Below are 288,358 nucleotides of genomic sequence, written 5' to 3' on the forward strand. Positions count from 1 at the left end.
ATATGTTACCGCTAAAGTATATAATGCAGTTATTTCATAGAATACCTAGTTATTCCATGAAATAACTGATCGTGTCCGTTAAAGTGTGTAATATGTTATTCATTTGACACTTTAACTAGTTATTCTATGAAATAACTAGGTATTCTATAAATTAACTAATGAGAGACAGTTAAAGTGTAAAATAAACAATTTATCTAAAATGAAATTAAACCAATGATAGACAATTAAAATGAAAAAGAAGCAAATTTTATCTAATTTATGCAGCGTATAAATGGTATTTATGGAAACGTACCATAAAATTATTTGTTACAACAAGGATTACTAAAATGACACTTGGAATTACAAAGAACATTATTTCTAAAACAAAAACATTTTTTGTTGACACACTGGGTTTTACACGAACATTTTTTTAATCCCTGACCAGTACCTAAACTTTGAGCTGTAGTTGTATAAATGCAGTAGGGGTGGAAGGTAAATGTATTTGTCGTGCGAGATATATGATATAGATTATTTTACACTTTAACGGCTGCAGATCGTTATTCTATGAAATAACTAGTTAAACCATGAAATACAAGAGAGTTTTACACTTTAACGGACACGATCAATTATTTTATGGAATAACTAGGTATTCTATAAAATAACGGATTTCATACTTTAACGGTAACATATGCAATTTTTGCAACAGTGTTCATATTTTACAAGGAAATAAAAGATGCCTTTTGAAGTATGACTTACAACTACATCTTGATGATTTTTCACTTTTCAAATAACTGGAATAAAGAAATGGAATTTGTTCTGTAAATATCAGGCGTAAAACTTTCTTTTGATAGTAAGTTAATTGATAGTAAGTACTTGATAGTAAGTTCTCTTGATAGTAACTTAACATTATTTCCCCACTCTCATTATTTTTAATATTTCTTTGTAGAACACAGCGGCAACCATATATTCCTTATCGAAACTTCCTTTGAGTCGACGGAAGCAGGTGTGAGCATTTTATTTATAGTTTATAGATATATTTTTAATGTAGTCATTTAGGTAAATTCCCACTACATCAAAGGGCATAATGTAATTCCATTGCAAAAAAGAGTGAACATTAGGATTTATAATTTTTTTTAAGTTGTAATTCTTGATTTTATATTTTAGTTATTCTACATGATTCTGCAAATTGTTCAGCTTTAAGCCACATGCTGCGGTAAAATTTGGTGAATGTTATATTTTTAGTTTTTTTTTATTCTAAATCTTGGCTTATTAATTTATTTTTTGTTGTATTTAAAGATTTTGTAATTGATCCCTGTGACAACAGATTTTTTTTAATTACCAACTTTTTTACTTCAGAACTTTCTAAAACAGTACTTTCCTTTTCTGGGTATTTGTTTGGAGTCTTTTTTTATGTAGAAACAATGACTGGTGATTTTTTACTTTTTCAATTATCAATGTTGCTTATTTTGCATTCAGAAATTTTGATACCATGTATTTGACAAACGTTTTTGAATCATGGAATAGGAATGCACAAAAAAATATCTTTCTGTACACATCTAGTTTATATGCAAAATTTTGGAAGAATACATTTAAAAGAAGTTTATCATTATGTTTAGAATTCATTATTATGATTAATGTTTATCATGACGTTTAGATTCATTATCATTAATATTTGTCATTTTGTTTAGATTCATTATCATTATTAATAATTTTTATCATAATGTTTAGATTCATTATCATTAATACTTGTCATTATGTTTAGATTCATTATCATTATTAATAATTTTTATCATAATGTTTAGATTCATTATCATTAATGTTTATCATTATGTTTAGATTCATTATCATTATTATTAATTTTTATCATTAGCTTTAGATTCATTATCATTATCATTAATGTTTACCATTATGCATCGGATCCTTAAGTCGTTATGATAGTTATCATTTTAAATAATAAATTGTTAACAGATTTCTTTTTTTATTCCAAAGAAGTTAGTTAAACTTTTTAAATTGAAATCGTTTTTAAAATGTGTAAATATATGTTGTACCATTTATTCTGCAGTGGAAGACATTATATTTTATCACACGACTGCATAATTTCAAATATAGGTAGAAGTGACTGAAATTAGATAAAATGCATCAGCTAATTATGTTAGATGATTTAGAAAGATTTTTTTCTTAATCAGATCCTTAACAATCATTCGAAAGAAATTCAATTATTTTCAAAAACTGATATAAGTCTTGATAAGAGTTAGACTGGTGTAAGTCGAAATAATTTCTATCATTTTTCAGATATATTGAATATGCGCTAATGTATCTAATCAGAGCATATTTCAGTTCAATAAGTAATTTCTTGCCGTTATAAGATAAGCATGAAAAGGAAATTATGCAAGTTTCGAACAATCCATCGATCACTGCACGTCACAGCACCAGGCGAGGGTTCGCCAGATGAACACTCACATTTCTCATGCATTCGATGCTGTGCCTTAAAATTAGAGGTCTGGAAATGTGGTAATTAAAAGCATTATCTTTGACAACGTGGTAAGTTTTGATGAATTGCTGCATTACCGTGAATGCTGTGCGAAACTGCTTATTAAAAGAAGCTAGTAGACTCCTTTAACTATACTTATTATTATTATTATCAGGAGTGGATTATCGTAATACGCAGCAGAAATTTGAATGTCTAATTGTAGTATATGTTAAATTATAAAAATATATATATTTTTATAAGGTATGATGGGGTGGATCCTAGCACAGCCCACCTCTTGGAGTCTTTTTGAATTCTCGCCAAACGAGTGCCGATAACAAACGATCGCCAATGTGGCAACCTAGACGGAATTTTTTATTTATTTTTATTTTACTTATTTTATTTTATTTTTTATTATATTTATTAATTTGATTTTTATCAATATTTATTATTTTATTTTATTATTTATTCATTTATTTTATTTTTATTATTTATTATTTTATTTTATTATTTATTTATTTATTTTATTTTTATTATTTATTATTTTATTTTATTATTTATTTATTTATTTTATTCATTATGTTTATTTTTTATTATACTTATTTTATTTTATTTATTATTATTTCTGACCTTCAAGTATCGTTTTTTAATTGAAAAATAATAATAATAACAACAAATATTCAATTAGTAGTCAACTTGGCGAGATTTCAAATAAGTCGCCCATCTAGGATTTTACCGATATGATGTGTAAGGCATGATGAGATCTAATTAAGAAATGCTTATAAAATGAATAATTATAAAGAACAATTTAGAGCAATAAAGAAACCGGTGTTGTGGTCTCCCGCAAACTTTCTAATAAAGGTGATATCCTAGATAACGCCTTGCATGACATTGACGTGCAATAATTATGTAAATCTAACATTAGGTGTGAATTTAGCATTTTTATTGAATATTTCATGTGATCCTTGGCAAGTCTTTTTGGCGAATACTCCCTGGTATGTAGTTAATAATATCCAAAAATCGAATTTTTGTTTCAGACAAATATTTTCCTACCGATTGAAATAAAAATTTCACACTTGTAGCCATAAAATCACATATCAAATTTCATATATTTAAATCTCTGTATTTTTGAGTTATCACTTTTACATGCTTCTGAATGACAGACGATCAGCCCATTGTTGAATTTGGCTCAAAATTTAATAGATTTCTAGACTATAGATGTTAAATTTGTACGCCAAGTTTTATCTAACTCTCTTCGTTTTGTAATTATCGCGTTAACTTTTATTCAGACAGCCGGACAGACAAACTTCCTCTGAACGGATTTTGCTCAAAATTTTATAAAAGTATACAAATTTGATCTGAAGTATATGTAGCTGAGAGCAGTTTTGAGCTACAGACAGACAGGTGGACATACATGTTTAAAAAAATTTTTTTTTCAGAATGCAAGTATTTCTAAAACGTAAAGATTCGTCAGAATCTCGAGTTCGAATTTTGTGCCGATTACTATACTTTCTCTATTCTTCGTATGCGAGAAAGAAAAACAGTCTTTTTCACTTATTACTTTATAAAAGGAATTTTGCAATTTAATTTCAATTAATTAGTAAACATAGTGATTTGGAATAATTGTACATCTGAACACAAGCATTAAATATTTTGCTTACTGCTTTGCAGTGGTGTTTCCTCTCTTTTCCATCTGAAAAGTGCAGGATTCATTTAACACGGCGTTTCTCAACCTTTCAGTATTCGTGACCCAGTTTTCAATCAAAATTTTCATCTCGTCCCCCCCGCTGGCAATTAAAAGTATACAACAATAATGTATATTGAGTATTTTGTATTCTGTTTTTAAATTATTTTTAACTAACTGCTAAAAAAAGAGTAAAAGCGAGCCAACATTGGTGAGAAACCACATCTGTCATTTTGCAAAGCGGGCAGTGAACAGACGAAGCGAATGAAAGCGGGGAAAATTTAAATATTATATTTGAAATGAAAGCCAAACAGAGAGATAACGTTAAAAGAATAAGAAAATAGGAAAATTCGTTAATGAAAGTTAACCTAGACGGGGTGAGCTAAATTTTGAAACTGGGACGAAGGTCAAGCATCAACAAGTACACAGACGAGAATGGTTCTGAAAGAAAAAAAAGAAAATGTTCTCAAGAATGTTTAAATTTTGGGTTTACCAGTATTGAAGTAAATAAGGAAGAAAGGCCCCTGTGTATCATTTGCTCAAAAAATGTTGGCCACAGGCAGCATGAAACCTAATAAACTTAAACGACATTTGGAAACGCTTCATAGTGACAACAAGCCCAGAGAATTCTTCAAATTGAAATTAAAATCATATAAAAAGCAAAAATCATTTTTTTAAAGAAATTTTGTCTGTGAATAAAAAAGCTTTAATTGTATCTTACAAAGTTTCATATAAAATAGCTAGATGTAAAAAACCTCACATCATTGGTGAAGAGCTTATTTTGCAAGCAGCAATTGAGATTGTAGAAACTATGTTTGGAGATAATTTTTCAAAACAATTGCAGTCCATGCATCTTTCAAATGATACTGTTGCTCGTCGAATTGGTGATATAGCTGAGGATGTACAGTGTCAGCTTTTCTCGAAGTTGCGACAAATTTTTTTCAATACAGCTTGATGAAACAGCAGATAGTAATTAAGATGCTCATTTAATTGCTTATATTCGATTTTGTCATAATATGTCAGTAGTAGAACTACTTTTCTGCAAACCAATAGAATTCGAAACAATAGTGTTCGCATTATTTGCTATTTTAAATGATTTTATGAACGAGGCAAACATAGAATGGAAAAATTGCGTCCCAATATGCACCGATGGTGCTCGTTCAATGTCCGGAAGGTATACAAGCATTTGTTCCAAGATATACAAGCATTTGTAAAACAAAAATCGCCTCAGTGCGTCTGGACACATTGCATGATCCACCGAGAAGCTTTGGCTTCGAAAGAAATGAGTCCTGGTCTGAATATTATATTAACTACGATTGTAACCGTGGTAAATTATATAAAAATGAGACCCCCTGAAATCGAGAATCTTTTCCGCACATTGTAAAGACAGGGGTTCAGTACATTCAGCTTTACTATTTTATTGCGAGGCAAGATGGTTATCACGTGGAAAATTTTTGCTACGTGTTTATGAATTAAGAGAACGAATCGCAATTTTCCTAGAAGAAGAAAACAGACCGGTGGACGAGAATTTTCACGATGGTTTATTTGTGATGAAATTGAGCTACTTGGTCGACATACCAAATAATCCATTTCAATAAACTTGAATCTTCAACTCCAAGGAGCAAATGCACATATGTTGGATACGAGTGATAAAGTTAATGATTTTTGTGGAAAATTGGAATTGTGGAGCAGAAATTTAAAGCAAAGCAATCTAAAAATGTTTGCAAATGTGGATGATTTTAGAAATAAATCACTATTTGAATTTTGGGCAGGAGTAGAGGATGATTTTAATTGCACTAAAAACAAAGGCATTTCGCATTCTATTACCACTTTCAACATCCTATCTTTGTGAAACTGGATTTTCTGCTGTGGCTACGTGAAGACAAAATATAAATCTCGACAGAACTGAGAGTGGCTATTTCTAATATTAAGCCTTCCTTCGAAAAACTTTGCTCTGCAAGACAGGCCCCAGAAAGTCACTAATAATTATTAAATTTGTTTTAATTTAGTATGTTTTGATTAAGTAAGTTTTGATTTAGTAAGTTGTTTTACTTTCATAAATTATTAAATATGTCGAAATGCATTTTGTTTTCTATGTGTATGTGTGCTTTCCTTTCAGTCATTTAACTAATTTTTTTAAAGAATATTTTCTCTTGGATATTCTGGCTCCCCCCTTCTAGTGTGCTCGCGCCCCCCTAGGGGGGCGCGCCCCACAGGTTGAGAATCGCTGATTTAACATTTGCAAACTTCAACCAGTGATTTAATTTGACGCATCTTCAAACTATCTATGTCGATTTGAGGGGAGTGCCATGGAGCTCTTGAATTCAAGGTTCTTAATCTCCGGACATAACAGGTGAATACAGTAATGACAATGAGATTATCAAACTATCTATAATAAATAATATAGTAACTGATAAATAAGGGCTTCGTCAGAAGCAAATCTAGATCCCAATGTGTGCTTTCTATACAACCACATCTTTCTGTTCTTATCAGTTAGATAAAAATTGAGATTTGATATGACTCTAGACATCTAAACACTCTTCATATAAGTTATCATAAATTCAAAACATCTTACACAGCTTAAATAATTTAAAATTTAGTAGTGAAGTGAAATTTTCTTTCTTAACTTCTGGTGAAACGTCTTTTAAAATTTGACAAATTATTTAATCCCATTTGTGCATAATTAACTTTTTCTAAGTTACTGGGGGTTTGGCAATATCAAGTCTTGTCACGTTTCTCCATGAGGGTTGATTTCACTTGTCTTAGAATTATTTGATATAATTTTTTATATATTTTTATTTATTGCCTATTTTTGCTTTATAAATATCGAATTATTTAATTCATGCTATTTTTCAATGTCTAACAATGCAAAGAAATTGAGAGAAGTGATATTTCTTTCATTTTATTTCATTAATTTTTTTCAGTTGTTTGCCTTAGGCTGTTTTAATTTCATAAATATTCAACAATTTATCATTTTTTACACTATTTAACTTTTTTTCATATTCTATAATCCATATACTTTTTTAATATACAACTATCCGAAGGAATGGAAAAGAAGGAATTCTTTTATTACACTTAATTAACTTTTATTTGCATTTTCAAAAAAAAATGTACTTAAGTACTTAAAGGTACTTTGCACTTAATTGTTTCATATTTTAATTTAGTTATTGAAAATGATCTTATTAGAAGCTTTAACATTTTAACTTAACATTAGGAGCTATAGCATTTATTATATTGTACCACACACGGTCAATTTTAACAAAACATGACATTGCCGCTTCTGTGAACACAACTTGTTTGAATATTGAAAAGATTCAAATTTTAAAATATATGCACAATACATTATTCATGATGGGCCATTAATATGCAAGATATTTACATCTGATCCTAAGCTGAATCACTAGATGGCTTCAACGAAGAGATACTACTAAATCTATACAATATTAAATTGTTCAATGACTATCCATCAAAGCTTTCAACAGATACCCGTATACTACAATTGCATTGTGCATGTTTGGCAAGAGCTCGAACTATAAATCTTACTTCGAAGCATTCGTTAGAAATAATAGAGAAGAAACTTAAAGCGTACAGTCTTTTTATGAGGGAAATGCTTAATTTATAGACGAAGACGACTGATCTGTATATTTATAATTAAAATACAACAGAGAAGAGAAAGAGTGGTAAGGATATACAGAGTGAACACAAAATATATTTTTTATAAAACCATTGAAGTAAGATATATTATGTATAATGGCTTAGTGCCAGTGTCCTCACCTAGGGGTAGTACGTTTTCTTCGAGATCTGGACCTCCCGGGTTCGAGTCCTGGTTCGAGCATGTTTTTTTCTACCCTGTGTTCTAGACCCAAGGGGAGCATCTCGAAATGAGGATGAGATGCTTCCGGCATGGTGGTTGGATCTCGAATGGTACACAAATAGGTGGGGAATCTGACTAATCCCATCGATGACGGGACGTATTTCCTTCGGGAAGGGTTGTACCGTGGCCGGAGATATCCCTTAGGACTCAACCACAGCTCCCGCCAGTGTTGCTGTTGCGGCGGTCCGGTCATTCAGCCTAATGGTTTAAATCCGTGTGCCTCCGTGGCGGGTCAGAGATTCAGTTGGTTGACTTACCCTGTTCTATCTCTGAGGTGTGTGAAAGTAGCCTTTTGTAGAAAGGGATTGCGTAAGCTATTGTATCAATGTCGTCTTCATATGAGCTAAAGTCAAACTTCTGCCCTCGGGTGCTCAGGGGTCTTTACCCTCAGAAGCTGCTGCACCCTTCATTCGCCGATCTCTTGGTTTGAATTGGTGTTCATTCCAAGGGGGATAAGCAACAACAACATAATGACAATAATTTAACTAATGCAAAATTTTTATTAACTATTAAATTTATATTGGAAGAGCATAATGTCTCTTTCTGACCATAAAACCAGAGAAGTGACACATATTAAATATAATGAAGAAATAACTACTTACGTAATGCCAAACTTTTATCAACTAATCTGTTTATACAAAATGAGTACAGATACATTTTATAAATAAAAAATTCATTGAGGTAACACAAATTAAATATAATAATGAAATAATCACTGAAATAATGTCAAATTTTTATCAATTAAATTTATTTATACAGAGTGAACACAAAATCTTTTTCTGATTGAAAAATTATTGGTATAAAATATACTATGTATAATAGTGAAATAACTGCTTATATAATGACGAATGTTTTTCAGTATTCTATTAAATTTATACCTTTGCTTTGGGTATTTGTTATTAATAAATTTACTACCGTGGAGTAGGTCGCATAATTAATCGGTAAATATAAGCAGTGAGTCAAAGAATTAGTCATGATATATAAAATGCAATGTGATTTAAGGGTCTGAAAAACCAAATTGTAGTTTTTTTTAATCGTTATTATTGTAGTTTAACTCACATGTTATTATAAATGACGCAAAATTCTTGATATTGAAATATACAAGGCTAATATAAAAACGGTGTATAGTGTTGTAGACAATGTTCTTGAGTAACACATATTTAGAACTAGAATAACTGCCTTAATTTGCATTGAATTACAACGAGATTACATTTTTAAATTTGCTTTGGGTATTTGTACTTTTTCGAATTGATTTCGAAATAGCAATTTATAAAAATGGAATATATGTTAAATAGTTTTAGGTATATTTTTTTAAAATCAGAATATAAATTTGTGTTATCCTTTATGCATGTATAGAAATGTGCTGAGCTACTTTCATTATCATCTTGAGTTCATAAATTGTTTCCAAAACTGTATTACACAATGTTGACAATCAGAATTTTTCTTCATCTTAGTTTCTCACTTTGGTAAAAACCTATTAATACCTATTATTCAGAAAAATAGTTAAAACTTGAAAGTGTTGAAATAATTCTTTTTACGCACTTTTCATTTAAGTGGACTTTTTCATGTGAGCAAAGATTAATTTTTTCAAATTAATTTGTGAATCAATTCCTTATATGTTAAAGTTTTGAAATCTTTTCCATTTGTCCACTCTTGGTAATAATGCACTATTTTAATATTATCAAAATGTAATTCGACAATTTAATTAACTAATAAAATTTTATCTTTCACCAGCTGGCAGTGAATTTTTGAAAAAAAAATTTCAGAAATCATAATATTTTTAATAATGAACTATAAAATGCTAAAAAAAAACAAAATAATAATAAAAAATCCATTTTCAGTGCACTTATAAAACTGTATTCTTAAAGCTTATTTATTAAATCTTTTTAAAATTCATCTATTTGGATTCAAGAAACAATATCATTTATTTCTTGTCAAGCTTTATGTTTTTCTCCATTTAAGCAGAAGAATTTCTATTCCTTAATTGGCAATGTTTCATTTCTCGGTTATACCAAAAAATATTTTAATTTTAGAACTCTAAATTATTTGTTTAATCTTCTTACTTCAGTTTCATGTTTTTTTTCATATTTTGTAAATAAATTATATTATTATTGTTTATATTAAATTAAAATGTCTTTTTGTGCTAATAGAAAAGTTATTTATGTTCTAAGACACTATCAGTTTGACGATTTTGTCCTTTTATGTATTTCAAAATTAAGTCAATGTAATTCTCAACTGTATAACAAAACGATTAAGAAAACTTATATTCTACACAAATGATTAATTGAGGTAATCCAGTGATCTTTCAATAGCTCGGTAGTTGCCTCCATGATATCTTTACATTTTCAATGGAAGTTCTCAGCATTTTTAACTTTTTATTGCTATTATCAGGTTCTCAAGTAGTTTAATGACAAAAACAATAATTATAATTTGTATAAACATATATTAAAGTGAGATTCATTGAACTGTTGTGGACTCTAAAAGATAAAAGCAGCATGAATTTTTATTCATGAAATCACACGTGCTTCTTCATAGTATTATTTTTTCAGTATTCTAATAACAGTAGACTTTTGAAACTTTTTATTAAATTTATTTAGAACACTTTTGAAAGTTTTGCTCATTTACATGTTTCAAAAATAAGTCAATGTATTTCTTATCTTAATAAGTAAACGGTTGTAAAATAAACCTATATAATAATCACTTGCTTGGCTGGAACAATTCCGTAGGTCTTTCAATAACCGGATTATAGCCTCATGTTCCTTTACTCAAATGAAATAAAATTTTGTATTAAAATTCAGTGCATTTTAATTTTTATTACGCTTTCAAGTGTTCAATGATTTTACATTTGTATGAAATAAATAAATTAGAATTTATTTGAACATAGCATTAAGGTTGAACTTCTAAAATTATTTCGCACTCTAAGTCGTAAAAGAAACATAAATATTGTTGCGAAATTTCCAGGTTCGTTTGGATAGTGGAAGTGATATGGTGTGGAGAACGCTCAATTAGCAAGCTGCAGTAGAAAAAAACAACAACGACGTTTATTTACACGAAGACACACAGGACAACACAAAGACGACAACTATATACAGCATAGAGAAGACAATTATCTTCAGCCGAGACGTTCACACAACAAGACTCTACTGCAGAACTCTAAGCAGTGCACAGCTTAGTTCAGCACTAGCTTGACTCCGTCGCTGCTCTGCTAATCTTTGGAAGACTCGTTCTTCACCGTCGATTCCGACTACCCCTACTGCAGCTGCAGACTGCCTCCTTTTATGAGTCTCAGGAGGCGAGGCTAGAAACCTCTCAACCAATCAGGAACGTTCGAGGCGTATCTCGGTTCCCAATGGACGGATCGGGAAAATTCTCAATGTTTCGGGTATAATCTATTTTGGCGCCAAATTCGTCGCCAAGTCGCCAAATGATCGCCAATCTTTGGGCCCTCCGACTCAACACCCGGACTCCGTTCAATACAGATGACTGTAAACCAGTCTTTCTGATGATGGAACCAACTATGCTGGGAAGTAGCATCACAGATTCGTAACAATATATACCTCAATAACAAGGCATGCATCTTTATAATACTAATTGACTTTTTTAAAATTATACAAAAAAGCCAAATAAATAAATTATCAATTAACAGTAGCCTAGCTCTGTCGGATTGGCGAGCATGCCTTCAGAAATGCGTACTAATAAACATCTATTTCGATAATTTAGGAGATGAGTATGAATTTAAATCTTTCTGTAGATTATGGCAATTATGCCGTTGTCAAACTGTATTTAACACGTTTTTCAACTACGTAGAAAGAGTTGGAAATTTACAGCATTTTTCCTGGTTGAAAACCACAGAATTTACTACGTTCTGACTAGAATGAAGGAGAATTAAATATTGCCATCTTGAAAAAATTACCAATGGATAACCAGAACACACATAGTTTGGGAATTTAATTTAAAATTCTGTGATTGAAAATAAAATAATAGGAGCTTTTAAAGTCAGGAGGGTAATATGCACATACCTGACCTCATACGAGATAGCTCTGGTTTTAAGGATTTAATTCCTTTTATTAATTATAGCTAGATTTGCCTGCTTTATTCCCAGACTCATACATTCGGGAAATAGATCAATAGATCCTTTTTTATAGATTTTAATCTAGCCATACTTTTATTTTGGTATGTAATATTTCATAACTTGACTATAATTTATAGGATTTTCTGAATGAAAAAAAAATCATTGTTATTCTTTTTTTAACATTTAATCAGCGATATTATATAAGTAATTACTCCCCATCCTCAATGAATTGAACTGAGTAACCAACTTTTCTCTCCTTTGAAGATTTCGTTTTATTTTAGTTATTGTCCCAGTTAAGGATAATAATTGTAAATACTCGCTCATGGACATGTACAAGGCTTTTCACCCATCATTAGATAGGCTAGATCGCTGTAGGTTATAAAATTAAAAAAAAAACTATGTACATTATTGCATTTTTATTGTTGCATTTTGCGAAAAAAAAACTCTGCTCATTGTGAAAGACTGGCACTTATTGCATTTTCCCAATCCAGTCTTAAATTACAATATCCTTCCTTCGTTAAGTAAAAAACAAAATGAATTCCCAAGAAGTTCCGCCGAAAAATCAATTTGCGAGGAATACTGGCATTTAGAGTTTCACTTTAATCTTTTAAACCAAAACAACATCCTTCCCCTTCTTAAATTTCTTTACTATTCCATTCCACTACCACAAACACCGTCTCAAAATTGTATCCAATTCCTACTTATCCGCACAGGCACGTCAACAATAAAGAATCCCACGCGGTCCGATAACATCTTCCCCGCTCTTGTTCTGAAAGGGAAAAGCAAACCCGTGGCTAAAGAAACACTGTCAGGAAACGTGGAAGAGTTATTATTCTGGAAGTCACTTAACGAGGTACTGAAGACGAATAAATCTGAGGCGCAGGTTTCTCTAATTTCTCGTGGGGTCTGAAGCTTTCACCCAGATTGCGAAGCCACTGCTCAATTTCCAGGAAATCTCCCAGGAAAGCTAGAAAAGGAAAGTTTAGGGGAACATAAAACTCACTTAAGTTGCTTGGCCGGATTCAAGAAGACAGAAAATCTATCGACTTGCCCGGTTGAAAGAGTAATACGAGGATTTAAACGCCACTTTTGTTGTCGTTGCTGAAAAATGATCTGTAAAGCGTTGCGTTTATTATTTATGGTTGTTTTAGATGCTATAAAATTTTTTTTTTTCAAAATGTACTTTCTTGATGTTTAAAAAATTAAAAGAAGTGGAATAAAATAGTCCTTAGTAACACGCATAAATTGTATATTATTATGTGGCATTATACAGGATGGTTATAGTTAAAGTTCCACATTGAAATGGTCATAAAAGGAAAACTACTGGACCAAATGTTATCAAACTTGGTAATAGTTTAAAAGAAGTCATGGGAATTTCTTTTAAGCTAAAAAAATTCAAACACTCAACACCAGGTGAGAAATGACACTATATACAATACTGTTAGACAAAATAGGACATGAAGACATCGGTGTTGTTGTTGTTTCTAATGGCACTTGCCATTGACAAGCCCGCTGTTCGAAGACAGCCGGTTTAAGCCTGAGGGGGAGCAATTCATGTTTATATAGTAGCGCCATCTAAGGCAAAGAGAACGACTTAGCTACACGCACGTCACAACCCTTTTTACTGGCGGACTTCATTCACTCAACCACAGATCGTCATTTAGACCTGAATCAGAGAACGATCACCCCTGATCCAGTACCCCCCAGTGGTATTACTCTCGACATGGAGGACTTTGTGACCACGACAGATTTAACGTGCGTCAGCCACCAAGCACGCGGGAAATCTTCGGCCGGCGGGGTTCGAACTCGCAACCTACCGACGCTCTACCAACCAGGCTATCCCGGCCAGACATCGGTGTAAATGTGTTTAATCGTTTCTGAAACGTGTTACAAAGCATGTTCGATGTGGCGTCCTACATTTTCTGAAAGAAAGTTGAATCGCTTTGCTACATTCTGAACAGTAGCTCTAAGCATATCAGGACGAAAATTACGCACATATCGGTGTATCGCTTCTTTCAGTTCCGCCATATTGTTTAGATTATGACCATAAACAGTGCTTTTGAGATAATACACACTGAACATGCTTTGTAATACATTTCAGAAACGATTAAACACATTTTAAACCGATGTCTTCATGTCCTATTTTGCTTTAAAATTTTGCATACAGCGTCATTCACACCTGGTTTTGAGTGTTTGAACTTTTTTGATAGAAAAGAAACTTCTATGACATCGTTTAAACTATTGTCAAGTTTGATAACATTTGGTCCAGTAGTTTTCCTTTTATGACCATTTCAAAGTGGAACTTTAATTATAGCTACTTTGTACTTTACTGGAAATTATGCATAATTATGCTATTAAATAATATACTATTGAATAATAATATGCTTATTTTATGTAAATTCAACTGAATTAAAAGTTGGGTGTTACATTTTAAATGTGCATAGCACTTCCACATCATTTATGATTCGCAATTCGCAAAGACACCACATTTATGATTGTATTATAATAATAAGACTACACAGCTATACTCAGAAAAGAGGGTTTTTTGCATCTTATATAATCCGTTTCTTTTTAGAATTTTTGGTTTTATTATTTGGCTTTTGGAGTTTGTATTTTCTTCAATGCCCTTTATGAATACCCCTGAAATTTAAATAAACTTTTATTTTTTCCTTAAAATATACCTTGAAAGGGATATATTAATTCTAATCAACAAATACATCTACATACATTCTTAATAGATCTTATTTTTATTTGATTAATGCAGAGGAACAACTTAGTAATCTCATGTTGATTATTTATATGTTGTTTGTTATAAATAATAAATAAAGATATATTGTTATACATAGATTAGTTATATGTTGATTATTTCTTTTATCGATTTAAAGGTTGATATTAATACCATAAGTAGAACGGAAATAAAAATTATAATTTGCAGTAAATATAAAATAAAACCAATAATAACTTATAATAAATTTGAAATATAGAATAAAAACTCTCATGCAACATGAATTAAAATGTCGCTTCATCCGCAGCAAAAAAAAAAAAAAAAAAAAACTGATTATCGCAATTATGTATTTATGACAAAATATATGCGTTTGACTTTTATTGTAATAAATTTTTATTTTTGGTCTTTACACTTATAAAATAACAATTTACAAAAACACAACTATAGATCAGTTTAAAATTATTAAAAAATTTATGTAGAAGAAAATTCAGTTTATAATAATTTATATATGTTTTTTGTAATAATTGAATGTTTTTATAATAATTGAAACTGAAATCTTTCGTTTACTTTTTGTCTGAAAAATTCCTTATTTCTAAATATCCAAATATTGCACATCTGAAACTGCGTTTGAGTTTGATGGAGTTTACTGTCGCTAAAATCATTTCTGACTATTCATCGGCAACCATAAGCTATATGAAAACATATGGTTCATAAAAAGGCGCATGGTCACATTTTAAAAGATTAATTAATACTTATATTCAATGTTACAAATATTCTGTTCTAGATTTTTTTTAAAAACTGTCGTATAGATTTGACGCATTAAAAGAGAATAAACAATACTCATATAAGGAGTATGAAAGAAGCATAATTATCATAAAAAACCAAACATTTTTAAAAAGGTAAAAAGATGAGGATGACGCACTTTATGAAGAATAAAGTGAGGTGAATGAAGACATTGAACTCGCTGAGAATTAAAAAGTGGGCACTCTATAAGAATGTGCCAAGCTGTCAAAAGACATTGGCATATTGTACATCTAGGGGTGGGTTCCCCCAACAACAAATGCTTATGTGTAAGTTCTGATATGGCCATTTCTTAAACAAGTAATAATTGTATCCAATTTTCTGTTAGGTAAACTGGGCCAAAATTCGATGGAATATTTGATAAAATAAGATTGTTTGCCTCTTTACTGTTCCATTCTGATTGTCATTCCAAATTTAGAATGGTTTTTATATATCTCTGACATCTTTAAAAGGTCATTTAAACGACTGGTAGCAAATTTCGCTGCCTCGTCAGCCAATTCATTGTCAGGTATACCTACATATGAGGCAACCCAGCAGAATAAGAGTGAATAGCCTTTACATAAAAGGCCAATTTTCTGCTAGGTAAACTGGGCCAAAATTCGATGGAATATTTGATAAAATAAAGATCGTTTGCCTCTTTACTGTACCATTCTGATAGTCATTCCAAATTTAGAATGGTTTTTATATATCTCTTGACGTCGTTAAAAGGTCATTTAAATGACTGGTAGCAAATTTCGCTGCCTCCTTAGCCAATTCATTGTCAGGTATACCTACATGTGAGGGAATCCAGCAGAATAGGAGTGAATAGCCTTTACATGCAACACTATCGTGCAATTCACGAATTTTAAAAGTTAATTGCTATTTTATAATTTATTGCTATTTTATAAAATTCGCATTAACATGCACATGCCCAATTCTTACTTAATTACTTAATTTAATTATTTTTTTAATTCTTACTTAATTTAATAATTCAAGTTAAACGGTATGTTCTGTAAAGCGCTAACATACAAACATACACGTCCAAGTTAGATTATTAGTAGACATTTCAAATATAAAGAAATACATTAATTGAGCTTCATGTTTACTTTTAACTTTTCCAAAGCTTGCATCTATTTTCTTTGAATTCCTATTGAATAACAAAAAACGAAAACTCAAAAGTTGAAAAAACTAATTTATTAAAAGCATCCGTAGCATTTTATTTTTGAAATTCAAGAATGAACTAGAATAAGTTTCTTAAGGAAGTGAAATTACATATTCACCCATTTTTCTATGAGGCGTAAATTAAATATTCTTGTTCTACCTTAGAGAAGAAGAATAATCTTATTTGAAAAAAAGTTTCTTTTCAGAAAAAAATGTAACACAATCTTTTTGCTCCGGATTCATCCGTGCGTAAGAAACAAGAAAGTACAAGGTGAAAAAAAAAAGTAAAACGATCCATTTTCATGACAGGATAATTAAATTGGCCAACACAGGGAGAAACTGGATTTCTACTTGAGAAAGCCCTGAAGAGAGAGAGGTCCATGAAGTAAGAAAAACGCATAAAAAAAACGTTTGTTAGAACAATGGTAGATGAAAAATTTTTCGTCCATATTTTCAATGGCTATAAAAAATTGCATGTTCTTAAGTAAAGCAAAATGTCTTGAAGTGGGAAAAAAATTTAATGAATAATGAAATGCAGAAGCTTTTTTCTAATATTATAATAAAGAAATGATAGTTGCTATATTTATAACCATGAAAGGTATACTGTCTTCACACTTAACTACAACAAATTTTATGATATAAATTATTATTTTCTTTGTATTTTATGTTTCCTAGAAGTTTGTGAGCTGGTACTGATATTATTAAACAAAATTATTATTGCAAAATAGTCTCTTATATTCTAATAAAAAAATATGCATTAAAAATTCATGAGCACAAATATTGAATAATTACAAAATAATTACCGAGGTTTCAAATAATATAGCATTGAAGAATTAATTAATTTCTTCATAATTGATATCGAAGGAAATAAATAAATATTCATTTTTATTTTCATAACAACGTTTTTTCACTTCGTCCACCAAATACAACATCAATTCTTTCCCGCCTTTAAGCTTTCACATAAAGGGAGACGATGTTTTTATAAAACATCACCTTTTGATTTATCTAAGATTCTAATTCATCTAATCTGATTTATTTTTGATGATTTAATTCTTTTAAAATAGCATCTTAAGTCTAAAGTATACTTATGGTTTAATAATTCTGTCTCTATATTTAACCCCTCTCCATATCCTATCATATCCAAGTACTATGAATAACATAAGAAAAGAATTGCAAAACTTTTTACGAGTAAGATAATATCAGGTTATCATGTTTCTGTAGAATAACTGAAATACATGACTTAAAGAAAGAGAAAAAAAAATGTATATTTATGACCATTTGAATAAAAAAGAAATTGAATATTCGCTTATAGTAAGGTATTATGTTCCATTCTTAAATTCAATTTGTTTTAAATAACCTCGATGGTTATTTGTAACTACAGTATTTATTTAAGACATTTTTATTTTCTCGTAGGCAAAGTTTAGAAAAGAAAAGTAGTCATAATCAAAACACTTCCATGATTGAGAAAACCGCATTTTTGAAATTATCTATCATAGAGCACGAAGACTCAAACACACATTCAGTTAGAATGATGAAATTTGGTATTTAGAAAAATAAGCTCCAGTCCTACCTTAGCATCCGGGTTATATTAAAACTAATCGGACAACCGATCTTTAACGAAATCACTGAATGGACATTGGAGCTATTTCCTCATGAGAAAATCTCCAATCTCAATCATCTCATAGATCATTACAAGAACTTCATTCGTACTCCAACCATCTATCCATTTCTGCACTATAAAAATTGTGTGTCAAGCTTCCTAAAGAAGATAAATTTATAAAATTGTCTAAAGATCCAAACATTCTATACACATCTGCAATACAACAAGCTAATCATGTAAAGAGTCCATAGCAAGTCCCTTTTGGCATGACAATGAACTATCAATTCCAGTAAATTGAATTGGCATAAGCGTTCTGTAAATTTTCGTTATGATAAGTTATAAATCTTAGGGCAATCATAAATATAATACATTACCGTAACATCATCTGAGCTACGTCTGCACTCTCTTCAGTTTCAAAAAAATTCTGTTCTAATAAAGTGGGAAAACTTCATGTGCTGTAAATATTTAACTCAAATAAAAATCATCAAAATACCTCTCCATCTTAATTTCTGGTATAAATCGATATAAAAATCGATATTTGTCTGAATTTTTCCATCTGCCTTGTCAGGATTTGTTAATCAGGTTTTAGAGATTATATCTTACTCTCAATTACTATTTTCTTTTCTTGTAGCTCTATATAACACTTGTAGCCTTACTTCCTCTAACATCAACATGGACTTACTCACAAAAATTCGATATTTGTTTAAAGATTAGTCTTTTTTATATAATTTAAAAAATAATTTATATTTCTTTAACTGACTCAAGCGCTATTAAAATTGATATTGAACCTTAAGTAAATTGAAGTTAACATTATTTTAATTAATATTTCACAATACATATAAAACTGCAAATGCCTCTACAATAAAATAATTTTTGTCTCACTGCTAAATTCAATTTTAAAACTTCACATGAGGTTAGTTCGGAATTGTAGAAACCTGCAGATTCATAAGAAATAATTCTGTAATATTTTACTATCCATGAGAATACAACTTTCGATATCTTTAATGATTTTTTTAAATAAAAAAAATGTTTCGAATGTCAAATTTCTTCAACATATAAAATTAATTTTCCTATAGTTTTTAAGTATATATATAATGTATCACATGTATTTTAATGGAGTTTCGTGACTTAAGAGAGAAGACATAAATTGTATTTGAAATTCTCTTTCTTAACAAAAAATGTCCAAAGAGGAAAATCCAGTAAAACTGCAGAGATTCAGTAGAAACAAACCTGCAATATTTTGCTATCCATGAGAATACAACTTTCGATATCTGTAATGATTTTTTTAAATAAAAAAATGTCTCGAATGTCAAATTTCTTCAACATATAAAATTAATTTTCCTATAGTTTTTAAGTATATATATATAATGTATCACATGTATTTTAATGCAGTTTCGTGACTTAAGAGAGAATACCGAAATTGTATTTGAAATTCTCTTTCTTAACAAAAAAAGTCCAAAGAGGAAAATAAAGTAAAACTGCAGAGATTCAGTAGAAACAAACCTGCAATATTTTGCTATCCATGAGAATACAACTTTCGATATCTGTAATGATTTTTTTAAATAAAGAAATGTCTCGAATGTCAAATTTCTTCAACATATAAAATTAATTTTCCTATAGTTTTTAAGTATATATATATAATGTATCACATGTATTTTAATGGAGTTTCGTGACTTAAGAGAGAAGACAGAAATTGTATTTGAAATTCTCTTTCTTAACAAAAAAAACTCCAAAGAGGAAAATCCAGTAAAACTGCAGAGATTCAGTAGAAACAAACCTGCAATATTTTGCTATCCATGAGAATACAACTTTCGATATCTGTAATGATTTTTTTAAATAAAAAAATGTCTCGAATGTCAAATTTCTTCAACATATAAAATTAATTTTCCTATAGTTTTTAAGTATATATATATAATGTATCACATGTATTTTAATGGAGTTTCGTGACTTAAGAGAGAAGACAGAAATTGTATTTGAAATTCTCTTTCTTAACAAAAAAACTCCAAAGAGGAAAATCCAGTAAAACTGCAGAGATTCAGTAGAAACAAACCTGCAATATTTTGCTATCCATGAGAATACAACTTTCGATATCTGTAATGATTTTTTTAAATAAAAAAATGTCTTGAATGTCAAATTTCTTCAACATATAAAATTAATTTTCCTATAGTTTTTAAGTATATATATAATGTATCACATGTATTTTAATGCAGTTTCGTGACTTAAGAGAGAAGACAGAAATTGTATTTGAAATTCTCTTTCTTAACAAAAAAACTCCAAAGAGGAAAATCCAGTAAAACTGCAGAGATTCAGTAGAAACAAACCTGCAATATTTTGCTATCCATGAGAATACAACTTTTGATATCTGTAATGATTTTTTTAAATTAAAAAATGTCTCGATGTCAAAGTTCTTCAACATATAAAATTAATTTTCCTATAGTTTTTAAGTATATATATAATGTATCACATGTATTTTAATGCAGTTTCGTAACTGAAGACAGAAGACACTTTTGTAATTTTAAAACTCCATTTTATTCCATCACGGGAGACATAAATTGTGTACAAGAAACGCGGACAAAACACGTCCGTTCACAGCGTGGCACAAGAGCGAAAAAAAGAAAAGAACCAATGAAATATTTATCCCCATGATTTTATACTGTGAGATTCTGACAGGGAATTCTTTACAGATGTCGATTTAAGGGTAAGGAAGGGAATTATAGGGATCTTTTAAAAGAATATGTTTAGATTGGCAAATTTTTATCCCTTCACTCGGAGTGTGGAAACTTGTCGATTTTAGCAATTTTACAGAGCTTCTGTTGCATTAATTAAATAAAAAAAAGTGGAATTGGATCAGGAAATAAGAGAACATTTCAGAATAAAGTTAATATGGGATTTTTAATATGAGATATATATTTAATATTTAATATGGAAAGATATTATTTAAGATAAAAATTAGGAAATTAATTAGAATTTAATTTAGATTTAGAGATATCATTACACATATATATTTTTTATCATTTATATGGAAATAATAAAATGTTTTACTTCTCAAGCTGTGCTTTTTATTTTCCATCTCATCAGTTTATTTTGTAATTTGCTTACCTTGACTTTCACTGCATTCAATTGTTCTTCTAAGTTAATCTGTTTTCATTAACAAACCAAGGTATTTCAGTGTTTTTTTCCTATTTAATCAGAGCCTCATTTATTCCGATTCTTGGAAAATTATTTTTTTTACATGGAATGCTTATATATTTTTTTATTTTATTTTGTTGGATTTAAACCAAATTTCCTAAGCCACTCTTCTATTTCAGTCAGTGGCTCTTAAAAAAAATCAGTAAATCTATATGAAATAATTCTTGTTGTTAAAAAAAAGAATGTCACAAAAATTATAATTTTTTTATATCTAGCTTGGCATCAAATTACTAAATAATCGATCAGGATCATGTCCCATATTATGAGATTCATACTTGAGCCCTGATCACTAACACAGATCCTATAATCTATTTTTTAGGTTATTATCTTATTCGTTTCTACAATTCTTTACTATCACAATATCTATCCAACTCTCTCCCATAGAACCATTAAAGGATGGTAATTAATTACCGTCATTTACACCAATTAAAATAAATTGATTCACAGATTCTTCAACGAGTTCGTTTCTATGATTTGTGCCTCTTCATTCCCTAACAGACCTAACCATTAAAATCTCCTCATTTTATCATTGTAGAGCTGAATTAGTAAGCATTTTGATTCTGCCAAATTCCTAATTATACTTGCACTGTGACCACAGTATAGAAAAACAACAAACAAACTGTAACAAGCTTTTTTTCGCCAATTTCTATGTTCAAAGCCATAAAATTTTAGTTTGCACTTATTGAAAAATATTTAATATCCCGATTAGAGATGACAAAAATTCTAAATGATTTATATTCAAAGAATTATTTCCTAATCTTGATATAAACTCTTTTGCAACATAGTTCACAAGATATAGATCAGTTATTGAAACAATATCTATCTGGTATCAAACCGCGTCTTCGGCGATATGTAATTTGAACGTCGAGCATGCGTTACATTCAAATGATCACCACATGCTTTCTTTTAAGTCCATCAGCCATCTCTTTCAGTGAGAAATTCTAATCTATACTGAAAAGAAATTACTCTTGAAGCTTTTTTTAGAGCATTGTTAAATCATGTTCCTTTATCTAGATACCAAGTTTCTGAAATTTCTTTATCAGTTTTCTAGCATCTTCCTTCGTTTAGTTATTAATAATAATTTCCCATTTTTTTAACTGTATTTATACCATTTATTTTGACTAAATTTTTCTTCGCATAAATATTTCCTGGATCTCCTTCTTTGTTATCTCAGGATTTTGTTCTTTTTTACAACAGATAATCAAGATAAATTATTTTTTGTTCTTGAAGGTTACATGGATATACTAAACATTTTCTCCTTCATTACATCAGCATATGCAAATTCTCTTATCAAGCCATTTAGGGTTTTCCTCTCGAAAATTCTCCTCACAAGATGGTTTATTATCCTCCGCTTCTTTACGTTAATCACTAAAATTTTTGTTGCTGTATTTTCATCTCTTCCTGCTTTTGTTTCGAACCCGTTATCTACGATTGTAGCTCTCTTACCATTTGTAAATTCTCCCGATTATTTTTATTGCTCCTCTAGGATTATCATCTTGATGCCCGAAAAATTGTTCTGAGGACATTGATGTATTGTCATCATTTGTTCATAATTTTAATTTAAAGAAATGACCAAATTGGTATTGATTATATGTAGATATGATAGAACACTAAATTTTCAGTGATTCAATAGAAAAGAAATAAATATGATAAAGATACAGGGCGACAAAATTATCTGTCCATTCCTAAGCTTGCTATGTAAAGAGTTTATAAATGTAATATATTATTAAGCATCATATTAATTAAAAGAATCCCCAAATACGTGCAAAAAATTCGCCAAATTCGCAAACTTTTGAATTTTCTTACCATTAACGGTTAGTCGGCTGAGTCAATACTCAAATTTTAAAAAACGATACATGGCATCACTGTAAACGATGTTTGCCATTAACAATCTGTTACAAGTGGTTTGGGAATTGCTGCTTTGCCATAAATGTTCTGTTTATGAAGGCGCCTTCTAAATGTAATCACTGACACTGGAGAATCCAGATAAGTATTGAGCTCTGCGGTCACTTTTGCAGCAGTTGTTCGCTTTTTAGACATTGCAATCCGCTTCAGTACCCGTCGGTCTCTTTCACAGAGCTTCTCTTCCCTCCCACTATTTTGCTTTGCCGAGATTGTCTTGTCGCTATGTGTATGCTGTCAGACTTTAGACACCGTAACCATGGAAACGACTAAAAATTGGGATGTTTCGGTCACATTTGCTCCAACTAGATGGACTCCTACAATTTGGTCTCTTTGAAAATCTGAGAGGTTCAACATTTTACGTTTTTGAAAAAAAAAAAATCTAAAAATTACTGAACTTTAATAAAGCTAACACATATTACCAGAATATATACGTAGATATTTATATAAAAAAACTGGTTGCTATTACTATATTTTAATGTTTACGAAGCGCATTCAAAAATGTCACTTTTATTCACAGGTGTTTCAATATTTTGATAAACACCTGTATATTTACATATTTATGAACTGATAACTCAAAAACTTAACAATTAAATAAAAAAGACATAAGGTCTTGTGACAAGATTTTATATATGTTACAAATGTTTGATATTATAATCCATGAAAATGAAGCCGCCTAAATTATATAATAATTGTCTTCGTTATTTACAAAGAGCAAAACGGGTCACACAACATCATAGCGGACGAAAAGCGAAAGGAAAGAGAGAGATACTAATTCTTGACAAATATCGTGACCTTCGACAGTTTGCCACCTCTCCTCCTACAGTCCACTGCATCATGCCTTTTATTTTTTCAGAGGACGCAGAGGGAAATAAAGACAAAGCTGTAAATAAAGTGTTACACTGCTTAAGTATACAAGAAGTTAGGGTAAAAAGCACTCTGGCTGGGTATCTATGTATGTTTTCTGTTTAAGCAAATTTCCTGCAGAAATTTTTAAAGTGTAATATCAGATAAATGATGTGCTTGGAAAGTAGTTAGAAATATAAACAAATTAATAATTTATTTTTTAGTATTGTGTCATTGAATGGAAAGAATTTTACAATGTAGTTATTAACTGAAAACCAATTACTAAAATAATTATTTTCCTCGTTTGAAATTACACCGAGGATAAAAACAAACTAATTTTAAGATTAGAAAATAACCTAAAAAAGAGTGAAATTAAAAAAATAAAGTGTATATATTAAGAACTTAAATAATGTAAATAATTTATTCCTTCACTCTTTAGCTTGCCATGGTCTGTTCAAAAAATAAATAAATAAATAAAATTTCAGAATTTTATTCCATAAATGCTTTTTAAAAATTATTGCTCTGATTTTAAACTGAGAAAGTTTCCAAATATTTATTGCAACAAAAGAAGAAATCTCAATTCGGATCTTTGATACTATTATAAATAAAGAATTGTATTTCACAGCAAAAAAAAAAAAAAAAAAAAAATCTAACACAACCTTTCTATACCTCACACGTGCGAAAAGAACAAGATAAGTAAGAACTGAAAAAAATAATTAAGTACAGGTGATCCATTTTCATGACATGGTAATTAAATTGAGCATCTTGGAAGAAAACTAAATATCTTCTTGAGAAAGCCCTGAAGAGAAAAATTCATGACGGAAGAAGATAAAAAAAATATTTTTTTATAGAACAATAGTAGATGAAATTCTCTTTGAAGCTTCCGTTGTGTTTTTTATGGTTCTGAAAAAGCATTTGCTCTTCAATAAAACAAAATCTAAAATAATAACTAAATAAATTGAAAAATAGGAAAGATTTTATCTACTAATATTTAAAAATTCAAGCAGCATCCCAGCATTTTTAATATACAAAAATTTAATCATATTTTAAGAAGGAGCTCTAACAAAAATTAAGGAACTTACTTTCTCTCCGCACAATGTACTGTTGACATCCATCTCCACGGAAAAAACAACCCATATTTTATTCAGCAAAATGGCGAGAGGCCCCAGAATCATGTGGAATGGAGACATCATTAAGAGAAATAAATCTATTAAATATCTAGGAGTCCACATTGATGACCAATTAAACTGGCTAGAACACATAGGAAAACAAGGAGAAAAGGCCATTAAAATGCACCAAAACCTCAAAAGAATCGCTGGAAGCACATGGGGAATCTCTCAGAAACACAAAAGAGTTCTTTACAAGACAGTAGTTGAGAGAATGCTCGCCCATGGTTCATCAGCGTGGTGTCTAAACCCAACATATAGAATGAAGAGGAAGCTCTCCACCATTCAGAGACCATTTCTTCTCTATATTTCAGGTGCTTACCGTACAACTCCAACAGCAGCGCTACAAACCATTCTCGGCATTCCACCCCTGCACCTGCAATTACAGTTTGAAGCCAGACTAACGACAATATATCGCCTAAGAATCCCTCTTCCTCATAATATAACAGAGATACAACCAGAAGATCTAGAGAAGAAAGCATCTGGTTGGTCTACTCACCCTTCACAGCATCTCAATCCCAACCAAATCTCATTGGAAGATGAAGGAATAAATTTATCTCAAATAAATTATATCAATATCTTCACAGATGGCTCAAAAACAGAACATGGAGTTGGAGTTGCGTTTTGTGTTCTGTTCAATGATACCTGGTCCTACCACTGGTCTGCAAAATTGAATGAGAACAATACCGTTTTCCAAGCTGAACTCACTGCACTTCATGAAGCAGTAAAATATACATCCCAGTTTTCAAACAATAATACTTTTAAAATACATGTTGACAATAGAGCTAGTATCATGGCATCTTCAAATCCAAAGAGCACAAACCAAAAAGCAAGAGAAATTTTTGGTGTCCTGCTTTCAAAACCAACAATAAAAATTTCATGGGTTAAAGCACATGCGGGCAATATAGGCAACGAAAAAGCAGATCAACTGGCAAAGGACGCAACGCAAAATGGGCAATTTTATATGCAAACAAAGATACCAAAACCACATATAAAAGCCCTCCTCCGGAAAGACATGCTTGAGGAATGGCAAGGATATTGGAGCAATGGTGTCACAGGCAGAAAAATTTTTAATATCCTACCCTCAGTCAACCTTAATCCCACTAACTGGAACAGAGAGGAAATTATTTTCTTCTCAGAACACGGCCCTTTTCCTGCCTACCTCAAAAAGTTCAACCTGTCTGAGAGTGACCAGTGCAGTTGTGGTGGGATAGGCACCGCACTTCATTATGCTACGGAATGCATCCTTACAATCTCCTGGCATATGAAAAAACCATCACCAAGCCATGAACAGGAATGGCTGAAAAGAGTCGCCGGCAACTTCCTTTCCAGGAAAAAAATACACAGTATAATTAAATTTATAAGTGGAAATAGAGACCTCTTCTCGCCTCCATAGAACTCAACATCAAGTCTCATACCAAAAAAGACTAAGGGGAAAAACAAGCACTGCAGTCTCCTGTCACACATTTCAATCAAACAGAGATTGTCTACATTTCCATTTCTCAAATCATTTTCCAACTGATTTTTTTTAAACTGCATCTTGATCTACTATAACATAAAAAATGTGAACACAGATTATATGTATATTTTTACAAATTTTATCTCTCAATATGCATTATATTTCTAAGTTAATTACTACAAATTATAATTCTAAGTTGAAAAATTATGTAAACGGTCTCATCATAATATAATTTTTTATATAATTGTAAATTTTGTAATTAGTTATTTTTGTTTCGTTTTCCTACTGTAAATATTTTGTTAATTAAATAAAATTCCCGTAACATGCCTACCAAACCGTTCAGTGACCAGAATGGTCACGGATACGGGGGTATGAGACGGCGTTCTGTTCTGTACTGTTGACTATTTTGTAAAGTAAGCACAGTGTATTAGATAAAATTTCCTATCTTCAATTTAATATGATGAGTGAGAATTACATAATCATAAAAATGCGTATCATCAGCTTTTATTTTGTTCATAAGTAAATTTTTAAAAATTACGATTGCTTAGTATAAAATTCTTATGATTGCAATTCCATGTAAAAACATAGTTTTGTTTTATATGGAATGGGAAACAATATTACGAATTCGTAATATTACTTCTCTGCTCATTAAGTCTTTTCATAAAGAAGATAATTTTAAAGATATAATAAAGGTTGCTGAATGGATGGTGAATCAACAGCATCCATTGATCCAGATTATTCTAGAATCTTGGCAGTATCTCCATTAGAACTCATTTCTCGATGTTTGTTCTAAAACATTATGTGCCTTGTTTCGAAAACTATAAAATGTCGAATGTGAACAGACAAATGAGACTTGAATACTCAAGTGAAGCCCATATTTATTGTTTTTTTATTGATTTTTTTGGGAAATTTTTCTAAGCACTTGTATTGTTACGATTCGATTATTTATCGCCGAACTGATGCTTGTGTGATGCAAGTGCTGCTTTGTGTATGCTTTGTCTGTGTTTTTTACACAGTTTTGTGTTTTCATATAGGATAAGTCAGCGTTTCTCAACCTTTCAGTATTCGTGGCCCAGTTTTCAATCATAATTTTAATCACCCCCCCCCGCTTACAATAAAATGTATACAACACTAATGTATATTGAGTATTTTGGATTCTGTTTTTAAATTATTTTTAACTAACTGCCAAAGCAAGAGTAAAAGCGAGCCAACGTTGGCGAGAAACCACATCTTGCATTCTGAATAAGAGTGCGGTGAACAGATGAAGTGAATGAAAGTGGAGAAAATTTAAATATTATATTTGAAATGAAAGCCAAACAGGGAGCCTTAATTGCATCTTACAAAGTTCATATAATTGTAGAAATCCTCACACCATTGGTGAAGAGCTTATTTTGCCAGCAGCAATTGAGATAGCAAAAACTAAGTTTAGAGATAATTTTTCAAAAAAATTTGCAGTCCATACCACTTTCAAATGATACTGTTGCCCGTCGAATTGGCGATATAGCTGAAGATGTACAGCGTCAACTTTTCTCGAAGTTTCGTCACAAATTGCTTTTAATACAGTTTGACGAAGCAACAGATAGTAATAAAGATGCTCATTTAATTGCCTATGTTCGAATTTGTGATAATATGTTAGTAGTAGAACTACTTTTCTGCAAACCAATAGAACTCAAAACATCAGCGCTCGCATTATTTGTTATTTTAAATGATTTTATGAACGAGGCAAACATAGAATGGAAAAATTGCATCGGAATATGCGCCGATGGTGCTCGTTCAATGTCCGGAAGATTCCAAGGTATATAAGCACTTGTAAAACAAAAATCGGCTCAGTGCAACATTGCATGATCCACAAAGAAACTTCGGCTTCGAAAGAAATGAGTCCTGGTTTGAATATTGTGTCAACTACGGTTGTAACCGTAGTAAATTATATAAAAATGAGATCCCTGAAATCGAGAATCTTTTCCGCATTTTGTAAAGACAAGGGTTCAGTACATTCAGCGTTACTATTTTATTGCAAGGCAAGATGGTCATCACGTGGGAAATTTTTGCAACGTGTTTATGAATTAAGAGAAGAAATCGCCATTTTCCTAGAAGAAGAAAACAGACTGGAGGCTGAGAATTTTCGCGATAGTTTATTTGTGATGAAATTGAGGTACTTTGTCGAGATATTCGAGAAATTAAACTTGAATCTTCAACTCCAAGGAGCAAATACACATATGTTGGATACGAGTGATAAAGTTAATGTTTTTTGTAGAAAATTGGAATTGTGTAGCAGAAATTTAAAGCAAAAAACCTAACAATGTTTGTAAATGTGGATGATTGTACTAAAACTTACAAGGCTGAAGAAGAACATGTAAAAGTTGTTTTTGTAACCATTGAAAATCATTTAGCGATGCTGACAAAGAATTTTAAAAAGTATTTTCATGCTGACGACAGACTGGTAGCAAGTTACGAGTGGATTAGGGATCCATTTCATAAGACTCCCGAAGGACTCTCTATTGATGAGGAAGAAAAATTCATAGACTTCACTACAAGTGGCGAAACTAAAAGGCAATTTTGTAATAAATCACTATTTGAATTTTGGGCAGGAGTAAAGTTGATTTTTCTGCACTAAAAACAAGGACATTTCACATTCTATTTCCATTCAACACCCTACCTTTGTGAAACTGGATTTTCTGCAGTGGTTTCTTTGAAGACAAAATATAGAAAGAGAACTGAGAGTCGCTATTTCTAATACTAAGCCTTCCTTAAAAAAACTTTGCTCTGTAAGACAGACCCAAGGAAGTCACTAATAATTATTAAATTAGTTTTTAATTTAGTATGTTTTGATTAAGTAAGTTGTTTTACTTTAATAAGTTATTAAATATTTCGAAATGTATTTTGTTTTCTATGTGTATGTGTGCTTTCCTTTCAGTCAGTTAATCAATTTTTTAAAATAATATTTTCTTTTGGATATTCTTGCGCCCCCCTCTAGTGTGCTCTCGCCCCCCTAGGGGGGCGCGACCCACAGGTTCAGAATCGCTGGGGTAAGTGATTCTTTTGGTACATACAATATCATTCGAATTGATAACTCATTATGAAAATTCTTATCAATACAAACGATAAAAACTTAAAAAAAAAATATAATCCACTTAAGAAATGTATAGATATGGTATAACTTCGAAAAAGTATAGTTAAACACAGCATATGCCGCAGAATCGCATTATATTCCAAAAATATAACATGAATAGCGGAAATTCTGTTTTCTTACACAAGTTAGCTACCATGGGACTTACTTATTTTTACAAAGATCTTATTTATTATATATATGTAAAGGGATATGACTATCCGACAGTTTATTTCATGATGGGGCCTTAAACATCTTTAATGTAAATGAAATTCTTATAATTTATAAAATGTCGCGAAAGTATAAATGATTTGCACAACATGCTTGATAATCGTAATCAAACTGCTAAAAGGTATCCCTAATTAAAATCGTTTCGCTGTCAATTACAATGCCTCATTATCCATAGCCACAAAGACATTTGAAAATTATGTCTTCAATATTTTCTGATATTTTATTTTTATTATATATATATCTAAGATTTTCCTTGAATTAATTCAATTCAAATTTAGGAGCCAAATCGATAATTCAAATTTGAAATGGGGGGGGATCTTAAAAGTGTAAATTGGACATACAGAAACTTTGTTAATATACGTAGAGTTATAGAATGAAATGATTAACAATAACCAAAGAAATTATTTGTATGATTTTTTTATTTTAATTAGGACATAATTTATAATTTTATTTATTGTTTAAAGTTTCTCTTTCTTTTTTTTAATAAAATATATTTTTAAAAATAAAAAAAGAATATTTATCAAACGTTGTCAAATACTATCCTGCATCTTTTACTTTTAAATTATCTTTATTTCGGTGTATAGTATTTGCCGAACATTTCAGCCTCATCGAAGTAATTTTCAATAATTGATGTAACAGCAGTTGGAGGATTAGAAATCATATATATATAGAGAGATTTATACATTTAAAGAAAAATTTCGCGGCCATTTAATTAATATTTAATATGTTAAGATTATTACATTTAATAAAATATTCCATCTGATAGCCATCCTTTAGATTGCTTGTCTGCATAGTGATTTTTATTGTAGAGATTGTCATAAAATTTTCTGTATATATTTATTTTCCTTAGGTTTACACTTAGAAAGAGTTTTTTTTTTAACATATCAAAAGTATGATAATCAACAGATGAAACTTCAGGGATGAAGCAGGACAGTACCTATCAGTCTTCACTTTTCCTAGGAATGCAGCAATGCCTTTCGAAATATGATTTATTTATCGATGCCTTTTCATTCTTTGAAAGATTTTGTCATATCCTCTGAAAATATCGAAAGCAAAACTTTCTCTTGATATTAAGTTCAGTTGATTTTAATATTTTTTTTTACTCTTCTTATTTTTAATTTCTCATGTTAGAAGATCCCTGGGATAATCATAAAAATCTTTTTGAATCTTTCTTTGTATTGGCGAGACCAAATTTGTGCATTATTTTCTCTTCACCAAAAATTTTAGTACAAAACATTTGCTTTTTGAAAAAAAAAAAAAATCGAATTCTAATTATTCTAAAAATTTGTAAATACCCTCTATAGAGTCCACCATCTATTTTCAGCTTCTGAAAAGACTTACGTTTATCTCATTTGCACATATCGCAACAATAATTGATTTAATTTCTAATTTAATATTTCATGTTTTGATGCTCAACAGTGAATTTGCCTTGACTCAAAAAATTGTAGCAAGCCATAAACACAATTCAAAATTAAGTTTCGACTTTTGATATCACAATGATGGTCAGACATTTGGAAATCATATAAAAGCCGGGTTGCCTATATAGATCATGTTGGAAATTACTTTGGTATTTCTTCATGATTTTTGATATAAATATTATTCATGTTATTTGAATTACTTTTCAAAGTAATATTGCAAGCAGAATGTCTACTTTACAAACAGTGTTACAAACCATGAACACTGTTTAAAGATAGTTCTGATGTTGAGATGGTATTCGTTGAGTGATAAAGAATTATAACAGACGGTTATCCATTTGGAATTGTTTAACACTGGAACCTAAAATGTTAAATATATATCTAGTTTTACCACATTCATCAAACTGACGGGTTTTGATCATCATGACTTTCATTATAACTTTTGTCTTTGTTTATGTAAATAAAAGAATATAATTAAAAAACAGCATTTAATGTAATAATTCATTAATTATTAATAAAAAAACCAAGAAAAAAGTTTTTATTTGCTTTTATAGGATCTCCAGTTACAGCTTTTAGTTCTAAACTGAATAATAATCGGAATAAAATAGATCCCATTATAACGCCTGCCGAACACTTTGGATTAATCAATATAATTTCATAAAAAATGTAATTCAAATTTTTCCAGGAAATGTCTGAAAGCAGTGTATAAATGAATGTAAATATGTATTGATGTCCATCATTGCATAGATGATCCCTAGAATATTATTCACTTTCATATTGCTAAAGCCGTCATTTTGACCGGTCTTTGTATAAATAGGCACAGGTCTTACGAATTATGGAAGTTAAAATGGCTTAGACGAAATTGAGGAGGAATATGTAATTGTTCTTATATTTAATAAGAAGTCGTCATAAAGTTCTAGAAAAATACATAAATTATATCAAATATTTTAAGCATGAAATTTGAAAAACGTAAAAATGACGGTCTTCGTAGTTCTAGTGGATAATCTTCGTATATCGAACAATGTGATGATTCCATATGCAATGTTTAATGCAATGCAATCAAAGCTATTTGTGTCATAAAACAAAAGAATGAAATGAGCCATATACACAGTTCAATAACACTTTATTCATTTCAATTAATACAATGTCTCCTGACTTCACAACACAACAAATACTTCACACTGTGTTCTTAAACTCCCATTTTACATAGGAAATATTCTTTCTACGTAATAACTGAAGTACAATGATATATTTACTCAAAATACATACATGCATTATAAAAGTGAGTATTTGAAAATCCAAAACAATTGCATTCCAAATAAAGATGGTTCTATCAACGGAAATAATATAAAATATTACAAATTTAAATTATTTGAATACTTCTCATTGGTGAAATAAATCGATTACGATGCATTAAAGACATCATTTCATTCTTTTTCAAATCGAAAGTATGCATTGGTTATATCAAAATATTAAATAACTTTTTCCATACAGGTTGTTTTCTTTCTTATCGTTAATACAGCTGAGCTCTCTTATTACCAACGTATGCACATATATTTTCATATATTTAACATTTTTCATTCTTAATAAAATCACAATTGCTTTTTCAATCTTGTAGTGATGAAAAATCTTCATGGAGCTATGGGAGTTTGTAATACAAAATCAATATTTTGAAACGACACATAGAATTCATCGGAAAACAACAAACACTGTATTTACAGATTACAATAAAACAATGATAGCATCTAATTTACTGAGTGGTCTAAAGTGCGTGAATTAATAACTAATAACTTGCATTGATGATAATAATACCATGATGCTTCTAGTATGCAATGCAAATGCAAGTTTTCTTTGAAATTTAAGCTCATAACCTAAATCATCATTTTTTTTATAGGATTTCATTTCTGTAAAAAATATTATTTTTTCTATCTCATTCTTTTCAAAATATAAGAATAATTTATCCAATATATTTAAGGTTTTTCATTATTTTGCATAATAATGAAAAAATTATGTTATAGAGCATTATTAATAAATAAACGGACTTTTTTCTCGTTGCTTTTCCAACTTGATAATCTGAAATTCGTTAAACTGCTTAAGGGGTTAAAATGTAAGAATAACTATGTGTAATGAAATTAAAATAAAAATAAATATTATAAATAATTATTAAGTTTAAAGCCAAAGAACCAGAAAAAAAGATATAATGATTTATTTCTAATTATTTCTAATATTTATTTTAATTTTAATTTGATTAAATTCATTTGAGTTTTAGTTGTAGCAGCATTAGCGCTCTCTAAATACAATGTATGTTTTATTATACAGATTCAGTAGATATTTTGTAGGTGAATTTCATATTGATTGTTTTTGGATTGATAGTTTCTTATGTATAACAAAATGCTTGTCATTAAAAATGTATTTTATTTTTTAACATTACTTTCATTAGTGTAAAATAAGTACTGAAATATTAATATCTATGATAGAACTGTATATGTCTATTCTCCACTTTTCTTCCACTAAAATATCAAAGTTGTATAAATTATCACAAATTGCCGATAGTATATTTAAATGCTGAGTTATTTTATGCATCAGTTACAAGATGAAACTGACTTAAACTTAAAGAAGCATATTATAAACTGACATTTTAAAAAGTAAAAAATAACAAAGAAAACTGCATTTTCTTTTCAAATCTTGCATTTGCATCAATACATTCGGAACTCAATAAATTGACACAGCTCTAAATGTTTAAAATTACATTCCTTATAAAAGGTTTCAGCCAATATAGAATTATCATAGATAGCGAATGACTTACCATTCAAAAATCTCAAATTCAGCTATAACAGATAAAACAAGTGTGGTAAATGCTTTTAACAGCTTTCTAAATATTTTATCTGCTGTTTCCAATCGCAATTCTTTACTCCAAAAATTTAGAATTAAGTTTTCACTGTTCGATAATACTGACTGAGCACTAACTAATCCAAACTATACCTTCTGTGTTGCCGAATTATTGAGTTCCGATTAAAGACTCATTTTTACTTAAACACAAAACTAAACTCATAAAAGATGACTGCCACAAGTGTACTGCGCACAAACATGATCTTTAATCGAATTTTCAGTAGCATCTCTTTCTGTTTTTCCCAATTTGTCTATGTACAGAATCAATTCCAGATTTATATCTTGCCAAGCGATGCTTTTGAGTCTTTAAAATCTTTCTTGTTTTGATCACTAAAATAATTGCCTTCTATCCAGCATGATCCCACAACGTCACTTTCACAAAGGAGTTATTTTTGCGCAGTCTTTTTTTGGACGATGGTTTTTTTCAAAAATGCAAGAGGTTTGGGAAGGAGGGGAGAGTTAGCATATAAGGGGTGCATCGAGACTGTCACCCATGTCCACACTGGTGGCTTCGTAAGGGAGTTCCTTGGGAGGTCCATCAGAAGCGTTCCCACGAAGATTCAATGAAAACTTGCCTGGGTCTTCGCTGGGAAAAAGCCATAAATCGTTTTAGTTCCAGGTTTAAATTAGAAATAGGAAGCAGTTATAGAAATTTATAAATAAGTAAATAAAATTTATGTGTGAAAATTGGATATGAAAGCATAATAATTGTATCAATAAACAATAATTAAAAATTCAATAAATTTAAATTATCAAAATTTCATTATTTTCGCAATAAAATTTTTATTACTAAATGAAGTTTCATCAAATGTGATACAAAATGTTGATGCTTAGTATACTTATTTACCAAATCTTATAGAGTTTTGCCTATCGTTTTATCTTGTTTCTACTTAAAAACTTCAAAGAATAAATTGAAAACTGTAAACTTTGAACCGTGAATTTATAAATCATAATTTAAAATAACAATACATTATTTATTTATACTTTTATAGAGTTACTGTATAAATTATTTTAATTTTCCTAAGATTTATGTGAATACAATTAACTCTACTGATCAGCATGTTTAAAAATAATGCAGTAGTAAATGCAAATCTTATTTCTTAATTATAAAATTGATGAAACAATTTATGAGAACTGAATTATTTTATTATTAATTTTGATGCACTGATTATTAATTTTCTCAATTATTGTATTAATAATACAGTAATTTGAGTAAACTAAACTACTGCATTATTTTTAAACATGCTGATCAGTAGAGTTAATTGTATTCACATAAATATACAAGCATTACAGAAATTTCAAGTATTTTTTATTCCTTTTCCAAAATGATGAAGCTTAGCTATAATTTTAGAAATGACTGTTCTTCATTTACAATCTGTTTGAAAAAAAAATAGAATTGATTATTATTGTGAAAATTCTGAATTAATTCGATTCTGTATATATTATACATAAATTATGAAACTATTAATAATCGTATTAAAATAAGAAAATATATTTTTCATAATTTTTCATACTTTCTGCTTTTAATCCATTTGATTCTATTTAAAATACAATGAATGAACCAATTCGTACAATAATGATGTAACATGTAAGATGCAATTAAGCATGCGTTGTAATATATCAAATAAATTAAGATATTAAGCCATATAATATTCCGAATATTGAACAATATTGTAAAAATATTGTCATGAGATTCTATCATCGTCTCTAATACTCTATTCCGAATATTGAACAATATTGTAAAAATATTGTGTCATGACATTCCATCATTGTCTATAATACTGTATTCCGAATATTGGACAATATTGTAAAAATATTGTATCACGACATTCCATCATTGTCTCTAATACTGTAATTCGAATATTGAATAATATTGTAAATATATTGTGCAATATCATTCTATCCTCATCTCTAATTCTATATTCTGAATATGGAATAATATTAAGGATCTAACTTGGTGGCATGTTAGCTCATCTTTTCTATTGCACAATATTCTAAAATTATAGTGTAAAATTTTTAATTATGCAATAACCAACAATTTTGCATCGTGCTGCGTCATACTAACTGAGCACAATATTCCAATTATAGAACAATAGTGTTGAAATATTGTGGAATATAATTTTACTACTAAGAATCTAAATATAAGTTTTGTTTTGCCCCCACCCTTCTTCGACTAACCAATAGATTCTGAAATGAGCGGGAAATAGTTCCATTTCATTTTAAAACGTTTACGTTTTAAACCACGTATTGAGATAAAAGAAAAATTTTAAGAAATGCTCACAGTTTCTGTTGCTTCAAATCCGAACATGAACGACTGATTTTTCGGGTGAAGCGCTGATACGTCTTGTTGAGACGACAGTGGCATGCAACAGCAATCAGTGCCACCAGTGAGGCAGCCAAGCACAGCATGGTGCCAACCAGATACATGTTGTGCCAGCGATCTAGAGCTTCTTTGTGATGCTCGGAACTGCTCTTCTCTTCCGGCTCTCCAGGGTCTTCAAGAGTTCTCGGCAGAGGTTGGGCAGCAACCATGGCTTCTACAGGAGATACAAAAGTTTAAGAAAATTAATACTATCTATGTTTGCATTATCTCCATATTCGTTTTTAGGCCCGTAACTTTTAAAAATTGAATTTTATACATGTTTAAGAAAATGCATATACTCGTAATAAAAGCGAGTCATTACTATGACGAGGAACAGTTTTATAATATATACATAGACGACGATAGATTAGTTTTTTGTTCCGAGCAACAATAATATTATATTCATTTTTTGTTTCAGATTGTCAGATTTATTTATGGCTTCAGTTCACAAAAAGCTTTAAGTTCTAGCAACAATTATTCATAAGTGGTTTCTAATTGATATAAATATCAAGTTTAATTGCAAAAAAGAATAAAAAGATTTTTTTTTTAAAAAAATGAAAAAAATGAGGAATTCGGTCTGAAGTCATTATCAAGAGTTAACTTCCACTAGGCCTTTTTCCTGTGAGAGTTCTGACTTGGTCTAAATATTGACCCCTCGTGACCCGAAAATCTTAAGAAATTGAGGTTTTATGAATACAGGAATCCATATAAACTATCACAATAACATCTCTCTGTAGATTTTTCGAAACTAGAAGGCTTAAATATAAAATCTGAAAAAATAATTGTTAATTTATATAAATAGAAATCTTAGATAGACAATTTAACTGTAGTTCAGATGTTAAAAATGAACTTTTAGAGAGATTCGAAGCCCATATATCTCAGACTCATAGGCTTAGACCTACTAAATGATAAATTCTTCTACATTGAGATTGTTCTGAACACACATAAAGGGCTTTAACCCTTTCGAGACGGGAGGCCTCTATCCTAGACGCGCGGACGGGACAGAGCGTACGCGAAAAGAATCATTCCGAAGGGCGGGATTGCTGAGCCGAACTTTGAAAAAAATAATAAATAATAATAAAGTTTAAATTCTAACGTCGACATTTTATATGCCTTTCTAGATCATTAGTTCATTCAAATTGTTCCAGTTTAGAATGCATATATGCATCACCGTCCCATGAGTTCAATTTCCAGAAATGCATGAATAGGACTCCCGGCTGTGAGAGACGTTTGCTAGTGATGTATATATGACACACCCGTTGCGAAATGGTTAAAGACCTTGAACTTTACAGATTACTATCTATTCTTAATTATTTTGTTTTGTTGCTGTATTCAGACAGTACAAATCAGCAACCCACTGTGAGGTAAAGGGGCATAAGTAATTAATAAACCGCGTTGATTTGCACGAATTACTATTACATTGCAACATTGCGCATTAATTAAATGTATGTAATTATTCTGGCATTGGATAACCTTCGATGGAGTTCGGCTTGAGAAGCTTTGGCACAGGATTTAGGAGCAGAGGACAAATACATAAATATTTATCAATTTCATTGTTAAATAGCGCCATTTGCAGACATTTCGTCCTCCTATGTTTATAAGTTGTATAATTTAATATTAATTAACGATAAAATTTATTATTTAAAATATTTGCAAGAATTAGTTAAATTAAAAATAATTTTATGAAATTAGAATTTACGGGTTATTTAATTAGAATTTACGGGTAGTTTTCAATAATACTAATACTATTTTGTAATACTATTTTCAATAATATAATACTATTTTGTAACATCGTATCGGCATTTCGCATGAATTTTGATTATTTTTTTTTTACTGTAGTAAAAATATTTATTTATTAACTATTAATCCTAACAGTATAAAATTTTGACTTAGATGGTTTAGATTCGAAAAACTGCAAGAATTTTTTTTAAAAATATTTTGTGTCAATCTGATTAGTAAAATTTAATCACATAATTATATTTAATTGATTAGTAAAATATAACTATTTTCATTGAACAATCATTATTGATTCAATTTAAGTTATATATCAGTGCCTCATTGTTTTCTTTTATGTTGATTTTATTTCACCGTAGATGTTTCTTTATTATGTTGTCTCTAGAATCAGAATAAAGTTGTATACTTCCAAAAATCTTACGAATTACGAGAAGAATATGGGTCTCCAAAAATGGTACCTTTGTTTAAAAATATTTATTTGTTTAAAACATTATAAACGTTTGTTATAAACGTTAGCTCTTCTGTCATATATTTAATGTATACCAATAATGTCAAGAGTTTCCAAATAAGCATCGCACCTTCACACAGATCTCCAGTGAAGCCCGGATTACAGGAGCAGAAGTAAGAATCCAAACTGGGCCAGCAGCTGCCGCCATTTTGGCAAGGGTTAGGATAGCACGGATCGTAATGCTGAGTGCAACCAGGACCTATATACATAAGGAAAAATATCATGTCATAAATAATAATTTAAACATTTTATTTATTCATAAATTATTATTTAATGCATTATAATTATCATGCAATAAATAGGCTACCTTATGAAGGCTTATATACATAGGGAGAATAGCACGTTATAAATAATAAATGAGAATTTAGGCTTTCTTAGAAATAATCTTTATAATCAGGCGGGAAGCATGCCATAAACAATAAAAATAATTATATTTATGAGATTACACTTTCTTGGAAAACTAATTTATTCCCCAATCAAATATTTGAGTTTAATGCCCTGGATTATTAATACAATGAAGTAATTAAATTGTTTTGCTATCGATTTTTATCAATCCTGAGGCTTAATTATTGTACATGATTGCCCTATTTGAAGTTTAAAAACGATTAGAAGTCTTGAGCATTTAACTTGTTCGTCCAGAATATCGGCTTTCTTGAATGTCAAACTACTAACAACGAATATATTCATTAAAAAGTTTCCTTTTCATAGCTGAAAAATATGGATTTAATGGAATTAGTTTAATACAAATTATTTCTCTTCCAAATTAAAAACGAAAATGTTAAGCAATAAAAGCTGAATTGAAAATATTATTTCGGAGATTAAAGTCCAAAGAATAATTTTTTTTCTTAATGCTTAAATTTTCAGAAGTATATAATATAATGATTTGATAGAAAAATGAAATTGGCTTGAATTTAATCATAACAATGTCAACATTGCTACAGACTGTGTGTGAAAATAAGTTTGAAAATTATTTAAATTATGAAAAAATTATAGAAATGTCTCGATATTGCATCACATTTGTTATGATTTATATAAATTCTTAATAGGTTAATACGACACACTAAACGATAGGTCTTATTGTATATATTTGATATTAGCAATAATATGAAAAGTTTTCAGATTGCATCTTTATGCAAGTGTTTTTGAGTTTTGATACAGATTAAAAATATTTTTTTGTTGTATTATTTTTAATATCTTCAGAAAGATAATTTCTTTCTTTTTTAAAAACAAATGTAAAAATCAATTTTAACAGAATATTTTGAATCTTAAAAACGCTAAAAAAACGTTTTAATTAATATTTAACTTTAAAAAATTGACAGTTTCTTCTTATCTTAAAAATAATGTGTATCAAATTTCATCAAGATCAGACAAACACTGAAGAATTCTATTGATGTCATACAAACCCACATTTATCTTATTATAAATATAAATATATTCCTGTTATTTAATCAATATTTTCATAGTTATCAAAATACACACCGTTATATCCTGGATGACAGATGCAACTGTAATTGTTTCCCCTGTCGACGCACTGCGCAGGAGAGGGGCATGGATTTGGCTTGCACAGGTCCACTTTTACTTGACATCGTCTTCCTTCGTAACCAGGTCCACAGTGGCATCTATACCCTGCAACCAAGTCTTCGCATGCCCCTCCGTTAATGCACGGGCTCGAATCGCACTCGTCATATTCGAATTCGCAATGATCCCCACCATAACCTAGTGGAGAATAAAATATTAGTCCGTGATAAATATCATGTACAAAAATATTATTACTTGCACACTAAACACAAGTTATTAGTAATTATGCAAGTACATGTGCATTATTAGCACAAGATATTGTACGATATTTCCATAGTGATGTTCGATATTTTGGATGCTTGCCAATATCGGAAGATATCGTCAATATTATTGGACATTTTGTGCTAATAGAAAGCTTCTAAAATAGTGAATTTTGATCGATATCTCTCATATAAAACATGTTATTTCAATGGAAAAAAAAACTTTATTACAATGAGAGTATATATTTTCAGATAAATATAAAATTATCAAAAAAAGAACATTAATCTGTATTTATAAAAGAAACTTTGTATATTCGACGAATTTATAACACTTCCAGCCATGGAATTTGATACAGGTAGTCTTAATAGTGACTCAATAGTCCACGGAACAGTTTCAAAATTTAATGCAGAAAATATTTACAAGGGGGTCATCAAATGAAAAGGTACGAAACGACACTGCGGGTATAAACGAAGACTTTATTCAAAGTATACACCATAGGCCAGAGCACAACGATCCCATTGATTAATGAGCCGAAGGATTACTTGTTCCCAGAATTCCTGTGGCTGTGTCGAGACCCAGTCCCAGTCCTCCAGTTCACAGCGTCCTTGAGTTCGCTGTCCGAGTTGAAGCACTTTCCTTTCAGATGTTTTTTCAGGGAATCGAACACATGAAAATCGCAGGGCGATCTGTCCGAGATGTAGGGTGGATGGTCCAGCTGCTCTCACTTGATCTTGGCCATTTTCGCGTGTGTGACTTTGGAGACGTGTGGACGCACGTTATCATGGAGCTGAACCACACCCTCTGTAAGTAGCTCGAGACCTGCGTAGTCATCGGAGTGTCTCACAGTATATGTCGGAGCTTATAGTTCTTCTGTGCTCGGAGAATTCAACAAGTAGCGGACCCTGGACGGCGAACTCAAGGACGCTGTGAAGAACTGGGTCTCTTCACTGCCACAGGAATTCTGGGAACAAGGAATCCTTCGGCTCGTTAATCAGTGGGATCGTTGTGCTCAGACCTATGATGTATATTTTGAATAAAGTCTTCATTTATACCCACAGTGTCGTTTCGTACCTTTTCATCCCCTTCTATAAAATGTTCTCGTATGGGTGCTAAACGTTTTGAAGTTTTTCATAATTAATGAATAAAGAGAGAATTATAAGACCGATGGCGCAAGTTCTTTCTTTCAGAATAGTTTATAGCTTTTTAGAAATTGCCTGTCTTTAGAGTGATTTTGGCAGTTTTGTCACAGGCCTGCTTTCTGAGATTCAATATTTATTAACGCATAATAATTTTCTTTGAAACTTACTTTTAAATAAAAAGTAATAAATATTAAATTTAAATAGCAAAAAAAAAAATGAATAAAATGGAATAAAAAAGAAATGATGAATCCGGCCTGAAAATTTTATCAAGGGTTTCCCTCAGGCAGGGATTCAAACCCGTGAATATTTTCCATGAAGGGTCGGACTTTGGTCGAAGTATTGACCCGCCGTGACCAGAAAATCCCAAGAAATTCAGGGTTTTGAGGACAATAGTTAATATCAATAAGGCAATGACATCAAAATCTTTTATCTTTGTATGCTAAAGCTTATACTTCTATAGTTTTAATATTTAAAATTGGAATGGTGTGCAACTTCCTACAGTTTTCGGGGATTTTAACAGAAAGTTAAGATACTGCTTAACTGCAGATGTGAAAACTGAAATATTAATCCAGCTTCTAATTAATGATAGTAATTAAATCAATTTATCCTGCAACCACGGAAAAATATTGCTTAAAACCAGAAATTAATTAAAGTATAGCTTTGATGTTTTGCAACAAACTCCCGAAAGATTTAATTGCAATACTTCATTTAATTAAAGAAATATTCAACAGAAATTAGAAACAACCACTTTCTCTTACACGGCACCTTGCATTTGAAAACCACACGGAACTGTTTCATTAGAGCAGATGGAATTAATAATAAGTTTGACAAGAAACTATTGCAAAACGCTTAATTTAATTACGATAAAGCATTACTTGAAACTAACTACCTTTTAATTGATGTTTTGTGTTCCATACTTAGCATGTTCTTTCCAAGTTTCATCTATTTTCGCGTTCTTCATTAATTTAATTAAGTTTCTCGTATTTTTTAACATCATTAAGAAGGTTATGTAACTAATTATCTATTTTTATTTCATAAAAAAGATACTTTAAAGTAGCAAATCAAAATAATTAAAATCAAAGATGAGAAAATATGCTTAATTGAAAAAAAAATTAAATTAAAGTAGATATGTTGGCATTTTACATTTATGTTTTATAAACATAATTATTTGCTTTTACACTTATATTATGCAATGCATTTGATTTAATCGTCTGCCAAAATATTAATTAATTTTCCCTTTTTGATGATGATTTTTTATCGTTTTCCTAATGTGCTAGAGTTCCAAAATTGTGCACTATTTTTTTCTCGATAACATTGAAATATTTTTAGAACTTAATAATTGGTCAATACCTTAAAGGTGGGGCTTTTCGGTCATTGGCAAGTACTTGCCCCGACGGGACAACAACATGCCGTTTTAATGCCCCCCCCCCCCCTACTGCGCATATGTTTGTAGAATTTGGCGGGTTTTTTGGCGGGAAAAAATGGATCACTTATCATAGATTAATTAAGACATTTTTTTATTTTTGTTCTTTCTGATGCGAGGTTGTGGGTTTTTTTTCCGTTTTATTTGCCATGTTTTCTATAGTTTTCCAAATGTAGGTATGTTGACTTTTTTATTTTTTATTTTAGCACGTTTCCTTGCGTAATTATCCATTGTTTTAAGAAACTAATATAGATCCTTTCTGTAAAAAATTCAGGGACGCCAAAACGGCAATTTATAGCCAAGCAAGGAATGCCTGAATCTATCTTTTGTAATTGTGACAAACATACATCGGTTCCTTTCTGGGCATCGTTATCTTACTGGCTGAATGTAAACCCACTTTAACTGTAATTCAATTTCCATTCCACATGAGTGTATCAATTTTCATTTTGATGGGAAATTTAATATGATAATAAAATCCTATTAAAATTATAAAAATTAATTATAATATAAGACAAAGTAAAAAATTACTACATTATTTTGAAAAATTCGTCATAATTAGAACATTTTCTGCGTTATCTGCAGCACACAAGCACTCTAGCGCCATCTGCAAAAAAAATTTGCAAAAAAGATTCAGTCGACAGAATTAACCCAATACAAGTGGATACATGAAATCGTGATAAAAAGGCTTAGTGATACCGAAACATTTGTTTTTATCTGTTGTTTAATTTATAATACACACAAGACAAAGAAGCATGGGTCCTAAGAATCATAGAAAAAAAGAATGAAAAATGTGAAGCCGAAAGGGATTGGAACACAGAAAACGAAGAGAAATTGAAATGTTTTGTTAAAAGGAACTTTTATCAGGACAAAGACATTTACCTCGAGGAGACAGTGTCAAATGTTACCAACGTCATTGAAATAGAAGCAAAGCTCAACAACTTCAGGTCAAACTGTATAAAATGACAAAGGAATATTATGAAATTGAAACTTCTACAAATGTGAAAATTATCCAGTTACACATCAAAGAAATAAATGAACGCATCGAAATAACCAAGGTAAGTCTTGTCTCTTCATATATTCTTTAGAAGATACTGAAAATGTCAACATTAATTTGAATGATGACAATAAATCTAGTATCGGTTTATCGGTTATTTTATTAAAACAATTTTTGCGGAATTTGAAGAGAGAATTTGTAAATTTTAAAAATCAAATTAATCTTCGAGTTTTTATAAATGGAAACGCAAAATTTTTATAGTCGCAAAATGATAGTATCAATTCTCTTTTAAAAGTATTAGCAAATCGTCATGGGGAAAAACTTCGATAGATTCCCATGTCCTTGAAATAATAAATTGTGACATACGTTATAATGTATCAGCAAAAGAAATGTGAGCTTTAATGGGCTATAGTAATAAAAGCATTACAGCATTATTAAAGGTTCTGAAATATAAACTGAGTGATTTATCAGACATAAATTTGATAAATATTGTTTTTCAAAAATTTGATAATCAAGAAAACGTTTCTAACTTTCCATAAAAGCAGCAGAAATTCGGATATTTGAATATATTATGGAATTTTTCCGAAAAAAGAAATGTGATGTTAGAAAATAGGACTCGCGTTTCTAATGCTAAAATGATGCATTAAAATACTGTAGTGTCAACTAGAACATAAAATAGTCGTAATTAATAGCAGAAAAAATCATGTATTTTTTGTCGAAATTTCCATTTCCTTTATAAATTTAATTGATTTTCAAAATGTATCCATAGAACACAGAAAGAATTTTGTAAGCAATAACAAACTTTGCAAAAATTGCTTTAGATTCCGTTCTGTTGCCTGCATGTCTAAATACAGACTTAACAGTTTCGGGTTGCAAAGGATTACATAATTCGCTGCTGATTCAACTAAACTTCGCACAGCAGCTGAAGATCGGGATGTAGGGTACCGTGAAAGGAGAAAGAGACGAATTCTAATAACATTAGTAGGTTCAAAAGTCGGGGTGTACTTTCTGTTTTGACTTTTGGGAATAAATGCGTTTATTAAATAAATTTGTGGCTTGTATTAAGACTGGTGATGGATGTAGAATTAAGAGAATAATTAGATGGCGCCTGAACGTTGTGGATTATGGGAGAAAGTATGGCAAAGAAGTTAGGAATTAAATTGAAGTCTGTAAATCATGAATAAGAAACATAAATAAAATTACGTAATCGGCAATGTATTCAGATAATATTTGTTTCACTTCGTCATTATATATTTTCACACTGTGCAATTCTCAGTTCTACCTTAAATTAGCGATATGGAAATTAAATATAACGGATTTAAACATTCCATCTTCAGTTGAGATAGTAAATTCCAGTTTCCAAATGCCGTGTCAAATTGATATATTATATTTTTCTTAAAATCAGAATACTATTATATACATGATGGAAATGTGATTTATAAAACACATTTGAACTATTAGTTACAAGTCTTCTTCCTCAATTGCAAAAAACAAGCCTATAGTTGTTTTATAAGTGAATCAAAGGTAGAAGGAATAGTAAAGAAATTTTTTCCATGCATACATTGATATATATAAATTCACTAAATTATTTTTTAAGCATGTATATAAGTTTCAGCACATTTGTGCTCGAAGTTTAGCCCATGAAATTAGTTATGCAGTATTGCATTATTAATAGCAAGAATATTGCACGAAAAACAGTACAGAGTTATATAGGATGTTTCAGACAAAGACCTAATGAAGTAATTTAAATAATGGGAAATCTGCTTCCAGAGATGGGGAATTGTTATTATAAAGATGGGGATATTGTTATTTGTTATTAATTAGTTCATTATGTCTGATAACTAAAGCGTTTCGTTTAGTGTCGGCGACAGATTTAACAACTGAAGACTTTATTGCCATCTGCTTACACAGGCCGCATTTGAACATTCGATAGCATATCTGACTTTAAAAAGCAGCTACAGAATTAAACCCTTTAAGAAAATCAATTTTTAAACAAAAGTAATCTTAGCGAATTATTTTGCCTTAGAAGTGGAGCCTCAATGGAAATTTATCACTTCTGTCTCTTAATTTTAGAGAATAGGGGGAGGAAAAAGTAAGTAAATATCAGCTCTACAGAGTTTTATTTAATAATAATATAACTATCGAAGAATTCGAAACAATGGTAGTTAAGATTGAAATTACACTTAATTCACATCCATTAGTTCCATTATCAGATATTATTACTGAATATAAAGTTTTAACTCTTGGTTACTTTATAATTGGTTACCTATCAGTACAATACAATAGTCCGAAATGTTAGGTATTTCAGATAATAAGTTATCTAGATGTGGAAATATATGCAAAGAGACAAATGTATCCAGAATGTTTGTAAACTTTAGGTAAATGACTATCTTAATTATTTATGGCATAAAAATAAGTAGAAATTTCAAAACGAAAATGCCGCCGTATGATGCTTTATTCTTGTAAAAAAGCATAACGTGCCTTCCTGCATTGAAGGAATTTAGAAATTATCTATGAAAATTGAGGGTAAGGTTTAGAGTAGTTAGAAAACTACCATGCTTGTTTTAAAAAATTCGATTTCAAAAATGCTCTCCTATCGATAAAAGATAAGTATCTAAATTTAATTGTAATATAATATAATTGTATATTGAACTTTTTAGAACGTTGCTTCCTTTATATATTTTTATTTAGCTAATTATACATTTCGTACATACTGTTAAGCATTGTATATTTCAACACCGGGATTGCGTCATCTATTGCAAGAGATATCTGTAAAAAAAAGTTATAAAAATATCCAGTCAACAGTTGTACCCTGAGGTACGTGAGTGCACAAAACGGTTAGTAAAAAAGCATGGTTTAGCATAGCAAACGGTTATTTTTTATCCAAATTACCGTCCACTTAATACAATGAGACGGAATCAAAGGCTAAAGAATTTCTTTTATTTATATAAAATATAGGAGTTTCAAAGAAACCAATTCAAAAGCCTAAGGCGTTTGAAGCAACAGGTTAAGGAAATTAAGCTACAAAAAATGCGTCTACAAATTTATAAAGCGTCATTAAAAATTCAAATATATTAAGAATATGACTATAAAGATTATAAATATAGGAGTTTCAAAGAAACCAATTCAAAAGCCTAAGGTGTTTGAAGCAACAGGTTAAAGAAATTAAGCTACAAAAAATGTGTCTACAAATTTATAAAGCGTCATTAAAAATTCAAATATATTAAGAATATGATTATAAAGCTTAAATGTAACCTTTAGCCTTTTGCGATTTTGATAAAAAAATATTTTATAAAAAAATCCATCTTTTTTGTGCTTAAATTTAATGGTGTTCTTTAATTTAATTTTATTATTCTAAAATTAGCTCATAGAATTTACAAAGATTTGTGAATGCAAAAATTTATTAAGTTATCGAGAAAAGGCCAATTAAAATCCTCCCAAGTGGATACGAAAGAGAAAATGGCTGTCGGCTTTTACTTAATTCTTTTTTGCATAATCAAGCACTTTGTTTTTCATTAATTATTAAATTAGTATTAAAAAATTACTTAATATTATTAAAAAATTATTACTTTAATACTAATTATTTTAATTAGTATTGAAGTATTAATTTTTTTAATACTTTTCAAAAAAGTGTCTACAATACAAAATACAAAAATACATCCAAAACTATATCTCTTGGCTTCTTTAGCCGACTTTTCACTACTTGTTGTTCCTTAATAATTTAATCAGAGTTTTAATACATAGCTTTATTATGATTATTTATAACTATTTTTAACTTTAGAAATCTACTTTAAACTGAAAACAGGAGAAAAATTGACAAATTGGGCGATTTCATGAGCAATAAATTGGGAACAAAACAATTTTATAAAAGTATTGGGAGTTCGAAATTCTTTAATTGATACGACATATCAATTGTTATTATGTAAAAGAATTGTTTTTATTTCCTTTAATTTATAAATGCTTCGAATGAATAGAAAATGGCGGAATTTGATTAATATTAAAATGCATGTCAGCATATGATTTCCTTAAATTTTTCAGTTAATCTTATTTTCTCTATATAAGTTTGCACTTAATTCTGTTTTGTTCTCTTTTAAAGTAACGTATCTCTTCATTCTTTTTAACTCAGCGAATTTTTTTTATAATAGAGCAGGCAATTAATATTCTATTCATTTGAACTTATAAATATGACAAATTATATATATATATATATATATATTATTAAATTCCACATATTCTAATTTATATAATTATATAGTTGAAACTTTTTTTAATCATAACGAATAAATAACTGCAAATTCATTTCAATATGAAATCTATATAATTTATATCGGTATATTTTCTGTGAAATGTCATATATGTACTTGTATAATATTATGTATTGCAAATTTTTATTACAAGAAATTGTAACTGGAATATTCTAAACAAATATTTTGCATTTTTGTCTTGGATTCATTTTTGATATTTTAACCAATGCCACATTATTTTAAATATTTGACTGCCATGCTGTTTTCCGTTATACATTAATAAAATTTTGATTTATTTCTCTTGTGTTTGTACGTGAGGCCGTGGTCGCCTTGTGATAAGGTCTCTGATTTGGGACTGAAAGGTTCCAAGTTCGTGACCCGATTCCACCGAAGAACTATTGTGCAAGCGGGTATGGTATACGTTAAATTCGTCGAATCAAAATGTCTTTTCGCTGGTGTAGAGTGGAATTTTGGAGAATGGGGGGGGGGGGGCATCTCAGCTTGTCTTCTAATCATGATTTAAAATTTGGAGGTTCATCCAAATTAATTTTAGTGTTGCTTTATATACCTTATTATAATTAAATTAAACTTTTTGCACGTGTTTGTGTGTGCATGTATGTTTTAAATCTCTATTTTAAAAATAAATATCCTGATATTTTATGATTTGATATAAATATTAAGTAGTATCCATAATCATCTTCATAGGTTTTTTGGCACCCAGAAACATAAAATGGCTTAAAATATGGTTACGATATCTTCACAATATACCACAGTTTCAAAAAATTGAACAATATCTTGGCGATATCGTATAATATCTTGTGTAAGTAAGGGATAATGTTTTCCCAAAACAAAAATTGTTTACCATTTTGAAAAGGAAAATTAATAAAGTATATGGACTTGAAATAAATTTAGGTACATCGCGACTTGAAACAAATTATAAATGGTATAATAGACAATTAAATCTTTTCTTGGAAAATAAAAAGAATAAAAAATATCTCAATATATTAATTTTAAAAACTTTGTAGTAACTGTACAAGACTTAATATTGATTAAATGTTTTAAAGGGAATTAGAATTTAAAAATAATGTTAATTTTTTAAAAAATTATTATATTTATAATTTTAATATTTTTTTTTATCAGAAATTAAAAAATCAGCAAAAAAAAGCCAGCTTGTCTAGTTCAAAAAGATTTAAATTTTGAAAAATAACAATATTATTTAGTAATATTTGTTTTCTGCGTTAGTAATATTAATATTATTATTTAGTAATATTAATTTTAGTCTTAAAAGAAAATGTAGAATCGCAATCGTAATTTTTTTTCTTTAAATTTGGGTTGTAAGAACGTTACGTGATTTTTCCCGGTATAATATTAAACAATGCGATTGAAAGAAATGCCGGCAAACTATCCGTTGTATTTGTATTTTAAATTTTCCGTTTTATTCATAAATATTCCATTGTATTTATAAAATCAAATCCAAACTGCTCAAACTTACCTGGAAGGCAGTAGCACTTATATCCTCCGAATCCATCCTCGCATACTCCGTGGACACAAGGGTTGGACAGACACTCGTTGACGTTGGTTTCGCAAACAGCCCCGGCGAATCCTTTGGGGCATTCGCAGGTGTACTCGGTCTGGTTGCCGATGCAGGTGCCGTTATTGAGGCACGGGCGCCGGTCACATAGGCTCACCTCTCCTTCGCAGGATCGTCCCCGGTATCCTGTTTAAAATGCTATAGTTAGTAATATATTTTCGGGAAAAATGGTGTATTAAAAATAAGAATAATTGTCAATAACATAAAACATTCTTGGAATTTATTATCATGTTTTAATTTGTAGGTTTAAATAATTAAATCATTATAGTAAAAAATAAGTAGGGCATGCATCTTATAGGCTGAAAAATTTTTTTTGAACGATAAAAAAAACATATGAATCGAAATAAACGAATATTACTTTTGTCTACCAGATTTGGCATGTAATATGTGTTCGTTTTGTCATTAGATATTAAACAGAAATTTGATATGCAGAGGATGTGTGATCTTCATTTATAAATAGATTCAAGTTATGAAGGATTAAGCCCTTACCATCTAGACATTTAGAGTAATATTTGTGAAGCTCTAACTTTCAAATGTTTTAAGGATAATTTTACTTTATTTGATAGCAGTAAACAATGCGAATAAAGATAAGAGATACTAATCAAATCCTACGAAAAGTACAATAATGATGCTATCTCTCAAAATATCCTTTTTCCCGTTATCCAATAATAGAGAAGACGCCAAATGATTATTATTTTAAATTATCAATTATTATTTCAGAAATACAGGGTAGCATTCTGCAAAAGACTACTTGTCGACGTTGCAAACTTAAAATAAATTAGGTCAGCAAAATTTGTAATGTTAGGCGGAATTAAATATATATATAATTTGATATGCGCCATTATTGGATACGCCTATCTTAATTTTTGCTCTGGAGACAAGCAATTAAAACAATATTTATTCAATGTTTAAATTAAATAGGCTCATTTATTGCTGTATAAATAAAGCCAAGCCTGAACAAAAATCAATCACGGGATAGTGAATTTCAGATTTTATTTACATCACCTTATGGTGGATTATTAAAGTGGTCAGTAGACTCAGGCTTGCAATTTTTATTCTTTTATACTTATGCTGATTAATTATATTCTCACTTCACAACCAATTAGAAATTATTCCTAATATCTTAGCATTTTTTTTATTTCGTATCCGACATTACATTTTCTTCTGTGATGGATCATTATTTGTTCAAATTCTATTTTAGTGATTGCTTTTTATTTATATTTGGATGGAGAAGATGAATGTTGTTTATAATGATATCTTCTGGTGCATACAGTTGGGAACCTTTATTGTTTTCTTCTAATGTTTCTATATAAGTAAATCTAAGCTATTTTGCAAATATAATATTTTTTTAAGCCCACTGAGAATAGACTGAAAATTCTTTGCTACAGCTTTAGTTAATCAGTTTGTGATTGTTGGATTTGAGATATTGTTAAAAGGATAACAGTACGTTTAGATGGACACATCTTCTAATGAAAAAAGCTTTATATTCTTATCTGAAAATGAATAAAGAAATTGCGCCCCATTGTGTAATCGTTCTATTCCTTCATGAATTTATCCTAAATTTTGGCAGAAAACATTTTAATCTGCTTCTGTCTCTGATAAATAGAAGACAATTTACAGAATTAAACATTCCATTTTATTTTACATAATTACCAAGTATAAAATGAAAGAGCATCTTTTATTAAATTAACAAACCTAAAATAATTGAAAGCGCTTCAAAATATAAAATTTCCAGTTTTCATTTCAAATTACATTTAAATATAATCACGTAAAATTTCTCCGTAAACTAAACTCTCAGAAAGTTTGAAAAAAATATTGATTTATCTAACAGAAATGGAAAAAATAAATAAAAAGTAGAATTTATACGGTTCAGTTATAAGTTATAGTAGATATATAGTTATAAGTAGAGTGTATAGTCATAAAATTTCGGATACAATAAAATACACAATTTCATGAATTCTTTTACTGATTAATAAAACTAATAATTTATATAAACAGGAAGATTTTCTCCATAAAATCAATTCGCACATGTAGATATTTATAATTAATAGAAAAATAAATTTCTCTAGAATTTGAAGGATTTTATTATATATATTGATTTTATATATATTTTAATAAACGTTATTTATAGTTCTTTGTTTGCACAGATGTTTGAAATCATTAATTCAAGTAAACTAATACTGTTTTAAAATTAGTTGCTGAAAATGATTTAAACTTCATGAGATAAGTTTACTTTTAACAATGCATGTCCTTTATCGTGGCTTGTATTGATTATCGCCCACTAAAGGCAGCTTTATTCTATCAAATCTATTCCATTAACCATTGAAAGGAGAATTATCGATCTTAGATTTAACCAAATCTAGACTGAATAGTTTCTTCCAGGATGATGAAGCGAATTTGATTAGTACAAGCTATTATTCGATTTCGCTCTTGGAATCTGAATTTTATTTTGTTCTTCGCATGTATAATATTCTAATTGTTCAAAATAAAACTTTTGAAGAGAGTTTTGTTTTTATCTTTAAGATTAAGATATAAACGAAAATTCTAAATCGTAAATGTCTCTTGTGCCCCGTAATTCTTACTTATACAAAAATATTTATTAGATTGAAAATAAATTGTACATTAAATCAAAATTTTTCTCCTGAATATACTTTTCTCATTGATATTGGTACTGCAGTCTAAAAATGGCCATAAATAGTTTTTCTGAATAAATTAATAATACAGGATTATTCATAAAGATGTAAATTAATAATGCAGGATGATTCATAAAGATGTAAATTAATAATGCAGGATGATTCATAAAGATGTAAATTAATAATGCAGGATGATTCATAAAGATGTAAATTAATAATGCAGGATGATTCATAAAGATGTAAATTAATAATACAGGATGATTCATAAAGATGTAAATTAATAATGCAGGATGATTCATAAAGATGTAAATTAATAATACAGGATTATTCACAAAGATGTAAATTAATAACACAGGATTATTTATAAAGATGTAGCCGATTTAAAATATTCATTTCTAATGAAAGATAATAAATAGACACAAACGATACATCAGTAGTTAGAGGAAAGCTCTAACTTTTATTTTGTGCATTCTACACGAGTTACATTTGTTATGGGACAAACGCTGAATCCAAAGTTAATTTTGTGTCACATATGAAGTAACTTAAGCTTGATTATGGAATAAGTACTGTAGCATTGCCAACGCTTCCATCTTGAAAAGCAATGGTATTTTAAACACATGCCATATCGCTTGTTTCAAACTTCCAAACTCTCCATTTCTTTTTACTTGTGGATTTTCTGTGGTTACGTAAGAAATCAGTTCGATATCTCTCTCATTTTTATTTGAAGTGTGAGGATGTCAAGACTTTTTCCTTTTACATGTCAAACTAATATACTTCCGATATGGTGGGTTGGATCTCGCCACCCTGGAGGGTACACAAAAAGATGGGGGATCTGGCTTCTCCCATCGATGACGGGACGTACTTCCTTCGGGAAGGGCCGATTCGAGTGGGCCTTGGCCGATGATGGGCCTTAGGCCCACTCAACCACAGTTCACGCCAGTGTTGCTGTTGCGGCGGTCCCGTCATTCAGATTTCGTTATCCGCGTGTCTTCGGGCGGGTCGGAGAGTCAGTGATATGACTTACATGTCTATCTTCTGTGATTTTTTCGTAGTAGTTAAATACCTGCTTATTGTGAAGCATCCCTTAGTGGAACAAAGGAATGCATGCTTAAGTGCAATAGTGAATTCCTTGTTTGCATACTGTAGCATTAACAACGCATTTTTCTGAGGCATCGCCATTTTCTTCACTAACAAACAGCATTCTTTCACCGGAATTATTCAAATACAAAATAAAATTATATATAAAACTTATTTTGCCCATCAAATGATGTATTTTATTGTTTCTCTCTGTTGTCTTTCATCAGAAATAAACATTTTAAATCTACTTTTTCTTTTTGAATAATATTCACTTAAAGCTTTTTAGTAATACTAATCTTTTGAAAATTTTAAAAGATTCTAACTATGGCAGAAGATTTCTGCCTTTAAACACAATCTAATACAATTATTAATTTGTTTAGTTGATATAGATTTTTTCACTCTATTTACAATTTTATTTGATATTGAATTATCCTTTTCTGTTAGTTAGATTAATTAATTTTCATTTTTAACTTAATTCTTTTTCCTTAGTTATAATACACCATTTATAATAATGAATATATAGTTTTCTTTCACGATTTTTAATTATTTTCAAATTATTGAAGATTTTATTTTATAACCTTGCAGCTTGTCGATCTCTTATTAGCTTCTGATGTTCTGTATGTACTTTTATATGTATTTATGCATGTACTTCTGTTTGTGGCCAATTATATTTTTTATACATTTATCAAACATAATTAAAAATTATTTATCACTACGTAGCTAATTCTGCTTTAACCCCAATAAATCTAATATATAACACTACTGAAATGAAATGAATCATATTTAATAAATGAGAAAGAAAAATAATACAATTAAAGCGAAACAAACATGCAGCTGCCATACAATTAAAGCGAAAATTAATGATTCTACAATACATTAATGATTTCAAATTAAATGAATGATATCAATATTAAGTGGCCTTATTCCAAATTTTAAACCACCGGAAGTTACTTTCAAATAGATTCCATCTAATATCGGGTTTAAATAATTCTAAACAAATAAAAGAATTTAAAATACATTAAAATCTTTATTACAATACAGTTTTTAAAATTTATTTTGAAAGAGTATTTTTACATACTTTTTTATTAAAAGCTGCTGAAAAAATCAACTTTTTAAAGTTATATTTTCAATATTATATTTGATTTATGCCTACGACTAGGATCTTAATTGAATTTAAATGAATATAAAATTTCGAATGTACTTATTAAAATTATTACAATTGTTTTCATATACTTATTGAAATTGAAATATTAGATCAAGGCAAAATATTTTATTTATTGAAATATTTTTAAAATTGATGCTACCAAGAGTAATCATTTATTTTTCAAAATAAATTTCTAATCCATTTAATTGCAGAATTAGAACATATCGATCTTCAACAGCAGCTAAAAATTGCAAAAGCAAATCATTTTTAATATTTATTTATCCCCGAAATAATTTTTATCATATGAGCAATATGTATTTCCTTTAAATTATTCTACTAATAGCAACATAACTATTATAAAAGGCATTCTCTAATGAAAGTAATGAATATCAATAAACCCTTCAGTTCTTATAATAAGAAAAACTCTGATGAGAAAGACTCAATGACTAAAAATGCGAATCGATTATATTATCATCATTCCATTAGCCATAAAAATCAGAGACTAACATCGGACAGATATGATCTTCATCGCATAAAATCATTCCCTTTTCTCATTATATTTATTTTTTATTAGATAGAAGATCATAAATCATCTTTTGTAATCATTCCAAATGAAATAATAATGACTTTTATAACATAATGAACACACTTTAATGTTGACAGATATACTTTCGTTGAGATAAATGGAAAATGAAATCATGATTGTTTTATCAATTTTCTTAAATTAAAAGAGAAATTAATGATTAGAGATATGAATATGTTGTGTTTAGCATTTTTGAGTTTTTTGAAGCATTATTTGATTTAAAAATAATTTCTAAGATTCATTTTGTCTTTTATTAAGGAATTCGCTTAATTAAAGATGAATTATTTATCATTAATCATTATTGTACAACTAAATTAAGGAGATATGGACTATCTTTTTATTATCAAAATGCTAATGATAACAATAAAACTAATTTTTTAAGCCATGGTTTTTAAAATTATGAATACAATCATTTCATTAGATATGTAATTTAAATTCCAAATTTCATTGCAAATTTGCTGTATTTACTTTTTTATTTGACTATTTCTTAAATTACAAGTAGAAAATAACATAAATTATTTTTTATTTAAATTACTGTTTTAAAATATACATTTTCATTTACGAATTTACGGTTTAAAAAATTATTTTAAGAATTAACACATTGTTGTTAAGCATTTCAAAAGATTCGGAATTAAGAAAAAAAAGATTCGCAATGGAGTTTTTAATATTATGGAATATTAAAACAAATTTAAAATGCATTCTTTAAAACAACAGATTATTTATTCTGTGTTTTGTTAATATGAGAACATACTGAAAAGTAATTTTAGGAATTTTTGTAGTAAATATGCATTACATTTTGATAAATGAAAATGTTCATCACGTGATTTTAACAATATCTAAAGTTTGAGAAGACAGCATTTTAAGATGTAAATATAACATTTAAACGCGTTATACTGTTTTAAAAGTCTATATAACTTCCCAAAAAATAAAAAAAATAAACAAATTTTTGAACTTTTAACAAAGAAAACTTTTTCTGAAAGAAAAAGAAAAGAAAGAAAAGAAGAAAAGGAAGAAATAAGAAAAGAAAAGAAGAAAAGGAAGAAATAAGAAAAGAAAAGAAGAAAAGGAAGAAAGAAGAAGAGAAAGAAAGAAAGAAAAGGAAGAAAGAAGAGAAAGAAAGAAAGAAAAGGAAGAAAGAAGAAGAGAAAGAAAGAAAGAAAAGGAAGAAAGAAAGAAGAGAAAGAAAGAAAGAAAAGGAAGAAAGAAAGAAGAGAAAGAAAGAAAGAAAAGGAAGAAAGAAGAGAAAGAAAGAAAGAAAAGGAAGAAAGAAGAGAAAGAAAGAAAGAAAGAAAAGGAAGAAAGAAGAGAAAGAAAGAAAGAAAAGGAAGAAAGAAGAGAAAGAAAGAAAGAAAAGGAAGAAAGAAGAGAAAGAAAGAAAGAAAGAAAAGGAAGAAAGAAGAGAAAGAAAGAAAAGGAAGAAAGAAGAAAAGAAAAAGAAGAAAGAGAAGACGGAAAGAAAGAAAGTAAAAGAAAGAAAGTAAAAGAAAGAAAAAAAAGAAAAAGAATATTTCTTTTTTTTTAAAGAAAGAAAAAAAAGAAAAAGCAAAAAAGAAAATAAAGAAAAGAGAAGAAGATAAGAAAGAAAGAAAAGAAATAAAGAAAAAGAAAAGAAATAAAGAAAAAGAAAAGAAATAAAAGAAATAAAAGAAAAGAAAAGAAAGATAAGAAAAAGAAAGTAAAAGAATAAATAAATAAAGAAAGAAAAAAAAAAGAAAACTTTTCTGATATTAAGAACTTTAAATCAAAAATATTCAACAGTTTCCCTAAAATTCGGTTTTTCAACATAGTCACTTACTATTTCTGTTCTAACCCACTACAAAAATATCGCATAATATATTCTATCATATAAGATTTATTTTACATTTAAAATATTTTATTTTTAATGAAGAAAATATAAAGAAACTGGAACCATGCAGTTTTGAATGATAGATATAAACTTTAAAAGGAATTACTTCTTAGAGCGTTTTAAAATAAAACACAGCAATGATAGAAATTTCTGCTTCGCAGAGAAAAAAGAAAACTGGAATATATGTAACAAAATGGTCAGTTTTGTGACCAACATTATCTGAGTAAGGATATCCTCGGAATGCCACAAATGGAATCTGATCTTATCAAAATCCAACACCAAAAAGTAATATTTTATTGGAGGGGAACAAAGCTGTAATAGCGCCATGAAAATTCAATCAAACCCAGATTGTATTAGACAATAAATAAGACGAGTCAATTGAGACCACAGTTCTTGGCCTTCGTCCAAAAACCTGCACGTGTTTACACAACGGATATGTCCCAGAAAGACTCCCCGAGGAAAAGTAAATAAGTACCATGGGGGCAGAGACACTGGAAAGTTGTACCGACGAGTCCCTCGGCGATGTCCACGCAAAATCCACCATGTTGGCAGGGGTTGCCGTAGCAACCATCCCTCTCCTCGCAGTATTTGCCCACGAATCCGGGACAGCATCGACAGGAGAAAGACCCCTAGGGAAAGAACATAGGAAAAGAAAAATAATAGTTAATTGCCACATCATGGAGATTATGTGTGAAAAAAATATGCCGCTGTAGGTTTTATCATGTACAGAAAGTGGTACATGTATTCAGTAGTTTATCTCTAAGCTCACTAGAGTATTAACGCTGAGAAATGTTGAAGAAAGAACAAAAGAAAAAGCGGATTTATAAGTGTTTCTTTAACTTTATTAAGCTATCGGCTGTTTAATTTTATTTGTATTTATTAGTAGATTATTGAAAACAAGACTCGTTATTAAATTCTTTTTCTTTGTTTCCTTGAATAAATTGTTTTTCGTTTCCCAAATACATATTGTAATGGGATCTCCGATCTGACTTTATTTGAAATATGTTTCATTTTAATTTTTCACTGCGGAAACAGTTTCTTTTGTTTTTATTAAAAATTATTTATTTAAATTTATTTGGAAAAGGGATTAAATGCTGATTATTAAATATGTATCATCTAACAGAGGTAATTTAACTAAACAAAATTATTTTGATATAATTCATTAATACATTGTTTGGATATAATTCCCTTTCTTCAGTTGTTAAACCTTTTCTTCTAATTAATTAGAATAAGATTATAGAATTTTTTCGATTTGTGCGTAATGCGAATTCTTTCCGAGTTACATATGCTGAATTGTAATATTTTTGGAAACTATGTTACAAAATAAGTGTATAAGCAGTTTTGTAAAATGTCAACCTAAAAATAGTTCAATATTTTATAACCGCTTGATTAAAAATGATAAACAAATAGTTAAAAAAAACTGTTTTTGAAACAATATGTTTCATTTATTTTCCTAACATTGCTTAATATAGTTAATGGAGTGAAGATGAAAAATCTTAAAATTTTCAAACTTCAGGGAAAGAAAAATTTCAAAATAAATCTTGAAATCGCCAATATACCAAGGGAATGAAAAATTATTTTAACAAATATTTTACAGTTTTGAAAAATGACAACCAGAAAAATGTTCTAATCTATCTATATAATACAGATATAACCAAATATCAAAAGATTAAAGTACATATAGTTACAAATGTACTGCTGAATTCATACAATATTTCTTTACTTTTTTAGATTAAATGGAATTTTATTATTTTGAACGAATAATTATATGAAATCAAATATCAGTTAAAAAATTATTATTATGTTTCTCAAATTGCAAATAAATATTCTTTAGTGTTGCAGTAATTTTTATTTTTATATATAAAATAAATGAACTTAAAAGTTTTAAATCTGACACAAATAAAACTTCGATTTCATCAGGTAGATTTTTTTCATTTAAATTATTCCTTTCATATGTAATCACAGAAACTTGACTTGACTTTTTCTTTTTCGGACTTAACTCGTTTAGTCAAATCATTCAACTCATATTACAGAAATCTTACTTCAGATGTATATGAAATTTCACTTTTTGCATTTGGTTTTGATTTTGAAAATTTAAGTATTTTTATATGATTTTATTTAATTTGGCTTGTTTCATATTTTCAAAGACAGAATTTTTTAAAAACATTTTTGTTTATGGACTAATGTTCTAAATTTCACTCTTGTGATAGTTTCCCAAATTGTATATTTTAATTCTTAAAAAAAAATTATTATCAGTTAATATACAAATTTAATTTCATATCACACTTATAAATAGGTACAATTTTGAAAAAATATTGGCTTGCATGATCCTGTAATATATATAATAAGCACAAGAACATTAAATTGTACTGAGTTCCAGATAATAAGAGGTTATCTTAATATTTTCTATTCTTTATCCTTATTCAATGCCTTCCTTAATTCGTTACATATTAAATTCTTCTAACATATTTAATTCCTCCCTTTATTCCTTATCACATGTATGTGTTGGAATTAATTTATGAAAAGTACTGATTACGAAATTCCATAATATTTATAACAGTGAAAGATATAAACTGATTTAAATATTAAATAGATTCTTAAATATTTGATAAATATTAATTATAAATGGATTAAAATTAAATTCCTTTTGTATACAATAGTTTAATCACTACCTCATATTTTTGCAATTTTTTATAGCCATTTTTTAACTGAAAAATTATTTTTTTATCTTTAATATAAGATGTTATTGTTAAAATATAATATCCGTTCTTTCTTAGAATATAATCAGTTTTTTTTCTTTTTTGAAATAACAATATAAATATTTTGAAATAACCAAATTTTACACTTTAAAGGTAATAAATGCATAACAATATGTCTAAGAAATGTTTTTAATCTCATTTATGAAGAATATCCTGTACCATTTTTTTCTTTGTATGCATTGATAAAAATTAAAATGCTGCAAGTCGCATGTTCTTTATTTTCTTAGAAATTAGCATACCGCAATTATATAATTCGGGACAAAAGTATTATAATGTAAATTCTTTTAAGTTCATCTTCCATCCACATTAGATAAGGTTTGAAATGAATATGTGCATTAGTTAAAAATTGTACACTGTTTTCGTTTAGTAACTTACATCATTGTAATTCTAATTCGCCCATTTAATAGATTCCCAACTCAATACATGTTTCAAGACTATTAATAAATATTTGATACACTTTCATAAAGCATAGTTTTTTTTCGCCATAAAACTGCCACTATCCTCACCCTCTGACCATAAATTTATGCTTTTGCCTATTATCACATCGTTTTTGTTTGTTCTAAACATGACTGATAATCGGCCATATTTTTTTCATTCATAAGAACATAGCATACGCCTTTCTCCATTATTATCCCCTCCTCATGTGCTATTCCCCATTTGACATTCATAAAATTGCAAGTTTCTGTCAGAACACGAGATTTCTCCTGTAAGTGCCCATAAAACTGCTTGACAAAAGCACTCCACCATTATGACCTATGATATAGCTCGGTGCGACAGGCTATCTGATTAGCTATCTCCTTTGTGATATATGTACTGTCGTCGAGCTGGAAGATTGTGAAGTTCCCTAACAAGATTCGATCGCTAAAAGGCAGGGCTGTTATTTTTATTGTTAGGTATCGGCAATCGTTGTGCGATAACGAAAGATAGAAATGGTTGTAAAATATTCAGAAAAGAAGCCGAACCGTTTTTCTTTAGAGTAAGAGGGGTGGAAAGAGAAGATAAAAATTTATATGAAAGTATATTATTTTGATTTATATCTGCGAGAATTTCAGCCTTTATGACTCATGTAATTTCTGTAATGGATTGTTTAGATTGTTGTGTCGACTTTTTTGACAATTATAAAAAAATAAAATTTGAAATTGAAACATTTTTTTTCTGGTAGGAGCTAAAATAATACGAGATATTTCAGTTACTATATGAAGAAGCCATAACTAAATGCGAATTTATTCAAAAAGGACATACAAAACTAAACGCAGCGAAAGTCAGTTAATCTGAGGAATAGACTTGATAGAATAAAATATATTTTTTCGATGACAAACTTCAAAAAAGAATAATATATGTATATGTGTGTGTGTGTGTGTGTGTGTGTGTGTGTGTGTGTGTGTGTGTGTGTGTGTGTGTGTGTGTGTGTGTGTGTGTGTGTGTGTGTGTGTGTGTGTGCGCATAGAATAATATATACAGGGTGGTTATAATTAAAGTGCTGTTTGAAGTACTGTAAAAGAAAAAAAAAATACTTGGAGTATGTTGAAGAAATTTGGTATGTGCTGTAAATATAACATGGGGAAATGTATTAAATAAATTAGTTCATTTTTTATGCAATAGATGGCGCTGTAGATTATTAAAACGTTGTTTTTTGCTCTTTACTATATCAAAATGAATACCACTTCAATTTTAAAATCATTATGATGATAAAAACAATTTATCTTTAAGCTATAGTCACGACTTTTTAAAGGCAGAACGTGCTCTGTTAGTAAAATGTTATTACCAAAAGAATAGCAATTATAGTGCTGCTTTCAAAGAAAATCGCCGTCATAAAGAAGCAATGCCTGTTAATGGCTTAAAGAAAATGATTAATAAATTTGAAGCTACAGGAGAACTCGGAGTGTTCCCTGGAATTAGAGTAAGAAGATTTGTGAATCAGGAAGTTATGGAATAGCTTAGAAGAGTAATTGATTCTGGGTTAGTGGATCAGCGACCTGTAAGCCCTAAAAGTGTAGCGAGGACTTGAACAAAACCATGGGCGACCGCGCGCAAAGTCTTGAGCTACATTTTAAGATGCTATCCATATAAAATTAAAATTTTACAGCACTTGCAACAAGACGATCCACAACAAAGAATTGGTTTTACCAACTTCATTCTTGCCAAAATTGAAGAAGACGAATCGAAATTCGAAATTTTTTCGAATTTCGATGGATGGATTCGAAAGATTTTGTGGAATGATGAAGCGTATTTTACTTTATAACAAGTCAACGTCCACAGCTTAGGATATAGGGCTCATCCAACCAGCATACTGTTTTTGGGAAACCAGTGCATTCAACATTTGTTATAATTTGGTGTGGTATGACTGCTGACTTTATTAATGGACCATTTTTTTGTCGAAAATCTTACACGAACAAGGCTAGTTTGCTGCACCGTAACGAGCACTAGTTACAGTCAAATTTTAGAAAATAATGTGATCCCTGCTTTGCAAGACAGAAACTGCCTCTATTCTACAATATAAATGCAAGGTGGAGCACCACCTCACTTTTCTGATTGTGTTACACAACTGCTTCACCAAACTTTCAGTGAGGATCATATAGTTAGCAGATGTTTCCAAAATGCGTGGCCACCTTGTTCACCTGATTTGAATCCTTTGCGATTTATGGCTGTGGGGATATTTAAAAGATCGCGTCAACTTGGACAAAATTAACTTTGTTGTTTCTTTAAGAAGCGGCATTACTAGACATGTCCTAGAAATTCAGCAGGAAACATTAGATGCTACTGTGGATCACGCTGTCTTGCGTCTACATCATTTGATAGGACTTGAAGGATCCCATATTGAACAAATATTGTAATACATTACGCATTTAAGGTGTATGTACACACTTCAAACTACGAAAATCGTTCAAAATGTCGAATATATATATATATATATATATATATATATATATATATATATATATATATATATATATATATATATATATATATATATATATATATATATATATATATATATATATATATATATATATATATATATATATATATATATATATTTGCTTAATAATGTAGTCTGATCCTATAGCTTTCAAACGATACCAAGTTGTTGTAAATATTCGAAATATTTCTCGAGTTATAATTATTTTTCTTGAAGAGCTTTCATTAAAAACTCTAGTTACGGTGTTTTAAAAACTCATTTTATTAAGAATGGTATTTTTCCACTATGTTGCTTCATTCAAACAATCATAACTCAACAAGAAATGAACCAAATACAGTTATTTATATATCAAAATAATCTGTATGAAATAGCGGATGTTTTGTGCCTCAATCAAATTTATATTTATAGAAATAATGTTTTATAGCTATTTAAAATGAAAGAAAAAATCTCACTTTTTCTATTCATTGTTGATGAAAAAATTGTTTAAAAAAAACTATATTTTTATAACTTGTTTGAGACACATGAAGACTAATATTAGGCATCATTTCCATCTAGAATTATGTGTCTGTGCAAATTAGAATTTAAGATATGTTTCAAAAAATAGGCTAATTAGCTCATTAAATATTATTTAATTAATTAATAATTAATGTAATATTTTTTTCTCACTGAAATGAGTTTAAACATATATTAATGACCTACTGTTAAAAAACTGGACTTTTTGAGTTAAAATTTAAAAAAAAATCTTCAAGTGTGTACGTACACCTTAACAAAGAAAAATTTTATAATTACAATGTATAAAATGTCATTAAAAAGCGCCACGTATGACAAAATTTGAACAATTTTTTTAAAAAATTGCTTGATTCATTTCCCTATGCTGTAAATATAACATATACCAAATTTCTTCAATATAATCCAGGTAGTTTTTCTTTTACAGTCCTTCAAACGCTTGCACTTTAATTATGACCACCCTGTATATATCGACCAACTTTCGATGTCGTTGTATGAATTTTCGATTTTACTGTCGTTTTGACTAACTTCATTCAAATGACATTACAAAAATGGTTGAAATAAACATATCTAAAAAGGGTATTTTTTTATAAAATTTGTTAATTGTTATAATATGTACTAATGTGTATTAATATATGCTAGTATGTTCATGGTAGATTACTTCCTGTCTTTTCCGTAGTTTTCAGAATGTTTTAGAAAAAAATGCTTCTTTCATTAAAAATTTTTTCATTAAATTAAATGTTTTTACTATAATCTTCTTTTTAATTGAGTTTATTTTTCGCATTCTATCAAAAGTAACGTCTCTTACTAATTTATTTATTTTTTTTTAAAATCAGAATGAAGTTTTGCGTTTCAAAGATAATTTCAAATCAAATTTGATGAAAAGTGTTTCGATAAGTTTTCATATCCTATGAAATTGTAATTTAACTGTAACTTAAAATCGCACGCAGCCAAATGAAAACTGGAATTGATAAATGGATGAAAATAAATAATAATTAATAAAATATGTTTGAATAAATTAAACGGATTTTATTTAATCTGAAGAACAATGCGCTGCTGAAAAACTAGTCACCAAAGTTTCGATTTTTTTTCGCTTGTTCGTTCTTAGTTATAGAATATTATTTATAAAATTTTTAATTGTGTATATTCGGACGAAAGTACATGAAATTTTATTAATCATATGTTTTTTGGTGGCCTGGTGGCAAGGCCTTGGCTTCGGAACCGGAAAGTTTCATTTTCGAGTCCCGATACCACAGAAGAACTCGCGTGTAAGTGGATCTGTTGCACGTTAAATCCGTCGGGGCCAAACGCCCTCCCTCTGATGTAATGTGGAAGTTTGGAGAGGGGCTGCTAGTTCAGGTGTTGTCCTCATCATCTGACCGAGGTTCAAAATGACGAGGTCTGTCCCATAATAGCCCTAGTGTTGTTATAAAACGGGACGTTAATATAACTAAACTAAATTAAACATGTTATTCATTTGGTAACATTTTTCTAATAAGAATATCTTATTATTTATACACTTTTCATTCGTATTTATTGTTTTATCTGCAAAATTAAAAGTTCCAACTACCATTGATATATCTTTTTCGGGCTTTGTGCCAAAATCATTTGTTTCATATTTAACTTTCTTTTTATCTGTTTCTGAAATTAAGCATGGACTGCACATATACTTGATTTTTAAAACTGTTCTTATATGTATTATTTGAATTTTCACATAATTTATTCTTACTAGAGTTAAAGGCTCTTTTTACTTTTATTGCGATTACATGAAGTAAAAAGCTTATAAATTCCATTCTAAAATTATCTGCACTCCTTCGAGTAGAATGTAGAATTGTTACTACCAAGTGAATTAAATTTAATGTTGCATTCTGCTGTTTTAATTTACAATAAAGTATTTGTTATTCGGCAACAATGCGATTATATGATTCCGACTCGACTATCAACTATTCTCAGCAGAATTCAATATACTTACAGCCATTTCTCGCTTCAGAATAAACGTTTGTAATCAGGGTTTGCCCACATGTGATTTCCCTTCTCCAAATCAAAATGGCTTTTACTTCAATCTAGATTTACTGAGATCGAAAGTAAAGGCTAAACAACTATAATACGAGTTATAAAGAATAGTTTCGAGCAGGGACCTTAGTTGATCTTTTTTTTATTTCTTAAGTGTTTGGGGATGACTTTTGACATTTAATAGTACTTAATGTTGTTTTTTTTAAATTTTTTTTCAACCGAAGTTACATTATCTTCCGAAAGTGATATTGATACATCAGAAGTTTGCTCAAAAAAATTTTGTATTTAGTCTGGAATTTGAAATTTCATTCGCTCAACAATTATTAATACCATCTCACTTTAATAATGAATAAAGCTTGAAGATTTTTTTTTAAATATACATTCGTCTATTTTCTATAAGAATAAAAATGCAAGCAGACAAAAAAAACTTGAATCAAAATATTAATCAAAGGCTAAACTTTTTCGAATAAATTCACCAAAAAAAATTTTCATCGGATGAATTTTTTTTATTTTTTTCTGTAGAAGACATATATTAAATATTTTTTGGATTTAATATTTTTTATATATTTTTCATTCGATGTTTTTAACCTGTTAATAGGGTAATTAACTCATATTCAATTCGTTTTGCATTGAAATATTCCGTCATACTCAGTTAACAGGTTAAAAGACTTATAAGCGCAAGATAACAACGATTATTGATCAAAATTTCATTATTTTTCACCATAAAATTTCTAAACCAGTTCGAAATGTTCCTTAATTAGTAAATTAACTTAATTAGTAATTAATTAACGTTAAATTCTTCCTTAAAAATACTAATAAAAGAAGTGTTAGTTCAGCAAAGATTATTCGATATGATCCAAACTTTATTCCATGAAAAATTACCAAAAAATCGACAGTTGAAAATTTTTAACTTCAATCATTTCAGAAACTATACTGAGATTAGATGAACTTTCAACAAGGAGATAATTTATCGTAAATGTGATGAACAAAAACATAAGAATTTCTTTGCAAAACTCTGACAAATAAGCTCGTATGTTATTGGAATAATAATGTGCATTCGCAGAATATAATATTCTGCAGGTGTATAATAGTGTAAAGAAAGAAAAATGATTAACTTAACCCTAAGAATGTAACGGGAACAGTGAAACAACAAGTGAATTCATGTCTGCTACAGGAGTGACTATTTATGTTAATTGATGGCAAAATAATTCATTACTTTTAATTAAATATTAAAGATAATTTAAATTTATCATCCCAAAACATAGGTATCTGAAAAGAAACCAAGATACCATCATCTCAGTGTTATGAATCTCTGAAACCAATAAGATGTTCTAAAAGCACTATGCGATTCAATGTATTAAAATCTGATTGAGGATATCTGAAAAGAATTATAGGTTAGAGTTCGAACAATGACATTTAAACGAAAGGTAAATTTAAAAGAGGGTGTTTAGTCTGTAATAAGAGAATATTAATGTAGAAATCACATAACACATAAAGTTTTGCATTCAATACATATACTTTGGATATCTGTTATGATTATTAAAATATCCAAATAGGTTTAAAAATTATCAAAATATTGCTATGTTTACTTATATTTAATTTTATTATTGAAATGTCTAATTACTTTTAATGGACGTAATTTTTTTATTCCTTTCTGACTCGACTTCCGTTTATCATTTGAAATATTTTATGTAATCTCAAGAAGAGTATGTAAATATTATTAATAAAATTTTCTAATCATGGAATTTCAGGTTTTGATCGTTCAATAAAAAATACTATTTCGATGAGTTTCGAAAGTTTCCAACTCTTTTTGAGTGATGCTTATTTATCTAAAAATGAACTATATATAAAAAAAAGAAACGACAATCTACTGTTTTAGCAGGCCTAAATATAAATAATATTTTGGTACAAATAGAAAATAATATTTATTTCTTTACGAGTGACAGTTCTTGATCACATCCTTCGAAATGTTGAAATCGTGTCTTAAAATCAGTTAATCTGCTTCAAAATTATTAATTTGTTTCTGTAGATATGGCTTCTCTTTAAAATAAGCAATTTGACTTTTTTAATGTATAAAAATATAGTATTTTTTATATATCAATATTATAATTACTTTTTGACAAATACATCTATACATTTTAATTATTATGGAAAGCAATATCTTCAATACTGTAGATGCTCTTATGTGTCTCAAAACAAGGAATCATAATAAAGAGTTACAGAAATATCAGTAAAAATTATAACTGATATGGTAATAAGGAATTTCAAAGTCATTTCTTACCGTGTTTGAGAAATTATCACAGAATCCTTTACCCGAGCAGAGAATCTGGTCTTTATTTTTTAGGCATTCATGCTCTTGCACTTTTATTTTTAGGCTCCATAAGATATCGCATTCAGTGTCACGGGAAACTTTTACTGCAAAAATAAAAATTTGCAAACATTTTAAGAGATAAAAACAAACACTAAGACCATTCTTTTTAAGTACAAGTATCAGTGTATGACTTTAAAATTGTATATATTCACAAAAATATTTACTTTTATGGTTATTAAACATGGTTATAAACATTATTTAATGCGCGAAATCATTAAATCGTCTGCTATTTCAGATGTTTAAATATTGAATGTCATTTCTTAAAAAACATACAAGGTAACTAGAAAAAATTTAAAATTTATTCCCCGTAGAAATATAACCAATTATAAATTTATTTTTCATGAATAACTCTTTTTACAATTCACTGAAAATATTTCTGTTTTTAGTAAGCATTGCATTTTAAATAATACTTCATCTTTAATAAATACCTTTCTAGAGCACCTAAATTTAATTTGATTCTAGAATTTTATTTATACTTTTTCAGTTCTGTGTCTATTTTTCATTTATTTCCGTTCTTTTTTTTCTTAAATAGAAATAAAAAATTTTTAATCCAATATTTTTATTAAAAAAAATTGATTTCCATATTGGATACTCTTAAAAATGTAAAAATACAAAAACGTTTTTTTAGTAAAACTTTTCTTTCAAAATTGAAAAGAATTTTCTTTATCTTATCTTTTTCCTTTTTTTTTAACTTCTGAGAAATTTAGATTAAACAACTCATTTTTATTTCTTATTTTAGATTAACTATACTTCTTTCAAGTATATGGCATTGGAATCAATTTTAAATTCTTACAGAGAACTTGAGCATATATTTATCAACATTCAAATGCACTTAAATCAGATTTTTTGATTGCTGTTCAGCGTCCAAATATTTAGAATAACTAGAAATTTTATTATTGTAAAAATCTTTCATACATTTTTGGTTTTAATTCTTTCGTAATGATTACAAATATTAATAGATATTTTTGACATTAGTTTAATCGTCTCCATATAGTTAATTTGCAGTTTGAATTTTAACATTATTTTTGGCAAAACTTATATTATCATTTTTTATATATTAATTTAGTCCAAAAGTAGGAATTAACCATTCACAAATTTTAAGATGCATCTTTCTAACATTAGTATATAAAAAGAAATATGAATAAATGAAAAAAGTCATTACTTAAAAAAATATGATATTCCAATAATCGTAATTGAAAAAAAATGTTGAAAGCTAGATATTACGAAGTGATGATTGTTCAATATTAATACGTTTTTGACATTCTGCGATTGTTTAATCACCAAAATACTGTAAAAAAATTTTAAAAAAAAAAACTGAAAAGGTGATGTTTTAACACAAAAAAGGAGATTTTTTGTAAAATGCCAAGGCAATAAACTTGTAAGAGCAGAAACTTAAAATAATGCAGCAGTTTGCATTTTATTAAGTCAAAAATGCACGAGTAAGCCTTCTACTATAAACTGAAATTGCTAAAACATTTTTTTTTTCTATTTAGATTTTTGTCCATCTTTTGCTGATTAATCTTTATGGCCCCACCATATATCTTCTGACAGTATAAATAAAAATTGCATATAAATAATGCTTTTTTTTATTCATCACATATATTTTGCAAAAAGAGTAGAATAGTCCATGTAATCACTGTATGATGACGTAAGAAATTTAAAAATAATCATGATGGTACAGAATGGAAAGGCCACAAGTTCGATACTTTAACTAAAGGATTTTATCTCCATTCAATCCAGAATCATAAGGGTCATCCTCGAATACCTTTCAAGGACGACTCTTTATATCCTTTCCTACCTTCGAAATTGGATATAGAATAAAACTCAAATTATGATATATTAAAATATAACTTTCCGCAATTAAATATTAAAACTTATGTGTAACATCTATCACTTATTATTTCTTTCAGTTTTTACAAAACACAACGTATTCAGGATACTTATTCAGACCGTGGAACAATAACTTCTTCGCAATAAGATATTGATAGATACTTCCAAATGGAAAAATGCTCAAAAACACGTAAAAAAAAACAGCTGAGAAATTCAATTTTTTATATTTAATATAAGTTTTTATATAATTCCTATTTATAATTATATTTAGTAAAATCGTGAATGTATTATACATTTATAAAATTTCTTGCCCTATAATGAATATTATCAAGGAACATTTCTAAATTTCAATGTAATTCAGTCGGAACTATTTCTTGAATGTGCCCAAGTAAGGAAAGTTCGTATCAGAAATTAATCCAAAATAATTTATTAACCAACACAACATACATAAGAAAAAAATATAATATATGCTAAGTAAGAAAAGTATTTAAATTAACGTACCTAACAAATTTACCTCTCCAGGATGCAAGACCGAATCCATTAAAGTGAAATTTTTCATATCCGAAGTCATTATAATCTTTTGATGCTCAAATTGGCATTTGGAAAAATGTTCCGGCTTTGTGACTAATGCAAGTTGGGTAGTGTGATTCTCAGTTGTTTCATCAAGGTCAATCAAAAGCCTGGAAAGAATAGAAAACAAATCTGTTAATCGTGCATAGTGAAAGGTAAAAAAAAATGTTTTCCAAATTACTTTAAGTGAGTTATATAATTAAAAAGTGAAAGCGACACGTATTCTCAAAATAAAAATCCATATTCTTATAAGTTGCATCTGAATCGTTGCCGTTTTTATTTTTATTTAAAAATTATATATTTATTATGAAAACATCTATAAAAAGGAGTAAAATAGTAAATAAAAATAAGTACATTCTTAAAAATAAACACCTGAATTTTGTGAAGGGGCTCAGTACAGAAAAGTGGCATGGGAAATGCTGTAACACCTTATCAGCTTTCAAAATAAAACTTTCCCTGGTTTCTGCTAATTTATTAAGCCCCTAATATTGACAAATAAGCTAATTTTATCCACAAGAACGTAAGTTATTATCTTTAATTTTGAAAAGTATCCAAAAAAAAACTACAAGTTCGCGCTGCTACTAAATTAATGAAGGAATATTTAGTTTAAATAATGATGACTTTACTTTCACAAACTACCATCGTCGTGCAGGAAATGTATCGCTTTTTTATGCTAATGCAAAATTTTTTTTCATACATACTACGAAACATCGACAAAATCAAGTCTCAAAACTGGAAATTTATCATGAGAAAAATACGTCATCCGTGATTAAGAACAACAAAATTTTATAACATAATACGACATTTTTATCTTCGAGTAAAATATCGAACTCGCGATTTTTCAAATGAAAAAACGATATAAAATTTGTAATGACTATTGCATATAATGACGAACATGAGGCTATTGCACCTTTGGTGGTCAAGTTCAGTAGAATTTTACCATATGTTGCGATATTTTTTATCTTCCAGTAAATCTAACGACTCGCGACGTTTCAAATGTAAAAACAATAAAAATTTTGTAATGAAAAACTTTATGATCGTAATATTTCAAGTATTCATTTATTTTGAATAATGCTTCTACTTTTCCAAATTACGGAATTATATATTAATGAAAATCATCCCTCTTTTTTAAACCTTTTGAATTGAATGGCTCTTATACGGACTCTCATTCTTTTCTTTCTTCTAAAAGTATAAACCCCGTGTCTTAAGATCCGATGCAAACACGTATCTTGTTCACAACTCAACACACCAGTGACATGGATTTTGACGGAGCACAGGATTTCAGTGAATTACAATCACCGATGTCAATGGATTACAATCAATGCTATTTCAGAGGATTACTATCACCGATGCCAATGGATTACTATCAATGCTATTTCAGTGGATTACAATCAATGCTATTGGCTTAACTTTATGAAATCTCAATTTGTGCAAGGTATTATATTTATACAATATATAGAAGATATGCAGAAATTTTCAGATTATCATATTATAAGTATTGCTGTAAGTATTATTGCAATACGATACGTACTAAAAATTTTATTTATCAGTAATGAAAAACCCCTAGGTCAATTCAACGAAACTATTCGAAATTTCGTTGCCTTTTCATTAAATGTGATTATTTGAATACCGGCGGCTCGCGCTTTGTTCGTTAGAGATGCTCGCCCAGATGGGTTTGAAGGACAGAGAGGCTTTCTGAGAACACAGAAATGATATCTGAGCATACATTTGCTTTAGCCATCAGCTATTAGAGGTCCTCTTTCGAGTCTAAACTATTCAATATCAAGGGTTGTCAATGAGATTTTTGAGGGAGGAAGTAGGATTTTTTTTTATGTTTAAAAGGGAAACAGTATTCTAAAATACCTGAATTCGAATTATTTTAGGAACAAATGGTTTAGATTAATTAACAATTTGGATATATCTGCTGACAAAAGAAGAAAAGTAAATAAATTCATATGGTTTGCATGTTACTAAGTGTTTAGTTTATTTTTATTGTATAATTCGTAATTGAAAAGTTGAATTAAAAGTAAGGTATTTAAGTTTATATTTATCAATATCTCAAATCTTTTATTCAATAAAAGTAAAATTTACCTTTACCAACTAATTGTTTCTTAGATGTAAACCGTACTTAAAGCAAAGTATCATTTTTTAAAGCAACTTTCCATAATTTATTCACATAATTAAAATAAAAGCACATTTTATAACTATTTTTTTAAGAAAATCAGATACCTCAGAGTTAAAATAAGTGTATTTATTTCATTCCTACTACAAAGCAATTCTACCATCCGACATATAAAGAAAAAAACAAGAATGGTCTGGATCATGTCAGTTTACCTTTTATGTTCCGCCTATAAGCTCCTTGACAAGAATGAAACCCTTCGGAATTATACTGATGTCTCGGAGAGAGCAGTGGAGCTCATGAATTAAGAATACCGAACCGGAAAGATTCGGACTTATCTCGAGATAAATCCTACACACACCAGATTAAATCTTAAGATATGACTAAGTCGGTCCTAAAGTTTCTCAATATACTTTAAATTCTGAATAGTTTTAAAATGTATTTGCTAGCCTAGTTAGACAAACTTTTGGGTGGCAGGATTGGGAGATAAAGGTGTAAACATACTGTCAAATATGTAAAACAACTCGTGCATTTAACACTAAAAATATATACATATATATCCTTAATAAGTAAACTTGCCGCCTTTGGAGACCAGTTGGCTCAACGTGATTATTGATTATTAAAAATGTCTATTAAATATTGCTATTTGTTTACTTTAAAGGCTCCCGCAACCATTCGCCTTAAGAATGCAAACAGTCGCCAATCAACTGGGCAAAATCTTGACAAATGATGTATAATGGAGCTTGGAGTTCTTGGCGTAATCTGGAAATCGCCACGTAATTCTATTGTCTTGGCATTTTTAGTGTAATCTGAAAATCTCTAACTAAACATGGGAATGCAATCATTCTTGGCAGAATCCTGACATCTTACATAAAATGGCACTCGACAACTCTGGATTATACAAGGAGTAATTTTTTTATCAAATAATCAATAAATATAATAAATCAAATAATAAATAAAAATCAGCAAATAAACTAAGGAATTCAAACAACTTTGCGTCCAAATGAAATACAAATATAGATCTATACTCCTTGAATAACTCTCTAGAAAAGCAGTTTGTTTCCGTATATTAGAAATATGTCAAATTTCCTACTAAGGTGCTATTTTTCCTAGTCAACAAAGATGTCATACACTTTTCCTCTCTGTCACATACTTCAAGTCAAATGCTCATAAATTGGGATTAGAACTTTCAAAAAATGAGATCTGATTTTTGAAAGAATGTTCAAACAAATATCTTTTTTGTACAATTGTTTAAAAACAAAAACACTACGTGGTATTAAAGTTTTATTGAATTGCTATAAGCTAGCTTTTATCCATTTACCTCTCGATTGAATTATTAAATCCAAGGTACCTGCACTTATAACTAGATTAAAACTAAGTCCATTTACCATTTAGATCCAACCAGAACAATCATGCAACCCAGAGGCATATTTGACGCGAATCTGCGGGGCAGATATTAATTTATTACATTACATCCAACCAGTTTAGTCGCGAAAGTGCCTAAGGTGATATGTCATTGGTTACACTCAAATAATCATCAGCTGCAAATCACGATTCCTCTCTTAACTCACGAGGATGCGGGTGTAATGAGGTTTGAAATCCCCTGTAATGCTTTGATGGCCTCTGGATCCAATTTCTACTGCGAGAATTCACGAGAGTTGAATTCCATCGCCATTCGACCCTCTAGATAAGATATAGTTAAGCATTCAAACCTTCGGAAATCTTAAGCCGACTTATTTCCGCATTAATGCTGCAGTGATAATTTAAGATTAAGAACGGCCTTTACTGAATGTATTGAAACTCTGATTTGTGTCTTTCTGTAATTAAAATTGATCCATTTTGCAGATAAGAGGGAATCTAATAAGTAATCTCGACTTATAATTTCTTGACAGCTGAGAAGTGCTAATAATTAAGCAGTGATTTGTTCCAGTAGAATTGGTTCTGCCACTTATACTTTTGAAATGTTATGACTAATTAACCTTACAATGCATCATGTTGCCATTTGACAACAAGTTTTTATTTCCATTTATAAGCGTCATATGGCAACAGTGAATGTTTGGGAATACTTTTTTAATTTCCTATTGTTAAAAATATATAGAAAAGACCTATATATGGCAATAGCGATATTAGAATTAGATTTAAACTAGAAACTTGAAAAAATACTATGAAAGCTATTGTACCAATACTTCTGCCATTAAAAATACTGTCATTTATTTGCAGAAAATATATTCGTAAAAAGATTTTTATATTTATTTCAAAATTTTTATAAAGTGATTTGTATCACTGGGATATCGGTCAATTCATAATGTTGCCATTTCACTCATTTTAGTTTCTTTCTTATCATTTTCAGAAAAAAAAATTTAAAATGTTTTTAATAATTTCTCTAAATTATATGTAGCAACTCAAAACATATATATATTGTAAAATAGTGAAATTACATGTATTCTAGGGTTAAAAAAAATGTTTATTCATTTTTGAATTCAGGTGTATCGAGTTTTTTTGTTAACTCATTTTATATCCAATGTTATTTAGGCTTCAGATAGGTATAAAAATGTTTAATACGGTAATCACATTTAGCATTTTTTCTCAAGATGAACTGATTCCCAGAAAGTCTATGATAGTTGAACTGCTGCTATTCGAAGCCAAAATTGTTTCTAAAGTAGAATACTTATTAATATTACTGTATAGAAAATAGATAACAAAATAGCGTGTGGAACTGAAAAGATTCTAAAAAACATTTTTGTATAAAATGTATTCAAATTTAATCTACGTGCCATGGTTCAAATAGAAGAGGTTTTTTCAACTCCAGAGTTTTATCGAAACATTATCATTTTAGGTTTAAAAAAACGTTTTTACCAATTCATTTAATTTAATTACCATTAATTTAAATTCGCCTGCGTCATTTTCGTTCTCCGGCATCGTTTACAGCGAGCTAATAAAATTTCAGTCTTGCTCACTTATGTTAACATCTGCTTGATTATTTTAGCAAAAACCACAGTGAATATACTCAGAAAACTTCAATCAAATATGAAGGCGCCATTCACAATATATCTACTTATATTTACAATCTCGTCCTCAAGTTTAATGACATCGAATTATACATACATATATATTTTAAAAATAAGATAGTATTAAATGCAACAGTTTCCGAAAGCGGAAACTGTATGATAGAAATAAATATTTAAAATCTAAATAGATTCCAAGTAGTAAAGCGATAAATAGCAAATTTTATTTGGCCACAGTGATTTTGGGATTTTCTTGGCACTAAGTTGTCTTATTGCATATATAATACTTGAACTTAAGAATTCTATTTAAGTAGAAAGAAAAGCCACCACCAGTACAATTTTATGATACTACAACATCCTAATCTTTAACTCTTTCATGGCAAATCGTAAAGCTCTCATCCTCGCTAGAAAGTTTTAGGTATAAAGAATCTTTAATAATTCGTCTTCCAAAAAAAGAATCATAAAAATGATTATATCCCTAATTGGCCATGGAGTATTATTCCAATTAGATTAACCCAATCATTTTTTCCATGCAATATTTTAATAATCCTCGTATTTTATTCATAATATATCGTTAATCCACTTCAAGTAATTTTTATAATTGCTTTGTTTTTTCACTCATACTGCACATTATCATATTTATTCATTCAGTTTTATCTTACTCCAGATATTTTTCATTCTAGTTTTTATTATTTTGTTAAGTTATATGTATTTGTATTTTGTTATTTGTATATTTCGTTCCAGTTGATTGCAGTGTAATATTTCTAATAAAATCCACCTACATGTGTATCAAATTGGGGAGGAGGGGAGGCATGAGCTCTAGAAATGGAGGTGTGATTTTAAGTATTAAGTACAATTTTATGTTGTTCGTTCATCAGGATTTACAGATATCATAACTTTATTGTAAACTTTATTTTGGAATTGTTGATCCATGAGGTTCAGTTAATTGATTCCTCAAGTGTTGTAGAAATTGATTTCGTCGAACTTATTTTGCTAATTCACCGATTTAATATTGATTTCTCTGACTTCCAACATTATGCGATTCCTCAGGAAAGCGATATTAAGCTTCCCTCAGTAAGCCTCACTATTCAGATAGCTCCATAACCAAAACTCCCAGAAAGAAAAGTCTACACCACACGGTAGCCACTTGCAGAGAAATGCATCATCAATCATCCGCTTGCCTGTAAAACGTTACAGTGGAATTTAATATTACATTATCATACAAATGGAAGAGTTTCATCTTGCACAAATACGCTAGATTTCATGCACCTGTATTTCATTATTCTGGGTTCCAGCTTATTGGATCAGACGCATTAGAAAGGCAAAAATAAAATTTGTATTACGAATTGTCACTTCTATCAATCTTTTAGCTAATTGATTTGGCAATTGCGTGTATAACACTATTTTGCTTTTCGTGTTCAAAACTATTCTTAAACCTTATAGTTCAAATAATTAGTAGACAAGAGTTTTTCACATTTGAGCTTCAAGTCCTTTAAGTTATTTTATAGACACATCGTATAATTTTTAAATTAACTTAAAACGAAATACAAGATATGGACTTAACATTTAACATCAAAACAAGAAGTGAACATTTATTTATTTAAGATAGCATTCATTGCTTAAATTGGAATAATTTTGATTTATATCAATTGCTAATAAATATTTTTTTATTATATGGATGGGTTCGTGATTTGAATTAAGTGTAATTTGCTGACATTCGGTATAAATAAACATTTACAAGTGCTAAAGCCAAAAATCCAGTCTTGGCTTTACTAACTTTAGTTTAATTACAGTGGCAATATACTACTTCACTCACAGAAAATAGAAGAGCTCAAAATGATTAAGTAAACGATCTCATATTCTCAACCAAATTCGGCAGTTTTGCCGGGCTCAAAACACCGAAGATCATGTGCCATATTTACTCAATGAAATCACAACAGTAGCTTCTTTTACGGCGTTTATTGTTCAACTTTTATATACTTTTAGACTCAAGAATTTTCAAAAAATGCCTTTCGCCAGTTCGCCAAAAAATCTCACCAAGAAACCAAAATATATCCATATTCTGTCAATTTATAGACATTTTTTTGTTTAATGAGTATTATTTATCTAATTTCGCCAATTTATCTGATTGGATTTTAGCAATATTGCACTCATATCCATAAGAAGACAAAGACCGAAAGCATACAGATAAATCAGTTCTTTGTTTATTTCATAAACGGGAAAGTAACAGTTTAATTTGCTTTCGGGTATATGCCTTATAACAAATATTTCCAAACTTCGAATGACTCAAAACAATATTCCCTAAAAAGAACTTTGTAGATATACTAGGATTTTTTAAAAGTATTTTTCAGCTTGTAGACAAGTCAAACATTAGCTAATCTGCTTTTTCATCGCCGGAAACAGCAAATTTTGAATTTTCCTCCAAAACATTAGATCTTGTAGTCATCATCTATATGACAAAAAAAATAATAATAATAATTGGAAAGGGGGGAAGGGGTAAAAACTTGCTACTGAGCAGATAATGATGCCCTCAAACTTTATTTTGCTGAGTCCAGCACCTGATTAAATAGTTAAGTCGAAGACTTAAAAATAGCGGAATGGATGTCGAGCTAATAAACTGGAAGGAAGAGTTAACCCGAGCGAAGTGGAGTGTCGTTAAGCTATGATTTAGACGCCACCTTTTAACGTCGACGCTAATGACACCAAACGCAGCAAGAAAAGCGCATCGGCTTACTGCAGAAAGGGATACAGAAGCGTTCGATGTTGATGCTTAATTACATTGGAGGAGGGGGTCGTCTGAGGAGGTAGTTGAGAGGGTAGAGAATTTTTGAGTGAAATAGGGTTGTCGGTCGTTTGCATGACAAAAATGAAGCAACCACTATTGGTCGATTAAGAAGTGCGATGAGAACTTTTTTTGTTTTATTTTGTTCTCTTCTTCTCAAACTTGAAATTTGAATGTTCGAAGGGGTATTGGAAGAAACGAACGAAGCGATTTGAATTGCAAATTGAAGTTGCAGAATTACTTTGACCATTCTGCTACACAGGACATTAGGAACCGTGGAAGAAGTGCTTTTATCTGAATTCTTTCCCATTAATTTGTAATCTAGTCTTGTTGAAATGATCTGGAGTAAATTAGTGTCTAATAAAAAGAAGAAACATCGCAATTTCTTTTTGTGAGAAATTACTTATTTTCTGGTTTGAATTGGAAATAAATAAAAGATTTTGTTTAAACTATTTTTATTCATTGAAAATTTTATTCGAAATATATAATTCAGTTTGGTTGAGACGGTCCTGGAATAGATTAGTTTTGAATATAAAAAAAAATGTTATTGCTATTTTTTTTCCTCTGAAAGGATTTATAACCTATTTGAATTCAACAGAAATGAAAAATCCTATTTTATTCAGAGCATAATTTACTTATAAATATCATGCTAGTTAACGGTTGTTTTTGACAGAAATGTAAAATGCTTTACTACATACTTTTTAAATAAAATTATGAGATCTCATTAAAAATTCTCTTAAAAAGGATTTTAAAGATAATAATGTAAAAATATTTTGAAGCAACAAAAAGAGTAACAATTTTACAGAGTCACATAGAGACAGAATTTGGAGTCGGCATTTCAATCTCAAAGACAGAGCAAGATGCGTAAGAGAAACATCAGTTATATAAGCGTAAGTTTCCTTCAATTAGCATTAAAATCACCTTTGACGTTTACTTGAAAAGAACAGAAAACATAAAATGAAATTTATTTCCTGGATTTCAAAAATTTTCACACCATAAGCAGATCGTCTAATCGTTTTGCAAAATCTTTTCTTCAGACGCCTCAACTCATTTCACCCATATAGTAATCTCTCGAATTTCATGCATTTTGGGAACAGCTTTGATATACAGTCATTTTCACCAAATAGTTTATCGCCAAATTTTAGCGAAATGGCCAAATGTGGCGCGAACGGCAGTAAAAGCGTCACCGAAAATCTGCCAAACTCGCAAGGCGCCAAATGACTGTATATCAAAGTTTAGCCGTATTTTTTAAATACAGATTCTCTAGGCGCAACTGTAAGAAAGATAGCTCCACGGAGATGTAAGTTAATGTTTCTGATCAAGTCTTTCAGAATTATTCAGTTAAAATGCGTGTACCGTAAATATTTCTCAGAAGCATAGCATGAGTCATGGGAGACTATTTTAAATGCCATGAAACGTTTAAAGGAGACGGGCTGCGATACAAGTCGACTGTTAATTCTATATGTAAAAGGCGTCACAAAATAATCGATTGGAGTGGTGTCTTCAAAACTTTTCTGCATACTCTCTTATAAACTTGTCTTCCTAGAGAACATTGGCTTACAATAGTTACGAAATATTAACTTTTAGCGTGAATTTTGCATTTATTTGCCTAATCTATCTTGTCCTCCTTGGCGAGTGTTTTGGCGATCATTCCCTGGCATGCGGTTAGTAGCATCCGAAAACCGAATTTGTACTTCAGACACATTTTTCCCAGTCAACTGAAACAAGGATTTGACACAAAACTACATTTGTAGTCATAAAATTCCATATCTAATTTGATATGTTTAAGTCGTTGAATTTTTTTTAACTATCGCGTTTGCATGTTTCTGTAAATAGAGATCGACAGAAGGTCAACCCTTTGTTGCTTTTGACTCAAACTTTGAAAGATGTCTGCAGTTTTGATGTTAAATATGTGTTCCGAATGTTATCTATCTAGCGCACTTTGTTTAATAGTTATCATAATAATTTATATTCCTATAGTCAGACATACGGACTTCCTCTGAAGAGATTTCACTCAAAATTTTATATAAAGCTGCAAATTCGGTGCAAAGATCTTATACCAAATTTCATCCTTTAGCTCAAAGCTTTTTTGAATTATCTATATTATAGATGTACTGATATTTTCCAAAATGTATTTTCGAACTTTGGAATGCCTAAAACGTGGAGTTTCGTCAAAATCTGTATGTACAACAAAAAATGTATTGTAAAATTATTGCTGTTTGATTATGAATAAAAACTTTTAAAAATAAAAAATGCAAGAAAAATGCGAAAATCAATGCAGTCGTGTTCACGATAAAGAACAATATATGATGAAATCTGTTGTATCACGAAATAGAAAAAAACGTCACTGAAAGTTTGTTCTATGCCTATTAATTTATCGTAATATATACAGATACTGGCTTCTTTAATTACTTTCCATTCACTTTTCACTTTTAATTATAAAACTTGCTAAAAAATATGATAAAATACATTGCCCTTTTAATATTTTGTTTTAGCTAATTTTCTAATACAGTACTAACATAACTTTATGCAAATTCACTGCTGATAAATCCGAAAGGTGCGTCTACTTATGAATAATTCACGAAAAGATGCTTTCTACAGAATGAATGCAAACGAAAAAATAAATAGCGGCGAATGAATATTCATTCCTTACTGTATTTCGTCCCCGGTCTGCACAACAACGGAAATAGTAGTGGAAACTTCTTTATTCTTCTCTGTCTGATTGAAACACTTCACTCCGGAATAGCAAGCAGCCTGAAAGAAACAACAAATATATTAAGTTTGCAATCTAACAAGTGAAAAAGAAAGCATATATCACATCGAAGTTGAATGAAAAAAATTAAGCTTTGAAAAACTTCTAAGTGAGTTAGCAAGTACTTTTTTTCTCTTTGTATAAAGTATCTATTCTGAATATTTAATTTTTAAGATAAGTATTGTATTTTTTTTTAAGTTTAATTCGTAAAAAAAGGTTTTAAAAAGTGTCGTTTTTGCAATCATTGGAATGGCCCGATAGCATAAGTTTACTAGAACTAACAGATTTCCATGTTGCTTAAATTAATTCAAACTCCCTAAAACATATTTGGAGCGGATATCATGACTTTGAAAAGTGATCAAATAATATTGAGCTAGCACTCTTCTAAAACGCATCAGTAAACAGGCATTTGATTTTGACAAATTGCAACTCCCAATAAGCCCGTGTGTGTGTAATGATATTTTTAATCTAATTTAAGTCCTAACTAATTTCTATATTATTTTAATTTAGCATATGTTAACTTTATTCTAAAATTTTCTCTTTATTTTTGATTTAATTCCCACTTATTTATTTATTTAATTCTAAAACCTGCTAAATGAAATGACTGATTCCGCAGTAAACACATCAGGAATAAAGGGATAAAAATCTGTAGCATTCACACGTGCTTTTCAAAGATACCTAAGATTCCCTTGCCAAAATCGACACATGGCAAAGTATTCCCTATCAGAATCTTATAGTAAAATCACTGAAGGGAAACATTTCGATCCCTTTTGCTCTCGTATCGAAATGTAATCTGATGTCTTAAGGATTTTTTCGTGTACTTAATATGATTCGCATTAAGAAATAAATTGAAGTTAAAATTTCTAAAATTTCTTCTTCGGCCACGCTTGTGCAAAATTATATATATATAATATTAATTCAAACCATTGTACTGGTTTTAGGTTGATTCATTTATATGGATTGTACTATCTGTTAGAATGTATTCAGACATTTTCGCATTGTGCAATTAATAGAAAGAGTTTCATCCTATAAACAATTCTATGTTAAAAACAATCTAATATTCAGATATATTCTATGTTATGAAATTAATGTCATATAAAAGCATTTTTTACCATATTGGTAACACTTACAAACAAGTGAGGCAAATAGTTGAAGAAGTAATAAAACTGATTTTATTTTCATTATAATAATAAAATTCAATGCTACAAATTGTTCTTGACATAATTTTGAAAAAAAAATTAATTTTAATTGAAGAAAAATTCACGGAACTAAAATTGTTATCACTGAAAATGTGTGTAGAATTTTAAAGTGAAACATAACTGGTTTTTGTTCCGTTATACGCTCCGCAGTAATTGTGGAAAACGTCAGAATATCATTCAAGTTAAAACTCCAATTAAAATTTTGTAAATTCATTCGTTAATAAACACGTACTAATAAAGAGGTTATTAGGAGCAAAATTCAGTTGCTCTGTTGTTCCAAAGTAGCAGCCAGTAGGATACTGGCAACTTTTATGCAGAGTGCAATTTACAAAAAATACGGCAGACAGAAACATGTATGACGTTAAAATCGACTTTTATGTTTTCGTCTTTTATTTATTTTATCTAAGAAAACATTTTTTTCATAGATAAAGCAACGGAACAAAAAAGATTGTTTGTTCTTTAATTAAAAAAAAAAAAGGCAAGAGTGTTAAAACACGACTTGAAACAAATAATAACAATGTTATCCAACTTGTCACGAAGACAAAACTAAAATCGTGTTACTCATGAACTTTCTAAATGCTTTTTTGACTCATTAAAAATGTTTTAATGGCTCTGCAAAGAATTTCATTGTATATACATTAAATATTGTCGTAAAAAAAGAAAATGTCCTTAGCTTCCTTATAATAATACAGGTGTTGTTTTCCTTTTAAAGACAGATGTTTAAAAACTCATAATTTTCTGTGAGGCACCTATATATTTATATTAGATTTTTAATAATGCATTACCAACAAAGATTTACTTCATCAAAACAGTTTTTTCTAGTTTTATGTTTTAGAGAAAATGTACAGAAAAAGGATAAATAAATTATAATGAAAACTCATGAAATATAACAGTTCGGAAAAAATGTTCGGCCATATGTGATAAAAACGAGATATTTTTAAAGAATTCAGATCAGATAAATCGATTTTGTTAGAAACATAAAATCATAAATGAAACGCACGACATTTATGGAATAGATATATCGATGAATAACTGGACAGCTGGTGTTGTCCGGTTATTTTCTGGATAATTGCCGAATCGTAACTGTTTCAGACCACTTCTTTTTAAAATTAATAGATTTTCATCTACAGATATATAGTCAGAAATTGGATCAAATAATGCCCCACAACATTAATCAAAGACTGATGTTGAATTGTTATTATCTCGTTGCTCATGGGTTTTCTAACACCACCACTCAGGCATTACTTTTCCGTTTGAAATGAAATTTCGATTGTGAAAAAGTTCCAATTAGCTAGAAAATCAACCTGCTCTTTGTCACAACTCTACTGTACTTATCTGTACTATAACTCTACTGTACTTATCTGTACTATAACTCTACTGTACTTATCTGTACTATAACTCTACTGTACTTATCTGTACTATAACTCTACTGTACTTATCTGTACTATAACTCTACTGTACTTATCTGTACTATAACTCTACTGTACTTATCTGTACTATAACTCTACAGTACTTATCTGTACTATAACTCTACAATACTTATCTGTACTATAACTCTACAATACTTATCTGTACTATAACTCTACAATACTTATCTGTACTATAACTCTACAGTACTTATCTGTACTATAACTCTACAGTACTTATCTGTACTATAACTCTACAGTACTTATCTGTACTATAACTCTATTGTACTTATCTGTACTGTAATTATTTGTACTGTAACTCTACTGTACTTATTTGTACTGTAACTCTACTGTACTTATTTGCACTGTAACTCTACTGTACTTATTTGTACTGTAACTCTACTGTACTTATTTGTACTGTAACTCTACTGTACTTATTTGTACTGTAACTCTACTGTACTTATTTGTACTGTAACTCTACTGTACTTATTTGTACTGTAACTCTACTGTACTTATCTGTACCGTAACTCTACTGTACTCTACTACTGTTACTCTATCATACTCTACTACTGTTACTCTATCATACTCTACTGTCACAACTATCTCTTGTAACTGGATTTGGACCTATTATATTTCTGTGCCATTTTGCTTTGTTTTATATTCGTGATTTCCTTCTAAAGTATTGAAAAATCATTCTAATTTACTCGATAAAGTTCAAAATTCATAATTTTTTTTAAATCTAGCTTTAAACATTATAACCAAATTTAGTATACTTCAAATGATTTTTTATGAGACTTCAAATTTTCTTAAAGTACTTAAGCGTCCAACACGAGGAAACTCAGGAGTATTTCAATAAATAAAATAAAAAGCAAGAATAAACGGCATCACGTGTATATCTACGCTTCCCAAAGCTAAAGAGATATTTGTATAAAGTTAATTTATTTAATTTATTCATTTTATAACTCCAAGTGCCAAATGATAAATTTTCTGTCAATATATGGATTAATTAAATACAAAAGAATTGTCTTAAGATCTATACAATAAATAGGCATGATGGTACATTGCCTGATTTTGTTCAATGTACTTACAATAATTTATCTCTGATTATACTGTATTTACGATATTCCCCTAAGATTAACAGTCAAGATCAACTGTAAATTCCCAATCCTAAACAGATCATTAACAACCGACGCTGAATATGACGCATTCGGCGTTCCTTTGATTAATTCCACCGTGAATCATAATGTGCGATATAAAATCTACATATAAAGAGCGAATAAAAAAAGGGAAAAGGGTTATTTTTTCATCTTTTATCCTTGCAGATTAAAGAGAACTTCATATTTAATTTCGCATGAAGTTTACGCCTAAATGCTGATCGGGACACATAAGACTGGGCTTGAAAATGTACCAATTTATCACTTTAATGGTCCATTCCCTTTCATTACCTCTCTGTCCTCTTCTAATCATCGCTGTCATCGGGTGGTGGACGCCAATTAATATCTTATTAGGGCGTTGGCCCTCTATGGCAAGGGTGGGGTCTCGATACAAGATCCGCCCTGAAGAGTGACCTCAGCATCCATCACCTTAGGTCATAGAACCTGAGCACTGAACTGAATAGTTAATAAAATAAATCTTTCAAAAAGAAAGACAATCTTTTGGAAGCAAAGTGGACTAGTTTACCTTTAAAGGGGAGAAATTTTTAATTAAAGTTCATTAGGGACGAACGAGGGAGCTAGGCAACTAATGAAGATGAGGGGCCCCCTCATTAGATTCACTCAATTTGCAAGTTGGGGAGATAGTCATTAGTCGGTTCATCGCTGGATCTTCAGAGCGGCACAATAGTTTTGAATGAAGCCGTTTAGTTGGAGAGAAAATGTAAGTGGGAAAAGAAAGTGGGAGATGTGTTTGGGCATCGCGAAGACAGAATTGATTTATGGGGAAAGTATATTGATCTCGGATAGTGGAGTTGGAGATGGGCCCAAGCAATCTGTAGAAACAACAAAGCTTTCTGCATTTAAAGTAAATATTTGGCTGGGAGTGAAAATATTGAAGACTGAGTTGAAAAGGGAGTTATTTAGTTTTCGTTAAGTGGGCTTTCGCACAAAGTATAAAGGTTGTGCGAAAGAGTAGCATTTTTAAGATGGGTTTTCAGAAAGTTCGTTAGAAACTTGTACATTTGTAAATATGTAATAGCAAATATGTTTTGGCGTATGAGTGCCCTAAAATATTTACATGCGAAGGAAGAATTAGAATCGGAAAATTTTATCCAGTAACATTATATAAATATCTGGAGTTGTTTTAACGAGATAAGGTTAGTATTCCGAGTAGTATTTGTAAAGTGCACGATGCTTCATCGTGATGTAAAAATCGTTCAAAATACTGTAAACTGTTTGAGCCAGAGATATTAAATTATAAAATTTAGAATTTATTTCAGAGTTAAAAATGATTTAAATTAGAATATTAATTAAATTTATTTTAAATGATAGTTTTTTCCACGACTTCGGAGAATATTTTGGCCGGGAAATAATTACAAAAATTCCGAAATGAAAACTAATAATGTTTTTCTTTACTTAATAATTGAGTTTTCACACACGCGTGTCTCAGTAATATTAAATATATTTTATTATTTAATCGCTATTTTTACTAAAGATAATTTTTAAAAAAAGGTATAAAAATGAATAAATCGGGCATAAAACTTTGCGCTGCATTTCAGTGAAGAAGTCGGAATATTTTTTAAAAAATATTTTCTTATAATTTTAAACATTATTTGACATTTTTATCAACCTTGTGCTTTGAAAGTAGATTTTATTTTTTATTTTTAATGCATTGTAGCTTATATACAGTCACACAGACGACAGGTAAAAAGTATTTTGACAATAAGATATTTCATCCATTTGTAATATTTAATAATCCAGTACTGTTTTTCTTTTCGAAAAGTTTCAGAAGCATAATTGTTTTTTTTCTAACGGGTTACAAAACAGGATTTGTTGTCCTTCGTTTCAGTATATTTGTTTTTCCAATCTATATTAGGATTGATGAAAACGGAATTTATTTAAAGAAGTAATTACCACGCAACGACCTCTTATATATAGCTTGGTAACCAAATTACGTTTGTGTTTCACTTTATTTCAGTCCTTCTTTACTATGATGTTTATTTTCTTTATAGAATAAGGTACTATTACTATCATTGTTATATAGATAGCATAAATCAGAAAAGTCATGGAAAGACACATAGTGATTTTCGAATTTCCCAAACTGAAAGCTCTATTGTATATATTTCTGTTACTAGGGTTAATTCATTTTTTTTTCTTATCCTGCTGTTCAAATTGGAAGTTACACTGCGAAATTTTTTCTAACTTCATATTCAATCTGTAAATTAACGCCCCCACAAAGAATTTCTCTTATTATTAATTATTTTACCTTATAACTAATTTAGACGTAATTTATTTTTTTGAAATATTTTAATTTACCTACTGTTATCTGTATGTAATTGTATTGTCGAGACATGAATTCAAGATCTTTAGAAAAAAAAATATTCTACAAAAATCACTCTGCTTGAAGTTATATTATAATTTTATTATTTCATTTCAGTTTGATAAATTAAATTCTAAAGGATATTATTAGTAGCATTTAAAATTTATTTTTTAATCATGCTTCAATTCAATAATTTTTAACCTGTAAAATTTCTTTTCTAAATATTAAAAGTTAAATGTTTTAATATCAAAGGAATAAAATAAAAAAATAAAAACGTCAGTTTATGCAACTTTAATTATGAAAAATTTATATATAATATAATATAATATTACATTTATGATGAATACCAGCAAAGAGATCTATTTTTCAGTCTGCGAAAGATGAATATAGAAATTTATTTTATTAATGAACAATAATTAACAGAACATTTCAAATAATAAGAAACATTATTAATTATTTTTATTTATATAATGTGTGATTTAGGAAGAACAGATATTCTTGGGAAAAGGAGACAACCCGATTTCTCTAAATGAAATTAATTAATACTAATTACATTTTCTTAATACATTTCTTTTGCAGAAATCTTCAAAATATATGATAATAACTCTAAGATTAATTATTTAATTGAAGATTAAATTATCAGCTTCATTGAAAAAAACAATATATTCACTAAATACACAAAAGCAAAGTTTCTGACTCTATTTAAATCTCAAACTTCATTCATTCAACTCATTCCATAAATGCTATAAATGCATTATTAAATTCAGCACTCATCTCAAACCTATATGCAAGATTCTAAATACACCCCGTAAATTCAATAATTTTAGTTCAACTGACATGATGAATACATCATAATAAAACTATTCCAATAAATGGATGTCCTGCATTCCAGGGAGATACCAGGTATTACACTTTTCCGCCTACTAGAAAGTTCTGGAACAGCGATATCTACGCATCATTTATTAAACTAACACCCTCTCCAAACATAGATGCCGTCGGGACCAATGGCATTTCAGAATGCCAGCCAAGTTCGCTAGATGGATGGCACTCCAATCGTGGGGCCCTCTACAACAATCAAATGAACTGCGATGTCAAATTTGCATATGAAAGTAACCTCCGAGGGCTCTCCGCCTTAATAGTCCCTCCCTTTGATGGATTATGCAGATTTGAACATGGTTCATATTAAGCACGGTCCAACGACTCTCTACAAGATTAGAGTCTTATCGAATGGATGTTTCAATTGGCTGTCAGCAGTGGGTAGATGGAATTATTAATGGTTAGATGCAATGGACAAAGTGCAGAGATACACCTCCCTGTAGGTGAGGCTGGATTTAAATGCGTGCCCACTAGAATGGAGAATCAGTGCATAAGTTTGTTTTCATCAAGTTGGAAAGTTATGGCGGGTAGATATGTTAATAAACTTATTGATGAAATATTGCAAATAACTTATGGGACGTCGGGATTATATGATTAATAGTACCAAGTAGAGAGAAAATTTTTCAGTTCATATTATATCAGTCCATACTTAATATGCGGAGAACATCTTATTTAGCTTTATAGTCAAATCCAAAAATAATTCTTTTAAACAACTTAAACTAAAAGATGCATATCCTTAAGATGATTTAGTCCAAAATTTAATTCATATGAATTTAATTTATAAATTTAGATGTAAAATCACATAATTAAATGCTTTCATCTAGCATCTTCTATATTGAATTATCGATTTCACATACGCATGAATAGGCATATTAACAGATAGATAACTCTTTCGAGTTTTGGGTACGGATTTCGACCTATATATATATATAATTAATTCAAGCAGTATAACCATATAGTAAATTTCTTCTGTCTGACTCATAGTCATGGAAAATTATCCTGTCCGCTTGAAACTGGATGTAAAAATTTCCAGTAGAAATAATGTGTTCACGCTTTAATACATATTTAAAATTCATCTTTCCTTATTGTTTGGTGTTGTTGTTACTTATGGCACTATACAAGCCCGCTGACAGATATCTCAGCGATTTAAGCCGAGTGAGCGTCTCTTGTTTATTGAGTAGCGCTATCTTGGGCTAAAAATACGACTTAGCTACTTCATGCGTCACATTCGCTTGCACAACCCCTTTTTACAAGGGGCCACATTCACACATCACACAGATAGAACACAGAAGAAGAGCCACCATGCCCGAACCGGGACGCCAAGATCACGGGGAAGACGCGCTACCCCTATGCCAGGACGCCGGCTTTCTTCATTGTTCTTGAGTTATGTTTAAAAAAAGATAGATGAAACAATCAACCTTTGGATGAATTTAATCTCCTGCTTCGTTTACGAGAAAAAAAACACAGAGGGTCATTTACTGTAAGAAAGGTGGTGCATTTTAGGGATTGCATGTAACATGTTTGTCTCTTTTTTAAAAAAATTAATTATAATTTCATTTAGCTTTTTGTAATATCCTACATGGGCCAAACCCAATCACATTATATCATAACTTTTTCTTTTCGATTATAGATGAAATAATTAAAATTATTGTGTCGTCAAGGCATTTTATAATTTAGGAATTAATCAATTTACAGCATTTGATGCATCGTCTTTTTTATTTTTAAAATAATTTTTAATGCGTCAAAAAATCTTTATATTTATTTTAGGTTTTTATAGTCTGTAACTAAATACAAACTTTATGTGCTCTCATACTATTCTATTTTATATATATTTTACAACATTTTTTTTTTTTTTTTGAGATTGTTTGATTCTTTGGTGTGAAATCTACATTTGGTTGAAAGTAAATATTTCATAACGTTCAAAAAAAGTCTTTAAAAGTAAAGAGAATTTTTACAGATATCTGTAGTAGAAGCTGATTACTGATGTTTAGCAGATAAACTTAACGAACATTTGACTATTTGTCTATAAAAAGGGAAAGATCTTGAATAGACGGAATTCTCGGCGCCAAGGAATTCTCGGCTCTCTTTTAGACGCTAAGGTATGGGATCCTTCCTGATCTTTCGATACCCTGTCTCGGGAGCTATAAAATCGAAAGTTCACACTTGAGAAATGAAAATTGAGGTAATTATGTCTTTGGAGTGTTGATTTGCAATGCTTCGTGGCTCTTTTTGAGCGCTTTGAGCTTTTGTGATTATAATTACTACTTTATATTATAATAATATTGTGATTATAATTATTACTTTACATTATATTATATTATTACTTTCCGTAATAATAATAAACAAAGTGTTATTTTAATGAAATGAAAAGAATATATTCTTTAAACATGTGAATTACTTTATAGGAATTTTGAACAATATTCTTTCAGTAAAAACATAAAAATGGACAGTATTTTATTTTTATAATACAGCTCCATTCTTAGAGTACTGTCAAAATTTTTGGTTGAAAATAACACTGAAGCTCTGCCTATTCTGCTAGTTTATATTCAGTGTAATAATGTAACATCTACGTTCACTCTATCTATCATATCACTACATCCTGGAATTTAATCTTGGAGTTTTATTTCTGCCTAAAACATCCATTATTGCAACTCCTAGATAACTTCTCTTTAACATGTGAAACCTCTTTCCTCCTTTATAACAATTTTTATAGCATTCCTAAAGGTTATAAATCATCCTTTTGCTAAAAAGAAGGAGGGAAAAAATGCCGAAGTTAGCAGTTGAACCTTCAATTCAAAACTTTCTATCTTACGGTTCTTCTTTAAAAATATGAAAAGGGGGAAGGGTGCATAAGAGAATTCTCTGGCTTCGAAATAAGTTTGGTTTTTCTCATAATCCATTATGTATGAGAAGGGAAGAAAGTTTTTGAACAGGTGACGCGTTTTCTTTTGAAATATTTGTGCTTAGATAATCCCCGGGGAAAGACAAGACGAAATATTTCCTAGAATTCCATAAAATTGCCCTCGACAGTTTCTTCACGAAATTAAAATCAGTCTATTAGTTGCCATACGAAATTTCATAAGCATAAGAATTCATTAAGGATGGAATATTTGTATCGAAGACAAATACCTTATTTGAATTTTAAATCAACCTGCTTTCGTATGGTAATTCATATCATAAGAAGGAGAATAAGTCAAGCTGAAATTCATTGTCAACACTTTTAATTGGTTTTTGTGTTTCGTATCTTTCAAGGAAATGTGTCAAGAAAATTCTTCATAATACATTCAACTTTTGTAGGGTTAGTGCATTTTCTTGGTTTCTTTGTTGTAATATTTTGGTCAATTTCAAGTTTTAATGATAAATATGTCAAAGTATTTGATGAAGAGCAATATTTTTAATCACTTCGGAAACTGTCTTTTAGAAAGTGAATTCAAATTAAGTTTCTTCATAATAATGGAAATTTCTTCCAAGAATATTAATTTGAAATTAATAGTTTTACAGTGGCAAAGCATAATTTGAGTTTCTGTCTGTCAAACATTGCAGTATTTAACTTTAATAAACTTTATGTGAAATATATATTCATAGAAATGACTTCAAGAGACTCCACTTCATAAATTTTTATGAATTAATAACTTATTTTCCATGTTTTTCCTTATCTCTATAGATCAGCTTATTTAATGATGGACCATAAAGCAATTCGATGATATACAATTCAATTAACATTTAATTTGAATTTATAATTCAAAAGTTATTAACGATAATTTATATATTTTGGCGTTTACAAATATATAATTTATTAAAGTAATAATTAACGTACGTAATTTATTAACGTATAAATATATAATTTATTAACGTAATAAAAACTTAACACAAAATAAGAATATTTCAAAAAAATCCTTAATTCTTTTTAAGAAAATTAAAATCATGTGAAAAAATTACTTACCTTAGACAATTAATCAAGATTAAAAAAGAAAAAAAAAATCATGATTAAACAAAGATTAAGGCTATTAAAGTTAACTTACTTTAAAAAAGTTTGATTAATTAAAAAATAATGATCAAATTCCTGTTTCTTATAAAATAAACGCATAAATTAAAAATTTTAAATATTTTGAAATAATATAAAAATATTAATATAAAAAGTACACAAAAATTTATCAGTTATTCATATTTAATTTGCATAGCCTTACATTCCAGAATTTAATTCTACATGTGATTTTTTTCCGTTTAATTATATTATTATAACGATACTAAAAATTATTATGTTGAGGTGCGTTTTGAAGCAAAATATATCATAAGTGTAATGATCGTTTCAGATATCAAATGACTTTCTCTTAAAATCTTAATATAGTCACGTTACTTCCAATTTTATTATTTTAGCTATCATTATAGATAGGCTTTAATACGACATTTGTGATATTTTTTTGTCCTTTTTTTATCAAACTTTATATTCAATTAGTTGAAATCTATAAGATAATTCAGCATAAATAACGTGCTTTTTTTTTACTAATATATATTTCTCGTGAATATAATAAGATGAAAAACTAAACCAAAGCATCTTTTAAATAAACAACTAAATTATTTTAAACCTTTTTTCATAGTTTAAAAATAAGTACAAAATATATTTTTGCATCGGTTATTTTAGAATGATAATTTTTCATTTTATATATTATTTAAATTATCTATTATTCTTAACATAAAGTTATAAAAATTATATAGGTTTTTGTTATAAAATAAATTAATTTGATGAATCATCATAAATTCCGATTTCATTTAGATAGTTAAAATCAATTTTAAGCTATGAAAGCATTAATTTGAAATAGAAATTCAATATAAAAATACAAAAATATCACCTAAAATTCTCTTTAATGAAAATTAAAAATATATTTTAAATTTTTTTAAAAATATTTATTAAAAATATGCCTTTAAGTCGCATTATAAAGTTTTTATTAAAAAAGGAATTATGAGATGCAATTCTTTAAATTACATTTAATAATGAATTCTATTAATTTAAAAGACAATTAAAAGTAATACATGAGTTATATTTTTATGTATATACCTTCCAAAATTCATGATTATAGTTATTGATTTTTAAAAGCTTGATAAATTGTTTTATCTTTTTGTATTAAAATTAACATTTTTTTTTTTTTTTTTGTGAAAAGATTAATTTATTTACGGCAGAAGATTAATTTTTAAACTTAGAAATAATACAAGCTGATTTTTATTTTGAAAAAAATTAGTATGAACTATTCTTTTTAACATTTTTTTCTTTAAAATAAATTTTGAAGTTATTTTCTGGCTTTAAAATTATTAACACTGCAATAAGTAAACTTTGTGGGAAAATATTTTTACAAATGTTTTTCAATTTTTCATTTTCATATAATATCTAATTTTAATTTCGACATTGTAACAAAATATTTTTTTCAGATTATTTATTTAAACATAAGAAACACAGGTGTGAAATTAACTGCACACGGAAGGAATAAATAGATTTTTAACTGGATCTCATGTTTCAGAGAAGATTACAGTATTATTCCGAATATTTTTTATGAAACAATGCAGTTTATACAGAAGCATTTATCTTCCCATTTATCCTCGCCATTTATTTTCTGAAATTCATATTCGCGTGATGTAAGCAGACGAAAGAAATGCACGATAGAAAGAGATTACAAAGAAAAAAAGTAAGAGAATAGACGGAAAATGTGTATTTTTTTTTTATTTATTTTGAAGATAGAAGGTAAACATCTGTTTAATGAGATTTTACAACTGAACGAGGAAAAATTCAAGAAAGGGAGATTCAAGGAAATACCTTGATGCAAAACACAAATGCTGAAATCTGCTTAATGGATTCGTCGTTTTTTGTAAGATTTTTATTAATGAGGAATTTTATTAATATTATTTATTATTTTGTAAAATTGGATTTGATTCATACTGAATGAATCAGGTCATTCTTACTTTCTTGTATAAATACATACTTTATCTTGTATAAAACATAAATCTTTATATTATGCTTATGAAATTTTATGGTATGAATTACATATTTATGAAATTATCAAATAATATTGGTATCAATGTAAATAAGTTTTACTGATTAGTTTATTAATTTTTAAATGGTTTGAACCATGTTATACTTATCTAAATCGCAATGATTATAAGCAAAGGGGGGGGGGGATATTTACAAATATTACAAGTGTGTGTTCTATGGTCAGGCATTTGATTTAGAGCTACCAAATATGTTATAAATATTGGGTGCATAACTCCATTTTTTAAGTTGGAAAAAGAAATTTGTTAATAATAAAAAGTAAAGATTGATTTTCTCAAACAATTTATCCCCTCCAATTAAAATATTTGTCCGTTATTTAGCCAGTACACGAATTCCACGAAGAAAAATGTTTAGTTTTTCAGATGCAATCCATTTATTAGGACAATTTTTAATATCTGCAGGGGGGGGGGGGTAATTAAATTTCTCTCCAGGAAGGGTAGTCTGCATTTGCCGAAACGAATGGTGATGTGAAGGAGCAACATCTGGTGAATAGGGAAGGTGGGACAACACATATCAGCGAATTAATTCTAATTTTTTTTTCATCTGTTTGGCCAGCATTAAGATATTGGATGAAACATTTGTCATGTCCATTTGTCATACTTTGAACGTTTTTCTTTTAATGATTCGATCACATTGATCAACTGTCAAATTGATCATTTTTAATTCGCCGATATTATTATAAGCAAATTTTATTCAATAGCGTATGTTCACTGCACACATCCGGCAGCAATCGATGTGTTTTTGTAGCAGTCTTTTTTTTTAACATGTTCCCCAAGTTGATTTTTTAAAATTAAATATTAACTAAAGATTAAACCCTAATTTTTAAACGTTGTAATCAAATCTTTCAAGAACACCTTTTTCAATTAATTGTCCGGCAAGTAGAGCTAAAAACGCATCTATTAAAAACTGACTGTAAGATTTGTATACATCCAATATATTGTGGGGAGTGGAACTATGCACCTCAGAGTCATTTTTCTAAAATTTTAAAGAGAATTTTGATTAATTAATTAAAGATTAAAAGTAAAGTTTTGACGTTTTTCTTGAATAACTTTTAAAATTATTCTAAGGCAAAAATGATTTTTTACATCGTTTTAAATTTAAAATAATTTATTTTAATTATATCATTATTTATGATATTTTTTTTCTGCTTTTTATTAATTTTTTTCAAAAAATAAATTATTAAGAAATACACTAGAATGTTATTCAGATGTTATATTCAAGACTATAAAATGCATTAAATTAAAGGCTCATTAATTATTATTCAGATAATTAACAGTTTCAAATAAATATTAAATAGTTGCTGAGAGAAAAAAAATTATCATTTCCTTGATCTAGGCTCATAATATTAAACATTTTAATGAAGTATATTTGAAGTATATTTCTTGGAATGAAAAGAATAGTAAACAGGGGTATATGTTAGGGAAAGTTGCGTTGTTTTTCTGCTGCACCCCTCCCCCTTCGAGTTGAGTTGGGGGAAGAGGGATGCAGGCGAAAAACAACTAAACTCTGCCTACCATATACCCTTGTTTACTACTCAAAAGTGTTTGAAAGCAGTTAATTATGGTTAATTAAACGTATTTATTTGGTAAAACGATACGCTTAAAAGAAAAAAAAATAATTAAAAATACAAGCATTTTAAAACATAAATTTTCATTTTCATCCATAATGTCAAATCATTATCCCCAAATTTAATTCCTTAATGATGTTATCCCAAATTAACTGATATAAAAAGAGAATACATTAGTTTAACTATTTGGTATCGTAAGAATGTCTGAAAGGATATCGGCATCAACATTTTTGTCATTAAACATCAGATACGTCTTTTCCACGTCGGCTCCTTTTTTTCAGTCAGCAGCCTCGGGCGAACAAACATTTGTTTCTGCCTTCATAAAAAGAGACGTCTGCGAAAAGTCGGTGATAATAAATGTATCTGGTGAGACAAAAGAGTAAAGAATGGGGGCCCAGAATGGATGAAAGTGACCCACATCTCTTTTATTAATCCGTTTCCTTTTTCTTTATTTTTCATACTTTCCACTTTGATGATTTGGCCCACGTGGTCTGAACACAGAAAATGGCGACGCAGTAAAGACGAAGGTTGTTCTTTTAAAAAGGTTGGGGATTTTTTGAAGTTATGTTTCTGAAAGGTTTCAGAACATTCTTCTTGGAACTATTTATCCTTTCTTATCTTAAAGATAACATCTTCTCCACCTCAAGATAAGAAGGTGTGGAACTGATATTCTTTTGATAGTAAGAGCTGGCACAAGTGGAAATATTCTTTTAGAAACATAAATAGTTGCAAATTTATAAAATTGCAACTAATTTAATTTTTTTTAAATTATGAATCCATTTTATTTTGAAGAATATATTTTATCTTCTGACCAAAAACAACTGATGCATAAGAATTCTACAATTGTTATAAAACTAATAACTATCAAGTGAAAAGTAATACCATATGTAACAAAATCGTTCCAACTTAATTAAATTACAAAATAATTTGCCTACATATTTTTAATGGCAATAGGGCAACTAAATCCAAACTGCCATTTTATGGCTTTATCATTCTGAGTTGTCATTTTATACCTTTTAAACAGTTTAGAGTGAGTGAAAATATGTTTAAGAAATTATTCGCCACAGTATGAAAGGTAAAGAATTGCTCTCAGAGCCAGACAGTTTACGGTTCAAAACCCGCTTTCATTAAAGATATGCATGCCTAACGCTCATTTAATCTGATCTCCATATGCAAACATGCCTTTCTCTGATGTTGTGACTAAGTTTCAAAAGTGGAATGCAATTCTTTTTTCTTCATCTGATCTAGTCTAAAAATTAAGACACCTGTTTCAGAATAGGCTCCATGTTATTCCAAAATAATTATTTAATGTTACTAAAGTGAAAATGGGGCAAGAATCGTTTTTTTTTTTTTTTTTTTTGCTTTTACCATTTGAATGAAAGAATTATTTTCTTTGTATCCAATCTTTAAAAAACTCTATAATAATAATATTTCATAGAATATCAAAGAGATAGAGAAACCTACCGACCTTAAATTAATTAATTATTCAGTACGAACATGCCAATGACAGTATCTTGTTTTATATATAAAATGGATAATTAGCCAAAAGGATTATTATTATGGTATGTATCTTAAGCAGTCTCTTGTGATATGACAATTATGATATTGTTTGCCAGTATTCTTACAAGAATACTGGCAAAGTATGGCCAGATATGGCTTTTGCGCCATAAAACACCAAAAAACCAAACCAAACCTAGAAGAACACCTTATTTTCTATTCATTGGACTTCACTTTCGTTAATTTCAATTTCAGTTGCTCACTGAAGAAAATAAGCTAAGAACTAATGATATTTTGATAAACTAAAGCTATGTAAAATAAGCTAAAGGCTGATGGTATTTTGATAAGCAAAAAGCTGAGTAAAATAAGCTAAGGATTAATGGATGATTTTCTTATTCTATTCACCAAGATGATGCAGTTACTAAAGGATGATAGTATAGGGAAAACAATGCCGCGGTCATCGTTTTTATTGCAAATTGATTAAAATTACCTTTTTTTCAATGATACTGCTGCAAAAATTTAAATATGTAATTTCATATTGAAAACAATTAATCAGTGAGTTTCTCTATATATTATTCGTGTCATTTAATTTCACTTAGTTGCAGAAAAACTCTACATAAAACCGGCGTAATATTGGCAACTGGTTTCCCTGCATTTCAATTAAAGGTATTAAGAGTAAAATCTGACCAATCATAAGAATGAAAAACAATAGGATCATTACCAGGGCTATTTAAATCATTTAAAGATGACTGGCGTAGCTTTTTGCTACTTAATTAACCACTTCCTTCGATAAATAATTTTTTTCACGAATTCACCATAAGAAATAATCAGATAATAATACAAAATTGTTATTATTTTGTAGATCATAATGAAAATTTCCAGAGCTACTTATCATTAAGCTGTTATGAATCAATTAAATTATAATAAAATTATTATCATAAAATTATTATTATTATCCTGAAATTATCATTATTATCCTGAAATTATCATTATTATCCTGAAATTATCATTATTATCCTGAAATTACTATCATTATTATCCTAAAATCTTTATTATCATAAAATTATTATCATTATAATCCTAAAATCATTATTATCATGAAATTATTATCATTATCCTAAAATCACTATCATGAAATTATTATCATTATTATCCTAAAATCACTATCATGAAATTATTATCATTATTATCCTAAAATCACTATCATGAAATTATTTCATTATTATCTTAAAATCATTATCATGAAATTATTTCATTATTATCCTAAAATCATTATCATGAAATTATTTCATTATTATCCTAAAATCCTTATCATGAAATTATTTCATTATTATCCTAAAATCATTATCATGAAATTATTTTCATTATTATTCTAAAATTATTATTCTCATTTTTATCCTAAAATCCTTATCATTAAATTATTATCCTAAAATCCTTATTATCCTTTTATGTCGAAAGGGCTTATTATCCCAAAATTATTATCATCATTAAATAATTATTATCCTAAAATCCTTATTATCCCAAAATTATTATCATCATTAAATTATTATTACCATAAGTATTTTTTAATGCAAAACTGCAACTAACAAGTACCTTCATTCAGTGATTGATTGATTTTTCCACACTGTCATCTTAAATTACCTTGGACTCTATCCAACAGATCTTAAGCATTTCAAGAATTAAACCCATCAAACAAAACAATAACTAAAAATTTGATCAGTCCCAATTTTAACCAAAGAATAAAGCTAGAAATGAGAACCAAAATACCGATGAAGTTACCAATCCATCAGGGATAATAACTTTTATTGGAGGCAGGAAGTTAATGTGCCGTTTGTGCAGGAGAGAAAGGGCAGAGCGCCCAAAGCCACTTCTAGAAAAGATAGTTTGGACATATGTAGACTCAAATAGGGCTACAAATTAATCTCTCTGGGCACGTAGAGTTGAGTAAAGTGAGTTATATCGACCCGGGTTCTAATTCTCGACGTGCTATTTTGAGGCCACAGTTACTTTCTAAATTTACTGCCGGTTTTCAGCAGAGAGTTGAGTTTGTTTGAAATAATATTAGCTTTATGTGAGTGGAATGGAGCTGTACTATTCTGATATGAAGGAATCGTTTAAGGTAATTCTTTATGTCGAATTTTAAAGATAGAAATAGGTTAACTTATTTGATTTCTGCGAGAAATATTGAAGGAAGCTTTAGATATAATGAATGCAAGGATTTTAACTATTATAAATAAGTTTTACATTGACTATAAATTCAAACAATGGCATTACTAATGTTTTTAAATATTATGCTAGCCGCTTTCATGAAGGTATAATATTAATTAAATAACTGAATAGAAAATAAAGTCTCTAAAGTTCATAAAAACCAATTGATAATTTTCAATTAATGTCCAATTAGTAATTCAGTAACAAATATTCAATAATCATTCATTTAGTAGTATTTGTATGTCAAGATTGTGTAGTAAGAAATCAGTTTCAAAATAATACTTTTATTTATACCTATTTTTATAAAATATAATAAAAATTAAGCTGATATTTCTTTCTGACATTTACAATTATTTTCTACATAGCCTGTTGTGAAATGGATTGTCTATTTTCAACAAATTACAGGCATTCAGATGCATTTTTTTTTAACTTTATCGTAAACGAAATATGCAATGGGACAGTAGTGTAATTCTTAAAAAGTTAGAAAGCAGTTTGGTAAATATCCGCATTTCAGACCTCCTTCAATCTTAAAAGGCCCTGTAGCTAGGCGTGCGTGTTTAATCCATGGAAAGATGCTTTCTTGTCTTTTTCTTTATTTTCGCACACACACACACATATATCACAACTAGGGATTGCAATACCGGGATACCGAATACCGGTATTTTGAGCCATTTCTACAATTTTGTAATACCTGTATTCACAAGTTTAAATACCGGTTTTTCGGTATTTACCAGAAATTTTTTAAATTGTCTCCACTATATGTTCAGGGATCGCCAACATAGCAAAATAGTTTACGTTTTTGTTTTTATGTCTCCCCAACGGTCGAAATTAATTAGCTAATGAATGGCTTAATTAGTTGCTTAAATCTAAATTAGCGAAACATGGATTATCCCTGAAAGAAGATATAGTATCCATAACGACTAATGGAGCAACAGTTATGAAAAAAGTTTGAAAGTTAATTGGTGCAAAGCAGCAATTATGCTATGCTCATGGAATTCAATTAGGAGTAATAGACGTATTACACCAAAAAAATAAAGAACAGAAGAATCAAATACTGTGGATATAGAAACTTCGGATTCCGACATTGAAGAGAGTAAGAGTGAGAGTGATATTGACAATGAAGATAATGACAATGTAATTGTTGAAGAAGATATTGCTAATGAGGATGAAATATTAACCCATCAAAAATGGCTTCCTATAATTTATAAAGTTCGAAAAATTGTTAAGATATTTAAACGTTCCCCTATAAAAAATGACATATTACTAAAATATATACTTACTGAAAATAAAACAGAGTATATGTTAATAATAGATTCTAAGACACGTTGGAACAGTTTACTCCTAATGATGGAAAGATTTTTGAAATTTAGAAATCCAATCCAAAAAGCAATAATCTACTTAAACCTGTAAATTAATTTTTCAGATAGTGAATTCGACTTAATATCCAGAACTTTATCAGCTCTACTGCCAATAAAACTGATTATAGAAGCATTATGTCGGAGAGATTTTAATTTATTAACAGCTAATGCAATAATAAATTCCATGCTGCAGTCATGAAAAGAACAGCACACATCACTATCTGAAGAATTATATATTACATTGAAAAATCGCGCAGAAGAATCGCATACTATAATAGAAAATGTCTTATGGTATTTACATAATTATAATGATTTTAAAAATGAAAATGAAAAAGAAAAAAAGAAAATAATTCAAATATGATTAAGTTTATAGTAAATTTTCTTAAATTTTTTTCCCACAAACCTATTCACATTCAGAGGAATTTGGTGCAGTTATCGAAGATTATGATGCCACTAATGTCAATTGTGAAAAGGAATTGTCTCTTGAACAAAAATTAGAATAGGCGATGAATAAAAAAATTTGAACGAACCAAAATAGAATTCAGAAATCAGCTATATCCAAAACCATCCGACGAGAATTTGATGTATTTGAAGATGAGGGATTTAAAGGTAAATACTTGGAAAAAGTATATCGCGCATTGCTAACAGAACCACCAACTAGAGTAGATGCAGAAAGAGCGTTTTCGACAGCTGGTAATTTTTTTACATAATATTTCTTTTGAGGCTTAATGACAGTACAATTAATGCATTATGTTTTTTAAGATCACATTTCAAAAATGTGTAATAGTACCATAGACTGAATAGTGATATTTGCACTTTTTTGTGATTTAAATAAATAAGTTGTTCCTTTACTTTTTGGGGATTCTTTATATACTGTTATAATTTATAAGTTACATATTATTTTTGATACTTACACTCTCTTATAAAACTGGCAAATAACCTGTGTTTTCTTTCTTTCTTTTTCTAAAATTTCTAATTCCTGTATTAAAACCGGTATCCCGGTGTTAAGATAAAAAAATACCGAATACCGGTATTGAAATTTTGGTCCGGTATTGCAATCCCTAATCACAACACAAATGGACAATGATCACACATATATAAAGTAACACATTATATATATATATATATATATATATATATAATATATAAAGTGAAGAATTTGCAGCTAACAAAGAACGAACGGATAATTTCTTTTGCCGCTAACAAAAAGCGAGCGGTGCCTCCTTTCACCAGTTTCACATCAACTTTCTAGTTGAAGTTTTAAATAAAAGCAGAAAAGCTTATGTGAACTTCACTCACATTCCAAATATATATATGGTTTAAAACATATTGCGCCATCTATGTTCGGTATTAATTAATATTTACTAGAAGAATAACTATACAAAGAATTCAAAAAAACAAATAAATTAATTAAATAAAAGCAAAAATTACAAATAGTAAAATCATTTAAACAACTCAAAACCGCTTTGAGCCAGATGGATCACTTTTGATACGGAGTCTCTACTATAAAAAAATTGTAAATTTCTTTCAAATTTTAAACGAAACTTATTCTTAGTAAATGAGTCTCTCCGGCTGTCGAAATAAAAGTTACTACGATGACTACAAAATGAAGAGTTCTAAATGGTAAAATTGGGTACACAGATTTAACATATATTTTGGAACCCATGTAAATTCTGATCATCCTTATTACGACGGGAAAACTGTGAAGTTACTAAAGGAATCATTGTATTACAAAATTGTTTATGTTCTCAGAAACACTCCGATTTTATCAAGTGCAGTTGCATTTCATTTTCAAAATGCTTTAAGAGAGAATTTCAGTTATCTGCGAAAACTAATGAAGAAGGAAAAAATAAAAATATGTTCAGTTGGAGGAGGTGCAGCGTCGGATGTTGTGGCTGTAGTCAAAATCTTAGATTCACTTGCAGTTAAGATGGATAAGAAATTAGATTTTCGAGTTACTATCATAGATTCCGATGTAAACTGGAACCGGCGACATGGAAAATAAGCTTTGTTCAAGCAGATATTTCAAATAAAAATTCTTACTCCCCAGATGCTATTAATAACTAATAATTTGGTTCCAAATTTTATAAAACCTTTTATAAAATTTGGAACCAAATCTGCGTAGAATTCACTTTCTGTCTATCTGTCTGTACTTTTATAAGCATGTAAATGCGATAATTAAAGACCTCAAATACCCAAATACATAAAATATGGTATATGAATCTGTGACTACACTTATAATTCTGTATCAAATTTTGGTTTTAATTTATCTGAAAAAACGACTTCCGAAATATACATTCAGTTTTCTGATGATTGAGTTTTATCTGGATTCTAACACTTAATTGCCAATAAAAAAAATCGCCAGAAATGGCATACTAATGAGCGTTTAAGTAAATATTGTTCACTAATAGTATAGGTTAATAATACACAAATACTTCTAAGAGAGAATCCAAAAAAGTTTCCGGAAGACCATTCCAGCTGGTGACGATTAGATTCAAAATCCATTAAATAGTTATTGGCTGCTGCATAAGGATCATTAATTTCATTCCATTGTTTCCAATACGCTTTTGTTTTAAGTAATTTAAAAATTCATGAAAATACTATTGCGACATAAAATTTAATTCTTCTAGATTTTTTGTTGTTGTTATTTAGAATAATCGTTTTGATATTTCATTTCGGGAGTTCACTTTGAATGGAAGTTTAATTGAAATGGGTTATTTCTGGGAATCTTGTATCACACTTCATGTTCCCTAATCAAATGAATAAAAATCCCAATGAAGTATTAATAAACGTAAAAAGGCAAACAAGCCAAGTCCAACCAAAAATATATCGAAATAAAACATTTAAATTTAATAAATAATTATATCTATGCTATGTTAGAATTATCCAAATTAAAATTTTCACTGCAAAGCAAATTCAGTGTACATAACGAAAGGTAAAGTACAAAAAATACTGAATACTGAGTAATATATATATATATAGATTGATGTAAAGAAACAAATATCAGTTAGAAATACTAGCTAAAGTGTTTGAGAGGTAAATGGAAAATTTTGAGGAAATATAAATCCAAAACATTTGTAGATAAATGGAAATGAGTATAAATATAAGACTTCCTAGCATAAGCCCAAAAATAAAAGAATCTTTACTAAATACTAGTACCTTATCTGAAACTAACTGATGGTATTCTTTTTCGAATGTTTATAAAAAATATATCTATGAAGAGCTTGATATGTTAAATGTAAAATTATCCAAGTTTCAACTTTTTTTAACAATTAATTTGTGATTCTCGTGATATGAATTGCTTTAATAAAAATAAAACGTTTTAAAGGTAAAAGTTTATAAATTTTTTAAAACGATGAAGCTTAATAAGTTCATTAAAAAATATAAAAGTCTTAACAAAACAGAAAAATAGTAAGAAGTTGGTACAAATGCAATGAGGCATCGAAATAATATTAACATTCATAATATATATATATATATATATTTAAATTGTATGATTTTGACAGTGGCTTAGTTTTTAATCGTACTGTTTCCAGGGCTCCGCAGTTTTCCAGTTTCGATTTCTATATTTAATTGAAAAATATGTGTTCGCATTTTTACTTCAATTATTTTTCTATTTTTAGTTTTTAATATATTTCATAATTCATATAATAGCTTTAATAGAATCTACAAATCAATTTTTCTTAGTTACAGAATTCAATAAAAAATTTAGTCAACCAGTATCTAAATCCAGTCACTGATATAGTATATAATAATTAGTTCAAATGAGTTAATCTATTTATTAAAATTAATAAATTAGCTAATAATTGAATTATAAAAATATTAAAATACTTTACTGCTATCAATAACAAGCAATTATATAAAATTTTAGACATCTAATACATCAAAAAGTGAAGGAAACTAGGGGATGTTATTTTCCCAAAATTTTCCTCCTATTCTCTTATAAATTATCTCACCATCGTCCGTAAAAAATTATGGATCTAGGATCATTCAAAAAACGCCTTGCATATCATTAGCGTGCAATACTTACAAAATATTAACCTTTGACGTGAATTTAACATTTTTACTGAATCGATCGTGTCATCCTTTCGAATTTTTTGGAAATTAATTTCTGGCATGCGGTATATTGTACTCGAAAATCGAATTTGTATTTTAGATGTATTTTCCCATCCGATTGAAACCAAATTTTGACGCAAAACTACTCACAAAATCTCATACCAAATTTGATATGCTTAATTTAGTTTTGGAGTAACCGTATATACATCTTTTGAAAGCTTGCAGTCAGACGGCCAACATTTTGTTGGATTTGACGCAAAATCTGATAGTGTCTATACTATAGATATTAAATCTGTGTACCAAATGTTATCCATCTAGCTCTCTTCGCTTTTTATTTATCGAGTAAGCTCCTATTCGAACAGCGAGCCTCTGCATGGATTTTGTTCAAAGTTTGACAGAAATTTACAAATTTGGTGAAAAGATCATATAGCAAATTTCACCCGGTTAGCTCAATGCACTTTTAAGTTATCTTTCACATATACGGGCAGACTGACAGACATTTTCCGAAAAAATGTTTTTCGAACTCAAAGAGTTCTCAAAATTGAAGATTCATCAAACTCTCGAGTTCGAATTTTTCGATGATTACAGTATAAATTTATCTTATCTTTCTCTATTCTCTTACTTCGTATATGAGAAATCAAAAAAATGATTATGAGACTTCTTACTTACAATAAAAACAAATGATTCAAATATAAAAATCAATAAAACGCCATATCCAAATTATTTTGCCTCAATATAAATCAGAAAATCTAAGAGATTCTTATCCTCTTTATTCCTAATATAACCAATGCATTCAGGCCAATAAATGGTAAATATCACAAAATATATCTTTTTTTTTATCAAACAAATCACGTTCAGCTACCACCTCATCGAACAATAAAGAAAAATTTAAGATATCCCAACAATCCTTTTGTGATTTTTTTTTATCCTCGCAAAGTAAGATATATTCGAGATACTTCGGTTTTTTCCTATCTAAGAAGCAATTGAAAACCCCCAAAGCATTGAAAATGCCCTCTCGAAAAAACTTATTTCAAGAAAAATGTCGCCGCCAAATCCTCCATCGAACAAATTCGAGTTGTTAAATGGAGCCAAACAATCCTCCGCATTGCATAAAGAAAAGTGGGAAGTCATCTTACTTTTAAGCGTGGAATAAAAAGAGCCGAATTTTCGCGTTGATGCCATAAACGAGATGTCAAGATTAAAATGGGGGTTTTCCATGAACTTCGAAAAAGTATGACGGGCATAACACCGTCTTGAATATAAAGTAGCTCCGACGAAAAAGTGAAACGATGTGTGTTAAATGTTTCCTTTTAGCTAATAATCTTTACCATAAAGCCTTAAGATTTAGATATGAGTCATTTCAGGCTATGAACTCAGATTTGAAAATGGGAACAAAAAATGAGATGGAGGTTGAAAACATTTTTAACTTTCAATTATTTTTTTATGAAAAGTCATCAAACTAAATTATTATTTAGTGGTTTTTGCACCAAGTTATTATTATTTCTTTACTTACTGTTTTTTTTCTCTGATACTTTTTTATTAATGTTACCAGATTTTAAAACCAGCGGGAGTGGTCTTTCAATATTTTCTTGCAAACTCTCTATTAAAGATATTATACCAGAGAACGACTTGCATAGCATTGGTGAACATATACAAAATATTAAGCTTTGGCGAGAATTTAGCATTTTTACTAAATCTAGCGTGTCTTCCTTAAAGAATTATTTGGCGATTAAGCGTTGGCATGTGGTTAATTACATCTGAAATCAAATTTGCAGTTTAAAACTGTTTTTACCAATTGATTGAAACAAAAATTTGTGAAAAAGCTAAACTTGTAGTCACAAAACCCCACACCAAATTTTATATATTTAATTCATTAAGGTTTTGAGCTATCGCTTTTATATTTTTTTAAAGTACAGGCCAACAGAGGTCAACCAACCCCTCATTGGATTTCGCTCAAAATTTCACAGATGTATACACTATACATATTTTTAAATATGTGTGCCAAAATTGTGGTTATGTTAATTTATTTTCGAACAACCGAACAGACAGACTTCCTCTGCCTTTTTCTCAAAATGTGAGAAATCTACAAATTTGGTGCAAAGGCCATATACCAGATTTCATCCATCTAATTCAAAGCGTGATTGAGTTATCTTTGTCACAGGCAAACAGACGGACGGACGGACATTTTGTAAAAATTTGTTTTTCGAACTCGAGGAGTTCTAAACCATGGAGATTCGTCAAAGTCTCGAATTCAAATTTTTTAACGATTACTATACTTTCTCTATATTACGTTATGTTTGAGAAAGTAAAAACTGCTTTAAATTAGTCGAATTTTATTAGTGTTAATTTATTCTCATTTTGTATCCAATATAAATTAATGAGAAAGCATAAATTGTTTATTTATTACATCTATATCGTACGAAAATGTATATTTTTGCAGTTGTAATAATACTTTATCTAGAATATCTACTAAATCCATAGTCGAGGATTCATGATGGAAGGGAAAAGAGGGAAAAATACAAAATAAGCCCCCATCCTTCACAAATAATCCGTTGCTAATACGTTCATTAGTTAGTAATTAGTTCACTAAAATATTACTTTGCTTAGTTATCATAATCCAAAATTAACCAGAATAATAGATTAGTATTAAAGGCCACTTTGAACTCTTTCTGCCATCAACTATTAAAATTAACCAAAACTATTATTTTAACCATTCTTGTTTGAAGAAAAGACATAAAGATGAGCTAGTATAGAGAGGTTAAATCTTGTAACGCTTTTTCATTCTAAAGCAAATTAGAAAATTCAATGTGTGTATGATGAATCTATCTCATCCATTTCTTTTTTCATATTACTTGTAATTTACAGCATAAATAACACCCAAATCTCTTTATTATTTTGTACCTATACGAATATATTAAGCTGCAAGACTAAATCACAGCGGTTTTTTTTTTTAATAATTATAAATTGCTTTCATAGTGTCACGAATGTTTGATGGCAATTGGTTTTGGGATAGGAAAATCCAGAAATTTCTTACATTGTTCCTTGAAAGAGGACCAAATCAGAGGTTTTATGAGGAGAAGGAAGAATTAATGATTAAATTGCTGTAAAGTCTGAAAAGTGTAATGCAATTTTTGAAATTTTCCTCCTTAATTAAAACCTATATTAAATACAATTATTGGGGTCTGAAACGTTTATCCATTGAATTATAGAGAAATTTGAATCAAAAGAATAAGATTATATCATCAAACTGTAATCTTAAACAGAACTATTCAAAAACTGCTAGACCTTATGCATTTTAACAAAAAATTGTTCTCCAGTTTCACGGGAAAAAAAATTGCGAATTAGTTTTCCTTTTGACAACTCGTCCAGGAAAGCAACCACTTCATGTATATACTATCCCGAATATTGAATATTATTTCCTGGAGAAACTACTCTAAGGAAAGGAGATTTATAAATATTTTTAATGCATGTCCTGTCAAACAATGACTCCTTGGTGATCATTTGTCAACTTCGTGACAAATTTGGCGACAAAAATGATGAAGGAAGAAAGATAAAAAAAAAAAATGAGAATGATAAAAATTCAAGGAATTGTCTATATTTCTTTTTAAGAATCGAGATCCGCTAACTCCTAGTCACTTAGGTGTCACTTAGGGGCTCCTTTTTGCTTTGACTAACCAAAGATGCTTCCATTTTTCTTAATCATGATATTTATCTCTTGGACTTGGCATAATTTCTAACTACTGAGACAATCTTTTGCCATACCTTAAATGTAAGAATTTATCTGACAATAATTCATTTATAATAAATGAAAATTATATTTGGATTTTACTGTAGTATTTATGTATTTGAGAATCGCCACTTATTTTCAAGAAAAAAATCTACTTAATTTTTTCCTAGCTTTTCAACAGATCTACTTCTCGGAGCATTAACATTTCTAGTTTTAAATTTGAATCTCGAAATCATTCCAATGATTAGAAAACGTTTAAAATATATTCTATTTTTTTCCAAAGATTAAATAAAGAACTTCATATTACAATAATTAACATTTCAATTTTCCAAAATGAGCTGACAAAATAAGTGTCAATCCAACGTTTTGCAACAACAAGATTTTTCCTTAATATGAATAAGTTTTTTTCGTTGAATCGGTAAAAAGTTTTAAAAACTCAATTTTATTTTTAATGCAAAATTTAATTTTTTTCTTTTTAATTTTATAAATTTAAGTGGTCATTTCTTCGATGTCTGAAGGAAGTATTGGTGTTCCTCATTTCAATAACAAGTGAGCATACGAGATTGTGCCCATGTCATTTTATACCAGTACTCAGTTGAAAGAATCACAAATTATATGCAACAAGACTTACTGTCATTCTGTATGTAAAAATGAAATTCATTGGCATACAAAAATTTGTATAATAAATTATTATACAAATTATTGCTTCCGCAGATATATACAAAGAATCTGAAAAACTTTATAGTTTAATACTGTATGATGGATGCAGTTTATCTACTATGGTTATAAGAATCAAATCTTTGTCAGTTAATTTTAAAAAATATTCATTCTTTTTATATTATGAGAATAATTGTAAATAAATATACAGTTTATTGGTAAATCTTTACAACGAATATTGTTTATCAAAATAAATCCAATTTAATATTCTGAAAATAAAAAATATTTCAGAATTTTAAATATTATAACACAAAACAATTTCAGTCTCAAAATTTATATAATAATGATACAATGATCTCATATAAAAGAGGATTTGTTCCTATAGATACTATTGGAATATGAATCAACGAATGCTATTTAACATGAGCATGGATGAATTTAGATACAAATATTATCAAGATTCTTTCATAGATTCTTCAAGATTCATTCATTCCTCAAAGATTCTTTCATATAGTACATAAAATCAGAATGGTAAAATTCCTTGCTATTAAATGGCCAGTGTTATTTTAAATTAATCTCAATGGAAATGCATTTGAAATATTTAGACTATAATTTAGCCAAAAATAAATCATTCTATAATTTGTTTGAAATTTTATAATATGCCGTGAAATTCCATATACATAAAACAATTAGTAATTTACAAACAATGGTTTGTGGAATTTCAGTATCTATACTTGAAAATATTCAGGCTTTAACTAAATATTTTCAACACATACAAAGCCCCTCAAATTTATTTCAATGACCGCAAATGGCTCGATTTGGGCTTAGTGGTTTGCTGTGGTTTGGGGCGAAGTACTCTTTTATATTTCTTATAGTTTCGAAGCAATTTTATGTCAGATTTGTGTGATGGGTGTTAAGGAATACAGATATTGAATTTTAAAGAAATGGCATGAATTCTTTGCCAAGTGTTGCCACTCATTTTTTATCTTAATGTATTTTTATCAAACTAAATCTTAACTGGAGCTTGAAAATGAATTGTTCTTTAATATCAATAACGTTGATGATTTTTATTTTATTTTACATTGTAATTTATTAATAATTATATTTAAAATAAATAATATAAATCGCAGCTTTACAGAATGCATTTGGAAATTTGAGTGTATAATTGATGGGGCTTTAAACAAAAGGGGATTCAGTATTGTTTCGCGTGAAAAATAATATCATTAGTGTGTTAAGAAAATAAGTTAATTAAAATTAACCAATAAAAATATCATATAAATATAATCAAAATATAAATATAATCATATAAATATAAAAATATCAATATAAATATAAATATAAAAAATCGAAAAATAATATCATTAGTGTGTTAAGAAAATCAGTTAATTAAAATTAATCAATAAAAAATATCATATAAATATAATAATATAAATATAAAAAATCGAAAAATAATATCATTAGTGTGTTAAGAAAATCAGTTAATTAAAACTGTTTTTAATCTAAAAAATATATTTCGAAATCACCAAATTTAATTAACTCATCACAATAAACTGATAAAAAATAAATCTTTTACGTACATAAAAATAAAATCACTTCTTAAATTTAAAAATTATACATTTTATAGATTTAATATAGATAGAAATTTTAACTAGCAGGAATGATCTCTTCGAAACTTTCTGGCATGCTCTTTTATTATCTCCAAGTCCTTCTTATATGAGTACTTTGTGATACACAGCACTATGTAGTAAATCGTACATTTTGAACTCCACTCTATCAAACGACTAAAACTAAAATACGATGCAAAACTACGATTGTAGCATGATCACATTCTAAATTTTCTCTAATTAAGTTGCTGCGTTTTTAGTTATTGTTCTTAATTGCACGCGACCGACAGACACCAAATCCCTTGGCAGATTTCATTCAAAATGTAATAAAATTTTAAACATTGACGCATTTGCTATACACATCTGCTAAAAATGGAGGATTTAGTGCACCCAAATGATTACATTTTTAAGTTGAGTATATTCTATTTTTGAGTATATTGAACACAAAAGGAAAGGCCTACAGTGATCAATCCCTCAACGGATATGCCTCAAACTTTGACATGCCTTAGATAATAAATCTGGATACAAAACTTTATACATCTAGCTCTATTTAGTTTCAAGCTATTGTTATCCATTGTATGCGAACAATCAGAACAGATTTTCTTGGAGTATATTTCTTTAAAAATTTTAAAGAAATGTACAAATATGTTGTAAACTAGGTTCATATATCAGACTCGGTGTTTTAGGGTTTTCTTGTTGAAAGATAAGCACACAAAATTACAAAATTTATATTTTCGAACTTATGGAAGTTTGAGCGAAGTTTTAATCTGCAATTTCTCTTTTTTTTAATGATTTCTTTAAGGATTCAAATTTTTAATAATTTTAAGCGAATCTCTAGTTCAAATATTTTAATGATTACAATGCTTTCTTTTTGTATACTTCGTACACCAAAAAATAAGTGATATTAATAGCAATTATTTGAATAAAGGATTATTACAAAATAAAAGTGATACACAACTTATTCACACATATCATTTTGATGTGAGGTTTGTATGATGGATGTAAAAAAATACAGACGGAACGGCAAAGACACATTTATATGCCTTCGAGTTTATTTCATTTTTTATAGTTTAATTCAATTTTTCAGTTAATTTTTATGCACGTCCAAATTTATATATTTACAGTACAGCTTCCAAAACAAATAAACTAATTTTAAACGACGCATCAAGTGTTAGAAACATTTTTTAATCAAATGATTCTCCTGGTGCAGTGAAGAGTTTTAAATGGTGGGACCAATATTTCAGCCAATTAAACTTGATTCAACGTTTGACAGCTTAAGAGACCAGTTCACGGCGGAAGAAATTGCAGTTATTACTGCCGCAGCGGTGGTATTGCCTTGATCCCATTTATTAACTCAAATTGTTGCGTAGAATGTGTGTTTTGTGAATATATCATTGAAATGTGAAAAATAGGTTGATTTTTGAATTAACGCTGATAAATTGTCCGGTGCCATGTGCCCGTACAAATGAAATGCTTGCTTCAATTATTCGATACTTCGACTCGAGTATAAAAGACTTGCAACCACCATAACGTCTTCGAACCTGATATTGAAAACTTGTAGGTCGATGTTCCACCACAGAATACTACAAACTGGCCAACGTTCGAAGGTGTTGGTGGTATCGCTTTGAACTGCTTTAAATAGGGAACTGATTAAGTTCTCTTATTCAAAGACCATAGAAATAAACAAAAGAAATTGCAAGCAATAGGTTTAATGTCCTTTATTTTCAAGAAACTCGTCTATAAATAATTTTTTATATATGCATATTTAAAAGAGATTAGTAAAAGATATTGGCTTTTGAGACATTTCATAAATTCTTAAATTAAATAAAACATAATTCTTAGCGCTTGATTAGTATATCTATAGTTCATATTCCACTTATCTGTATTTTCAAAAATGATAGAAAACCCTTCATAACCCTTCATTCTAACTTATGAAACCGAAACAGATAACAAACAACCACCAAAACCCAAAATTTCAAATAAAAGCAAATCTGAAAGATAAGGTGAATTTTTTTAGCATTAATCATTTCTTATCGACAAAATAACCAATGCAAATCTAGAGAAAAAAAAGTTTTCAAAGCCAAATGCTTCGAGTGAGTAATGGCACGTAATCAGACTGAGAGAAATCGAATTGTTAAAAACCGAGGAGTTCTTCAAGCAGAGCATTCATGGATTAATAGGGCGCATCGAAAATCAATCAATTACACTGAAAGAAGAGACGAGAAAAAAAATCTGGAAAATGCTTCTGAATATAGTGTTTCGATACCGCTTATTTTAAATCTCATTAGAAAAAGAAGAAAAAATATTTTTTTTTGTGCTCACTTTGTTTGTGTGAAGAAAAATGAAAGGAAAAATTATTTTTTTATTGAAATATGATGTAAAGAAGCAATGAATTGTGTAAAGAAATAATGAGTTTGTGTACAGGAGTAATGAAAGAGCAATCAAACCGAAATTCAAAATTAATTTTTCTGCTACAGATCAAAGGAAAGGCAGAAAACAATAAATAGCTTATGGATTACTAAGAAAAAAATTAATCTTAAAAAAATGAATTAATTGTTTAACAATATAAAAATACATTAAATATACACTAGTGTAAACCAAAGTAACTTGTCTTTAGAGAATCACTTATTTAAACGTGAAGGTATCTTTAAAATCAAAGAGACTCCTAAAATGATAAACTGCAATATATTTATTTCCGATTAATAACCTTTTACCACATATTATATCCTTGTAAATAAAGAAAATGTGACTTATACGGCTGTAATTTTAACTCTCCGATATTTGAAGTTTAATATAGTACCTAGGAGACAGAGCTTCGCTCAGCAGTTTTTGTAAAATCGTTGTTAAAGCTTATACTAAGGCTGGTTTAAAGTTATAAGCGAAATCGAATTGAATTGCAAACGCTGGATCCAAATGAATAAAAATGCATGGAAGTCTGAAGTCCTAACCACTACTGCATCTCTCATAGGGTTATGCAAGTCATGTAGAGCTACATGTCGGTATTTAATTATAAAAAAAAAATGTGGTTGGTTCTTTTTGCATGTGTGTGTAAAATCCGGTGTTTTCACGAAAGACGCCTATATAGATAAATTTAAAAAGCAAAACCTTATCTAAATATAAAATTTGATCCTAATCGTTCGAGCCGTTTCCCAGATACACGAAATAAATTTTTATACATCTAAGAATTGTATGTTAAAAGTTATAAGATTATAGAAATAGCATATAAGCGTACATAACAAATAGCATGACCAAGTACGCAGCACCAATTTAAAATTCAAATCTTAAGCAAAAGAGAAAAAAAATGAAGTTAAAATTTAACAAAAGAATACAGTAATATACATTCAATAATGCTTGTTTTATGACTGCTCATTCTATTATCGACCGAGATGTCGATAATAGAATGAGCGAGAATGTAATCAATTTCTATCATTTGAAACCCCAAAAAATATCAAACAAGCTTTTAATCTATATTTAATTAATTTAAAAGTAAAATTTTGGTCATCGCCAAGTCTTTTAAAATAATTTGAAAAACACTATTTATTTGCATTTCAAATTATTATGAAAGCTACCAACTGCATCCGTTCACCTTCTACAGCAAGCATTAACCCTGAAGCTCAAACTGTTAATCCTATGAATCTGAAGCTTACTTGAGCACTTTGAATGGCTTGGATAAAGAAATGAATGAATCATTCGAAGATATATCTTAAGACTAATAAAAGTCTGTTGTAGTAGGTTCTAATTCTTCGAATCAGAAGAAAATAAAAATCATCATAGCTGCAAAAAGCACAAGCGAAGATCTCAGTATAAAGCTATTTGGTGAATTTTAATTATTCAGTTAAATCTGTTATTCAGTTAAGTCTTCCTCTCATTATACCCTCTCGCTTTTAATTTATCGTTTTTTCTTCCATTCACATAATTGTGATATGATAATCTTTCCCTGTATGTTTTAAGAATTATCATTTTTACATAGTCATATTTTTAATCGTAATATTTATTATGGATAATTCATTGAAGTATTAAAAATTGTTTTGCCTTTCTTTTTCGGAGGGAGGTGGGGGGTTATTTTAACTAAGTTATATATTTTTATTAAGTTTAACTAAGTTCAGTTGCTTTATGTTGCAAAAATGTTGATTTTAAATAAAACATAAAATCCTTGATAGCAACAGAACAATATATCGAATAAAATTGTGTTAATGTTAATATTTCGATGTCCTTATTTTTTAAACTTAATTTGAAGCCTATTATCTCCCATGAGCTGTCAGTTATTTTACAACTGTAGAATTATACGGTAAATATTAAATTTAGCAAAACAAAAAAGTATTTCTATGAAATAACCAACGCTTTCTTTTTCCAACATTTCGAAATGAAGTTAAGCAAATAATCCGATACAAAAAATAAAGACCTTTTCCATTTGAAATTTGTTACAATATACCCAGAATATGTCATTTAACCCGTTCTAGGGCCGTGGGAATTATGCTTCCCACCAAATTTATCAATCTTTGTATGAATTTAAGAAGGTTGGCATAAGTTCTGACAAATTTTTTTAGAAATACTGACACTTAGATACATTAGTTATTTATCTTACACAAAATGATATGTCTCGATTTGGTACTTAATTATTAATTAGACAAACTAATTAATTCATCAGATTAAATTTATTTAATAAGGTAAATGAATCCCTTTTCTTATTTTAATTTCAAGCCTAAAAATATTTTAACATAATATGACTTGAAAAGAATGGCCCTTTAAAGGGTTAAGATAAAAATATGAGCCTTCAGACTAATGTTTTAAAGTTTATTTCATTTTTAAATGCCAGAAAAATCACAGAGATCGTTCTTCTAGTGGCTTCTGAGAATTCATCAAAAGAAATTCCAATAAATTTTTCTTCGCCTTCATTTCAAAGTCATACTCATTTTTATAAGGAACTACCACCAGTCAGGTATTGCTACCCTTCCTTCTTTAGTATGTCTATCCTCCATTTCAGTCAACGATTCTTCTACCTGACATCACCATCAACTCTATTCACATGTTATTATACCGTTCTTCTGTTGCATTATCATAATAGAGTGATTAGCCTGTCATGTTGTAAGCCCTGTTTGCCATCACTAAAGGTCAACATAATTCCTGCAGCGAGCAGCTATCCATGTCTTGTTTCTTTTCTTCCACGAAAAGTTTCAGCTTCTTAGCTTATAGGGCTATACATCAGACCTCCAGACTCGGAGACTCATCTCAACTTTTTCTGCTGATTATTACAAGCTCACGGTCTGATTTATCGACGCTATTGCAGCGTAATTGTTCTACTACGTCGAAAGAGGCATTTCGTTTCAGCCATGGTCGAAAGATTTTCCTCCTGTGTTCGATGGTAGAATGACAAAGGAAGAAGAGTAACGTGAGATGATAGAACGATTCTGTCCGTCCGGTCTTGGGAGGCTGACCAAAAGGAAAGTGAAATGAACCACTTTGTGGAAGGTTACGATTGGGTTCAGAAATAAAGTATTTATGCCTTTTTCTTAGATGTAGGTGATATATAGCAATAACCATCTATTGAATGCTGCCATCATATTTTCTTTGCCTTTGTATTTCCTGAAGAATATTTCACCTTTATAGGGAATATGAAGACATTTAAATGATGACGGCTATTGTTTGGTAAGACATGTTTTTTCTTTGATACTTAATGCAGAGGTTTTAAATGCTATTTTCCGATTAATGGCACTTATTGCCTGTGGCTGCTGGAAATAGGCTTAATTTATTATCCGAGGCTGATTCTCGGGAGCTGTTTGTTATAGTTAGATGTCGAAAAGCTATATAAAAATGCTATAAACAAAATTAAATAACTCTTTCTATATAATCGAAAAAATAAGAGAATATTTTTAACCATAATTCAAAATAAAATTCCCATCTACAAATGCTTTTTTAAGGTACCAACTGGGTTAATACTTTCACAAATAAAATCTTAGACATTTCCTGCAAACTTTTTTTTGAACCTGAAACAATTTTTTTGATAAATTCTATATTCATTTAATAATATCCTTTTCCTGAATTAATGCCAAAATCTATTTCAAAAATTAAAATTTACATCTTAAATAATCCCTAACAAATTTAGGATTAAGCTTAATTTACATTCAATAAGATTTCTCGGAGAGAAATTGATATTTGAATTGATATTTTATAATCATCAAAATATCATTAATACATTTTCCTATAAAATCTAAACCAAAACAAAGTTGGTCAATAAAGCCAGTTGTGACATTATACAAGGCATATAACTGACTGATACAAGCACATTTCGATCATATTAACATTGCTGTGAAAGCGAAGATGGAAATGGCTAACAACATGTTCTATTAAATGAATAAATAGAACGCGGCTGAAAGAGGAAAAGTATATTTGTCTGAGACTGCAGATTATTTTATTGATTGTGACAACAATGACATTATTTTGATACCATTTTCTTTAACGTTGTTATGAAAACTGTAAGCCTATCGCAATATAAAACAGAATACTAAACTAGATAGTAAATACAAATTTATGTCAAGATGTTTTTAAAAAATCAGTTTCGTTTTTGTTTTTTACTTCTACTGTTGCATGGCCAGGTGACAAACTATAGTAATTTCTTTAAACTGTCTCTTTAAAAAGACTTTTTCTTTGTTAACCTTTCAAAAATGCCGTATAATTTAAAATGCGAGTGATACATATAACTAATTTACAAACATAGACATCACGTATTTCTAAAAAACAACATCCGATGAGGCATTGATTATAAATATGAAAGAAAGTCATTTTTATACTACATGACTATCATCTAGAAGAAAAAAAAAACATTTTGAAAATTCACACAAAATGCACTTATTAATTAATTAATGACATGTATTTTGATGAAACTGCTGCAATATTAAGAAGGTAAATTACAATAAAAAAACTTGCGAACGAAGAATGAAAATAAAATAATTTTCAAATGTTATTACAAGTATAATTGTCATGACAAGTAATCTTATACGAGCGAAACTCTTCAAAATTAGAAAGATCTTTTTTTCTCTTTTAAATATTTCTTTATACTTTCTTTGTCTTTATACTTTGTCTTTGTTTTGTCTTTATACTTTCCCATCCTGAAGCACCATATATTATAGTTCATTCGAATTGTGCTTTTTGATAGAAAAATATATAGTAGAAATTTTATTGACTTAAGTTTTTTTTATTGGATATTCAAGTTTGGTTTTTATGTTTGTATCCAAAAGTATAATCGTTTAAATGGTGGTGAGGAAGTGAAAATTTTAACACCGCTTTTTGGCATTAAAAAAAAGATATTAACCTCAAAAAAATTGTCAAATAAAAATTATACGCATTATAAAGACAGCACTGTAAAATAAGCAATAAAGCATAATTATCAATTTATTAAAGGAGAAAAATTTTTAAAAAGCAGAAATGTGAAAATGTTTTTTTTTTCAATAAATGCGAAATTTTTGAAATTCTGTTTAAGTACGATCTCTATAGAAAGCAATAACTGCTAAGTTTCAGATCAATATCTGCATTCTTCTTCGAAAAATGCTTATAATCACTTTTTTATCAGTAGAAACCTTTGAAAAGGAAAGAAAGATTATATTCTGAAAGAAATGTCCTGCTATTTCAAATAATATCCTAATTCAAAAAGACAATCCAGATATTTATTTAAAATTTTACCTGTTACTACTCTCCATATACCATGTACTTAAGTCGAATTTCAATGGTTTCTCACATTTTTTTTTTAATGAGCAATATTCTTCCAAATTTTGGAATATTTTAAAATTTATCTTTGACCTCATTACGCTTTATAGGTTATTTTATACATCTTTATAATGTATACAATTTTTTATGTCGCACTTTTACTTTAAAATTTCTATCTTTTTTCTTGTAACATCTTCGAATACAAACTTCAAAATCAATTTTTGGAATTGCTACTATGTATTTTTTTTCCACATTTCACTTTTTCATAACAATTCGGCTGGACTACTAAGTACTTAATCTGTATTTTCATATTTATAAAATTTTTGTAGCTGTACTATACACAGATTTCTATATTTTATATAGTTTATTTCTAAAAATTCAAATACTTAAAACCAGATTTAAGCAAACAAACAATAATGGAAATCCTAATGTTTTCCCAATGTAAATAAAATTCTATTGTTTTATAAGATCAATTTTCATGTAGATTCGTAAATCAAATAAACATCGTAGACTATCATTTCATCAAAATTCAACGAAATACGTTATTAAATGCTGAAAAAAAAATGAAAGATTAAAATTCCTAAAAGTTTTGATAACTTAAATCTGGATCTCTAAGCTGACTTAAATCCTGAAAACCCAAATAAAAGTTTCAAGAAAATAAAAGTAAAGATTAATTTTCAGATTGGTTTTTAAAGTCTTCTTGGTTCTTTTTTCCATCCAGAATTGCTGGAAAACAACTTAAGTGCTTAAAAATGAATTGCGAAAAAGTAATGAAAGCTATTTAAGAAGATTATCTTATAAAAATTTCTTTTTTCTCATTTCTAAAGTGGTAATTAGCACAAAAATAGAAAAAGAAACAATATGAATAGCATTGTTGCCAAAAAAAGCAAATAAAGATACGCGTTTGTAAATTCCAAGTATCCCAGCGTCGTCTCACCGGGTAATTAGCAAGAATACATTCAAAAAATAGAGACTATTACGAGCATATGTTCTTTCCCACAAATTGCAATCATGAAGTGCATAGGGAGTTTCACAAGAAGTTTCAGTTTGGTCCATTACCGTTTGTGCTGTATTTCAATTATTTTATGAAAAATACAGTAAATAATTTTTCTTTCTTCCCAGCAGTTCTATTTCGGTGTTTTATAAAAATCATGTAAGACATGAGATTTGGATTATGTTACACATTTAGTTATGATAGAATAAATTGATCTTGTTTTATTTATTTTCCAAATTTTAATAAAATAATTCAGAAAATAAAAATAAAATCTTTTATTTATGCAATCAATAACAAAAAAAAAGATGCCTAAAGGGGTTCAATTGATTATTTATAAATCTTCTAATAGTCTTTAAAAGTTTTTAGCTCAGATAGGCTTAATGGATTGGTTTAACTGAAAAAAAGCATCGAATGACGTAATGAATTAAATTTTATGTTGTTTGAATCCATAAATGCACATCTGAAAAAAAATTAGAAAAATTTACGTTTGTATATAATTATATCATCCTAAAACCATTATTTAGTAAAATATTCTTTACATTTAAAAATTTTCTATAAAAGAAGCTCCACTCTCCTGCGTCTGTAGGTGACCAAGTTATAAAACTTTAATTTCAGATTTTTAAGTGAACCAATGACATCATAGGAATCCCTTCCATTTGATTGGTGGATATCAGTGAAATATTCTAAAATCGTTTATTATTTAATTATTGATGTCCGAAACCAGATGCAGTTTTAATCGCAAAAGACGGGGATTTATTTTTGAAGGTATTAGAGAAACAAAAATATTTTAATAATTAAGACTTTATCAAAATAAGAAACCATTTAAAAATTTTGTCTTCCTAAATTTCTAAATATTAATAAAAATATGTAAATTTATAAATCATTATTATTTTATGTCATTTAAAGTTTTTTTTCCAATTGAAAGTATATTTCTATTTTTTAACAGTTAAAAGATTAGCTGTTGGAATGTTCAAAAGTAACTTCTGTACAGTATATTGCATTTCATTTATTTCTTAAGTTGTCAGATTTTTTATGTATTTTTCGCTGTTTATTTTTTTTCATTTATTAAATGTTAAACTTCATTCGAAGGAAGAAGGAAATGAAGGATTAATACAACATTTATATTTGAGCAGTGAGAAATGAGCTTACTAAAAATTTTAAAAATTGTTTCAGTTATTCTGAACAAACATCCCTACAACTCGTTCAATAGAAGAAGAAAAGTATTCTTTCACAAATTTTAGTCTTATTGGCTGGAAGTACGCTTCCTATATAGTAACCTACGGATAGCAGATGTTTTTTATGGGGCAACAATCGATCTGCAGATTTGGCCCATTTGAAGGTTAAGAAGTAAATGGCAACTTTTTTCTTTTTGTTGAAAGAAGTTGTGGGTGAAGAAATTATGCTTCTCCTGTGCAAAACAGCTTCGAAAAAGAGAAATAAATTACGAAAATATTTCAGACTGAATGCAAAGTTGTTTGATCTTGTACCCAATCTCATTAAGAGAGACTTTTATAGCCCCCCCTAGGTGTCAGATATTTATAATTCAGCACTAGTAACTACCTGTAACTCTGAGGCAGGTGAAAGCAAAAACGTGTCCTTATGTATTAATAATTTTCATTGTAAAGAAACGTGTTTTACAGATAATTAATTATGAATGGATGACGATTAATGAGCCTTGCCTTGGCAACACATTTGGCTAAGTTCGGAGTTTTAATGGCCGGTTTTACGATTTTGGCGACCACATTGATGATTCTCAAATATGCATGAATTTTGGTAATATCTCTATTCGGACTCAAAATTCTTATTTCTTGTAGAGTACGCAGTGCTCTGTCACAGCTATAAAAAAAGAAGCGCAAACACGAGTAGAAGTCAAGCAAGTTCATTAATTGTAGGATTGATATCCAATGGGATTATTTAATAACTATTTACTATTTTGTGTCGTTGATTTCTGAAGGAACTGTTTTCATATCCACTTTTGCTGTGTTTTGCTGCCTATTTTCGTTCTTTCTTTTGGAATGAAATATCATTATCTCTCATCGAGTCTGTCTCAATATATCCAACAAACTTATTTTCCATAAACATGTATCCATATAGAAAATTGGAAAATTAATGAAGCGGGAATTTCATATTAATAAAATTAAATGATCATCAGTATGATCGGAAAAACACAAACATAAGAATACAAAGAAAATCAAATTCTAATATACTATATTTTTTTAACTATTTTAAAAGTGGAATGGGGAATGCTGTAAACAAGTCGTTGAGTTACAGCTGCTGAACTACAGTTTCCGGATTCAAAATTCGAATCCATCTAAAATCCCTTATGGAGTGAGTTTAGTTTATTTACTTCGCATTTTGAAACATTTCGAAAACTATTTAGGAATGGAAATCTCAATTTTGGATCTTCATTGAATGATGATGATGATGATACCTTAGGACCCTCGAAAAACTGTCAGAGTACATTAGCTACACATCAAATCCATATGTATCATTTCTCTTTCCATTCCTGCGGTATGAAATGGAGAAGGATTGTTAACTTCCCTTCTAAAGTAGTCTCTATGAAATTTCACTACAGTTAATAAAGAGATGCACTCAAAAATATTTATAAAGTAGGTTATAAATAGGAAAATGATGAGATAAAGCAATTCAAGATATGATACGAATTTTGAATTTTTCTATCACCATTTTCGTTCTTTTTTTGAAGATCCATAAGGTTAATTCTATAATTTTAATTAACAGAGAACATTCGTAGACTCGATTTATCACCTGAAATGATGTTAAAGTATAAAACTAGACAATTAATCTTTCTATTTATGCTATTTTATCCGTCAGTACCAAAGTTAAAGTAGAACTTTTGTTTTAGTTATCATTTTCTTTTGCTCACACGCTGATAGAGAAAAATTTCTCTTTCGTTCGATCCAAAGCAAGGTTCTACTTTTTACAGATAACCTCGCATTCAAAATAGCGCTGGTAATTTCCCCAGGTGTTTTACGCACAGTAGGCATCATGTTTTGTTCGAATTCCATATCAATAATTCATGGTATGGGATTCCTACAGACATCCCGGTAATTCTGGGAATTTGCAACTCCTTTTCCCAGACGGAGATTTTTCCGATCTGATGCCAATATCACGCGAAGTAATGTTTAGCGAACAATGTATATGCAGAGTTCGCGTGATTTCCGGGACGAATTACATATTCTCTGCAGGACATTAGACTGCTATAAAACATCAGCTGCATTTGCTTAAAGCAACAAACGGAGAATGCAGGAGAAAAAAAGGTAAATGGCAGCTATTTTGGAGCTTTAGGAGCCATTCGGGAAGTCGTAACAAATAAATTTATTGATGTAAAATCCTCATGTTAATGGTAATTGTCAGATAAATATTTTTATCCACTGTAGTAATTTGATTTCTCTGCACTTTTCTCTTAATTTTTGAATATATTTAGTAATAGAGCACTATTTTTTTTTTTTTTTACAGATTAGTGTATGGCTTTGAGTAAATTAGTTTGCTTGAGGCTTCGCCATGCTAAAAATTCTGATTCCGCGTTTTGTAGGTTGTGTTGCGAAGTTAGAATCGTTCGAAAAATTAAACACTGCAGTAACCGCCCTTGGTAAACTCATCATCAATATAAAAATCAGGTGGAAGCAAATAATATTAAGATAATAAAATTGAAAATGATTAAGCGCTTTGTTAATAATAGTAGCAGTGGTCATCTCAAATTTGCAAAACTGTTTGCAATTTTTTAACCCTCTAAAGGGCCATTATTTTCTAGTCATATTATGTTAAATATTTGTAGACTTGAAATTAGAATAACAAAAGGGATTCATTTAGCTTATGAGATAAATTTAATTTGGTTAATTAATTAATTTGGTTCATTAATAATTAAATAACAAATGAAGACACATCATTTTGTCTCAGATAAAAAACTGAAGCATCTAAGCTTCTGACTTACTAAAAAAATTTGTCAGAAATTATGCCAATCTACATAATTTCATACAAAGATTGATAAATTTGGCGGGAAGCATACTTCCCACGGCCCTAGAAAGGGTTAATAACGATGTTATCTATCTATCGCTATATAAAACTGTGAACCTAAGACAAGTGATCTGAAAGGTTCAGAATTCCACACTTGGGTACTGTGTGCTTCATAGCATAGCATAGCATAGAAAACCGGCACTTGTGCATTAATTGCAGGCCTTGGTCTACAAGAATTATCATGATCTTTGCATGGATCTAGCGTTTTTGCAGTATTTAGATTGATTAATACAAATACATTGATTAATACAAAATACATTGGCTTTTAATACAAAAACACTAGAAAACTGAATAATATTTTGTAAGCCTTTTGTATTCTGACCGATTAAAATCAAAATATAGAATTAGAGATGCATTTACAAGTTCATATATCAAATTTCTGTTATTTTATTCGCTACATCTTTAAGTATTGCGTTTTCATGCATGGGAAAGCATAGACCGATATATCAATCATTGGACAGATTTGACTCAAACTTTAACAACAATCTATATTTTAGATGCTAAAACTGTGAACCGAATTTCATAACCTAAGTTAATATATTTTTAAATCGTTTTTATATTTTTGTACCTAAGAAGTTAGATTTTTGAATTATAGTTTTTACATTTATACAAAAGCACGGACCGACAGAAGGTTGTCTGTCTTTTATGTTTCCAAACTTGATACAGCTCTATGGTTTAGATGCTAAATGAGTGTAAACAAATTTTATGTATCTAGCTCCGTATGTTTTGTATTTACCATGTTAATTTGCCATTAGCATGTTAAGTACAACAGTCTATAGAGACTGTCATCTCGAAATGATTCCGTTCAAAACTTGATAGATATATAAAAATATTACGATTAAAAAATATGCAGATTAATTTGTAACAATTTCTTTAAAAAATGAGATAGAATTAAATTGTAGTCACAAAATCACGTACCAAATTTCATTTCTTTATATCATTTCATTCACGTACTTGGGAAAGTACACCGATAGATGGGCAACCCCTTAACGGATTTGTTTCCAAATTTTTTAAGCGCCTACACTTTAGATGCTAAATCTGTATACCGAATGTCATCCATCTAGCTCTATTTGTTTTGCAGTTACCGTATTAACTTATATTCAAATAGCTGGACATGTTTATAAGTTCAAACAGGAAGTTGTAGCTCGAAAACAATTTTACAACGATTTTGGAAAATGCAAGTCACAGGATTCCATTTCCGCTGAATATATAAATTTGGAAGCATATTTGATTATTTTTCTCAAAAATTCACGAACAACAATAGCAATGTGAAAAGACGGCGTACTATTTTGCAAAGCCATGAGCTATTTATCCACAGTTTCTGTTTGTTCTCAATTTATAAGTAGAGAAACTTATTTAATAATGCCTCTAATGGTTAAATGATGATAACGAAGCATCAATTCTGTGCTCTGATTATCATATCGATGATAAGACGAAATGTATGTCCAGTATACCGGGATTCATCTATAATCGATTATTTACCTTCTTTAAGTACTTTATTCTTCTCAAATACACTTCTTTGTATAATCAATAGTCTTTTAAAGGCTTTTGGAAGCATCAAAAAATGTTTTTGTCACAAGAATTGCTTTTCATAAACAAATATATTTTCGTCTCTCAAGTGAAAATTTGTATCTTATTAAATATAAATTTATTTTCATATGACAAAATAAAGTAAATTCCATACAGCTGTCAAATGTTTATAGAAATCTTTAAAATATTTTATTAATGTTTGAAGACCGTATATACAGAACATACAATTTAAATGAAGCATTCCAGACATTCTTTGATCACAGTAGAGTATTTCTTATACGAGAAATGAATAATGATTAACGTATTTTTTTTCCTTCGAAAGGCAATAGTTCCTTTGGAATTCATAAGAAAATGTCACGTAATAATTAAATCAATTGCCATGTAACCGTAGTTATAACCTAAAAATAAACCTGTTATTTAAATTAAAAAACCTAATTCAATAAAGTTATTACTACCTAACTTAATTAAATAAAAATGAAACTTGATAATTTTTTCAGTCTCTAATCAGATAATCATTCCTAAATAGGAGCAATTCTCTACTAGCTACAATTAAAAAAAATATAACCTTTAAATTTATAACCTAAAAATAAACCTGTTATTTAAATTAAAAAACCTAATTCAATAAAGTTATTACTACCTAACTTAATTAAATAAAAATGAAACTACTATTCCTAAAGATGATGATAATTTTTTCAGTCTCTAATCAGATAATCATTCCTAAATAGGAGCAATTCTCTACTAGCTACAATTAAAAAAAATATAACCTTTAAATTTATAACCTAAAAATAAACCTGTTATTTAAATTAAAAAACCCTATTCAATAAAGTTATTACTACCTAACTTAATTAAATAAAAATGAAACTACTTTTCCTAAAGATGATGATAATTTTTTCAGTCTCTAATCAGATAATCATTCCTAAATTGGAGCAATTCTCTACTAGCTACAATTAAAAAAAATCTTGAAAGGCATGGTGGTGATAAAATAAAATAAGTTTAACAATTGGAAATTTTTTTTTTATTAAACAACTCAGCTAATAGTGTAAAATGTATTTTTGATGCATGAAGCAGCAATTTCAATAGCATTTTTATAGAGCTATAAAAATATTTATCTTAAATGTAAATATAAGTTTATTTTTCAAACAATTGCTTTTTATACGTTTGAGGCTCGTTAAATATTTAAATAATCCACATTTGAAATTATGTCTGTCTTTGCTCTCTGTGATTAAGATAAGTAGAAACAGAACGACCTAGGCAAATGAAAATAAGTGTATTCTTTATAACAAAACTGCAGAATGCTATGAAATCTTTTGTGAGATACATGCTTAAAGCCATGTCTGCTTGATTACACACATGCGAATACAGTCATTCAAAAGCGCAGTTATTTAGGTTGGTAAAATTTTACTATATATTTCTAATTTTTAAACCAGTCTGTCAATTCTGTAACTGTCTGTAGATGTGCCCATTCGTGCATATGTGAACAAGATAAATTAAAAACATGACAAGCTAGAACAATGAATTTTGGTTTATGGCTTTTATAGTAAAATTACAGATGTATATCTAATTGTGTACCATATTTGTTAAGTATTAAACTGTTTATTTATTTATCGTTCCGTCTGTGTATGTTAACACTATAAGTCACAAAATACAACTTGTGACTTATAGTGCAAAATGCAACTTGTGACTTACAGTACAAGATGCAACTTGTGACTTACAGTACAAGATGCAACTTGTGACTTACAGTACAAGATGCAACTTGTGACTTACAGTACAAGATGCAACTTGTGACTTACAGTACAAGATGCAACTTGTGACTTACAGTACAAGATGCAACTTGTGACTTACAGTACAAGATGCAACTTGTGACTTACAGTACAAGATGCAACTTGTGACTTACAGTACAAGATGCAATTTGTGACTTATAGTACAAAATGCAACTTGTTATATGTATGGTCTTGAACTTGTAAAATTGTAAATTAATATCGCTCTGTCAAAGAGAAGAGACTCAATCTGCATATTAGACTTTCTACATCACCTTATGACACTAAGCACAAAAACGCACTGAACTGTGAAAGAGTACTGAAAAAAATCAAGTCAAAGACAGGTCTGTTTTTTTTTCATCAATACACCTAGTAGTTTAGCGATAATTATGCACGTTCCCATAATAGTTCGGTGTACTCTAATTACTTTAATTTGAATGGTTTTAAATAATGATGAGATTATATTGTTTTGGAGTAAGAAGCAGAAATAAAAAAAGGTATGTCAGCAAAGGAATCTCTATAATTAAGGCGAAATCTTCAAACAAAAGCTTTTACACAATACAGCACCTGATCTATTTTTTTTTTTCAAATAAAAAGGACTTCAAAAAAATTATCGCAGAAAAAAAAACAGAACGGACAACAACACAGCACTCGCTTTATTGAATTTCATGGAGTAAAGAACGAAGCAAGGAAAAAATTTACATTTTTTTTCTCTTAAAGTAGATTTATCTTTCTTTATTCCAAAATATTTCTCATTCGACGGATTGATTTGTTTATTCTGTATTCGGTTGAGAGAGCCAAATGCAGAAGAGCATCATGTTCTTTGACTATAGAATTCTTTGAAACGTGAACTGTACCCACAAGTACTGTTGACTCGAAGCGAAACAGTTTTTACTAGCTCTAAAGGATGAAAAAAGGAGTTTATTTTTGTAGGGTTCATAAGAGAACTAGAATTTTTTTTTTCTTATTCGTTTCTTTTTTTTTGTCCCAATACCATTTTCTTGCGTTCAGTTTATTATATATGGGAATAGGAATAGACCGTCTACTGATATATAACTGAATTGTGTTTTATGTTTTTGTAGGGCTCTGTCTCGACTTTTCAATAAAACCGAAAGATACAGAAAAAATAAATGTTTTTTTTTAATCTTAAAATTTTTTATTGGAAAAATTGAGGAAACGTTTATTTACTCATGGAAAGATATAATATATTGATTTAAAATCAACAAAGCGTGTATCTCTGGAAGTTTCTTCCTTCAAGAAGAGTGTTATATATACTTGTTTGAGTATATATGATTTATATATATATATATATATATATATATATATATATATATATATATATATATATATATATATATATATATATATAATATATCGAATCTTTTTCTACAGTTTAGAACACTTTGGATACTCCAAGGCCTACTTCAGTAATTTTTGTCTTTTTTTAAGATTGACAATAAGATAATCGGTCAAAAATCGTTTAAGCATTTTGATACATACCAGTGAATGAAATGAAAAGTTTTTGGTGATTTTTGGCGTTAACTCAACACCAACGCTAACGTATTTAGATCTGAAGCAATATTTGGATATAATTTACACTATATTGCTAAAATGTCGCCAGTATTTGGCGACAACATAGCATTTGGCAGCAAGGAAAGCCCATATTTTAGATTGACATTTATAGGTATTATTTAATGGATTGACCTCTTATACTCGAAAATTGCTAATGCTTCTAAAAAGTCTGCATTTTATACTTTTTATCATGTAAAATGTATGAAATGTATTTAAAATATGACTAATTTAAAATTTTTAAGACAGTATATACTTTAGTGTGCCCTATCATATAACCAATGATGTCAAGTCGCCGAATCAAAAGATAGTTACTGAAACAAGCAATGCAGTCACCGACAGGATTTGGCAGAATTACGGATTTGATTGTTGCTATATTAGCGATAAATTATAAAGTAGCTTTCAAGTGGAAATCTACTTCAGCGCTAATCCCTTGCTAGTGACCCTTTATATCGCTAACGATAACAAATCGAGAAAAACAAAGAAATAGGATAATAATTATTTCATTGTTTGGGTTTGTTGCAGATCTAATTGAAACAATTGCTTAAATTTTATTCTTTACATTTTTTAAGATTTAATGAAATGAAAAATTTAATGAAATCTTGTTTCAAAACTTTATGCAAAAATAATGTAAAGTAATCTAGAAAGAATTAACATAAATATAGTAGGATTACAGAAAACATTTGGCTCAGTAAGCATTAAAAAATGCATTAAAGGAATAAATTATGAAAGCAAAATTTAACAGGTTTTAAAAAACATGGGTAGAATCAAGATTAATGTACGGTCACCAAAACTAAATTATATTTTAACTATATTCGGTAAATTTTTATTGCAACCTTTGAAGCTATTTGTTACCATTTCTGGTTGATTTTCGGCAAATTTTTGAAGGCTTGACATGATTTTCATGTTCTTGGTGTGAAACCTTATGAATAGTCAGAAATGCAGATTTCCTATGAATGGATTTCGTTCAAAATATGAAATAAATCATCAAATTTGGTGTACATTACAAATACCAAATTTCATTCAACTACCTAAAAGCATTTTTGACTTAGTCTTCATAGATAGAGATACAAACGGGGGGTGGGGGCAGACAGACGTAACGTCAACAACACATTTTCGATTTCAGGGAGGTTTGAAATATGGAAATTCGCCAGAATATTAAATTCGAATGTTTTAATGATTACAATTCTTTTTCTATACTTCGTATATTAAAAAGTAAAAGTATATTTTTTTCAATTAATTTCTCAAAAGTTATTTCAATTCAAAGAAATAGATTAATTACAAAAGCACAGAGTAAATGAAAATAACCGAACTAAATTAATGAAATATTTATAATTTACTATATAAGTTATAAATATTTTCGTTTGAAATAAGATGGAAAATAAAAAAAAACAAGATTCAGTTCCAGTATAAAAAATAAAGCAGTAAACAAAATAATTGAAACTAAAGTAACTGTACCTATATAAGTGAGCAGATATTTTCGTTTCAAAAAGGGGTGTGGGAAATAGGAGAACAAATTTCATAACAACAAAGAAAGTCAAAACTTTTTTCTTCCTTGACCTCCTTTCCTCCTTGACCCAATCTTCTTAAAGTTGAATTAAAATCTCCCCTTTTTCTAAAATATGTCAACTTTTCTCTCGGGAATTTTAATTCATTTAATATTTTCTTTAGAAAAACATGTCAAATAAGCTCTTTAGACCAAAAAATTTTAGAAAAACATCTTCTCAGCCCATTATCACTCAAGATACTCAGCATATTACTCAAATAACACTGAAGAACAAAGATCAGATATAAAGAAAACATTAAAAATGCTAAATTTATGATTATGCTATCATATACTTTTATGCCTTTAAGCTAAGTAAAAAATTGTTTTCGAAATTTTCATCTGGAATGTAATTACTTCTTACCTCCCTTTCACAGTTTTGGATGATAAAGTTTGACTTAGGTAATCGATTTGGAGCATAATTCATAAAAGCCAAGTTTTAGCGGAATACAACGGAGTCGTCAAATATTTGCTCTGATAAAGTTCTTTTTTCTTCATGTATGTTAGATATTCTGAGTAGACATTAATTTAAAAACTTCTAGAATATATTAGATAAATATAATGTTCCGGATATTAAATCGATTTTCTTTTTTGCTTAAGGCAAAATGACTCAAACGAACGGTTGTATATTTCAGAAAAAAGTTATTGAGAGTGAAACCTACATTCCAATTAAGTAAATTTTCGATTAAAAATATATGAATGTAAATACTTAGATTAAAAAATAAAATAAATATAGATTAATACATAAATCTGGTATTTATAGGCATTTATTTCAACCTGAAAGAAGGATAATTTTGAATATAACAATATTTATATTTCTCAGTAGTACATCGCAGTAACTGAAGTGAAAAAGATAGCGGCAGAATTTATTGTAATCTCTTAAGATAAGACAGGATTTTTTTTTTGTGAAGTATGGTTTAACATTTGATTACTTATTTTATGATGACCACGAGCAAAGAAAATGTAGTAAAATTATTTTCAACATTTCTCTTTGAACATAAAGAAGGAAAAGTTTCAGCTGGACAATAAATTTTACAAAATAAAATTCTTCAATAGCGGTATCAGCTATTTTTTTTTCTTTTGTGCTGAGAAAGATGCACAGCAAATTGCTGAATTTCCAATGAATAATTTTTTTAAGCAGTAGTGAAAAATAAAATGTATTCGATTTAAAATTTAAACATGTATTTGAATGAATTACTTTTAAGAGAGTCTATTTTACAGATAAGAGTTATAACTGAAAAACAAATATTAATGACACTTCTTATTCAAAGATATTCTGTTTTTTCGTGCCAAATAATATTCAAATAAAATTAACACTTTTGAAGTAATGAAATTTTAATTTATGCTAACTGAGCTTTGCTGAGCAATCGAGAATAAACCACTATTTTATATAAATCTGTTATACTTGTTAATTCCTTATGTTATGTGTGGTTTATCGTTTGCACAATGAATTATTTTAGAAACATGGAACGGTAGAATTTTTTAGGAGATTTTGCAATACTTATAATTGTTGTATGTGTTTTGAGATTGGCGTATGCCTATATAGCTAATTCCAGTTATTTCTGCATCAGTATCTAATATCAGATATGTTTAGAATCATACATGTATAAGTAAAGTTTATAGAAAGAGGTAATAAAAATAGAAATAAGATATGATGGATTAAATGGAAATATTATATTATTGGAATTATAATGGAATTATTATTATTATAATGGAATTATTATTATTATAATGGAATTATTATTATTATAATGGAATTATTATTATTATAATGGAAATATTATTTATTGCTATCTTAAATGTAGCATATGAAATCATTATACTTAACAGATATAATTTCACAATAGTAGTTATAGTTACTTAAATTTTGTTTGTATACGATGTTTACAAAGCAAAAGTACTGTAATAGTCAAAAATTCAACCTAGGAATTTTGACGAATCTTAATCATTCGGATGTCTCTAAGTTCTGGAAGCAGAATTTTGTCATCTATTTTTCAGTTGATCGGTCTCTCAATAAATGAAAAAAAGGCTTTCAGTTAGACATTTGAAATTTGGTATGTGGTTTTATCGAAATTTGTACAAAATTTGTTTAAAGGAAATTTAGCTACCTAATTGCAAGTGAATGCAATAACTTCGAGGCGTTAAGATCTAGAAAAATAAAATTTAATACATGAATTTAAAATTTTTAAAGGGTAAGTTCATAAAAGGATGAATAAATTTATCAGTGTGTAAATAGTTGGTCGATTCTTTTTTTTTTTTTTTGTCGCTTGCATGCATATAAATGTGATGCCTTAAAAATGTAACAACTTAAATAAATTATATTTACATTATTTTAGAATTTAAAGTGTAAATACTTATCGAAATTTCAATTAAATCTCCAATGGATTAAATGTCTTTTGTTCTGTATATTTTCATTCATTTAAATGTGATAAATCAAAAAAAAAAATGGCAAATAAATAAACTCAGTATGTTATCTGGCAATTAAAACTGTGGTTCTGCGTCAAAATTTTCTTTCAAGCAGGCACAAAAAAGTATCCAAAATAATTTTCGATTTTCTTTGCTCTTCTATGATGTACAAACCTTTCATATGAGGGACTGAAAATAAAAATATGAGCATTCATGGCGTTTTCAGCCGTTTACAATTTTATGTGGAAGGAATAGTCCCATTTTAGAGACTACTGAGAAATTTTTGGAGAAACTTGCTAATTTGGAAAATATTGTAATCATGAGTATGAATACTAAGTCGCAATTTTCATCAGATGTAATAAAATTTACTGATAAATTATAAAAAATGTCTTTATTTGATCTTCTCTTTGATACTTAGTAACTCAATTTCGAACACAGACATCGAGCTCCTTCGATTATTCTGTTGTTTGCCCACCCTCGGGCTTTTCACTGAGAAAGAACTTAATCAATACGAATCTGAATCTGGTAAATATTTATTACTTCCTACGATCTAAGACGGCATCGAACTTCATTTTGTTGCCTGCTCATAAATTTTACAAGCAGAAAGGGTGTTGGCTTTATTTAGTCTGTGTTCAGCCTTTTTTTTTTTTTTTTTATCAGAATGCAAGCGCACTGTGCAGTAAAATGGTGCACCAGTCCCAAAGAAAGTGCTTAACGACTGAGTAAATCTAGTTTGCTGGAAAGTTTACTGCGCAGAGCTTAGATGGTTACGATATCCGATTATTGAATTGATAGAAGTTTTACGATACTGTTCAAGCAAAAGGTTGCTGACGTTCACGTTTTGTAAGATAATAAAGTGGCTTTTTTTTTGTTTTTACCTCTTTTGCTTACTTGTGTAGTTTGCCACGTCGTTAAAGCTTCTGCTTTGTAGTTATATTAAATACTAGCCGCCTTTGGCGACCAGCCGGTTCGCCAATCTTAATGTTCGTTAAAATTTTAATAATTAAATATTTTATGCAATTTCTACTTTAATAGCTTCTTCATCAAAATATTTTAAAACTTCAAATTTTGATTATGATATAATTCATTCATAATATTATAAAGGCCTTCAGTCATAACGTAATATGTATCTCTCTCATTTTCTGTTAGCACCCGTAGAATTTATGCTTTAAATTAAAGTGGAAAGAATTTATCTTCAATTAATATAATAATATTTTTTACTGAACAAAGCATTTTTTTATAATCTGATTACTGAAAATAGAGTAACTCAGCATTTAAACTTTATGGGCACTAAAGAATATCTTTTTTAATTTATGTAATATCTCAAGAGTTGGTCAACAAAATTTTCTTAGATTCATTATGAGCAGATCGATTAATTAAAAATGTTTAAATTTAAATGCATCAAACACTAAGAAAATAAAACGAATCGTTTAAAACAAACGGTTGAAAACAGGTTTTAAAAAAACTACTTAAAAAACGATGTACTTAAAACTATAAGCATATACAAAAAATATATAACTAACATAAATACAATTTACTTACAAAAGCATGCAACTAACCCAAAAATAATTTAAATCATCCATTGATAACGTTGTCATGGCAACAATCAGAACAGAATGCGCATGCGTGAATTTTCTTCGCCGGTTACGTAACGCAAATGCGTGATTTTTTCTACGCCAGTTGGGGTAACGGTATGCGGATTAGAAATTTTTAATTTCCTTTATTCTGTTTTATTTTAATTCAAAAGTACATCAGAATGAATCTGAAAGATTGATTCATTAACAATGTTTAATTTTAAATGCATCAAACATTAAGAAAATAAACAGAACCGATTGAAATAATCCGCCGAAAAATTTTAACCCTAGCCTCATTACTGTTGGGAGAAAAAAAAACTGAAGTCTTTCTCGTTTGGCGCTGGGGATAATGGAAGATTTTTTTGGCGGAAAAGTTGGCGGTGGGGAAAACGGAAGATTCTTTTGGCGTGAAAGTTAGTTTTTAATTAATAATTAAAATTCTAATTAAAAATTCGAAAAAAGAAACCCCAGGTGCACATTCCCAACCTCCAAGGTATACATGTACCAAATTTGGTAGCTGTATGTCAAACGGTCTGGCCTGTAGAGCGCCAACACACACACACACACACACACACACACATTGAGCTTTATTATAAGTATAGATTAAAAATTTATAATCTAGAATGAAAGCATTAGAATCAGTCAAATTTTGAAGTTTATAACGAAGCGAACTGAAATGGTTTCAGAAATTTGCGACTCAGAAAAATGCGACGATAAATGCGCGATTTATGGAAAAATGAATATAATTTCAAAATCTTGCATGGGATTTTGTTCATATAGATTGTTCTTAAGATTATTGATATTATTAATTCTTTAAAATATAAGATTCGTGAAAAGAATTAAAAAATTATTAACAATGTTATTAAACCAAGAGTAGCATTTAATTTAAAAGACAATGATACTACAAACACATAATATAACTTCTCGAACTCTTTTAGATTATTTATTAGTGTACTAAACAATAGCAATTCTTTATTTTAATTAATTTCGTTCTCAGTTCGTGTTTCTCAACATTATTACTTGATGGCGCAACAGAAGAGGATTCAAAATATAATCTATCTAATGAGTAAAATAGTCAATGAGTAAATAATATCTAATGAGTAAACTAGTAAATAATATATATAGAAATCAATGATGGTACGAAAAAGCACAAAATCCTAACACATGTGATAGACAATTAATTACAAAAGGTGATTACCAAATCCCCTCTTTACAATGAAAGCAATCATAATAAATAAAATCTTTACATAATTCCATCTTTACAAACATGAAAGAAATCTAAGTGTTTGAAAATAAAAGTACACTCCCAAAACAGAATTTTCGCTCCAATTAGAAAATTAAAACAATAATTCCAGCATTGTTCATTTCCTTAGTCTTTTCAGATATGTATATAAGTATATACGATGACATATTCTATTAACTATAATAGCAAAAAATAGGAAACGACTACTCTAACTAAAAAGTCATTTAAAATTTATGTGTTCTTTGATAAATTACAAAAAAATGTTTTTCCATGGTTTATTTTTTTACAAGATTTTATTTTTAAGCCCTGAAGAATTCTCTATTATATCTGAAATATTCATCTTGTGGACATATAAGGATAAATTCCACCAGGCTCAGTAAGAGATAAAAATATATCTTATTCTATACAAATACGAAATAGCAAAACGCAGAAGAACTCACCCAAGAACAGCACTTGCAGAAAAAATAGCATATATGTAGTAAATTGCTATTTAAAAACAAAAAAAGAAGCTCTTAGAGCGCATAGAAGATCAATACTCCAAAGAGAGGCTCAGCTCAACTAATCTTTATGCTCTACATCTCAAACTTTTATAATCTCCCTGGCAGGGCAAAGAAACTTCTAAAAGCATATCGTATCTTTGCTGCTAATCGATATATCACCAAAAATCCAGTAGCCACGGAAATTTTCATTTTTGTCGCCAAATGCTGACATCGCATTCATTCGGCAACGAAAAAATGCCTATAATGCTTTCTTCCTTATCATGAAACTAACTGACCAGGGGAGCAATATTACAAGATTTGTAACAGAATTAGATGCTACAAAAACTTTTAAAACATCTCTTACAAGACAACGGTAATTCAATTTAATTAAATCACGATTTGCCATTTAGGAGTTCAATTAAAATTTGAGAAATTATTTTGAATCTTTCTCAAAATGGGGTCAACATTTTTGATTATCCGAAAAGCACTGTTATGAATGCAAAATACAGGAATCTTTTCTGTTTGGTAAAGCTCCAAATCATTTTCTACATTTATTCGACATATATTCCAAGAGAAGTTCCAAATCAAAAGACTTTCTACTAAATACATATTTAATTCAACGGATGGAACAAAGCTACATTCAAAGTTTTAAAGTTTCGTCGCATATTTAAGACTGTTTGATAAAGCAAAGGACATGTTTACAATATCTTACATCTTGCAGATCGTATCGAAATTTCCTAAACGCAACGCTATATTTCAATAGAGTAGTGGAGGAATGTATGATAGAAATAAAGCAGGGATCTTTGTTCAGAAGAATGCATCGTTGAAATCGATGAAATAATTAAGCCAGTAAATAAAATTAGAAAAATAAAAATGGGCGATAGGGTTATAAATATATTGTTACGGATTTACTACTTCCTCCGTCGGGGTTCTTTTTCTAGCTTTAATGGTTGATGTAGAAATGAACACAGTCCTTTAGTAGAAAACTACGACGACGTTTATTAACACAAAGGACACGAATACAAGGACAACGAATACACAGAGGACAAATATATACAGCCAGACGAACAGAGGCAGCACACTACAACAACAGTAGCTCACAAATCGTAACCGGTAGTAATAACAGCCACAGCACATAAAACGGCCAGGCAGAATTCAGCAGGAGAGGAAATCTTCGTAGCTTCACTCTACGTTCTCTCCAAACGGCTGCAATTCTCCACTCGCTTTAGCTGTATCCAGCTGTGGACAAACTACTACACGACTCGCTACTCCTCACAGGACTCGATGCTGATTCCACAATAAACGCCAGAACTCGGCACACAGCTCAGTTCAGCAATAACTTGGGCTCCACACAACGCTGGCACTTCGCCGGATTAATCCAACTTTTCCGCAATTGCTTCGTTCTCCTCTCGACGACTCGTTTTACGACTCCAACTTTGATTCATTGCAGCTTGAGACTTCTGGCCTTTTTTTAGTTCGCTGGAGACGGACCGGGAAGGTTCTGGGCGGATCTCAGTTCCTATTGTATAAATCTATACAAAGTTCTCTCTCTATACAAAGTTCCTATTGTATAGAGAGAGAGAAACATCTGAAAATTTCTTGATTTTTTTTTTTGTGCCTAATTTTCAAAAATTAATTACTTTGTTGTCCTGAAATTCAAATCGTTTTTATTGTTTCATCCACATTTTTTCATTGCTGAAAATTAAAGAAGAAATATTTTGTTTAAAATCTGTGTAGTTTACTAGATGAATTGCAAAGCGAAATCGCAATACCGAGAAATTCAGAAGAATCATAGAATATAAAATAGATGAATCATACGTTTACATTTTTAATTGTGCTATGAAGTTATGGAACTGGTTTTCATTAGAAAGATTTGTGCACACAATAAATAGAACCGAAATAAATAAAAACAAATAACATGGCTTAATTGTCTGACAATTTGACAGTTTCATGAACATGAAATTATATCTAAAAGATATAAATAAGTTATAAACAATATTACCTTCGAAACATCAGGTTGCAACAGAAACTTCTGCAATAATATTACAAAACTTATATTGATAGAAAGCGCGAACATTATTCTGGGTGAGCACACAAGTCAACAAAGGTGGATAATATTTATATAAAAAGCCTGTGTCCTATATCTAGATTTGAACTGAAGACAATATAAGGTCTATGTTACATAATCTTCTAGTCTAGGGTTGGAATCATGACGATAAAGCACAAGGATTCTTCTATAATAATTGTGACGTCTAACTTTATTATAAAGATGCATGAATTTCTCAAATTTTCTTTTTTTACGCTCTAGTCATAATAACATTGTAAAAAGAAAATCGCTTTGTTTTCAATGCATTAATACTATCGAATCTTTTCTGAAAATAAGAATAGTGATATCATCAGACAAGAATTATGAGGAAAAGGGACTGCCGTGTTCAGAAAAATGGGGCATTGCAAAGAAAAAGATTTCTCCATAAATCTGGGACTATAATATCGTTTGGCATGTGGGAATAAAAGATTCATCTGACAAACGATTCTGTCACGAGAGCCAACAATCGGTGCTAGCCGGCCGGCCCAGGAAATCCACCAACTGAAAGGGGAATTTTGTTCTTCCCGGCCTTTTCCTGCATTATCTAGATGTTTCTTTTCGCCGGAATTCCTCTGCGTCGAGAAGGTTAAAAAGCTCTCCTGATTTATTGCATTGGGAAAAAAAATGGCACCCTAGACGATGGACACCGTGTGTTTTCTTGCCAGGGCATTTACAAGATGGGGTCAGAAAGGAAGAATCATTGGGATTTAAGATTGTCTGGCAAGGCAATACTTATTTTGGATTTTCTGTTTAAACTGAAGCTGTTGAGTATAAAGCTTTAAGAGTCACTATAAAAGATTTTTTTTTCATATATATGTATGTAGCACGTATAATTGTAAAACTAGTATATGTTTGTATAAACTTGGTAATATTTATATAAAATAACGCCACTCTGTGCCCTCGATGCTTATAACACCGTGTTATCTAACCAGTTGGATGAGCACAAATTGAAAGAAAAGAAAGAAAAAAACGACAAACCATACAGGAATCTCCACAGAGAATCTCATTGAAGTCGCATCTTCCACAACTGCATTTAATGTTTTAGCAAAGTAATAATTAAACGAAGGGAACAAAAATTTCTAAAAACAAAAAGTAACAATAAGTTGAACTTTGAACTTATAGAGAAACATTGATATTTACAAATGCAACCTCTTGACTTTTTTGAGACCGTTAACTATGTGTAAACTATATAGAAATTATTAAGTGAGGAGAAAAAAGAAGAAAATTGAGAATGGGTAAAAAAATTGGTAAATGGCATTATAAGCATCTATATGATATGTTTAAACAAACATTGTTGAAACAAATCCGTAGCTGCTGTTTGGATCATGTGGTTTTGATATCTGTTTTCCTTTGTGAGAGTGTGGTTAGATGGTTCTGTTTTGCCAATCGTATCCAACTAGATGCGACATGCGTGATCTTAAAATTGCTCACCTAAAATTCATCAGCTCTTATTTTTTCCAAATATTGTTTTCTGTTTTAAATTTCACCCATCATGTTCAATTTTTATAGAAGAAGTTACTGCAGTCGTTTTATTTTGTTGGATTACAGCATATCTTAATTTAGATGAAAATAAATCGGCTGATGAGGTTGTTTCTACTACAGCAATGCATGCATATGATTTAAAGAAGCATATCAAAAAATTTGTCTAAATTGGCATTTCAGTGGGATTAAAAAATGAATAATAAACTTCATTCTATTAAAAATTCTTTAAAATATTAGAACTAATTTAATAAAAGAAGAGATAGACTCTTCTCATATGCACGTATATTAGTCTTATAACAAACATTAGTATTTATTACTAGAAGAGCAGTATCTTATGTACCAGCAATAGGATTACCTCTCATCTGTTTTGCATTTTCTGACAAAATGTGCATTGTTCATTTCTTTCGGGCACTTCCATATGTTTTGGATTAAACCACAAGTTCACCTTTTACTGTTTTTAAAATCTAATGAATTTTATATTTTAATTTCATTAATTTTGTTTTTAACACTATGCCAGTTTTCTTTCAACAATTATTTTAAATATTGTTTAGTTCGTGATGAATTAATCGTTTTAATTTAAGCAAGCAGAAACATGGTATCTCATCTGTAAGAGTGTAGCCAACGAATCGCTCTTAATTCAATAAAACAAAACAAAACAAAAATTGCTGAAAACTGTTCTACAATACAAACCACGAAACAGAGCTGCCAAACTTCACACATAGTTATTCATTGAGCAGTAAATGAGTACAAAGAAAATAGTACTTGAAATTTTAATCAGATATTTAATTAAAAAGCAGGCCATTTTTTTCGGTTTTTCCTCAATAATTTAAAAGTATATTAGTGCTCAAAAATCAAATTTGCATCAAATACGATATAAAAACAATTTTTCAGCAAGTCCTTACTTAACATTCAAAATAATAAGATTTTCGGTGGCACCAGTTTTATTTTAACAATTTTTAATACAATTATCATATTCATTGTAGCCCGATAAACTTCTCAATTTCGGTTAATTTTAATTAAGTAAACTTCTTATAACAACTTCGAAGAACAACCTCCTCAAATTCTAAATGTGCCATGTCTGGTATTTCTATGGTCAAAATCTGACTTGTTCAGCACCAACATATATATATCCACAAGTATTCTCCTTTATTATAGGGCCACGGTGGCCTGGTGGTAAGGTCTCGGCTTCGGAACCGGAGGTTTTCAGGTTCGTGTCCCGATTCCACCGAAGAACCGTCGTGTAAGGGGGTAGGTTGCACGTTAAATTCGTCATGACTAAACGCCCTCCCGCTGGTGTGGCGTGGTGAGGAGAGGGGGGGGGGGTTCCAGCTCAGTTGTCATCCTCGTCATCTGACCGAGATTCCAAATTGCCAGGTTCGTACCAAAATAGCCCTAGTGTTGCTTTAAACAGGACGTTAATATAACTGAGCTAAGCTTCTCCTTTATCATAAGAGGAGATGAACTGTAATTTAACTGCCATCGATATAAAAAAAATTGCTTTGAATTTCATGGTTTTTATATCATATGACAAAGCCATTTTTAAATTTAAAGTAATTATAACTATTTATATATAAATAAAATATTTAATTAGAATACGATTTATTTAGTTTAACTACCTACTAAAATAAAGCAAAAAATAAATAACAAAATAATTTTAAACCCATTTTTTATCTATCACTAATATGATTTATAACTATTTATCTTTCTTATTATCATAATACGAATTGTTTTGATGTGTTGAAGTGTCATAAACAAATCTTATTTATGTAATATATTCCAGTTTTATGTGTTTCAAAACAAATAGAAGAATCAGTATTGCTAAAAACTGATACATATTAAACGAGATTTATTTTACTATATTTATAACACTTTGTGTGCTTAAATTTGATGGTTTTATCGCAATTTATTTTTCATTGCAATATTTCAAATGTATCCTTCAGTTCACATATCAAGTGCACTTCGTTAAATCTGCTTTGATGAAATTAAGCTTATCAAAGAAAATACAAAGAAACAATAAGCTAAAAAAATGCAACTCAGAATTCCTCTTTTTTTAAACAAAAAAGCTACTTCGTTAAGGAGATTGATAAATTATACAAGAGTCTCTTCAAAAATGAAGGGATATTAAAAAAAAAAAAAAAAAAGATAATCATGAACCTACGTTGGTAGGGGTGGAAAAAGACAAAATTAATAAAACAAATTTTCATTTTTTGACAAGAATGAACAAAAATGATGCTGGGAGCCTTCATTTTAATTTTTAAATCACTTCAGTTAGTTTCGGAAGAGTGAGCTCTTTTGCATTTTAAATATTTTTTTGCATAATTTGTTTTAAAATAATGAAAGAGATTTGAATTAAAGTTAATCAAAGTCTTATAAGAACAGCAATTCATTTGATTAAAACCAAAATAGCAGTAAGAGCAGTTTATTTTTTGTTTTCTTTTTTTTTTCCAATTTTCGTCGTTCTTATTTTTAACAAAAAATACATTTTCTAAATAATTTCAAATCGTTTGCTCATTGGAGGAACGAATCTAAAGAATTTAATTTATTTCTGCTTAAGTTACTTTTTTTATTGAATATTGGATTAAAAGTTATCATTTCGTAGCTCATTCAAATGAATGGGTATTATTACATTTTAGTTGTCTCCTAAATTTTATATTAGTAACTTTATAAAAAATTTATTTTATTTAAGGAATGGTGTATTGATTTCAGACTCAAAGATAGAATGGAATATTTAATATCTTATTATGAAGCAAAAAGATTATTCTGATTTTTTTATTTTCATAATACTTGATTTACAAAGTATTAAATATTTCTTGAATTTCTTCAAAATTTTGTTTTTAATATTTAATCTATACTTTATGTATAGATATTTTGTATCGCAAACATTTGTTTCATTGCAGGAAATCTTTCTACAATTCTTAGAGGCGAAGAAATCTTCATTTTTTTTATTGCGAATAATGCTAATTGTAGACATCGATATCTTGAATAATATTTCAGATTTAAATAATGTAGAAAATCATTTTACATTTTATCAACATGAACTGGCATCGACTCTATATGAATCGCAAAACAATGAATTCGATGTATATAGTCAAAAAAAAAATAATAATATATCGAATTTTTGTTAATGATGTCAAATATCAATATCCTAAAATTATTTTCAGAATATAGTATTTTAAGATATTTAATATAGTATTTTATAAGATATTGAGATAGTATTTTATTCAGAATATAGTATGTTAAGAAATTTCTATACTTTCGATACCTCCGAATTAATAAAATATTTAAACTGCAGTAACTAAGAAAAACTGTTTAATTTGAATTGAATATTAGCTTTATAATTTCTGAATGAGTTAAATTCCAGTATCACAAATTTTATCCATAATTAAATTTAAAAAAAAATAACCTAAGTCATTCTATCTTTGGAAGTTTTTAATTTCTTTAGAAAGGTTTCTTTATTTTTATTTTTAAAATAGAAAAGCACTTGGATTTCTTCCTTATTTTTAATTCCAATTCATGCAGAATAATTTTAAACTAACATATAATTACAGATTAAAATTGTAATAACAATAAATAATCCATCTATATTAATTTATAAAATCTAATCACATAATACATAATCAAACTCTTTCACACATAATTGAAAGAATGTATCATACATTGTATGATAATACTCAATCTCAATTCTTCGATAGCCTTCATTAATGCTGTCTTTCATTAAAATTGCAGATAAGTCATCGAAAATCCATTAGCATGATATTCCATCCCCTACAGCTGTTGTTTGATTAAACTGTCAATTAATTCAAAATTAACTTTTTTACCTCTTCCATAATGGCACATATGTATTCAATCAAAATGCATGCGATCATTCTTAAATTTTTGAGAAACTTAATTAATTGCCTGCAGAATTGGAATCAACGAACCTAATGATTTTTCATTAAGTCTGAGGGTTTCATTAACTTGAAATCCAAGGTGTCGTATTCAATTAATAGCTTTACATCGGTGCAATCAGGGGGAAAGTAAGATAATTGATATACTAATGTACACAAATTGATTTCTGCGTTTTGACTAAATATCATTTATTGGAATTTGTATTAAGCAATTTATTCTACTGAATTGAAAATAGGAATAACATCTTACAAATCATACAAAGAATTTTCTAGCTTTGATACGTTTTAGGGATAGTTGTATTCTAAATTGCAAATAGAAAAATATCAAAAATATTGACTGATATTTAATTAATACTGGTAATAATTAATAGCTCTTATCTGCTAATCAAAGACAAAGTATGGCAAACAGACATGGAAAAAATTAAACATATCTGCCAAAATGTGGGGAAAAAATGTTGAAAATTGTTACAAAATTATAGATTAAATTGTTGTGGCAGGTTTTCTAGTAAATATCAGTTGCAATGCATATAAATAATCTATACTTTTATAAAGCTCAATGTGTGTGTGTGTTGGCGCTCTACAGGCCAGACCATTTGACCTACAGCAACCAAATTTAATACATGTATACCTTGGAGTTCGGGAATGTGCACCTGGGGTTTCTTTTTTTGAATTTTTAATTAGAATTTTAACTATTAATTAAAAACTAACTTTCCCGCCAAAAAAATCTTTATTTTCTTACCGCCAAATAAGTAAGGCTTCAGTTTCTTTTTTTCCAACAGTAAGGAGGCTAGGCTTAACATTTTTCGGCAGATTATTTTAAACGATTCTGTTTATTTTCTTAATGTTTGATGCATTTAAAATTAAAAATTGTTAATGAATCTATCTTCCAGATTCATTCTAAAGTACTTTTGAATTAAAATAAAACAGAATAAAGGAAATAAAAAATGTCTAATCTGCATAGCGTTACCCCAACTGGCGTAGAAGAATTCTCGCATTTGCGTTACCATAACTGACGTTGAAAATTCACGCATGCGCATTGTGTTCTGATTGTTGACCACGGATACGGACGTTTTGAAGGCTTAACCTGTTTTCGACCGATTATTTTAAACGATTCTGTTTACTTCCTTAGAGTTTCATGCATTTAAAACTAAACATTGTTAATTAATTGATCTGTTCAAGAATGAATCTGAGAAAATTTTGTAAAAAAATTCTTGAGATATTACATAAATTAAGAAAGATATTCTTTAGTGCCCATAAGGTTTAGTTTAAATACTCAGCTATTCTGTTTTCAGGACTCATATTTTAAAAAAAATGCTTCGTTTTAGTAAAAAATGTCCTTATATTAATTGCAATTTAAACCATTTCCACTTTAATTTAAAACATAAATTCTACGTGAGCTAACAAAAAATTAGAGAGATACATATTACGTTATGTTTGAAGGCCTTTATAATATTATGAATGAATTATATGACTATCAAAATTTGCACCTTTAAAATATTTTGATGAAGAAGCTGTTAAAGTAGGAGTTGCATAAAATATTTAATTATTAAAATTTTAACGAGTATTAAGATGGATGAACCGGCTGGTCGCCAAAGGCGGCTAGTATAAAATAAATTTTGGTAGCAATTAATTTTAAAATATCTTTATAGTAACGATTTCATTTATAAAAATCTTTTAAATTGATAAAAATATCAACAAATCAATGGAAATGTTTAATTTAATACGTTTATACTGCGCCTCGAAGCATTATTTAAAGAATGAAACCTAAGAATCAGATCACTGATTTTTAAAACCGTGGTCAGATAGCGAGGACGACACCTGGGAAATCATTCAAGTTCTAATTTTCGCTCCACCGCATTTATTTTTCTTACCACAAAATATGGCGAATAGACATGAAAAAAAAAAAAAACTAAGTATATCTGTCAAAATATGAAAAAGAAATGGTTATTTCACTTCATCCTTTTAGATAAGAATTTATACACCAAAAGCCAATATATGCAACAGATATTCGATGAAATAAGATTTACGCCCGGTTTAGATATTTTACTTCTAGGCAATCATAGGCATCAGTTGAAAAATGATGCAAGAAATGAACATGTCTTTGTTGATCTTCAACGAGGCAACGAGATTTTTAACAAAAGAAAATCTATCTTGGGAGGCTCAGAGCAATTATTATTGCTTTAATGTTGTATCAACGGAAGCTTATGTTTTGTAATCAAAATGAATTCCTCCATAAAAAAAAGGTTACTTGTTCTTCTGATTCAGTCTTTTACTTTCACAAAACATAATAAATCTCAGTAAGAATCAGGGCTTAAAACGTCCAGTGATTAAAATCCGCAAAGTAAGATTTCAATTCAGAAAAAATATTATTAAGATCGGTTTTGAAGTTAGTTCCGCAAATGAATGCATTGTTTTTGAATTTTAGTTTGCAATTTAACTGATTGCAGGTTTTTGAGTTTGGGGATTTATTAGTGGAAAAAATGAATTCTTCACTCTTTATCCTGCTTTCTTCTTTCTACTTTATAAGTTAATACTTAAAAATTTTTTCAATCTAAACATATTTGAGTTTTTCTCAAGGGTAATCATTAATACACTCATGTTAAGCTAGCATTGATACACAATTCTGATTTTCATCCAGCTGCAGTATGATATATTCATTATTTCAAATGATCTCAAATGTATTAATGCTCTTTATTTTGGTTTTTAGCCGTTTCACTGGTAATTGCTTGCAGGATAGAATCATTCTGCCAGCATCCATATTTTGAATTCTGTATATAAAGTAATCCTAACTTTAAGAATAATTTGGATTAATAATTATAATTCAAAGATTATTTGCTCTTTTACACTTTCTTGAAAAGAAAACACAATCTGAAAAAGATAATCGAAAAAAGATGAAACAGAAAATTTTGAGATTAAAAAAAAATCCTTCACGAACTTTGAAATGCAGAATTATTTTTTAATTCAATATTAACTAGATATATAACTTAAATATTTGCCATCGTTTTTCCTTGTTGATGCAATACTTTGAAAAGAACTAAAAATGAAAACATACTACAAACACAAAATGAATTGAGGCAAATTTAATTTGAGATTTCAAGAGCAATTTAATAAACAAAAAATGTCTAAAAACAAGCATTTAATTAAATTGCCATTTCGTGGATTTCGTTTCATTTCTTTAATACAATATAAAATTGTTTGATATTTAAGAGTAAATATCAATAGTGTCTTGAGTATAGAATTTTCCTAAATTGGTGATAAATTATATAAAAATTTCTGCAAATCCTTTTACTAATTTAGCGGTATTGCTTAACTAAATGTATTGAAGCTAAAATGTGCGTAAATGTTTATATTTTGACTCTAATTTTGGCTCATCCCTTCTTCTTTTCGAATGAATAGCCTGTTTATAGTATTCAAGACCTTGTATCATTTCCAATCAACAGCAATTACATTGCTGATATTGCATGAATATATATATTTGTAATAATATCTCTTAACCTAATTTAAATCCTAATTAATTTTCTGATTTTTATCTTAATTTAGCACATATTAACATTATTTTAAAATATTCTCTTATTTCCTGATCCAATTCCCACTTTTTTTATTTAATTCATTCTGCAAGCACTCTCTAGAAAACGGATAATTTCAGCATTTTCTCACTCTGCGAGCAAAGGGATAAAAATACCTAATGTATATAACATTCTTTTAAAGATACCTAAGAATTTCTCACCTCATGTGTCAAAGAAATCCCTATTAAAATATCATATCAAAACCGCTGAAGGGGAAAATTTGTCTCTTTTGCTCTTGCGTTGAGATTGACACATCTTTTCTTTTATTATCTTTTATTTCTTGTGTAAATTAAGTCTCTAGGAGTGAAATAAAGATAATTTAAAATTCCGAAAGTTCCATCTTTTTGACCATAGACTTTTAAAATATGTTATATAATTACTTTTTGAAATCTATAAGATTTTAATCGGTGTTTTTTTAAATATATTTTAAATTTTATCTTTATATTTTGTATTTTTTATTATTACTTCATTAAGAATTATTTTTAATAATATTTGTTTAATAATCTTTAAAGATTTAGGAATTCCATGAATTTCGGTTTTGACGAAATTGGAGTTATTTCACCTTACAACGGCATAATACGTTTTTGTAGCAACCAATTTTCGAATTCCTATGCCATGAAGTGCCAAACCAAGACTATGTAAAATATGGAAAACACCCTCCACCGATTCCGCCGTTTTAACTCCAGAGGGAAAACATATTTTCGTTCTGAATAAAATGCATCAGAGTATAATTCTCAAGAAGAGATATAAACGTCATTTGATCTAGCAAAAAATTACTGATCACCAGCATCAAGATGCAACATTATTATCAAAAGACTGTCAAAGTCCAGAGGAAATATATATCTTCGTTCTGAATTGCTTTAAAATGCAATTCACTAGAATTTTCAAGACGAGATTTAAACATCCTTTCATCTAACCGAAATTAATTGATTACCAACAACAAGAATTCCAGATTATCATTAGAAGATTATCAAACTCATGTACGTTTCTAATTCGGATAAACTTTCCAAAAGTTGGTTCTTCCCACGTACTTACAAAGAAATCAATATCCTGAGGACTGGTAAAACTCTTTTTCCTCACGAAACTTGGGACTTTTCCTTAGGGGTAGTAAGTGGGCGATGCAGCCGGGGAGTCTGGCGGTTACCTTAAATCATCGTTAACAAAGACCTTTTCTGGCCTTTGTGGGGTCACTAATTGCCTAAGGGGAAGATAATTAACTCTGCTTTTGTGCAAAAGCAGTTAGGCAGGCCCTTTGTGAGTCAGAGTAGAACAAATAATTCAATTGTTCCTCGCTTGGAGTTGATGGTCAGTATGGTTAGATGCATCTTGACTTAGACTAATTTCATTTCTAAGGTATAACTTATAATAGAGTACGTTCAGAAAAAAGGAATATCCATCATGCAATACAAAAGACTAGAAATATCTATCATGCTATAAATGTTCTTTCATATTGTGACATATTAAAAGTTTTTTTAACTATCGCTGCATTTTTCTTTCTCATAAACAAAATATACAACGTGAAAATATTGTAATCGTCCAAAAATTCTAACTCCAGATTTAGATGAATCATCAGGTTTCATTGGCTCCCTAAAATCGTAAAGTATGTTGTTAGACAGGCACAATCCTACACAAAATATTGAAACAATTAATATTAATGTGGAACTTAAAGCCTTAAAGCCCTACACATTAACACATGCACGCACTAATAATTCTAAAATTGTCACTTTTACCATTTGTATAGAACAGCAAAACACATAAATATGAAAACGATTTCAAAAGAAAAAGAATAAGAATCTTATAACTTATGCTAATATATTCCTTTCACCATTTCCATTTTTAATCCGAGGTTCCATGTTTTGCAAAATGACACTGCTCAAAACTCAGATATGCTTAAAAATACGAAGATTATTGCATTTTCTTACTTCCATTGTCCTTTCTTTTACAATCCTAGGAATCATGGAACTTTAAAAAAGGAAGAATCGTAATCTTTTTCAGTTATTCAAACATTTATTGAACAGCTGACTAGAATATGTGAAAGGAAAGCAAACACAAAGAGTTTAAATGAGATATGCGCTCTGAAAATTAGATTTCTTCGATTCCGTAATACTGTCTTCTAGTGTCTGCGGGGATTACTAAAACTTTCTTCGCCTAATAATAGCGAGAAAGAGAAATTGAATTTTGTATTTTTTTTTTTTTTTTCCTTTTGAAGTGCAATAACAGCTATTACAAGATTTGGAATTACGTGTTGAGGGTTCCAAAATAATCTCCAAGCAGCAAGTTGAGATGTCATGAGTAACTGCTGTTATTTTTCGTCTGCTGTATCAGAATTTTTTTGCATCCGTATAAAATTTTGCACGAGTACGTTGTGTTAAATATTTATGATGAATAAGTTATTTCTATTGTTTGATATTTTCGTAAAAAAGACAAAGAAATTATTGGGGAATTGAATAGGAAGAAATGAATATTAAAAATGGAAATAAAGGAATGTGTGTAAAAAAAATGTTTTTTGGTGATTGGTTTCATTGATTAAAATAAAAAATAAGAAAAAATATTTATTGCGGGAGAAAAAATTTTTTGCCCCATTTTGTGTAGTTTCTAAATATAATCAAAGAAACTTTATACCGGGAACTTGGAAAGCTGAATAAACAGAAATATGAAAAAAAAAAACACTTTTTATTTTATTTTGTAAATATGATATTAGAGAACTCTAATAACGTAATCGATTTTTTTTTTGTTAACAAGAGATAATTATGTCTATTATGATTCAAAAATTATTTTATGGACTTCCGGTACTGTATCCAAAACTATACTTAAGTCTGTATGATTTGAATCTAAAATTGGACTAATATATTATTTACAAAAAAATAAATAATTTAAAAAAACATAATGTTTTGCAAAAATAGTTATATTAGGAAATATATTAGAAAGAAGCTATCTGGAACTAGTTCGTTATACCTTGATTACTCGTGTTTAAATAGATTAGTTATATTTCTAAATATATCATATATATCATGTGAAAAAGAATTCAGGTATTAGGTATTCATAATTCATTAAAAAATGCTTGATTGAATACGATTTCAAGATAATCGAACAGTTTTGGATTATCTTGAAGTAATCAATAACTATTTTTAGTTAGTTACTTACTTGCTTGGTCATAATTGTTCTTAGATAGTTATTTAACATTTTGCAGCATATTACTGAATTACTACATTATATTTTATTTTTAAAAGGCAATTCATTTTTCAGGACTTGCAAAGACATATTGTCCACTTTGACTCCTAATTTCTTACATAATTTCAAATCTTCGCAAGTACTAAATTTTATTCATCTTAAAGTGTGCTATTATGATTAAAATTCAATACTAAATAAATTTAGTGATGTTTTATACAAGTAAAGGAATCGACATCTTTGTTAGCTATTCAAATTTACTATTGATTCAGCAGTTACATGAACAAGCTAGACGAAAGCAAATGTTAAGAGATTAAAGATATACAATTTGAAAATTAGGCTAAATAGATTCTGTAACACTCTCTTCGGACGTCTGCGGGTATAACAAAACTCTGTTCCACTATTAATGGAAAAGAGGAAGGATTTAATATGGTTTTATTTCCTATCTAATGCGCAGTTACAACTAATACAAAATTCGAAATTACCTATCGTACATTGCAAATCTCCAACCAGAGAATTAATACGTTAAGAATTACTGTTATTTTTCGTCTGCTGCTTTCGAATTTTCTCATCAATATGAATTTAGGCATAAGTGATTTTTCTTTGTAAATTTAAGTTTGACAAAATTGTTTTTATTTTTTAAGTTGTCTTACATAAAAATAGAGAGAAAAAAATATCTGAACTCTGGGATCAAAATATAAAATATTAGATAGGTAAGAGGAGGACAATGTCTAGAAATATTATTTCATTAGTAATTTTTATTTTTAATATATTTTTAATATTGAAAAAGAAAAGTGTAAAATATTGATTTAAAAAAAAGATAAGCTTGATTCAGTTCGAGCTTTTATTAATTATGCTAGCAGAAAATGTAAACAAAGGATTTGAAAATATTTTTTGTATATTATGCTTTAATAAATCAAATTTGTTATTTTATAAACTTTGATTAAATAATTGTGTGAAAATGTTTTATGTTATTTTATTATAAAACTATTTATTAACATATAATCATTTTATAATGTAAGCCTTATAAATTGTAAATATCATCCACATATAAATCAAGTTTATTCTAAGAAACTCTAGAGATTTCATTTTTGAAAAAAATCAATTCTCATTTACTTTAAATTAAATTAATCTGAAATTTCAGTGCATAAGACGCTTTATATTGATGTTATTATCTCTTTGTTTTTAACAATGTATTCCTCCTTAAAACATTGTTTAAATGGTTCCATCTAAAATTTAATTCAATAAGTGTTTTCATGACTACTAATTCAATATCAATATTTTTATTTATTTATGAATTTTATTGTTCATCATAATCCAAATGTGTCTTCGTAATTTCTGAAACTGTTCGCAACTCAAAAAAACAAAAAGCTTAAACAAAATTTTAAAAAATCAAAAATTATTATTGTATCCCTATTAATAATAGTTCAAAAGTATATTTTGCTTTCTATAAGGTGACCGTTTGACCTAAAGCTACCTGATTTAATACAAACATAATTCTGCGAATTGAAATGAGGAACGGAGCAATCATTTTGTTTAGGGATTTCAATTTGAATTTCAGTTCATTAAAAAGTAATCGGTATTTTGGCAGTTGGTCATTATTAAATTCTGAAAAGTTATTCGCAAAAATAATTTTTCCTCGACAAATAAAAAAATTTTTGTGATGTAATTTGTCTTTTTTTTCTGGCACTATAACAAAGAAAATCCTATTGATAACACATTTTCGGAGAAAAATTCTGCATGAAATATAAACATAGTGTTGTATTGCAATGCAAAATGGCAAACATCATTAGTATAACATTTTTAATTGCGCACATAAACTAATGTCTTAATGCACATTATATGCCTAAAATAAATGTTTATTTGCGATTGTTAAAAAGCACGAATTCTTTCTATTGTATATGGAACAATTTGTAACAGAAATGGACTAAAAAGACATTGCATGTGAATTGTTGAATCGTTATTTTGAGTTCACATGCATTATTTTTGTATTTTGTTCAACCGACTCTATAATATTTTTATGCAAAGGAAAAAAAGGCAAACAATGCCGAAAAAGTTTCTTCACCTTCTTCCTTGCTATATATGCACTAAATTCATATGAACAAAAAAATTAAATTATACATGACTGAATAACATTCACTCATCTAAACACTCTCTTATATTTTGACTATATTTTTATTCAGACAAGCTATTGTTAGTTTAGCTCTTTGTTCTATCTGAAAATAAAACGAACTCCTGGAAAATTTCATTACATCTAAACAGAATCCTAAGGACGAATATAGTACTCCATTCTATTTGTTTTCTGAAGAAAAAGCGGAAACAATCCTTCTTTAGCAAGAAAATGGCGTCGCGCTGAAAGAGGCAAGCTAACACCTTGTCCCCCAATTGTTTCTGACACTTGTTTCGTAATTGAATTAGATGGAACACGCCTTCATCCGTTACAAACAGCGACAACTTCAAAAATTTAATTTTGCCCGGTACCAAACGAAATTAGAATGTTTCTTTGATTGGATCTGTCGGTTGTAGTAATTACAAAATGTGGTTCCGAACTTTTACTCGTCTATTAAATTTGCAATGTTTTTCATAATTAGAATAATTTTTGAAAATTTTATCTACGTTATTTCAGGTTTTTAATACATTTTAATGCTATTAAACTGGATTATATAAATTTGTATCCTAGAAATTTTAATAATCTTTTTATATCAATGCAAATACATTCTTTTGAAAATAAGACGACATAGAAAATATTATTGTTAAAGGGCAAATTAATACCTTTATACTATCAACAAAGAACATCTCAACTCTTATCTATTGGCAAGTCACTTTTCATAGGTGTATTTTTTTTTTAATCTTAATCTAAGCCTTCTTAATAGAAATTACATTTTTCAACTAATAAGTTAAAATTAAATTTTTTTACAATTAATATAAATAGGTGTATAAATTGCATAGAATCTGTGGACATTAAGTGTTTAAGAACTCTTAGTTAATCCATTCGATGTTTTTCCAAAACTCAAGAAATGACTGTTTTAAGAAAAGAAAATGTTATAACTTTGACATTTGCTTGCCGTTTTAAAAAAGGTTCAACTCAAACTCCTTTAAAGTTTATATATATTTTTTTTAAATTTCACTTAAACAAACACATAATAATTAAAAAATATCAACATTCTGATTATCAATAAGTTATTAACAAGAGTGTGATCTTTTAGATTTTGTAAATGTTCTCTGGCTCGTCTAGTTCAAAAAAACTTCTGCTACTTCTTTCTATTTTCGTAAATGGTAGTGCGCGAGTGAGTTTTCTCGATGTGGAACGCTAACATTTCACGCATATTTAAAAACAAATTGCATTATTGAATTTAAAATTGTTTTTCATGTTAGTTAAAAAAAAAAAGTAATTATACAATATTCTGGCATAAAGAAATATGAGGTGATGGTAAATTAATTATTAAGCTCTTAATTATTATTCCAATCCGATGCTTTCATTTTGTTAGATTGAAAATGGTTATAGAAATTATACTGAGTATACCTTTTTTTTATAAATAATTTTTTATTTATGTCCAAGTTGATACATTATAATTTATACAAACAATTTTAGAATTTAAGAGGAAAATAAATATTTATGAAAAGATTAAAAACTGCATGTTTTATTATCTGCAGTAAGATAAATTTCATCTTTTAATATCTTTAGAAAGGAATTATGATACTTTAAATTCGAATTTCTTAAATGAGGATTAAGTGTTTCTGTTTATTTTATTAAAATTCAAGTATGGTGCATTTTTATTGCATTTATAACATTGCTGCGTAGATTGTATTCCGTAAATGTGAATTAGTTATCAAATAATTCTATATTCTCTTTGAAAGCTTTTTTTTAGGAATATAGATTCATTCTCATTAAAATAAGTGTTCACTAATTAATGTAACATATAAACTATTTAACTGTATTTGAAATTATATTTATTGAAATGCAACAAATGCGTAGTCTTATTATTTAAATTTCTTCTGATATCTGCAATTGAAGTACAATTATATTTCTCTTTTGCTAAGATTTATAGTTGAGAATTTTTTAGTACCAAACTGGTATTGAGAACCGACCTCCCTTTTTTTAATATTCATATAAAAATTTAAAAAAAATTAATAACTTATAATTTACTTGCATTTTTTTATTGAAGCGTATGTTTTTTTTAATTTATTTATAAAACTGGTAGAAAAATTGCAACCACAGTGTGTTTTTGCAAGATTAAAAAACAATTAGCAATTACAAGAAATAAAAACATTTTAAAGGCTGAATTTTAATAATGTTTTTAAATATAATATTTTTACTGCACAGTTTTTAATATGATTTATTGTTCTTTTACATTCTGATTCTAAATTCCGAATAATAAACTTTCCATGATTTAAAACAAAATGTAAGCCTCTTATCATTCATATTTAATTGATAGAAATTATTTGCAAAAAAAAAGTAAAATTTTTGCAAAAACAGAGAATTAAATATGATGTATAATTTAAGCTTCACAATGCATCGCTTAGAACTTATTAAAACAATCATTTTGAAGCAAAAATAATAAAAAAGAGCTATAAAATAGAGCAATTTGAGAAATTATGCTTTAAATAATCGTATTTTAATACCATTTATAAATATATAATTAAATTACATTCGGTATTAGTGCTTGCGATGTATTTCCTGTCAGCCATTAATAAGTATCATTTTTTGATGTAAAAATATTATTTCAACTGCAAGAAGTATCTTGATAAATCCCAACAAATGCATTTAATACATTCCACACTTTTCAAAAGAAATATTTAATTTGATAAGCATAGACTTTTAAATGCTTATTAAGGCGCAAAATCTGAACACTTTTATTCCTTTTTTATCTATTATACTCAAGAAACCAATGAATGCTATTTATACAAGCCCATTCCACAACCGAACAAATTAAAATTAAGTATCTGGATGGTCTTTCTGTCATGAGGAACGGGTGATTCATTGTCTGTTCTGCGCCATAAAAAATCGCCAAACGAAAGAGGAACAAATTTCTACACGCGACATAAAACAAAAACAAAACCGCCACAAACGTTGCCAAAACACATACGAAAGGAAGATGTTTGCTCATTGCTTAACGACTGAAAAGAAGTTCCACGTGATCGATAGTTGGATATTGTCCAGTTTGTTGTTCTTTCTTTTGGTAACTATATTGAGGTTAATAATAAGAAAAAAATATATCGCCATTATGTAAGCACATAACAAAACTGATTAAAATCAAACCTGTTTTATGATAAGAAAACCGATTAGGATATATTGCTCTAGATGGGCATCGACACCATTTTCTTTCTTTCATGATTTGGCGGCCAAATTGGCTTTAAAATAGACGTTAGACACAAATCGGGATATCTTGGCGATTTGTCGATATTTCAGCCGAGGAACAATTGCAACATATTCTGGCCATTTTCTCAATATTTACAAACGACCACCATTTCCCGAGGGCCATCAAGGAAATGGCGAGTTTAATGGTCATGAGGATGCATTATGAAGCTGAATTTAAATTGCTTTCCTTGTATGCATGCATGGCAATTTAGAATTTTTAACACCTGGAAGACATTTCTAAACTTTCCTAGCCGACCATTTTCTTGGAATAGGTAATCCTGTTATGCACGCAATGTATATAATGGAATGCAAGTAAAAATGTTTTATGGTCCTTTGACAACCGTCTGCAATATTGGTGAAATATTTCACCGAATACTTGGTAATATATATTATGCCTCCAGCTCCCATATTTCATTATTTAAATTTATCGTTTGAAATATATAAAGCCCTTAAAAACAAATCATTGAAATATATAAATCACTTAACAGCAGCTTTCAAAATGGAGTGCTACTTCAATAGCAGGCTAAGACTTAAAAATGTTTCATATTCCATAAGTTTTATTTTCACTTTAAAGCATTTGTTTTATATTGGTTGTAGTGGTAACAACCAGTGAATCATAAAGTTTGTCTTTTCTATGCATTTTTTTGCACTTACTGGAAAAATAAAAGTTTCCTATAGCTCATTTATTACATTTAAAAGAAATTGGGTTTTTAGTACTATTATATAAGCTACAAAAAGGGATAAAAGTCCATAAATTGAAAGGCTCCTGTAATAAACTTATCACACTGCATTTTTGTATGCATGAATCTGTATTAAAAACATAATTTTTTTCTACAAAAGAACGTTTTTACGTCATGTTTAGTTCAAATCTAAATATTGGGCACACACACTTATCTTTACTAATAATAAAAACAAAGATTTTGAGTACGTGTTGATTCACAACAGGACGCAATTTTAGACTTTGAGCTACTGAATTTAGCATAGATTTGTATTATAGGGGGAGAACGTGAATCTCGGCACAGTTTTCTTAAGTAACAATTAATTAAAAATGACCAAGTTTTCAATAGTTTTTACTGTAATTTTTAAAAATATCAAAACTCAAAAAATGACGCCATCTTGAAATTAAAAAAAAAACTTTTCAACTATATCAGTTTTTTCTGTATAATTTTTTTTTATTTTTAATCAATTTTTCAAAAAAAAAATTATAATCTATTTTAAAATAGTATATTTCATTGATGTCAAGAAAGTGAAATTGTTTTCATTGTTGCTATAAATATTTCATTCTGGAATTTTCTTTCTTTCTTGATAATGAAGGCCCGAGGAAGAAAAAGTTTCCATTTTATAGCTTTTAATAAATGCATTAATCACTTTGAATAAATTTTTTGAAACTTAGTTATATTTAAGATTAAAGTCTAATGATGCATTTTTTTAACTTCCGATTAAAAATAGTTTCTGCAAGAAATCATTTATATTAGCTTAATCAATCTATTATAAATTAAAGCTTGAATTTTAGATGAGATGATAGAAAAGTGTGGAGAAAATCTATAACACAATAAAATGAATGGTGTAAACATTTCTGCAATAATATGTGTGACATGATTATCAAAATGTCTTATTTACAAGTACTTTTTTAAAGAAGCCATTCAAAGCAATCTACTCAAAATATTTAACACTATGCCGTCCTATGGCACCACGTTGGTGCCATGAGAAAACTATCGAACAAATGCCGATGACACCATATTGGTGCCACACAAATATTTATTTATTTTATGATTTTTTTAATTTTCTTTTAATTTAATTGTTTACTATTAATTAGTATTTATATTCTAAAAATTATTAATTAAATTAATTAATTAATTATTTTGGGAAAATGAAAATTATGATCTCACAAATGCCTCAAATAAACGCCAGCGGCAGAAAACCTACAGCGCCAAGCAAAACAATTTCGATTGGGCATGCGGGCGGTATAGTGTTAATAAAAATTTTTTAACAACTATCCGTCCCAACGAACTGCTGGTCGTCAAACGTCCCTATTTTTCAATAAATGTAATATCTCAGGACTATTGTATAAATATGAAATATGGAATATCTATAATTTATCAAAATAGAAACATTTCATCTCTTTTTTGGATGATTTTGTTAGATAAGGTATTTTAATTCTTCTTGAGGAAATCCAACCTTTGAAACTATGTTTTAAATTTAGTTATTTTCACATTAATTATTAGATGCAATTTATAACTGTTCAAAAATATAAAAATTGGGAGGTACCAATTGTTATTATACCAGACTTTAAAATTTTTAACTTTATTTTTAAAATCTATTGTTGCAGTAATCGTACGGTGAGTGCAAAGGGAGAGAAGTCAACTATGATGGGCATTAAAAAATGACGTCTTATTTTGCACTAAATATAGGTTGATAAAAAAGTTGAAGCTTTCACTAAGTACTTTTAGAAGTCAACAACATATTTATAGATAGCAAATTGATAGTTAAATAACTGCACAACTCAAAACACCGCTTAAAGCAACTAGAGAATTCGCTTCGAAATCAAACCTCAACATTTAATTAATTTTAATCTCTACTTATATAAATTTACCAACAAAGCATAGAATAAGCTAGTTCTAGCAGAGATATCGCCATAATTTCTGTACTTTCGAGATCCTTTTATCACCAAGCCGAGAAGTTATTGGCCTGACTGTTTGATCTTTTGAAAATATTTTAAGTAAACTTGATTTTGGATTCAAGGTGCGTTGTGTCTATGTTTTTTTTTTTTTTTTAATTTTTACAAGCATACTCTCAAGTGATTCTAATCCGATTTGCTCTTGTTTCATACTGCGACGGCAACAATTCAGACAAAAGGAAAATTTATAAAGATTGAAGTTGTGGAAAGAGGGCGAAACGCGCAAGAGACCGGAGTTATTTTGCAGTATCAAAATATGCTATAACATCATCATCATAAATATGTATACTTATTGTTTTTCATTACCTTTCTTTTAAAGTGGACTATGATTTATTTTATTGTTAATAAATCATTTTAAAAAAACATGATATCGTATTTGAGTCAACTTTACGGTAGTTCGTTGGGAGCTAACTCTGCTTAAAATTGTCTTGGGCAAAATTTTGTAGAAAAATTGTCTTGTCTGACAGAGATATCGCCTTAATTCCCGTACTTTCGAGAACCTTTGTTTTACCACGAAGTCTAAAAATCATTGGCCTGCTAGTTATCCAGCATATTTTATGCTATCCATAATATCCATAAAACTCTCTTACTATCAGATTTACTACGCAGTGAAACAATGTTACAGATTTGTAACATTATTATTTTTAAGGCAAGCAATTCAAATTTTAAATCGAAGAAAATCTAATATATATTAAAATCTGAATTATTTCTTTATATTAGATAGATTTATATTTATTATGCAATTAAATAAAAAATAACATTTTTGTATTTTCGGAGTACAATCTAGGATAAAAACTTCATACTAAAAGAGATTATTTTTTATTTAGATACTTAATTCAAATAGAAAACAGATTCGTTTTGTTTGCTTACAATAAGCGTAAACAAATTTTGAAAAAAGTTTTTTTCATGTCTTGAAATGATCCAAACTCGAAAGAAATTCATTTAAAAATAAGATATCAATAGCATAACATTTTATGCAAAATCTCCGGTAATAGCTTTCAAAAAATCCCCATCTCCCTTGGTGATGAGAGGCCCTGCGATAGATTTTCATTTCACGATAGACTCAATCTTTTCAACGAACGCTTCAGAATTTATTTCTGGAAGAATTTCTTCCAAAAATATTCCAACGTATTACAAAAGAGGCATAAAGAAGAAAATTTCGCTCTTCAGGAGAATCTCTGAAATCTTCTCCCTTAAGAATTCCACGAAAACAAGTCAAAGGAGACCCTGAGGTAAAAAATAAAGTAGTACCGTGCCTTCGAAAAACTTTAAACAATTTTCAGAAGGCGAAATGATAGAACAAAGGAATAGAAGAAAATACTCGGGAGTATTCTTGTAACACGTGTCTACTCTTCATCGGTAGTCTTCAGATTGCTTGTTATGGATGGTATTTGTAGAAAATTGAGTATAAAAGGCGGCTATCGAGTTTCTAAAGTAGAAAAAGAAGGTTCTTTAAAAAGTCAGAGACAAATGTATCGGAATAACAGTGACGAAAAAACAACTATTGTAACTTGGAATAAGAATTTTTTTTCGATTGTTTCTGATAGAAACTGGGGAAGTATATATGTTTGAATTCTCTGTCTGTGTAGTCACTGATGTGGAATATGGAGTTGGAACTCATTCTTTTGTAAGATTCATGCAAATGGCCAAATAATCACTATTATACTTGTTTTGGTTTTTAGAGGTGAATTAAAAATACAATAAAATGTTTACAACTTTTTAAATTTTATTTTTATTAAAATAGCGGGGTGTGTTTTTTTCATATTCTTTAAAGTTATTTATGCAGCCACTGATGCAAAATACAGAATTTGGTTTCAAGTATGATTGGTACTATTCCTGTAGTCGTATATTCCTGTTATTAATCAACGATTCGTTTGCAGTGTTTTACGAACAGTTGACTAATAAAAAGAATCTTACAAAAAAATTCCTGTAGTCGTATATTCCTGTTATTAATCAACGATTCGTTTGCAATGTGTTTACGAACAGTTGATTAATAAAAAGAATCTTGAATTTTTTTTTTAACTTTTGCTTTTACGTTTAATTTTTTTATTTTTAGATGTTAATAAAAGACATATAATAATTCTAGACTATTCTTTATGCTATTTCACTTTTATTATAATTAAAGATGACGAATTATTAGAGAACGTTTTCCACTACTAATTAAAATTGTTAATTATTTACTATTAATTCACTGGCTCTGGTCAGTTGATCATATTTATATTTTTAGTTATCAATCCTTAAATTTTGGTTTAATCAGGTAATAAATCAGGCGGAATTAAAAACGAGTGTTATATTTATCAATTAATCTACAAGCTTATTAACTTTCATCGTTATACCCTCTTAAAAATAAACATTTTTAGATAATTGAAAATCATCACAACAATGCAATAAAGTTTTTATATATTATTTCTAATTATCTAACATATTAACAATAAACCTTCTAATGCTTATATTAAATTTGTTTTAAAGTACAAACAGTAAAAGTCTAAAAAAATTTTTTGGTTTCACATTTCCTCATTTTTTTTTATCTTTGAAAATCTTTTTCTTTATCTATGCCTTAAGATAAAAAATAAATATGGAAAAAAACTATAATTCATAAAAAAAACCACTATTCACTAATTGCAGTCTCCATTTTCTTTTCTGTAAAATTCTGTAAAGCTAATCATTAACTTTTATGACATTACTAGAATATAACAACAGAAAAAAATGTTAAAGAACAAATACATAAAATGCTTTCCCGCCACTAATTTATATAATTATAAGTAATAGCCACATCGTTTTAGAAAGATGAATGATTTAGTTTCATCGTTAAAACAAGCAGAAGCAAGTGTTCTTAAATGAAACCTACTTTGTGGCGGAAAATTACAATTATTAATGTAATTTAGTATCAGGGGTAATCAATTTCTTCAACTCAGTCACCGCAATGTGAGTCATTTTTCTAATCAGTTTTATAACCGCATCAGATTTTTCAAAGCGTTAAATATAACTTTTTAATCAGGCTAAATTTTCTTTCATTTTTAATTGTTGAATGATGGCTGTAAGTTTTACAAAAATACAAAATTTAATTTTAAATCATATAAAATCCAATCGGGTTTTTTTTTCTCATTTAGATTGCTTTCATTTTATTTCATTTTTAATTTAAAATATTTAAAAGTTTTCCATGTATCCTGTGTTATGAACTGACAAAGAAAATGGGAAAATGATTGGATTGGAAGAACATACAATCACCCTCAATAACCTAACGGATTATTTATCCTTTATAATCTAGCACTGAAGACCATCATCGACGGGAAGAGCGCTGTATTTCCTAAATATATATGCAATCTTTACTAGATCGGTATACTCTTACCATTGCATTTATAGTAACTATTCTATTGGAGGGTTTTCTGATTTTCATTCAAGGCAAAGAGAAATAAGGGGATAACTTTCCCTCAAAGACATCTAGAATGACCAATCTCGTTATACTTAGTCCTCGAGTGATGGCGCAATATGCTAGATAGATGAAGTCTATGATACTTGTATAATCATCCACTATCGTCTGTAACCTGGGGCGGCTTAAAATCATTTGTGAGTACTAAGCGTTTTTAATGCTCGTGTTTTTTTACTGTCAGGATTTAACCCTTAACTGGGGACGTGAGATCTGTGAGACCGCTAACGATGGATTTTCTGTCACCCCTATTCTATTTTTAGCTCAATTGAATGGATTGACCCTGTAGCTTCCTGTTTTATGGCCTTGAATGCACGTGCACTTTTTCAACCGATTTCAGCAGATGTTTTTTAAAATAATTCAGTTATTTCTTCGAGCGCGGTCTCTAAGACCGCATCTCCCTGTTAGTCTCCCAGTGATAAACAAGGCTTAGCTGATGGCGCTAAAACTTGGGCCCCTAAATATCATCCAGTTTACTGATCCTATTGTGAAGCAGTGCTTCAGTTACTTTTAAATGAATAATAAAGTGATTTTAGTGATAAGGATATTTGTACAGAAGAGTTTTTCGATGAAAGTTCGCATTCAACTGATTTTGATATGTATGTTCAAACATAATTAATTTTTCTAGTGATAATGAATTTTGAAAAATTTATAAAATATATTAATATACCAAGAAATACATATACAGAGTTTATAGGCTGATTTTTATACTAGTTCTTAACCTGTATATTTAAAATGCCCTAGAAAACCGTGCTATGAAAGTCACACAAGCCGATAAAAAAAGGGCCAGTTTTACCAGTTGTTATTTTTTTTTCATATAATTGTTGAATTTTACATTATATTGTCTTCTATATACCTTCATATACTGTAAAAATAAATATGATTTAAAAATTAAAAAGTAATATGCTTTTTGAAGAATATTATTTATTGTAACATGTAATTTGAGAAGAAAATGTATGTTCCAACGCATTTACTTTTTTCAATGATAATATATTTGGGAAAATTTCTAAAACATATCTATATATCAAGAAAAATATCTGAAAAATATATTGGCAGTTTTTCATACTAATGCATTCATTAGAAATTTTGAGTGTAAATGAAATGCGGTCTTGTATACCGCACCTCTCCAGTTAAGTCCTAAAATTTCACCTCCCCGGTTAAAGGTTAAAAATTGTTTGAAATGGAAAGTAATACCCTTGCGTTTTCAAAATGTTGGTAATTTATTTAAAAGACATTGAAATTCGTACATGGTTTTTATAAAATAATAGCCCAATCGTTTTATTGTTTTTTCTCTGCTAATTTTTATCACCAATTTTTTTTTTCAAATACATTGAAACTCGTAAATTTTTATTGTAAAATGACTGCTAGAATCATTTTAATATTTTTTCTTTGGTACTTTTTATAACCAGAATAATCGAGGAACATTATTTAAATACATGAAGGTGCCATTTTGCAACTGCGAGATGCATAAATCTTATCAAACATTATATTGTAAAAACTCATTAAATACGAAACACATAAATTAATGTTTAATCCTGCAATAAAATTAGAGCTTTTACTATCATCCTTTTTTTAATTTTCCTGAAAAGGAAATGCTGTAAAAGCCATAAAATAACTGAAATTTTGAAAGCTCAATTTCGCTGATTGGGTAATTTCCGTAAACAGAACCATTTGCAACACATTATCTAAATTAATAACCAGCGATCAATGTGTTCTAAATGCTGTAATGCGATAATCTTTACAGTATAACAATGAAAACTCTACATTCTTATTTACATCGTTACTGCGCTCATTTTTAAAGTGCAAATGGCTTTAATCAGCATCTGCGTCCAATTTACGGCTTTTATTAAACCCCAAAAGCAATCGAACTGCAATTTGTAGAACTCTATTAAGGGGTATTGTGTGCTTGAATCTTCATTAATCATTCAAGCGGTTGCCGACGAAATACTTTTAAAAGAGTATTGATCATGAATTATTAAACAAAGGAAGTGAGAATGCAGTTTTTAAATAATTTAACACAAGCATCTAAAGTATTTGTTTACTCAGAAAGTTATTCTTTCTCCGGAATGTTAATACTTTCAAAGACGCAAATATTTTTACATATTTGGAGTAAATACAGAAAATTAAATTTGTCGCCTGTTTCAGATTTATCGTCACTTAAGTAAATGTTGAAATTTTGAAATGAATATGAGGAAGAACAAGAGTGGTTTGAAATAAAAAGTACGATCGAGTAATTTAGAGTAAGAAAATGATTTTACTAAAGAATTTATTCAAATGGAATCTAATTTAGTCGGGTGTGTTCATGTAGCTTCATTTTTCACTTCAAGTGAATCATAAAATAGAAATATTAATTTAGTAAAAAGACGTTGAGTAAATAATTTTAAAAGAATTCTGTTTTCAATATATGCCATTACTTTATACTTTAAGATTTTCTTTGTAAAATCATTATTCGTTTATATTCTGGAAATCATTGAAAAGAAAGGAAATTCCAGACCAGTTCTCATGAACAGTAAAATTACTCATGCCGGCGTCCTGGCATAGGGGTAGTGCGTCTCCCCCGTGATCTCAACGTCCTGGGTCCAAGTCCCGGTTTGGTCATAGTTGTTCTTCCATTTTTCTATTTGTGAGATGTGTGAATGTGCCCTCCTGTAAAAAGGGGTTGCGCAAGCGAATGAGTGATGCGTGAGTAGCTAAGTCGTACTCTTGCCCTAGTTGGCGCTACTATAAAAACAAGAGACACTCCCCCACCGGCTTAAATCACTGTCTTCGTAACAGCGGGCTTGTCCATGGCAAGTGCCATAAGAAACAACAACAACAACAAAATTACTCATTTTAACTTTCCAACGGGCAGTGTGTGTGCGAAATGGACTGGAAAAGGATTTTGTTTTATATCTTTTTACTGCAAGACACCACGGAAGCATGATTTTAGCTATTCTTGAGGGTTCATTCGACAAACTATTTGTCAAAATTTGAAATTTGAGGCGCTTATTGAACTTAGCGTATCTGATGTCCAAGCTTCTGTTGAAATAAGACTTTTTGCCATATCTTACTTTTTGTTTGTTTTTAAAAAATTAACTGCCTTAAAAATAATATAGTACTAAAGTCGAAAAGAAAAGTAGAACTATATTTAGAAGTACTGAACGATGTACCAACAGGTAAAAAAAGATCGAACCCGCCATAGTGACAACAATACTACGATCACTATGTTTAGCTGTGAAATTTGTCAGAATATATGTTTGTAACAAAGCAAATGTAAATCTATTAATTGGGATATAGGTAACTTCATTTATTTGTAGCTAATTCATTAATCATTTCATATAGATTTTTGTGTTTTATGATTCCATTTTTTCATTGATAAAATTTGATTAAAATAACAGTACTTATCCAATTGCAATCTTATTTCTATAATTAACTTTTAAAATTTTTTTATCTCGAATATACGCTTAGCATTTTTCTGGTTTTATAGATTGTGGATTCGTTAAAAGGTTACGTGATAAAGAAAATCAAAGAAGATTTGAATCTAATGAGAAACATTAAAACAATGTAAAGTTTAGAAGTGATTTGTTTACCTTTATCTTATGTTTAAAATTTTACTCTTAGTTGCCATATGATAATGTGTATGCAGAAAAAAATACATTCAATGCATTGATTGCACTGAATTTGCATATAAAAGCAATTATTAAAAATTGAATTTAATTTAAAATTTGAAAGTACTTTCTTAGTGATCACTTATTAAGTTGTAATCCGAAACATTATAGCCTTTTGATGTGTTATGCTTGATTCGATTGCCTTTATTATATTTTTTTTAAATATAGGCCTTAATTAAAATATATGGATAATGATTAGTTATATAATAGCGATCTCTCTTAAGCAAAAAAATATATTTAACATTGCTATAGCATAATTCGATATAAATGCAGTAGCTAACACAATAGAAAGCAGTGTTGTAAAATATACTGAAAACAGGTTTTTAATTTCCTAATATTAGAGATAAAAGCTTAATGGATTATTGATTTTTAAAGAAGATTTCAATTTAAGTTTTGAAAAAAAAATTCATCAATGAAAAGGAAATCTTAAGAAGCGTTATATGGTAACTTTAAATCCAAAGATCAGCCCTGTAGATAGTTTTGCATGAATTTTTAAATATGTGTGCCTCATCACGCAATTTAATATATTAGCTTATCAACGTTATCATGTTAAAATTTGTTCTCATTATAGACGCGCCAAATACATTCATGATGTGTATAGATAAATGTATGTAGATATGTGTACTTGAGAATGTATTCACAAATGGAAGCTATAATTGTTATATATTTTTTTTTTCTGTCATGATTTTACGATTCATTTCGAACTACTCTTCCATGCTTTTGAGGGTTTTTATCATTTCATTGATCGTTCGCTCGAGTCATAAAACTGTACGCACGGAATCCATTTAGCGTTTCCTGTTGTTAGAGAAACCGGATAGGAAGATCGGCGAGACAGAAAAAACTGATTAACCACCATTAAACAGATTTTATCCATATTTTCTATACAAGTATATAATTATGACACCATGACCAAGTTACATATTTGTTTATCTACGTAGCTCCGTTTTTGAGTTTTAATGTTCGTTAACAAGTATATTTCTCAAAATAATTACAGATAAGTATATTTCCCAAAATAATTACTTTTTTGAACGCAAGGACTTCCACAATTGGAATTTTATCAAAACACAAAGATGTAAATTTTTGATGATTTCAATGTTTTCTGTTTGTATATTTCATCAATTATAAAATGAAAATTTTAAAATTTTTATGAGATTTCATTCTTGTTTTAAAAATTTCTATTAATTTTTTATTAGTCATTAAAACGATCACGGGGGCTCTAAAAATTTTATAATCACTGATTTGCTTTCATGAGCAATAATTTATTTCTAACCAGCCTTTAGGCGTATATATATCTATATCTGTCTATCTATCATATAATATATGAAAGGATAATTTATATATCAATGCATTAGTTAACTATTTTTCCTTTCTTAAAATCTAAAAACACCAGACGAAAATTTTTGCTTTGATTTAAGATCATTATCATTTTCTGACTGAAACGAGAAACAAAATAGCATTGCAATTTTTATTAGAGTAATTCCATCTATTTTCTCACATTCTTAGCGGCAATTCCCTTCTTGCTAAGTCTCTAAGAAGCAGATAGCATTGGACTCCCTGCTGCTACAGATTAGTTGGGCAATACATGAAGAAAGGCTAATATAAGAACATTGATAATAACATCGCGCTCGGTGGTATAGACTAGATAATGTATATTTCAGGATTTTTCCTGATAGGATAGATAAGGATCTGGTCCGTTTATTTCTTCTTTTTTTGTTCTATGTCCAGAACTGGAAGTCAATTTGGTGGAACCTCGTTTCATTAATCCGGTCTTCTTTGATTACTTTTTATTGGTTGTTTTATGAAGATTGCATATAAATTCAGTTCGTTGACGTGCGAAATTTGGATTGAACCATCATTATTGAAACATGCAATATGCCACCATTTTCTGTTAGGCATTAGGAGTAGGATTTTCATCCCAAAATTGCTAATATCTATCAAGCGTTTCAATCATATTTATGTGTCTGACCTTAAAATTGTTTTGGATTACGTAAATTAAATTTTGCTTATGCTAAAATTGTTTTGTAAAATAGTAGTAATTAAGGACTGAAAATAGTAAATTAATTTAAGTAGATAGAATTGTAAATAGAGTCAAATTGTTACCAAATATGCTCACGAATTGGATATACGTCGATATGTCTATTAAAGCTAAATTATAAATGTAATGATTTGGAGAGGAAATTTTAATCTATGATGTTTATTCAAAAATTGTTCACATATATCAAGTTTTCAACTCTGTAGATCGAAGGTGGTTATTAAATTGGAAGCTTCATTCTGTTTAATTTGTACATTGTTTTAATTTATATAAAAATTAAAATCTTAATTTACATAAATAAATCATTTTCTACACATAGAGACCTAAACTTCTCTTTATTTAATATGTGAAAGAATGCTTTTAAATATCATGAAATAAATTAAATTTACAATCGTAATGTTAATCGTTAAATGTGTAAATGAAAGCTTTTAAACTGTATTAAGTTCTAGCAATTTTTTAATGACATGTTTAAGTTCTTAGTCTTGAAACTGAGTTTATTGCTAATTTATTGCAGAAAGCTTTTGTTTATCTAATAAATGTTTTGAACTATTGAACTCTTTTTACTTTTATGCATAAATACTTTTATTCCTTGTCAGATAAATTATTTTTAAATAAAATGTTTTGAATTTACAAATTTTTTAAGAAAACTAGTTTAAGTTTCATTAGAGTGAAAAATTCTAAATACATTAAAATATCTGAATAAATTACTGATATATTTTATAAAAATAGCATTTTTCTCTGTCTAATAACTTTTTTGTTGATTTCTGATAAAAAATTATTTAGGAAAAAAAAATAGATAACAACAAAGAGAAGCAAGGATTTTGTTTGTAATGAACAAAACTAGAAATGTAAACTTCCTTGAAAAATTTCATTAAAGTAATAAATTAAAAGCAAGATAATTGCGTTTTAAGCTTTTGATTCAGTAAAAAAAAAAAATCCCCGCCGTTCTCTTCTTTCGGTCTCTGTAATTGATGGATTGTCTTAAATATTTGCTGGAGAAGATAAATCGCAGTTTCTTTTGGATTCAAAGTAATTTGACAGAGAAATTTGCTGTCTCTTGAAAAGTTACCGAGAGATATTTGGAATGCCAAAAGAAGATAAATCGTTGTATTTTTCTTTTAAAAGATAGTATCAGCTTAGAAAAATTCGATTTTATTGAGTCATTGTTCGAATTGCAACTGTGTGGGTGTTGTAGAATCATCCATTCTTCTTTCAGTCAAGCAAAAGATAACTTTGCAATGGAATTCTTTATTTGGATGTGAAAATTAAAGTGAAGTAAGGACATCAAAGAAGAAAGCTCTTTTCGTAGAGAGAGAGAAAGAGTGAAAAGAGAGAAAATATAAATGTCCTGATGCAAATTTCCTTTTTAAGAGAAAAAAGAATATTTGTATCAGAAGCAGCAGCATCCCAGTAATATTTAAAGAATATAATAACATCCAAATAGTTCTTCAAAGTATATATTCTGGCTTTGACAGGAGTGAAATGTGAGTATTAAGAAATATTCATTCATATTGTTAACTATTCCTAGCTAATTACTAAATCACAGACGAAAAATATCCGAATTACACTATCGCGAGCGCTAATTATTTAAGAGCTAGATTAATTCTTAGTGTGACATTGTTTCAAAAATATTTTTACATTTCATAAATGAAAAAAAAACTTTCGAAGAGCCAAAGAAGTTGAAATATGCTAGTAATTTATTCTGAAGACCATATTGGTCCCTTTTATTGTTAAATAATATTAATCTGAAGCACGATGAAATTCAAATTAGTGACACCTATATGATGGTTACCGTATTAACAATCCGAGTCAGTTATACATTTTATATCAATTGAATAACTGACGTCACGTTATATCAATTGAACAGAAAATTAAGTGGGTTATGCTGATTAGACAGTATATTAAGCGAAATGTATGGAAATGACCAATGATAAGGCATCATTAATTTTTTATGAATACAGCAATTATGAATTTGAATTAGACAAATAATATTGTTAAAAAGGGAGTTACTTTTTAACTCTTTAACATCCAAGCACTTTTCAAGTGGCACTCCCTTTAACATCCAGACTTTCTCAACGTGTCTCTGAAAGACATGGACTCTTCCTAGCTGAGGGGCAGTTACCCCCCGCACTCTGAAGTAATAAAACTGTCGACGCTCTACCTTGAATAATTGCCTTGCGGTTTTCGACAACGAGATTCATTTTCCATCAGCTTAAGAGTTTTATTCTAATGTATTTATATTTTTTAGTGTGAAGTGTTTCGCTCATCTTTGTAAGGTATATTTTTTTACAAAAAATTTGAAATTTATTCTATAATTAAATTTTTTTTTGTAAGTTTCATGTTAGGCTTCCAAACCATTTAAATAAAAACTGGCTTTACTAGCAATTTCAAACACATTTTTATGTTCCATTTAATTCTCAATAGGCTTTTGCACTTTTTTTATTGCCAAAATTAAATAATATGTCATATATTACCATGTAAAAATTTTTTACATAGTAATGTAAAACATAAATTATACATATATCAATGCAATTAGTACATTTTTTTACATAGTATAGATGTCAATGCTTTCCAGTGATAAACAAGATAATGTTTTAAATCTTCATTTAATACCGAAATAAAAACAATCGTTGGATAAAAAAAATGTTATTGCTCTTTTTGAAAGATGTTTCGAAAATAATATGTTCTTTCAACACTCAGCTAAGATTTTTTTTTATTGTCTTTAGCATTTTTTTTAGTATAAACGATTATCTTTATTGAATTTTTAAATATAAAAGATTACTTTGCATTTTCGATAGTGATACTAAGAGAAAAGTTTTAGAACTTTAATTAAATTTTTAAAGAAGTTTTCACATTTTTTTTTCCAAAACCTTACGGATTCTTGCTTTTACATTAAATAATCGAAAAAGAATGTGGGGTAAATATAAATTCCAAAAATATCTTTATTTTGCCACTCATTTTTACTAATCTTTTAAAATATAACTATTAAATTTTTTTTCTAACCAAGGGAATATATTACGTCAAACGTTATATATCTCATCTATCGAATTGTTTCGATAGATGAGATAACATATTTTTAAAACTTCATTTAATAATGAAATAAAATTCGGGGGAAAAATTACTCAGCGAAATATATTTCGAAAATACATTCCTTCAGTTTTCAGCCTGAACATTTTACTAAAACATTACATTCTTCATAAACTAAATATGTAGATTTAACACATTTTAAATTACATTAATCATAAATATTACATTTTTAGTATGAACTATCATGTTGAATTTTTCAAGCTGAATTTCTGATTTTAAAATGTTATGTGAAGTTTTCTATAGTATTGTTAAGACAAGATAAATTTTTGAACGAAAGCTTCATATTAAATTTCCACAAATTTCCACAAATTTCCACACGAGGGAATCATTTGCAAATTTTTGATAATATGTACATTATATAGCATTTTTTGACTCCTCATCTCTATCTCTCTCGTTCATCTGACCCTCGTTAGTTTCATCTCCTGCTTCTTTGCTTAGAATAAACGAGAGATGAGCTAAAGTATCATTTTTTGGCCAACCATCATCTTCGTTGATAGATCATTGTCACTTTCATCAGAATCAAGTAAAATTGCTTTAATTTCTTCTTCAGTGTGTTCACGATTTCTTTTACTCATAATGAAGAAATAATAAGCGTTTCAATAGAAAAATTACTCTGATAATCCAAACACCCGATTCACAGTACATAAAATAAAGATTCAGAAATTCACAACTGAAGAAAAATTTTCAGAATGGCATTCTAAAAAGGAACTCAGTATTTATATAACTTATCTCATTCTTTGAAGAGGGCGATACATCCAATCTTTTTTTTTAAAATTCTATTTTAAAAGCGGTAGTTTGTACACGGCCTCAGAATTTCCGACAGTCCTTTGATGAAAGAATAAGATGCTTGGAGTGTAAAACGACTTCCTTCCATAGTGACAACTGTCGCTACCCATTTTGTGAGAAAACTGCGATGTGAATAGGCCGCATTGACAATGTAATTGTTTGTCTTTATATCATTACAATAGTCTTACTACTGAAAAGGGCTTCTGATGCTTGTCCGAAAAATAAACAACTTGTCGGTATCCTTATATATCATTCATCGTTACCAGAGAACTTCAGTGGAAAATTTCTTTTATAAATGGCCATAAAATCTTTCCAATTTTGAGCTAACAACACGTGAAAACAGAAACTAAAACCCTTTCAAAATACAAAATGTACGCCAACAACCCATTTAGTGAATTCCTCCTCAACCCCTACCGCCCTAAGGCACAGGGGAAACTACTGTGAAAAAGCCGCGATTGTCAAAGATAACGAGGACCTCCTGGAGTGTTCTGTAGAGTAGCCTCTTTTAATACCCATCACCCCTAAAACGGCTTACAGCCGCCCCAAACCGCCCCACGTGGATGTTATAGGGTAAATTCTCAAACCGCCCCAAACCGCCCCGCTGGAATCGAGAGGGTTAACGTATTTGCAATGGAAATACTTGATTTCATCATCATTATTATTATTTTGGCAAAATATTGCCTCATATATAATATATCACTAAATCTACAATTATGCATTTTTCACAATAAGATGAAGTAATTTTGCTTTTCCAATTTATGAGTTCATAGAGATTATAATATATATTCTTTGTTATTGGGAATGAAAATACTATTTTTTCTACTTTAACCTCTTAAATTCTTGATTGCAATCTTGACCATTTTACAAGCAATAGTTGTCTTGAACCTTATTGAAGAATCTAACCATTAGTTCGTTGTAGTCTAAATCATTCGAATGGGTCTTTTAGTCTTTAAGAAAGCCATATACCTAGGAACCCAATGCTATATGCAATTAGCATCCATTAAAATGAATTCATCCTCAATTACTGCAAGATGAAAAACTCGTTAAGTATGAGCATCTCATTCATGTATTTTTAAAGTAACAAAGATATGCTTCTTATAATGTCAAAGTCAATATATCCTTTGAGATATATTCTATTCTAAACTATTTCTCTAACTCCTCAAAATTTGGAATTATAATGCACAAATTAAGAATTATTTTAAATTCCATTTTCCTTCAGATTTATGATGTACCTATTATCATTATAACCTTCGAGAAAAACAAAATGGTTCGGTTTCATTCGTTTGGTTTTTAAATAAGTATGTAGATAATATACAGAAAGTAAGAAAAAAATGTAGATAATGTACAGAAAAGTACACTCTCTGTATATAGCACTTTGGTTTCCCATGGTCTGCGTGCCTACAAACATAGCATGGAATATATTTCGATCAACTGAAATTGAAATTCTGGCCTGCAGTTTAGTAGAGTTCGAAGAAAGCAATATGGTTCCATTCATTTGTTTCTTAAATACGCATGCGGAAAAAATGTAGATAATGCAGTCAAAAATACATTCTGTGTATAGCATTGTGGTGTTTTCGTGGTCTGCTTGCCTACAAATTTAGCTTAGAATACATTTCAGTCAACTGCAATTCAAATTCTGATACCAGAAATCGAATGAATGTGTTGTTGAAGAATACTGGCATTGAAAGGTCAGTATTTCTTCAAAGTTTATATTCGAAATTATTGCTCGTGCTACTTCTCAAAATTATAAGTTTGTATTTCTTTTCCTAAAAAATTGATTCCAGAATGTAAATAACACTTTTGATATACTATGTCTTCAGCCACTTTATATTATTTTTCACTTTCTAAGCCAAAAATAACTGTCTAGAATTCTGATACTAACTAGTATTTTTGCTTAGATGATATAATCATTAATACAAAATAGTTAACATCAATCCAACATTTCAATTCATATTTTACATTAAATATACTGAAATTACAATTTCATTTACTACTGATGGTTCGTAGTTTTGCAGGTAGCAACAAAATGTTCACATTTTAACATTCGAAAACGTTTTCATATTTTATTTTTATTTCTTTTCTATCATCTTTGTAAAATGAATCCATTTATAATGTTTTTAATAGAAAACTTACAATGCCTTTTTAATTGTTTATTTTTCTGCATTTACATCATATTCTAATTGTTAATTCTCAGGTATGGTAATGTAAATAATCATCCATAATTAATTATTTGATACTTTTAGATAAGTTTACCATCTTTTTTCTATTAAGATTACCCAAGTTAATGTCAGACTCAAGTTAATGTCGTTAATTTTGTTAACAAAATAGAAAATTCATAGGAAAAAAACCGTCTCAATGATTATAAAATCCTACCATCTCGAAAAAGCTAAAAATTACCCAAACGTATTTTCCAATTATAAATTTCTATTTCATTAATCAATTTATTTTCGTGCAGACAGTTTGTCTATGTTATATTGAATACTATTTATAAATTTCGAATTCAATTTTTCTTCTATATCATCAATGTTTGATGAAATGTAGTTTGGAATTTATAATAATATTAAGATTAATCTATTTAAATTATATTTATAAGCTTTCGATTCCAAATTATATGTTGATTTGCTAAGATATATTTTTATTTAGATAATAGAATCTCCATTTGCAGCAGATCTAATACCGTTTCTTTTTTTTATTTTAAATTAATTTATTCTCTTTAAATTTTATAAATGACTGTTATTTTATTGCTAATTGCTTTGACTATACAAGTACTTTAGGCGCTTGCGACAAATGAATATCAAGAAACTGAACTCGATTTGTAATTCAATAATCTTTTTATAAGACATATTACATATCCTAAGAGCAAATGAATTAAGGAAATAGAAAACTTAATTAAAAAATACAAAAACATCAAACTGGAAAAAAATTAATATCCAGACGATATCGAAAGACAGAAGACATTAATTTCGTATGCATCAATGCGAAACTATAATTGAATTATTGGAAAAAAGTCATTTCTAAATTTATTCATTTTGGTAATTTAATCGAAATTTCAAACTGAGTTACATTGCAATAACAAATTAGAAAATTTATCATGCAATGGTATTAAGAAAAGGTCTTTTCTTTATATTTTACTTCCAAACTTTTTTAAAACGTATCGTTTTTTTTTTATTTAATAATATATTTCATTATTCATTCCTGAATCAGTTTATGGAAGAAAAAAAACATCTCTTGAAAAACGTTTGTTAAATATGACATAAACTAAATACTTATCAAATAAAATTAAATTTTTAATTTTTGTCAAAATTTCATTTTTTTGTTCCAAAATTTATTTGCGTAGTGCTCATGATTTTAGTACTTTATGAAGAAACAAAACTAATCTTGCGTTGGAAATAAAAAAAATTATTTAGAAAGCATCAAGTGATATTAACAAATCAATAAATCGTCATAATAATAGGTATCACAATAGAAGTTCATGATAATTAAAATGTATTTATCAATTTTTTTTATTTTTTTTATTTATTTACTAGCCGCTTTTGGCGACCAGCCGGTTCGCTAATCTTAATGTTCGTTAAAATTTTAATAATTAAATAGCTTGAACAGGAGTTTAACCCCCTTCTTCGCCAAGTTGCGATAACGCGCCAAAGCTGGCAATCTTTATTATGCACTATAATTGAACATCTGCTCCTTTGCTTTTGAACATTTCGCAAGGCCGTTGTTGGCGATTTTTAAAAATTTGGCCAAGCAGGGGGTTAAACTCCGGTCGTACCATTAAATATTTTACGCAATTCCAACATTAATAGATTCTTCAGCAAAATATTTTAAAACTTCAAATTTTGATAGTCATATAATTCACTCATAATATTATAAAGGCCTTCAGTCATAACGTGATATGTATCTCTCTCATTTTCTGTTACCCCTCGTAGAATTTATGCTTTAAATTAAAGTGCAAATGATTAATCTGCAATTAATATAATAATATTTTTTACTGAAACAAAGCATTTTTTTAATAATATGATTACTGATAATAGAGTCACTGAGCGTTTAAACTTTATGGGCACTAAAGAATATCTTTCTTAATTTATGTAATATCTCAAGAATTTGTCAACAAAATTTTCTCAGATTCATCATAAACATATCTATTAATTAACAATGTTTAATTTTAAATGCATCAAACACTAAGAAAATAAAATGAATCGTTTAATATAATCGGTCGAAAACAGGTTTAAAAAAACTACTTAAAAAACGATGTAATTACGATGCATATATAAAAAAATATATAACTAACATAAATACAATTTAATTACAAAAGCATGCAACTAACCTAAAAATAATTTGAATCATTGAAATCAGGTTAAAAAAAACTACTTAAAAAACGATGTACTTAAAGCTATAAGCATATACAAAAAATATATAACTAACAGAAATACAATTTACTTACAAAAGCATGCAACAAACCTAAAAATAATTTAAATCATCCCTTGATAATGGTTGTCATGGCAACAATCAGAACGCAATGCGCATGCGTGAATTTTCTTCGCCACTTACGTAACGCAAATGCGTGAATTTTTCTACGCCAGTTGGGGTAACGCTATGCAGATTAGACATTTTTAATTTACTTTATTCTGTGTTATTTTAATTCAAAAGACTTCAGAATGAACCTGAAACATGGATTAAATAACAATGCATAAAACATTAAGAAAATAAACAGAATCGTTTGAAATAATCCGCCGAAAAATGGTAACCCTAGCCTCATTACTGTTGGGAGAAAAAAAAAACTAAAGCCTTACTCATTTGGCGGTGGGGAAAATGGAAGTTTTTTTTGGCGGGAAAGTTAGTTTTTAATTAATAATTAAAATTCTAATTAAAATTTCAAAAAAAGGGACCCCAGGTGCACATTCCCGACCTCTAAGTTATACATGTACCAAATTTGATAGCTATATGTTAAATGACCTGGCCTGTAGAGCGCCAACACACACACACACACACACACACACACATTGAGCTTTATTATAAGTATAGATTATAAAAATATACAAATACCAAATAATCCTTATATAATTAATTTTCACCGTTTCCTAAAATGTATTCTCGGCATTGTTTATTTTAAGTGCCATATTTTTCCTTATTTCGTTTTTGGAAAATTTCATTTTTCCCTTTATGAATAATAGGAATATGAATAACTGATAATATCTCTTCTTTATTTGCTATTTATTATGTATGTATTAAATAATCCTCTTTTCTTCTTCCACTCGGAATAAATAGCAATAAAATGTAACTAGTTTTGAAAATATTTAGACATTTCAAATGGAAACACTTATCTATTTTCAAATATATGTTAAAAACTTTTTCTCTACTCAGAAAATTGAGAAAAATTTTGAAAACGATTTGTTAACAAAAAAAAAGTCTTATTTATTTATTTATTTATTTATTTTTTTTGAAAATTAACATTTCTTCATCACGTACTACAAATTGTAAAAAACTGAAATTGAAGCATTTGATTGAAAGTAATCAAAAATTAGAAGATAAAATTAAGCAACTTGAAATAAACTCCACAGAAAGTAAAATTTCTACGACTATTTTGTACTTTTGAGAAAATTTATACTGTCAATATTAAAAGATTTTTTACATCGAAAATGGCAAGTAATGAAAAATGAATGAAGCGATTATTTATAGATATGAATAAAGTTTTTATGAACAAAAAAAAAACTGTATAATGTCTCACGCAAAAGAGTTTTGAATAGTGTTTCATTCAACATGAAAAGAAATTGTTTTATTTCTTCGTTATTGATTTCAATCATTTTCCAATAAAATAAAATTACGTTTCATCAATGAATTTTGTATGTTTCTAAAGAATATTGATTTATTGCATCCATCCGGAACTCTTAAAATATTTTTGAGTAACGAAATATTGAATATTTAAGTGCTTACTGACGTCAGATATCACGTAATTTGGATGAGTTACTTTGCTTTGATGTTTCAAAACTTTTTATGCGCTGGACGATTTGTGAAAATATATTGCAATTTTCAGACTTAATTTTGTAAGAGAAACGAACAAAGCACCAGAAAAGCCAATTTTATCTACAATAAATTAAACTTTAATAGATTTGTGTAATGTTTATGTTAGCTATTTGCATATAATGCTGTAATAGAATAATGTTGAAACCCATTATCGTAATCAAAAAGAGAATTAAAAATGAACCGCCTTTGGATACTAGCTAGTTTCCCGAGAAAATTCGTTGTGCTTATTTAAAATTAAATCTCTTATGCAAAATTTATTTTCATAATTATCTTTATAAAAGAGAAATTTGCCGAGAGAAAGCAGGTTTCAGAATACCCAATTTAAATTCAATATTATCTTTCTCAGTAATGCGATTCTTCATTAAAACTGATCAGATCATTACCTTTATTCTTTAACTTTCAAAAATGAGAAAAGAATCAGATGATATATATTTAATTAAACAATGAAAATGATTGAATTCTATCAATCATCCAACAATGAAATTTATGTTTGAAAATTAACAAGAAATGATTTTTTTTAAATACTGTCAAACTTTAGAAAAAATTGAATTATAAATAAATTGGTATAGTAAAAAGTCATTTTTATTTTTGTTTTAAAATGGCTTAAAATTCAAATTTTTACTAGATTATTTAGGATAAATATGAAAAGAAAGCATTAAAATTTCGCTTAGTTTTTAATTAACTAAAATTTTCCAAATGTTTATTTGAGAAACGTATATTTACTTTCTGAATTATAACTTTGCAGAATTAAGAATTCTAGGTCTAGTGGTCTGTCCTATAGAGAGCCCACACACGCGCGCGCAAACACCTTTTATGTTATCTATACTTTTATAAGTATCGATTACACTTAAGATAAGGAAGGAGCGATATTTTACCAATTGCTTATTTTGATTCTGATTGAAGTTACCACATTATTTCAATTCTGTAATAAATAAACTGTGTTAAAATATTAATAAAAAGTCTTTAAATGATAATAATTTCAAAAAAATTAAGCTACAAACGATTACTTCTACGTAATATGAATTTCTACATTTGGCGATTGATTAAGCTTTAGATATATCAATTGTCAACATCATGGATTGACTAGGCATGAAATCGGTCCATCTGAAATGAGGCCACAATTTTGATCGTTATCATTATTTGCATGTTCATCATCGAAGGACATCGTAAATGCCTATGAAACATCAATTCCCTTAACTAGATCCAGAAACTGATGCAGTGAATTGACTTACGCTGAATGTTAAAGCATTTGCATGCTCGGAATTTAATCATGTATGTACAATTAAACTCGTATGTATGTACTCGTGTAAAATATTTAGATAAAATACAATAAAAGTAGTTATAATACATGATTTAATTTACACGAGTTTCGGTGCTTTTACGCATCATTTTTTTTTTTTTTTTTACCAAAGTAGAAAATAAAAACATGCTAATATACAGAACTGTATATTACTACGAATCTGTAATGTTGCTTCCCAGCATAATTAGTTCCATCGTAGGAAAGACAGTTTTAAAAGCAGTTCTATTGGAGCCTACAATCATGGAGCTTATATATATATTAAAATGTTTGTTTACTTGCTTGATTATAGGTTTCCATCAAAATTAATAACAAACCAATGAGGAAAATTAAGAAATTCAAAATCATTTAAAAGATTCCAGTAATTTCAAATAATAATAATAATAATTCTAATACAATATGTGTGAAACTTAAAATGTCTTAAGATTTGTTCTCTGTAACATATGTATGAAAATAAAAGATTTTCATTCAGTAAAGAAAGACGAAAAATTGTTATCGTGTTTTGGTGTAGAGCCAGAAAAGAATAAATTAAAAAAATAAACTAGATTCTCATGATGCCATTCTTCAGTTGATAATAGCAAAAATAAGTTTTGTGTTTTCAAGAGCTTGGTAAATATCTTTCCCCTTCCTAAAATTTCAAAAGACCCGCATGAATGATGGGATGTCCTAGAAAAGTTCTGAAAAATAGTGCTTAACGTTTTGTGAATTCAACGTGCCCAGTTTATAGCGTGGCATACGGTTTTGTTTGGATATATATTTCCTTCTTAAAATTTGGAGATATAGAATGAAAATAAAGAAATTTGCAGATACCATAAAGATATTTTCTTCAAAAATAAACCGCGAATATATTCATTGAATGCAAAATTCATGAGAAGGATTTTGAAAGTATCTTTATTCTGTCGCACGAGGGCAAATACTTTATAATATATTCCTTTATAACAAGTTTTGCCTTATCGAAAGTACTCATGAATTCTGAAAAAGTAGCATTTTAGGAAAGTTAAAATAGTTTCTGAAATATTTACTTGCAGAAGTATCTCTTTGTTTTTTATGTTTGAATTTCTTTAAGAAATGTTGGATTATTTAAGGTAAATTAAGGTAAATGTTGGATTAATTAAGGTAAAATATTGCTGACACTGATATCCAATATATTATGTTGAAAAGTATTTGCTGTACTTAAAATACTTCTTTAGAATTTAATTCGTTAAAACTATAATCTAATTCCATTACCTCTTTGAGCATTTTACCTCTTAGATCACGTGAGAGCACATTTTTTTGCTTTTTATTGAGCGAAATATACACAGATATAGTACTGTAATCATTAATAATTTTGACGCCCAGTTTTAATGAATATCCGTGTCCCTAAATATAAAAAGAATTTCCCGAAATTTAAAAAAGATTATTTCCGGGATATAAAAAAGAATCCTTAGAGAAAGAAATCCTTAGAAGAATCCTTGGGGAAATCCTTATTTTCCTAAATATAAAAAAGAATATATTTCGGGAATTACATCTCACTGTGTACACAATAATTCTCAAAACCGTTTGAGCTAGACAAATGAATTTTATTGGTAAAATGTAAATCAAATTTGTTGATTTGTCAAATTTTGAATGAAATCCATTCATGAGAAAACTTTTCTGTATTTCTTAATACAACAAAAATAACTATTTACAAAAATTATTATTGGTTGAATAACAATGTCCTTGTCATAGTAAAAATCCAAAATATAGTGTTTAACATTATGCAAATCGGAAATTACATTTAACAAACCAGACAGATATTTTTGATTTGGTTAATTTTTTCTCCTTTTTTGTAGGAATATGGAGTACAAATAATATAAAGATCAGACACAGTCGATAACATTTTCTTGAAATATAGTAGAGTATTATATAGTATTCATTGAATAATAAATTTATGATTTGTTAATTCTTTTTGATTTAAAAAGAATTGCGTTGAATGCAAATTCAACATCTCAAAATGTATTAAATATTTTTTAAATTTCAAATGTATTCTGAAGGATTTGCATTTTCAAATGTCTTCAGGTTTTGTTATTTCCACCTTTGGCAATCAATTGAGATTACTGGTTGTACTTGTTTTCTATTAAATCTTAAGATTACACTTATTTTGTTTAATAAGTAAATGAACTCCTAAAATTGTTGAAATATCCTAATATTTTCATAGAACTAATAAAAATATAGTTTCTAATTAAACCACGCAGATACTAACGGGTAATTTTCTACCTTGGTTTTAGTAGTAGAAGAAATTTGTTATGAAATATCTGATTAAACATTGAACACACTATGAAATGTATTGTTGAAAAATCATATAAAATATAATTTTAAGTAAGATCCGAAGTTATGAAAAAAAAGAATCATAGAACAATAAAATTTATTTTATAATTTATTTAAAAAATTAAAGTAATTTATATTTATAAAAATTATTTTTTCTTATAATATTTTTGAAAGTAGTTAAATAAGAGCAACAAACTTTAATTTATAATTAATTAAAATTTCTTAAAAAAATATGTCCAATGTATATTACTATACATTGTATATTACTATCACTTTCCAACATATATTTGTATTAAATTTGTGAGTTCTGCGTCCAAGGTGCTTCCTGTAAAACGCACATGGACATCCATCTTTATTATTAATAGAGATAACCATTTTTTAAATCATTTATTATTTATTAGTTATTAATATTGTGTATTTATAAGGATTGGATGTACTGAGTTTATTTCAAAGAAGGCAACCAAAAAAATTTCATTATTACACTTAATGATTATATAATTTAAATGACATTATTGCTGATGCATTCAAAGTTTCCTCGTTACCTAGCAACGAAGAATCTTCAACTTTCAATGTTTCAAAGCTGTCTGACTTTATTCAATATTTGTTTTTAATTTTGGGAAATTTATAAGAATTAAATTTAAGTTTGATTGCAAGATTTGATTTAATTTTGTCCATCTGTTTAAGGGGAGGTGGGGAACATACTACATATAGTCACAATACTTTTTTATTTTTATTAAAACGGTTTTTCTTTTTAGAGAATTCAGCCTAAAGAATTGAACAGAAAGCTGCAAGTATATTATGTTATCAGTGGTCGTAATCTTTTTAAAGAATGGATCAGCTTTTTTGCTTATGTGATTTTATTCTTTATTTTTTTATTCATTCATTCATTTTATTCCAGTCATTATTCTTGAATAGGCATTTGAATTAAAATGCATTTGAGTAAATGAATAGATTTCCCAATAAAGAAAGCACAATTGAATCTTTCTTTGTACTTATTTTAGTCTTTCATTATAAAAAAAATACTTTACAAGCATTTATTCTACTGCATTGTAACCAATTCTATAGTTTTTAGAAAAATATTTAGTCCCTTGTTCAAAGTAAAAAAAAAGAACGATTTATTCATTTCCTTATATAATAAAATTAAAAGGAAAACTCAAAGGACTCAATAGCAACATAATATAAATCATAAAAAAAATGTCTTCTGTATTTAACTCGTCATCATCAGATTCTGATTTATACACTCTACAAAACAACAATATTTTTCATTAATTTAAAGAAGAAAAAAATATTCTCGCGAATTTCGGAATTTATCTTGGTTGCGAACATCTGTAAATTTTCCGGTTTATTTTTTTCTTCGGAATTAACTTCCAATATAAAAAGGAAATAAAAAATAAAATAATAGAAGTTTCCCGTTTTCTTCAAATATTTATTTTTTTAAAAATGTAATTTTTTTTTCTTTTTCGCTTGTATAAACAAAGGTCTTTCATTCGGAACTTCAGAACTGGAAAAAAAATAATCTTGGAAAAAAAATGATAATCCTGTTTTGGTGTGGGGCCAGCAAAGTATAAATAAGAAAAACTAGACTTTCATGATGCCATTTTTTAGTTGATAATATCAAAAATAAGTTCTGTGCCTCTAGTGTTTGGTAAATATCCCTTCCACTTCCTGAGTTTTCAAAAAAAGGGCATAAACGATCAGTTGTCCTAGAAAATTTTTGAAAAATTGTACTTTATGATGGCCAGCAAAAAATAGAATATCGTTTTCGTTTAATCCATTTTCTACATAAAATACAAGAATATAAAATGGAAATAAATTAAGTTTTATTTTTGATAAAGAATATTTTCTTGTGAATCAATATTTTAGAAAAAAAAGTTTCAAAGAAAAATTTCCAAATGTGATTTATAAATAGCTTTAATTTGTTGTATGACATAAAAATAACGGTTATAAAATGATAGTTTCCAAATTTCAACTATTTTTTTAAAATATGCACGGATGCCTTAAGGAAAAACGATAAAGAAATAATTTTAATAAATAAAAGAGTGTATATTTTTGTAGCTAACTTATCTGGAAACAAATGTTTTTAAATCTTTAAGAAATATAATTTTAAAGTAGAAGAATCAGAATAAAAAATTATGTGTGTGTGTGTGTGTGTGTGTGTGCGTGTGCGTGTGCGTGTGCGTGTGCGTGTGCGTGTGCGTGTGCGTGTGCGTGTGCGTGTGCGTGTGCGTGCGCGTGTGCGTGTGCGTGCGCGTGCGTGCGTGCGTGCGTGCGTGAGTGCGCGCTCACATTTATCATAAATATACTTTGATCGGCAAAAATGTATATCTCGCAGAAATTTTTTTCGAAATTTTAATTAAAATTTCATTAATTTTTTTATTTAATTTCTATCTTGGGAAGGTAAGAATCATAAACATTAGTCAAAAATGTACAATAATTACTGTTTGTATTCTTCGTATATGGGAGAGTAAAAATAATCCATAAACTACATTTACATCGGTTCAACATTAAGTTGCCAATTTTACAACCCAAATAATCCATAAACTACATTTACATTGGTTCAACTTAAGTTGCCAATTTTACAACCAAAATAATTGTTACAATAACTGTCCAGTCAAGGCAGAAGTCCAAATTCCGCACATAAATCTCATTTACTGTTTTTGGAAAGAATTTTTTCAAAACGCCACAATCGTTTGTAAGTTCTTTTCTACAGCATTCGAAAAATCATTTTTTAAAAGGGATTTAGAATGAAATATTTATTAAAAATTATTTATGTTAAAATTCTAAAAATTATTTAAAAAAATTTTTTTAATTACTTTATTATTCTAGAAATGCATGTTTCTATTTGCAGAGTAGTTTCGTTTTATGACATTTTTATATCGTTAATAATAAATAAATAATTAAACAATACATGAATATATTTTATCTATATTTTAAAAATCATGAATATATATTTAAAAATCAGTTTTATTTAAAACTACTCATTAAATTAGTAAGATACATTTCATATTTTACTTATTTTATTTATTTTTAATTATTCATATTTCATTTATTTTTTAAAGAAATAAATACTGAAGTAATATAGAGACTTACTTCGTTTAAATATTTATATCAAATAATAATTATTATAATTATAAGAGTGAATGAGTCTGTTTTAAAAAGAAGGAAATTTAAATTTGTCTAAAGTTGAATATCAAATTTTTGTAGTTAATGTTTTCTATTTCATTTATAGAAAGATGCAAAATATTCAAGGGTGTGTTAAATTATTTTATTTTCATATTCTAATAATATGTGAATGAACTGGAATTTTTGTATCTCCCATTTTATTTACTTTTTAAGTCAATTAAATAGTCTAGTATCAGAGACATTTATTTCGTTTTAATATTTACATCAATTAGAAATTACTGCAAATATAAGATTGAATGTGTTTGCTTTAACAAGGAAAATGAAAATTTGCATAAAAGTGAACTAAATATTGAAGTTAATGTTTTCTATTTCATTTATAGGAACATTCAAAACATTCAAAGTTGTGTTAAATTATTTTATTTTCATATTTTAATTCTATGTAAGTGAAATGGCTGGAATTTTTGTACCTACTTTGACTTCACTGAAAAACGAGATTGAGCCGGACAATTTGTAAAACATTAAATAAACATTGTTTCGATATTTTGACGATGATTATTATACATTTTGCTTGAGGTTTGAGACAAAAAATGAAATTTAAAATTTATTTCAAGATTTTTATTTAATATAATTGATAACTCTCGTTACTTCTCAAAAATAAAAATAATGAAGAGTCTATACATTATTTATAGGAACACTGTCCCTATTTAGGTTTAAAACAACTATTTTAGATTAATCTAGTTTTATTTTAATAATGAAGAATTATATCATTATAATTTTAATTATGTAATTAATTATAATTATAATTAATAATAATGTAGAGATTATAATTTTAATAATAAGGAGATCAAAAATGAAGAATTCTTTAGAAAGATTCTTTTTTTCTAATTTTAGAGAAAGTTTTAGTGAAGGTTGTTCTTCTTTGTCCTTAAACTATACTATGAACTAAATAATGTTTTTACAACTGTATTAAGAAATTATCTTATGAAAGATTTGTTTTCTAAATAACTGTTCCAAGTAAAAATAAATTTTCAGAAAAATTTAAGAATTGCAACTTTTATAAAAAAAAAAGTAAAAGTGGAAACTTTCTAACTCTTAATAATAGAGATAAAACACAATAAATAAAAGAATATTTACTGAAAGTTTATAAATTGAAAGAAATATATCTTGGTTAATATCTAACCTGTCAGTATCAGATTTTCCCTTATTAAACCTGGACAAAAGCAGCATATAACACTAATATAAGAGAAAAATAAGTTCACGAGTTTCAGTATATCTTAGTCCCAAACAGCTGTACACTATTTACTTTTTCTTGCGAATTAACTTTTTTTAATAAAAGAAGAAAAAAAACGAATATTTTCCCCTTTTATGAAAAAAAAAGTTTTGAAAAAATATCTTGTGGCCTTTTCAAGCGCCTGTGCAAACAAAGGCCTTTCATTCGGATCTCAAAGAAGCAAAAAAGGAAAACGATTTTTTTAGAATTTTTCTTCGTGAAAAAAAATTTGTAATCCTGTTTTGGTGAGGGGCCAGCAAAATATAAGTAAAAAAAAAATTAGATTTCCATGATGCCATTCTTTAGTTGATAATAGCGAAAAATAAGTTATGTGTTTCAAGAGCTTGGTAAATATCCTTTCCTTCTCCTAAAATTTCAAAAAGGCGGAATGAATGATGTGTTGTCCTAGAAAAATTCCAAAAAATGGTGCTTAACGTTTTGTAAATTCAACGTAGACAATCTGCAGTATGACAGACGTTTCTGTTAAGGTACATTTATTCCCTTTGGAATGTAAAGACAGAGAATAAAAGTGAAATAAAGTTAAGGTTCCCTAAAGAAAAAATTCTTGAAAACGCATATCATGGAAATATTCATTGAATGCAAAATTCATGAGACATCTTTGAAAATTCTCTTATTTTTTCAAAACACCACAAATCTCCTATAATATGCCACTTTAGATTTTGGAAAGATTTGCAGTGCCTTCATCCAAATTCTTAAGTATTTATGAAGTCTGCTATAAAGTAATATTAAAAGAAATACTTGAATGGTGCCTGAAATTGTCGATATATGTAGATTGGTTTTTGTACTAAATTAGTATTGTATTTTTAATGACCGCTAATTACTTTTTAAGTGGTGAAATATAATGAAGTAATCATAATGTTTGAAATAATGTATTGCTTTTGAAAATCTATAAAACTTTTTAAAATTCTTATGTCTTCAAGTAACTTTTTATTATTGCTACAGTTCTATATTTGGAAATTGTACTGATTGTTATTTATTTTTAGATTATGAATAGATATTTATTATGTTTAGTTATTATAAATATATTTGTTTCAATATCATCTACTAAGAAATCATATCCTCTTTAAGCTTCATAATATAATTCATTGAAGTACAATAATTTAGTTAGGGCCGTGGTGGTCCGGTGTTAAGGTGTCGGCTCCGGAACCAGAGGGTTTCAAGTTCGAGACCTGATTCCACTGAAGAACCATCGTGCAAGCGGGTCTGGTGCACGTTAAACCGTCCGGGCCAAACGTCCTCCCATTGGTGTGGTGTAGAGTGGAGAGGGGAGTACCAGCTCAGGTGTCGTCCTCTTCATCTAACCGCGGTTCAAAATTACGAGGTCCGTCCCAAAATAACCATAGTGATGCTTTAAAACGGGACTTTAATATAACGGAACAGAGAATTAAACATATAATTTAGTTAGTATACCTATCGCTTAAAAATTAAATTCGGTATCATTTTTTTAAAGAAAACGTACTAATCAAGGTAAGACAAGTAGGGACTTTTACTTATCTCATTTTTTAGATAAGCAAAAGCGTATGCGTTATAGGTATAAATGTAAATTTTTTACCGACGTATATTTTTAAACATAAATTTTTTATTAAGTATAAACGTAAACATAACTTTTTGCCGTTATAAATATAAAAGCAAAATCTTAGATGATAAATTGAGATTTAATCCTGTAAATCAGTAATAGTAAATACATCTTTATACAATATTTCTATTTTTCTCAAGGAGTAGTTAATATGCAGTTTGAATTCTACATATTTCTAAAAATCTTTGCATCTTTTCCCCTTAAATAGGAATTAATATTTTGTTTAATAAAAAAGAGAGAATTGAATGTTCAAAGAAAAATTGCAAAACTTACTAAACTCTTTTACAAATCTTCATCTGTTCTATCTGTGAGATGTGTGAATGTGCCCCCCTGTAAAAAGGGGTTGTGCAAGCGAATGTGATGCGTGAGTAGCTAAGACGTACTCTTGGCCCTAGTTGGCGCTACTAAAACAAGAGACGCTCCCTTGGCTTAAAATCGCTGACTTCGTCAACGAGCTTGTCCATGGCAAGTGCCATTATAAACAAGAAACAACAACAACAACAACAAATTTTTAAACTATTGGTCCATTAAAATCATTGAAATTTCAATTTGCTATATTGTCATTGTTACCATTATTTTATCATTAACTATTCATAGAAGTATGAATTTTTTAGAAAATATTTATCAAAATAAAAATATGAATTATTTAACTCTTAATAATAAATAGGAAATCAAAAATCTGCATCGAACATTTGCCGGCTTCACACAACGTAAAAAAAAATCATCTTCAATTTTATGAGATTCATCCACTTAAAGTTTTGACTTAAAAATCTATCCAGTAACAGAATTTTTAATTTATTTTAAGAAAAAATAACACAGTATATTTCATAATTTAGATTAATATTAAGTTGCTGTACAATTATTTATTTTATTTTCTTGCGAATTAGGAACAAAAGCTGAAATTAATATTTAATAATAATTTTATATTTAATATGATGACAACATAAAATTGATAAATATAAAAGTCATAAATATAAGAATAAAAATTAAATTAACAAAACACAGAAAAAATCTCAAAAATAATCGGGAGAAAATTTTGTTTATATCTGTACATTTCAAAGATATTCATTCATTGGAAATAAAAAACATAATTATTCTGTTTGGGTAATGGCCAGAAAAATATACATTTTAAAAAACAAATTTCCTTGTATGTCATTCTTTGTTTGATAATATTGATAATAGGAAATCTACTAAATTTAAGCAGTTGACAACATTTCTTCCTAAAATTTGAAAAGAGTGGCATAAATGATGAAAAGAAATATTTAAAAAATTTTTCTTTTCTTTTAATTTTTTTTTAATTTAAAAATTTTTTGAGAAGATTATATTGCTAAATGTTGCTGAAATACCGAAAATAGTGTTTAACATTTTGACTTGACATCTGCTGAATGGCTTGACAACATTTCTGTTTTGAATTCTGCTCTCTTTCCCATCTCAAGAATATAGAATGAAAATAAAATAAAAGCGCACATTTACATTAAAGACATTTATTTGAAAATATATTAAATGCAAATTCATGAAGAAACGTATTAACTATGAAATAGCTTTTTTTCATAGCATGGCAAGAAATTCTTGATAATATATTTGCTTTATGTTTGGAAAGGATTATGTAAAATACACTAGAATTTATACCAACTACAGAAAATTTTAATGGTAACAAAAAGTACTTTTTCGTTTCCTTCTAAGATTGTTTTTTATAAATAATATTATTCCTATTAAATTCTAATGCCGGTTAACATTCGGCCAGTTATAAGACGGCAACTGGGCAGCGCATGCGTAGAAAGGGACTGATTTATGTCTGTCATAATGTCAAAAGATAAATTCAAGCATTCCATGCTTGGCTATAAATTGCTATTTTGGCGTCCCTGAATTTTTCATTTTTCACTGCCTATCATAAAAATGAGAGATATTTACACAAAGAAACATGGTAAAACAAAAAGAAAAAGTCATTATACTTAAATTTGGAAAACTATAGAAAAGAAATTGCAAATAAAATTAAATTTAAAAAAACTCATAACCTCGCATCAGAAAGAACGAAGAGCAAAAAATGTCAGAATCAATCTACGATAAGTAATTAATTTTTTCACGCCAAAAAAAAAGCCCGCCAAATTCTATAAACGCATGCGCAGTAAGAAAAAATATAATATAGCGGCTTGTAGCTGTCCCGTCGGGACAATTACTTGCCATGGACCGAACAGCATTTTTAAGCCTTTCTACGCATGCGCTGTCTTATAACTGGCCGAGTGTAAACCAGGCATAACTATGCATTGTCAATTGTTACATTATATGCCAGTATGAAAATCATATGGAAAAATAAAAGTCAGATTTATCTAAAATCATTTTACCATTATAAAGACAAGATTTGCTTTAAAACACAATATTATGAAAATATTTTTGTTCGGCAATCAGTTTAATAATGTAGTTAAGAGAAAATTTTCTCTATCACAAAGAATACCAAACGTTCTTCTTTTTTTAAATTGAAATTTTTCATAAAGATATTGAAAAAAAAAGAATTTATTTTATTATTTTTCAATATTTTTTATTTGGCGTATAAAAATGGGAACAGCCTATTTGTGTTTTATTTCTTGTAATGTTATAATTTTATTAAAAATGCCGTTATTATTCTTTGACATATTAATCAAAAGTTTTTGTCCAGAAAGTGAGAAAAATTGTCATATATTTTATGGAATCAGAAACAAGACATCAGTTTAATATTAATACAAATTTCATCTATAAGAGCTTTCTCATCTGCTGTAGAATAATTGTATAATCTCGAATTTTTACAATTCCCGAAATCCAGAATTCAAATATATTGACAAAATATTTAATTTTCAGAAAAAAGAGAAAAAAAACTCTGCAAATTTTAATTCGGTCACTCTTTTACAAAGATTACATAACACATTCTAACCCTTTCAAAAGCTCCGTTAAAATCATTTTATTACTTTTCATTTATTCTTTACATTTTTTTATATTTTATTACTTTTCACGGTTTTTTATAACTTAGAAAGTTAAATGAAACTCTAAGGAATCTTTGATGCTGTACATTGATTGAGAATCACGAAGTGGAATTTATGAATACCTACAACTCGTGATACCAAGAATGCGATTTTACAGAATTTCATAGAATTCTATAGAGCAACTCGAGAAAATGTTTGACTAAAATATCGCTCATGATGCATTCACTACTCTGAAGATGAATACGAAACCTTCCAAAATCTAGGCGCCAAGAAGTCCCAAAACTGTTGTTAAACATACGGCAGCATTTCGAAATATGAGACTTTCATGAATACTGCAGAAAAATTTGTTTTCAATTTACAAATAATCCTTATGCTGCCACAAGTGACTGAGTCGAAAAATAGATACTGTATTCTTGGTTTTTAAATATCATCTCAGTAAGAGAAAAAAATTACGTGTATGAATATCTAGTCAGTATATAAGTATCAAATTATTAATATGCCCAATTTCTTTCAGCATATATTAGTATCAAATTAATATGCCCAATTTCTTTCAGTATATATCAGTATCAAATTAATATGCCCAATTTCTTTCAGTATGCATCAGTATCAAATTAATATGCCCAATTTCTTTCAGTATGCATCAGTATCAAATTAATATGCCCAATTTCTTTCAGTATATATCAGTATCAAATTAATATGCCCAATTTCTTTCAGTATGCATCAGTATCAAATTAATATGCCCAATTTCTTTCAGTATGCATCAGTATCAAATTAATATGCCCAATTTCTTTCAGTATGCATCAGTATCAAATTAATATGCCCAATTTCTTTCAGTATGCATCAGTATCAAATTAATATGCCCAATTTCTTTCAGTATGCATCAGTATCAAATTAATATGCCCAATTTCTTTCAGTATGCATCAGTATCAAATTAATATGCCCAATTTCTTTCAGTATGCATCAGTATCAAATTAATATGCCCAATTTCTTTCAGTATATATCAGTATCAAATTAATATGCCCAATTTCTTTCAGTATGCATCAGTATCAAATTAATATGCCCAATTTCTTTCAGTATATATCAGTATCAAATTAATATGCCCAATTTCTTTCAGTATGCATCAGTATCAAATTAATATGCCCAATTTCTTTCAGTATGCATCAGTATCAAATTAATATGCCCAATTTCTTTCAGTATGCATCAGTATCAAATTAATATGCCCAATTTCTTTCAGTATATATCAGTATCAAATTAATATGCCCAATTTCTTTCAGTATATATCAGTATCAAATTAATATGCCCAATTTCTTTCAGTATATATCAGTATCAAATTAATATGCCCAATTTCTTTTAGTATATATCAGCATCAAATTAATATGCCTAATTTTTTCTAATCACTTTTTAATACGGAGAGGACTTTTTAAGCCAACAAAGATATATTAATTCATTTTTCTTTTTGGTTGGTCTTTACATAATACAGTACAAGTAGACAATATATGCTGTTACATAGCACATATCGAGCTGAAATTAATTGAAATTAAATGTTTTTTCTCTTTTTTACAACGAATAGTTAATAAGCTGGGAGCGAATGTATAATGAAAATATAAAGAAAAAAATAATTTAAATGTATTTTATGATACTCATTGGTGATGTTAATACTACAAATTAGTTCGGATTTAAAAATTTTATGTAAATTCTCATAAAGAATCAATTATTTTGTTTATATATAACTGATAGAAAATAAAATGAACTTAATTTTGGCATTGTTTTGATGAATGACATGTAAAACAATTAATCCAAAAATATAAGTCATCATAAGACATGATATTGTGCCATATAAAACGGTGGAACTAATCGTCAGAGATCAAATTCTTAGCGAAGAATTGTGGTATAAACTTGAGCTCTATTAACTTTGAAATTATCCGCTAACAAATCCTCCAACATAGCAAACACTTTGTAACACTTAACCAGAGAGCCTATTAGGGCATTGATTTATGCCAGCGCTTAGGAAAGGCGCCTTAATATTTGTAAAACAGGAAAATGAGGAGAATTTGTTACAACAGATTATAAATCTACGCCAATCGGCTCTTTCGTCGCCAAGTAAGCACAAACCGTGAGATCTCATTTTATTCACAATTTTCCAAATATATTTTCTTGTCGTTGGTTCTTGATTTTTGCAACGCTTTTATTAGTCATTTCTTCTGTGTTTGCTGAAGATGCTATTTCTTTCTTTCTTTCCCTCATTTTTATTTTTATTTATTTATTTATTTATTTTTTGAGGATAGAATGGAAATCGTGGATAGTGTTTGTAAGGGGGAAAGACAGTTTTTGGTGATGTGGCACTTTTCCTAAAGGAAATAAATGACTTTTTGAAAGTGTCGGTCAAAAGTTCAATCGAAAAAATTGGAAAAGCATGATGTGTTGAATTTGTTTCAGCAGCATATTTTAAATCCATAGGAATTTTTCGGTAATTCCGGAATGGTTTTTTCGCTTTAGCTTTGATATTTAAACGACTGAAAATTAATGCTATCTTTAAAAATTGCTGAATTTCTTCTTTTGCTAGATGAAGCTATTTTCTCAAAGAGGAATAACTTATAGCTGAAAATAAATTAATTTTTAGTGAAAGAATTAAAAGTTGCTGAATTTCTTCTTTTGTTAGATGAAGCGTTTTTCTCAAAGAAGAATAACTTATCGCTAGCGACATTGGCAATTTTTAATGTACTTTACAATCAATGTCCCTCGATCATCTTATCATCTCATATCCTCTTCACCTTATCATCTCATCATCCTCTTTACCTTATCATCTCGATCTCTTTTAGCTCATCCTTAAAACTGTAACTATAAATGTGCATCCCCAGAAATCGTTGATATTTTTTTAATTTAATGAATCATATTTAGGAATAAATTAACTAGAAATTAACACTTCTTTTATATTTATCCATACATCATGAAAATGGTCTGGAAATGATTTTAGAAAGTCAATATCTATAGCCAAAAGACCGTGCTAGATCGCCTAACTGTCGGATTAATGAGTGGTAAAATAGTTATAAAATATTCAAGTTAGAATTCCCAAATATGCATTACTCGAATCCATTATCATAGGAAATTATTGTAAGATTTCAATAAATATAGTACAATTCAAAATTTTCTTCTAAATTCTCTTGGAGTAATCCTTAATTTGCGTAATCTGATTTTTTTATTTTAAAATTATTTTTCCAGATCAAATATAATATTTTCAAATGAGAAGCTTATCTTTCGTTATTTACTAATGAGCCCAAAATAGAAAAAAAATTATTTTTAGGAAGAATTTTTTATTATCTTTGTTTATGGTTTCCATGTTTAAAAAGAAAAAAGAAAATTTTGGCTTTTTATCAACAATAATGCTTATACTGTCAAAAACAGATGCCATTAAGCAATTAATATTTAAGAAAACTACTTAAGGAATTTAATTTTTTTTTCCTTTAAACCCTGGTCCAAGATTTTTTCATGATAAAAAATAATAAATTTTGTAAAAAATATTTTTAATATTTTGAGCATTATATTTTTAATAATCTCGAAGACCAGAGCTTAGCAAAGATTCAAATTGTCCCCAAAAATTAACGCATTTCCTTCAAACTTATTCATTACTAACCACCACTGGCAACCATTTCGTTCAATTGGGAATATTGCTGTTGTTTCATTTCAATCAAATTTCTTTTACTTAATTTTCAAAAGACTTTTTAGTTAAACTTTCAGGCGAAGTTATTTCACCATGGTGTCATTAAAAACGTAATTGCCTGGATAATCTACCTTCTAATTGCGTGTTGACTGTCACGGTTTTTGAACATCACTTACTTATTTTTTAAGCCAACTGAGCAGATAGTAAACAAAATCTTTATCCGTAGCTTTCAACAATGAAAAAAATCCATACTGTTAAAGTTTATAAAGCATTAAAAAAAGTTTTAAATCCATTTGAACAATTAAATGTATTGTTGAAAATTAGGCAAAAAAAATTCTTTTAAAAACATTAGCAAAATTGAGCGAAAGACTGTGTGATAAGTAAATTCGTATAATTAAAAAGATACTTTTTCAAATTTTAAAATGTTGTGAAAATTCGTTTTCGTTTTTATAAGAACATTTTCGAAAGTTTTCGCGAATGAACACCGAAATTTCGATATTTTTTAATTAATTCAAATATTTTTAAAACAATTCCCTCCGAAATATGTACATTTTAAGTGTATATGCAGGGTTCACTTTGATAACTTTAAATCAAAGAATCTGGCCTGCAGAACGCCAACACACATGCTCATTCCATTTTATTATTGACTGATATTAGCATTTTTCAATTCATTCTGCGCAAAGAAATTATTGAAAATACGTAAATGAATTATTACAAAATGTGAAATATTAATTTTTCGCAATTGAGATATTTTTTTTTAAATTTTGAAACTGCTGATTACAAATGAAGTTTGATGTTATTAAATTAATTTTGCTGCAATACCAATTATTGCTGTTAGTTAGCGTTAATCTTACTGCAATATCAATTATTTCTGCTAATTAGTGTTAATTTTATTGCAATACTAAAGACCAAAATGAATAAAATTTATCATCATATTTGAAAATGATAGTGAAATTATGAAATATTTTGGCGTGTTAAAATGTTATATGATGAACATTGAAAATTTCAGAAATTAGTTGTCAAAAGCATTTGCAAGCAATTATTTTTTATTTCATTTCACTTATATGGTTTTATAAGATTTAAATCCATGTGTGTTAAATCCATGTTAAAATAATATGATTTTAATGTTTTTCTTAATTTGCTGCTTAAAAATACTTTGTTAAGAGAATTCATTAACAAAAGTTGTGAATTTTGAAATTTAATTAAGGACAGCCAATATTCCTGAAGAACCAGCTGTTAGCCAAAGACAGCTAGAACTTGTAAAAAGTTTTTTTTTATCTCATTCGAGTCTCACTTTTTTTCGAATAAAATTTAAGTAGTTATATTAACTAGAATTTCTGTCACATAGTCAACCAGGTTTATTAGTAAAAGGAGAATACTTATATGCCAAGAATGTGTCTTTATTTCATATTTTTATATATCAATTTTAGTTAATTGTAAACGAAATACTAGAACCCAGATGACGTTGGTGTCAAAAAAAAACTTTCCTAACTATTCTATGAAAACAAACTTCCTACCTAGTGAAGTGGAACATTTTCCGCCAAAATTACTTTGTCCAAAAAATAACCATCGATAAAAAAAAATGGGGGAAATCTAATACCCGCTCGCATGTATCATGTTCTTAACCATTAAAGTAATACCATTTTTGGCGCCACCCATCTTCTCTCCCTTGATTGAATCTGGCAGGAAAATTGAAATTTTGTCCAACAGCCTGTGAGGAAAAGGATACACCTACTCATGTTTTGTGTCTGCGGTGGGCGCAAAATTATTATTTCTGTTCCACCACTTTCACTCAGAAAAGAACGAATATGGCGGCTTGGATAACACAGGCAATTCAATCGAGTTAGTGTCACGTGATCCCCATGGTATCATCATCTTCATCTTTCCCTCATCTGTGAAAAACTTTCCGCCGGATCGTGCATAGAATGACTTTCCGAGCAAATGCTTATTCCTTTAGAATTCAATCTCTTCTTCCACTTCTTTATCCTCCCACAGCTTCTTTCAGAGCCAACGAGCCTTGTAAAACAACTTTATGAAAAGAGTTATAGATATTCTGGAATATGTTTTTTTTTTCGTAGGTTCTGCTGTCTGTCCTTTCATGTAGGTGTCGTCTGCTACATTCTGGTCTTCAGGCGATATTAACTGGTATTATTAGTGAAAGGTGTTGTCTGCTCTATTGAATAATCTCCTATAGACATTGTAAATGTGAGTGGGAAACTTATTTCGAATCTTATATAAAATATTGCTCTAAGCATAAAATATTCAATTACTGTTTGTATGCTTAAGTTTGAATTAATTTAATGTAGGTTGCATTTTTTTAGTAAAATAAAATTAGAATGGATATGATATACCTCATCATGCACTTAAAATTTAAATTTCATTACTCAATATTTAAAAAAAAACATTCGGTAATTTCAATTGAAATGGTTAATTCAATTGTAAAGTTAAAAGCAAGTTATCTTTAAATGAAAGTAGATATAAAATCCCATTAAACTGTTTCGAAAATGAGTCAAACAGAAAAAAAATGTGTTTGAATTAAGAATTAGTTATTAAAAATTACTTTTTTTATTATTATTAGTTATTATTATTATTTGTTTAGTTCTAATAAGTCATTAACAAAAATGTGCAGTCATTCTGAATAAAAGTTGTAAAAGAAGTTTTCAAAAATGGTTTTTTAATTCATCAGCCGTCTTTGGCGACCAGTTGATTCCTCAAGATTAATGATCCCTAAAATTTTCTATTAAATATTTTTTTTATTTTGATCTAAATGATTTCTTTTGTAAAATATTTTTAAAGTTCATGTTTTGGAATCCTTACTCTGATCTGTTTATTGTACAATCCATTTCCCTAATTTTCTGTTCTGTTTTAAAATCTGAATCTCCCTTAAAATTAGAAATTTAAAAAAAAGGAAAATGATTCAACTAATACAAATTGCTCTTATTCATAATATATATATAAATCAGTTTTCTTGCTGTATTATTTTCAGAAATTATAGCGATAAAACGTCATAACCTTATTTAATACATAATTAATTTAAATTTCAAAAATAAAAATGGCTAATAGAAGATCATTTTCACTTTCTAAAGTATGTAAGTGCTATATTTGACAGATCTAGTTCAAACGGTCAAGCATGCAGAGCATCAACACTCAAACACAAACATGGTCCTTTTTATTATAAATAAAAATGATATGACTCTTCAACCTTGCACTCAAGAAAGCACTCTTGGCTGTAAATAATCTGCATTTAGTTGGATTACTTAATTTTCATCAACATTTAGTTTTAATAATATTTTAATACCAACTTTTTATATTAACACAGATAATCCATTCACTGATAATACATCATTTTCATCATTACCTTTCTTTTAAAGGATTTTTTTTTCTTATTTTATTAATACTATTTTTGGAATAGAAAAAAAAATGCAGTTAACTTTGTCAAGATTTTAAACAGACCAAATTAATGATATATTATTTATATTGTTTTACAAATGAAAAGGTACGAAATCACACTGTGGGTATAAATGAAGACTTTATTCAAAGTATACACTATAGACCTGAGCACAACGATCCCATTGATTAACGAACTGAAGGATTCCTTGTTCCCAGAATTCCTGAGGCCGTGACGAGAAAAAGTCCTTCACAGCGTCCTTGAGTTCGCCGTCCAAGGTCCGCTACTTGTTGAATTCCTCTAGTAGAGAAGAACCATTAACCCCGGTGTGTACTATGAGACACTCCGAAGACTACACAGGTTCATCAAAAACAAAAGACCGGGCTACTCACGGAGAGTGCGGTTCTTCTCCATAATAAAGCTAGTCCACACGCCTCCAGGGTCACACGTGGAACTGGTCAAGGTCAAGTGGGAGCAGTTCGACCATCCGCCCTACAGCCCGGACATGTCTTCCTGCGATTTTCATGTGTTTTTGTCCCCTGAAAAAACATCTGATAGGGAAGCGCTTCAACTCGGACGGCGAACTCAAGGACGCTCTGAAGAACTGAGTCTCGTCACGGCCACAGGAATTCTGGAAACAAGGAATCCTTCGGCTCGTTAATCAATAGGATCTTTGTGCTCAGGTCTATGGTGTATACATTGAATAAAGTCTTCATTTATACCCACAGTGTCGTTTCTTAACTTTTCATTTGAACACCCCTTGTATTAAGTACAATCTTTAATGTCTTTTTATCATTACAACTATCCCATGGATCTTTAGATTTTTTCATAGACTTTCTACTTTCTCGTATACGAAGTAAACAAATAGAAAATTATCGTCAAATTATTGCAACATCAGATTGTAACTAATCTCTCCATTTTGGATCTGAATTCGAAAAACATATTTTTAACAAATCTGTTTGTCTATAAATATGATATCTGAAAATCCTTTTCAATTTCATACGTGGCCGTTACACCAAATTTATAGATTTCTATCAGATTTCAAATAGAGTTCATGCAGAGAAATTCCATATCTTCAAAACGAAGAGAGACTTGCTGTAGAAAATTTGGAACACATTTAAATTTTAAAGTATGATTATGTATCAAATTTAAACCAAATCCATCAAGGGGGCGATGGTCTGCTGGTTTCTATTTTCACAAACATGAAAATGTAATGTCTCATAAACGCAGTGACTCAAATAAAGATATGCTGTTTGGTAACTAATTTTGGGACTACAATTTTAATTCTATGCTACATTTTGAAGTTTCATAAATTTGCTCTGAAAAAATGTGTTCAAAATACACATTCGGTTTTTTTTTTTGTTATTTATATATTAACCGCATCCAGCGATTAATCGATAGAAATCGTATGCTAATAGACCCATTTGTAACTGTTATTCGCTAATGTTATACTTTTAATAATATACAAGTACATTTAATAGAGAGTATGCGAAAAATTTTAAGAAGTCCATTTTCACTAGTTTTTCGCGCTTCTATAATTTTATTCTAATGATTACCATTCTATAGAGAATTAGTGGAAGTGAACTAGCTAAATGTTCTGCCAAATTGAACCTCATTATACTTAAATCTATTCCTATCTGCAGGCGATTTGAAAAATCAACATTAATTAGAAAAGACAATGTAATTTTTTTAACACTTTCAATGCTACCGACGAGATATCTCGTCTTTCAAATACTTCCAATTACAAGTTACTGTGGGCTAAAATTTGCCTCTTATGCCAATTTGAAAAAAGTAAACGTATTTTTCAGACATGTATTAAAAAGCTCAACCTATCTAAACTGGCATAAGAGACAAATTTTAGCCCATAGAAATTCGTAACTGGAAGTATCTGAAACACGAGATATCTCGTCGGTAGTGTTGAAAGTGTTAAAACTTAACATTAAATGGTACAAAATCTACAAGAGAAAACTGGTATTCAGATGGTACTTTTTTAATCCTTCTACGAATTAGTTTTGCAAGATATACACATATATAAATATTAATTGACAAATTTATCTACAATACTCTAATAATAGCGCAACAACCTTTCACATTGTCATAGAATACCCATATTTTAATACATAGTGTTTATATCATTTCCAAATAGCTGCAATAATTTTTGGTAGTTATCCACTTTTTTAAATTTTTTTTTAAATTCTACAAAGTACTAAATTTTTACAGGGGTAGGTGAGTTAGACCTTCTATATTTTATCACTACTTTACCTGTGATTACTTTCAAACATTTTGTTTGAAACTGTTTTTCTGATAAATTTTGGTGGAAAGTAAAAACTTACTGGACGACATGTAGCTAGTAAACGCCATAAAGCACCAAAATAAATGAAACGTAAACCATCATTACTTCACCTATAAAAATCGGAACAAACACCTTTTTCCTCTCGCATGAAATCTCTTCTATTTCTTCACTGCCTATAATCTCTTTCACCGTCAGAGAACCTTGTAAAGCAACTTTATGAAACGAGTTACAACTTCCTTAAATAGTATTTCGAGATTCGACTACTCTTTATTGATTGTGACACTCGTACCCTGTGCAGTCCCCAAGGCACATTGTCATTTAAAATTTCATTTGATTTGTTAAAGTCTTGTTTTCATAATTTAGTAAATTTGGGTACTCGGTCTGAATTTAATGTATCATTTACTTTAGGCAAATGAATATTTATTATGTTTAGCGTTTGGAATTAGGAAAAATCCTATTTCTCACTATTTAAGTTAATACATTCATTCACTTTTACACAAAATGAAAAAGAAACAGAACAGAATTTCGATTTCCTTTCTGTTTGTTCAGATAATATACAAGGTGCTATTGCATTATTCTACAGCCTTTGGGAAAGAAACTTTTACGGCATTCTTGATAAACAGAACTTCATTTGAAAATCATTCAACTTATTTGTAACAATGCATAGAAATAACAATAATAACAGCTCGCAGTTCTACTCTAAAAAACATTTATCCATCAAAAAAACCTCATTTGAAAAAATTGTGAATTGTTTTCCAGTATTTCAATTTTTTCGAATACTTTGCAAAAATGATAATGACGAAATGCATTTTTTAAGAATGATGATGAAAACTGTAATTCCTTGTGATTATTTTTTCATTTACTTTTATTATTTCCACCCCTCTGATGGTGTAAAAATAGTGTGGAGATGGATACCCTCCTACCAATGAAGGAACAATCTTCTTTAAGAGGAGTTGTACCATAGCTAATATTGCTCCTTAAGCAGCGTTCACACGAGGCTAACTATTGCACACAATGGAAGGCCACGTCTACGTTAGGAAAATCACATGATATCAATGGGACATTGGCAAATGATTGTTACATCGGGTCAACGATTTTCCATTGTCTCATTGGAGTTACGTGATCTTTTTGAAGATCAAGTGACGAAGGCGTGACCTTCTATTGCGCTCAATAGTTGGTCTCGTGTGAATTCTTCTTTCGAATTTAACCATAGCTCCCACTAATGCATCACAGTTTCTAAATCATTCAATTATTCCGTGTGTCTGAGGGTGGGCCATGACTAGCAAGTTTGCAAGTAATATTTAGTACCTTCATACAGAGAGAAGGTTTACAATTTTCAAAGAAGCAAGTTGGGATAATTTTTGTGTAATTAACTAATGAGTCTGCGAATCCTTGTCATCTATTAATCAATAGATTTTAATTTAAAATTTTGATTATTCAAAACAAAACTAAACAGAATTTTGTATTAAAATACAGAAATTAGAATGGTATGAAATAATGGACTTCTACTTAAGAAAAATAACTTCCATTTCAGAAATGCACGAGAAAGGTAATTGCATTATTGAAATTATATCAGAAAATAAATCTTTCGAAAGAATTTTGTCTTTAAGCCTAAAGTAAAAGCAATCTTTACGAATAATCAATAATATTAAAATTAAATGAAGATTGTATCCTTTTCGTTTCTAAGGCTTCGTTTAATTCATTTTAAAGCAACATTTTATGTAAAATATACGCTTTACATTATTCTCCATTGCATTTAATTTAAATCCAATTTTTCTTTCTAATGCATTGCTTCAAATTCCTGAGGGTTCAACATAGTACAGCACATACCTTAATTTCAAAGTATGTATTTTTATTCTTTCATAACTAGTTTATGTTTCCATTAGTTTCGTATTGTTCATATATTATATTAGTTTCATTTTTATTTCAAGTACATTTGAACAACTATCTGAATTAAATTAATTACAATGTATTTTAAATAAACAAATTAGATGATTTTTTTTTTATTTTAAGGTAGGAGATTTCCATTTTTAGCAAAGGAAGCAAAAGTGGCTAAAAGGTTTTTTTAATGATTTTCTTGGACAAATATATAAAATAAATGTCAATATAATTTCATGCATTTTTCGTTTTTTGATTATTTTATATCTATATCGCAGAAAAATTTCATTCAATATGATTTTTTACAGTATATTGATTCGGACTATATTATCTCTATTAATAAAAACGGAAAATATACACAGGGTGGTCCAAAAAAAACTTCCCCTATATATGAAACCCTAGCGGCCTATCCGCTCAACCAATCGAACCAAAATTTTAGACATGGTTGTTTGAAGGTATGCGCTGGAGATTGTGATGATTCTAAACAACGCAGAGCTCACGGTTACGGTTACAGTGAGAGAATTTCGAAATTTTCGAATGGCAATACCCACTTTTTCCTAACGCAAATTGATCAGCGTATTGAAAAACCACAAATGGCTTTGGAACGATTAGCGTGTGACGAAAATTGCCGCCGTAAAGCGTATGCAAAGAAGAGCATTATAAAGGAATAATGACAACACAGAGAGGAAAGAGAAAAAAAGTTTTTATTGGAATGGAAAGTTATAATTACAGGTTTTCAACGTGTTCATCTTCGCAGGCGACAACGCATTGCATTCGGGAGGTTGTGGACAACAATGCCGAACGTAACATGAAAGGGAGAATCTGCATAACTTTACGTGTTATCGCATCTTTCAATTCTGACACAGTTGCAGAATTCCATCATTCCTGAATTGCAGCAACGAAATGTCATTAGGGACATTGTATGGATGCAAGATTGGGCTCCTCCACACGTCGCCCAATGTGTTCGACCAGTGCCGCAACAACACTTTGGTGATAGTGTCATCTCTAGTAACTTTGCTGTTTCGTGGCCACCGCGATCCCCCGACTCACTCCTATGGATTTCTGGTTCTGGGGTTATCTGAAATCTAAAGTGTATACGCCTGGTCCACGAGATGTGTCAGAATTGCAAGATGTCATAACACGTGAAGTTATGCAGATTCCTCCTTTCATGCTACTTTCGGCATTGTTGTCCACAATCTCCCCAATGCAATGCGCTGTCTCCTGCGAAGATGAACACGTTGAAACCCTGTAATTATAACTTTCCATTCCAATAAAAACTTTTTTTCTCTTTCCTCTCTGTGTTGTCATTATTCCTTTATAATACTCTTCCTTGCATATGCTTTACGGCGGCAATTTTCGTCACACGCTAATCATTCCAACGCCATTTGTTGTTTTTCAATACGCTGGTCAATTTGCGTTAGGAAAAAGTGGGTGTTGCCATTCGAAAATTTCGAAATTCTCTCACTGTAACCGTAACCGTGAGCTCTGCGTTGTTTAGAATCATCATAATCTCCAGCGCATACCTTGAAACAACCATGTCTGAAATTTTGGTTCGATTGGTTGAGCGGATAGGCCGCTAGGGTTTCATATATAGGGGAAGTTTTTTTTGGACCACCCTGTATGTATCTGTGTATTTGCAGGTGTGTCTCTTTTTTTATTATTTGTGGAAATACACTTCTTAGAATGATTTTTTGAAATTATCTAGAATTTTGATTAATTTAAGGGTAAATGCGAATTTGTTTTCGTTTTTTCATGATTACTTCATAAAATATTCCTTCATAAAAATGATTTAACTCCGTTTTTAAGATTTTAATGTTTTTAGTGATGCGAATTTAAGTTACGTAAAAATTTTCAGTCTAAATTTAACTAACTTTTAAAGTTATTTTAAGTACATTTATAACAAACAATACCTTATACTTGTGAATAAAATCCAAATCATTTTCATATCCTGGGTTTTTTTTTCTTTCCATTCTTTATATCGACTACATAAATTCGACTTATTTTTCTAAACAGAAAATGTTTCTGCTTAATGTATGTTTTTAAAATCAATTTTGAAAACGCAATTACAGCAAACGCTCAACTTCCAAATTTAGCAATAATTATTTTTTAAAAAAGAAATGGCGCATTTTTATACAATTTTATGCAATTACACTTTTAGCTTGACTGTTTGTTTTATTATTAAGTGCATTGAATTTTTTAAATTCAGTCAGAAAAAATTTTATTGAATAATCCTCTAACATATTATATAAATCTTGAAATGTATGATTCTTATTAATTTTACGCACGTGCTTCAATTCAACAAACATATTACTAGATTACTTGAACTTTAATCTCTTCTCTTTCAAAACTAAATTTCAAATCTTAGATTAAAGGAACAGAAAATTAGGAAAGTAATAGAAAAAGAATGAATAAAAAGAAGACTAATAAATATAACTATATAATATTTCTAAACCAATGTCTGTTACATGATTAATGAAATTTGGAATTTCAAAATACGTTCTTGCGGAAGCATTAAGATTAAGTTACAGGCAGAAGATTCAATTGAATTTTTACGTAACCAATAATTTCCACTATCCGGTTTGTCCATTATATTCTTTTATGCGATATTTTCATATTGTTATAAAATATTTAATTTTATTGATATTTATATAATATATCAGGCTGTGTTCCAATGAATAAAGGAATGGTTTTAAATTAAACTTCAAAAATTTACTATAAGGTATGGCTACTATCCTGATTTTCTGACGAGGGGTCTGTCAAAACCATTCTCATATCATATAAGAACTGCACTTTCGCAAGAAGTTTCAGTTCATCCCATGAGTAACAGGAAGCAAATTTTAATTTCTTAGTAACGATTTCTTTTTTCGCATTCCAATCCTCTGTCTTTTGTTGTTTTAAATGTTCTAGTCATGCCTTATATATTCCTTTAGTACTTCCAAAACAGAGATAATTTAAATTATTACTTGAAAGTCAGCACGATTTAGAGTATGATTGAAAATATATGAGAATCATATTGGTCAAGAAAATGACATAAGTTTATATATATATATATATATATATATATATATATATATATATATATATATATATATATATATATATATATTCTAATTTCAATTTAATTAATTTCCAAGAGTTTATCTTAATTTAGGCCATAGTAACTTCATTCTAAAAATATTCTCTTATTTCGTGATCCAATTCTACTTTCGGTTTAATTAATTCCTCTGTAAAACTAAAGCGCCATCAGAACTACGTTTCAAATGAAAGTGATATTTCCGTTGCCCTTGTCAAAGGTCATTATATGTATTCCATCGGCACGTGGCAGGAAATCCTATGTTATAAATAAGATTAGTGATCATTTGTTTCGCCCATTTCTTACTTCTGCTTTTGTGTCGCGCTGCGTCTGCTTGTAAATAAATTGCTTTCCCGATATGGATATTAAAGAGAGCATAAAACGAAATTAAAAATACAACGTTCCGTCTATGTCTTCAAACCTGCACTCTGCTTCAACCAAAATAATGATATATATACGCCAAATAGAGTAGAACCCCAAGCATTTGAGATGAAAAAGATGGCAATGAGGCAAGATGCCGAGATCATTAACTTATCCCAAGCGTCTTACCTCGATTGGAAACATGAGGAGATTGATTTTTTTATAGTAATAACAGAAATAAGATATAAAAAATAATAATTTTTAAAAAGTGTCGTCTAAGGTAACCATGTTTAACTAAGAAAACCCACATTTATTCCCCGCTAATCAATGAAATTTTACGTTGCAGAACACTGGAAAAATTATTAAAAAAGCAGTCAAAATGTAAGCATAAAATGGCAGCAGTTGCTTCAATATATACATTTTTAGTGTCTGGCGGTGTTGAGTTCTAACAGTATCTGTAAGGTGATAAAGTTTGATAATATGAGCAAAAATCATTCTTTATCATACCCAGTCTCATCTGTGCATATTTCTCAATCTTAAAAACTGGACTTTTCAAGAAATTATTTCTGTTCGATTAGAGGTTCGTGATCCAAAAATATTGAATAACATTCATTAATTATTACATGATAATAAATCTGTTCATGTAGGGTTTTTTATGATCTTAAAATTATTTAAAATCTAGAAAAAGACAAAAATAATTTTTAAACCGTATACCAATCAACAAATGTGACCTGAAATAAAAGTATAATGTCATTCACCAGTTACGGACTCTGCCTGGATAAATCATACGTTATACTGTTTAAACAAAAGTATGGGTCCATGACAAGGTTCAAACAGAAATATAGTAATATTCATAAATAGCTTTGTTCATAAATACAACAGATGTTTATTTTATTTCTTTAGAAGTTTGCCTTCAGTGGCCAGCTGGAGATAATATTTAATATCCGGAGATAATATTTAATACCAATTAAAATTGCTAAGCATGAGATTCCTGGTTTTCTGAACAAATAATTTTTAAGTATCAAATTGTGACAGATACTTTCTAATCATAATTATGACCAGAATTTCTTAAATATTGTGACATTAAGTTTGTAATAATTGTCACCGAGAATTAATAACTGTTGTGACAAGGAGTTTCTAACAATTGTAACAGACAAATTTTGGCAGTTGCTAAAAATATTTTCATCAGTTGCTACGGATAGTAATTTTAATATCCTTACATCTAATCAGGGAGTTGTTTTTAATGGAATCTATCTGTGGTCCAAGAAATCCAAGTATGCTATTCATAATCTATTTAAAGATTATACATTGTTTTTCATTTAGTCTCTAATTCCACTTTTTTTATCTTGTTTTCATATAAACTTACCAGATTATACGTATTTTTTTTATTATTTTAGCTTTTAAAAAACAGAAAAAAGTAGCGGGACAAAATATTTAATGGAAAAAACGAATTGTTTGATTTTTATTGCTACAAAGAAATAGTTGTTTCAAGATTATGCAAAACAATGATTTTTTTAGAAATTTAGAAAAAATGCACGGAAATTAAATTAACATCAATGAAAAGACATATTTTTATTTTAAAATTTCGTAAGAATCTCTTCCGTGCTATAATATTTTTAGAAATTAAACGGAAATCGTTGTAATCTCGCTCGTTTTCATTCTTCAAAAAACATAACACATTTTGTCCACATTTAATTTTTATCTATATATGGTCTGGTCCGGAAGCACATAGAAATACATACTCTATTATTATTAAATTCTTATCTCTTGAAAACAAAACCTTTAATGTTCGTGAAAAAAACTATCCATTCTAGAATTGGATCAGAACCATATTTGAGACTGAAAAGATGTTTCGGGCAAAAAAAATAAAAGAGCATAAGGAACTGTATTCTAGAAAATAAATTTCCAGATAGATACCTTCTGCTTTTTCTTGAAACATATAAAGAAAAATTATATGAACCTAAATGTAGAGAATCAATGATATATCTACACTTCTTAATACTACCCATTACTTTTCCTAAAGTAAGTTAACCTTTAATGGTTCCTCTTTGCTCTGATGTGGCCGTTCTTTCTCATAAGAGTGTTAAAGTACTCGAAATAAGAGCAACATTTGTACAAATATAAGTGCGAACTTACCATCATTCGACAGTTCATATTTTTCCGATTCGAATTACTGTCATTTATTTGGAAATAACGATCGAGAGCGGGTCACGACCTTTTCATCCCCTCCGTCTCTGAAAAGACATTTTTGTGATTGAATTACAAAACATCCCTTTTTCCCCCAGGTCCAATTTGCAGGAAGCCACTTACCAGACAAGTTCTGGAGAGCGACGTCCGTTAACAATTTTCCCTCAGAGACAAATTGCTTTGTCCCCAGTCCCTTCCGGAACATTTATCCCATAAATCCTCGACATCAGATCTTCCAAGATAGGAACAAAACCGAAGACATCATTCAAAAGTTTATCTTTGGGAAAATGGGGGACGAGACTCCGCCTTTTCATGGCGAGCCGATATTCCAAATCCTTCCTTTTGTTTTGGGATGCAATAAACATTTATTTAATCTATGACCGCTTACAGCAGAGTCTGCAAAACAAATGACTGGAGCAGCAAGGGTGGAATAGGGCATTGAAATTTACAGACGACGGCCAGAGAAGGGGGGCTTTGTTTTATTCACTGGAGGAGTTGGGAGCTAAATTCGGGGAGAGTTTTGATAAAAGTCCTTTCAGCTGGAAAATTTTCTGCTGATAAAAGCGCCAATGGGAAGGTTTTAGATTCGATGTGTGATTATAGAAGAGGGGCATTCTGAGATGAATTTGTAAAACAGTGTTTGATTAATTCCTCTGTGATGTTGATTTAAATGTAAAAGATGTTTGGATTTAGAACATATTAACTATTGAAGCATTATCAGTAAAACAAAGATTAACTACATTTCTATTGTTTAAATGGCCGATGAAAAGATATCCTAATTTTATTATACCAATACTACCCTTTCTGCGAAACATTGTTTGAAATTATTTCACGCATCTTCATTTTTTTTATTATTATTATAACGAAGTGTCATCCTATCTTCTGAGTATTAAATCAGTATAATTAACTTATATCTTTTGACAAAATATGCCCAATAATATTGTAACGATATTTTTACAGTATTGTAAGGCATTTAGAATACACAACAACTTCATAGACCTATCTTATTGTAGCAGTGAAGGCCGCGGTGGCCTGGTGGTAAGGCATCGGCTTGTGAACCGTAGGGTTTCAGGTTCGAGACCCGATTCCACCGAAGAACCGTCGTGTAAGGGGGTCTGTTGCACGTTAAATCCGTCATGCCAAACGTCCTCCCGCTGGTATGGTGTGGCGTGGAGAGGGGGGTGCCAGCTCAGGTGTCGTCCTCGTCATCTGACTGCGGTTCAAAATGACGAGGTCCGTCCCAAAATAGCCCTAGTGTTGCTTTACAACGGAACGTTAAGATAACTAAACTAAACTTATTGTAGTAGTAACATCGTGTGGTAGGTAATAGGGATATCATGTAAAACAACTGGCGGACAATTAACCCTTTGCTCACGGAAAAGTAATTTGATGCAGAATTATTCATCCAATACAAGGGCTTGTTTATTGTTTCGAAAAATAAATATATATAATCGTTTCAAACTGAATTTCTCCGAAAAGTTATAAATTAATTTTTTATCATTCTGTAAATATTTTTAACAATCAAAATTGAAATATAAATAAATAAAAAGTCAAAATAATGCACCGTCTTGAATGGTCAAATATTATGAAATGCGTTATGATAAATATTATCAAAACGCATTTAGAAAAATGTTAATTAAAAATGCCACATCGCTTTTAAAATATTAAATCGTTTGCATTGCAAGAGATGTGATTAACTATTTACTTCCTGTGATACAAGCAAATACTGGATGTGTATTATTTCTATTAAATACGATACGCGTAACTTAATAGTTGTGATTCTTCAACGAAGTATTTTCAAACATTGTGTCAACTGTGTCGTAAGTAGTTTTTATAGTTTGTTTTTCTTTTCTATACTATATCTTTAGTGGCATATGTCTTCAGGGCAAATCCCTCAAATCCATCAAATTGCGATAATCTTTAATACCATTTTAATGTAATAGCTTACACCTGATCTGTTTCTTATGTACATGAACTTCAATATGAAGTCAAGTCACATAATTTTACATTGGTATGAAAAGCATAATTGTTCGAGTCGTTTGACATGTCCAAAGTTAAAATTTATATTTCTTCAACTTCACTTTCTTAATTATCATGTAAAATGTGCAGTTAATTCTAACAATAAAATGATGTAATGTATTTTACTAATAATGTATGAGAATTTTCAACGGAACGTTGTATGGATTAAAATAAGTTAACAAAAATTTGAAATATATCTTTCAGATTTTATGTCTTTGACATTTTATGATTTCAGATTTCACAAAGAAAAAAAAAGAAAAAGTGTGCTGCGACATTGCCAAAGAATATGAAAATTAATTTAACCCTTTGTTTACCGAATTATTTTATAAATCAATTTTTCACATTTATTTTTGAACCATTAATTAAGTTTTCGTACAGAATAAACTTAGTAAGAAGAAAAACTCTTTTCATTAATTAAAATAATTAAATTAATAATAAAAGATTATTATATCATTTTTTTAGATCATATCTACTACTTTCTATTGGAAAAACGTTTTTCGTGTTCTTTCAAATACTGTTAGAAAAAATTGTGATATTGTGAAGATATCAGCCGAATTTCAACGGTACATAAAGTATCGTCCGTAAATAAAGGGTTAATACCCATTTTTTGTTTTCCAAAATTGAAAGAAAAATTCAACATTAAATATTTAGGAATGCCATAAAAATGATTTGAAGGATTTGAATTTGATTACAATAATAAAATATATTGTTGCGAATTATATATTAACATATATTTAACAACAATTATCGTTTATCTCGAAATTTAACTTGATATCATTCAAAAAAGGATTTTTTTGTTTATTTCCTGAGTATAAGAATTTATACATTTGAATCAAAATTTGGAAGAAATTCATTCAGAGGAAGTGTGTCTATGCAGCTGTCCAAATGTAAGCAAATATTATGACTACAAAATGTTAAGTGTTGGATAAATAAAATTTAATACATAATTTTAAAGTCTAAAATATACTTATCAAATTTTGAACCAAATCTAATTTCTCAGGCACGTTAGTGCAATAACTCAAAATCACAATTAATTCAATAAAGGAAATTTGATATTTGGTGACAAATGTAGTTTTATTTCGAATTTTGGTATCAGTTAGTCGACATAACACAAATTAGAGTTTTGGGTATTTGTGTATTAACCGCATGTCAAAATATAAACAAGAGAAAAAATCCACAAAGATTGCCTGACAGATTCAGTAAAAATATATCCAAAATTTATTAGTAAATACATATTCAAATTCTGGGTACTTGTGTATTAACCTCATGTCAAAATATAAACAAGAGAAAAAAATCCACAAAGATTGCATGACAGATTCGGTAAAAAAATGTGAAAAAATTATATGTTTCGTAATTATTTTCGCCATTGCATTCCCAAGATCCATAATTCATGCAACGGAGAATTAAGAAAGGGAGGGTGGTAACGCTTTTATTAGAGAGTATGCAAGAATGTTCTGGAGGCACCCCTCACGCTGGGTTTTGTTAGTAAACACATTTATTAAAATTCTGATGAATATACTTCGAGTTACACATTGCCATCCTCTGAAGTGTATTTGTACTAAATTGTGGGAAATTTAATAATTCTAAATAAAATAGAATGCTCTGTAGAGCGAAAAAGTATGTTCATTCAATTTATTATTCGTCAAATATGCTAGTACCTAACACAATTACAATCTCTCCTTGCGCCGGCGTCCTTGCATAGGGGTAGCGCATCTTCCCCGTGATCTGGGCGTCCCGGGTTCGAATCCCGAATCGGGCATGGTGTTCTTCATCTGTGTTCTATCTGTGAGGTGTGTGAATGTACCCCCCTGTAAAAAGGGGTTGTGCAAGCGAATGTGTGAGTTTCACCTTCATATGAGCTAGAAGTCAGACTTCTGCCCTAGGGTGCTCAGGAGTCTTTACCCACATAAGCTACTGCACCCCCTTTCCATGGTAACGCGGACACGACATCATCATCTCTCCTTGCAATGTTGGAAATTAACCCTATTGCCACAAGTTATATTGTAATACCGATAAATTTTTGTTCGATATTCTGAATGTCGAACAATATAAAGATAATATCACAGCAATATTATAGAACATTATATTATACTAGCAAGGCATTCTTTTCTTTTATAATATTGCTACAGAATTGATTATACTCAGGATAATAGGTAATAGAACTTAATTTCGTCAAGTTTCGCTAAAATGCACATTCATTTTAGCATTTTTTTAATTATTTTTCCAGTTACGAATACGATGAAATAAAAATTTAAACTCTGTCATCACATTTGACCCAGTTGGACTGACTACAGCGATTTAACATGACTCGTCATTAATTTGGAGAAACAAATAAAATAAATATTGATTAAGGACGTATACCCAAGTTTTATGGTAGAATATGGTGGGAATATTGCCAAAAAAATGCAATTTTTTATGTGTCTTCTTTCTACTGGATATATAACTCATTCTGTATAATATAACTGAAAAACACATAACATTTGCTTAAAATGTTTTAACCATTTAAACTGAATTGACGAGTCATGAACTTTCTTGAACGAATGAAGAGCTCCACTACTTAGAAATTACTGAGACGTGATTCTTTTTATGAAAAGTTCTATTTACGTAAAGAATTAACAAAAAAAACCCGTAAGTTTCTATACCAATTCCTGCTCTTAAAAGTAAGGAAAATATAATTATCTGCCTGAGCAAACATAAGTTGCTGATTAAACATAAAATGCAGGTCAAAGGATTATTATCATTAAATAATTTTCAGTATAAATATATTGTTATGGAAATTCCCGAATTCTTTCGATTTTTTGGTCGATGAATAAACACAATCAACAGGCCTCAGTAACAAAAGACGACTTTTGTTAAACACGAAGAAATGAATACACAGACAACAAATATACAGCCGAGACGAACGCAATCAACACACAACAGCACAAACAGTAGCTCACAAGTACAAATCGGTAGCAGTAACAACCGCAGCACACAAAGCGGCCAGAAAGAATTCAGCAGGAGGAAAGAATCTTCGTAGCTACTCTCTACGATCGTTCTAAACGTCTGCAATTCTCCACTGTCTCCTCTCTTTAGCTGTATCCAACTGCCGATTCACTACTAGACGACTCGAAACTGTTTCTATAATAACCACCAGAACTTGGCATACAACTCGATTCAGCAAATGCTTGATCTCCACACAACGCTTGCGCTGCATCGGACTAATCCAACTAGACCACCGTCTTTTTCCACGACTCTGCACACTACTCAGACATGACTGTCTTCAGCGTGAGACTGTCGGCCTTTTATAGTTCCCAGAAGCGGGCAGAGTAGGTTCTGGAACAATCAGGAATATCTTGTTATTGGCCGTATCGCCAAAATTCTGGAAGTTTCCAGATTTTGCCAAGAAGATTTTATCGCCAAGTTTGTCACCAACCCCTGGGATCACTGATTCCGTATCCGATCAGCGTCCAACACAACTTATCGTAAAACGGTCTTTCCAGTAGTTGAACTATCCATTTTGGGTAGCAACATTACATATTTATAACAATATTTAAACGTGAAAAATGATTCTACCAAGATTGTAATTTGAACTATGGTATGTTTTATATTGCATTAATGCTTTGTAAAATTTCAAATTTCACAAAAAAAAAAAAAAACTAAGATTAAAATTTTGACTTAATGGCTTATCAAGGAATTTTTTTTTTTAATTTGTCACAGATATTGAATTTAGATATTTGAATTTTTTTTATTTTATTTATTATGTATTTTAGCACATAAGCAAATATCCGTGATGAACATAAAGCAATGATTTATATGTTAAAATATTTTATATTAGTGAATTTATGAATTTATTGACTCCACTATAGAAAAAAAATCAAAATTTTCTAATTTATAACAATGTATTAAAAGCAATCAACAATGCCAAGTCAATGTATTATAGAATATAAATTAAAATCATTTTGATGCAATATTCCAAAACTGTCTATACTAAATAGACATTCAATAAATGGGTTTAGAATTAAGACTTAGAATTAGAGACAGATAAAAATGAACTCTGCTCTTCATTTATGAAATTTAATAAGTTTTGATTTCGTTTCACATATTTGCCTTCTTTTAATTTGCAAGAATAAAATATTTCTGCTAAATGTGACTTGAATTTAAAAAAATTATTAAAATAACATCAGTTGATATAATACTATAAGAAAATTATAATAAAATGAATAATATAAGAGAGTAAATTCCAAATTATTTAACAATTCAATCAATGCTGAGACTATAATTAAAATTCTAATTTAATTAATACTTTTAATGTCGAATGACGATATATCGTCGTTGCAGTTATCCATACGATTTTGAATAATTATTGAGATACAATCGGCATTATATTACTTTCCCATTCTTTCCCTATACTCTGTGTTTTGAATTTTTTAAATATCATTCTTAGTTTGATTTTTATGGGTTTTTTTCTTAAGTCGTAGTAAATTCGTGTAATTCATTCGGTTATCCTCGCATAGACACCAGTTTTTCGTTCAGCATTAAAAGGGTTAAAGTATTTCTACAGGCTATTCAAGCTTTTACCTTTTTTTCCTCTCTAATTTTTTTCAAAAAATGCTAATGTTTAGAATATTTAAATAAAAATTGGTTTATAAGGTGGTTATTTTTTTAATATTTATTGATCAATCGAACATAAATTAATATATTGTTCATTTCAGTATCCTGAGACGACCATTTTTCGATGATTGTATCTTACTAAGGGGCGAGAAGCGGAAAGATGTGCATACTTCCTGAATTTACTTTATTGTTAAATGTAAATATTCCTATGCATGTGCAAAAGTGTTGAAGGTTTTAGAATCCGCTGGAAACAATAGTTTTTAGATATAATCAGGTAAATATTGGGAAAATTCTCTTAAAAAAAAATTTTTAAATTAAATCCAGTCAGTAACTTAAGCACAAATGAATGTAATCTACTATCTTCCTCAGAAGAAAAGAAAATTTTTACATACGGGTTGGTTATAATTCAAGTTCCACTTTGAAATGGTCAGAAAAGGAAAACTACTGGACCAAATTATCAAACTTGGTCATGGGAATTTCTTTTCTGTCAAAAAAAAGTTCAAAAACTCACCACCAGGAGGAAATGGCGCTGTATGCAATATTGTTGAGCAAGATAGAGCATTTAGACATCGGTCAAAAATGGGTTTAATCGTTTCTGAAACGCGTAACAAAACATGATCAGTGTGTGTTATTTCAAAAGCACTGTTTATGGTGATAATCTAAACAATTTGGAGGAACTGAAAGATGCGATACACCAACATGTGCGTAACATTTCCCTTAATATGCTAAGAGCTATTATTGATAATGCAGTAATGCGATTTAAATTGCCTTCATAAAATGGTGGACGACACATTGAACATGCTTTGTAACATGTTTCAGAAACGATTAAACACATCTTAAACCGGTGTCTTCGTGTCCTATTTTGCTTAACAATATTGCATACAGCACCATCCCCCCCTAGTTATAAATTTTTAAACTTTTATTTGGCAGAAAAGAAATTCGTATGACCTCCTTTAAACTATTCCCAAGTTTGATACCATTTGGCCCAATAGTTTTCCTTTTATGGCCATTTCAAAGTGGAACTTGAATCATTACCACTCTGTACTTTTCTCTATCTACACCAAATCTTTTCTTAACCTTAAAAGCTTAAGTTCCCATTTTCCGACGTATACCAATCGGAGAAATCTTAAAATTCTTCACTTGCGAAGACATGACATTTTTCGAAACAAGTTACGAAGCGCCGCTTCCCATATCTCAACATTCCAAGACAGAATCCCGCTTCTTTCCTTTTTTTTTTTTCTTCTTCTTGTGTCTGTCTGTGTGTACGTTTCCGTTTTGCCCGCCATTTTTACACTTAATAAATCATTCACGCTGGAAGGATTGGAGGGAAGACGATTGGACGAAGTGCGCCTCAGCAAAATATGAATATCCATTAGGAGATGTGCAGCTTCCCCGGTTGCTGACATAAAATCAATTTTTATGAAGGGTGCCTTGTCACATCGTATTTGTCGGGTTAATGTCAACCTGACAACGGGATACATTGTGCAGGGAGACGCCACCGAGCCCGCAGATACGACAAACGACGTCGGGGACTGGGGAAGTGGCCTGAAAATAATGCTTAAGCTGGCGCACCGGCGATGATTCTGTCGTTATGGGTAAGAAGGGTGTGCGGGCTTTTGTGTCCGTCGGTGATGATCATTCTTCCGAAAGGCGATTTGAATTTTCGAAGGGCGCAATGAGAATGAGATAGATTTACCGTAATGGTGAATGCCCAGATGAGGAATGATGACGAATATAACAATTTGTCTCACTGGTTTTGATATTTTCATATTACTATAGATTGTTTAAAAATATGAATTGCAAAAATGTTTGATCATTATAGATTTCACAAAATGGAGATTTGTATTTAAAAATTCAAATTTATTTTTGATTTATGCTACATTTATAAATTTTTAGAGTTATAAACTAAAAGTTTTTTATGTGTATGTGTCATCCATTGGGGAGGCACCTCTAAATGAGTATGAGATGCTTCCGGCATGGTGGTTGGATCTCGCCACTCTGGAGGGCACACGAAAAGATGGGGATTTGGCTCCTCCCATCGATGACGGGACGTACTTCTTTAAGGAAGGGTTGTATCTTGGCTGGTGGTGGCCCTTCGGTCATCCCCTTAATCATTATACATTTCAAAAAATGGAGATTTTTATTTAAAAAATTCAAATTTAATTTTGATTTCTGCTAAATTTATAAATTCTTATAGTTATTGTTGGAGTTATAATCTAAAAGTTTTTCTTATGTGTATGTGTCATCCCCTGAGGGGGCACCTCGAAATGAGGATGAGATGCTTCCGGCAAGGTGGTTGGATCTCGCCACCCTGAAGGGTATTCAAAAAGGTGGGAGATCTGACTCCTCCCATCGATGACGGACGTACTTCTTTAGGGAAGGGTTATACCGTGTCCGGTGATGGCCCTTAGGACTCAACCATGTTCCCGCCAGAGTTGCTTTTGAGGCGTTCCGGTCATTCAGTATTTATTATCCGTGTGCCTTCGGACGAGTTGGAGATTCAGTGATATATGTGTATGTGTCTTTCTTTTTCTATAAAAAAGTTTAAATATGCCCCCTGCTGATTTTTATAGTATTTTAGTATTATTAACATCAACTGATTTATACATATCGTATACACCTTATCACTGATTAAATTATTTATAAATTTTGTCAAATGTTTCATCCTGTAAAATAATTTTCTCTTACTTTTTAAAATTTCGAACTTGATAATTTTGACTCTAATGTCCTCAATGGAAAATCACTGTTTCAGTATCACGTGGACCAATATGTAAATAACAAGGATGAAAGTTAAAATAATAATATGAAGCACTGTTAGAAAATAAGCAATACATAATAATATAGATCCGATGTAGATAAAACAGTTTTTAAAATAAAGGCATGAAAGTACCATGGATTCTCTATTATTTACCAAAAACTTCACAAAAGCGAACGCAGCTATTTCTTTTGCAACCCCTAACTCGGTGATTTAAAACCTGAAAAAAGTATAAATACTACGGATATGTAAAGATATTCGGGATTATTGATTAACTATGCGATGATTGTTATATGTTGTAAAAAAGAAAACTCTTAAATCTTTGATTGTTTAAACTTAATGTTCTCTGTTTACTTAAATAAAAACGCAAAGAAATAAAATAGGAATGAATTTACTTAGGATTATAATAGATGGCTTATTTACCAAACGACAGAAATTGCAATATTAAATGATAAATAACATTTTAAATTTAAATAAACAAAATGTATCTTTCAAGCATTTAAAAATTGTAATGGATGCTTATAGCGAGTATTATATAAAAATTTTAATAGACTTTATTAAGCTAATAAAAGAATTTGAATAAAATCAGCAACTAAACACATAAAAATTCGATTAAATATATCTACCATTAATTTAGGGCTTTATTAGGATTTAAGTTATAATCGAATATCTGAAATAAAAGAGATTCCTACTCTAAAGTTTAGAGCTTTTTTAAATTATTATTATTATTTCGCAATTTAGCAGAATTTTCGTCTAAAGAGACTCCACTCCTGAAAACCAGAGAAACGATCTCTCTGAAACTTTCTCGCATAATCCCACTTTGGGAAACGCCGTGAATTGCATATGTTTATTCAAAGTCTAGCACATGAGAGTTTTGTTTTCGTAGCACAGCAAAGAAAATCATAACTGTATTTTTTAATGACTGTCTTTTTTTTCACATGATTAAAACCAAGCTCTGACGGAGAACTACAAGTTTACTAACACGTCACATTAGGTGGCTATATATATTTTTTTATTTATTTATTTATCATGTTTCCATGTATACGGAAAAACATTGATCTTTTGAGAGATTATGTTCAAACTCTGATAAAGATCTGCTCTTCAGATATTAAACCTGAAAGCCAAATTATATCCATTTATCTCTTTTCATTTTATTGATGTAGTTTTCATTTGCATTTGGACAAACTGATAGATAGACTTCTTGCAAATGCATTTTGTTAAATATTTTTTGATAGAAACATACCAATTTTTATAAAACCCACAAATAAAATTTCATCTATCAAACTCAAAACTATTTTGAGTTATATTGTTCCCAGATTGAAAAACATTACTCCAGAACTCCGGTTTTCGAAGCCAGAAAGGTCTGAATTGTGGAAATTCGCCCTTTTTTTTATTTCGTATTTTTGACTATTACAATAGATTCTCTATTAACCCTTTAAAGGGCCATTTTTTTCTAGTCATATTATGTTAAAATATCTTTAGGCTTGAAATTAGAATAAGAAAAAGGATTCATTTGATTAATTAATTAATTTTGTTAATTAATAATTAAGTGACAAACCAAGACACATCATTTTGTGTGAGATAAAGATCTGAAGCATCTAAGTTTCTGTCTGTCTAAAAAAATGTGTCAGAACTTATGCCATCCTACATAATTTCATACAAAGATGGATAAATTTGGGCCATGGGAAGCATACTTCCCATGCCCAAGAAAGAATTAATTCATATACAGGAAATTTTTAAAAAAAGAGTGAAAATATAAGTTTCCAAAATCAGAATGAGAAAATATATATGATGTTAATAAAAAAGAGCATTATCACCCATGAAAATAAGTAAATAACTATAATCAATCAAAAATATGACTGTGTATTTAATATCTTCAAAGTATTGGAAATAACAGCAAAAAATCTGACATAGAAAATCGGTTTCTACCTTTGGCATTCCAAAAACACAATCATTAAAATTAACAAACATTAATTGAAACACTTTATATTTATTCCATTTTCACCAGAATTCTTTTATTTTATATGCACTTTAATTTTTGATAGTATATTTCATTTTCAAATATTTTTTATTTGATACCACCCAAATATATTTTAAACTGATATAATAAGTAGAAAATGGTGAATATTATCCCGAGTGTAGACTGTGAAACCGACAGGTAATTGCAGTTCTTATACTAACTTAGATGGTACGGTTTTAAAAAAATGTAATCGTATTCTTCGTTAAATGGCCATTTATCTTGTTGAAAGTCACGAAATTTAGACAGGTATAATTAGGTCTACTTATTCCAACTTTTATTACAAGAAAAAAAAAAGATCTTTACTTAGCTAGAAAATGAAGAATGCCCTTTTTAAGATTTAACGTCTTCGTCTGGAGGTTTTGCAAAACAACATATATATAATGAATTTCGAATCCTGTCGGCTAAATAATATTTAACATATTTTTGGTTTAAGCAGAATGCAGATTCGAAGCAGTGAAGGGACTTGGTATTTTTATTTTCGTTTTATTCTACTATTCCGAGTGGCAGGCATGATTTTTTACAAGACGCAGCGCGGCATAAAAACAGAAGTAAGAAAGAAGCAAAAAGGGCCGAACAAATGATGACTAGTCTTATATAACATAGGATTTCTGGCCAGGTGCCAATTCAATACACGTGGTGACCCTTGACGCCTTTTTAAGGGCAACAAAAAGTATCACTTTCCATTGAAACGTATTTCTGATGGCGCACAATTTTTTTACAGTGGAATTGATTAAACCGAAAGTGGAATTGGATCACGAAATAAGAGAATATTCAAACGTGAGGAGTTCACAAATTATATTTTTGCCGCCTTCCCCTTTATTACTTTATTTTGAACGTTGGGTGACTCATTTTGCAAAATTTTGCTCTGAAGTTAACTTCATTTTTTTTTTTTTTATAAATGAGTATATTCTGTTAAGAAGCAATGCGATGAGGTATTTTATGGCACATAATGTGTGCCAATGCCAATGTGAACCATCGTCAGATGAAGAGGACAGTATTTTAGCACGGTTTTTCCTTAGGATTCAAATATAAATCATTTTGGGCACATGTCTTACTATTCAAATATAAATAATTCAATTGTATTTAAATCATTGATATTATTTTTGATAGGTAATTGTTACTAAGTCGCCATTTTTTTCAGTAAAAATGTTAATATTTTTTTTTTTAATATAATTTTATTTTATGTTTACATAGCACAATTTGTGTTAAATATATTTATTTTAACTTTGTATCAAATGCATAACCATGTACTTGGAATTCCCACCTAAACTTATAAAAAATCACCCAAGTTTTACCTAATTTTTAAGACAGCGTATAGTAGAAATAAACTCAGTAAATAAATTAAGAAAATTAGCATTAAAAAATTTATCTGTGCAAGGAAAAGTGAATAAATTTATTTGTGTACAATTTATTGTACACAAATAAATAAAAAAATGAATTGAATGAATAAAATTTGTATAAAAAAATTTCATATTGCTATAAAGCAAAATTAATTTAGGTGGTGGACATGGACTTTTCTATACTACAGTAATTTTCCATATCGTGAAATTTCGAAGTACAAAATTAAAATTCTATAGAACCTCAAAATCTGAAATGAAATAGTAACCATCAAATTCAAACAATTAAAAAAGATGTCTGAAATTTATTTATCTGTAAATTTATATCTTAACATAATCAAGAAACGTCTTTTATCTCTTTCTAAGTACTTCCTATCTGAAAACAGTAGAAAAATTCGGTTTCAAGAAAAAAGAAGCATTTCTAGTCATGTGTTTTAATGCTTTATATCTAATGATTTTTAACACCGTTGAATCATTTAGGATCATAGCTATGGTAACAAATGTTATATCAGTTTCATTTCATATGAAATGCGAAAAATATTTCAATTTATATCTGAATATATAATAAATGTAAAACAAAATGTCAGAATGAAGGCTTAATTATAAAAGCAGTTCTACACTTTCAAATACTAACTTTATATACACTCCACTTGCTTAAATACACATTTATATCCAAATTCTTGCATTTATATATACATATAGCCGATTTTGATTAAAACTTAGTAACTAGAAGCAGCAATAAGGATTATTGGACGTCCAAAGTTTCAGAATAATTGTAACAGTCAATATACTTGCTAAATCATGGCATGATGCCAGACATGAGAGACTGTCAGAGAAAATTTAGTATTAAGTAACATTTTGTTTTCGTCGTAGATGCGTAAATATTTATACTGTTATATGATTAATGCTGAAATTATTGATCCGATACAACCCTTCATAAACACCCCTCTTCCATTCTAATGCAAAGCATAAGATTAGTATTATATTGTTTGATATTGGATATTATTCGTAAAATCTTATAACACTGAAGGATATTTTATAATTAATAATTTCGATCAATATCGCACAATGTCTGCTACAATGTGCTATAACGCCTCTACGTTGATCGCATCCTTCCACTTTTTGAAAAATAGAAACAAATATCATTAATGACCAAAAATATTAATTTTTTTAAATATATATCTTACTCTTCTTTCAATAATCCATAACTATAAGCTAAATGATTTAAAAATTTAGCTAGTCAGTAGCATTAAATATTTTATAAGCAAGAGAATAATACTACTGGGGGTACTGGATCAGGGGTGATCGTTCTCTGATTCAGGTCTAAATGACGATCTGTGGATGAGTGAATGAAATGTATGAATGAAGTCCGCCTCGTAAAAAGGGCAGCCACGTGTGTGTAGATAAGTCGTTCTCTTGGCCCTAGATGGCGCTACTGTGAAAACAAAAGACGCTCCCCCTCCGGCTTAAAATCGCTGTCTTCGAACAGCGGGCTTGTCAGTTCCAAGTGCCATAAGAAACAACAACATTTTATAAGGAAGGAATTAATGGAAATCTTGAAATGAATTTGCTTTGTACCAATAGAGGCAATTATGTACTAGTATTACTAGTATGTTGAAAATGTAAATAGACAGAGTATTAGTAAATATTAAAAATTGTCCTTTTTGCCCTTGTAGGAAGTGCTCGTTTGTGTATTCAGTTGCTCAAAAGTATTCAGCAGTTAGTCATTCAGGCTGTTATAGAAGGAAAGAAACATCAAATTGGTTTTCCAGTGAAAATCTTAAAACTGGAAACCTATGCTTGATGAAAAAAGTCAACATCTCTGAAAGTAAATGCTTTTATCTTCAGCTAAACGTTAACTTAGCTTTGATTTTATTGCTTTATGTGTCAATTATATTTATTTCTCGGTTTCAATTTTTTTTTTCTGATGTCAGATAACTTTACGCCACAAAATAAGATTCCCTTGCTTCATGAAATTTTTGAATGAATGCTTTCACATATATACAAAGTTATTAACAGTTAACTTATTGTGCATTTAATCTAATGTTTTGTATATAAATCTTCCTATGAGGCCAGTTTCCATACATAATTATTTGAAATAATGTATTCATATTGTTATGCGAAACATCTGTTTTATCTAGTGAGTGTACAGTGAAAAGTCAAATAGGCTTAATAACTGACAACAACGGACAACACTTAACACATAATAGCACTTTCAAATACCAACAAAACACAAGAGACAAATCATACTAAATAATCTTAACACCAAAAAACATTGATAGAAAATTCGTTAGAAATCAACTCACCAAAGAGAGATTTTGTTCAACTATTCGTTTGAGCTCAATTTAATTGACTCACATTTCTCGACTGAACAACTATTACTGATTTGGGTTTTTTGGACTTTTATAATCTCAGTGACAGGGCAAAGAAGTTTCTAGAAGGATATTTTATCTTCGCTTCTAATTAATACATCGCAAAAATTCTCCAATACTCGAGATCCTTAATTTTTAACGCCATAAGTGTTTCGCCAATGAGTTTCCCTCATTTTCCCGGCATCCATGCAGAATTCGTTAGCGCTTTTTATAAAATTATCTTCCATTCCATAAGATTAACTACTCTGGGAAGCAACATTACAAACATTATATTCACAGAAAAGCAGATAAATTTAAGATGGATAGTTTTCATCCAAAATTGAGTATATCTGCAAATTTTGATGCAATGATATTTTCAACTTCAGTGTGATCTGAAACGTGGATATGTATCCTAACTTCGACGTCATTTTTCTTAAACGATTGCAATTTTTTTTTCACCTGTTCTTCTCATCTTTTGCGAGAAAATAAAAACTACAAAAACTATCATCCTTTGTGAATGTTTCGAATTCTAACTTTCCTCCTCTCTTTTAGAGTAAAAGAAGTAACTTCTATTTTACACTAAACTCTTGTCAGACTCACTGAAAACAATAACATTAAAATCTATCTTGCTAGATCCACTTCAATGTCAACACAAACACAGAAAGTTTATTTTGGAAAAGTGATGGTAAAAGAAGAAAACTTTTCTTGGCCCCAAAAGTTTCAAAATATCCTCTATAAATTCCAAATCAAGTACAAAAATAGTGTCTAGAAAAAAAAAACTGTTCTAGAACAACCCATGAATCCTGTTATTTTATATCAAGCGTAGACGTAACAATCCAATTTCAAAAGAATTTTTCTGTTCACCGATTTCAACAATTCAAACAGTAGTAATAAATTCACTAGAAATTCAATAGAGACTTGGAAAAGAATCTGGTTCTTTTCCTGGTCTGTTAACTTCTGGGTTTACATTCATTAGCATTGTTGTAAACTGAGCCTCTTCTAGAATTACAGAATATTCCCTGTTGTTGTAAACAACTTTTAAGAATGAATTCTATTGTTAAAATAGAAAAGTGCGGTACTTCGATCTGTGGAAGCAAAGAGTGCTATTGAAGAATAGATTCTTAACAAGGTTATGGTACAGCGACCTGCTTTAGGTTTGAATAAATAATTGAGGTACAAAATGAATTAGTTCAAAGAGTAGATGAAGTAGTGAACAAGGAAATTAGTACTCAAGTGAACGTGGGCGGTTTTGAAAGAAATTACCTTTTGAAATGCTTTTATGATATTACTGAGATGCCAATTATTTGCTTCCACTTCAGATGCTTCTGGGAACTTTCTGATAACATATTATGTTTGTTATTTGTTACTATAAGGCTCAGAAGTAACTATTATTCATTTAATATCAGTATTACAAACTTGTGAAAAATATAGGAGACTGACGACAATTCATAAGCAGGGCTGAAAATGCTTTCTTAACAATTTGGTACAACAAATAAAAACGTAAACTGAAGACGAGAAATTAAACAATAAAATGTGAATGTGAAAAAAAAAGCATTTTAATTATGAAAATTGAGTTAGAAAAAAGCAAAAATGTTGCAAAAGATATTCGAAATTTTGACCAAAAGGTCTTGCATAGGTTTAGCATGTGTGCTGCATGGTATCTTCCAACATATAGAAAGATTTAGAAGAAATTGTCTTAAATATTTTCTCTCATATGGCCTCAAAAAACGAATCTAGCTAAACTGAACATTACGCCGAAATATGTAAAGATTTTTTCATGAATTTTACGAGCAAATTTAAAATTCTTAATATAAATGTCATCCTTTTCAGAAATTATCCTGGTTTAAAAATATGTTTGTGGAATTTCAAAATTCCCTAATATTTCAAAAATATTAACTAAAATTTCCAGTCCATGAAAATATTTTGTCTTTTGATATAGATACATCTTTAATTAAAGCTATAAAGCCCTGCAATAACAACAAAAAATCGTAACTATAAATTTCCTTTCTCTTATTACTTTTTTTTTCATTCAGCAAGTGGTTGATAAAGTGGAGACAGCTGTACGAGGGAGAAGGACAGAAAAGGGGGGGGGACTCCTTATAATGATATAAAATATTATTATTTTTATATCATTATATAGTAATATTAATAATATAACAACAAAATATAAGAACTTGTAGCATGGAATGAACTTAAATTTAAAAAAGGAATTACTTTTTCTCAAATTATTTTCAAGATAGTTAAATTAAAGTATTTTAAAAACAATATTATTTATCTTGAGTTAAAGTAATTTTACTTTCATTTTTTACTATTTAAATATAATATGGTCAAACAGTTTAAATATGATACATTATTTTCTTTTTTTATTTAAAAAATAGCCACCTTTATTTGAGTATATATATACACATATATTAATTGTTAAAATAACAATTCATAAAATTGTAGTAATAATTATTGTATTGAACAATCTTAAAATGATTTTTGTAAAAAAATAATCGTTGCATTCAAAGATATAAATGTCATTTTCAAAAAAAAAAAAAAAGAAAGAAAGAAAGAAAGAAAAGAAAAGATTACAAAAGAAAAGCCTTTTATCCTAGTAAAACTTCCAAATGTTCTATATAAATTCCATTCCAAATCCAAAAATACATTTATAACAAAACTGTCCAACCACAACCTCAGAACCTTGCCTATTTTCTGTCGAGCGGAAAAGTATCAACCCAGTTCGAAAAGAATTGCCTCGTATTTTTCTGTTCACTGACTGAAACAATTCAAACTGTAGTAATACGTTTCCAAGAACTTCAATAGCGACTTGGAAAACAGCCGTCTGGTTCTCCCATGGATCTGTTAACTCCTGGAGTCACATCCATCTCGATGTCGTTAACATTGTCCCAAATTGCGCCTCTCCTAAAATTAGGAATCTTCTCGATGGAACAAAGAGCTTCGAGGCATAAAATCTTTTGTTGAAACTGAAAAGCGTTTGCTTGGAGCTGTGAATGTAGGGACAAATTCTCATATAATAGAATTTTAAGAAGCTCGGGACGAAAAGGTAATTTCTTAAGTCTAAGGAAGCTTTTCAGTACTTTAAAAGAGTGTAATTAATGGAAATAAAGATACATTTCAATCGGACTAATTTAAGGAGGCAATAATTCTGATTATGACTGCAGAATTCAATATGAGCATTCTCAGTCTTTTGTGAAAGTAACTCTTCAAATGTAACTAGGACATTGAAGCTATAATTGATCTTTTGTTCTTATCTAAAGGAGCATAGTTAGTAATATAGTTAATAGAACTTTGGGATGTATATTACCATAATACAGGAAATGTGTATAAGTGAAGTATCTATTATAATGCTCATGCCATTCAGTAGCGTTATTAATATAATAACTGAAACTGTATAATAAGGCTCTCAGTATAAATTTCTCTTATAAATTTTGATTCATTTTTGCTACTTAACGCACATAAGCGATAAATCGCGCATGTGCGTGTGTACATGTTTCAGCATATAAGTTCAGATATAGTTGTATGTATATCTATGTTTATCTCAATTACCATGTTAGTAGTAGTGGTGATGATGATGTCGTGTCTGCGTTACCACAGAAAGGGGGTGCAGTAGCTTCTGAGGGTAAAGACCCCTGAGCACCCGAGGGCAGAAGTCTGACTTCTATCTCATATGAAGGTGAAATTCGCACATTCGCTTGCACAACCCCTTTTTACAGGGGGGCACATTCACATACCTCACAGATAGAACACAGATAAAAAACAACCATGCCCGAACCGGGATTCGAACCCGGGACGCCCAGATGACGGGGAAGATGCACTACCCCTATGCAAGAACGCCGGCAGTAGTAGTGGTGATACTGTTGAATGTGTATACATATTGACGGTCCACAAAGCAAACCGTTTGACTTAGAACTACCAAATTTTAATCATACATGTTTTGGAGAATGAGAATGTTTAGTTAGGAGACAATTTTTTAAAAACTATATATATAAATTTTAATTAATTAAAAATTAAGCAAAATTTTTCCACAAATACATCAGAAAATATTACAGTAAAAAAATAATTTTTATATATTCTTGAAATTCAAAAATTTAATTTTCAATAATATCAATTTTTAAATTTTAAATCAAGTCTTTATTTTTAATAAATTAAAAAAATATATCAGGCTTTTATTTTCAACATTTTATTTCACACAAAGTAAAAATAAAAGCTACATGAACAAGTCTCGTGTACATGGGAAAAATAAGTTATTATTAAAGTGTTGCCATCATGTTGATAAAAACTCAAATTTAAAGATTAAGTTAACTTTGATAGCAATCTAAACATAAAAAAATATAATTTCAGTATGTGTTTGTCAGAAAGAAAAATAAACGCGAAACTTGATATGTTCTTGTAAGATGAGTGTAAGAAAAAAGTTATTGTGAACTTTTAAAATGTCTATATTATTAATTCAATAACTCTGTAGTATTTCAGGCGAACATGATTGTATAAATGCAAAATGCAATCTGAGTCCAACAGTAATGAATATTACTATCTTATAAAAGAGCACAATTTTAGATCACTGGATTAACCATCTCAAAGAAGATGAGCCAATCAGCACACGGAGTTTCCCTTATGAATGATTAGTCAAATTATGAAATTGCTAAATGTTTTAAAATAGCGATATTTTAAACTTCATAACTTGGTCAGATTTGATCTCAGAAAATGTATTTTCAAAATTCGAGCGTAAATAATATTACAATGAATATGATTCTTTGTGAATAATTTAGTCTTCGTAATTTCATCAGAAATAAATTTAGAGATTAAAACAATATAAAATATTATTTTCATTAATTAAATCATTTTTAAAGTGAAACTAAAAAACTAAGTTTTATGATAAATCAAAGAAATTTTTATTTATTAATTATTTGAGATATTGGATGAATTATAAAAAAATATTCTATAATGCACATAAAACTTAAATTTTGAATGATTCTGGTTTCTGTATTATTGTTTTTAAAAGGCAAATTTGATTTAAGGCAAGATGTTATTGCATTAATTGAAATTTAATCACTTTCTCTTGAATTAAAATTTCAAATTTTATGGGAACTGACAGAAAAGTAGAGAAATATAAAGTAGTAACATGAACAGAACGGTGTTTTGTTCTGTTAATAGTATAGTTATATATCTGTTGAAATTTGTAGCTTAAAAATATTTCGTTGAAGATACTATTACGGAAGCAATTCTTATAAAAATATTTAAATGAAAATTTTAGAGAGTATTAATTCCGTTGGATCAGCTTGTGGCCAAAGGTGACTAGCTTGGCCACAATCAGATTCTATCCTGGCTTCTAAGGCGACTAGCTCGGAACGTTTTGAGGCTTTTATGATAGAGATCTGACAAAATCACTCTCGACTATTCATTTTTTAATTTGCTTTATATTTTAGAAATTTATTATTTCTTTTTTAAATCTAGAGCTTAGGATTTGACGGTTTTTTAAAGTAAATTTGTCACATTTGAAAACCAATTTTAAATTCAGAAAACTGGTTTTCCAGAATGCCGGGATATTTCTCTTCTTCAAAAAATCAAACAAATATTTTGAATTTTATCGATTGGGACCGATTTATCTAGCAGCTGAAGGCTTAAGGCGACGAGATGCCAACTCATTAACAAGTGAAGGTATATTTGAATTTCTGTTAAATGAACTAAATAATTTAAACGTAATAAGTTTGAAAATGTTATATGCTTTAGAAGAACAAATTCAAGAAAGAAGACAAGTAGAATTAGCATCTCGTTTGGTGTATTTGCAAAATCCACATCTAATCTAAGAAATCTAGTGTGCCTTCTTTTGATTCAAAAACCAAAATTATTAAGTTATCGGAAAGGACATTGTCTAGAATATTTCCAAATTATTATGTGGAAACCGATGCTGATGAAGAGCAAATCGAAGAAATTACTCATCAGAAAAGGCTTTTTTAAAAGAAGACATGGAAAAATCAATTCATAAGTTTCTTGAAAACCCTGAAGAGAGACTTACAAATCCAAGAAAGTAGATTTTTTATTATTTGAGGCAACGAAAAGAAGAACAAAAAACTTTGATTTGTTATTTGATGCCATGAAAACTATTAAATCAAGCTCAGTAGCTAGTGAAAGAGTATTTTCAATTTCAGGTAATATTGTGTCCAAAATAAGAACAAGACTTAGCTACCGTTCAGTGGATATTTCATGTTTTATAAAATCCTATTTTCTTAGAAGAAATTAAAATAAGTGAAAATAATATAAATCTTATTTGGAATTTTTGTTTGTGTTTTCATTATTTTGTGTAAGTAAGTTTTCGTTGTTTTGAATAAAGCCCACTGGAGCTCAAACTGAAGAAATTCTTTCGTCTTTTTTTTAACATATCGTTTCATGAATGATATGCGATTTCCTTCATGATAATAAAACTGTTATTAGTGAACATGCTTTGATGAATATTTATATGTGTCATTTTTGCCATTGTAGATTGTTGTCTTTTCTTTTTCTTTTTTTTTTTTTTTTTTTGTATTAGAAATTACGAATATTCAAAGTTATATGATGTAAAAGTGTCCTTTGCTCTTGAAAACATCTTTTGCTCTTGAAAACAAAACTTTTAAATATTCTACTCATATCCAGAATTCTTATCAAATACTGAAATTATGAGTTAATTTCATTTTGAACAGTCATTTAAATTCAACATAAATTGTAACAATATTCAAATTTAATTTTTAAACATTCTTTAAGTGTTACACTAATAACCAAAATATGTATAAATTAACGAAATTCTAAATTAATTTCATTTTGACCAGTCTTTGAAATTTGACATAAAATGTATTAGTATTCAGTTTAAGCCCCAAAGATTTTAATTCTACTATGTCACGAACACCCCTTGATGTCTTGAGCGTTAGTGAAATATCATCTCTGAATTAAGCATCTATTTAATACCACTGTTTAGGCGGTTCCAATGTTGTTGTTTAAAATGATTCCATTTGGGTTACTCCATTACTCTAGAAACCCTAGCGATGGACAAGCTAATGTAATTCTGTGTAAGGGATCGATAATTGAGGAATGGAATATCTCTTCGTCGTTAGGTAAATACATTCCACGCAAGTTCGCTGAAGTATTAAAACAATGGGTAGGGAATAGATGACATTCTAATGGATTGGGGTTGAATCTGGAATTGAATTGGAAATTTCTAAGCTAGTGTCGCCAGATGTGACATGTTTTCTGAGCTAATATCGCCAACTGTGACACGTTTACCCACTAAAGTCATTTTCTGTTTAAAATTATCAATTTGAAAATAAGCTCTTATGCATATTAACACTCGCATATTTTCATATTACACGAAGGCAATTTGGACTGGACAGAGTGGGATTTTAAGATGGTAAAAGTAAGCTTGGGCCATTTTTTCTCTTTAATTTTTGTATACTTTCTTTTTAAGAATATATGTTTAAAACGAATTGCCAAAACATATTTTGGACTATGATTTGGACCATCATATGATTATTTTTCATAGAATATCTAAACTCATAAAATTGAGGATAATTTTCCGCAAGACTTTGTTGATTTTCACATCGTAACTTTGACATCAACGAACGATGGAACATTTTAGGAATATCTGAATCAGTAATATTCTAAAGCTTGCATGTTGGAATGCGTTTTCCATTGAACTTGCTCTGACTGCAGTTCTCGTATTCATTTGTTCTCAGACAGGAGAAATTTCCTGTGAATGGATTGAAATAATTGCGAAATCTACCAATGAGTAATCTGATTGCAGATTTTGATTTATCTAATTTTTTAACAAAAAATCTAAATTATACTAAAATACCTCCATGTATTCAAATCTTACACATGTTGAATTTATGTAAAACGTCTTGAGCGTAGCTGAATCAACATTTTATTCAATTTTAAGCAAGTAACAATTCTAATGCAATTACATTTCTAAATTTTATTTTTAAGTCTGTAGGTTAAAATATTCTTCCACCAGCTTTCCAGTAAATTTCCCTCCATCGATTTTATAAGCCTTAGTCGCTAACACGTATTGTATCCGTAAAGAAATATCGAAACTAGTAATATCCTTTACGTCCTTAAAGTCCACAAAACATCTTTGAAGTTTTCTGGTGGTACTGAGCTAGCAGGTTTAGCTGTTGGAAGTTTTTATTTCAAGATAAATTTATTGTTTCGGAAATAACTTTTTATTTATATTATCTTTTGCAACTGGCAACAATCGGCAACTTAATCTCTCAGTAACTTTCAAGATCGAATCAACTAATAACTGACTAATTTCTGTTATATCTTTTCATTTAAATAAAGTTAATGGTGTACACGCGACATATATCAAATGGTATCAACATCAGTTACACGTTATTTGTGCGAGTTCGCAAATTGTACAGACTAAGTCTATGGCAAAGGATACCGACATGCTCTGATTGGTTTAAGCCTTGGCATCTTTTTGGCAATGTTTTGCACTCATAATAGTGTAGTTTTCGCTTATTTGGCTCAAACTTTGTATCTTTCATTAGTTTTATGGAGGACACGAGTGAATAGCAACACGATCTAATTTTTATGAATATAATTGTTTTCTCTAAATATTACTAGTAATACTACTAATACTAATTAATAATAATAATAATAAATATTACTAATAATACTAGTAATACAAGTAACTAATGTTGTTTATGCACAGAAGTATGAAAACTAAATGAAAGTAATTACTCAACATATGATGCAGCAATTAAATAATTCTTATTTTTCTATGATTTTTGTGCCTTTATTATATAATTTATGCAGTCATTAAAACTTGTTGCTGAACGTTTGTTACTTTCCCATCAAATACATATGGGGAGATGATTACTTAATGCCCAAAACGTATAAATATGTAAGCTTTAACGGAATATGTGATTTCGTAGCTAATTCTTTTAGTTATATCAAAATAATATTAAGAAGAAACACACAAAAAAAATATTTTTAATAAATTATAATTTCTATATTTCCTGATTTTAGGTTTCAGGATTTGATCTTTTCTGCTGTATATGTGTTCCAGATTAATATTCCATGTAAACCGTAAAAAATAGGAGGGGGGGGGATAAATTCACAAATTTTATTTTTATAAAAATATATTTCGGTATGACATCTTTTTGGCAATGTTTTGCCAAAAAGATGCCAAGGCTTGAACCAATCAGAGCAAGTCTGTATCCTTTGCCATAGACTTAGTCTGTACAATTTGCGAACTCGCGTTATTTTGTTGCTCGCTATGAAAAAAGATCGAAAAGATTCAAAAATTAATTAATGATAATAAATCATTTCTTCAAAAATGAACAAAAATAAATGGAAACTTATTAAAAAATATTCTCTTAAAAAAAAACACATTTTTTTCAACCCCTTCAACATATATTAAGACCTAAAAATAAAATATCTCAATCCAATCGAAGTTTGGCAATCAAAGATAGAATCTTTTAACATGAAAATATATCATTGAAAAATTCCATAATGGTTCGAAAATTTCAAATTTTCGGTAGACAAAATGTAGACATATATAAACAACAATTTCATCAAACTCATTTAAATGATAAAAATATGAGGTAAGACATAATTATGTTAAGAGCTACTTATATAAGTATTCTATAATAGTACTGAGATTGCTGAAACTTGCAAGCTTCAAATCACACATCAACTTTCAGAAACTAGCTGGATGTATATACCGTGATTTAAATAAATTATATATTTTTAAATAGTCATTTATTTTCAGTATATAGAGTTAACTTTCATTTTAAATTAATTAATGCACGGTGGTAAATTTTTGCCTCGGTAAAAAATTTAATTTAATTATTTAATTATCTCCAGTGAAGATTCAATTTTTTTGACAACTGTTGTTTACATTTTATTTTACAAAGTAATATGGAGAGGAAAGTAACATGGCGAATACTATTCATTCATGAATTCGAAAATCCTCCGCGCTTCTGCGCATGCGTCAGGAGGCGTTTATTTTATTAAAAATGAATAGGAGGAGAGATAAGCGAAGAAAATGCTTCCGCAATAGGGGAATTCATATTGTCTTCGTTATTTGGAGGCATAATAATTCCGCAACTTTATGTTTACCATTCATTTACGAAGTACAAAATTCGAAAAAAGTATGTCTCGCGTTGCTAAAACAAAAAGATGATAGAAGCTCGGACTTTATCTTGCATTTAATTGCTTTTCCAAAATAACGACATGTATCTTCACTATCTCTTAATAGAACTTTCATTTGATGTATCAAATAATATTGAACTGTTATACTTACTTTATAAATTAAAATTTTTTGAACTTCAAATGTGGTAATTTAAAAATATATTATCTTGAAATTAATTTATAATTCTAATGCACAATCTAATCTTCTTAATATGTCCTTTTTTTCTTTTAATTTCTTTACTCTTCTTATTTATTATGATCTTGCAATCGCTGCGGGACTAATTTATATGTGATTATAAGTGTTGGCATATGTTGTAGAAGAAATAATTTCATTCTTTTCATTCCCTCATACATTATAATGGAAGAAATAACAAAATATAACCTTTTTTTTAAAATAATTATCTTATACTCTGACCTATCTTATTTTAAGTTTTGCAAAACCTGATGTAAGTAAACCTAAAAATTTTTCCAAAATATAAGAAGAAGGTTTAGAATAATCAGCATAATTGATCGAGTGTTTAATCTCAGCTTTTGATGCCAAATTTTCAGGCGCTTAATATTCTCTTTCTCAAATTAGACCACGACTGCAAAGTAATTTAACAACATAGATGTTTTCTGCTTCCATATTAAGGTAGACTAATTAGATCAGCTTTTAAAAGTTGTTTCAATTTCTTTAGTGATATATATAATCACTCCAAATTAATGCATAATATTTTTGAAAAATGATATATATTTAAAAAAAATTAATAATAATAATATTTAATATGATATAGTTTTTTAATAATTAATTAATGTAATGCAATTTTTTAATATAATATTTAAAAAAATTTAAGTTGATATTATCCAAAGAAGATAATGTGTAAATTTATTATTAGTTTTCTATTCAAATAATTTTAAATTTTCTTATTCAATAAAAAATCAAATTCTATAGAAACATAAATTTACTTTCAATTGAGCACTACATAACATGATAATCTTGTAAGCTGAAATTTCAGAATAAATTCCTTTGAAAAATACCTTTAATTGCGTCTTTATATTAATTTATTTCTTTATATAAATCTACATGCTTATTATGTTATTTTAGAATTTTCATAAATTTCATCTAATTGCAGAAAATTAATTCAAAAACACTATAAAGAGTGTGATTGTCCTATTTTTCCATTAAACATATTCATAGGATGAATTCTAATTCTTTCTTTTAAATTTTATCTATGTCTTTTCATCGTTTTTATCCCTGAACTTTTTTTAAATATATGTTACATAAAAATACGACTTAATAAATTAAAAATTAATTAAATAGATTCAATTTAACAGAATTGAATAAAATAATTTTTTAAAAGTTTAAACAACGGATTATTTTTTAAAAAAATACTTTAATCGAAGGTTTTTAAGTAATAAATCGTAATATTAGTTCCGTCAAGTTTATAAATTTTCAAAATATTATTTTCAATGCATTCAATATTCTTTTTCTTAGTGATTAAAATTTTAAAACTTAATTGTATTTTATTTAAAATATATGTGTTTATAGAAAATTATATTATTATTTTAAATTAAAAATTATATAATTATATTATCCATTCCAAATAAGAGTAATAAGAACTTTTGGTTCCGAAAAATATTAAATTTAAAAATTCATAAAATGTTAATTTTTAAATGTTTTAACAAAAATTTAATAAATGTTAATTTTTAAATGTTTTAACAAAAATTTAATAAATGTTAATTTGTAAAAGTTTTAACAAAAATTTAATAAATGTTAATTTTTTAAATGTTTTAATAAAAATTTATTAAATGTTTAATTTTTAAAATATTTTAAATCATTTGAAAAAAGCATTTTGTTAAATGATTTTTATTTGATAAATAAAATTCATTTACCAAATTTGATAATTTGTTAAATGGTTTTTATTTATTACTAAATCAGTTTTATTAATAATTTATTTTATTAAAAATTAATAATATAATCAGTTTAATATTTTTTTAATGTTTTTAAAAACAAATACTTACGGTTGTCGAATTCAAATAAAGTTGAGTTGTCTGCTTCTGCAATCTCCATTCCACCCTCGAGTTGTTTCCATCCCGAACACATTCAGGTAGTGAATCCGTCGCGTTCAAGCCCAGTGATGAAGTCACACACAAAAGAATCCAAATCCAGACGCACTTCTGAACCTCCATATCTGATACCTTATGAAAAACTTCAACAAACTGATTTTAATATTCCGTATTTTATATTTGCATAAACTGAATGTTATTCATATGAGACAAATTCCAATTCAGAATTTTCAAGTAACAGATATCAATTAAATGCAGACGATTTTTTAAAGTTATCAGCAGACGTTATTTCTACAAAGTTCGCAGATGTTAGTCCATTTATTTATTTACTTTTTATTTAGAAGATCAATTTGGCATTGAATATGAACGCAGAGTTTGTGAAATAATTCGGTTTTATATTTTATTCCAAGTCGAATGATCGAACTGAAGTTCTGAATTTCAGAATGAATGTTCACGATTGCTTCTCAGAACTCCCGCTGAGAGCAACACTTCGTCCGTGTTCACCGTTCGAAATCCCGGCTTCGAATGATTCTTCTCCCTGATATACCGGGAAAACGGGAAATCTGCACCCGCCCATCCCTCCACCCACTTTCGCCAGTTTTAGGTTTTCCGGAATCGGGGAATGAACGCACAGTGCGTTTCGTGAGGCAATGAAACAGAGAGAATAAAAGAATGCTGGGGTTAAACTTTTTTTGTTATTGGATTCGTCATCTTTGAGGTTGCGTGTTAAAAAATTGTGACACATTTTGATTTATTACTAAGGTTATTGTTTGAAATGGTAGTATTTATGTTTTGGAAAGAAGAAATATTAGTGAACAAGTTTGAAATTATTTTAGAGGGAAAAAATAGTTACTGTTCTTCATTGCATGCAAATAAAATTAAAATCTGCGAAATATTTTATAAGTTTTTCGATGATATCAAGAAAACTATGCTACTATTTCGTTAATAATTTGGATCCCGTACATTTTCAAAAAATTATATATAAATTATTTTATATAAAATTATTAGAAATTTTATATAAAAAATTTATCGCAAATTATATCAAAATTATTTTTTAAGGAATCATAACATAATCGTTTCGTCTATCTTTATTTTGAGTTTGTATAATGATATTTCTTATTTAAATTAATGATAATTATGTGAAAGACGATGACCGACGAAGTGGTAAAAAGCGCATAAAAATATATTTAACATTGTCGCACTAATTAATGTGTTTATACTTATGGAATGAATTGTTAATTAATTCATTTCTGGAGTATAAATGCATTAATTATTGCAATGAAAACTTTTGTTATAAAGTATATTTAATAAATGCTTAAATATGAGAGAAAAGAAGTGCAAAAATAAAACTGATATGACGGAGATGGAAAAAATTAATTTTCTACTTTTTAAAGGATTGAAAAATTATTTTTTTTTCACAATTGTATGATCCAAAGTTATAGAGGAAAATGCAAAAATGTAAGTTATTTTCTGGATGCAATTTTGAAATCTCTTTTGTAATGAGTCTCCGTTATTCAAGAAATAAGTATACCATTTTGAACAACTTGCCTCACTTAGATTTATAGATAATACACAAATTTATAGATAGTATGCAAGTTTATCAAATCAAAATCCTTTCAAAATGTTGTATAATTATTTTTAATTTTTAAATGAAAAGAATATACAAAAGAAATTATTATATTTATCATTATTCTTGATGCATGTTAAAAGAGGGATATTTCGATTTAAGGTCATATTTTTTATTTAATTTAATGATTTATTATTTATGAAAAGAAAAATTTCATTGAAAAGTTCGTCACATGCTGTGAAATAAGAAAACATTATTCTGGATTTTTAAAGAACCTTAATTAAATATATATTTTTTAATTTTTCAAAACGTATACTTTTTTTAAATTATTTAATTCACTTAAAAATCACTTAAAAATTTATGTACAGATAATCAATGTTATAAAATAAATGATGTCGCAAAAATTTTTTTCAATAACAAATACAAATTTCTGATCAAAGTTTTGAGAAAATATCGATAATATTAAAAGAGAGAATATAATTGTCTTTTTTGTTTGATTAGAAAAAATAAAGATATACAAAATATAAATAGTTCAATTTTTAAGCTACACTCCTGAAAAAATGAATATGAAGAAATATGTAAAAAAATGAATATTAGGAATATATTTCTTCATCCATTAAAAATTTATTATATTTTCCATCAACGAAACATTATATAAAATTATAAAATTCTCAGAAAAACCGTAATTCGTTTTATGATTTATTCTTAATAAATACATAATCAAACCTGTTTTTATGTTATAGGTAGGAAAATCGCATGAAAGAATATTCCTAAACTTCCTAAATAGCTATAACAAAGTATTTTCTACAACATATAAAAGAAAAATATGCTCTGATAGGAGACCGAATAAAGAAAATGTTTCAATTAAAAATTTACAAAATAATGAGAAAGTGCTTTCCAAATAAAAAAATAACTAAATTACACTTAGAAACATTTTTTTTATTTAATTTCTCATTTTAAGCAGATAGAAATTTTCAAAATGCACATAATTCGATACTCCTCGACGTAATCCAAAACTGACATCTTCATCTGATGAACTGGTTCAAAATTACGTACATCACTTGAAGATATTAAAGTTGATTTAATTTTGAAATAAATTATTTATTTTGTAATACTGGAATTTGTTGATGTCATATGCACATACATTGTACCATACCATTAGTTAACATGATGTGAGCATACATTGTATTCCATTTGATGAAGTGATGTGCAAATACATTGTATGCCATTAGTTGATGTGATATTTACATACATTGTATATAATTAGTTGACGTGATATGCACATACATTGTGTACCATACACATTATATTAGTGTACATATGTACACTGATAGAAAACATTACAACGGTTTAATAATTTCAACATCGTTAGAATTCATAAACCGCACAAAAAAAAAACGCATTAAAAATACTGCACAAAAACAGGTTTGACAGTATTCCTAAATCAATGCATAATATATCAATCAGTTTCTTGTTATGAATTATTTTTAATTATTGCGGAAATTTAATATAAATCCTCAAAATAACTGTGAATTAACTGATAGATTAAATAGTTGTGTTCTGTTTGTTAATTTTTGATTTTAATATCTGTTTCCTTTTTTTATCGCTAAACCGAGCCTTCCGTTTGGGTGTGTGCTTGACACTTTGGTATGACAGGAATGTGAAACTGTCAAAAAAATTTTATCGTTTTAGATTCTATATAGGATATTTCCGTAGTAGATGACACCTGAAATACAAAGCCTTTTGACGAAAAATGCACTCTACTATCAAAAACAAAATCATTGGAATTTTAAGATTTTTTTTTCATGCAAGGATTGTTATATTCTTTAAAGTAAAGAAAGAATGTGACAAAATTTCATAGACGCTGTAAACATGAAAAATAGAAATTTTTCATATAAAAAAAAAACTTGATTAAAAAAATTTAAACATGAATTCTAAACTGAATGTTTGAGATATTTTAAATATTCGAAAACAGTAATTTAAAGTATGCTGTCACATTTCCATCACAAAAATTTATATTTAATTTGCACCTTATTATTATTATATTAAACTTAACTCGTTTCATGTTTGTAAAATTGGAATTAAGTAATTGATTTTATGCTGAGATAAGTGATGGAATTTTGAAGTTTTGGTCACTTACGTATTATAAATTATAATATATTATTTTTATATTCGAAGGGATAGTTATCAATTAAGTTATTCGTTTAAGTAATTCATAATTTCATTCCGGTATTACTACTTGATTTTAGAAATCCAAAATATTTCTAACAATTAGTCGTCATTGAGAACCAGTGGTTCGATAAAAATATTAGGTACGTTTAATTTCCATTAAATCTTTTATGCATAAATTTTGTATTCATTATTCCCTTTATGTTCATAAAAAAGTATTTCCATTTATCAAATTGTGATGTACTTTCGAAGCAATATATTTTTAAAATCTTATATTTGTTCTATTTAATGTGTAGATGAAACTTCATAATACAGTAAAGTCCGTGACGTCACAATATTATTAAAAATGTAGCTATTCAATTCATATAACTTCTAACATTCTCAATACTGAAACTTCCTTTTCTTATTCTTTATGCAAACTATACAAATGTTAAAAAGAATTTCTTCTTTAGCTTTTAATGGTAGAAGAAAATCTAATAAATAAAATATTTGATAAAACAATAAAAAAGTTTGAATTTTGTGGCAACAATGAAATCTGTTGTTGTAGCTTTGTTGGCAAAAAAAAATCTTTTTTAAAAATTGACAAAATTCAAGAAAAAATTTCCATGATAATTAAATTGATTCTATTAAAAAGAGAATTTCTTGATCTTTAAAATGTTGAAAATCAGTTTTATGAGGCTGTTTCCAGAATTATTTTGGAAAGAGAAAAGAATAGGATTTAATTTTTAATTAACTTAAATTCTAATTAAAATTTCAGAATTTTTTTTTCGTGATATATATTTTCTATTTCTAAAGTTTTAAATTTCATAATATAATGATTCTAGAATAAACCATCTACTCTTTAGAACTCTCACATATTCCTTTATTATTAGAAAAGATTATTTTAAAGGTGAGACTAAAATAGAAAGAGATTCAAGAAAAATATTTTTCTATTCCATAAATGGAACAATACACTTCTTTTTCTTTCTCATTTCCCTGAGGATTGAAAGAGTGATGATTTAAAATATTTATGAGTTTTAAGCATACTTCAGTCTATAATTTCATACACGGAATTTTACAATAATTTAATTTAAAGAATGTTTTACCCTTAATTTGTTTTTAAAAAATCAAGTTGGAATTAAGTTATTTTGTTAAAAATATTTGGCTTAAATAAATAATTTTACAATATTTATATAAATAGGTACCTTTTGATATTTATGGCTTTTACTTTAACAATGCATTTGACTTCTGAGTTTTGCGGTTGCCTGTTAAAAAATTTTAGTCCATCATGGTTTACCTTCAAAAAAGCAAGAAACAGTAGTTATGCTTACTGTTAATTTTCTAAAAAATATGAATCCTGAAAAAAATTGATTTTTTAAAACTAAACAATTGGATATATATCTTTCTTATTCCTTAAATAGTAAAATAATATGTATGTTTTAAAAGGAACGAATTTTTTTAAATCGTGGTGTCTTCTAAATAACTTATTCTTATTTATAGAGTTTAAATCAAAAGTCATTTTGTCATTTATGCTTGTTTCATAAGTTCTGATCAAGATCAAAACCCTCCAATCAAAGGTACAATTCTATTTCGTGCCAATGCCATCGTGTAAGGTTTAAAAAATAATTAAAAATATTAAAATTGAAAATTTTAGTCATTTACAGCAGGTAAGAAATGCAATCCAAAGCAGAGTTAAGATCAGAATTCGCAACAAAATTGTGAACTTATAAATGAGGTCAATAAAATATTAATTTTGAGAATCGGCCAAATGTACAGCATTCTCCTCTTTATCCTAATTACAAACACATATATACATGATGATTATATTATATTATGTACATGATGATTTGAATTTTATGACATAAAAAAGAACCTATCAATCTTCGGCCGTTAAATAAAGCCTTTGCAATTTCATATCACTTTTAAAATCAACTTTATTTGACATATCCAAATGAGCGTCGTTTACCTGAATAATTAGAGTTTCAGTCGGTTCTCCCGTTTAATTACATCCTGATGCTCTTCTCCGCGAACGTTGACCGCTCGGTTTGATTAGAAATTGAACTCATGCGGTTAATCAACTTATTTACTTTCGAAACTTATTATTTCGAATATCTATTTCCATGAATGTTTGAGCAAAAATGTATTCGGTTCATAGTATCTTTAATCAAGGAATAGTATACAAAAATGGTGAATGGAAAAAGAAATTAACGGTGAATATAAAAAATATTTTTTATGGTAAATGTGAAAAATATTATTTGCAACAATTCACGTGACAAGATTAGTGGAGAGAGGGACTCATAGTGAGGGAAAGTTATTCCCTCTTAGTAAATAAAAATCATCTAAATGAATTTTAATAAATAATGTATGAAATAGATTATTGAAAATCGTTGTAGGACATTGTTCTAGAAACTTCTGTGAAACAGCACATTTACGAAAATGCCATATATCCAATCCTTACGATAGTAATTGCAATACGTTAGTTATATCAGCTGTAAAACATATAGATATAGGCTTATTTTTAATAAGATTTCATAATTATGTCAACATATTATTATATTTAGAATTTCAGATAATATAAGTAAAATTAAATTAGAATTCTAAAAATTTCTCTTTTTTAATTGTTGAACAACATATGATAATTTTAACACTTCTGATTTCAATACCCATTCTTGGAGAAGCATACGTGTATTTTTTAATTCATAACAGAGCATAAAACGATGAAATATGAGAGCTGTATGAAAACTTTCCGACTGATCACCCCACACAGTTACGATGTTAGAATGGTGCCATTGTTCCCAGTAGACGGAGACATCTTAAGGCGTCTGCTTGAATGCAGTCAGTACCAGTCCCTGCATGGTGACCTCCAAGTTAAATGCTATCATAAATGTCCGTCAAAATTTTTAATTCCGCTCACGATGATTAAAAGAAGTGAACAAATATTCTGAATCATATTCTGTCAAAAACTTGATGATTTTCGAATTGAAACAATTCGTATGGTTCAGAAGGTGTTTGGCGACGGTGCTTAGGATTTAAAACAAATTACGGAATAGTTCAACAGATTTAAAAGTAGCTGCATATCAATGGCGAATAATCAAAGTCCTGATAGATCATAAATCATTCGGAATGCTGCTGCTGCTACGAGAAGAGAAAATATGATTACAAAAACGTGAACCGACATTGACAAAACAGTACTGTCAATAAGCTATCTGTAGCTTTCATGAAGTAGTTTGCCGGCGTCCTGGCATAGGGGTAGCGCGTCTTCCCCGTGACCTGGCCGTCCTGGGTTCGAGTCCCGGTTCGGGCATGGTTGTTCTTCCTGTTCTATCTGTGAAATGTGTGAATGAGCCCCCCTGTAAAAAGGGGTTGTGCAAGCGAATGTGATGCGTGAGTAGCTAAGACGTACTCTTGGCCCTAATTGGCGCTACTAAAACAAGAGACGCTCCCTTGGCTTAAAATCACTGACTTCGTCAGCGAGCTTGTCCATGGCAAGTGCCATTATAAACAAAAACAACAAAATGAAGTAGTTTGACGTAAAAGGCCAAATCTCTGGACGATAAAAAAATGGTAGTTGCACTATGACAAGGCTTCATCAAATTCAACACATCTTATCCATAATTCTTGGCAAAAACATAGATTTGTCAAGCAATCTAACAATTTACAGTATTTGTCAACCTCCTTAGTATCCAGACATGACTCCTAGCAACTTCTGATTGTTTCCAAAGTTGACGACGACAGTGAACGGATCCCATTTCAAATGTAGAGACGAAATAATGCAGAATGCAACGTCAGAAATGAACACCATTCTAAAAGAAGGTTTTCAGAGGTGTTTTTGGTAGTGAATGAACAGGTGAGTTAAGTGTAGAAAACACAAGCAACCTACTTTGAAGGGGATTAGAATCACAATCCTGTCCGTGAAAAAAATCGGCCTAAATTTGAATATTCTTTATACTGCTCTCTTATTATTGGATATGTTGCAATACTTTAGAGTATTTTATTATAATGGATCAAAATTAAAATGGTTCTCCGTCTTGATTTTCTTTTCTTCTTTTTCTTTTCTTAAAGATATTTGCAAAGTAATTCTCAAATTTTTAATATTTTTTGAAAATCATTGCATTACATATTTGAATTTTTGAATAAACGTTTGAAAAATTTTGTATTCAATTATAATTGTATTGCTGAACATTGAATTTATATCCTTAAGTAATTTTAAGTGATGCAAAATTGTATTGTAATAAGAATTTTTTTAAGCACTGATATGAAGTGAAATACAATAAAACCAAGGCGGGAACATTTTTTGAATAAATATTTGAAAGTTTTGACATTAAACTATAATTATAGTGTGCATATTAAATTTATATCTTTAAATAACTTTATGTCACATACAATTATGTTGTTGTAACTGCATTATAATTGTTTTGTTTTGCAACACTGATATGGAACGAAATGCGTTGAAAACAAGACAGAAAAGCGTCTTAAGAAAACATATACTGAAAATATTAATTAATGGTTATCTGATATAAAGAATAATGTAATCATAAAAAGTACAATAAAAACCCATATCAAATAATTTATTTCTGCTTATCTTTCTTACTTTTCGAAAACTAATCAATAGTTTTGCCGTCACATTTCTCTGTCGTATGAAAATGCCATTTAATAATGCTTTCGTGAATTATGTGGATCATTTAGAAATCCTTTTTCACTTTTGTGGTAATATAAAGACCCCAATCACTTGCAAAAACTAATTACTTAAGATTTGTGCACTCTATTAAGTACTTTTATGGGTTCTTGGCCCATAAAATATACTTCGTAGATTCGATAACTCCATCTGACAAGTAAAAAACTATTCTTTTCTGCTTCCCAATCGCTGAGCAGGAAACTCTCTGTGAAAAAATGAGGGGGGGGGGGGGTGAGTGTAAACAAAAACCTTGAATCAATATCATGATCTTCTGTGATAACGATAATGCACCCCAAAATAAATTTACACACGAAAATCGGTAATCGATATGAAAGTTCTTGAACCATCGTTTCGTCCCTTCTTCGTCTTCCTTTCTTTCTTTTTTTCTTTCTTTTACTTTCTGTCTTTTCTTTCGCTATAGATTTTTTTGACGATTATTTTGCTTCAAACTTTTTCTTCAAGGTTTTAAATTGATTTTTGATAACCGTGTCACAAATGCAATAGATAGCAGCTAACACCTCGCAACACACTACAAAGATATCAAGTCTTTTAAACCGAAATTCGTCTTTTGTTTATGAGTTCACTCGATATTTGAATAAGATCGCGAACTTTCTTTATAAGGTCCCATTTTCTTATCGTCGGTTATTTTTTCCTTTATAGTTCACCATGAAGAAACGATTTACGTTATTTTATTTTTCAAACATTTTTATTCTATTGACAAATAATTTAAAATATTTCCTCTCATGTGCAAAATGACCCGTGAAAAGTAATTTTACAAACGATTCTTAAATTTAACATTTTCAGATATCATACTTAAACTGAAACATGACTTTTTTAAATATACCAAATGTGTTTTTTTTTACTTAAAATAAGCTTCTAAGGAAATGGAATTGAACTCTAAAAGATAATTCGAATGAACAATTTTTGAATATATGGGATTTGCTATAAGATTTATAATTAATTGTTAAACTCCACAAAATCTTTTTTTTTTTCGTTTGAATTAGTTAATTTTGAACTGGGGTTGGTTTACAGGAAAAACTTTTGAGTTGGCTCTCAACTGTCCACAAGTCATATTATAGTTAATAAGCAGAAAATTGTGAAATATATGAAATTAATCTTTTGGTAAATAAGACATCACACATTAAATGTCATAAGCTTTCTAAAATTTCTTCCGAAATATATTTCTTAATTCGAATGAGTAAAAAAATTAACTATGCCCTTAAGTATTTTTTTTTTGCTTAATAATATAGTTTTGTTTTATTTTTACAATGAAAATCCAGTAGATAACATGAAAGAAATAAGTAGTCAATGCAGTAAAGAAAAGAATTACATCTTTAAAGTTAGATATTCAACGATTGGTATTTAAACATTTTAATTTGAAATTGTAATTAAGATTCTTTGGTTTTAAAATTAGATATTTTCACGCGAATATTTATTTAATTCTTAATTTATTTTCAATTCGAAAAAGTTATGGCAAGCGAAATAAAAATCTTTTCAATTCAGATAAAAGTATTTTCCCTTATTTATTTCTATAAATATTGCATATTGTATGGCAGTGATTCTAACTTATTTCTCTAAATATAAAAAAACAATAACATAAAATTTTTCCAAAATACGTTATAATTTTATATAGTGCCTTCATTATATCATTTTAATCGCCATCTTATGCAAGTAATTTTTAATATACCTTTGTTTCACTTGTTTCTTACGTGTGTAAAGATGGAATTTTGTCCTCAATTATTGCCTCTAGTCTTGATGAGATAGAAATTTGAAATTTTAGATACCACGTGTTCTTAATGACAGTACTCTAATGAATTATTAATTAATAGATATATTTAATTAACTTTTTATTTTATAAATTTTATACCAGCAGCTCCACCATATAGTTTGAAAAAACTAATTTTAGAAATTGAATCAAGATCATCAATAGCAATAAATTAAACAAGAAAACAGAAAAAAATATTTCTATTTTTTAGTATGGCTTAATTGTATGGATTTAGTAAAAGATTAAAAAAAATTGTTAATATTAAGTTTTTTCTTATTTCATTTCACATAAATTCATTCATGAATACAATTTAAATAAACTATATACCTTTAAATCAGTTTCTTTTTTTTTTCTACAGACAGATAAGGAATTTTACATTCTACTTTGGACAAAAAAAATTCAATAGTCAAAACATGTACTTTCGGGAGTTAAAGGCTATTGAAATATCAAGCTGAAAAATATTTATACATTTATAAAAGTATAAATTCAACATCGCAATGAATTTGCAATCATAAGATCTATAAACGTCATATACAGTTAGAAAATTTTATTTTTTTACGAAATGTTTTTGTGAAATGTTTCTGTCCTAATGTTATTCAAGGATTTGAACATCTTTAGGACTTCAGAGCAGAGTGAAGAAGGTTCCTGCGATTCATTGGGCACTGGCCGGGACCTTCAACTGCACGTCATAGAGTTAAAGTTTAAAAAAATTTGCTTCCGCTGAAACACTTTAAAGCAAATTCCAATATTTTCAATATCAAAGATATATTTTATATTTTTCAAATCCAAATTTTCCGAGTACTACGATATTTTAAGAATATATGAAGAGAAATAGTTTTGCATTTCTACTTCCGCGAATACATCTCTTGCCCGACAACAGCACAACCCCCGCTTTAACCTGGTATCTGTCTACGTCTAAAAGGCCACTTTTGGTCAAAATTCACAATTTTTTTTTATTTTTTTATTTTAAAGTGCATTTATTTAGCTTTCTAAATCTGTATTTATTTTTCTCCTACGATTGATAGAAATGGAGATATGAAGATTTATGTAATTCAAAAGAGTCGAAAACGAAACCGGAAGTGCTTACCGGAAGTTGAATGTTTTTCGTCGTTTCATCAAACATACGCTCCTAAAATCATAAATTAATTATTTTTTTAAATTTATACAAAACTATGTGCAAGCCACCTAAATTTGAATTAATTTTCAGCTCTTTATATACAGAAAAGATTGGCAACAGCTGCTTCTCGAACATTGTTTACGTTTGAAAACATCTGCTCGTCTCGTGTTATATGTTTATTTACTTTGCTTTTTCGAGTGAATACAGCTTAGTTTGATTTGAATATTTATTGCTTTTTGTTTAAAAAGTGTTTTAAATGGGTGGAAAAAGCATTAACAGAAGTAAGAAACGAAAGTTTCATGGAAATAGGCATTCTTCTTCCATGCAAGCTGCAGACTCTGTTGGTGTATCAGATTCAAAACAAAAGACTTGCAGCGAAAAGAAACTGCTGAATTCGCAGTTATGTGAAGATAATGTTCCTGATTTGAAAACAAATAACCTTTCTGGATTTCGAATTATTGATATCGAGATTTAATAAGTGTTTTTACTCTTTTATGTTGTCCTTTATGCTTCAAAAGCAACTTCTATTTGATAGAGGATTCTACCTTTGGATTGTGTTCGAATTTCTGCCTCAAATGCAAGAATTGCTCCTTTTACAAAGGTTTTTCTTCATCTAAAAAGAAAAACACATCCAATGAAATAAACACTCGACTTGTGTACGCACTTAGAATCATTGGAAAGGGTTATACAGCTGGAAAGAAATTTTTTGCTACCCTCAATTTTCCATCTTTTCTTTCCAAACAAGCATTCAGAATGCAGGAACTGAAGCTTCTTCGTGCTGCTCATTCTGTTGCAGAAAATTCAATGAATATTGCTGCTACTGAGTTAAAAGACAATAAAAACCCTGCTGCTATTACTGAATGTGGTGTATCTGTTGATGGAACATGGCAACGGAGAGGGTTTTCATCACTGAATGGAGTAGTGAGTGCAATCTCTGTGACATGTGGTAAGGTGCTGGATATTGAAGTGATGTCTCAGTTTTGCCAATGGTGTCACACGAAAAAGCTGAATTTATCATGTGCATCAAAACATCAGTGTGCAAATCATAAGAGTTCATCTGGAAGTATGGAAGTGCTTGGTGCTTACAGAATATTTGAGCGTTCCAAGAGTTGTCGTAAACTCATTTATTCACAATACTATGGAGATGGTGACTCTAAGGGCTATGATACAGTTAAAGACATTTATGGTAAAGATTCCGTTTCACAACTGGAATGCATTGGCCATATTCAGAAGCGAGTAGGCACTCGTTTGAGAAAATTAAAGTCATCGAATAAATCTCTTGGTGGCAAAGGGAAATTAACAGACTCCTTCATAAATAAGTTGCAAAATTACTATGGGATAGCAATTAGAGCTAATGCAGGGAATTTATTGCAAATGCAGAGTGCAACCATTGCTGCATTTGCTCATACATGTTCTAATAATAAACATCCCATGCATGGACAGTGCCCAACAGGAAAGGACAGTTGGTGTAAATATCAACGTGCAATTTCCTGTGGAAAAAAATTCAAAGAAACAAATGCAGGTCTTCCAAAGAACATTATTAAAATCATTAAGCCAACATATATGCAGCTATGCGATCAAAACTTATTGAAAAAATGCTTACACAGTAAGACTCAAAATGCCAATGAAAGCTTCAATAATCTTTTGTGGACAATAATTCCCAAAAACACATTTGTGGAGCTACAGACTTTACGTTTGGGAGCATCAATAACTGCAATAATTTTCAATGATGGATTTTATGGTCTCTTGGCAATTTTTTTTGAACTGGGAATAACTCCTGGGGATTATACCCTGAGACACTTCCTTTCTCTCGATAAAGAAAGAATCATCACGTCAAAAAGGCAGTCATTGGGTACAACAAAAGTTGCCAGGAAAAAATTAAGAGCTGTTAGAAAGAAGAAAATAGATAAAATTGTTAACAAAGAAGGTGTATCATATAAATGTGGTGAATATTAATAAAAATAAAGAGAGATATTTTTCATAAAACACAATTAAAAACTTTAAATGCATTTTTTGAGGAACTTTAATTTTGTAAAAAGTTTGATACGCAAAACATGTTATCTCAAAATATTATGAATATTTTTTAATGAAATTTTGTATGTATGTTATTTATACTATCCTAAAGGTAATGAACTAGGATTATAGTTTTGAGATGAATAGTTTTTTATTTAGAGCTCATTAATGTTGTTTATGCATAAGAATTTTGATAAATTTTCAGTTAGGAAATACTCGAACTGCTATAACTTTCTTATAAATGCAAATATTTCTTAGATCCTAGTTCATTGCCTTCACTAAAGCTCTAACCATATTTTGTAGAAAAAGAATTTGAAAATTTTGATTAGAATTCTTGTTAGGATGTTTTGCGTTTTACACCAATTTTCACAGTTTTTTACCCAAATTTCCCCATTTGACTGAGTTGCAAATTACATAAAACTTTTTAAATGGTATTATTCATTGTTTTGAATTGCAATAACCTAAAAAATAAACTAAAAATGAAAATTAAACAGTTTTTTCAAAAATTTGTCTTCGCACGTAGACAGATACCTTAAAACAGAATTCCAATAGCTGCGTTTCTGAGAATTTGAATCATGAATTTCTTTGAACGATCGTTTTTCTTTTGAATGATAGTGAAAGTCGATATTTCATGATAAAAAAATGAATAGCAAGAGAAATATTTGTTGTGAAATTAATTTCTTGTCGTTTTTGAAAGCATCAGAAGGAGAAAATATCATGGCTCCTGATAAGTTGTAAATAAGCCCAAAACATCACGTTATTTATTTTTGCTTATATATTCTTTTTTATAGCTTTTTGCTTATAGATCCTTCTATAAATGAAGGAAAATTCTTCTTCCTTATATAAATCAGTAAAAAATACCCAAAAATATTCTGAAAAATTTGGAATTAAATTAAATTTTAAAAAACGGAAATAATTTTCATTAAAAATAAAAGCACCTAATATGAGACTTGTAAACAATATGAAGTTATGATATAATATAAAATGATTTAGAAGCAATAATCAAATATTAATTTAGATACCATTACCCAATTATTATTTTTTTAGGGGCCTTTGATATATATATATATATATATATATATATATATATATATATATATACACCGTAACTGGGGGTATAAATTTTCTCAAGCAGTCAGAGTCAAAATGACTCCATTGTTATTTTCCTTTTTTTTTTGCCTTTTTTAAACAGCATTGGAATTTAAAAGTGTTAAATGTTATAATATAAAATGTTGGAAAGATGCCGTAAAAAACCCTAAACAATCTTTTAATGAGTATTTACTTCGTTTAGATATTACGAAATTACACAAATCTTAATAACTGTTAGAATTTAACAAAAAAAATGAAGAATACAATATTTTAAAATATCATTTTAAAAATATTTCTTTATTCTTTTTTGCATCATTCAAATTAAAAGCAGTTTTAGAGACATTGAGTCAATGACTTCATAAATAAAAACAAAATCTTTGAAAAAGAATAACTCGGTTATGCTCACGTATTCATACTTAGACTTTTAGCCAACATACTGTAGAAAGTACAGCTTGAAATCATTGGGGAAATGATTCTATTCAAGTACAAAATACCACGTGATAACAGAGCTGATGAACAACGCGGAATCATTTTGACTCCCGTCTGCAGTTGCGGTTAAGCTATGTAAAACAACAGCGACCTTCAAAATAAGTCTCTTACAGACATAATAACCGAAAAACGTACTGCTCATAGCTTAAACGAATCCTGCTTGATTTACATGACGTCATAAAAACGATAATCACAAATAATTTTACGGACTTCGAGTTCTCTATAAAAATTATATAACAACGCGCATTCTTAAATTGAATATTTACATTTCCTCTCCCTTCCTGTATTTTTAAATTTTATTTCCTTCAAAAGCTCAAAATTTTTTAAGGATTCCCTTCATTTTTCCTTGGTATCAAGTAGAATTCGATGAATGTTTCGCTTAAGATTTGTTCCTTAGAATAGATCATAAATCCAGCACAGGAGAATGACGCCTACACACGCTATCTAAAAATTTACCTTTCAAGAAAATGATGCTAACGATCTCTAAATAATGGTGATGTTTTAGGCATCAGACGAAATCAGGAATAAAAAAAAATCTACTTAAAAAAGAAGATGCATTTTAAAAATGCAATCTGTTTGCTGGATTTATTTATTTGTTTATTTTTGTGCGCCTTCAAAATCATTTATTTCAGCATCGAAGTTTTCCCTTTGTCTTCCAAGAAATTTTACACATAAACAAAAGAATAAAAAGAAAGACGATTCGTTCAACAAAAATTGAATAAAATTAGAAAATAATAAACCGAATTTTGCAAATACAGAAAGATTGAATGTTCTTTGCTCTCCCCTGTTACCCCAGAAACAAATAGTAGTCATGATTTCGATAAATTGCTTTCAAACCATTCCCAGAAGTTGGTAAATTACCAATAATGTATTATTCAAGTGATTGAATATTATGTCTCAAAACGAAATATATATATTATTTAAAGATTACTACAAGAATAATTTTTAAAATAACAATTCCACGACATCATGGCGTTATTATGTCCGTTACTTCTATCTTCCAAATTTAATAGCATAATAACCTCTTTTTTATTTGTTCTTTAAACTACATAGATATTAAACAAAATTCATTTCAACTTTCAACAACGGAAAGGAAATCACGCTATCAAATATCTGATGAAACAATAAAAACGATTTCGATTTTATAATAATAAGGAAGCTATAATTTTGAAATATACTTAAAATCTTTTTAAAGATATTTACATATAACCTAAAGGACTTTACAGCAATTATATTGTTATCGTAGAAAAATAATATTTCGGATTTTAAAACGTATACAAATATTTTATGCGGTAATATTTTTGGAAGTCATCGAGAAAAAACATCGAAATCTAGCTTATTTTTAAATTAATTAATATTTCAAGAGAAATCGCTCTCAGATGCACATTTTTCCCACCATTCAAATTATATGCAAATCAAATTGGATAGCTCTAAGTCAAACGGTCTGACCTGTAGATCGCCAATACATTTGTCCATCTTTATTGTAAGTAGAGATAACATATAATACCGGGAAACTACATAAAAATTTAGATCTGGTAATTTCTGAAGCAACTATTTATTATATCAGACAACTTTAAATATGATTCTTTATTGCATTCAAAGCATTTATCCATCTGAAACTTTATGCAATCTCTAAAGGTTTAAAATAAGATCACGATTAGAATGGATTCTTTGCATAGAGTATAAAAGTAGAAATGGTATTATTTAAGATTCATTGCAGTTTAGGCAAGAATGCGGCGGTCTTAATGTAAAACCTAAATAGGATCTTATTCTATAACATTCCATGTATGATAAAAAAAATTCCCTATTGACAATATAATACTTAAATTGAGAACTTTCATATTGATTTAATGTCGTCTAATAATTCCTTTTAGAACATCCTTCATTTTTCATTTTAGAAAATCCTTCATTTTCATTTTAGAACATCCTTTATTTTTCATTCTAGAACGTCCTTCATTTCTCCTTTTGGAACGTTTGCTATATCGAATTCAGAACTGTAAACCTGGATAGACCCATTTATCTCCAAAAATTCATTCAAGAACTAATCTTTGTGTGAATCCCAGCTGTCGTCCATAAAATGTTTTTACGTCGTGCCCAGAAACACTCAATTACGATTCAATATTCTTATTCTTGTAACCCTGTCAATGATTTGTAATATCGACCAGCCATCCAACATCATACCTTCCACTACAAGATTCTATCAACGAAATCCCTTTTTTGCCATATTTCATAAAGAGAGTGATTCCAAGGCTGTCTCAAGATTGAAAAATCCTTTAAAATCACTCTCGACTAGTCTACTAAATAAATATAAAAGTCAAGATCCCACATTCTCTGTATCTAGAACAATATTTTGAGTAACAGAAATGACGAACGTTTTCATATTATATATGACCGGTGAAAGAATAAAAAACAATTCTCTGTAAGGGGTCTGTTAATAAGGTTGTCTGGAAAGTGTATTATGTGAACGCTTATAAATCATTAAATATTTCGGGTGATCAACATATGATGCTACATATTCATATTCGCATAAATTTGCATTTGATGGATAACATTATCTAATCTCCCAGGCAATAATACATATAATTTGGAATTATCCCATGCTTAAATGCCATCATTTAAAGTATTCCGATCCATTGAATGCCCACATAAGACTGTTGTCCACAAGCTTAAGACAACAAACTGTTCCGTTTTTAAATCTATTATGTAAACGATTGTGAGAATTTTAACTGTATTCTATCAATCATGTTAAAATATTTCAACCGACTTGGACATACATTAAATCAAAACACAGACTTTCTTAAACATTTAATTAGCATTAAAGGAGTGTGCCATATTTAACATTCCTCAGTTTCATATCCATCAATTTTTAGAGGCCATTTTGAAGAAATGCGTTTTAACTATTGCTTTAGATATCGACGCAAATACTCAGATCATAAAAAAGCGCTGCAATATTTTTTTCTTCATCCTTTACTATTTTGAATCAGAAATATTATCCCTTTCTATGCTCAATCTATCATTAAAGCTCCAGTCATATCTCTGTTTTCAGATTTCCCATTTAATTCAATCTAATTGACAAAGGGTTTATGGGTATTATTTTCAAATAAACTTGTTCTCAAATTCTCGACATTTCCATAAATATAAATGAAAATAATCATTTTATCACTACGGCATAGTTAATGGGATGTAGATACGATCATTTTTACTTACTGAAAGATTATTAAAGCTAACATTTGATGGGTTTTTTTTCACAAGAATCTATGTGAAAAAAAATGGACAAACGTTCTTCTACAAATGATTTGATATTCATTTTCGATTTGAATACATAACATTATTCAATAGAAAGTCTATGAAACGATTTAGAAAGAACTACTTTTAATAGGAATTACTTGGGTTCTATATAGATTGGCCCATGGGACTTTGCATTTGTTTAAGTGCTTCTGATATATACTCGATATCTGGGAACTCTTCTCAACAGTATTATACTCGGTGGCCACTAATCACCTTCTACCTCACATTAACTTAAAAATGACGGCAACTATTGTCAGAAACGTGGTTCTGTTATATGGTTCTTTAGCAATATGTGATATGCTAGGATAAAACCTACGGACCTTGTGGTTTGCAGTCCAGTAACATAACCATTATGCAAAAGCAATTCCTCGTGCAGCGTATTTGTTAACTGGCTTATATGCTATTCGCCACAGAATCTCTCTAGTGAGTCGGAGGTGAGACGAACGATATGGCTGTTGAGTGGTGATGTATTTAGCTGTTGTCTAATGGGCCTGTACCCAGTTGAGTAGCACCAAGCGTTATAGCGAACGTGTGTGAGTGAGTGGTTGCTGATGCTGCGTCACGTAAGTCTGACGATTTTGTGTTGCTGCGGGCTTTTTGTGTTGATGCGTTAAGTGAGTCTGACGACTTTGGTTTGCTGCGTCAAGTGAATCTGACGACTTTGGTTTGCTGTGGGTAGATGGCGCCACAACAACTGTACGAAGGTTGAAGGTTCATCTTCCGAGGTCACTAGTTTAGCGGATTGGTATGTTCGAAGGATAGAACCTGGGACCTTGTGGTTCGCAGTCTAGTAACATAAGCATTATGCAAAAGCAATTGATCGTGCAACATTGTTGTTAACTGGCTTATATGCTATTCACCACAGTTCACTACTGTTCCTAAAGTGGCATGCACTTACGATGAGATCGGTTGTGTCCCTATCTGGCAACACACGGTGGAAACTTTTCTATCTCGAAAATGGTACAAGATTCAAGAAAATGGGCAGATACTGTATTCTCAATTCAAAGATGTATTTGGTCTGTAAAATAGGCAACAAATGCTGCAATAATATAAATGTACTTTATAGCATTATTTTTACTAAAAGGCGTTCTGCACTGTGGCGGTAAGAAAGCAACTGTTTAAATAGGCATCATCTGTAATATAATAATCTAGTGAAATCTGTAATGCAGGGCAGAGTTAATACCATACCGGAAACGTCTCATCCCTGATTTTGGAGTGCTTCCCTGGTGTAGGGTTTCCTTTCTCACAAATGAAATCTTTTTTTCATGAGAACTACTTGATGAGTACTTTTTTCAGTTCTCGGAAAATAGTTCCAAAATTCTTCGCTAGAAAAAACAAATCGAGTTTCAAGACGTACACAAATTTTCTTCGAATATCATTAAACAAACTGAACAGAAAATTAAAAATTTGTCAAACTTACAATCAATTATTTTTATTTTAATTTCGCTAAATCTATTTTTGTGTTTCGATTTTTTTATAAACTTTTATAATTTAAATTTTCGTTGAACCATTGGTTTTGTTGATGAATTATTATTTTTTTTTCAAGAACAAAGTAAAAACCAGATATTTTTCTTTATAATCATTAAAATGCATTTTATGTTTCTAGAAAATCGTTTAGAAATCAGTTACTTTTCTGTAAGCTTTTCTAAGAAATAATCTTTGATTGCTTCCCCGGATGCTCCCACTCGAATGTATAAATAGCTCTGTTTAAAACTGGAGATATTTCTTGTCACTAAAAGGGCAACGGATTCCATTCTGAGAAGAATGTTCATCATATTTCAAATTCTAAGAACGGAATCATCACCATTTTGTATATCTGTTTATTTGTTTTTCCTGAATGCAAATGAAAATGCCTTTTATTGATTTTCAAGAATTCCTAAAATATTAGTTTTGATTTTTCATTAGTCCTTTTTCTTCTTGTTTCCCCAGAATTTTTTACTTCATAAAAATGGATTGATAATTCTTTAACTATTGTAATTGAAATATTAATAACTGATAAAGCGAATGGACGTATAATTATACACACTTTATGCATTTATCTAACTGATTGTCGGAAATAAAAAAATATAATTAATAATTGATTAGTATTTCTTTTAACAGCCTCTACATCGTTACAATAAACATACTCGATTTAATAAAAAAATAGACGAAAGATACAAAAAAAAATGCTTAAAACATTTCATCAAAGTAAAAGTAAAATGCAACACTCTGCTTTATTTAACTGAAAACTTAGTTCTTTAAACAGTATCTAGTTTTCTATCGCAGAAATATTAAAGATTTCAGTCCAATTCCACGTTTTCTTAAAAATTCATTCTTGGAATTTAAAATATATAATCACTTTAAAATACCATCGTAGGTTATACATATTAAATAATAAATATATATATACGCCTAAAGATAATTTTCAGGAAATATAATGTTACCTTTTCATTATTATTATAAAAGATATTTTTAAAAACCCAAAAAAAGGTAATATGTATACATTTTGATCGTTTTATTATTTAATATGTAAAGCTTTCATATCTGTATTAAAAGAGAAAAAGGCTAAAATATTGGAATAAAATGGAAATATGGTCGTTGTTAACCAAATTTTCTACATTTTCCTTAATTATTTCTTTTTTTTTATTTCTATAAACGTATTATGGCAACTGTTTGCAGAATTTATATTATATATGATAATATTAAGATAGTATTGATAACATTAATATTTTATGATAATATTAAGATGTCAATGATAATATTAATATTAAGATATTGATGATAGTATTAATATTTTTATGATAGTATTAATATTAAGATATTGATGATAGTATTAATATTTTTATGATAATATTAATATTAAGATATTGATGATAATATTAATATTAAGATATTGATGATAGTATTAATATTTTTATGATAATATTAATATTAAGATATTGATGATAATATTAATATTAAGATATTGATGATAGTATTAATATTTTTATGATAATATTAATATTAAGATATTGATGATAATATTAATATTTTTATGATAATATTAATATTAAGATATTGATGATAGTATTAATATTTTATGATAATATTAATATTAAGATATTGATGATAATATTAATATTTTTATGATAATATAAATATTTTTATGATAATATTAATATTAAGATATTGATTATAGTATTAATATTTTTATGATAATATTAATATTAAGATATTGATGATAATATTAATATTAAGATATTGATGATAATATTAATATTTTTCTGATAATATTAATATTAAGATATTGATGATAATATTAATATTTTTATGATAATATTAATATTTTTATGATAATGTTAATATTAAGATATTGATGATAATATTAATATTTTTATGATAATATTAATATTAAGATATTGATGATAATATTAACATTTTTATGATAATATTAATATTAAGATATTGATGATAATATTAATATTTTTATGATAATATTAAGATATCGATATTTTTTAATTCACCATGGTTTATTTCAGTCCATATAATAACAATGAAATGCGAAAGAAAATAACTATATTTGAATCTAATCAACACGAAAAACTATTTTTACATTTATTCAAACTTTTCGCAATCAACAACGACTACTGATTCCCTAAATTAGTTAATTGCTCATAAATTACTTAAAAAATATAAGTTTCTGAATGGCCAAAGTGTCATTTTTCCTTAAAAATTAATTTTATAAACCCAACTTACTACTCATATTTTAATAAATTTTTAAGGATATTATATTTGCTTGAAGATAAAACCTCTAAACATTGAAGTCGGAGCTTGATGTTTCGACATGTGATTCTACCATAGAATCGTCTTATGCACAGACCTGTTATTTATTGAATCCATAGATTCAGACATCAGTCTTCCTAAATTGTTAAGAAGTTTGAAGAGGAAGTTTATAGTATTGCATTGTCCTGCTATAGTATTGTCCTGTTTATCTGAAAACGGTTAGTTCTCATAAGAACTTCTAGGTTGTTGTCAAGATTCTCATAAGAAAGTCTAGGTCGTTGCCAAGCTTGTCTTAAGAACTTCTAGGTTGTTGTTAAGGTTGTCATAAGAACTTCTAGGTTGTTGTCAAGGTTGTCATAAGAACTTCTAGGTTGTTGTCAAGGTTGTCATAAGAACTTCTAGATTGTTGTGATGATGATGATGCCGTGTCCGCGTTACCACGGAAAGGGGATGCAGTGGCTTCTGAGGGTAAAGACCCCTGAGCACCCGAGGGCAGAAGTCTGACTTCTAGCTCATATGAAGATGAAACTCACACATTCGGTTGCACAAACCCTTTTTTCAGGGGGGGGCACATTCACACACCTCATAGGCAGAACACAGATGAAGAACAGCCATGCCCGAACCGGGATTCGAACCCGGGACGCCCAGATCACGGGGAAGATGTTCTACCCCTATGCATGGACGCCAGCTCTAGGCTGTTGTCAAGTTGGCATAAGAAATTCTAGGTTGTTGTCATAGTTGGCATAAGAACTTCTAAAAGGCACATTAATCTCACTTATCTTAAAAATTCAAAAAAAAACTAAAATAAAATGAGTTTAAATTAATTTAATTTAATAATAAATTCACAGAAATCATTTCGGGAGAAAATATAATAATATTACAATACAGAGGCAGAATTTTATTCTGAATCCAGAATAGATAAATATAGAATTATGGAACTTCAAATTTTCGAAGTAGCATTCAAAACTTAATTGTTTTCAAACTTTGACATTTAGAGGTAAAATTAAATATCTTAAGAAAAATGTATTGTTATCTAAACACAAATTAATGGTTCTGGGAAATCTTTATAAGTTTGCTTCCAATGAATTAATATATTATTGAATTTCAAATATTATTTAAAATTAACATTCAAATATTATTTAACACACTTTCATTGAAGTATTGAATTGTGTATGAGTAAACTTTTTGCAAGTCATAATCATACTCCAACTTTCAAAAATATGTTCTTTTAATCATTTAGAAGACGAGATAAATTTGCAGGCACAAAATATAACGAGAGATGTAGAATGTGTATAGAAAGAATACATGGTAAAATTATCAGAACGCTACACCAATTTTAAAAAATATATGCTGGTAAAATTGGGAAACAACTCATTTTTGAAAAAAAAAATACTTGATACATCGAGGAAGAAAAAAAATTACTTAATTGAACAATCATATAGATTTCAGCATATCTCGAATTTATACATATTGGCAAAACATTAAATAAAAAAATTTAGTTGCTTTCTAAGGCAAATAATTAATTAAAATTCCTTTATTCCTTGCACAATGGAATACTAATTTAACCGAAAACCTTTGGATCAGATGTTATTCCAATTTCTATTCATAAATAATAGAAAAATAAAATCGATTATGTAATGTTAAAAATTAGAATACATATAAAATTATTTGAATTACCTAGTATTAAATCAGTAAGGTTATTACTATAAAATGTATCTAATGTCTTCCAGAACTCTCGTTGGTATCATCAAATGACCTTATGATTTATTAAAAAAGGCATATATATCGCATTTCATTTTCCTTCAAATGGTTCACATCGCAAGTGCAATTTGTAAGGGTACCCGATGTGGAAACTCGTATTAATGGCAAAACCTTATCGATTTCAATATCTCCCCCATTTAACATTAAGATCAACCGGTAATATGTTCACTTAACAATTTAATCCTGCGTATGGATCGACAGACATCATTAAGATGGCTTCAAAATCCATTTTCTGCGTCAAAATCGAGATAAAATGCGTGTCCTGCTAATGTTCAAGGGGCCAGTGGAATATAGCCCATGTAATCGATTCCCCAACAGACTCCATTAAAGCCGGTTGTTTCACTGGATCATAGCCTAATCACTGGCTATCAAACCTTATGTATATTCTTAAGTGTTCCTCGAAACATTAAACTGATTTCACCTCTCAAGCAATGAGGAATATTATGACTAAAATCACCGAAAACTATCTTTGACGGTTATTATTCAACGATTTCAAATTGCAATATCTGAATTGTTCTGATACTGAAGGCAACAGTATCGTAATCAAATCCAGAGATACAAATTTAACGATTATTAGATTGAAAAGTAACCTTAATTTTTTTTATAGGTTTGTTTTCAAGATAGTTAGCATTCTAATTTTTCTTTATTCTCCTTTTATTTTTATTTGATTTTTAGATCTATTTCTTTACTCTTATTTTTTTTTTAAGTTCCTTGATTTACAACATTTGGGAAATAAAATTGGGAAAGATGGAAAAATAATATTGGATGGATCTTTTAAAAGCTTTTACTTCAAATCTTAAGAGAATCAATTCTGCATTTTCATTAAATCTAGCGCTAGAGAAAGTAAATATTGAAAAGATAGTTTTCAATAAACGAGAGATTACTAGAATAAATGTAGGAATTTTTTACAAACATATATGTAAATTTGCTGTAACAAGTTTGAAAAAAAATTATTTTCGTTTAAGAGTATTCCACTATTATATCAAAAAAAGAATTTTGTAATAATCATACATATTACTTTCAAGAATTGACTGTAAAAAATAATAGCATTTTCTGTTTTAAAAGAGAATTCTGATTAATAATTTTTTGATAAATTCTCACGTTTCACGTTTTTAGAAATATTTCATTTACTTTTCTTTAAAATCTTAATTAATTAGTAATTTTTATAATTTAAAGACACATTTATTCATACGTATTTTTAACGATTTTTCCTTACATAAAAATTTTTGATACTTTATTGAATTGGAGATATTCATTATTATTCTCAAATTTTAGACTTATTTAGTTATGTATACTTTGATAAAAAATATTTTTCAACGATTGCTAAAGGAAAATTGTAAACATACTCGTTGTGTGAAATTTACTGAAGTTCATTAAATAATATCCTTCTTTTAAATTCTCCAGTAAAAATAAAATTTGCAATTTTAAAAATTGCTTTACAAATTTATTAACAAATGGCTCTTATAAATCAATAGAAATAAATTTCAATAAAAAAAATACTCAAGAGATGCTGGTATCAGGCAACAGTTGCTTTAACATTGACTTGTACAACAATTAATGAAAAGTAACGTGTCACAGAAATGCCGATAGATTTGAAAGTAATAATACATAACTAGTTTTAATTGTATACCTTGCACTCTTCTTAATAGGACAGCCATTCTTCGATTTACTTAAAATTTCATTTACATCATTTTTATTTAGCTAGATTAATAAGTGAAAAATGTAATCAAATAAAATGTGTATTTACATGTGTACTATCGCCAATCTCGATGTTGCCAGATACTGTACGCGATGTACGTCAGTTTCAGTTAGCAAGTTTTTAAATTCCCCTTGCCATTCGTTCAATGCTGAAAGCTTAATTTTTCCATGATGAGAAAGTACAGTTTCTGATTGGTCTACGTTCGATTCAAAACTCAAATCCCCAAAATGAGAACATCATTTGCTTGTTTCAAATTTTGCTGCCAACTTAGTAATTTTATGATCAGCTTTTCTTTTCAAATTGCCAGACTCGCTTTGTATTTCTTCGAAATTTTTAGTCATTCATCTGTTATCTTTGGAAGCCCCATTACTATTTTAAAAAATGGAATTCAGGGTTAACACATGTGTTGCTTGCTAGTTCGCAAATTGTACAGACTAAGTCTATGGCAAAGGATACCGACGTGCTCTGATTGGTTTAAGCCTTGGCATCTTTTTGACAATGTTTTGCACTCATAATAGTGTAGTTTTCGCTTATTTGGCTCAAACCTTGTACCTTTCATTAGTTTTATGGAAGATACGAGTGAATATCAACACGATCTAATTTTCATTAATATAATTGTTTTCTCTAAATATTACTAGTAATACTACTAATACTAATTAATAATCATAATAATTAATATTACTAATAATACTAGTAATGCAAGTAACTAATGTTGTTTATGCACAGAAGTATAAAAACTATATGAAAGTAATTACTCAACATATGATGCAGCAATTAAATAATTCTTATTTTTCTATGATTTTCGTGCCATTATTACATAATTTATGCAGTCATTGAAACTTGTTGCTGAACGTTTGTTACTTTCCCATCAACTACATATGGGGAGATGAATACTTAATGCCCAAAACGTATAAATATGTAAGCTTTAACGGAATATGTGATTCCGTAGAATATTTCCGTGAAATATTTTTATGTGATACACATAAAAATATTTTTAATAAATTGTAATTTTTATATTTCCTGAATTTAGGTTTCAGGATTTGATCTTTTCTGCTGTATATGTGTTCCAGATTAATATTACATGTAAACCGTAAAAATTGGGGGGGGGGATAAATCCACATATTTTATTTATTTTTATAAAAATATATTTCGGTAGGGCATTTTTTTGGCAAAACATTGCCAAAAAGATGCCAAGGCTTAAACCAATCAGAGCACGTCGGTATCCTTTGCCATAGAGTCTGTACAATTTGCGAACTCGCATTGCTAACCGAGAGACGAAAAATTTCCGTTACTCGACAAAGATAAACAAACCAGAAAGCTATTCATTAGTGTTGCCACAAACGGCATGTCTAAAGTATAATCAATAAAAAAATTATTGCTTGAGACTGACCTATTTGCTGTTAATTTGGTTAAAGTTATATTTTTCCTTTTTTTTTTGTCACTATTTTACCATCAAGTGCAATTTAAATATTTAATACGACGGAATCTTAATTTTCATTTTATATTTTAAATAATACTGGCAAAACAAACTTCAAATGTCATTTAAATTTATTTTTTGGACATCTTCTTTGTACAGTATTTGTCAAACTTCTCAACACAATAATTCTTATTAAGGGTCAAAAAAATGGACTAGCATTACTGAACTGAACTGAACAAACAATAAATAAATTTCGCTTTGAGTGAAGATTTTTGATGGCATAACTGTATATTTCTTATCAATATTTAGAATAATATTAAAAATGACACGTTGACAATGGATCAGAGAATGAATATTTATTTTAAAAATTGCGAATTTTTCGCATAAAAATTTAATTTATGATTTTTAAAAATTATCTTTTATTTTGGGTTGTAAAATTTATTACGTATCCTATTTTAGAGTAAAATATCGATTCGCTTAACACAGGGTCAAATTACAACAATTTTGAAATCCAATCTACTTTGTTTGTCGAGTATTAGTTTAACTTGTGTGGGGAATTCATTCATCGAATGTTCAGACGCAAAATGTAAAGGGGGGATTTTTATTCAGGGTCAGCATTATAGCCATTATCAGTTACATTCCTGCAAGTTTACATTTTCATACAGTGCTACATCACATAACTCATGACGATGCTCAACTAAAAGATTTGGACTCCAAACTACAGCAAGAAAGATCGGCAAACGAGCAGTTTATTAAAGTTTGCATTTGAGTGAAAACGTTATAGTGATCCTATTTTCATCAAGATGACGTTGCAGTTTTCAAGTGCAGGCTTGCGCCAGCGAATTAATCATGCGATGCACGAGCCAACTGTATATTTTTCTGTGTTTACGAGATTTATTAACTAGATAAACTATCCATTAACTAGCTAATGAAATGGTAGGGATAATGATTAGAATGTAGGAAGTGAGTAATGCTTATAAAATACCTTTAAAATATGCAGCATAAGCAACAACGAGATGAAGTATCAAATATTATGGTGAATTATTCGTTGTACATTTTTTATCTATAATATGTAAGTAATGAGGAATTTAAGGGTTTCTATGATGAATAAAAATTATTTTCTATGAGAACTTTATTCAAAATTTAAAAATGGAAATTTTATTTTCAAAGTAGAACCCATGGATTTCCTGGAAAATCATGGGTTCTTTATATACGTTAAAATTTGGTATAATTCACTTTATTTTTCTCCAAAATAAAGCACTAATATAAACATGATATACTCCTCCTTTGGTACCTCCATATCAATTTCTGAATACCTTTTTAAATCTATTTATATAAAATTCCATGTATGAAACATGACTTAATATAATGAAATCTAAAATTATTTGATTAAAAAGGTATAATTTAATCAAGTAATGCCCCTCCTCAATTCATACGGGCTGAGACAAAAGCTTGGATCCATAAAGATATATGCCCAGCCGATAATACATTATCTGCACCGTTGTCCAAATGATTTCCAGGTTCATAATTTAACTGGGGTAGATAAATGATCTCTCTGTACCAGTGTCATTTTCTTACTCAACTATTAATCATGCGATACTAAATTAAACTGCTGTCTTAATAGACAGACTGAATCCTATTTTCATCGCAGGTATAAGAAGATGACGTCACCGAAGGAAAAAAAATTAATCATCTCCGAAAATAATGGGCAATGCCAAGATTATTTTTTGAAGGAAAAGAGGAATGTAATCTCAGAAAAAGAAAAAAACGTAATTTTATTTAATAAGTATTCTTAGTATCTTAAAGTTATTCTTCAATTTGCATGACTTTCATACTGCTTTTCGTATATAAGTTTATAGGAAAACATTAGAGCATCATTTTTCCAGATGAGAAAGTAAACTCAATATAAAGGTAAAACTTGCAGAATTTTAAATGTTTAGCACCATTCTGTTTTAACAGTTTCTTCAAAAAAATTACTTTATTCTTAAATGTTCGCACAAAAAAATAATATTAGCATTAATGTTTACGGGTTTGAGAAAAATATCTTTCCAATTTATTTGACTAAAAGAAAGGAGGTTGACTTATTGCTATATAAAAAGCATTACTTTTTAATTACAAATTTTAACAAATTATTGCATGAAAAAAAATAGTTGCAGTTTTTACTGCAAGAATTGTTTATTGAGTTTCAGAAGAAAAGAAACACTGGAATCCCACCAAATGCTCTGTTTGTTAAACATACCTCAGAAATTGCAAATGCCTTCTTTAAATAATAATACTCTAAAATTCAACTCGTACCAAAAAAGGTTAAAAGATCCCTTTTGCATTTATGCAGACTTTGAATGTCTTACAACACAAATCCATACTTCTTTACCAAAAAAAGATAGAAGTTTTGGCGTCAGAACCCAAAGTATGAGCCAATTTGGTATGCACTTTTCGTCATTAATGAAAAGAGCAACATCATTTTTCACAATTATTATCGTGGAACAGATTGCATTGAAAATTTTTTGGAATGTCTAAAATACCTTGAAACAATGATTTTAAAGTTTATGGAGAAAAATATCCCCCTTACGAAATCGGATTCAATACAACCTAAAAAATGACACTTATGTCAAAAAGATTTTAAAGCAACTGACATAATTGTCCGTAACCATTGTCAGTATTCAGGAAAATTTTTAGGTTTCGCACACAGTGTTATACCATGTAACTTAAATTATAAATATTCCCATTTCATACCAGTTATTTTACATAATTTTACTAATTACGATTGCCATTTAATTTTCAAAAAAATTTCACAGAGATTCGGAAAAAAGATTAAAGTTATACCAATAAACAAAGAAAAATTTACAACTTTCACTATAGGAAACTTAAAGTTTCTAGATAGTTATCATTTTCTGAGTTCATCTCTGTCTAAGCTAACAAATAATTTAAAAGAATCAAATTATGATTTCCCTATTTTCAGAGAATACTTTTATGGAATAAAGCATGCTGATCCTTTGCTAAGAAAAGAGATTTTTCCGTATGATTACTTTAATAATATTGAAGTTTTAATGGAGAAAAAACTTCCTCCAAAACACTGCTTTTATAATAATTTAAGTGGAGGAGATATATCAGATGAGGACTATTTTCATGCTCTAAATGTATGGAAGAAATTGAGATGTTGCATGTTTGAAGATTACCTTAAACTTTATTTATTTGTGGATTGTTTGTTGTTAGCAGATATCTTCAATAACTTTAGAGATATAACTTTTCGTATGTATCATTTAGAAGCTTCACAATTTATATCAGCACAAGATTTAACATGGAGTGCTGGTCTGAAAATGACAGATGCGGATCTTGAACTTGTAACAGACGTGGATATGTATTTAATGCTTGAAAGGGGAATTAAAGGAGGAATTTGTTTTATTGGTAAAAGATATTCCACATGTAATAACCCATATGTGCTTGAAACTTATAATCATAATGAACCTCATAAATACATTATTTAAGTTGATGTTAATAATTTATATGGTTTTTCCATGACTGCTAATCTACCATTTTCTGATTTTAAGTAGTTAAATCATGAAGAAATAGATAAATTAGATATAATGAGCATTTCACCTGATGCTGAAACTGGATATATTATGAAAGTTGACTTAGATTATCCTAAAAATTTACTTGACATTCATGATGATTTTCCCCTAGCCGTTGAACACTTAAATATATCTTATGAAAATTTATCCCCATATCAAAAGCAAGCATTAGAAAAGAATAATTTTAAGTTTAATCGTAAAACTAAAAAGCTAACACCTAATTTATTTAATAAGCAGCATTATTTAACTCATTACCTAAATTTACAATTTTATATAAAGCAGGGATTAAAACTAAAAAGAGTTCACCGAGTCATGTCTTTCCGACAATGGGATTGGTTCAAATCTTACGTATAATTTAATACATTGAAAAGAAAAGAATCTAAAAATGAATTTCACAAATATTTTTTCAAATTAATGATTAATAGTTTTTTCGGTCGTAGCTGCATGAACGTAAGAAAACAAATGCATAAACAAGTTATCTAGCTCTTCTTTGGAGTATTTTTCCATAATAAACGAAAACTGTGTTTTATTCAAAAAAAAAGACAAATTTATTCTTAAATAAATCAATTTACATAGGATTTACAGTTTCAGAACTGTCTAAACTTTATATGTATAAATTATATTATGAAGTATTCAAGGAAAACTATAGTGAAAGCGTTACCCTATTGTATATGGATACAGATTCAATCACATTAGAAATAAAATGTGAAGATATTTATAAGGATTTAGAAAATAAGTGACCTTCAATTTTTGATTTTTCTAACTATGATAAAAGTCATGAATTACATAATAAATTTAATGAAATTAAACTAAGTTTCTTTAGAGATGAAACAAAAGGAGTGCCAATTAAGGAAATTGAAAACCAAAAATGTATTCTTATATTTTCGGTGAGAATTGCAAAAAGACTGCTAAGGGAATCAAACGATCTGAGGTTAAAAAAATAAATCATGATATGTACTTGAATATTTTAAAAAGTATGTCAAATGAAAGATGTTATCAACATCAGATTTTAAGTCGAAATCGTGAAATCAGTACTGATGATGATGTCATGTCCGCGTTACCACGGAAAGGGGGTGCAGTAACTTCTGAGGGTAAAGACCCCTGAGCACCCGAGGGCAGAATGACTTCTAGCTCATATGAAGAGGACATTCACACATTCGCTTGCACAACCCCTTTTTACAGGGCGGGGGGGGGCACATTCACACACCTCACATGTAGAACACATATGAAGAACAGCCATGCCCGAACTGGGATTCAAACCCGGGACGCCCAGATCATGGAGAAGATGCGCTACCCCTATGCAAGGACGCCGGCTCATCAGAACAAATGTTATGAATAAAAAATCTCTATGTTCTTTTTATGATAAAAAAATTTGTATTGGAAAATGGTGTTGATTGCATTTTATGTGGACACTATTCTCTATGAAATGATGATAGAAACTGTTGAAGAAAACTGTAAATAAAACTAATATGTTAATGAATTTAGTAAAACAATTTGTCTTTTTCTTGCCCAATAAATATTTTTTTTTCCTTTTTCAATGTTGTCTCTTTATTTCAGAGACTTTTACTTACCCACTCTCTTCATTTTATTTTTATATAAATCACTAGGTAGATTCAGTTTCATTTATCAGTGGTTTCAACATATTTCTTCTAAACCATTTATGAAAATTTTTTAATTAAAATAGATTACTTTCACAAATTTTAACATATTTAGTCATATATAGAATTTTTACTATAGAGAGGAATTTCCGCTTTTTTATAGAAAAACTGCCAGAACTGAAAAAGAAAAATATCCACAGAAGTTTATATCAGCCTGAATTAAATCACTCGGCAAATCACAGACCCGAAATGAAAAGTGAAGAACTTATGGACATTTTCTTAGCAAGCTATTTTCCTTTAAATTAAACTTTTATAAAGATTCATTGAATAAAAGTTTGCTTCAGAATAGTATTGAATTTTGTATTTGTATACTTTGGAATATATTCATATAAAAGATTAATGTTATTCAAAATAATTCAAAAGAGAATATAAACATTTACTTAATCAATTTGCTTCCAAAACAGATGAATCATTCATGCTTTACACTAAGAAATAATCATTAGAATTAACATGGTATCAAAATCTGAAGCGGATATATGAATGGATATCTTACAAGTGCTCTGATGTAAGTGTAATTTCCTGTTCAAGCGCGCCTTTCCTGTTTCTGAAGGCTCAAAGTGGATAAAAACAGCTTTCAAAAAAAGACAATGTGAAGACCTAAGTTTTTAACTAAAAAAGCAATATTTCTTTTTTTCGTTTGTATAAATAATTTCAAATGAATGAAATATATTTTATTGAAACAAGATTTTCTCTTTTAATATAACAGAAGTGATACTAACAAACAGATTTCATAAAAAATAATGTATGCTAAAATAATAAAATATAAATAAGTGGGGTTAGTCAGAATCATCCAATATTTTGAAGTTAAGGTGTGCTGAAACTAAAATGAGGTAGACTCATTTATTTCGGTGTGAGAAGCAGACGCTTCGATTGCAATGTCAGAAACATATGCGATGTGCGCATCAAATCGCTGCAATCGCAACAAACGCGATGTAGGCAACAAATGCTTCAACTGCATTTGCAGAAACTTACGCGATGTTGTCCAGAAAATGACATGTTTTTGACAAATAGTCCAGAAGATGACAACCTATACTACTTAGACATTTTCATCTTTGTTAGTAAGAAAGACAGATTTATATTGACTCTATAAAGAAGAAAAAAGCAAATTGATTGATATCGTCAAACATACATTTTGAATTTATTAACAACATTCTGTTAAAGTTGTTTCAATATAGATGTGAGTATTTAAGATTTAAATTGTCTTTTATAATCAAACTGCCAAAGTTATACATAAAATGTATGTCTTCAACGGCAAAATCACCCCAATTAAAATTCTGTCGCTGCTCTGTTACAGACTATTTCTCCATAATTCAAATTTTTAAGTCGGTATGTGATATGGTTAACGGAGTGCTTGAACTCAATGTTTCTTAACCTCCGAACAATACTATTGCTTAACAAGAATGTGCATTACAATTCAAATATTAAATATAAGTGTCTTTAAAATTTGAAATGAAGACATAAAAGAGACAAGTGTAATAATTTTAATGTATAAGAAGACAAAGACAGGCATGGAGAAATGGATAATTATCATAATAAAAATACAATATGCGAAAAATGAATCACAACAGAAACATTAAATCTGAAAATTGTTTTAACAAACCCATTGGAATGTTATCGAAAAAATAAAATTTCTTTTATTTCAATAACAGAAAGTATGAGTATAGCATGCTTAAAAACTTCAACTTTATTATTCAAAAATGGATTAAATCCTTCTATCGTAAGATATGATTTAAACAAAAATAAAACTTAGAAAAAATACTAATCGCTTGAACTAAATTTATTAAAAATACATCGAAAACGATACCTATATAAAATATTTTTTGAAAAAGTATAAATTTTAAACTAAAGTACTTTGGAGAAATATGAAGAATTTACAACAATTTTAACAAATTCTAGTTTTGAATTTAGATGGGTTTGTCAAAATGAATGCTCAAAAAAAATTTCTACCATTTTTTTTAAGTTAAAAAGCAAATCATAATTGCATCTACTTGTTACTGAATTGTTACGGTTTCTTCGCCTTTTTCTTTTTTTTTTTTCTCCCCAGATTATACCACGCAAATATCTAATTTTAGCGAACAAACTACAAAGATCAATAAAACTGATTTGCTGTGACAGCTTCTTCTTTTTTATTTATCGGACATCAATAATAGTCTGTGAGCAATTTACGTTGTCGCCAGATAAAAACCTAGCTTTAAAAGAAATATGGGAATTTTCTCTTGCAGAATAGCACCAAAGATAGTTGTTGGACTTAAATCAACTCATCCATGCTACATTTTGTAAAATAAACATTTGTTCAAAAAAATATGATGAATGGACTATCTATTAAGCGTACAAGATGTATAAAAGCTATGAAAAATGCTAAACTTATTTAAAAGTAATAAATCCTACATTTTCTTCAGAAATCTACAATACCATCTCTGAAACTTGGTATTCTGCATTTATTGTAAAAGAAAAAAAAAATTATGTGGTTAATACTTAAATCAGACTACATTTCCAATCTTGCTTAGATTTGGAGATCTGAATTTCATAGATGTTTGTGTGCATTTGTTAATATGGTTTTTGAATCTAACCTTTAATACAAATTTCACTATAATGTTAAGATATATTGCTCAATCTATTTAAATATAGAAAAGTATCAGTAAGTTTTATGTCTAACCATAATATTGTTACGAAATTCCCGGTTTCATTTGGATAGTGGAAGTGATATTGTGTGGAGAACGCTACCGTCTCTCCAACGGCTGACCTTCTTGCTTTAGCTGCCGACTCGCTACTTCTCACACGATTTCACTTACACCATCCCTTCTTGCATCTTGACAGTGCCTGTCTTTTATAGTTCCGGGTGCGGGTCTAGAATCTTCCAGACCAATCAGACGTCTCTGGCTGTATCTAGGTTCCTACTGGATGGATCATGAAACTTCTCGAACTTTCCAGTATGATCCATTTTGTCGCCAAATTCATCGCCAAGCTCTGAGTTCATTGACGCTCAGCACGCACAGGACAGATCGTACATCCTGTCTTTCTTACGATGACACTAGTCGTACTGGGAAACAAAATTACAGGTTTGTAACAATATATATATATATATATATATATATATATATATATATATATATATATATATATATATATATATATATATATATATATTGCCATTTAGTAAAAGCGTTTCTTAAAAAAGCCCAAACATCATAAATTGCTCATAAAATTACTCCATTTTATTAGGTATTCGTATCTGACACATATTTGCAAAGTTCTAATTTTTGAAATTTCAAATCTTGAAGCATAGATCTAGGAATTATTTCAATTTTTGCACTCAAAATATTTATTTAAGATAATCGCATAATAACTAAAGCTATTGATATAGTAGAAAAATGAATGTATTGACATTTTCTAATGATTATTTTTATTTATTTTATTAATTTATTTATTTTTTATATGAGTGTACAACGATGAATCCAAGACTGGTGGGCAGTGTTTGATTCTCGACATGCATATTTATTAAACATGTTTTCCTGCTATGTTTTGATTTAAAATAAATCATTACAGCTTGGTTAACCGAGTCTACAGTCAATTTTACCGCAGAATAAGCTTTGAATATTAAAGTTAAATTGAAATTTCAATCTGGACAAGAAATTGTCATTATTATCAGTATAATATATCGAGCTGATGAAGACTTATGACATGTTTGCTTACGCAATAGTCAGAAGATTCTTTTTTCTTTTCACGGGCAAACGACGTCATTTGTAAAAGGCTTAGGATGTCTCCAACTTATCATTTCTGCAGCATCAATGTCAACGAATTAGAACACTGTTCGCACTAACAGGATTCTTACTTTTACCGCTCTGAGGCATGGAATCAGATTCTGTGATTTGAATAAAGAGTTAAAACTTTGGGAGTAATTTTTTTTTAAAAGTGGAGTAGTGTCCCCGAAACTTTCTCGGAAATTTCCTAATAAAGTTTTTATCCTTAATATCCCTTCCCTACCCAGCATGAAAATTACCGATTTGTGGCAAAACTATGAGCACTACGGATTCGCAGTCTTATTCCCATTATTCTGCATATGAGCGTTTCATGTTTCGTTTTATAGTAGAAAATTGAGTGTGTATTTTGAAATTATTTTTTTTCAGAGACTGAAACCAAAATTCGTCATTGAACTGAAATTTTGATAGCAAGATAGTATATTAAATTTCATATATTAAAATTATTGCATTTTTATGTTACTGCGTTTAATGCATGTAATGCATTTAATGCACATACCGACTGTTGGCAGACTCCCTGACGAATGTGGTTCAAAATTTTTTTATGGATTTTTACACTTTATATTTCAAAACTATGTGATAAATCTTATCTATCTAGCGCTTGACGTTTCATAGTTATGGTGTTCACTTGCCGTCAGGCAGACAGACATTTCGTAAATGGATTTCATTAAATATTTCAGAAAAATCTACTTATTTGGTATTGTTGCGTTGTGCCTTATGGCACTTTACAAGCCAGCTGACAATTATCTATCAGTGATTTAAAACGAGTGCGCGTCTCTTGTTTTTTTCAGTAGCGCCAACTAGGGCCAAGAGTATGACTTAACTACTTCATGCGTCACATTCGATTGCACAACCCCTTTCTCCTGGAGGGCACATTCACACACCTCACAGATAGAGCACAGAAGAAGAAGAACCATGCCTGAACCTGGACGCGCAGATCGCGGGGAAGACGCGTTACCCCTATTCCAGGACACCGGCGCATATTTGATATAAAGACGATATACCTAAGTTCATTTATCTTGCTAAAAAGGTTTTGTTTTATGGTATTCACAGACAGACATAATATGAAAACGTTTTATTCAGTCTCAGAGTAGTTTAAAGCGTGGAAAATTTTCGTATACGCAATATATGAGAAAGCAAAAATGGAAGGTTTGTGAACTGATTTAAAATAAAATACGAGCCATCCGAATGTACATAAAAGTTGACGTTTCCTACTTACGTATTATAATCAATTAAAAAATCAGTATTTATAGAAAAAATTTGTAAACTCAAGGTTGCAATGGATTTTATTTCTAAGAAAATCCCTTTCCCTCCCTTTTATATTTGAAAGGATTTTTTTTATTTCTTCCCTTTTATATTTTTAAGGACAAATAAATAAAAGTTGATTGCAAAAACATCATATAGAAAGCTACGAAGGAATATTGACTGACATCTCTCTTCAGGCATCTCTCGACGGCCACGCCCGAACCGGAACTTCCAGATCATGGGAAAGACGCGCTACCTCTATGCCAGGACGTCGGCGCATATTTGATATAAAGACGATATACCGAAGTTCATTTATCTCACCAAAAAAGGTTTTGTTTTATGGTATTCACAGACAGACATAATATGAAAACGTTTTATTCAGTCTCAGAGTAGTTTAAAGCGTGGAAACTCTTCGAATATGCAATATATGAGAAAGCAAAAATGGAAAACTTGTGAACTGAATTAAAGTAAAATACGAGCCATCCGAATGTACATAAAAGTTGACGTTTCCTACTTACGTATTATAATCAATTAAAAAATCAGTATTTATAGAAAAAATTTGTAAACTCAAGGTTGCAATGGATTTTATTTCTAAGAAAATCCCTTTCCCTCCCTTTTATATTTGAAAGGATTTTTTTTATTTCTTCCCTTTTATATTTTTAAGGACAAATAAATAAAAGTTGATTGCAAAAACATCATATAGAAAGCTACGAAGGAATATTGACTGACATCTCTCTTCAGGCATCTCTCGACGGCCACGCCCGAACCGGAACTTCCAGATCATGGGGAAGACGCGCTACCTCTATGCCAGGACGTCGGCGCATATTTGATATAAAGACGATATACCGAAGTTCATTTATCTTGCCAAAAAGGTTTTGTTTTATGGTATTCACAGACAGACATAATATGAAAACGTTTTATTCAGTCTCAGAGTAGTTTAAAGCGTGGAAACTCTTCGAATATGCAATATATGAGAAAGCAAAAATGGAAAACTTGTGAACTGAATTAAAGTAAAATACGAGCCATCCGAATGTACATAAAAGTTGACGTTTCCTACTTACGTATTATAATCAATTAAAAAATCAGTATTTATAGAAAAAATTTGTAAACTCAAGGTTGCAATGGATTTTATTTCTAAGAAAATCCCTTTCCCTCCCTTTTATATTTGAAAGGATTTTTTTTATTTCTTCCCTTTTATATTTTTAAGGACAAATAAATAAAAGTTGATTGCAAAAACATCATATAGAAAGCTACGAAGGAATATTGACTGACATCTCTCTTCAGGCATCTCTCGACGGCCACGCCCGAACCGGAACTTCCAGATCATGGGGAAGACGCGCTACCTCTATGCCAGGACGTCGGCGCATATTTGATATAAAGACGATATACCGAAGTTCATTTATCTTGCCAAAAAGGTTTTGTTTTATGGTATTCACAGACAGACATAATATGAAAACGTTTTATTCAGTCTCAGAGTAGTTTAAAGCGTGGAAACTCTTCGAATATGCAATATATGAGAAAGCAAAAATGGAAAACTTGTGAACTGAATTAAAGTAAAATACGAGCCATCCGAATGTACATAAAAGTTGACGTTTCCTACTTACGTATTATAATCAATTAAAAAATCAGTATTTATAGAAAAAATTTGTAAACTCAAGGTTGCAATGGATTTTATTTCTAAGAAAATCCCTTTCCCTCCCTTTTATATTTGAAAGGATTTTTTTTTATTTCTTCCCTTTTATATTTTTAAGGACAAATAAATAAAAGTTGATTGCAAAAACATCATATAGAAAGCTACGAAGGAATATTGACTGACATCTCTCTTCAGGCATCTCTCGACGGCCACGCCCGAACCGGAACTTCCAGATCATGGGAAAGACGCGCTACCTCTATGCCAGGACGTCGGCGCATATTTGATATAAAGACGATATACCGAAGTTCATTTATCTTGCCAAAAAGGTTTTGTTTTATGGTATTCACAGACAGACATAATATGAAAACGTTTTATTCAGTCTCAGAGTAGTTTAAAGCGTGGAAACTCTTCGAATATGCAATATATGAGAAAGCAAAAATGGAAAACTTGTGAACTGAATTAAAGTAAAATACGAGCCATCCGAATGTACATAAAAGTTGACGTTTCCTACTTACGTATTATAATCAATTAAAAAATCAGTATTTATAGAAAAAATTTGTAAACTCAAGGTTGCAATGGATTTTATTTCTAAGAAAATCCCTTTCCCTCCCTTTTATATTTGAAAGGATTTTTTTTATTTCTTCCCTTTTATATTTTTAAGGACAAATAAATAAAAGTTGATTGCAAAAACATCATATAGAAAGCTACGAAGGAATATTGACTGACATCTCTCTTCAGGCATCTCTCGACGGCCACGCCCGAACCGGAACTTCCAGATCATGGGGAAGACGCGCTACCTCTATGCCAGGACGTCGGCGCATATTTGATATAAAGACGATATACCGAAGTTCATTTATCTTGCCAAAAAGGTTTTGTTTTATGGTATTCACAGACAGACATAATATGAAAACGTTTTATTCAGTCTCAGAGTAGTTTAAAGCGTGGAAACTCTTCGAATATGCAATATATGAGAAAGCAAAAATGGAAAACTTGTGAACTGAATTAAAGTAAAATACGAGCCATCCGAATGTACATAAAAGTTGACGTTTCCTACTTACGTATTATAATCAATTAAAAAATCAGTATTTATAGAAAAAATTTGTAAACTCAAGGTTGCAATGGATTTTATTTCTAAGAAAATCCCTTTCCCTCCCTTTTATATTTGAAAGGATTTTTTTTTATTTCTTCCCTTTTATATTTTTAAGGACAAATAAATAAAAGTTGATTGCAAAAACATCATATAGAAAGCTACGAAGGAATATTGACTGACATCTCTCTTCAGGCATCTCTCGACGGCCACGCCCGAACCGGAACTTCCAGATCATGGGAAAGACGCGCTACCTCTATGCCAGGACGTCGGCGCATATTTGATATAAAGACGATATACCGAAGTTCATTTATCTTGCCAAAAAGGTTTTGTTTTATGGTATTCACAGACAGACATAATATGAAAACGTTTTATTCAGTCTCAGAGTAGTTTAAAGCGTGGAAACTCTTCGAATATGCAATATATGAGAAAGCAAAAATGGAAAACTTGTGAACTGAATTAAAGTAAAATACGAGCCATCCGAATGTACATAAAAGTTGACGTTTCCTACTTACGTATTATAATCAATTAAAAAATCAGTATTTATAGAAAAAATTTGTAAACTCAAGGTTGCAATGGATTTTATTTCTAAGAAAATCCCTTTCCCTCCCTTTTATATTTGAAAGGATTTTTTTTATTTCTTCCCTTTTATATTTTTAAGGATAAATAAATAAAAGTTGATTGCAAAAACATCATATAGAAAGCTACGAAGGAATATTGACTGACATCTCTCTTCAGGCATCTCTCGACGGCCACGCCCGAACCGGAACTTCCAGATCATGGGGAAGACGCGCTACCTCTATGCCAGGACGTCGGCGCATATTTGATATAAAGACGATATACCGAAGTTCATTTATCTTGCCAAAAAGGTTTTGTTTTATGGTATTCACAGACAGACATAATATGAAAACGTTTTATTCAGTCTCAGAGTAGTTTAAAGCGTGGAAACTCTTCGAATATGCAATATATGAGAAAGCAAAAATGGAAAACTTGTGAACTGAATTAAAGTAAAATACGAGCCATCCGAATGTACATAAAAGTTGACGTTTCCTACTTACGTATTATAATCAATTAAAAAATCAGTATTTATAGAAAAAATTTGTAAACTCAAGGTTGCAATGGATTTTATTTCTAAGAAAATCCCTTTCCCTCCCTTTTATATTTGAAAGGATTTTTTTTTATTTCTTCCCTTTTATATTTTTAAGGACAAATAAATAAAAGTTGATTGCAAAAACATCATATAGAAAGCTACGAAGGAATATTGACTGACATCTCTCTTCAGGCATCTCTCGACGGCCACGCCCGAACCGGAACTTCCAGATCATGGGAAAGACGCGCTACCTCTATGCCAGGACGTCGGCGCATATTTGATATAAAGACGATATACCGAAGTTCATTTATCTTGCCAAAAAGGTTTTGTTTTATGGTATTCACAGACAGACATAATATGAAAACGTTTTATTCAGTCTCAGAGTAGTTTAAAGCGTGGAAACTCTTCGAATATGCAATATATGAGAAAGCAAAAATGGAAAACTTGTGAACTGAATTAAAGTAAAATACGAGCCATCCGAATGTACATAAAAGTTGACGTTTCCTACTTACGTATTATAATCAATTAAAAAATCAGTATTTATAGAAAAAATTTGTAAACTCAAGGTTGCAATGGATTTTATTTCTAAGAAAATCCCTTTCCCTCCCTTTTATATTTGAAAGGATTTTTTTTATTTCTTCCCTTTTATATTTTTAAGGACAAATAAATAAAAGTTGATTGCAAAAACATCATATAGAAAGCTACGAAGGAATATTGACTGACATCTCTCTTCAGGCATCTCTCGACGGCCACGCCCGAACCGGAACTTCCAGATCATGGGGAAGACGCGCTACCTCTATGCCAGGACGTCGGCGCATATTTGATATAAAGACGATATACCGAAGTTCATTTATCTTGCCAAAAAGGTTTTGTTTTATGGTATTCACAGACAGACATAATATGAAAACGTTTTATTCAGTCTCAGAGTAGTTTAAAGCGTGGAAACTCTTCGAATATGCAATATATGAGAAAGCAAAAATGGAAAACTTGTGAACTGAATTAAAGTAAAATACGAGCCATCCGAATGTACATAAAAGTTGACGTTTCCTACTTACGTATTATAATCAATTAAAAAATCAGTATTTATAGAAAAAATTTGTAAACTCAAGGTTGCAATGGATTTTATTTCTAAGAAAATCCCTTTCCCTCCCTTTTATATTTGAAAGGATTTTTTTTTATTTCTTCCCTTTTATATTTTTAAGGACAAATAAATAAAAGTTGATTGCAAAAACATCATATAGAAAGCTACGAAGGAATATTGACTGACATCTCTCTTCAGGCATCTCTCGACGGCCACGCCCGAACCGGAACTTCCAGATCATGGGGAAGACGCGCTACCTCTATGCCAGGACGTCGGCGCATATTTGATATAAAGACGATATACCGAAGTTCATTTATCTTGCCAAAAAGGTTTTGTTTTATGGTATTCACAGACAGACATAATATGAAAACGTTTTATTCAGTCTCAGAGTAGTTTAAAGCGTGGAAACTCTTCGAATATGCAATATATGAGAAAGCAAAAATGGAAAACTTGTGAACTGAATTAAAGTAAAATACGAGCCATCCGAATGTACATAAAAGTTGACGTTTCCTACTTACGTATTATAATCAATTAAAAAATCAGTATTTATAGAAAAAATTTGTAAACTCAAGGTTGCAATGGATTTTATTTCTAAGAAAATCCCTTTCCCTCCCTTTTATATTTGAAAGGATTTTTTTTTATTTCTTCCCTTTTATATTTTTAAGGACAAATAAATAAAAGTTGATTGCAAAAACATCATATAGAAAGCTACGAAGGAATATTGACTGACATCTCTCTTCAGGCATCTCTCGACGGCCACGCCCGAACCGGAACTTCCAGATCATGGGAAAGACGCGCTACCTCTATGCCAGGACGTCGGCGCATATTTGATATAAAGACGATATACCGAAGTTCATTTATCTTGCCAAAAAGGTTTTGTTTTATGGTATTCACAGACAGACATAATATGAAAACGTTTTATTCAGTCTCAGAGTAGTTTAAAGCGTGGAAACTCTTCGAATATGCAATATATGAGAAAGCAAAAATGGAAAACTTGTGAACTGAATTAAAGTAAAATACGAGCCATCCGAATGTACATAAAAGTTGACGTTTCCTACTTACGTATTATAATCAATTAAAAAATCAGTATTTATAGAAAAAATTTGTAAACTCAAGGTTGCAATGGATTTTATTTCTAAGAAAATCCCTTTCCCTCCCTTTTATATTTGAAAGGATTTTTTTTATTTCTTCCCTTTTATATTTTTAAGGATAAATAAATAAAAGTTGATTGCAAAAACATCATATAGAAAGCTACGAAGGAATATTGACTGACATCTCTCTTCAGGCATCTCTCGACGGCCACGCCCGAACCGGAACTTCCAGATCATGGGGAAGACGCGCTACCTCTATGCCAGGACGTCGGCGCATATTTGATATAAAGACGATATACCGAAGTTCATTTATCTTGCCAAAAAGGTTTTGTTTTATGGTATTCACAGACAGACATAATATGAAAACGTTTTATTCAGTCTCAGAGTAGTTTAAAGCGTGGAAACTCTTCGAATATGCAATATATGAGAAAGCAAAAATGGAAAACTTGTGAACTGAATTAAAGTAAAATACGAGCCATCCGAATGTACATAAAAGTTGACGTTTCCTACTTACGTATTATAATCAATTAAAAAATCAGTATTTATAGAAAAAATTTGTAAACTCAAGGTTGCAATGGATTTTATTTCTAAGAAAATCCCTTTCCCTCCCTTTTATATTTGAAAGGATTTTTTTTTATTTCTTCCCTTTTATATTTTTAAGGACAAATAAATAAAAGTTGATTGCAAAAACATCATATAGAAAGCTACGAAGGAATATTGACTGACATCTCTCTTCAGGCATCTCTCGACGGCCACGCCCGAACCGGAACTTCCAGATCATGGGAAAGACGCGCTACCTCTATGCCAGGACGTCGGCGCATATTTGATATAAAGACGATATACCGAAGTTCATTTATCTTGCCAAAAAGGTTTTGTTTTATGGTATTCACAGACAGACATAATATGAAAACGTTTTATTCAGTCTCAGAGTAGTTTAAAGCGTGGAAACTCTTCGAATATGCAATATATGAGAAAGCAAAAATGGAAAACTTGTGAACTGAATTAAAGTAAAATACGAGCCATCCGAATGTACATAAAAGTTGACGTTTCCTACTTACGTATTATAATCAATTAAAAAATCAGTATTTATAGAAAAAATTTGTAAACTCAAGGTTGCAATGGATTTTATTTCTAAGAAAATCCCTTTCCCTCCCTTTTATATTTGAAAGGATTTTTTTTATTTCTTCCCTTTTATATTTTTAAGGACAAATAAATAAAAGTTGATTGCAAAAACATCATATAGAAAGCTACGAAGGAATATTGACTGACATCTCTCTTCAGGCATCTCTCGACGGCCACGCCCGAACCGGAACTTCCAGATCATGGGGAAGACGCGCTACCTCTATGCCAGGACGTCGGCGCATATTTGATATAAAGACGATATACCGAAGTTCATTTATCTTGCCAAAAAGGTTTTGTTTTATGGTATTCACAGACAGACATAATATGAAAACGTTTTATTCAGTCTCAGAGTAGTTTAAAGCGTGGAAACTCTTCGAATATGCAATATATGAGAAAGCAAAAATGGAAAACTTGTGAACTGAATTAAAGTAAAATACGAGCCATCCGAATGTACATAAAAGTTGACGTTTCCTACTTACGTATTATAATCAATTAAAAAATCAGTATTTATAGAAAAAATTTGTAAACTCTAGGTTGCAATGGATTTTATTTCTAAGAAAATCCCTTTCCCTCCCTTTTATATTTGAAAGGATTTTTTTTATTTCTTCCCTTTTATATTTTTAAGGACAAATAAATAAAAGTTGATTGCAAAAACATCATATAGAAAGCTACGAAGGAATATTGACTGACATCTCTCTTCAGGCATCTCTCGACGGCCACGCCCGAACCGGAACTTCCAGATCATGGGGAAGACGCGCTACCTCTATGCCAGGACGTCGGCGCATATTTGATATAAAGACGATATACCGAAGTTCATTTATCTTGCCAAAAAGGTTTTGTTTTATGGTATTCACAGACAGACATAATATGAAAACGTTTTATTCAGTCTCAGAGTAGTTTAAAGCGTGGAAACTCTTCGAATATGCAATATATGAGAAAGCAAAAATGGAAAACTTGTGAACTGAATTAAAGTAAAATACGAGCCATCCGAATGTACATAAAAGTTGACGTTTCCTACTTACGTATTATAATCAATTAAAAAATCAGTATTTATAGAAAAAATTTGTAAACTCAAGGTTGCAATGGATTTTATTTCTAAGAAAATCCCTTTCCCTCCCTTTTATATTTGAAAGGATTTTTTTTATTTCTTCCCTTTTATATTTTTAAGGACAAATAAATAAAAGTTGATTGCAAAAACATCATATAGAAAGCTACGAAGGAATATTGACTGACATCTCTCTTCAGGCATCTCTCGACGGCCACGCCCGAACCGGAACTTCCAGATCATGGGGAAGACGCGCTACCTCTATGCCAGGACGTTGGCGCATATTTGATATAAAGACGATATACCGAAGTTCATTTATCTCACCAAAAAAGGTTTTGTTTTATGGTATTCACAGATAGACATAATTTGAAAATGTTTTATTCGGTCTCAGAGTAGTTTGAAACGTGGAAACTCTTCGAATATGCAATATATGAGAAAGCAAAAATGGAAAACTTGTGAACTGAATTAAAGTAAAATACGAGCCATCCGAATGTACATAAAAGTTGACGTTTCCTACTTACGTATTATAATCAATTAAAAAATCAGTATTTATAGAAAAAATTTGTAAACTCTAGGTTGCAATGGATTTTATTTCTAAGAAAATCCCTTTCCCTCCCTTTTATATTTGAAAGGATTTTTTTTATTTCTTCCCTTTTATATTTTTAAGGACAAATAAATAAAAGTTGATTGCAAAAACATCATATAGAAAGCTACGAAGGAATATTGACTGACATCTCTCTTCAGGCATCTCTCGACGGCCACGCCCGAACCGGAACTTCCAGATCATGGGGAAGACGCGCTACCTCTATGCCAGGACGTCGGCGCATATTTGATATAAAGACGATATACCGAAGTTCATTTATCTTGCCAAAAAGGTTTTGTTTTATGGTATTCACAGACAGACATAATATGAAAACGTTTTATTCAGTCTCAGAGTAGTTTAAAGCGTGGAAACTCTTCGAATATGCAATATATGAGAAAGCAAAAATGGAAAACTTGTGAACTGAATTAAAGTAAAATACGAGCCATCCGAATGTACATAAAAGTTGACGTTTCCTACTTACGTATTATAATCAATTAAAAAATCAGTATTTATAGAAAAAATTTGTAAACTCAAGGTTGCAATGGATTTTATTTCTAAGAAAATCCCTTTCCCTCCCTTTTATATTTGAAAGGATTTTTTTTATTTCTTCCCTTTTATATTTTTAAGGACAAATAAATAAAAGTTGATTGCAAAAACATCATATAGAAAGCTACGAAGGAATATTGACTGACATCTCTCTTCAGGCATCTCTCGACGGCCACGCCCGAACCGGAACTTCCAGATCATGGGGAAGACGCGCTACCTCTATGCCAGGACGTTGGCGCATATTTGATATAAAGACGATATACCGAAGTTCATTTATCTCACCAAAAAAGGTTTTGTTTTATGGTATTCACAGATAGACATAATTTGAAAATGTTTTATTCGGTCTCAGAGTAGTTTGAAACGTGGAAACTCTTCGAATATGCAATATATGAGAAAGCAAAAATGGAAAACTTGTGAACTGAATTAAAGTAAAATACGAGCCATCCGAATGTACATAAAAGTTGACGTTTCCTACTTACGTATTATAATCAATTAAAAAATCAGTATTTATAGAAAAAATTTGTAAACTCTAGGTTGCAATGGATTTTATTTCTAAGAAAATCCCTTTCCCTCCCTTTTATATTTGAAAGGATTTTTTTTATTTCTTCCCTTTTATATTTTTAAGGACAAATAAATAAAAGTTGATTGCAAAAACATCATATAGAAAGCTACGAAGGAATATTGACTGACATCTCTCTTCAGGCATCTCTCGACGGCCACGCCCGAACCGGAACTTCCAGATCATGGGGAAGACGCGCTACCTCTATGCCAGGACGTCGGCGCATATTTGATATAAAGACGATATACCGAAGTTCATTTATCTTGCCAAAAAGGTTTTGTTTTATGGTATTCACAGACAGACATAATATGAAAACGTTTTATTCAGTCTCAGAGTAGTTTAAAGCGTGGAAACTCTTCGAATATGCAATATATGAGAAAGCAAAAATGGAAAACTTGTGAACTGAATTAAAGTAAAATACGAGCCATCCGAATGTACATAAAAGTTGACGTTTCCTACTTACGTATTATAATCAATTAAAAAATCAGTATTTATAGAAAAAATTTGTAAACTCAAGGTTGCAATGGATTTTATTTCTAAGAAAATCCCTTTCCCTCCCTTTTATATTTGAAAGGATTTTTTTTATTTCTTCCCTTTTATATTTTTAAGGACAAATAAATAAAAGTTGATTGCAAAAACATCATATAGAAAGCTACGAAGGAATATTGACTGACATCTCTCTTCAGGCATCTCTCGACGGCCACGCCCGAACCGGAACTTCCAGATCATGGGGAAGACGCGCTACCTCTATGCCAGGACGTTGGCGCATATTTGATATAAAGACGATATACCGAAGTTCATTTATCTCACCAAAAAAGGTTTTGTTTTATGGTATTCACAGATAGACATAATTTGAAAATGTTTTATTCGGTCTCAGAGTAGTTTGAAACGTGGAAACTCTTCGAATATGCAATATATGAGAAAGCAAAAATGGAAAACTTGTGAACTGAATTAAAGTAAAATAAGAGCCATCCGAATGTACATAAAAGTTGACGTTTCCTACTTACGTATTATAATCAATTAAAAAATAAGTATTTATAGAAAAAATTTGTAAACTCAAGGTTGCAATGGATTTTATTTCTAAGAAAATCGCTTTCCCTTTTTTTTATATTTGAAAGGATTTTTTTTTTATTTCTTCCCTTTTATATTTTTAAAGGACAAATAAATAAAAGTTGATTGCAAAAACATCGTATAGAAAGCTACGAAGGAATGTTGCATTTCCAGTAATACCTTTATTTCATATTATTTTCTGCTGTGACAGAACAACATATTTGTTTTATTTTCCAAGGATAAAGCATAGAAGATATGTACTACAAGATGGAAACAATACTGTAGCAATTTTTAAAGTTATATACGATGCCAGGAAACTTTTATTTTTTATTTTTCGTTTCAAACAAAAAATAAAAGCAAATACTGCAAAGCAATATAACTAACCTAGGTTTGAACCTAAAACAAAATTTAATATTGATATTTTTATTAGTTCTTTTCTTGAATAGATCAATAGAAATAGTATTCAATTTGTATGAATGTACGAATTTGAAAAATAAATTAACGGAAAACATATATTATTACGTTGGAGAACAAATTTGTTTCTTTTATTTTAAATTAATAAATTAACTTTCTAGAAAATTTTTGTTCTGTATTCAAAAATTATAGCATTATTTGTTTTTTGAATGTTATTAAAACATTTAATATTATCTTGAATACAGAAAAATTATTTGATACTTAATTTCTGTTAAACTTCCGAGTTTTAATTAAATTTAGTTTTAGTAAAATTATAGCGTTATTTGTTTTCTATATGTTATTAAAACATTTAATATTATCTTGAATACAGAAAAATTATTCGACACTTAACTTCTGTTAAATTTCCGAGTTTTAAACCAATCTATTAAAGAAAACATTTTGGAATTTCTCTTAATTTGTTTGATTGTACTTAATATACTTAAATAAAAGAACTGAAACGCTGAATTAATCAAATGGTTGGTTAGCTAATTTCTTAAGTATAACCCTTACATTGAGAATTGTTAATCGATATCAAGTTTTGAATCCAGTTTTACAATAGAAATGGTAAGTATTTATAAACGAATTCAAATTTGTTATGAAACCATAATTCCTCGAAACTTGTACTGTTTGGAGCTAGTAATGTAACGATTCATAATATGAAGTTTCATATGAATAATAAAGGGTATAATCTTAAAGGTATAAGAGAGAGGTATAATGAATAATAAGGGGTATAATCTTTCTTAAAATTCATAATCAGTTGTCTTTATATACTATGAAATTAAGTAAGACTGCGCCTTACTTTCAAATAAATTTAGATAAAAAAATATAGAAAACTTGTTATATAGTAAACTTGTCTTGCCACTTATGTCCAATTGATATTTTATATGGAATTTTTGTTATAACATTAATAACATTTATTTGGCTTTCCGTCCAATCAAAGTATGAAATAAATTCATTAAATATTAAAATGACGTTAAAAATATTTAATTTTTCATGGTCATATATTTTCTCAAGATATCTATAGAAACATCATAATCAAATAAAAATGCAGTAAACTCTCTAAGTTGATAGTAATTTAAATATTTATAATCTTGCCTATCAAGTATCTTTGGGTATATAATACAAAGACAAAATTATTTTTGAATGCATATAGAAAATAACAGCTTTAACAAGAAGTTTATGAGAAAATAAAAAAGAACGGTCCAAGTCTTTCTTTTAGGATATTGCTTTAAATATTAATTTATTCCCCCCATCATTTGTAAGTCAAGTTAATCTTACAAATGGCTATAAATGTTTATATTTTTTTTATTATGATGTATATTTTTATACAGCTTTCAATGCTTCCCAAAACTATTTGCTTTATGATCATTCATAATTTTAATATTTAACTTCCATTTCCACATACGTTTCCAGAATAAAATATTAAGAAAAAATATATATATAATAAAAATTTATAGCTGACACATTCCATATCAATTCTTACCAGTGTTGCACAAAAATATTCAAATTTTATACTGGAATCTAATTTTATAACAGAAGAATTGTTTAATTGGCAAAAAAAGAAATATCTAAAATTAAAAGTATATGTAACAAATTTTTCTCTTGAAAGTTACCTAAAAATTAACGCAAAGAGATGCCACAAATAGGAGCGTTTACTGTAGTCAGAGCCTATTTAAATTTTCAATGTATCCTGAGACATTACAAATTTCAAGAAACCTTCCGAAACTTTTTTTTCCTTCAGACTTTTAGAACCAATATATTTTTTTTTATCAATTTCATTTCAAATCCTTTTATAAATAGTTTTCAACAGGACTTTTTTGCAAACTGAAATAGAAAAAGTCTTAACTACAGATAACTTCCCAAAGTGGTTTCAGTATATCGAGTATAAAAAACTGCGCAGCTAAATTCAAAACTAAATTTTCTTGTCATTTTAAGCAATATAGTTGAAAAAAGATTTTTAAAAAATCCATACATGATACCAGTGTGCAAAACTTAAGCGAATTTTCCGATTATGCAGTAATTCTGTAAAAACTAATTTGCTTGGCATAAAATTGATATTGCAGATGCACAATGTAGTACTTAAAGAAAGAAAAAATAAAACATAATAATAATTTTCATTGCGAATATAATACAGAACTTAGAAAATTATTTTTTTTCTAATTATTGCATCGTAATTTATAGTAATTATCACTTTTTTTAATTATTTTCTGAAAACAAGGAAAATTTTCTTTTTTCTCAATAGAATCATAAATATCATAGTTTCAAATACAGAAAAATTTCATAATCCATTTCCAAAAGCTTTTATACAATTTTATATTTTTAATTATCAGCTAATTTAATCAAATAAAAAAATGAAAGGATTTACATATTACCTTCTTAAATATCTTTTAAATTTTATACAAAAACTTCAAACATCGATTTCAAAATAATATTTTCAGCTAAAAATATCTTTACACATACTGCGAGCGAGAAATATTGATCTTCACTGCTCATTAAAGTTAAGCGATGGATTTTGCTTTCTTTGATGAGTTATAGATTGCTGAGCCTCAGCGCTTGTTCTTTAATGATTCCTTTAATAATGCGCATTTTCTGTTGAAATGCACACACAAAAATTCTCTTTTTTTATTTATCATGTTTATTTTTAGAATAGAAGACTATATTGTCATTAAGTTTATGAATTTAGTGTTTGCGAGTGAAAGTAGTTTTAACATTTAGTATGTTAAAAGGGTCATTTAATTAACAAACATTTTTTTTTTTCATTTTTTGCAAAGCTCTTAACTTTCTTTTTATGGCTTCAGCTAAATTTTAAAAACATTTTTTTCGGAAATTAATCAACTTCCTAAATTGCTTTAGATTGCTTTGCTTTCTATTTTGATGAAATGGATGAATAGTTGAAATTTGATTTATATATAGAATTCTTTATGCTACATTTACAAATTCACTGAAGGCATAAAAAAATAAATTAATTATTAGATAACTCCTATCCAGTTTACTATTTTCGCATAATTTATTTTTTAATTCTGTTTAATCCATGGTTTAGGAATTTTTAAATGAAAATCCATTGTTTCTTTTTCAGTTGTTTTTTATTGCCTAGATAATCTGCGTAATCCTTATCCAATATACTAAATTGGGCATTTACCCAATGAATATTTGTTTTATATTTTAGCATTTTAGCCTTCCTCTGATCTTAATAATAATTTGATAAAAATTTGTGTTCAAGTGTTATAAGCACTAAGCGAAAGTCGGTATAAAGAGGAACTTTCTCAAAATAATACACCATTTCCTCAGTTACTTTTAAAGTAGCTACTGCCTTCTCAGAAAAAACACTGGTCTCATAACTGAGTCTTATAATTACTTTTCAAAGTATTTCATCACTTTTATTAAAGCATACAGCATCACACCCACCCTTATTAAGTAACTTTGAACCGTCAATGAAGACGATTTCTTTTTTTATCTTTAACAAGATATTTATTGCCAAGGAAATGATTTCCTAAAGATTTTTCCAAGGTGAGAAGTAAATATTTTCATAAATTTGCAAAACATTTTACCCTATTTCTCTATTAATTATTTCTATCTTAATTCTTCTAAAGTAAAAATCAAATTTTCTTACTTTTTATAATTTTATTAAATCCACTAATATTATCTCTTATCTTAGTAAGGCAAATCTTATTTTGTACAATTTTCCAAGTCATTTCCTAAGATTGTGGATCCTTGGGATTTATTAAAATGCTATATTCTTCCCTTAATTTTGATTGAATCTCTAAACTTTTTTTGGAATCTATAACTTTAGTGTAAATCAGACGTATATTTTCATTTAACTATGTCTGATAATTGACCCATAAGATGCAATACAGCAAGTTATTGTTCCATACATATCTTTATTACAGTAGAGATTATGTCCTTATTTATCTCTGCTTCTGGTTTTAGATTCTGGAAGAGGCAATTGAGATATATAACAATTTTTCGGTGTTCAATGCTTTATTTAATAAAAACCTCCAACTCCCGAAACAACAGCAACTAGTGCATAGAAGGTAACATCTGTGGACATGCTAGGTGTATCAATCATTATATTTACTCAAATTAATCTGGCATTTCAAAATATCCATTAAATAATTAACGCTAACAAGTTAGGCGTTAATCGGACGGCAAAAGAAATTCGGAAAAAAGAAACATAGTTCAGTAAGATATAAGCAATTTGTCTTCAAAAATAGAAAAATAAGAAGAAAAAAATCATACAAAACATGTTTAAAATTTTAAGATTTAGGCAAGTTTCTTATTAAATAAAAATATCTTAGCTTTAAAAAATGAATGGTAATATTGAAGAACTTTTTATTATTAATCATTACGAAGACGAGGTTTACCAGTTAAAAAATAAACAATATGGCTTGCGTTTATGTCATAGTAAAAAAATACTCAATGTCCAAAAACATTGATCTTCCAATCTTAAATTTAGGATTTTTACTTCGTTTAAGAGAGAAAGGTTTTCATCATCGGTAGCAGATATATATTATTTTCTAGCTGATACCCGGTGCTTTGCTGCCGCAGAAGAAGTAATTTTGGTAATACTGCTTGAAATTTGAAATAGCTGCCTGGTTTAATTAGGAATGATAGAAAGAATGATATTCACTTTCTTATCGGTAATGAATAAATTCATTGGAATTTAATGATATATAAAGGAGAAGTACAAATAATATTTATTCTATTTTTTTAACTTTATTATTCAAGTGCTTTAGGATAGACAATATTTATTTATTTTTTGTCCGTCTTCAACAAAAACAATAAATTTCTTGTCTGTCCAACTCGTGAGCATCCAGTATACAACTGGCCATGTGAAAAACATGATTTTTCTAGATTCAATCCGCACATTTGAAGTGATTTTGCGCCTTGTTGATGATCATCGAGAATGCAAAACGAATGGGAATCTGCAATAGTTTGAAATCGAAAAGCATATTGGTGGGAATAATGGAAATACGTGGAGTGAGCACATCTTCTCCCCTCGACTTTCTGTTAAGAATAGTTGCCTCGATTTTTGCTGCATGTTGGTCTTCTGATTCTGATGAGCATGATCGGGTGGCACATACACATTGCCTTTCGATGCTTGCCGCATGTTGATATTAAGATTCTGAAACACGTGAATATGTAATTCGAATGAAACGTATGAAACAATTTGTTTATAAATTTTATTGTGCTCAAAATAAATGATAATAACTATACTATTCCTATAACCTTCACGCAAGTGCAAGCAATAAGTGAGCAAAGTTTTATCGCGATCGGATGAACGGTACGCCAGCACATAAAATACGAACAAACAAAAATTCATTTTTATATATTAGATTAAATCGTTCGTTATTCAATCGTGTGCCCGCTGCTCGAATTCAAAAACATTTCGAAAACTTGAACACTATCTAAATGCTTGTTAAATTGTAAATTTAAAAGAAAATAGTTTATGTATATACATATATTCTTGAAATTAACAGAAACACATTGTAAACCTACTGTATACTTTGATGTCTCCATTTTTATCGCAACTTCGAGCAGTCTTACTACTATTTAGAAGAAGGAAAATTTTGAATTTGAAACGATAAGAACGGAAATAGAAAATCAGAATAAGTAAGTATTCATAAACGTATGGTCTGTTTCGGAAGAGGAGGTACTCGTCACTATTACGTAATAATAATTTTGTAAATTTTTCAATTCATTTATGCATTATGAAATTTTTTAAGAACATTTCTTTAAGTCTTTATTTTTAAAAAACTGATAATACTGTAACGTCTCAAAATATTAACATTCGTTGGCGAACTATAGCGATCAATTTTATTTGGAAGAAGAGCGTTCATTCAACGCATTACTGTATTCATACTTCAACATACTAAATACCACATAGATACTTATTCCCTATGTAAATCAAAATAGCAAAATTTATATTTTCACGATAGTATGCGTTTTTATTCAGTTGTATTAAACTCTTTTCCCTTTAAAAGACTGATTATTAATAAATTATAAATTGTTGCATTAAAATTTATCAAATATGTAATTAAACAATTCAACACTCATTTCCACATCTTCTTGTTCCCCACTTCTTTTCGTAACCTTAACCCTCTTTCATTCCATGTCTCCTATGCCGGATAGGATGTAAGAAGGTGCAATTATTTCCTTACTTAAAAAGCGTAATAAATATATTATTTTTATATTTTTTGTGCATTTTGAAATAAAATAAGTAGATTTTAACTGCTCTTAGAATTTCTAATGACTAATCACTTTTAAATAAATTTTTATATTTATATCTACATAATTCATTAATACATTAATTCCTACTTTTTCACTTCTAACCAACTTCCGAAGCATTATTGTTGGCTTTCAATTATTAAGAGTTGTCAGTTGTTAATAAACTCCAAATATCTCAATAGTCACCCCCTGT

At 29.0% G+C, this 288,358-nt stretch overlaps 1 protein-coding gene across 2 annotated transcripts; it reads right to left on the minus strand.

Annotated features, from left to right (window-relative positions):
• Nucleotides 1–32,771: 32,771 nt before the first annotated feature.
• On the minus strand, nucleotides 32,772–234,111 carry LOC129965933 (fibropellin-1-like). Of its 2 annotated transcripts, none has more exons than XM_056080225.1 (10): nucleotides 233,557–234,111; nucleotides 81,132–81,232; nucleotides 70,504–70,682; nucleotides 68,083–68,216; nucleotides 58,078–58,231; nucleotides 50,221–50,445; nucleotides 40,629–40,865; nucleotides 39,220–39,348; nucleotides 36,827–37,082; nucleotides 32,772–35,131 (listed from the first exon to the last, which is right to left on the minus strand). In XM_056080225.1, the coding sequence occupies exons 1-10, from the start codon at nucleotides 233,722–233,724 to the stop codon at nucleotides 35,005–35,007; spliced, it is 1,710 nt and encodes a 569-aa protein (XP_055936200.1). In that variant the 5' UTR covers nucleotides 233,725–234,111; the 3' UTR covers nucleotides 32,772–35,004. The 2 variants fall into 2 exon arrangements, with proteins under 2 accessions (XP_055936200.1, XP_055936201.1); XM_056080226.1 differs by having other exon boundaries at nucleotides 34,993–35,126.
• Between the last annotated feature and the right edge of the window lie 54,247 nt (nucleotides 234,112–288,358).

This window comes from Argiope bruennichi, chromosome 4, assembly GCF_947563725.1.
Source record: "Argiope bruennichi chromosome 4, qqArgBrue1.1, whole genome shotgun sequence".
Classification (NCBI taxonomy): Eukaryota; Metazoa; Arthropoda; class Arachnida; order Araneae; family Araneidae; genus Argiope; species Argiope bruennichi.

What these genes read in the sequence shown, in the direction of transcription:
- LOC129965933 (XM_056080225.1), bottom strand. Translation starts at nt 233,724, where the DNA reads ATGGAGGTTCAGAAGTGCGTCTGGATTTGGATTCTTTTGTGTGTGACT. An exon ending in CAGACCGGGGACGAAATACA is followed by an intron (nt 70,683 to 81,131) that starts GTAAGGAATGAA and finishes TATTCTTTCCAG; the next exon opens with GCTTTTGATTGACCTTGATG. An exon ending in CTGTCATCCAGGATATAACG is followed by an intron (nt 39,349 to 40,628) that starts GTGTGTATTTTG and finishes TTATGTATATAG; the next exon opens with GTCCTGGTTGCACTCAGCAT.